General features: G+C 38.5%; 2 protein-coding genes across 2 annotated transcripts; both read left to right on the top strand.

Moving 5' to 3' along the window:
• The first annotated feature begins 24,758 nt into the window (after positions 1–24,758).
• On the top strand, positions 24,759–26,555 carry LOC145996298 (zinc finger MYM-type protein 1-like). The gene has a single exon (XM_083132728.1). It carries the CDS (start codon positions 24,759–24,761, stop codon positions 26,553–26,555), a length of 1,797 nt encoding a protein of 598 aa, XP_082988854.1.
• A 54,499-nt stretch (positions 26,556–81,054) lies between these two features.
• LOC145995962 (uncharacterized) lies at positions 81,055–215,502 on the top strand. The gene is made up of 25 exons (XM_083132036.1): positions 81,055–81,087; positions 87,901–87,958; positions 94,407–94,560; positions 107,889–108,043; positions 109,705–109,793; positions 134,478–134,563; positions 138,111–138,362; positions 141,777–142,137; positions 147,712–147,855; positions 150,099–150,235; positions 153,166–153,338; positions 154,853–154,947; positions 160,682–160,823; positions 162,382–162,460; positions 164,011–164,140; positions 170,411–170,587; positions 172,578–172,681; positions 176,409–177,054; positions 180,099–180,259; positions 184,205–184,370; positions 189,479–189,669; positions 191,492–191,771; positions 194,916–195,278; positions 203,724–203,849; positions 214,866–215,502. The coding sequence occupies exons 3-25, from the start codon at positions 94,441–94,443 to the stop codon at positions 214,919–214,921; spliced, it is 4,233 nt and encodes a 1,410-aa protein (XP_082988162.1). The 5' UTR covers positions 81,055–81,087; positions 87,901–87,958; positions 94,407–94,440; the 3' UTR covers positions 214,922–215,502.
• Positions 215,503–288,358: the final 72,856 nt, after the last annotated feature.

The following is a 288,358-nucleotide window of genomic DNA, read 5'->3' as shown; positions in this document are numbered from 1 at the left end:
CATTGCTGAAGCCATAATTTGTCCCCTTTTTGTTTCTTAAGATCTCTTGCACAAGACAAAATTAAAGTATAACGGTGCCTTTTTGTAGTTTAGTTAAATTGTATTTGAGAACCTTGGACCTATTTCTTAGTTATTAAAAATGTTTATGATTAGGTTTGAAATTGAATTGGAATGTACAATCTAAAACCCTCAAGGTCATTACTTTAATTTGTCTCGTGCAAGAGATCTTAAGAAACAAAAGGAGGACAAATTATGGATTCAGCAATGCAAGTGAGATGAAGTAACACATGTTCGCGTATATATATGTAAATGTGTGTGTGTGTGTGTGTGTGTGTGTGTGTGTGTGTGTGTATGTATATATGTATGTATGTATGTATGTGTTTATATATATATATTATTGGAATTTTTCATTTGTTGGAAAAATGTAGAAGGATTTATTAGTCTAACTTACACGAGATAATTATTTCCACTGCTATTAAATAGTTACTTTCTTTTTGTTAATTGAATTTAGTAATTATTTAACTCTAACTCTGCCACAAGTCTTTGCAGTTCGTGGAATGTGAACACCTCGAAAAAAGGGACACGGATAACCATTCCATATTTTCCCCCAGATCTCTGCTAATTTGTGTTCTGAAACTGCAATACGGTTGACACCATAACAATAAATGCATGAACTTCTAGCTTCATCTGAGAAAAATTGCCTGCAGAGCGACGCAAAAATCTTCCCCTCGCATGTTTTATTCATCGGAGATTTCTTAAGAATCAAAACTGTAGGAAATCCTCTCCCCCTGTACTTGGAAGATAGAGGTGGCAAAAAATTCATGAGGCTGCCATCTTGAGCAATCACCTCATCGCTGAGTCAGGTTAACGCTATTCCAGGATCCAAAGACGTAGGAAAGAAGCCAGAGTGATTCAACCTAGATGTCGCTCGCGATTCGGTTCTCGTGACGCAGCATTTTTCAGCATTAATTCTCGAGTTTTTACGGCGACAAGAATCAAGAATGGTATCTCTAACATACTTCTTTGGAATTCTGGCTTAGCATATTTATCTGTTGAAGAAGAGAAAATATTTGACTTGCTGAAAATGATAGTAAATATCGACTAAGTATGAAGCCACACGTTCTTGATTGTATAATAGAACTTCTAAATTTTAATAAAGGACATTGACACTTCATGAGGTTAAGGTCCAGCTTAAGAAAAGGAAAAGGATCCTTGTTCAGTGAACAATGTATATAATTAGTGTTTTATTTAATATTCAAAGAGTCGTCGTGAGAGGAACCGTGACACACACGCGCGGTTACAAGTGCGCTGTAGACATTCGACAGCCGAATTGACAGTCCTTCGTGTATATTGTTTAATCCTTCGTGTTTATTGTATAGTCCTTCGTATATGTGTATTGTATACATTAAATGTATGTGTATATATCGTCTTTGTGCTTCTGTTACTTAACCAGACACCGTGCGGGAACCGACGAATTTAGGAAAAATCGGGCCAGTGTGGAGTTCAGCCAGTTAGCCAATGTAGTGCGGGGCTTTCTGGAACCTGACACTCAACAATCATGGAATCTAATGATATTATCTACCTAATCCAGTATTTTGCAAATTGATAAGGAACACTCAGTGGCGGGTCTAGAAATTGTAGCTGTGAAGGGCGAATTTCGGTAGCGTATGGCACCTCGCCGAGAATCAATTCTAACCTACACTTGAACTGTTTTATGTAAACTATACAACGTCTCCACATGAAACTTCCCTGATTTCAAATTACAATTGTGAGGAAACTATTTGGCCCTGTGGTTTGCGGCATCATGTAAATCAACTCAAAAAGTTTTCTTTTGGGGGGCTGCATAATTAGCAACGATGACAAGAGAGAGCGCAGTAAATTTTAAAAGCTGCTACTGTGTTACAGTTATAAGAATCTGGAAGTAATTATTGATTCAGTACTATTTTTTGATGAGCAAATAAAAGAAACTTCTAAAAAGCTAAAAGGTTATTAGGGTTCATGTTTAATAGTTTATATAGCCTGACAAGTTAAGTCCCGGCGGAGCACTTCCTATTACGTCATCCTCCCCACCACTCTTCTACATACTGGTCTGGCCTTGAGAGTACGAGTGGTGCCAACTCAGCAAAATTAAGCTAAACAAATATGACAAACGATTTTTACTGTGTGGATTGACGGTGCCGACTCATATCAGTTTTTCAGTGGTTCATTTGATTTAATCCGGTCTTTGAAAATGCGTGCGGTTCGCGGATCGTAAACTGTAGTATTACGCACGCGCGTTAATGTTTATAACGAAGAGAAACTTCTGGACGAATGACTTCATTTTCTGAATGCGACATCGAGCAGTGGCCTGGTTTTCTTTAAAGCCGAGTGGTGTGGGGGTTCTTTTGTTTATCGTACAACAATCACTACGAGAAGGCAATCTGATAATACGCTTGCGTGTGTTCTTTTTTAAAGCATTGAAATGTTCTTACTCTTTATTCTTGGCTGCATATTTTTGAAATGCAAAAATCAAATCATATTAGGTCCAACGAAATCCACAATCTGCTCTGGAAATTTCCTTAGAGGACAGGCCAGATAAATTGTTTACAATGTTGCAACATATTTGCGAAATCAGAAGGAGTTACATAAACTTAAGTATAATGTTGTCGAGTCCACAAGCGCCGCCACGGGAGTATCTAAATGGATGGTTTCTCAAGTTTTAAAATAATTGGATTGGATTGATTTGTTGTTTTAAGTTCACTTTATGAAGAGTAAGGCTAATCGGAACTGGACCTACAGTTTAAAGTGGGATCCGAATCACTGTGTGCCTCCACCGGCAATCGAACCCGGGACCCCTTGATTACAAGGCGACGACGCTACCACTGCGCCATCGGGGAGGCCAAGTTTTAAAAGGAAAAGAGTGGTTGTCGAAAGGTGAGCTGAATTTCTGTACTCCGACAGGTAGAAAACAGCCCAGGAAAAAACGAATACAAATTTCGTTGAAAATCCTCAGACCATTCCGCTACCTCCAGGTTGCAACACTGCGAATCAACGTCGCTGCGGAGAATGGAGTGGGGAAATGTGGTGCGAGATCCGCAAGAGCTATTTGCAGCGTCTTGTTTTTAAACTTGTCAAGTTATAGTAATATGAACAGGAAACAAGCTGACTTCCATGTTCTAGAGATAAGCGTATTGTTTTGCAAAAATAAGTTCCAGCGTTGGAATAGATGCCACGGTAAAATGAACGAGACGAAAAGTGAATAAACAAAGAAACAACATCCTATTCTCTCAAGTGTCCTCGGATTCAATCACCTTTTGAGGTATATTGCACAGTAGCTCGGATCAACATTTAAACTGTACGTCCAGTCCCTATTAGTCTATCATGAGATGAGCAAGTATTCTCGAGCCATGTTAAATTTGTGATAGAAGGCAGATCATTTGAGTCTTCAAAAATTTTAGGCTTCTAGTAATATAACCGAAATCCAGGCAGTTTGGAGGGGCGACCGCCTTACCCCGAAGCGGTGCAAAGTAAACGTATAAGTTACAAATATTGGTAATTTCCAGATCGCAAGGGTCGAAAAATTGTAACTAACAATTAAAACGAGAATGTTGTCTTCGTTTCTGTTAAAATTCGAACTCATATGAAAAATATGTGCTAAAAAACAAAAACATGCAGTAACTGAGGGTAAATAGAAGCTACAAAAAGAGGGTAATAATTGTAAAACTAGCTGCTAGAGATGAATATAAGTTCACTAACTATTGAAAAATGTGCGTAGAGAGAAAATAAGCCATACGTAAATATGTATTTCAAATCATTAGGTGTACTGAATAAGGTAACAAAAGTCACTAAAGTCTACCCTCAGTAAGGTTTTGTGCGTCCCCAGTATGTCATGTCGTTGCCTTGTAATCAAGCGGTCCCGAGTAGCCTACCCAGTGGAAGCCGATTGTAGGTAGGATCCAACTTTAAAATGTACGTGTAGTCCCAATTAGCCTGTCTGGGATAAAAGTGAACTTTAAACAAATGTAGAAGTCGCAAGGCGTCAAATCTGGGGATCGAGCCGGCCAGGGAATCGGGCCGCCTCGGCCAATCCATTTCTTTGGGTAATTTTCATCCAGACACTGTCGCACGCCCAGGCAGAAGTATGGATGGGCGTCATCAACAATCATTTGATCGAGCCATTTTTCTTGCCCCAAATCTTAAATGGCATCACTTATGAACATTTTTTGAGGAGCGGGATGGCAATGTTGTTGGAGGATGTGCCTCTAGCTACAAGACATGACATGATTTACCGGTTGCCCAGCTCGATCCCCCGATCGATTTGACGCCTTGCGACTTTTACATTTTGAACCACATGAAAGACTTAGGATACCAGACACCGGTAAACTCGTAAGAAGAGTTCAGGGAGAGGATCTTAACAGCTCAACACATCAAGGACACCATCACATCACGAGTTAAGAGAACAAATGTCCGTAAAAACCTGCGTGCCTGCATTCGTAACGGAGGTGCCCACTTTGAGCAAGACGTGTAATGTTCTTTAATTGTATTGTTCATTGATTCCATTCACATGAAGATGAATGAAGTATTATTTCTTGTACACAAATGTGAATTTTAGCAACATCTGTACCTTGTTGGATAGCTGATGACACAAGGAAGTAATTTAAGTAATTTCATATCATTTTTTGTTATTAATATGTTACCAAGTAAACAAAGATTTGATTTTTTTATCATCACGTGTAACTTTAGACCCACCCGTTACTTACATGTGATTGTTATTTGGGAAAAACTTTTTTCCAACGAACCACTTATTTGTTAGCTATCAGAAAACGCTGAAATATGCGCTATACAATGAGCTGTATTTTTCTCAATTCGTATTTTTATGTGGAAGTTGTCATTCTAAAAAACAACAATAGAAATTCGATTATCTCGAAAACTACTAATTTTCGGACGGGGTATCATATGGTCAAATTTATTGCAAATTGCCTCTACTTTAACCCCTTTCAGGGAATACATCTAATTACAGGTCACCCTGTATATTGTTATAATCATCTTATAACGCTGTTTAAAATACAAGAAATCAAATTGCTGTAACCATAGCAACGAGAAATAATAAGTACTACAAATGGTGATGGAAGTAGTGAGATTTTCTGCGCCTGAATTGTATTTATTTTAAATATAACGATTATCGTTAATTACGCAATTTTATTTGCATTGGTAATCGTTCTGCAAGTTTAAGCGAAGCGGCTGTTATCAACCACCCATCATGTAGCACGTACATTCAATGCAACCCACAGACCGCAGCTAACCCATGACACCGTAGCACCTGCGTTACCCTCCTTTCATCTGTTGATGTCTTTGGTCTTCCAGGCCTGCTTTCGTCGGCGACGGAACTGTCCTTCTGAATTTCTTGATAAGTTTGGCCACAGTCTCATGGGTTATCTGCGTTCTGTGGGTTGCATTCAATGTACGTGCTACATGACGGGTGGCACCACTCCCAGACAACAGAATGATGTCAATCCGTTCTTCCTTCGTTAGTGGCATCTCCTTTCATTGGTTCGCCTGCCTGAAAAGGAAAAGAAACATTAGTTACAGTTTTCAGCATTTGTATGGAGTCTTATGACTCACCCTGTAGAGAATTATTGTACACCCAATGAAGTGCACAAGTGTTCATTTCACCAGTCTACAAACTTTTCGATTCAACAACTACAGAGAAAACTGGCGTACGCTCTAAGAGAAGCTAGACCCACAATTAAATCCCTCTACCTACTCCACGGCAAACTCGAATAAACACAGAGAACAAAATTTCATGTTGCTAATTTACGTCATCAGCTACTGCTTTAAATGGAATCTCGTTGCTTAAGACCAAACCGTGACTCAATTCCACGGAAGTGCTAATTGCCCTAGATTTGCGCCTTCAACTGTAGGGAGGAAGGGATCATTTACAAGTGCTGCTTCCATCGTTATGCCACGGCATGGAAAAAACATTCCGCTTATTAGATTGTCAAAGGGAATTAGTTTAAGATCTTGAGGAGTCAATGCGCTTGCAGATGGTTCACTTTATCTGGAAGTCTTGGAACAAAAGCTCTTGAGCGACTGCAGCGCCACACGAGTCTAGCACTTATCTCTTTGGATGGAAGTTAGGGAATTCGAAGTTTCGTACGGCGTTCCGACGGTTTGTTTAAGTGTTTGCAAACGAGAAAGGATTTGCAAATACCTTGGGACATAATCAGCATCGTTTTAGGTCCGACTGCTGAGAGATATTTCTTTGAAACTGGGAAGAAATTCAGGCGCCAAAATTCTCGAAGCCAAACTTCAACCAGTAAGCTAGAACTTTTGTATGGAAAATTCGTTCGAGATTCCCCACTATTTTGCTCGATTCCCTACCACCACCCTCTGTGACAAAGAAGGAAAGTGGAAACTCTGAACTTCATTTCCTGCCTCTTAGGTTAATCGCGACGATGAAGATGAAGAACTGACGCAATAGATGACAAACACAATGATATACCGTTGCTTCACCCACGGTTTCGAACTTGGGACCTTTGACTTTGTTGTGCATTCTCCTAACCCCTCTCTAACGGAGGTAGGCAAACATATGTCATGAGAACCTGAGTTTCATAGATATAATATTATGGCGTAATATTAGTACTGAAGTTCCTAATTAAGTATAATATTTTACATGATCAAATAGCTTGTTAATTGTTTGCTAAACGTCACTTAACTTCTTAACGAGTTTCCATAAAATATGATTCCTATTCTTATCAATGAATAAATTTACCAAGAGTCTATCTAAAGTATTAAGTTTGTATTTCGTGTTTCTTTAAATGTCCTCAGAATACACATTTCAAATTTTAGTTTCTGAGTGACACTGTTTTGTGTGATTTAACTTTACGATTTTTAAATTATAATTCTTCCTACAAATTTTCTTCATATCAGTCATTTTGCTGTAATTTTCATACACTTCCTTTAGTGTTGCTCTTTTGTTTCGAGCCAGACGTGGATATATATATCTTTGCCAAATCACAGCGTCTCTGCCCAAGGCAAAGCCCAAACGAAGAAATCGAGCGACGCTGTGTCACGTGACATCTACGGTAGAAATTCCCGGTAATGAGGACCTGTTACATGTTGGAGTCATTACAGAAAGCTCCTGAGGCCCTTATTGGTATCGGAAAGAACAAGTTGGTTTCAGCCCAGATTATGGTTCAAGGCAGCGGGCGGAATTTGGGATTGCAAGGAGACAACTTATCCTTAAAGTTTTGAGAAAAGATGAACTACGAAAACTGCTGCATTTTAGTAAGTTGTAACACAGGTAAGAAAATAATATTGTATTTAAGGACATAAATATGAATTTTAAAGGTATTTTCATATGTCAGAAAACATACATATCCCCCACACCAGTATAAGTGCTCGAGTTCTCACTCTAGGCCTACTACTAAGTTCGATGAAACACGAGTCAGGCATTGAATTCCACGCTTAAAGGAAGTGACGTCAGAACACACGGCACGTTTTTTTCTCGCATTCGTGGTTACCGTCCAAGAATGTCTAATTAGATACGGTTCTAAATAAAACTTTTCTTCGCTGACTGTCGGCCAATCAGAGCACATGTTATTGAAATGGATTATCAAGAAGAGGCATCTAGTTAGAGAATGCTATTTACTGCGACTCTTAAAGTGTAAACACGTGGTTGTGACTTGGAAAAGAGGAGAGGTGGAACATATTTGTTTGGTTTTATTTAATCGCAAAAATGCAACAAATAATAATGTATATTTCTACAGCAGTCAGTGATGTGATATTAAAATATTCGACAACTAACCGTAAAGTATAATATTTTGTGTATAAATTAAAAACAACTACGTCTATATATCTGCGGAAATGAGATTTTATGAAATTACTTTGTCAAATTGTTTTTTCTGGTGTCTCAGATTACATTTAGACTCCGAGAAAATATATCAACACATTTCTTTCGAGTTGCATGTCTCGTCATAGGTCTTGCCTCAATTCATAAACATTCTTCTTGTTCTCATAATGGTTTCGTATCGGGGTCTCAAAGTATACTAGAGAATAAACAACAAGTGTCACGGCACAAATCTTTACAGCGTTTACGGGTCATTAAGGCAAACAACGTTTCTGCAGCTTTGGCACTTGGCAGAGATAAGGGGAGAAGGAAAATATACAAGCGTTTCTCTTTGCTTGCTCCCATTGAAGATTCTCAAGTGACGATCTGTCACCTAGATACTTCCTTTGAGAAGTGAAAATAGATGTTCAACTCGGTACATGAGGCCGAAATAGTAATTTCAAGTCTGAAGAAGCGTCTTTATTAAAAGAGAAAGGTCTGTCCACAGCAACCTCTGTTGATCTATTAATAAATGTGATTCACAAAATGTCACTCGGCATTTCTTATCCCATCCTAGACATAGCTTTGAGACTATTCTTGACATTGCCTGTTACAAGTGCCTCTTGTGAAAGTTTTTTCAGCAAGCTAAATATAATAATAATAAAACTACCTGAGAACGTCAATGGACCAGGAGAGGTTAAATAATCCTACAATATTGTTAATTTAAATATAAATTCCGAAAATGGTAGGATAATTGACAATTTTGCTTAATTCAAAGCAAGAAAAGTTAATTTCTAATTAATTCCTTTCTGAGATATCAGCCAGGTTTAAAAAATATTGTGTTTATATAAACACGCTTCCAAAAGTTAAGCACGCGATGGTAAAATCAACAGAAATGGAAAAGTAAAGCTTTGATTAACAAAAAATTGCACATGAAGGTAGCAAATATATTTATGCATTAAAGAAAATAAGAATTGTGTACAAAATGAAAAAAAAAATACTTTGCGTAAGTTATATGATGAAGTCATATTTTGGTCATTAACATAATGATGTTTAAAGGCAAACAAAGCAAACAAAATTTACACTAATATGGTATGTGACCAAAACAAGACTTACATTAATATGATATGTGACCGCCCCGGACCTTCACACAAACTTTACAGCGATTTTCCATGCTTTCAATGAGGTGATCAACCATCGCAGATGCGAGCAATGGCCATTCCTCCATTAGGGCAGTTTCCAACTCTCTGAGACTGGCTGAAGGAGGTAAACGTGCAGAGACAGCACGCCTGAGGGCATCCCAAGGGTTTTCAATGGGATTAAGGTCGGGGGAATATGCCGGCCACTCCATACGGGAAATGCCCTCACTTTCCAGGTACTCGCCAATGATGTTGGCTCGAAGGGGACGGGCATTATCGTCCATAAGGAGGAAATCAGGACGAACTGCTGCAGCGTAGAGTCTCACAATAGGGTCTAGGACTTCATTCCGATACCGCGCAGCCGTCACAGAACCGCCTTTAAAAATGTGCAGCTCGGTGCGATGTCTCATTGAAATTCCAGCCCACACCATGACGCTGCCACCTCTGAATGCGTGATGTTCGATGATGTTCTTGGCCTGATTGCGTGTGCCTCGTTCTCTCCAGACCCTTACACGCTTATCATCTGATTCCAGGGCAAATCTTGACTCGTCCGTGAACAGGACGTTGCACCAATCTGAGACAGTTCAATTGACATGTTGACGACACCACTTTAATCTTGCCCCTCTGACTTTGACGGTTAGTGCAACACAAACACGTGGTGCTCGGGCGTACAATCCCTTCATGTGGAGCCTTCGGCGCACAGTACTGGCAGATATTGTCTTAGCAAGTGCCGCTGCAACCATGGTTGTAACAGTTGTGGAGGTCGCTCGTCAATTCCGCTTGGCTACTATAGCAATATATCGATCATCAGAGGGGGCGGTAACCGTTGGACGACCGGGTATAGGTCCCCGGACAACTGTTTGACTTGTTTGGAATTGTTTCCATAATCGAGAAATTACAGAATGATCAACGCCAAAGAAAATAACGACATCTTTGATTGACTGTCCTGCTGCAATGTGTCCGACAGCACGCCAGCGCTCACTATCTGTTATTCGTCTTCGTTCAGCCATAGAAACACGAATATCATCAAAAATAATCCTACAAAAGTTATAAACACTTCGTATTAGCTTTTAAATGCATCCCAAACCCTTTAGAATGCTGGTTTCTTCAACAAAAGTGTGATGATTCTTGCACGAAATCCTAGCTTTTATGCTATTTCAAGAGCACAGATTAAGCACCTAGGTACAGATGATTTTCACTCTCTACTTACAAAAAGGAAGCTACACATAAAAACTGACATCTACATCCCAAGAGATTTTCAGCCACTCAAATTCACATATACGCTTTCGAAAATTTGCATTTCGTGCTTAACTTTTGGAAGGCAGTGTATAATAGTTTATAAAGATGTTATTTTTTTCAAGTAGAGTTGAATAATTTTAAATTGAAAATTAATACACTGCACATTATTATTTATTTTAATTATTGTTCTTAACATTTTTCTTCTTTTACTTGCAGGCTTATATTTTGGTAACACACTTCTGGAATTTGCTATTTCCTAAAGCAGTGTTGACATTCATAATTATAATAAACTTTTTTTAAAAAAATCAGAAATGCAAACTTCCAATGGTAATTTTAATGTGTTTTTCTTTGTTTCCTTATTTCAAAATTTCTAGGATGTAAATATCGCAAGCAATTGCATTAGAATAAAATATCGAAGGATGCACATAAAAAGTCCGTGCTTAGTAGTGCGGGGCCAAACGCCAGGCGCCAAGTCACAATCCTGCCTAGGGCTCCGAAATATTAGCTACTGCGTTGTTGTCAGCAATTTTGAAAATAATTTTCTGCTTTTATACACTGGGGAAGTATATAAGATAAGAATCACATGTGCATGTGCAAGTGAGGAGGGACGTAAATTTAGTCTCGCACAAAAAGCTATAAAATCTTAAATAATATGAACTAAAATGAATATAAACAGCAAAGTGAAAGAGCTACACAAACAAGACACAATATACGTGTACAATCATGGAAAAATAGACTTCCCCTATACAGCCAATAGTCTTATGTGGGAAGTATTTCTTTCTACGACTGTACACAGTGGGGTGCAAAAGTATGTATACATTACCTAACCAGTTTTGTCAGCATATCGTTGGTCACCAGCCATGATGTCACGGAAATATTCCTGTAACTAAGAGAAATGACCAACAAATAGAAACAATGAACAATGACTTTATATCAGCTTATAGAGCAAAGTAACATACATCAATTCTAAGGTGACCATACGTTCCGTTTTGACCGGGACAGTCCCGTTCTAGAGGCGTGTCTCGGTCGAACCGTCCATGTTATTAAATAGCCACCATTTGTCCCGTTTTATAAAAGTCTAGGAGATATCTTGAAAACCAAGTCTAAATTTGAGAGACATTTCATGCCATTGTACAGTGTCTCTCAAAAGTTTTAGGACAACGACATTTTAAACTAGGCAACCCAAATTACGTAAAGCGCTGGTGGGTTGCATGAAAGGTTAGGCTCAAACTCAGGGTTGCCATATGCACAATAGATATTTATGAAATACGCGAAAGGAATAAAACCAAGTATTATGGTATAAAACTCTAATAAAATATCAGTATTACATTTGTCGCAAATAAGAAATCCTTTCTGAAAGAAAGAAACTCGTTTTTCTAGTATTTCATCGCTGATGAGTCTACACAAAGGAAAAGAGGAGGGAGGAAACGAAAAGTGACATTAAATGAGAGGAGAAAGGAGAGAGCGAAAGGGGAAGAGGAAATGTAAAGGAGGGAATAAAAGATAGAACAGATGAGGATAGGAGAAGTAATGAGGAGAAAGGGAAAAGATGCGAGGAGAGATGAGGAAAATGGATCAAACGGGAGAAGAGGAGGGAAGGAGATGAGAGAAGAGAAGAAGAGGAGGTTTGACAGGAGAGGAGGGGACGAGAAGAGGGGAGTTGACAGTAGAGTAAAAGAGAGAACACGAGAAGAACGAATAGAAGAGCAGAAGAATGCAGTGGAGTCGGAAATCTAAGACAGAAGAGGAGATAAGAGGAGTGGAGAAGAATGGGATAGAGACAAGAGGCGAGAACACGAGGGAAGGCGATATGACATATAAGCAGAGGAGAAGAAGGGGAGAGAAGAAGGAGAAGGAGAGAAGAGAAAGGAGGCGAGAGGAGAGAAGAGGTATTTGCAGAAGATATCGTCTCAGCGTCAAGAATTGATGCATTGATCAAAATATCGACATGAAACATTCAATAATATTTTAAAATGAATTGGAGAATGTATTAGATCGGTGCGAAATGCCTTTTGGCTGAGTTCAGAACGGGATAACATCTGCCACGTAAGATCTTTGATTCTATCTGCGATTATACCACTAAAAACATGAATGTAATTTTCATATTTATAAGAATTATACAATTTTTCTCCACTTCTCAGTTCGTTGAAATGGAGGTTTTGTTATTTAACATTTCTCCTCCCCCCATCGTAAATTCCAAACAGAATCATTCTGTTTCACACTGCTTGGACAATGAACACAATGGTATATGTCTAAAACATACGAAAGTTTTCTGCCACCGGAGGGGTTTGAACCTACGACCATCAGATTGACAATCCACAACGGTAACCACTACAAACTTTCGTTCTTGAGAATAGCTAGAAGGAGCTGACCAGTGTGAAATGTAGATGCAACTCCCCTCCTACATGTAATGTGCAAAGAATACTTGTTTGTAACAAAGAAAACGAAGGTAGAACGAATCCGCACAAACATTTAATGGAGAGTTGCACATGATGAAAACTTTTCATTCGATATTTGCGGAGCTATCCTTGCATTGAACTGGAGTGGGTAAAGGGGGTAAAAAAGAGAAAAAAAGTGGGTTGCCTAGTTTAAAATGTCGTTGTCCTAAAACGTTTGAGAGACGCTGTACAAAACAATATGTGTTCCTTTATTTGTAGAGCAGTGAATAAGCATGCAGTTTCAATACGGAATTGCAACAAGAATTTAAATTTCCTGCATCTCGACACTTAATAAAAGTATTATGTCAAAATTACTTGTAATAATTACAATATTCAACTAAGATTTTTTTTAAAGTTTTAAAACAGACAGTCTTCTACCATTATCCGCACTGTCCATTTTTACATGCAGAATCGCAAATATTCTCCAACATTATTTCTCAAGCAATTCCTTAATAGGAATACATTTTCATACTCTTATGTCGTAAGCAAGAATGTAAATCTTTCACCATTGTGTTTCTCGGCTAGTAAAGGAACCTATATTAAAGTTGGCTACCCTCTGCTGATGCTCATGATCTGAGGTATACTGATTTCTGGACTTGGAAATTTTCCAGTAAACGTTATCCTCAAAATAATTTGCGTGAACAATCAGCACAAAAGGGAGAAAGGGTGTCATCTTTTGGGTGAAGTACAGGAGGGCTGGGCACCCCTGTGTGAATATATAGCATAGGCTATGAACATGGTAAATCTTTCTTTGTGCAATTTGATTCCTTGATAGACTCATATTCGTTTCACAATGAGAAACCTAATGGTATTCAATCATTCCAACCTTAGGGCAACTTTTCAATGACAGTGATGTTGCTGTCATTTCGTTGCTTATCAACCACTTCAAAATTATTGATTTTATAACATTCGTACCGGAACCGATGTTCAGGTTTTCTTGTTTTGTAAATAGGTTAATTCCTTAGAGTATATAATGAATAGAGAGAGCGCAAGCGTTTTCTGGGCGAGAGGAATGAAGCCATGAGGGGAAGGGGGTGAGGTAAATCCGCCATCTTGGGATGTGCCACAGTTACAGCTGATATAGTGGTGGACGTAGGGATTTGAGCGTGGAATGTTCGTTTATAGTGCATACGATCTGTACATTTCAGGGGCACTGTGAGTAGATAATAAATAAGAAGCTATGCCTCTGTGCGCAGCTTTCGGATGCAACAATAGAAGTGGCAAGAAATGTTTTAAAAAAGAAGGAATTGAGAGGGCCCTAGATAAACATTCTTACAACATATTCACGTTTATTATACACGCATTTCTGTTGTGATTTTATTAGCGATATGTAAAAAAATTCAAATTCAAAATTGTGACATACCGGAATAGCAAAAATCGTTCGCACGTTTCCTAAAGGTAACTATTGCAAATGCTTATACCGTTATACGTGTTGAGAACTTTGAGGAATGTAAATTCATTGAACAAACAAAGAGACTTCAAACATGGAAAAAGATAGACGTGTCGCTTGGAAACCAACCATCAGAAATAAATGAGACCTTCCGAACCGAAGCGACACGCCAAGCTGCATGAGTCGCTCGGACTGGACCGTTCTCTTAATACAGTCTATCGAGTCGCCTCGGTTTGTTGGTGGCGCATGAATGGTTATTTCTTTATTGCTTCAGACTGAAGGGGCTCGTGTCTCTTGTCTCCTCAAATAATTGAGTTTTCAAATCTAATGGACACGCGACTCGTGTCGCGTCGGAACGAGCAAGCCAACGTTTACAGCTGCCTTAGCGGCAAGACAGGCCGCACAAGCCTACATTGGTGAAATTCTCAAAGCGGCACGTATCGCTTCTTGTTTCGGTATGAAATCTCTCTATTCAGACCGAAGCGACAAGCAACACGTGCCGCTTGGAAGCGAATCTTAAGGAATCAATGAACCGAAACGACACGGCAAGCTGCATGTGTCACTCAGACTGGTCCGTTTTCCCAATAGCGTTTATCGTGTCGTTTTCATAGATTGATTTGTTGTTTTAAGTCCACTTTATGCACAGTAAGGCTAATCCGGACTGGACCTATAGTTTAAAGTGGGATCCGAACCACTTGTGCCTCCACCGGGTATCGAACCCCGGGCCCCTTGATTACAAGGCGACGACACTACCTCTGCGCCACCGGGGAGGACGTTTGTAGCTCATGCGCGGTGAATGCTTGCTTTTAGGGAGATTTTACTCCGAAATGTGACACGCGGCATTTGTAGTTTAAGTATTTCACCAATCGAAGGCAGGCTAGTACGACCTGTCACGCCTCTATGATGTGAAACGTTGCTGTTGATTGGCTCGTTCCCAAGCGGCATGTGTCGCGCGACAATCTGAGAATTCACACCGGAGTGGCAAGCAACAAGGGCCCCTTCAGTCTAGATAATTCATACCAAAGCGACATGCGACACGACGTGTCGCTTGTGGATTTCACTAATGCAGCTTTGCCTTGGGTTGCTCGTTCCGAACTTCCGACGCGACACGAGTCGCGTGTACATCAGATTTGAAAACTCCATTATTTGAGGCGACAAGCGACACGAGCCCCTTCAGTCTGAAGCAAAAAAATTAACCGTTCATGCGCCAGCAACAAACCGAGGCGACACGACAGACTGTATTAAGAGAACGGCCCAGTCCGAGCGACACGTGATATAATGGAGCATTGCATATGGTAAATGATCATGCCCCAGTACATAAGAAGTATAATGTTAGATCTCTTCGTTTTTTCGTCAAAACTAGTTACTAAGAACTACGTCTTATTGTTTCTGACGATTTATGGATAAAGAAACATAAAAAGCAGCCTTAATTTTCCCGACTAAATTCCCTTTCGCTGAATGTTGACAAATAGACACAACAGCCAGGTGGTAGATCCCAACATGGCGGCCGCCGCAAGCTATTTTAGCTTCAGCTCTTTCTATACCTTCTATACTCTAAGGTTAATTCAATCTTTTGTAATTTAGAAATTTCGGTGAGTTTTTCTCACACGTGGAAAATGAAGCAATGTAATTATACTAAACATACAAAAAGTGCAGCATAGAATGAAATGATTTTCAAAATTCACTGAGAACTGATGTACAGAAGAAGCTCCGAACAAGTTTCAGCCTGTTTCTAGCTTGACCTTGAAAACTTGAAGAAAAAATTCTCGAGTATAACTAAGGCATCTTTAACAGTGACGGCGCCAGCCTAAAATAACTGGGGGGGCTACGGATTTCGGAATCAAATTCTCGGGGGGTAACTAATATCGGCTAAAAGGTAATTACGTAATACTTTTCAAAGGTATAATTTTACAGTCAGATCTAAAGATAAGTCACTGAGATGTTATGTTGCATTTTGTTCCACAGGCACGAATATTTAATATCAAATAAAGTGCAATCATTGTATTGTTTTCTTTTTTTAAGCCATTATCGAGAGAAATAATATCACATACTTACTATGCATATGAACAGTAAACAAAATACACTATAAAAAATACACTCATTATTAACTCTTTCATGATACAGAAATTTTATTATTCTAACTTCCTAATGTTGACAAAAGTGGATCAGAATGTCCCATTCTAACCATGTCAAAACGAGTAAAAACGATTGGGATATTTTCCAATAACTACACATTTCCGGATAGCCTCAAGTTCAAATTGCATTTCTCTTCATAAACTTTTATCCTCTCACATAATATCTATGAAACAAGACCAAGACGAAGATGGAGGGATAACGTTAAGATGGACCTAAAGGAAATCAGTCAGGAAAAGATTGGATTGATTTTGCCCAGGATAGGAACAGATGAAAGGCTTGTGTTGTTGCAGCCATAAACCTTCGGGATTAGAAATCCCCGAAAGTGAGTGAGTTATTAAGCTGAGTACCTTTCAGCCTTCAAAATCTGATGAATTAAGAACTTGCAAGTATAGTAACCACCTGTTACTGACATGTTATAAACTATACCACGCACGGTTTTAGAAGCGATATCGGGCGGAGCCACGTAGAGGGTGTGCGTGGCGAACAGCCAATGGCAGGAGTGCAACGTTGTACAGTTAGGAAACTACGGCGCGCGAGTTAAACGCCATGTTCTGCATTTTTCTTGCACGGAAGAAATTTTCATAAAACTCGCCACTTTAAGGTTCGTCATTGCATGGGACACTCATTATGACTGTCCAAGTCCCATGAATTTCCGTCGCCTACAGCCAGTGTTATCGTTTCTCGAAGAAACACGGGAAACAACACGTCTCTACACACACAATGACTCTTTCGCTTTCCTTCCGTGTTCAGTCTGTTGTTTTTTTCGTTGCCACCGTGTTGACCCCGATAAGTTGTTGTGTCTTAGTAGAGCTATGGGTGTCAAATTCGGCTGAATTTGCACAATGACCTTCATTTTCTTGTGTGTTCACAAACATTGCGAGTCTGGGTCAGTTTTGAGTTCAGCGTTTTCATAACAAGGGCGGTGTAAGATAATTTTACTCGTACGGCATGAAGAACAGTTGTGAGAGGATTCAATACAGCCCTTATTGATTGATTTATTTTACTTCGCTTTTTTCTGCCACTTTTGGCTAATTTACGAAGATGGGGATGAGTGATGATATGATGAAATTGATGAATGGACACTCACAAATATCCATGCCCAGGTCTGGATTCGAATCCGAGACTCCTGGCGTTGTAGCGCGTTGTGCAATACAGCCCTTATGCTCGATAGTTGTGCAATAGTGTGTGTGTTGCGTGAGTATTATTTAATAATGTCGCGCTGGCGCCATTGTGGAGTGGTTAGCATATCGTTTTACGACGCCAGGAGCCCCGGGTTCGAATCCTGGCTTGGACATGGATGTTTGTGAATGTCCCTTCATCAATTTCATTATATCATCACTCATTCCCATCTTCCCAATTAGCCAAAAGTGACAGAAAAGCAAAGTAAAATAAAGCAAATCAAATCAACTTAATAATGTCGCTCTCGAAACCTAGTACGTACGTACCAGTAGGCTAGTACAGGCACCAAGGGTAAATACTCGTATTACGTTCACAAGACAGAAATCTTAGTTTTAAAGCTTATTCTTACTTCAAGGAATTGGCGTTCGCAAGACGTGCGTGCTGAAACAGTGTTTTCTCAGAGTCGAGAACTTACGGCTAAAGCGTGTGGTGCATGTGTGCATACTGTGTTGAATATTATAAAAGAGGGTAAAGTATCTGCCACAGAAATTGGCGAACCCTTATTCAAATCTCCTGGAAAACATGCCAGAAAACAGAAACGAGAGCGATGATGATGGTCTTGCACTTCCTCTATGATAAATACCTTCGAACTTCTTTCAGGTACGAGTTTCTTTTATATGCTGCAGTGATATGATATAATCCTGTGTAGAATTCCTCACTATATATTTCATTGTACTCAAATATCCGTGCATGCATTATACCCATAAAAAGCTGAATATTGGACACAGCGAATTCTCTGTGTTTCCCTTCCGCTAGCAGTTGGTTTGGCAACAGCGCGACAGCACTGCCTGCGTATTGGCGTACGCCGTATAGATGAGTTGATAACAATGAATGGATACCCAAACTTCAACCCATACACGTGAAGTAACAGCACTGCTGTTTTTGTTTCTTAATGACTAAATAAGTGGTAATGATGTGACATGGGTTTGACGTCACTCAAAAAACCGTAAATCTTCTGAAAACACTACAGTTCCAACTTTTGCATATTGATATTGAATATACATGTATTCAATATATCGAACTGGGTTCAGTGGTTTCCGGCTAGACACGACTATATGAAGACGATAAGAGAGTTATCATGTTGGGAGGCTCCACCTTGAAATGACTGCCTTAAAATGAGTGGCGGTGTTCTTACTGGAGAAGCCTAGATATAAACTCTGGAGCAAACCATAATTCCTTCTACTTTGGTACAAGGGATTCATTTAGTAGAGCTTGACATGTGAGGAAAACAGCACATGCCCAACAGACTACAACGTATGTACTCTACAAACCTCACAAGGATGTATACCTTGTCAATTGTAACACAGAACCTGACTCAAGATATCTCAATTTGGAAACAGTGCACAAGGAACTAAAAAAGCCCAAAACTCTCAGTGTAACAACTTAAATTGAGAGAGAATTTCACATTGTTCACCTGGGAATGAGCCTTCATGAAATAAACTTATTTTTATACATCAAAACTTTGTGCAATCTGCAGTGGGTTTTTCCGCTCAAGACCATTACAACCAAGCACAGAGTACTATACTCTGTCCCGGGAACCTATGGAGCCAGCAAATGAAAGTAAGTCTCTGCCCAAGAGGGGCCCGAACAATGAAATTTTGCGAGGAAACGGGATTGCGTGGACGGGCAAAAGGGACTGCAGTTACCAGCTGTTTTTTCACTTTCTCCCCTTCTTTTCCGTTATTCACATAAAGTATTATAGTGAGTTTTTCTACAAGACCATTATTTTTATTTTTCAAAAATAGATTTATTGATATATTATGAAAGTTTACATTAGTTGAAGCATTTCTGAAAAATCCTCAAGTTGACAGGTGACGACACCGTTCCCGAGATATATAAAATCAAAAATATCCAATATGGCGGACTCTTTTCAAGATGGCGGCCATCAGCACGCATATGGCGATTGGCTACTCGACTGAACATGCCTTAAGTGATATAACAATGGATTCCACCAAGTCTCATGCTTTTATCGAAAAGTCAATGATTCCGAACTTAACCGCCGGACTGTGATAAAGACACACTTTCTTGGTGCTGTCCTCCATTTGGAGACACATTTTATGGAGCAACTTTCATTAAAATCTATTAAAACTGATATCGTTTCATAGCTCTAAAGCTTATAAATTAGGCTACAACTTTTATTCGAAACAATTTTTGTAATTTAATTTGTTCAAAAGTTACAAGCCAGAAACTTCAGAAAGTACTAGAAAAAATTCACTTTATGAAGATTATTTTTTAAATTACGGCAAAACCACCAACATATTTTTACCATTTTTTAGCCCATCTAATGAGGATTAAGACTAAAAAAATGGTATATATTTACAATATCGGAAGTATCTCCGATTTGTTTCAAATTCTGTACACTTACCAATTTTGGCCTCCTATTCATGAATGTGCAGTTAAAATTTGGCGCTCACGTGTAGAAATTGCAAGAAAACAGCTTCAATTCTCGCAATCATTCTCCGTATAGAAGTATGGGAACCATATTTGTTGATATGGACAATTGACGTTCGCAATCAGTTACCGTGTTAGAATGACGGAAGGGAGCAGTAAAAAAGTTGTGGATGTTGGACAGATCGTTAGGTGCAGTGTGGAGGAGGATGGCCGTGGACTAAATAAGAAACTCATGGATTTCGGTGTTTTGCCCAAAACGATCCCACAGAGAAATGCGTCGAGGACGAAAACGACGGACGTGAAAGTGACAATCACGATGTAGAAGAGGATGTGGAATGCGAACTGATTTCATTAGAGGTAAGTTTAGTAACAGTGCATGGATCATAAAATTGCAGGATACAAAAATGGCGTCTTCGATGAGCAACGTTGGCCATGAAAGTGCTACGAAAATAAGATTTCTTATCGGTTCCTTGTCGCAATTACCGGAAAACCATTCAAGGATAGTCCCACTGACCATTCCGGTAAGATTAGGTTAGGTTAGGTTAGGCAAGCATAGTTAAAATTTGGGGTCGTACCAATATCAGGGGTGTATATATCGTTTTTTAAGTATTTGAAACAGAAAATTTTCCAGTAAATAATGAGCAATTGTGCCTATCGCGGACCACTCAATTTCGCTTATTTTGCAATTTATACACGTGAGCGCCAAATTTTAACTGCAGATTCGTGATTAGGAGGCCAAAATTAGTAAGAAAAAAGGTAAAGTGCTCCCCTGTGCTTAGCACCCCGCCATGAAGGCGTATAGGAGGTGTGGGGGTAACGCCCCACACTTTCTTGATCCGGTCGCCAGAGGGGGCGATGTGATCAGCATCACGCCCCTGACCGCCTTTACCCCCCAGGGTTTCCGCCAGGTACCCATGTCACTATGCCGAATTTCAAACAAGTTGGAGAAACTTCCGGTATTGTAAATTCGCTCCAAAAACATTACCTGCGTACGACCATTGGTTACGGATATATAGGTCAATAACTGAGAGTTTGCGAAATTGATGTTTGGGGGGGCGCTGGGAGGAAGCGCCGCGAGGAGGGGCGGGCACTTCTAGGATTTTGCACTTCTAGTAGTATTCTAACAACTGACCAAAATTCAGCTTTTATGGAATTATTCCCGACATGAAACCTTTATTGACTGGGCTAAACGCTGCAAAAGCTTCCCCTGAAGGTCATTTCCAGCGTGTGCAGCGTGTAGCCAACTCTTCACGAGCCTGTGATTGACGTGATACATGAAATATACATTCACCCAACTGCTCTATGCATCAACGTAAGTCGCATAGTAAGCAGTTTTAAATCAGAGAACATTTTATGTACATTCTACCCCGCTGAAATCTCGATCTGGTGTCGATTTGTTAAATTTTGAAATCGGTAACTTACCTTCATCAAAGTCATTTCTTGCACTTGCACATTTTCTGCTTCTCTTCTGCTTTGCCATACTAGGCCATAGGCGTAGCTAGAACTTTATATTTGGGTGTGCACAAAAAAGAAAATGAGGTCTTGTACCTTTTTAATAGAATATCATATTTTGCAACACAATCACTTGGCTCTTTAACTGCACTGATGTTTGTAAAGGAATATAAATTCACTAAATGACAGTGTTGAAAATTTCTGAATATATGTAGTAGAAAAAATCAAATTGCATAGAAATTACACACACACAAAATGTTCATAAATGTTACAAACAAATACATCAAAATACACACAGAGACGTCTGTCAAAAGGTACAATGTTCTTAAACTCATCAATAACTTAATTTACATCAATAGACGAAGCTTTTTCCTGTTCCACAAATAGCAAGAGCAGGGCTTCCAATCTATCCTGCTTCTGAGTTGCTCTTAATTTAGTTTTAACTTGGGAAAGCTTGGAAGAAAGCTGTCTCTCACACGTGCAGCTTGTGACATGTATAGAAGAAAAGAGTAGAACGCAGTAAATATCTTCCTTCTCCAATGACATCAAAAAATCGAAAAATTACAGACACTCGTTTCATCAGCGATAATGCACACGTTTGTACCAAGTAATGACATTTTCAACTTCTTACAAACTGTCGCTTATTTTCTCTCTTATTGAAATATCTGTATTTAATTCTCTTTGATAAAGCAGCCCATTAGGGTGTGCCTAGGCACACCCGGCACATCCCGTAGCTACGCCTATGTACTAGGCAAATGATGTCACCCAACCAGTTCATGGCTAAAATCACCCACTTCATATATATTATACTTACGTTACGTATGTGTACACTTCGCACACGTTCATTATATACCGATAAACACATACGTTTAAAAATTTTCAATGAAACTGGGACGTTACGACTTCACACGAATACACAATGGCGGTAATACCAACGTACAGCATAAGGTGGACTTAGAACACCAACCAACGTACCCTAATTTACTGTTATCGAGGATTGTACAATACACTTCATGACACCACGCATTAAGCGCGCGAAAATACTCACACACTATAGAAATACTTGCTTGCGTGGCCTTAAACCACTCACAACGTTAAATGCAAAAGTACTGCACGAAAAATATCAAACACAGAACATTCAAGCAAGCACCGTGAAGGGAACGACAAGCTTTCGGAAACTGGGCACAGGTGTCGTTACTTGTACAGCAAGCAACGAACATCAGGAGAAGTTGCGATATTTAACTGCACGTTTAGCTAACGTTACGACGTAGAGGCCCCTTTCTTTCTGTAGAATAGTAATTTTATAGTTTTATTTAATAGTTCAATACACTGTGTCCTAGGTTAACTTACTCTGTATTATTCTTGCAAGGCCATAATTATAAAAAATGGACAGTCGAAGCTGTCGTTTTGTTCAAAATGTGATGCTTTTCAATTTACGTCATGAGAAAATCCACCTATGAAATGTGTCTACCAGACGCACATCTATGGAATCTATCTTTGTGGCGTCCGCAGAGAGTGTGTGTGTGGGGGGGCGCTTACCTTTATGAGATATCTGAAAAAAGTTGATGCAATTCGAATGGTGAATTTATAGCGATATTTTATTACAAATAATATTGTTTTCTGTGATTTACAGGCTATAACTAGAGGCAATAAACTGCCATGTCCAACAAAATAATGCGAGAACGTTTTCAGCAAGATATGAAAATTTGTGGACGGCCTTGATCTGGATATAAACAAGTTCTAACCTTAAGCATGTTTCTCACATCTAGTGACGAAAATGTGGCCACGATGATATTCTTTCAGGGCATTTATCAGGAAAAGCTGAAAATAATTTATACATATTGTTAAATCAGAAACCGGTGGCTGCGATTGAGTCTCAAAACTGGAAGGGCAAAGTGACAAAACGAAGGGAACTGCCCTTCCTCGCCCCCCCCCCCTAATCGCTATCATTGTCAGAAATCATTAAATATGGAAACATAAAACCTGGTGGTGATAATCAAGTACCTGATACTAACGTAACGTTATTTAAGTGATCCCACTTTAAACTGCATGTCCAGTCCCGATTAACCTTAATGTGCATAAAGTGGACTTTAAAAAACTCGTTTGTGTTGGTGTCCCGCTTTAAGCACTGTGTTCCGAACACCACTGTATTTTATTTAGAATATAACATAAAACTGTTTATGGTGCTAGGCATGTCCGAGACGACGACACTGGCCGGCATGGGTTCCGGATTCTAATCTGGCCTAGGCGTGGGTGTTCTTTGTGAGTGCCATTTCATCAGTTTCATCATATAACTCACCCTCGTCATCGCGATTAACGAAACGTGGGAGAAAAGCTACGCTAAATAAGTCACATCAAATCAAAATCAAATTACACTGAGGAAGCAGTAAGAATCAGCGGCGGCTCAAAGGTGAGAGCCGCCGTGCCATGGCACTACCCTCAGAAGAAAAGCATACCACGCCAAAGTATTGTTAAAATAATACATTTATAATTTACAGACAAGGAGATTCGAATCTCGCAATCGGTCAAGCTGACGACCGCCTCAACCTCTTCGCCGCATCGCCAGCTGTTTCTACCCTCGCGAGTCGCGAGGCAACGAACGGTCCGTGCCCTCCAAGAGCTGGCCTACAAGGCGCTGTAGGTGGTCTAACGAAGTTGACACATGTGCGGAGGGTTGAAGAAGTCTGAGCTGAAAACAAGGCGGCGGGGGGAAAGGGGGGTAGCCTTTCTGGCCATAAGACCCAGCCGTTGGGCCCGATTTTGCGTGGCTCGAAGGAGGGAACTTTCGCAGTGTTGCTCTTCAGAGATAAGTCGCTAAATCTGACTTTTTAGGACCCGCTGGGGAAGTAATTCGTGATCTACTTTTCTGCCTATTTTGGAAAAAAAATCCAACTGGACGTCGAAAATATACTACATATCTGTTGTAAAGAAAAATTAAGTCGAAATATCAAACGAAATTCGCATCACCATAGAATCTTTCACTTTTATATTTTTAATAAAAACACGCAGGAAATTTAGTATATGAATTTTACTTGGTGATAGAATTCAATTTTTTACATTGGATTTTGCAATTTTTAGATCCACATTTTATTCAGCAGATGATACGGGAGTTTTAGCGCTAAATATATTGTAGTTGTTAGTAACACTGGTTGTTGATGTGCCTTGCTGGAGTGGAGGAATTGGAAACAAAGCAAAGCGTTATTTCCGTGTTCGACTTTGCGGCTCTAATTGTTGTTCTTTTAGTGGAGTGGAAGGTGTCCGATAGTGTGCAAACGGTAGGGTAGTGAGTGAAGATGAATCGGATTATTGCGTTATTACATACCTCATTTTCCACGTTACCATATGAGGATAAATTAAAAGTTAAGCATCTTGGCCGGCCCACGCCAGATTTAAACATCACTTGTACACAAAAGAGTGGTAAAGGCGAGAGGCGTCGAAAGTTCAATAGTGGCATATATTCTAAGAACAAGTGGTTATGTGGTTGTGAAGAGAAAATGGCCTTGTTCTGTTTTCCGTGTGTACTCTTCGGCGGGGAATTCCACTGGACTAAAGGGGGTGTTACAGATATTGTGCATGTGTGGGAGAAAATGAAAGCTCATGAAAAATCAACAGAACACATGAACAATGTAGTGAGTTTATCCATGTTGGGGAAAGTTAATATCGAAGCTCAACTGAGTTCGTATTACAGAGAATCCATTGCGAAGCACAATGAACATGTGGACAGAAACAGGTATGTGTTGAATTTGATAATAAATTGTATTCGTTTCTGTGGCGCTCTTGAATTGGCTTTGAGGGGTCATGATGAGAGAGAGCAATCGGAAAATAAAGGCATTTTTCGGGAGTTAATTCACTTCAGTTTCGAATTAGATAAAGATTTGAAAGATCACCTTGATAGAGCTCAGTATAGTTCCTACGCTGCTAAATACACTTCGAAAACAATACAGAACGAACTGCTTCAGTGCATGTTGGAAGTTTATCATAACGAAGTTCGTGAAGAGATTAAAGGTGCAGATTACATAGCGATTATTGCTGACGAAACCACTGATGTGTCTAACCAATATCAATTTGTTATGGTACTGCGTTACATAGTTGGAGGAAAGCCCGTCGAAAGATTTTGGAAATTCATGAATCCGGGTGGACACGATGCAAATGCTATTTCGAAATGCATCCTTCAAGAACTTGAGTCAATTATAAGAAATAATTCACCTTTATTGATCGCACAAAGTTACGACGGAGCATCGGTAATGAGCGGGCGCATCAATGGAGTGCAAAAGCAAATAAAAGATAAGTATCCCTTTGCAAATTACATCCATTGCTATGCACACCAAATGAATTTAGTGATGTCAAAGGCAGCTTCCATCAATAGGGACGTGCGAATCTTTTTCGCTAATCTGTCTTCTATTTGTTCGTTTTTCTCCAGTTCTTCGCAGAGAACGCCAATTCTGGACGAGATCGTTCACAGGAGGTTGCCTCGGGCATCTCAGACGCGATGGAACTTTCATTCTCGCGGAGTGAACACGGTGCACGAGTACAGAGAAGACCTCATTACCGTCATGGACACAATTCAGAACCGCGATGACATAACTCTGCAAGCCACCCTCGCCCAGGCCTCATCCTACAAGCTGCTAATGCCGCACGTAGAAATAATCTTCAGCCAACTGCAAAGGAGGAACGTCGATTCATTAAAAGCTCGCCAGTGTTTACAAAACTTCGAAACATGCATACAGGCAGTGCGGCAGCAGATTGATAATGTAATCGATTCTGTTAAACTGGAAACTGGCGGTGAAGAAAGTGCACCAAAAAGACAGAGGACAGTACATTCTGACAACAAGAGAAGAGAAGCACTGGAAGTATGCGATACCATTTTGTCCGAAATGAAAACAAGATTTCAGTTCACGACACACCTTGCAGCGGCAAATTTGTTCGATGTGCAGGAATTTGAACACAATTTAAAACACTTCCCCGATGGGCACCTAAAAGAATTGACCAAAGCGTACCCGTTCTTAGAAGACAAAAGACTAAAAAGTGAACTCCAAGTATGCTACTCCCGACCAGAATTGAGAGCGGTGTCTGGCGCTGTTCCGTTCCTTTCTCTCATCATGAACGAAGAATTATGTGATACATTTCAAGAAACCACTAAAGTGCTCAAATTACTAATGACAATGCCAATGTCATCGTCAGAAGCAGAAAGGTGCTTTTCGATTATGAAGAGAATAAAAACATTTCTACGTAACACAATGAAAGAAGAAAGACTCGCGTCGTTGGGCATGCTCTCTTGCGAGAAAAGTTTTGTGAACAACATAGACAATTTTAACAAGAAAGTGATAGATTTATTCGCAAACAAAAAGGAACGCAGGATGGACTTCATCTATCGCTCTTGCTGACTGCCTCGCGAGGAATGCAGGCCTTTTCCTCTCTGGATCTCGGTGAGTAAAGCATTTCAGATTGTGACTATTGTTTAGAAAATTGATATTTTGTCTGAGTAGAATGACAGCATTTTGTTCCTACGCGTCAGCAAAAATTTGATGCGCCTGGTGTTACGTTACATCCGGTTGTAGCGGGCCACGAGTGATTTTATTGTTGAGTCAGCAGAACGTGTCTGATCACCTTGAAGACATCGGAAGCGATGGGGGGAGGGGGGTCAATGGGTTTGTCACGTTGTTTCTTGATGTATGCTAAACTAACACGTGCGTATGTTTGTGTGTGTGTGGAGGAAATGCGCGCGCAACCATTGCGTATGATTCAAAGACATGAAGAAATGATTTAAAGATGGCGCCGAAGGTGCTTTACCCCCGAAAGTTTAGCGGCTAAGGTTATTGCTCTGTAAAACAAGAGGCGTCGAGGGTTCGATTCCTGGTAGAGTCAATATTGATTGGTTGATAGATTGAGTTAGTTTTTTTAAGTCTGTTTTATGCACGGCAAAACTAATCAGGATTGGAGCTACAGTTGAAAAGTGGTGATTCGGACCACTATGTGCCTCCACCGAGTATCGAACCTGGGACCCGTTGATTACAAGGCGACGATGTCAATATTGAATGGTCTCGATTAGCCTGTGTGTAAATAAAGGCAACAAAATGGTTGAGTTCGAAAATCGAGTTGGGTTAGTGGTTAATGTTGTCACCTGGCAATGAAGAGGTCGCGGGTTCGATTCTCTAGGTAGTTAAATTAGGCCAATTGTTTTGCCCCGCCATTATAGGTCCCGATTAGTCCATCTGTGCATAAATAGTATTTGAATAAAATCAAAATGGCGGCCGCGTTTTGTGTTTAGCGGCGGCGGCGACCGGGGCGCGGCGCGGCGCGGGGCGGGGCGGGGCGGCGCGGGGCGGCGCGGGGCGGCGCGGGGCGGCGCGGCGCGGGGGGTGTTTTTTATTCCGCGAGATGTTTTAACCAAGTGGTTGAGGGTTCGATTCCCAATGTTGGTGAAAATTGGATATTCAATTGTATTTGTTTAAAAGTTCCGATTAGCTTTTTGTGCACAAAGAGAAAATGAACTAATTGGAAATAGGATGTTTATGCTGTAATGAAAAGGTCCCCGGGTTCGATTCACAATGTCAAATTGGCAGATAATGATGTTGTTTAAAAAAAAAAAAAAGAAGTGTGTTGAGTCCCCATTAGTATTTAGGCAGGAACAGATATTAAAAATCAAAACAAAATGGCTGTGACTGGTGTTTAGTATTCGAAAGGTTCCAGGTTCGAGTTTCTAGTTTTAATTATTTTTTTTTTAGTTTACAGAATTAGTCCCCATTTATTGCGTTTTGGCGAACACGTTCTCCCCCTTTGTGGCATTTGGACATGTTGGAGATATACATAGAAATTGTTGTCAAAGTGGCTAATAATGATTTTCTGTTTAAATAAAAAAGAAGTGTGTTATCAGTCCCGATTAGCACGAACAGATATTCAAAAAGCAAAACAAAATAGCTGATATTGTTGTTTAGTATTCAAAAGGTTTTGGGTTCCAATGCTGGCAAATTTGCAGAATAACATTGATTTGTTTAAAAAGTGAGTTACTATTCCCGATTATTTTTGATACACAAATAGAAAATGGGGTGATTTTGGAGTTTTGCAACCAAGGGGCTAATGTTGGCGTTTTTTAACGCAGTCCCGATTAACCGTAATGCATAAAGCTGTTTCAACGAATATCGAACCTGGAACCTTTTGATTACAATGCAAAGACTTTACCACTAATGTATGCTATGTTTTAAAACCAAAAATAAATAATAGTATCGAATTTGTTAAAAAATGCGTTACCAGTCTCGATTAGCCATTATGCACAAACAGATGTGTTTTGAAACCAAAGGGGGGGTCGAGGGTTCGGTTACAACTGGGTATGTGTGTTGAGGAAACTAAAGGTAAACAGGCATGGAAAGTTTTTATTCGCCATCTCAAAATAAGTTTTTGGGCTTGGTACAGGTAGCTTTTTGTGGAAAGCCCCACAACGACATCAACGTGGCTACCATCTGTGGGGACCTCTTTTTTTTTTTAAGTTGGAGAGGGGCACAAAGCCGTTTGTACCATACAACGTTGCACCGAAGAACCAACTTGTCAACTAGTCACTCACTCCTTCATTAAAGTGCACAACATAATATCAGATTTGCACTGATAATAAGCAAAAAATTATAGCGGCTGCATAATTATATTTCAATGACAGCAAATGGTTTCAAATGAATGGTTTTCACTTTTATTTTTTACTAAGTAACAGATTTTGTAATGAAAAGCTTTAACATTTGCATATAATATGAGATTTGTTTTGGTATCCAGTTTGTATGTTGACCAAATCACAGATATACTATTACTAAGGATAGCATTAACTTAATCTAATAAAAATATATTCCACTGCATTACAAAATTAACTCATTCTGTTTTCTGTTGTTTGAATCCATATGGTAAAGTCTCGAAACTTGATGCACATCTTTTTCTTTTGGTATATACCACCTGAAAAACCCTTATTTCCGGCTTACTAACAACGGAATGTGTTTTTGTGCGTACGATTTTGTTCGAGTTGAGTAAAGTTAAAGAGGAGGTGTTGTTGAGAATAGCATTGGTGAGTGATTCGAAATTGATTGTGCTGCTGCTTTTATGGTTTAGACATATGCCTTTCACCTTGCAAACAGTAGTAACATTAGTATTGTCTGGATTTACTACCTCAAATGCATAACTTTTCGGCCCACTGGATGAAAATGCTCTGATATAAGCATTTTTCCCATAGAGTTCTAGTTCATTTGTTAGAAAAGGCGCATTTAAGAATTCCCCGAGTCACAGATAGTAAAGTCCAACTTTTGCCCCCATCCAGCAGAAAGTGATTATTCAGTATTTTTAAGTTCAAAAATAGTTTCAAAAACTCAGTTTGCTGTGCTCTGTAGTGAGAAAAAGTTAAGCCGATTGTTTCGCTGCTATACTTTTTTATTTCTGCTGCAACCCCACAATGCAACTCGAGGTAAGTGCGTGATATAAGTTTGTTTTTCTAGTTAACTGTTATTTCAAACTGCTTACCCTACTTCTCTAATGGTTACTAATTTTAATCTCTAGTGCGTGTGTGTCTGGTGTGTAGTTTGACCAATGTAGCTCAACCAACAGTAGAATTCACCAACGATAAGATGTAAACCAAATTGAAATGGAATAAAATTAACACTGCAATAAAAAATTCTAGGGTTCGAATCAAAGCGGGTTATATGTATCTATATAAATTTGTTTTTAAAAACTGTGTCACCAGCACCAATCAACCGCTGTGCGCAAACAGCGAAATTGTTTAGATTCCCGCTTTATGCACAGATGGGGTAATCGGGGCTGGATCTACAGTTTGAAGCGGTACTATATGTAACTATATAAAATCACTCTTTTAAAACTGTTACCAGTCCCAATCAGTCGCAGTGCGCAAAGAAAAAATTGTTTAGAAGGCCGCTTTATGCAGAGATGGAGGTAATCGGGACTGGATCTACAGTTTGAAGCGGTGTCATATGTATGTATTTAAATTAGTTTTTAAAAACTGTCACTAGTACCAATCAGCCGCAGTGCGCAAACAGAGAAATTGTTTAGAAGCCCGTTTTATGCATAGATGGGGGTAATCGGGACTGGATCTACAGTTTGAAGCGGAGTGATATGTATGTATTTAAATTAGTTTTTAAAAACTGGAACTAGTTCCAATCAGCCGCAGTGCGCAAACAGAGAAATTGTTTAGAAGCCCGTTTTATGCATAGATGGGGGTAATCGGGACTGGATCTACAGTTTGAAGCGGAGTGATATGTATCTATTTAAATTAGTTTTTAAAACTGTGTCACCAGTTCTAATCAGCCGCAGTGCGCAAACAGAGAAATTGTTTAGAATGCCGCTTTATGCATAGATGGGGTAATCGGGCCTTGACCTACAGTTTGAAGCGGGTACCATATGTGTGTATATAAAATCACTCTTTTAAAACTGTTACCAATCCCAATCAGCAGCTGTGCGTAAAAAAAGAAATTGTTTAGAAGGCCAGTCCCAATCAGCTATTGTGCGCAAAAATATGAACTGTTTAGTAGACCGTTTTATGCACAAAAAAAGGGCTAATCGGGACTGGACCCCACAGTTTGAAGCAGAGCTATATGTATCTATATATTTTTTTAAATTGTCACCAGTTCCAATCAGCCGCTGTATGCAGAAAAAAAAATGTTTAGAAGGCCGCTTTATGCACAGATGGGGGTAATTGGGACTGGATCTACAGTTTGAAGCGGTGTTATATGTATGTATTTAAATTAGTTTTTAAAAACTGGCACTAGTTCCAATCAGCCGCTGTGCGCAAAATGAGAAATTGTTTAGAAGGCAGCTTTATACACAGATGGGGGGTAATCGGGGCTGGACCTACAGTTTGAAGCGGAGTGATATCTATCTATTTAAATTAGTTTTTAAAACTGTGTCACCAGTCCCAATCAGTTGCAGTGCGCAAAGAAAAAAATGTTTAGAAGGCCGCTTTATGCACAGATGGGGTAATTGGGACTGGATCTACAGTTTGAAGTGGTGTTATATGTATGTATTTAAATTAGTTTTTAAAAACTGGCACTAGTTCCAATCAGCCGCAGTGCGCAAACAGAGAAATTGTTTAGAAGCCTGTTTTATGCATAGATGGGGTAATCGGGACTGGATCTACAGTTTGAAGCGGAGTGATATGTATCTATTTAAATTAGTTTTTAAAACTGTGTCACCAGTTCCAATCAGCCGCAGTGCGCAAACCGAGAAATTGTTTAGAATGCCGCTTTATGCATAGATGGGGTAATCGGGCCTGGACCTACAGTTTGAAGCGGTACCATATGTGTGTATATAAAATAACTCTTTTAAAACTGTTACCAATCCCAATCAGCCGTTGTGCGCAAAAATAGAAATTGTTTGGAAACCCCGTTTTATGCATAGATGGGGTAATCGGGACTCTACATATAGTTTGAAGCGGAGTCATATGTATCTATTTACATTTGTTTTTAAAAACTGTGTCACCAGTCCCAATCAGCAGCTGTGCGTAAAAAAAGAAATTGTTTAGAAGGCCAGTCCCAATCAGCTATTGTGCGCAAAAAGATGAACTGTTTAGTAGACCGTTTTATGCACAAAAAGGGGGGTAATCGGGACTGGACCCCACAGTTTGAAGCAGAGCTATATGTATTTATATATTTTTTTTAAATTGTCACCAGTTCCAATCAGCCGCTGTATGCAGAAAAAAATGTTTAGAAGGCCGCTTTATGCACAGATGGGGTAATCGGGACTGGGTCTACAGTTTGAAGCGGTGTCATATGTATGTATTTAAATTAGTTTTTAAAAACTGGCACTAGTTCCAATCAGCCGCAGTGCGCAAACAGAGAAATTGTTTAGAAGCCCGTTTTATGCATAGATGGGGTAATCGGGGGCTGGAGACAATTTTACAAACACAGTTTTATATAGATTAATGATGGAGTGAGTGACTAGTTGACAAGTTGTTAGGTAATTTTGAACTTTATAATTTTCAGATATCTTCGAAAAATGGAAACTGGAAGTACTACTAATTTTGAGAAGGTTATTGAAATAAGCACCCAAGAGGTGTTGAATAAAATCAGAAATGAAATCGGAGAATTTAGTCAAAGTAGCTGTATATCCACCCAAGGTGTGCTCAATGATTTGGATTTGGCCTTGGGTACAACTGGGGGAAATAATTCGATTGACAACATAGACAAAACCGTAAACATTGATACTCAGAATATTTTTGTTGCTGTTGCCAATGAATTGGGGGAAGACATTGCTAATAAATCAACTGGGGTTGATTATTCACAACAGCATAATAAGCACAAACAAAATGTCTCTTCTACTGTTCATAGTTATGGTAGTTATAGTGACTACATCCAATCTACGCCCTCCACCTCAATGGAAAATGCAGGCACTGCTAATTTTGAGAGGGGTATTGAAATAAGCACCCAAGAGGTTTTGAATACAATCAGAAATGAAATTGGTGAATATAGTCAGAGTAGCTATATATCCACTCAGAGTATGCTCAGTGATCTGGATTTGGCCTTGGGTACAGATGGAGCAAATATATCGATTGACAACATAGACAAATCTGTAAACAATGATACTCAGGATATTTTTGTTGCTATTGCCAATGAATTGGGGGAAAATAATGCTAATAAATCAACGGGGGGTGATTATTCACAAGAGCATAATAAGCACAAACAAAATGTCTCTTCTACTGTTCATAGTACTGTTCATGACCTCAACCAATCTACCCCCTCTACCTCTACTGCTATTAACAGCAATCAATCCAGACCCTCTGTCTCTATTTCTAGTGAGACCAACCAACATGTTGAAATGTTTCCTAACAACTATAACAACCAGGATACAGAGATATTTGGGTGTATTGGAACAATCGATGAAAAATGTGGAGATATTTTCCATTTAGAATCTGTTTTAGACACTAGAGAATTGGAGCAATGTACAAATCATATTTCGCCAGCGTTATACCAAATGGTGCTTAGGGATTGTATTCAGGAAGCGGAAGTGTGCAGACAGGTAGGCGGTGGCGATGATGCAGTGTTACATCATGTTGAAGTTATAGAAGAGACAAAAAGGCGTTACCAAAGATTCAATATGGAAGGACGAATGGTGCGTGCTCGGTTGCGGGGGGCACCACACAATGAGAATCCGGTGATATGGGTTCAGGAGGGATTGCAAGAACTGGTCCAATATGTTCTACGTGATGTGGCCGCGCATGACCAAGTTGGTATTACTATCAGAAATGAAGATCACCCTGATCGCCCTTTTTGGTTATCTTTTCGGGAAGCACAGGCGGTAAATATGGAGATATTGTGGGCAGCATTGGAAAAAGTATTGCAGAGCAATACAACATTTCTTTCTGACAACAATTTCTATGTATATCTCCATCATGTCCAAATGCCACGAGGGGGAGGACGTGTTCGCCAAAATGCAATGAATGGGGAACAATTCTGTAAACTAAAAAAAGGAATTATAACTATTAAAAATTCCGATAGCAGGTGTTTGGCTTATGCGTTGGTTGTGGCAAGAGGTATTAATGTTTACAAAAATGAACCTAAAAAAACGTTATCAATATGTTAGACAACATAAATGTGTTATGGAAGAAGAAGTGGATAAACTGTGCAGAGAAGCTGGGGAAAATTTGAATGATGGTGGAGGAACTACCAAAATTCAAAAATTTCAGAACTATTTATCTGATTTCAAGATTACCGTATATAATGGATTTTCCGGGAGTGATGTGATATATGAAGGTCCTTCATTACCTAGGCGCGAAACTTTAAATTTGGTGTACATAAACAACCATTTTAATGTTATAACATCTCTTACAGCTGCATTCTCCGCTAATTTCTATTGTGAAACTTGCCATAAAAAATATGATCATGTTTCTAGACATCTAGGATCCTGTACAGCTGTTTGTTCACAATGCCAACAAAAGCCCAAATGTACTGTTTCAGAAACCAAAATAAAGTGCACTGATTGTAACAGATTTTTCTATGGTCAAAAATGTTACAATAATCATAAAACATGTTACAATAGAAAAAACTCTCTTTGTCAGACAGTAAAATGTTGTGAAAAATGCCTGAAAGCGTATGCTATTCGTAACAAACAGAAATCCTCATATATGTGGAGAGAAATTCTGTGTCAGCTGTAAAAATATGGTACCATCTGAACATCTATGTCACATCCAAAAAATTTATGGCAAACAAATATCTTCTCTTATATCAAAAAAAGCAATGCTTGTTTTCTACGATATTGAATCGAGGCAGGACACAAAACTAGAAGGCACTGAAAACAAATTTCTGCATATTCCAAATCTTTTGGTGTGCCAAAATGTATGCTATAATTGCATTGAGAACAAAGATATGTCTCAATGGTGCAGTGTATGCGGAAAAAGACAGCACATTTTTGATAGTACAGAACCTGTGTACAATTTTCTGCAATTTGTTTCAGCTCACCGCACCAAAATTAACAATATTGTGTGTATTGCACACAATAGTAGAGGGTATGATTCGCACTTTGTACTGCAAACTATGATCGAAAAAATGAAATGGACACCGTCTGTGATCATGAATGGAGCCAAAATATTATCTTTGAAGATGCACAATATCCATTTCATAGATTCTCTCAACTTTATTCCAATGGCGCTCAACAAATTACCGAAAGCATTTGATCTCCCAATGTCCAAAGGGTATTTTCCTCATTTTTTTAATACTTTGAAAAATAAAGAATATGTCGGATGTATCCCTGGTACTGAATTTTACGCTGTTGATTCTATGATGGAGAATCAGAGAACCAGTTTTTTGGAATGGCATAGTGAACAACAGAAAACAGGGGTAGTTTTCGATATGCAGAAGGAGTTGAGAAAATACTGTGTAGAAGATGTTAATGTACTACGTGCTGCCTGTTTGAAATTCATGACCACTTTTGAAAAAGAAACAACAGTGAACCCATTATTGGAAGCCATCACCATCGCTTCAGCTTGTAATAAAGTATTCCGTAAAAGATTTTTGAAAGCAGAACATATAGGAATTATTCCTAAAAACGGATACAGATGGTGTGATATTCAGTCTATAGAGGCTATTCAATGGTTGGTATGGGAGGAAAAAAAACATAAAATCGAAATCCAACATGCAGCCAGAGGACCAGAAGTAAAAGTTGGAGGAAATTTGAAAGTAGATGGATATTTTAAAGATCAAAAGGGGCAAGAGCATGTATTTGAATATCAAGGATGCAGAACACATGGTTGTGTCAAATGTTTCCCTACTTCACGTACAGAACCTCTTCATGATGACCCATATGATACTTTGTCTTTTCGGTACGAAAGAACAGAAAATAAAATTACCAGATTAAAAGCACTTAACTACATTGTCCATGAGATGTGGGGGTGCGAATTTCACCAGCAGTTGAGAAATAACAAAACCATGAAACATTATGTTGAAAAACATCCGTTATCAATTAAAGCCCCCATAATTCCCCGGGAGGCGTTTTATGGTGGTAGAACTAATGCTACCAAACTACATTACACTGTGAAAGAAAATGAAACAATTCAATATAAGGATGTATGTAGCCTGTACCCTTATTGTTGCAAAGTTAAAAAGTTTCCAGTTGGCCATCCGGTGAAAATTTATGTGGGGGAAGAATGCCCCGATATTTATTCTTTTGAAGGACTTGTCAAAGCAACAATACTTCCACCGAGAGATCTGTACCATCCTGTGTTACCATATCGAACCAATTCAAAATTAACTTTCCCTCTATGTAGAACTTGTGCCGATGAAATAAACCAGGCGGAATGTAACCATACTGCTGGGGAAAGAGCTATAACTGGAACCTGGGTTGTGGATGAAGTTCAGAAGGCAGTTCAAAAGAAATACAAAATTTTAGAATTACATGAGGTATGGGAATATAATGTTGAACAATATGATCCTGCAAAAAAATCAGGTGGTGTTTTTGCAGAGTACATCAATACATTTCTCAAAGCAAAAGTTGAAGCAAGCGGCTGGCCATTGTGGTGTATTGATGAAGAATCAAAAAAAAAATACATAGCTGACTATTTTGAAAAGGAGGGTGTGTTGTTGGATGAAAACAGAATATGTGCTAATCCTGGATTACGAAGCTTAGCAAAACTTATGCTGAATTCATTTTGGGGTAAATTTGGACAGAGAGAAAACCCTGGTCAAGTTAGTATTATCAACAACCCTAAGGATTTTTTCGATAAACTAGAAAGTCCCAATGTTGAAGTACATCAAGTTATACCTATAAATGAAGATATGTTGATTGTTCACTGGCAATATCTCGAAGAATCTGCACTTCCATTATCGACTGTAAATGTAGTTATTGCAGCATACACTACAACACATGCACGATTAGAGCTTTATGAATATTTGGATACATTAGGTGAAAATGTATTGTACTATGATACCGATAGTGTTATTTATATTCAAAGGCCAGGTGATGTTGATCTGCCTGTTGGAGACTACCTAGGGGAGTTGACAAATGAACTAGAACTCTATGGGAAAAATGCTTATATCAGAGCATTTTCATCCAGTGGGCCGAAAAGTTATGCATTTGAGGTAGTAAATCCAGACAATACTAATGTTACTACTGTTTGCAAGGTGAAAGGCATATGTCTAAACCATAAAAGCAGCAGCACAATCAATTTCGAATCACTCACCAATGCTATTCTCAACAACACCTCCTCTTTAACTTTACTCAACTCGAACAAAATCGTACGCACAAAAACACATTCCGTTGTTAGTAAGCCGGAAATAAGGGTTTTTCAGGTGGTATATACCAAAAGAAAAAGATGTGCATCAAGTTTCGAGACTTTACCATATGGATTCAAACAACAGAAAACAGAATGAGTTAATTTTGTAATGCAGTGGAATATATTTTTATTAGATTAAGTTAATGCTATCCTTAGTAATAGTATATCTGTGATTTGGTCAACATACAAACTGGATACCAAAACAAATCTCATATTATATGCAAATGTTAAAGCTTTTCATTACAAAATCTGTTACTTAGTAAAAAATAAAAGTGAAAACCATTCATTTGAAACCATTTGCTGTCATTGAAATATAATTATGCAGCCGCTATAATTTTTTGCTTATTATCAGTGCAAATCTGATATTATGTTGTGCACTTTAATGAAGGAGTGAGTGACTAGTTGACAAGTTGGTTCTTCGGTGCAACGTTGTATGGTACAAACGGCTTTGTGCCCCTCTCCAAATTAAAAAAAAAAAGAGGCCCCCACAGATGGTAGCCACGTTGATGTCGTTGTGGGGCTTTCCACAAAAAGCTACCTGTACCAAGCCCAAAAACTTATTTTGAGATGGCGAATAAAAACTTTCCATGCCTGTTTACCTTTAGTTTCCTCAACACACATACCCAGTTGTAACCGAACCCTCGACCCCCCCTTTGGTTTCAAAACACATCTGTTTGTGCATAATGGCTAATCGAGACTGGTAACGCATTTTTTAACAAATTCGATACTATTATTTATTTTTGGTTTTAAAACATAGCATACATTAGTGGTAAAGTCTTTGCATTGTAATCAAAAGGTTCCAGGTTCGATATTCGTTGAAACAGCTTTATGCATTACGGTTAATCGGGACTGCGTTAAAAAAACGCCAACATTAGCCCCTTGGTTGCAAAACTCCAAAATCACCCCATTTTCTATTTGTGTATCAAAAATAATCGGGAATAGTAACTCACTTTTTAAACAAATCAATGTTATTCTGCAAATTTGCCAGCATTGGAACCCAAAACCTTTTGAATACTAAACAACAATATCAGCTATTTTGTTTTGCTTTTTGAATATCTGTTCGTGCTAATCGGGACTGATAACACACTTCTTTTTTATTTAAACAGAAAATCATTATTAGCCACTTTGACAACAATTTCTATGTATATCTCCAACATGTCCAAATGCCACAAAGGGGGAGAACGTGTTCGCCAAAACGCAATAAATGGGGACTAATTCTGTAAACTAAAAAAAAAATAATTAAAACTAGAAACTCGAACCTGGAACCTTTCGAATACTAAACACCAGTCACAGCCATTTTGTTTTGATTTTTAATATCTGTTCCTGCCTAAATACTAATGGGGACTCAACACACTTCTTTTTTTTTTTTTTTAAACAACATCATTATCTGCCAATTTGACATTGTGAATCGAACCCGGGGACCTTTTCATTACAGCATAAACATCCTATTTCCAATTAGTTCATTTTCTCTTTGTGCACAAAAAGCTAATCGGAACTTTTAAACAAATACAATTGAATATCCAATTTTCACCAACATTGGGAATCGAACCCTCAACCACTTGGTTAAAACATCTCGCGGAATAAAAAACACCCCCCGCGCCGCGCCGCCCCGCGCCGCGCCGCGCCCCGGTCGCCGCCGCCGCTAAACACAAAACGCGGCCGCCATTTTGATTTTATTCAAATACTATTTATGCACAGATGGACTAATCGGGACCTATAATGGCGGGGCAAAACAATTGGCCTAATTTAACTACCTAGAGAATCGAACCCGCGACCTCTTCATTGCCAGGTGACAACATTAACCACTAACCCAACTCGATTTTCGAACTCAACCATTTTGTTGCCTTTATTTACACACAGGCTAATCGAGACTATTCAATATTGACATCGTCGCCTTGTAATCAACGGGTCCCAGGTTCGATACTCGGTGGAGGCACATAGTGGTCCGAATCACCACTTTTCAACTGTAGCTCCAATCCTGATTAGTTTTGCCGTGCATAAAACGGACTTAAAAAAACTAACTCAATCTATCAACCAATCAATATTGACTCTACCAGGAATCGAACCCTCGACGCCTCTTGTTTTACAGAGCAATAACCTTAGCCGCTAAACTTTCGGAGGTAAACCACCTTCGGCGCCATCTTTAAATCATTTCTTCATGTCTTTGAATCATACGCAATGGTTGCGCGCGCATTTCCTCCACACACACACAAACATACGCACGTGTTAGTTTAGCATACATCAAGAAACAACGTGACAAACCGATTGACCCCCCTCCCCCCACCGCTTCCGATGTCTTCAAGGTGATCAGACACGTTCTGCTGACTCAACAATAAAATCACTCGTGGCCCGCTACAAGCGGATGTAACGTAACACCAGGCGCATCAAATTTTTGCTGACGCGTAGGAACAAAATGCTGTCATTCTACTGTCTGCATGTAAATTCTATTAAACAAAATTCCATTTAAAATTACTATTTCACTAGATTCCTGTCATTTATATGCTAACGGAGATTTTTTCGATTTCTCGATCACGTTGGCACTACCCATCATAGCAGGCGCGGGCCGCCACTGGTAAGAATAGTCCAACTATTCAAGACTTGTCTAGGAACCATCCCCATTATATTCTCAATAAGGGTGTCGCTGGTTGGGAATTTCATTAATTGGAAGGATGTAGTTACATCAGTGGCGGCATTATACGGTGTCCAGAATGGAACATCTCTCAAGTCATACAAAAATATTCTATACATACCTATACTTTTAATGAAAAACTCAATATGCTGACCAAGGCAGAAATTTATTTTATTTTAAAACATAAACTAAACGTAACGTTTTAACCTTCTAGCAAGGTCTTCTTCAGACTCTGTACCAAGTACAAATGAAACAAGGTACAAAACAGGAAGATGTGTATACAAAAATCACTCCCCTCGAGACACAAGATTATTAGAAAGTTGTTTTTTTCTGGAACATTCCAGCAGGTGGCCTTCCCTTGTCAACTGTAATTTCACCTGACCTGTACATTCACCTGACATTTAGCTAAACATTTCCTATCATCTGGAAAGCGGTTGGACTCTTTATCTCACGCTCTTTTTCCTAACATACCAAACATACCATTGTAAAGAAAGAAAGGAAAAAGAGCGTGAGATAAAGAGTCCAACCACTTTCCAGATGAAAGGAAATGTTTAGCTAAATCCCCTGTCAGGTGAAAGTACAGTTGACAAGGGAAGGCCACCTGCTGGAATGTTCCAGAAAAAAACAACTTTCTAATAATTTTGTGTCTCGAGGGGAGTGATTTTTGTATACATATCTTCCTGTTTTGTACCTTGTTTCATTTGTACTTGGTACAGAGTCTGAAGAAGACCTTTCTAGAAGGTTGAAACGTTACATTTAGTTTATGTTTTAAAATAAAATAAATTTCTGCCTTTGTCAGCATATTGAGTTTTTCATATCATGGATACAAGGCTTAATGGTGTTATACATTTAATATAGGGCGCCTGAAAATGTTCACCTGGCGACTGAATTTTTAAATTCAGTTCTAAAAAAAGATTCTTCTTAATATCGAGTTCCATTACGGAAATTTCCATTTCTTTTTTAAAAATAATGAGCACAGTATGTTTTTTAATGTTTGTGTGTTTTCTGTATCACGTGTATCATTAAACCACATGTAAATGTTTGCACTGTTGCTAGCTAAGTTTTAAAATCTACAGCAATATGATAGAGTCGGCCATATATTAGAATGTATTGCAAATTTATCCATGCTGTTACAAGATGAGCCTGCTTTAGGAATGCCACTGTAGCCCAAGAATTTATTACTTTTTAATCCAATCTTGAATTATTAATGAATTATATCTTTTAGAATATAGATTTCGTAGATTATCTTAATTGAAGAGAAAAGGCTATACTACAGGATGTCTCAAAAGTAATAGCGCAAACTGACCCAGGTGAAAGTACACGATAATAGAAGCAAAAAAGTCTCAGTATACATGGGTCTGCAACGAGCCGTTTTCGAGATAATCGCGAATGTGTGATTACAAGCCGCCACTAACTTCATTGTTTGAAATCGTCGTCCTAGTTGGTAAAATGCTAATAATGTGTGCGAATGTGTGGGTACAAGCCGTGACTGACTTCAGTGTTTGTAAACGTCGTCCTAATTGGTAAAATACCAATAATACAGTATGAAAAATCAGGAGATCTCATTGCTTTTATTGAACATTCTACTTACTTTAACAAGGAATACAGACAACTTTACTAGTACGTATGTTCTACGTTACAATTACTGTACACTCGTACCTGTTAAAGGAGGTGTTCAAATTCGTCCTTCCATCTGGATGCAATACTGTACGCGATTCCGCATTGAGTTTCGAATTCTTTCGAACACCCCGGTTCATTTCGGAATTGGTCACAAGCATGTACAATTCTCTGTACCGACAGTATCCATCCTGTTTGATTACAACGCCACCTCTCGGAAATGTTATGTTCTGTAAACAAAGAGCAAACCTCGGAACGTGCAAGGAGTAAAGCACTCGGTGTTTACAAAATGCAATCAATGACGGCTTGTACCCATACATTCGCACACATTATTAGCATTTTACCAACTAGGACGACGTTTACAAACAATGAAGTCAGTGGCGGCTTGTAGTCACACATTCGCGATTATAACGAAAACGGATCGTTTGCAGATCCATGTTTACTCAGACCTTTTTGCTTCTATTATCGTGTACTTTCGCCTGTGTCAGTTAGCGCCATTACTTATGATACACCCTGTATAGATCCTCAGAAAACAGGGCTTGCGCCTGAATTATTTTTAATTTTGTCTACCTCTATGCCCTGTTTGTGTGTGTGTGTGTGTGTGTATGTAGCTGTGCCGTATTCTAAATGTTGCCGCGTTTGCCGCCGGTTCAAACTTTTTCACATATTTTATATAATATATTTGTAATTGCTTATTACATATTATGCGAATTGTATTAAAGCAAGCTTCTAAAACAGAATTTAAGTAAATTATTTAATGAACACTCTCGTGGTGGAATGCTCATTTAAATCAGAAAATAGACATTTTCTTAAAAGGCAATAACATTGTTGATGTTTATTGATATCATGAAGCATGGACGGGAGTATTTTATGAGATTATTTTGTGAACTTAGGCATAACTCAAGTGTTTGAGCCCACCGAATGATTTTGAAAAGTTGGTGCCCCTGATATAGTGCACTTCGTTCTCTCAAATCCTTTAAGGAGAACGCCCGAAGGATTCTGGGTAAAAAAAGTTAAAAACTTTCCAGTCCTGTCAATATGAGTACAACAAAAACAGACCACGCCTGAAAACATCTATTGTGAGCCACGAAGCAATGCATAGAACCTGACCACACACACACACGCACGCACGCACGCATTATATAATACACCTCGCATGGATATTGTGTGTCTCTCGTTGGCCTCCAACAAGCAACGAAATCAAAAGACCGGTGATGCGCGAAGAAGAATGGTGAAATATGAGTCTGGGAAAAAAGAGAGTGACGGGCGAGCCATTGTTGCCTGCATTGTTGGCGTTTCCCTGGAAACTGGTCGCTCGTTTGGAAGAATCAATGAAGGATAGGTTATTGGAAGAAGAAATATCGGCCGTCTGGGATGTATTGATATGTTCTTCGGATTCCAAAGATGTTTTTTCGGTAGTCCTCTTTTTCAGGACATGCAAATTTATTTTTAGAGGCGCCATGGGGGTGAGAAGGGGTGCTTGCGCAACCCTTATTTTTTTTTTCCTCGTCCCTTCTTCGAAAGCTATTTTCAACTCACAACAAAATTAACTCTTGCGTGCCACATTATATGAAAGTGACTACGGGGTTCCTTTTCTTTGTGCTGTACTTTTTTCACAAATAAGAAGAATTTCAGGTTACGTAGCGAACTTTTTTTTACCCAAGGTACACAAATTGAATTCTCAGCTGATATTTTCTTCTTGTTGGCACATGTACAATGTATTTTACTTTGATCAATAACTGCACTTTGTAACACTAATAAAGGGTGTTTCATAAAGTGCGCAGTTTTTGAAAATGCAATAACTCAGCTAAAATTGCATGTAAGTTGACATTACACATTCACTAGGATTTAATAATTTTAAAGTGAAAAGTGTCCGGCATATGCCCGTATGCGATTTAAAAGTGAAAAATGATGTCTGGCATATGTCCACCTTCGTTTTGTAAGCAAGCAGTAACTCGATCTGTGAAGTTCACCATGACTCTTCTGCAGACGTCTCTGTCGATTGAACCACTTACCCGTTGGATTTCCCTTTTCAATTCGGGGATTGTTTGAGATTTTGGTCAGGAGGTGTGATTGGCCCTTTTTTTTAAGATGGGAACGAAAATGCAGTTACGGTAAACGGTCCTCGTTATCGGAACATGATCAGAAATGTTGTGTGGCCTGCTCTGGATGAACTGGATACCGTGAGTATGTGGTTTCAGCAGGACGGGGCTACCTGTCACACATCCTACGAAACAATAACCTTACTGCAAGAAAAGTTTCCTGGCCGCGTGATCTCACTTCGCGGTGACCAGGAGCGACCTCCGAGGTCTTGTGACTTCACCCCATGTGATTTATTTTTATGGGGTTATGTGAAGTCACAATTGTACATGAACAAACCTCAAACAATCCCAGAATTGAAGAGAGAAATCCAACGGGTAATTGGTTCAATCGACAGAAACGTCTGCACAAGAGTCATGGTGAACTTCACAGATCGAATTACTGCCTGCTTACGAAACGGAGGTGGACATATGCCAGACATCATTTTTCACTCTTAAATCTCATACTGGCATATGCCGGACACTTTTCACTTTAAAATTATAAAATCGTAGTGAATGTGTAAAATAATAAACAACAAAATGTCAACTTTCATGCAATTTTAGCTGAGTTATTGCATTTTCAAAAACTGCGCACTTTATGAAACACCCTTTAGTTACTGTTGTGATCGATCATAATGTTACGTATAATCAAAAACCTCCGAAGATGAAGAACAAACTGTTCGACAGTCTGTTGGTGATCAGATAGATTTAGTTTGAGATTCCTCGGACGCCATGTGGTAAGCATGTTGAAAGTTTATTAAACCTCAATTGTGTTTTTATGTACCTAAGTATTTTATTCCGTCTATCCGTGTTTTCATGTGTACCTAAGCATTCCACAATCACTCGAGAACGTTTCAGTTACATTGCTAATGTTCAAAAAATGTGTTTTTAAAAGCAATGGAGACTCCCTTTTCGAATACACCCAAATGCCAATCTCTCTTCCACGTAGTACAACCGGGACTATATTTTGCAGACTAACGAAGCTCTGATGTCTGGACTCGGAGCTTGTGTTGTAGGTGTATAGGTGGGTTTCATGTGACGTCAGGTTTCGCAGTGCCGCCATGTTTGCGGCAAAGCTGTTTGTCGTCTGCAAGGAAATAACCATCACGCAGCATTCGTTACACCTGCGCCAAGTGCACGTTTGTTGTTAGTACTGTGTAAAATATCGATAACATTGCATAAAATTGCAACGAAAAGGCCAACTATAGTTCACCTGTGTTTATTTACTTGAACCAGCTACATGGAATCAGTTTGTTTTCGTATTTATTAGTGGTTCGGATTCTGCTTGAAATATTTACATCCAGTAAGTAACCTATGTTTCCCGCTCAGGGTGGGAGAAAGTGGTCAACGACGACCTTGAGTACAGATTAACTGAAAATATGCTGTAAAAAAGGGGTGCATTTCTAGGCACTGATATTTTACTTACAGACACCCTGCAGGTAGGTCTACACATGAAAATAAATCAAGCCTTAGACTAAACCCCTTCATTAAAAAAATCGGGCTTAAAAATCCAATGTTTTAACTATTGTTACCCCATTTTCCACCATAATTTTCGTAGTTACGATGCAATTTCAAGCAAATCATACCTGAATATCATAGGAAGTATACTTCATTAGCTACAAAATGAATTTTGTTTCAGGTCTCTTGCTTTAATGGTTTTTGAGATATTAAGGTTTCTGTATACTGCTACATGAGCATAAAAAGCCATGTAGGAAAATTGGCTGCCCCAGGAGAACTAAAGACAATACTTTTTTTTTGAACATTGGTTTTGATATCTAGAAACATGTACAAACCTATGTACTAAAAATGATTTTTTTCTAAAATGGTCATGCAACCAATTTTTTTAAAAAGTTGTTAATTTGACATGGAATGACACTCTAACGTTTGTTCAAGCGCAGTATTTTGAAATATTGAGTTGTTGAAAAACAGTAATTTCACTTCTTGCTTTAACAATTTGGGATATACAGGCCTCAGTGACGGAATGGTAAGCACAACGCACTAGGATGTTAGGGGTCCCGGATTGGAATCTCGGCCTGGGCATGACTGATCTTAACGACTGGCCAAATATAGCAGTAAAACGAAGTAAAATAAACCAAATAAATCAATCAATTTGAGATACTTTGATATATCATAAACATGTTTTAACCAAGCAGTGCTTTTTTCTGACAGTACGCAAAACCTACTATTTATTCTCGCCATGACGGCGTATTCTAATCAACGATCGGAAAATTCTGTGCCGTAAATTACACCTTCTGTTCTTTCTCGGAAAATTCTAGGATAAAGTGAGTGCCTGTTAGACTTAAACAACCTAATATTGCACAAAGTATACCATCGTAAACAAGGTACAAATCTCCCGCCCGCCCGCTTGAATTCAGAATGTTTACAAGAACACGCCACAATCATGGCTGCTCGATCCCACAATGCAACAGTTTGTGACGTAGGTGAAAGACACCTATTGTTATTTCCGCCGTGTCAATTTCCCGCCGAAGCGTCTTATCGGTCCAATCCTGCCGTGACATATGCCAGTTTCTTTCACTAGTTTTCCTGCAAGCCCGAGTGTCAATACCACCGTGCACGTGTGTTTATGAAGTTGCACCTGTGTTTATCTCCAGACTGAAACTGAAATGTTAAACCGAATCCAGAGTGTCAATTCCGCAACACGCAGGAATACGTGTAGAAATACAAAATGAACCAGATTTGCTTAACAAACATGACTTGTTTTTACTTATTTCAAATGACATTATGCAGGATTATTTGTATCAATTGTCAAATTGTATCAACACAAAGTTCAATACATTTATTTATTAATCATTCATATACTACATAATACGGTTTTTTTTAAAAAGAAAAGAAACAAAAAATACAGCCATCTCGTCAACGCTCGTCAAGACTCAACTTTACGTTCACTTGTCTTTTTTCAGGATCAGAATTATTAAGTTCCAAAAGTAAGATCCCTTATATATACACAGTGTACTTTCATCTTGCATTCATTCACCAATCATTTTCCTTTTCAATTGAAGATAAACACAAGTCGAACATAAACACACGTGCACACGGCGGTTTTGGCACTCGGGCTTTCAGGAAAACTAGTCAAGGAAACTCTGGCAAATGTCACGTCGGGATTGAACCAATAAGACACCTCGGCGGGATTGGCATGGCGGGAAATAACAGGGACTCGTGTTGTGCCCTGTCCACGCACATTTGTAATTGTCCCTTCATTATTTTCATCTTATCGCAATTCATCGTCATCTTCGTGATTAGACAAGTGTGGCAGAAAAGAGAAGTAAAATAAAGCAAACCTATTAAAAGTAAGGAGGATTTTCTTTAGTTTCGTACTTCACCAAATAGTTAAATACGACTGTAACTTGTGTTTGTATGTTTACACTCTACGAACACTTTCTTGGAGTGTAAGGCACAATGTATGCACTGGCCTGCATTGAACAGGCATGGATCCTTTCAAACTTCCAGCAAGTCACTAGCAATATTCAGTTTCTTTGGCAAACTTTTATAGATGCCGACCAAAAGTTTATTGGTATTTCATGTAGTGTCCTAAGTATACATGCATGTTTCATTCTTTGTTTGTTTTCAGGATCGCATCCCCCTCAGTACCGTAGATAATTAATCCTGGAGCCGCCGCAGTTAACAAATGAAGCTAGTTCCAGTTCAATTTCTTCCCTTCCTAAATCAACTAATTCTAGTTCGATTATGTCCGATCCTAAAAGTTCTTAGTTTAATTCCCCCATTTAATCAAATCAATATGGCCTCCCCGATGGCGTTGTGGGATTAATGGGAACGTCGTTGGCGTTTCTAATCAACAGGTCCCTAGTTCGTTACCCAGTGCAGGCACATAGTGGCTCGGATACACCATAAACTGTAGCTACACTGTAAAACGTTGACTGAAGAAATGTCGGTCTAAGGCCGTCAATTTTCGCATCTATCCAAATACCGTTTAAAAAATGATCGTCACCGTTTTTAAAGTAAATGGCTATCACATAGTTGCCATAATTAATGAATTTTGAGTGAGTGAGTATTAAAAAATCCTATTTATGGTGTAAGAGAGTGTAATTAATAATCATTATTTATTTTTATGCATGATAAAATATTTATATTGAAATGAAAAACGGTTGTATACCGTTTTTATAAATTAGGCAGGCTGTTAAATTTTTAACGGTAGAATATTGTGAATTTTACGGGAATTTCTAACAGCGTCGGTATAGTGCCAATTAGGCTTTCTGTGGCCAAAGTGGACTTCAAAACTCAAAACACTTCAGTCAATTCCTCCATTTCCAAAAAGAAATGCCTCCAGTTAAATCTTCTACATCCCTAAAAGGAATTCGTTACAGTTCAGTAGCCTTCATTTCTAAAGGAAAGTGATTCCATTTCAATTTTCTCAGTTTCTAAATTAAACTTGTCATAATTCGATTTCCTCGTTTCCTAAAAATAGCTAATTGAGAACTAAAAGTGGTAAACGTTGTAAGTGCCAAAAGCGAAAGTGTTGGAAAATCGCATCGTTCCGCACATCAGCCCGTAAGAACGTTCACACTAGTGACCTCTTTACACGCCCTTTGAACTACTTAGAGGGCTACCTTTTCACGTTTACCACATTATAAAGCATGGCACATTGCACAGTTTAACGTGGAAAACGGTGTTTGAATTATTGTGGCACTTACAGCGTGAACAAATTTTAGTCTTCAATTCCAGTTTAATTTCCTGCATTATTATTCATTAATTGGTTAATTAGGTATATTTTACTTGGCCTTTTTCTGCCACTTTTGATTAATCTCGAAGATAAGAATGAGTGATAATATGATGAAAAGGCACTCATAAAGAACATCCATTCCCAGTCCGGGATTCGAACCCGGGACCCCGGCGCATTCGTGAAAGGATATAGATGTAGTTGCTTTTAATCCCTACATTATTTTGTCTTATCTTATCCAGTTTAATTTCTTCAAATTCATGAAAGGAACAAGTTCAATTTTCCTCTTTGCTACAAGGAACTAGTTTCAATTCAATTTCCTTCTTCCTAAAAAAAAAACTACTTAAAGTTTAATTTCTTCGATTCCTAAAAAAGCTACTTCCAGTTCAGCTTTCACCATTTCTAAAAGAAGTCCCATTCAAATTCAATTCTTCCTCGTATATTCAATTGTACGTAAAAATATTTTCTGTTCAACACTTGAACTTGTTGGTGAAGGCAGTGAAAACTTTGGTAATGCAATCACAGATTTTGATAACTTGAAAGTCACCGAATACATAAGTAGATTACGAACATAGACAGAACTGGTGTAAAAGCAGGCTTAAGCAAGGATAAATACAGTTTTTTTTCTGTGCATAGCAGCCAGCGTAAGCACTCATTGCAGTGTTCACGTTGGCTACGAGTGTTCACTACTAACGTCAGAATCTGTGCAAGCCTGCCATCTAGCGGCAAGACGACGAAGCATCTGTGGCTCAGCTGTTTGGCAAACGGAATAGCTAACAAAGCGAATTTCTCACCTAGGTTGACCTGCATAATGCATACCCATCGCTGTCTTCGCTCCAGAAAGTCCCTTGGGTTACATCTGCACTTCCCGCCTATCAAAGGAATACGTAATCACTCACTCAGTCGACGTAGGAAGCAGAGTTGCTAAGTGAAAGCGCGTAGTACGTACAACACTACCATCTACCCAGTGTTGTAGTTCCAAAATTTTAAGAGGGTGACGTTAAATGGAAGCCATGCTTCCAATAAATACCTCGATTAAAGTATTTAATTTCTACAGAAAATGTCACTCGTGCTAGAATACTGATGACAATGATGATGCCATACCCGTAATTGGCATCAAAGAGGTATATTGCAACAGAGAAGGATTTTTTTTTAATACATGCATATATATGCATTTTATTTTATTGTTGGTATTGCTTTTGTTAATTATCAGTTGTATATTTTAATAGCTTTAATAATACTGACAAATACATAAAAATAAAGAACTTGCATAATGCTTACAAAGGAATAAATGAAAGGAAAAAGCAATAATTAATTCTCTCTTTTTTCGTTCTCTCAATGTGAAGTACAACAGGTTTCAATTGTCGCTTTAATAATAACGATTATATGTAGTCCGCCGCCAGTTGTGGAAAAGGGATCATGAAAAGCATTGTTGAGACTTTCGCATGGAACTTATTCCATAAATCGAAACTTGAAGCAGGGTGCGGAATCCCGGGGGGGATATTCCCCCAACCAACGATTTTGTCCTGAAATCCCCCCCCACCAAACTTTCCCGGAGGGGAGAGTTTTTGTTCTCACAACAAACATAGACGATTAGTTTGGGAGTCGAATATAATTTATTGGAATAATACCGAAAACATACGCAAAGAACGAACAACAAAGAGCCTTATCTCTAAGGACACTGAACCCAGCAATCCCCAGAACTCAGAAATTAGTCTGACTTGTTATTTCTTCTCCATTTCTCATCGCCTTTCTTCAGATACCGCAAAGTATATAAATATATTAATAAAACATGTAATAGCATTTAGATGTGAATTTTATTTACGAAACTATTATTATCTTTAATATCTCTTAATTTTTGGCCCTCCCCCCTTTAGTTACGCAAATCATCATAGCATATTAAAATCTACACTTTGCAATCAAATTTTGAATGAAGGACAGTCGATATAATATATTGTATATTTTATAATATAATTTGATTATATAATAATTGATACATAAATATTTAAAGACCCTATACACACATACACACACACACAGTGAGTGTGAGTCTGCGTCTGTCTGCTCCTTCCCTCCCACCAATCTGCAGCGATTTCACACCCTGACTTCTACTTTGATTTTGATAACAGAAAGCAAGTTTCAATATGCTCACTGAAGCTGTAGCCAAATTGCATAAATAATTGAAGACTAAAATTGGTAAACGCAGTAAGTGCCACAATAATTGAAACACCGTTTTCCACGTTAAACTGAGAAATTTGCCATGTTTTATAATGTGGTAAACGTGAAATGTGGCTGGTAGCCCTCTAACTAGTTCAAAAGGCGTGTAAAGAGGTCACTAGTGTGCACGTTCTTATGGGGCTGATGTGCGGAACGATGCGATTTCCCAACACTTTCGCTTTTGGCACTTACAACGTTTACCACTTTTAGTCCTCAATTATAAACGAAACGAAAGCAGAAGGTAGCTACGCTCATGAGGAGGTTTAACAAGAGGGTATACGGACGTAATAATTATGACTACAGCCCTGCATCTACCGCTATACACACCAAACTGCTTTATGAAAACTTACACTTAATAAAATTCACATAGTAGTTGTATGTGACCAATCACTCAAATGCGTAATGCAGGAGTTCCAAAAAAATTTCGTTTCACGGCGCCCTAGTGTTTCAATATTTTTTTCTTCGGTGCCCAATGCAATGCTCACTTAGCGTGGTTAAGTTGTTTCCCTTAATTTCAGAAGTACTCTTCTTCGTATCATTTTTCTGGGCATTTTTCCACAGTCGTTTGTCACAAATAAGTTAGACAATAAACAGATATTTCAAATTCAGAAACATTTCATGTGTGCGCATATTTGGAACAATTATATCAATATCCAATAAATATTGGAATATTTCGCGGCCCCCCTGTAAGCCAGCCACGGCGCACACTTTGGGTACCACTATGTTTTATATGTAGCCAAATACCTGGTGCATATTTCTGTAGCCTTATTTAGACAAACAATTGAATCGGTTAGAAGAACAACTTTGTTACCAACAAAAAACATAATTTTCAGGAGGCCAAAATAATTTGTATCATGCATACTATTTCGAAGTAAAGTAAAGTAAAGTGCTCCCATGTTCTTTGCGCCACGCCATGAAGGCGTATAGGGGGTGTGGGGTTAGGGCCCCACAATTTCTTGATCTCGGCGAGCTGGGGGTGATGTGATCAGCACACCACGCCCCTGGCCGCCTTTACCCACCCGACGCTGGGTGGGCGCCGGAACAGCTTGAACAGGTCTCGACCGAACCCGGGTCTCTCGCATGTTAGTCAGATTATTTTGAAGTATATACTTTAATTATCTGTTATTGACACCATCGTACACTAACCAAAACAATTTTGCTTGTTACTGGAGTGGTATTTTTTAAAATATGAAAGCATACTGTAGGGGAAGGTTGCCGAAATTGGACCAGATTTGATTTTTCTTAATTCATTTCTCTATTAATGGCTTTTTCGAAATTTTCTTTTTTGTAACGTATAGAACATTACATGCGCTTTCATCTGATAGTATTAAATTTTAAAATATATTAGTACTAACATTTATAAAATAAAATAAATAATTTGGTTAAATGGTCCAAATTGGGAAACCGGTTGCCTAATTTGGACTTACAGTTGCCTAAGTTGGACCTGAGAAGAAAACTGTAAATAACAATTATCATTAACATTAGAATGAATTAGAAGTGTTTTTGCGTGAAACATAATTTTTAATACAACAATTTTCATTATACTTACAACTTATTTACTGAAAAATAGGAAATATATAACTTATGCTGAGACGATCTATACATGACCCTTAATGTAATATAACATTAAAAAGGTAAAGTCCTCCCATGTGCCTTGCACCACGCCATGAATGCGTATAGGGGGTGTGGAGTTAGGGCCCCACACTTTATTTATCACGGCCGAAGATAGGGGTGATGTGATCAGCATCACGCCCCTGGCTGCCTTTACCCCTCGGAGTTTCCTCCAGGTAACCACTTTATACGACGCTGGGTGGACGCCGGAGCCGCTTGAACAGGTGGAAAGAATCCCGGTTCTCCCCCGCCGGGGATCGAACCCGGGTCTCTCGCATGGTAGTCAGATGCCCTAACGACTGAGCAACCTCGGCTTAACATGTAGCATAAAGAAACAAAATTTTAAAAGAAAATAATATTTGTATGTACTGTTTTTCACTGATGTATTAACATATTTTTGTTGAAACAAGCAGCTATTTACCTAAAGCTAAAGAAAATGCATCGGCAACTACATTGAGAGAAAAATGTCACTGTAAACCGGACCGCCCTCTTGATTTCTCTACTTGCTTGATTGTCCTTAATGTAAAAACAAAATATAAAAATAATTGCAGTGGGGTAATTCGTATTTCTCCGCAATATCAAAGGCTAGCTTACGAACATCTTTGATTGTGAAGCCAAAAAACCTGTCCTCAAATAACAGAATGTGGTCGGTGAGAATATTTTCCATTTCTGCAGTAAAGGTTGGTTGCCAAGCGAAGCACTTTATTGTATTCGAAAACGTATTTTTGCTTTCAGCGTGTCTCTTTATTGTAGCCTTTGGCACTCCATATACGCGTGCACACCCATTGAGTCACCGTTTCTGTAAGCAGCCACAGCCATCTGCAAATCATCTTTGCTCCATTTACTTACGTCACGTGTCTCTTTTCGATATCCTGGGAACCTAAGAAAGACAGTCCTCCAATTACTTCCTGTCGAAATTTAACAAAAATTATCTTTCCTTACCTAATGTCTCCTAAAATGGACCGGTCCAATTTGGGAGACACGTGGTGGTCAACTATGGCAACTATTCCCCGTAAATAAAAATATGACTCTACACGAACATACGCGACTAAGCCCTAGTTTAACGATATGCAGTTAGTGGTTAATGAATGGCACTTTTATATCTAGGTAATATACTACAGGATATTTGATTACTTACCTCTACTCTACACAACAGCTTAAGATCCGAAGCACAATAATTGCAACACGAACAATGGAAACACAATAATAGCACTCCTACTCAGGGGTGCCCATCCTCCCTAAGGCCCATGACGCACTCCTCCCCCAAAAATAGAACATCCCCCCCGTTTATACCGAATTAATTACTCAAATTATTTTTGTCAGAAAAAATTTGCGGAAAAATATAATACCCGAGGTGCAACCACGAATTTTTGTCGGGGAGAGGGGGTCAAGTACCAGGATAAAGCATACCAATAATAATAACAATAACAACAATAATAATGATTTTATTATTATTATTATTATTATTATTATTACTACCACCAGTAGTAGTAGTAATTTTTTTTTCCAACACCGTCAATTTCACATTAGCTAATATTGAAAATCAAGCACAAAAACTGTATTTTTGAATGGCAGATACTGAATGATAAATGCATTCCGAAGATACATGTGTAACTTTCATGTACAACATATGTTTTACACATATTCAACATGGAGCGACATAAAATAGAAAATACATATGCAACAAGCTAACACTAAATTGTGTACGTATTCAAAGCTTATTCAATACAAATATACAACACATATTATTTAAATACGTTACATTACAGAAAACAAGTAGAATGCGAGCGAAGCGATCCAATTCTTGCAATTGAAAACCATATTGATTTAATACGGCGTAAATAATTTCACTGTACGCCATGGGCATTCTCTCTTTTACAACTTCTTTTTAGATCATTCGGCGCCCATGGCCGACTCCCGCCGACCCTAGCTACAGCTCTGAACTTGACGAAAACGAAAAAAGCAGATAATGCGAGAGAACCAAGCAAGAACATTTTAGAAATTGAATTTTTATTTGCATAAAATTTTAAGTCGAAGGGGTAATTGCTCCTCTGTGCTCCCACTGCAGGTGCCCTTGGCCGTCTATGTTTGTCCCCCCCCCTTGCCCCCTTAGAATTGACTTCCGTCAAAGGTTGGGGGGCAATGATCCCTCTGCCACACCTGTGGTTGCGCCACTGTATAATACAGACATATTTAAGCAATAGGCTATATGTTTACTTTAGGCTCACTGCCATTGTTAGCGTACTGAATCTTATTCTTAACAGTTTGTCTGCTCGACTAACCTTGTATTAATGCGAATACCAGGCCCCCCTCCATCCAAACCGATTCTAGAGGCATAAGAGGTGGTGTTTCATTTCAACCCTATCGCCGCGATCACCCACAGGTAGGTAGAGAAACTGTACATAATAACCAAAACTAAAAATTAATAACTAGTCAATCAAACGATACGATCCCCCCATTTTTATGTGAAGATATATAGAATTGGTATAAAATTTTGTCCCCCCAAAAAATTCCAATGACGCAGGCGCGTAATGAAACCCCCCCTGTGGGCACCCCTGCTCGTACTTCGTGGAACGTCTCTAGTTGTCTGACCGCTGAGTCATTTGCACACGGCACTGTCGCCAATCAGTAGTGCAAACTCACCTGTTTCAAATACTGGTCTATAGGTAAACACAAAGGCAACAGTAACGGTCCAATTTCGGCAACCTTCCCCTACATCATAGAGTCAATTTCCTTCAAAAATAACGATTTCCAGAAAGTTTTAAAATTGCGAGTTTCGAATATGTGGTCTAAATATGGATGGGCTGCCAATAGAAATGCCATAAAAATTACTGACTTAAGCCAGATAAGAAAATGTCGCTACAACTTGCGAAAATACATATTTACGAAAAATCCTTTGAATATAATGCTTTGTTTTGATTGAAAATGGCAGATACTTTATTTCTTTTCATGTCTAAAAGCTTAGTTCAAGGAGACACACTTACACAAGCAATCAATGGAAATACCATGGACATTATTTAAAATAAATCACCCTAGTGGTCGCTGTGTTGACTCATAAACCTGCAACCAAAGTTCCGAGTTCGAGCCCCGGTCAGGACATTTTATTTCCTTATGAGTGTTCCTTCATCAATTTCATCCACGGTTGTTAAAGTTCCAGGAATTTTAAATATGTGAATTCAATTTCGGTCCGGGAGAGAAAATCAGCAAGTGCAAATGGGTTCTGGACCGTAAAGAACCATTTTATTTGTATTTTAATTCGGTCCAGGAACCTTTCTTTCCTGATCAACTTTAATACGGTCCAGGAACCTTTTTATCCGGATCAGGTTAAGTAAGGTCCAAGTTCTGTATTAAAGTGAAACAATACGCAACTTGAACCGAATTTAAATTCTGCGAGAAAAAGGGTTACGGAACCGAATAGAACCCATTAGAATGTATCGGTCCCTGAACCCTGATTTCATATAATCATCGTTTTGCTAGTCATATTTCTAACATTATATTTTCTTGCAAAACATATAACATTGTTTTTCATATTTACAGACATCAAAAACGTGCAATCCTGACCCTGTTCTGCACATTCAATGTGCCCACATAAAATAGGATTCTTGTACTTTCGAAAGCCACGTATTGTGCTCTCGCAGACGTGACCTCTGGTTTAGAACGTAACGTTATGTGTGAACGTGCTCTAATATTGTAAAATACTCAAAATACTTTTGTGTTTTTTGTTAATAATGAACTGGGTAAATACTTTCCGTTTCACAATAGTTAGATATATACAAGGTACATTCAATATATAACCGGAAAAGTTGTATAAAAAATCGAAAATGCGACCATGTTCGGTGTTTCTTTGTTATTTTGTAATGGCGTCCTAGAACTATTAACAGATGGGCCTCGCGAACGGTGTGCTGGGAATCAGTTAAACAAGATGGCGACACCCTTGCAGATTTGCACCAACTTGGAGCAGCGAAGTGTCATTAGATTTCTGTTAGCTGAAGGGTTGAAACCAATCGAAATTCACCGTCGGCTGGTAGTGCAATATGATGAAAGCTGTTTGAGTCGAACACAAAGTTCAAACAGGGTGTAACAAGTGTTCAAGATTCGCCACGTCCAGGACGCTCTGTCTCTGCAGTCACGGAGAACAACATTGCGAGAGTTGACGAGTTGATACGGGAAAACAGGCGTATTACGGTGAGTGAGATTGCATCAAAGATGAACGTTAGTGTCGGATCAGCCCACCATATTGTTCATGACGTACTGATGTTTAAGAAAGTGTCTGCGAGGTGGGTTCCAAAACATTTGACACCAGAAATGAAACACGGGCGAATGAATGTGTGCGGGGAGCTTTTGCGACAGTACGAGGCTGAAGGGGAGGCATTTCTTCACCGTATTGTCACGGGAGATGAAAGTTGGGTAAATTTTTACGAACCTAAACGAAAGCGGGCTACAATGGAGTGGCGACAATCTTCATCTCCAAGACCCAAGAAGGTGCGAGCTGAAAGAAGTGCTGGTAAGGTCATGTTGACTTTGTTTTGGGATCATAAGGGAACAATTCTTGAACAATACATGCCTAGAGGTCAAAATGTAAACAGTGTGACATACGCAAACCTTATGCGTGAAAATTTGAAACCAGCAATTTTGAAGAAGCGACGTGGTCTGATGCATGACAACGCGAGACCACACACTGCTAGAGTCACATTAGCTACCATCAATGACCTAAAGTTCATCTGTTTAGCCCACGCCCGTATTCCCCGGATCTGGCACCTTCAGATTATCACATTTTTGGACGCTCTTAGTGGCTCAAGGTTCGAGGATGATGATGATGTCCAAGCAGCAGTGCATGACTGGTTACGCACATGAACAAAATAATTTTTTGCACGTGAAATTGGGAGGCTTGTGGAGCGCTGGCGCAGGTGCATTGAACTTGAGGGGGACTACGTTGAATAATTATCATGTGTTGTATTCCATTCGAATAATAGATACTGTACAAAAAATATTTCCTGTTATTTGTTGAATGTACCTTGTATATTATTATACAAATGAATTCAACAGCGACACTAAATTGCAAAAGCAATATTTACCTCTTATGCCATTTTCACATCTTTAAAAATAATTGTTTCCGTCATACCTTGGAAATTCCTACCTAGACTCTATAATAATAAATTCTGACGCACATATTTTGAAATACGAAAATTCAAGTGTAAGTTACTTACCTTGAGTTTCCTAGCAACGTCGGTTTCCATGGTCTACAAACAAATGTCAAACTCGAAATAATTGTTGTATCTTTAAATATTTTATTAAAGCAGCTTCGATGTAGATATTTTCGTATTGATTTCCAATATCTACGTATATCTGGATTGAATCTTCTTATGTAAATGTCACTCTTATTTGATCCATATTTGGACCTTTCCCTCTAACACAGGCATTGATTAATGTATATAAACATACATGGTGAGCCAAAAGTCCCATTACCCCCTATGTATTTTGCGACGAGGCAAGGTTATGGATCTGAAGTAAATTTGGTATGATAAGAGACGAGACATGTTAGCTGAGGAGGTTACAGACAACAATTTAGTCCAGAATGTCTGTGTGGACACCATCATTTTCATAACAGAGAATTATGCGCCTCCAGGTACGGTGCGAAATTCTACGCAGCATTGTGCGAGTGATCGTGGCAAATGCATGCCGAACGACTTCTTTCAGTTCGTTAGTTGTGTGGTAACGCGTGCCGGCAAATTCCTGTTTGATATAACTCCACAAATGCATTATCACACGATGAAAGATCGGGACTTCGGGGAGGCCAGACCAGAGGTGCTGGTAACTGTGGAGAACCACGTCCAATCCATCTTTTACGAAACACTTCATTAAGATCACTGCACTGCAATCGAATAATGGGCTGGTGCTCCATCTTGCTGAAACCAGACGCGATCGATAAATCCTTCAGCTTGCAGCTCCCAACTAAGTATCACTACGAACCACTACCACAACACACACTCACATATTACGGGGTAATGGGACTTTTGACTCACCCTGTACAGGAAAATACATCTTAGTTTTCTAATAAAAACTTCTATACAAATAATGTAGTCTAAAAACTTCTTCCCTGCAAGTTTAAGTTTGATCATTATTCATGTTTATGGTGCTACCGTTGTCATTAGCCATCGTCATCATATTAAATAAGAAATTTATAGTCTTTCCTTTGGAATTTAAGTAGATTCGCGCAAGTTAATTTCAAGAAAATCGGGTGCGATAGTCAACCATAGCCTTACTGCACTACTAGGGCGAAAGTTAAAACTTCCGAAGTAACAGTTATTTTTTTCGAGGAATTCTCATAGTAAGAGCCGCGGTAGCTCAGTTGTTAGTCGACCTCCGTGGAGAAGTGGTGAGCGCAGCGCGCTACGACCCCTGGTGTCCCGGATTCGAATCTCGGTTCCGATATGGATGTTTGTGTTCGTCTGTCTTGAATGAAAAATATTATTTGAGATTAATTGGTATGAGTTTGATGTGTGGGGAAGGCTACAGGTTAAAGGTATCTTCCAAAAAAAAAACAAAAAAAAAGTTGGTAGAGAAATATGCCTACCACGCGGAAGACCAGAGTTCGAATCCCGGGGCAACTGATCTGGACCAGGAATTTTTCCAGTCAATTTCCTGTTTCTGCGCAGCTCTGAGGCTCACAGCCTCGTAAATGGCTACCTAGGGACTACCCTGGGGAGTAAAGACGGAAGAACGTGATGCTGATTACATCATTCCAACTATGGTCGAGGTCAACAATACGCGGAGCTCTATATTTCCACATCACCCATTTTACCTTACGCACACGCACAGGGGTACCTTTATATACATTACTTTATTAACAATTGCTTGTACAGTTACTTTAGACACTTAAATTGTTAACTAGAAAATTTGTACTGCGAAATAGCTGCCTCATCGCATTACCTGAGCGCGTTGGTAGGTCGGCTCAGAACCTCATCACTAGGTGTGGTATCCAGACGAGACGAGATATGGCAGTCTCGGTTTCGTTTCGATCTCGTTCTCGGTCTCTGGTGAAATGTCTCGTTGAAAGTCTCGTCTCGATTTATGAACATCTGTGGCCTTCTCATCTCGGTTTCGAAGGGCAATTTTCGTTTTCGTCTCCAAGTCTAGAAACACATAGAATAAACAACATATCCAAAATGTCACCGTACAAACTTTCACAGTACATGGAGGTTATCAAAACAAACAACTTTTCGTAATGACTTTTGTTTGATATTATCCTGGGGGGGGGGGGGGTCCGACCAAGTGTCTGAAAAATATTTATATAAAATTGTGAATGGCAAAACCGCCGCAACACACTTCTTGGGAAATTCCACTTTCGAGTACCTATGCGCACAACACGCAACATAAGATTATTTTATACAAACAAACCTAGAATAGAAATTCAAAAAAGATCTCTCTTTTACAGACTTGCAATACAATACAATGATCTCTCCTCAAGTATTGATATACCTGTTTTCTCCTACGAGTTTACCTTTTGGTCTTCTATCAGAAGAAATGCTTGTAATTAATATCACATAGTGCCAACTTTTACTTATTATTTTTTTTGTTAATTTGCTATTCACTTTTATGTTATTTTTTTACTCTTAATTTTTTTGTTTATTATTATTATTGCTTTTTCATTGTTGACAATTTCAGTATACCTGTGCTGTATCTGGAACTTTCTCAATAAATAAGTAAATAAATAATAATGATACTTCAATTAAAATAATTAAATTTAAATTAAATATTAATTAAATATGTAAATTAATTAGTATTGTATTATTATTACATGAATAGATGAAAAGATGGTATAAAAATACAGATATAACAGCCAGTTCCGGCGATTAGAGCGGGCGAGGGAGGGTAGTTGCCCCCCAACGTTTTGCCACTTTTTGCCCCCGCACTATGCTAAACCTTATCTACCAAGGGAAAGTAAACTGTCCTTGCCCCCCAGTTTTGGAACCCAATCGTCGCCACTGATAACAGCACGTATTCATTATCTAACTTACGTGTAGTTATGAAGTTAAGTTCGCAAAAAAATACGTAACAACTGCCCTAGAAAGGAAATTAATGTCAAATAGATAAAGAATTTAATAACAAAAAAGGAGTTAGATTCAATTGACAAAGAGTAAAGTTCCTGATTAATAGTTTATGCATATTATTACAAGTACTAGTATGCATAAATATTTGGTACTGTCCTTCAAAGCCGTATGATCCCAATCCTTGCCTTCCAATAAGTTCCGTGGAAATAAATAAACATAGATTATAATATAATTATATTTCAAAGGCTAAAACAATTGTATTTATTTTCATTATTTAATTTTAGTGATTGGTAAGTCTTTCTGGGGGAACCGGGCCTCCTGGACCCCCTAAATTCGTCCTTGACCACGAATGAACAGGCGTTGTAATTATTATAGAATGCACAAAATTCTTGACTTACCTGAGGAAGTCATCTACGTAGTAAAATAAATTCGGTTTACGTGATTTTTCAATATCGTACCAAAGTCTAGGATGAGATCGAGAATATCGGACAAATACATTCTCTCTTCGATTTGAGATCTCTTATCGTTCCTACTGACGATTTTTACAAGCCCATCTCGCGCTCGTGCTCTCTTGGGTACCAACACTACTCACAACCAAATGTTTCAGATTTGACTCTCGACCTGGGCATCAGGGGTACCCATCCCCCCTCCCAGGCCAATGGCGCCCAAATCATGTCATAATCCCCATAAAGTACGACATAAATTACAACAACGTGTCTACTGAAATTATTTTGTATAACTTTTCTGAACACTATACTTGATCTGGCCCTCCTCCCTAAATTGAGTTGCCCATCCCCCCCCCCCAATCGTTAATCTTAGTTCCCTAAAATCAGGCCCGTAGCCAGAATGTGATTTCGGAAGGGGCTTATCCCTTATCAGTAGCCACCATTTATAGGGAGGAAAGTGCCCGAAGATGAATTTCTCGGTATATTACATTTGAATTTGTATTTGAATTTTTGAATGCGTCAGCACTTAGAGGCTATTTTCCACCCGTCATGTTTTACGGAGTCCAGCCTTTTACCTTACCTAAATTAACTGTAATGTCGTTAACTAAAATATTAAGACAATCTGACTTCGGCTAAAAGCTGAGGCTGTAAAAGGGCACTCAGCACACATAAGGACAACGCAGACGCCAGAGCCTATTAGGTATATTACATCTTATGCACGATGTTTAATCCTGCTAAGAAAGTAAAATTAATTACCACCGTGCACTATTTAAATTAGATATTTGTAGGATTTCGGGGCGGCTTCAGCCCCCTGAGTCCTCCACCTGGCTACGTGCCTGCCTAAAATACTTTTGATGAATACTTAATAATTGATTTTTTTAAATACAATAGCCTGCTAAACTATCCATACTTTAATTGATCAAATTTTAAGAATAAAGGAAAACTAGCACATAGATTGTTTACTTAAGTTAATCTCAAATGTAAATGTCCAAGTAAATTATATAAATACGCATTTAAACAGTATTTGTGAGTGGAGAATATGATTTAAAACACACATACAATTTGAACATTTAACACATGTTGTTACACAACTTAGGATAGAAAATTCAACCTGGGCAAACCAAATAACATGCTGCTAACCAAAACTAGCTTGTTCATGTGATAGATTTAATTATTGGGTCATTCCATGTGAAATCAACAATGTCCTCAACCTTACCTTTTTTGATTCATTAGAAATTTGGCATACTGGAATAGAAAAATATGCAAAATTGTAGATCCACACGTATTTAGGAAATTACACGAGTGAAGGCGTGCGATTTTGACCATTTTTCAATCTTGTTAACTTTAAATTGTAATATTTCGACAATCAGCGCAGCTATAAAAACTATTCAGACGGTGTTGGAAATTTCTTGAAGAACTATTTCAAACGAGATATATGCCTATGCCAGGTTAAAACAAAATTGAAGATGATGTTAAAGAAAACCTTGGTAGCCATTTTCTCAGAAACTGGCCTTTGTTTTTTGTTTTTAGTTATATGTCATGCATACACTAGTAGTCAATAACTGTATAAAATTTAAAAATGAGACACCAGTGGAATCTGAAGTTGCGTTAAATTTAGGTTAGGTCTGGTCAGGTTAAGGTAGGTAAAGTAATATGTGGTAACATATTTTGAAGCTAATATTTACGTTCCTAGTTTTTACAAATATAGGGTGATTCAAAAGTCCAGTCCTATAGACAACTCCATTATTAGTGCACATAACGAAAAATGGAAAGAGGGGAAAGTTGCTGGAAATAGGTGATTTTCAATTTAAAGTAGTTTAATTTTCACCGTTCAGGCTATACACTGGTAGGAAGGGCCCTCATGCTACATGCTTGGCCCGGAATACTGTATGCCATCCCAATACCGCACAGAACTGGGTAAATTAAGTATTGATAACGATATTTACAGGCAAATTACCAAGTAAAAAACGTGAATGTGCGACACGCGCAGTGGTACGATGTGAAGTACGTATTGTAGCCTTATTCTATATTTCTTTTAGCCTGTTCTAATGGTTTGGAGAGGGGAGGGATATGCGCGTCACATGTTCACGTTCTTTATCTGTATATCTTTCTTATAATTATCGTCATTAATTCTTAATTTACAATAATGTGCCTCCTTCAAAGAACACATTCCCTCTCTTTCGGGTAAATATAATTATTCTAGTAATCCATAGCAATAATTACGTGGATTTTATCTTGAGTGCAAATTTCACTTGCCAAAGTTAAATTGTGTCATCCTTCTTGGCCGTGCAGTCTAAGGCGCTGTGCTTTGGACTCCGACTGCGTGACGGCATGGGTTCGAGTCCGCCTGGGTTCAGTCTCTGGGTTCTCGGCCCGTGTATAGGACCGGTGGCAACCCACCATCGTGAGGAAAATGGATAGCTACGAGTGAGGAGCGTAATCCGGTATCGGAAATCTCCTATAACGGCTGAGGGTTCGACGTGCTGACCCCACGTCATCCCATTACCGGTTGAAGATCTCCACACCTCTAGGTAGGATTGTGGGAGGGAGACTGGCAGTCGGGAGATAGGCCAAGGCCCTTCCAGGGCTGTCGCTCCACGGGTTAAAAATAACATAAAAATGTTCTGTGACAAAACAATTACAAATGTGAATTCGACATTATTTATTTTTCTGTTTTATCGGGTACCGTGCAAGTTGTCATTATGAAGCATCAACAAAATGATTTTAAATTAAGAAGTATATCAACACTACATATCATATTTTAAGAACTGATATTGAAAATATTGTTCATATCATTAAATGTAACTGTTTTATAATTATTCACAATCACCTCATCAAAAGGACAATACACGCTTTTCTGTAAAGGAACATTGCGAGCGAAGCGAGGAATAAAATTTTTACATCCATTTCTTTGCAGGCTTGCGAGAAAATTAATTAAATGAGCTTAGTTGTGAATGAAACGAAAATTCTCGGTAAGTTTTGCCTCCTTACAAAACTGGCGGCGCTGAAAACATGTGCATACTATATCGCTAAATTTAGTATCCAAAATATCATGTTTGAACTCTCCCAAACTACATACATCCCTTGACAATTTCATATTTAATACTTTTATGAAGAACTTAATATCTCTCCCCACCCCCTCAATCTCCCACCAGATTTCTGGTAGTATACAAATTGCTATTTAAATGTAATCTTTTTAAACAAGTAGCTATTTTAGAAAGAATACATGTAAATGTCGAATTTTGTATTTTATTTTAAGGAAAAAATCCCCCTGGAAAATTCCATTTCGCAATCTGGGACATGAGCCCCCCTGGGCACCCCTGGTTAACAGGCAGTTTTTACACGTACTTTGACAAGTAAAATACGCATGTCTAAGACCGTGCTAAGTTACGAATGTAGATGAGTGACCTGATATGTGCACGACCTATCTGACACTAAAAAAAATTACTTTCCCAATTATGAACTATAAAATCGAGCATGTCTACTAAACTTCTCGATAAGGCGAACAGATTTGGCTGCACAACAATCAGGCCCGGATTTCCCAATAGGTAGGGAGGCAAATTTATGGTGAATAAAAACTGAGGAGAGCGGTAAATAAAATGTTAGATCAGCGGTATAAACCAGCGGTGGAAAAAAAAATTGGCACACACTTTTTCATTATGAGAGGAAACAACTTACAAAACATCTATAAATTGATAAACTACTCCATTTTTATATGCTGTACACATACACAAGTACTTACCTGTCAACCAAAAAGAAAACATCAACACAAATCACTCATTTCTAAATTGCATATCTCAAGTGATTTATTCATTGTATGTATTTAAAGGATATCCTTGCTGTCCAACAAATAAAATAATCACTACTGCACATACACAAACACATGTTGAAAATCACAGGATGATAAACAAAATTCATTCATGACTGAACACCAATGACACCATTGTTTCCTTTGATGTGCGGGAACAGACCAATCTTATCGCTGCTACAGCTAGCAAGTTCAATGAAACTGGACGTTGAGTAGACATTCGGGGGAATAAAGGAAAGTAGCTTGACAGGGAGCGAAGTTTTCAAACTGGGATTATGTGCATGGGAAATCCCAATTTGCAGCGTCTTCCTGATGTGATTTAAGATAAAACGTTCTTCAGCTGCAAGTGGTAGGAAACTTTAGGCAAACATTTCGTTACAAATCGACAGTTTGCGCGCAAAACCTCGATTGCCGGTTTTTGCGTGTTTTCTACTTAATTTGATGATATTTCACTGTTATTTCGCAAAAAATCGTTCATTTCGTGGAAAACCACACATTTTGCATTACTTCGCGAATAAAACTCATGCATATTTCATCATTGGGGGTGTGGTTACGTGCAGAATGATCAAAATTGCATTTTTTTCACATATCGCGATTTCGCGCGTCGCGAAAATTCAATGTCCCTACCAATAGGCCTCATAGGCCCGGGCCTAGAGCGGCACTTTGGTAGGGGCGGCACGATTGTTTGTTTTAAATTTATAAGGAATGCCTAATTCTCGGATTGCCTCGTTTTTTCTCCGGACACTCCAATGGAATGACTTAATGTAGTTGTATTGTAAATATAACTTAACAAAGAATATTTCTTAAGAGAGAGAGACGCTAACAAGGCTCGGAACTAGTTTACTAATTTGTTGTTTTAATTACCGACGTTGTTGTTCCGAATGTACAGTATTGTGCTGAGCTGGGTCGGCGATTGCGGCAAGAATGTGGAGCCTGCCGCTTGTCATATTGCTTTGTTACATTTTTGTTTGATGGTATGTACCTATCACTTAAATAAAGTAAAAATAAAAGTCTTCTGTGAAAAACAAGGTAAATGTTAAAATGTAATTTATATAATTTATGTCATATCGCTTTGTTACATTCTTTCTATGTAACTATCATTTAATTAATACTGTATGCCGTTAATAGTGAAAATAGTAATACAGAAAAAAATGTTTTTTTTCTCATTCTTAATAAACGGTATGGGGGACGGTAGAGCTTGTTTGACGTAGGGGCGACAAAGAGGTAAATCCGACCCTGACAACAATGCCGAAACATTTAACGATAATTATGATGTACATATTGTTGAAAACAATTATAGTAGCTACGGAAACACATCCAAATTCAACCCAGCACAAAACTTTCGTAGGCACACAAACCATGGTTTCATCATATAAGTGCTACAAGAAATGTAATTGTATTAATTAATAGACTGAGAACGGGCCATTTGTGTACTAGGCAACATTTATCCAAAATTGGAATAATGAACAATAAGAAATGTGAATGTGGCTGGGAAAGCGCAGATGCACAACATATAATACTGGAATGCTCAAAATAAAGAAGAGAGAGAAATATCTTGTATAAAACTTTAATTAATCTAAAGGTTCAGTTTCCAACAAATTTGTTAAGTTTAATTGTTAAGCCAGATGTGCGGATTGGTTATAGTTTGTTGTCATTTTTAAAGAAGTGTAACATACAATTGTAAAAGGTAGTGGTGTTCATTTTCTTTCTTTGTATTTTTTTTATAAAATCTAATATCTGTAAAATAGTGGGGAAGGACTGATAATTTTAATGTGAAACAATTGTGTACATTTTATATGTGTATTGTCATGGACAAAAAACGGCATAAAAGCTGTTATTTTCCAAATAAATGAATGAATTAATTAATATCTTTCAGGTAACATTATAACATTATAGGATGTAAGTATTCGTTCACAGAGGCTTAAGAAACATCAGTCCAATGGCGTTTAACATCAGCACCAGTGTTGTAATATACTATACTGTAGTATATATATAAAACATATCCGTTAATATTTCTGTTCCAAGAATGTCAATGTGTATAATTATTTTTTCTATAACTACTTTTAACACCAATGAAATAATTTTTAATCGTTTCAGTAATATAGAAAACGTAGCAAAAGGAGGATTTACACATAACCTACAGCATCTGTGTTTATAATGTTAATGCGCTGCGAAGAGCTTGACATGAATCGACAATTGGAGTTATTTTTTTGTTACGTCTTCCTGTATTTTAGGCACGTCGCACTTATCAGCCATCAGTCAGAGATTGCTTTTCGATCGAATGATATGTACTTCTTATAATGGAAGGTAAATGCAAGCTGAGAATTATAATTTCGTCTTTTATCCACCCGAGTTTGAGGATCTTTATTTTTAGATTTTATTTGTAACAATATTTTAAGGTAAATACTAATGTTAGGAATTAAAAAACAAATTACGGCTAATTTCGGCACTGGCTTCCTATCATAGTAATAGTTATATTTGTTGTAAGAACATACTTACAACATTAATTAACTTTATATAAATATTACATTATCCGCTATTTTTCCTAATTAAATGTCATCGTACCATATCCAAAAGACACATGAAATGTGTTTTATTAATAATAATAGCAGTGCACAATTAGAAAATAAGGCTTGTGAAGCAACACAAATATGGCCTCCCCGATGGCGTAGCCTTTGCTTGTAATAAAGGGGTCCCGGGTTCGATCTCCGGTGGAGGAACATGGCACAGTGGTTCGGATCCCACTTTAAACTGTAGGTCCAGTCCCAAACAAGCCTATCTGTGCATAAAGTGGACTTTAAGTCCACCAATTCAACCAAGCAACATAAATATGAAATATTAAATCTACGTCACAAACATCCATACCCAGGCCGGGATTCGAGCCTGGGACCCCTGCCGTCGTAGCGCCATGTGCTAACTACTCTGCCACGGAGGCCGGCTATTGAATCTACGTGAAAAGATTTTCTGCAGCATGTTTGAGTTGAGTCAAACAAATTTCATAATGTATCAGTATTCTCGCGGCATGTATCCAAATATGTATTAATACAGGACACTCTCTCTCTCTCTCTCTCTCTCTTTCTCTCTCTCTCTCTCTCTCCCTCTATCTCTCTCCCTCGCAAAGAGAGAGAGAGAGAGAGAGAGAGAGTGTGTGTGAGGGAGAGAGAGCTACCTACCGACTGCCGGCCTCACTTCCACTTGCCGAGGCGGGAGATCATTGAACCAATCACGAGGTGACGTGTGGTCAGCACGACAAACCCCCAATCAGTTTTGTAAGTTTCCATGACCGCATTACGCTACTCATTCGTAGCACCCCAATTGACTCACAATGGTGGGTGGCCACCGGTCCCATACACCGTCCGATACCTCAGAAGGAAAGTTGTTACTCTTCACCCTGGAGACTCGAACCTGCGCGTTCCGTAGCTGGAGCCAAAGCATGACGTCAGACCGAACGACCACGGTGTGAGACTAAATATGTACTAAATTATTAAAAGCAAGAGCACCTTCTGCGCATTGCAACATGCCATAAATTAATATAGAGATTATGATTCACAATCTCGGCCATTTATGAAGGTGGTGTTATCATCACGTTCCGGTCCCCTCCTTTACCCCAAAATACTATTTTTTTTAGACCCGTGGTGAACCTCAAAGCAGTTTTCGTGCACGGACGTTGCTGAGAAAATCCCACTGGAGACCAACCACACCGGGAACAGAATCCGCGTCTCCAGCGTGACAGTCAGACTATTTACCGACTGGACCAACGAGGCTTTTTAAAGCACATGTAAAATAAATTAAAGCCAGTAAAATAGTATTATATTTGTAAGATATCTTTAAATATATAGATGTGTTTATAAAATATTATATTGATAATACAAAAATCATTGATAAACTTTTCCTCGCTTTGATAAGTATGCGTTACATTGAATAGCTTCTTTAGGCATTATTTACATGACAGCTGTTCTCATTGTTTGACGAGAAGGTTGAAAGGATGTGCAAGGGCAAAACGTCTGTTTTGTAAGTCGTACATTACATTTTCAGCACTATTTCTCAACAAACGCACATAAAATAAAGTAACACAGTACAAGTGTTAATTAGTGTTGGCTACCCACGACATGTTTAAAGTATTATTTTCGATTTTCGCAGGCGATGTTTCAACTTCAAAGCTAAGAAGATCTTATCTTCTTCTCAATATTCAAAAAAGCAATAATTAGAAACTCAGTTACAATTGTGTAATGGTTTTTGAAAGTTGCACACGTAATGATGCAGAAGGCGAGTGTGGAAGCAAGTCCGAAGTCTGGAGTAATAAATTGAATCAATCCTACTGCAGAAGTGACGGATCCAGAAATTACTCTTGGGAGGGGTGAATTTCAGAGTCGGATATCTCACCGAACCTACAATTGCACTGTTAGTCCATTGTTCCTTCCAATCCTGGATGATCTGGGAATTAATTATGCAATGGTAGGGGCATATCTCCTACCAATTAATTTGTAAATTCTCTCTTCTTGGCCTTCCTTGCACCAGTATATAGCGGTTCTGTGTTTGATTATTTGGGCTTCATTTGTGATGATGTTATTTTTCTTACATATTTTGTATATTTTAGGTAGTCTTCTCAGATTGGTCCGTCGATAGGGTTTGTAAGCGACAATGGGAGTCTGAATGTGTTCGAACCTACTTCTACCAAATTTTTTATCACAGGCTCAGCTTTTGAAGTTACGTAATCCATGTCATCGTTGCATTTCTCGTAATTTCACACCTAGATATTTAGATTCCTTTACTCTTCTAAGATTTTTCTGTGAGTTTTATCTGTGGGTGTTTGTTCCTATTCAGATTACCCTTCAAGATTATAAATTGGGTCTTCTGGGTGGCAATCGTCAATTTCACCGTATCACACAAGTCCTCGAAAGAGTTTATCGTAAAACTGGACTTCCTTTACAACTCTCTTCTTGAATTAACAATTATTACGTGATCTGGAAAGTCTATTGTGCTTTTGATTTCTGAAATATTTCCTAATTTTTTGAGAGACGACTCCAATTCTAGATTCCACAATTCGGGACCTAGAGTGGATCCTTGCGTTGTTGATTTTGAGGCCTTGAAGTTAGGCGTCTGATGTGCTTTCCATCTGACATGGTTCGTGGACAATCTGTCTCTCATGGTCCTGAAAAGATGGGACCAACTAACGTCGGTACAGGTAGATGTCAGTTTGAAGCCTCACAACGCCGTCAACGTCTCTACCATCTGTGAGGGCCTCTTTACTTCAGTTGGAAGCAGGGACGGAAGGCCATTTGTACCTTACAGCCTTGCGCCGGAGAACCAACTGCAATCGGCTTGATATATCGCTTGCAAATGGAGTCGATACAGGGACGTCGTTAGGGGGGCGGGGGGGGGGGCACTGGCCCCCCGAAAGGTTCACGTGGCCCCAGCAAACTGTTCTACATTTGCTGAAAATTTTACTTTCATGACAAATATTGAAAAATAGTTTTTCAGTATTTTTTTCTTTCAGTTAGAAACACTGTTCTTAATTTGAGTGGCACGAACCCAAAACCACATTTCTTTCTCGTTTTCCTGGTTCTAGCTATAGTGGATGTCAGTGTAGGAACCTAGAACTTCGTTGTTTCTCGGAATTTTGAGGGAGCTGTCTTTCCACCCCTAGCAGTCGCAGGTCAACAACAGGCAGGGTTGGGCGTTGAGTGTTGCCGTTGCGTCCAAACAATGTTTTGAGCTTGAGTAGTTTTAAGAACGACCGCTTGTGCAGTGGTAAACCACATATATGCAAACAGTTACAACTGGTCCCGAATCAGAATGCAATACACGCTTAATAAGTATAATGATGGCGGGATGCCTCATATCTCCAGGTAAGTAGTAGTATTATTCGCACCAAATATCTATTCTACTATTGAAACAGTCTAAAACACGCAACGTGTTAAAAGTAATTATCTTCAAAAACTGTGCGATTTCTCGAGTCGCATATTTTTCTCGATATCGTGAAGACCGATTTTGAGAATCCTCCTTGACATACGATGCCTCCCCTATTGCGCAGAGATATCGTTGTTGCCTTGTAATCGAGGGGTCACGGGTTCGATACATGGTTGGAGGTACACAGTGGTCCGGATATTACTTTAAACTATAGGCCCAGTCCCGATTAGCCTTACTGTGCACAAAGTGGACTTAAAAACACCAACTCAACTCAACTCCTTAACAAACTTTTCGAAGAATCGAAAATTTAAACAGGAACAAGTAAATACATTTTTGTAATTTTGAAGTAAATTATTATTATTATTTGGGGGGGGGGTATTTTTGGTTCGTATGAACCTGCCTCACACAGTAAGCTTATTTTGTTGAGTCAAGTACAATAACAAACCCTTGCAATAAGTCACTGGAAAGGCATGAGAGGTTGCACATATATTTAAGCATCTATAAATAAATAATAACCCGCGGTTCGACAGCCCTGGAAGGGCCTTGGTCTATCTCCCGACTGCCAGTCCCTCCCACAATCCTACCTAGAGGTGTGGAGATCTTTAACCAGTAATGGGGTGATGTGGGATCAGCACGTCGAACCCGCAACCGTTATAGGGGATATCCGTAAATAATAATTATATTCTTGTGGTAAGGAGTCGTTGTCATTTAACAAACTTTATTGATTTATTCCATCAGCATTATTTAAAATGTAGTGCCATACTGAACTTACCAACTTAACAAAGGCACGTTGATTGCTAAATGAGGCATTTTCCTTGTGTTGAAGAGCTGGTTCAGTTTTTGGAATATTGCAATGTTTTACACAGTCCGTTCGAAGAATTTTGGGAATATTGATGTTTTGTCAAAGGGACCACCCCGAATAAATATCTGTGGATGTTTTACAGGTTTCATCGTATTTAAGAAGGTAATTTTTCCTGTGCAACTTTCCTCCGTACAACATATCTTTGCCACTCAAGCTGAAGAGCCGATTCATAGGTGCAACGACCTTGGCAGAAAGAAACTCTGATTGGCACCATGTTGACAAAAGACTCAAGAAGTCCGGCAACCGACAGAACTCGAAGCGCTCGGATCCTACGGTGACATACACTTTGGTTGAACACAAACGGATGCATTGGTATATATTCCGTGATTTTATGGGCCGTCCCTTTCTGGGAAGTCGGGGACCTTTTGAAAACACACTTTCTCTTCATGCACACCAGGGGGAGAACCAGCCAGGTCACCCCTTCCCACAAAATCTTCTCTTCATCTGGGTCTGGTTATCGGCCGCGCCGAAACGCACTGCAGGTAGCTAGGACTTTCTGGGTTAATTACTTTATGGTTCAGCATGGACTTAGGCTTTTCAAATTGCAAGAGACAAAATTCTACTGTTTGTCCCTTTTCTGGCGGGAGATGATGACAAGGAGGTCGCGGTTCCTTCAGGTTCCCACACTCAATCCTTGTGCTCATAACCTGCAATGAAGGGAAAGGCCATAATAAGCCTTTGTAATGTACCGACTTTATATCCTTCTGCTTCTTTTTGCCCTACTGTGTTGATTGGTCGACAATTGATGACTGTCAGCTAGTTCGAAGAAGAGTTTGATCCGAGAAGTGGTTTCATAGTTAGCTTCTGTAAACGTGAGATTCCGGTAGGATCACGGAGTGCTTGAGATCTCATTTTCATGCATTGCGAGTGAAATTTCGATTGATTTGGTTCATTTTACTTTGCTCTTCTGCCACATTTGGCTAATTGCGAAGATGGGGATGAGTGATGATATGATTAAATTGATCAATGGACACTCACAAACACCCATGCTCAGTCCGGAATTCGAACCCGGCACACCTGGCATCGTAGCACGATGTGCTAACCACTCCACCACGTGGGTAGGCGAAGTGAAATTTCGAGTGTGAAGCTGCCAGCTCGTTTTCCTCTCGAAAAAATTGAAGTAGGATCGACTGATCGACCAAATGTCCAACACATTGACTCTCTAATTTGGTGTCCGACTACCACACAGGAGACCGGGTTTGACTCCCAGGGCGGTTGATCTCACATGTGATGAAGAATAAGTCACATTTCAATTAAGGAAGGAAACGAGGTATGTAGTCAACATTTTATAGTAGTGTGCATGCTCTAGAAATAATATGTTTCAAAATTCTGCATATTTTGTGATTTTTCTTCATTTAGCCTCCACCAGGGTTGTCAAAGGTCCATCTACCCATAACTTCTATGGGTTCTATTGGGTTCCGTTGCAGGACCGGAACCTTTTTTCTCGCACAATATAAATTCGGTCCTAGTAGTGAATTGTTCCATTAAATAAAGTTTACTGGATCGTATTTAAATTGATCCGGAAAATATTCCTGCACCGAATTTTAATTGATCCTGGAAAAAAGGTTCTTGGATAGTGTTAAAATTCAGCCGAAAAATAAGGTTCCTGGACCGTATTTAAATTTTTACAGAAAAAGGAGTTCCTGCACCGTATTTAAATTGATACGGAAAAAAGCTTTCTGGACCGAATTGAGGCCTAGAACCCATTTACACTTTCTGATTTTCTCTCCCGGATGTGAAATGAATTTATTTACAATACCTGGACCATTAACAACCCTGGGATTGTTAAAGATTAGGGAACGCATTCATTCTAATTTGTTCTATAGGTTTTCGTTATAGGACGGAACCTATTCTCCCGCACAATCTAAATTCGTACCAAGTTGCGAATTGTTTCATTTCAATACGGAACTTTGACCCTATTTAAACTGATCCGGAAAAAAATGTTCGTTGACCGTATTTAAATTCTTCAGGAAATAAGGTTCCTGGACCGAAATTAAATTCATCTGGAAAATAATTCATGGACCGAATTGAAAAAGTTACAGATGAAGAGGTTCCTTACCGTTCAGAACCCATTTACGCTTGCTAATTTTCTCTCCTGGATGGGAATTGTATTATTTCACTTCATGTGGGTTATTAGCCCTACGATGAAGATAGGGCAGTGGGAGGAGTGCTCCCTTTAAGCCTCTGCCCTTGCTTGGTTTTCTGTTAGGGTTCCTTCCCTTAGCCTTTGGGGATCCCTCCCCTCCCTACAAGGCAGTAGGGGCAGTGCTTATTTAATGGCGGCACTTCCTCGCCATGTCACAATGCTGTCATTGGGCTTTTCTGGGTTTTTATTGAGTATGGACTTGCCAAAGACCATTCTCCACAGGCCCTGTTAGCATTGTCGCCTCGGTCCGGGACTGCTTATTTGGCATTGCCTTATTCGCAGCTAACCACCATATCTGGTGGCCGTTCGCTATCCGCCACCTGCGACCCGCCCAGTTGCTGAGGCTCGCATCGGAAAAAAGCTTCATAGAGGCTTCTACCGCTGGGTAGAAGCATTCAAAGAACGAAAGATGGAAATCAATATTAGCAAGACGAAAGTCATGCACTTCACTAAACAAGAACCAGCAAGGATGCGCATTCATTGGAATAATAAGACCTTGGAACAAGTAGAACAGTTTGAATATTTAGGAACCATACTAACTGCGGACGGAAAAATGGACTCTGAAATTAATCACAGAATTCAGAAAGCAAATAATCTGTACTATAATATTACTAACACCATTATAGGTAAAAAGGTTGATTGATTCATTGATTTAGTTTATTTTACTTCGCGTTTTGTGCCTCTTGGCTTATTTGCGAAGATGGGGATGAGTAATGAAATGATGAAATTGATGAATGGACATTCACAAACAACCAAGCGCGACCGGGATTCGAACCCGGGACCCTTGGCGTCGCAGCGCGATGTGCTAACCACTCGGCCACAGGGTCGGGCAGTTAAAAAGGAGATTAAAAATGTAAAGAAACAAAAATGAAAATATATAAAACAGTCTATCTCCCCACGCTATTATATGGATCAGAAAGCTGGATAATGCAAACTAAATTGGAGAGCAGACTTACTGCTACTGAAATGAAATTCTTAAGAAAAACTGTAGGAAAGACAAGGGGAGATATGATACGAAACACAACAATAAGAAGAGAATGCCTGAATCAGGAACCACTGATTGAAATCATCGAGAAGAGGGAATTAGGCTGGCTGGGACATCTTATTAGGATGGAGGAAGAGCGTAAACCGAAACAAATATTTGAGGCCCGACCAGAAGGAAAGAGAGGAAGGGACGACCCAGGTTGAACTGGAACCAGTACATTTATGGACTGGCACAGAAGAGAGGGAAGGCACCGGACGAAGTGAAAAGACTGGCACAGGATAGAACTTCTTTCAAGAAGTGGCTGAAAGGACCCGACGCCTAAGTGGGCACAAGGGAAAAGAAGAAGAAGAGGGATGGGAATTGGATTTATTTAAGATTCCTGTACCTTTAACAACTCTGGCCTCCACCCGCAAATGCAGACGCTGTGGCTGCTGCTTAGGTGCAAAAGTTGACTAGACATACAAATAAAATTAATCCAAAGTTATATAGCGAATAATAGTTACTTCCATAATAATATCATGAAATGTGGAGAACCAAATTACTTATCAAGCATTTTCTGTTATTTGTCTATCCTACTGGGAGCGAAAATCTTTTGCCCTTGCTGGTGAACTCGGTTCCTGCAAATTCAAGACGGCATTTTCTAATTTTCATTTCTATTTGGGCCGACAACTCCGTGGTGGAGTGGTTAGCAGGTTACGCTACGGAGCAGAATGTCCCGTGTTCGAATTTCGGCCTGAGAATGTGTCTTCTTTGTGATGGTCCTTTCCTCAAGTTAATCTTAACTCATTCTCATCTTCACGATTAGCCAAAAAGTGTCAGAAAAGTGAAGTTAAATGAACGAAGTCAATCAATAATTTCTATTTCGTTATTTTACGCCGCTTTTCTACCTCTTGGGTTAAATGCGACGATGAGATTAAATGATGATCCGAAGGAATAGCGATGCGAGACATGATGCAACCACACCTGTCCAAGGTCCGAACCTTGGACCTCTGGTTTCGTAGTGCGTCAAGCTCATGCTTCGGGAGTGGAATCCTTTGAATGAAAAACTATAAAAGTAGGGTGAAAGAAAACAATATTGCCATGTTTAGGTCTTCTAAAGAAAACTACAGTTATTCAGTAAAACTAATTTTGAAGGACAAAGCCTCCGAATTGTTTTTCCATTCGGTGACGCGTGGTCATCACATCGAGTCCCATCTAGTTTTGAGAGTGGAATTGGCTTACATACTGATTTGAAGCAGCTTCCCAATTGTCCTCACGATGTTGGGCCATCACAGAAATTTTGGAGTTCCTACCAGGGATCGAACCTTGAATCTGTCGTACTAAAGACGAGAGCGCAATATTTTTAGCGCGCGGGAATTTTGTTATTTCTATTGCCATCATATATTCAGTTTTGCACGTACAAAGAAGATTACTTTTAAAAAATTAGATGTGTGCATAAAATATCTTATATATCGTCATCATTCTCCAATGTGTACAGTATGACGCCACAAAGACTCGGGCATGTCCCATTGAATAGTGGTTAAGGGTGTCGCCTTGCACTAAAGGCCGCCGGATTCGATTCTGGTATAAACAATATACATGGGATGCCTATCTTGAACTCATTACCCAAACATTTCATTTTCGCACCGTTGTCATACTTGTGCACCTGATTCCAGCACCTTTTTATATCTAAACTGACGGAAGAGGGTTTTCTCTACTTCTCAATTTTCTTCGAGCAAATTTACAAATCTAAGGAGTAAGGACTAATGACATTGTTCTTGATGTCTCAAAAATCTGACATAAGAGAAAATACATGGATTTTTAAAGACTGTCTAGATATAAGTTCATTCTGCATTTAGATTCCCAAATAATGGCCGTGGATTTCGCGAGTCTATATCCGTAAATTTTTGGTGGCTACAGGAGAAAATAATGTTCTCTTCCAATAAGATATATATATATATATATATATATATATATATATATATATATATATATATATATATGTATATACATACGGTACATATACTTATGTAGGCCTATATGGTATATTAATAGTTTGTTAGTTTTTAATGGTTTGATAGAAATAAAATCTTAAGTTTTGGGCCACCCCGAACTGATCAACCTAGCTACGTCCCTGAGTCGATATAAAGGTCGATTGCATCTGTGTATAACAAGATCTCGCTTTCATGTCCACAGCGATCTCTTATAATACATCATTCTTCCTTTTGATTGTGGAAATACTGTCATACACAAATCTAAGTTAATGAAAATTGCATAAAGCACTTGAAATACCTATCACTCAACCAAACCTACAAGCTTAAGGAATTACTTCGCAGACCCAAAAGGAAGAACCATTAGTGGCCTAACATTACATACCCACTATTAGAATACCTACATACTGGCTATGAAGACTTACTTCATTACATACCTACATTTCCTGAAGTGACATGGGAAAATCTCTGGGATTACTGCCGTTACTGTCATTGTACCGTGGCAAGCTGGCCAAGTTCACCCCAGCATAACACAGTGGATGCTGAGCAAACGTAGGACCTTCCCGACCCAGCAATATTCCAGAGCTGTCAAACTCGTACAGCTCGGAAAACGTCATGTACTATCACATCTAGTATAGGGCCACCAACCCAGAGGCAGGCCCATTGACCTAGGTGGAACTTCCACGACGTCTCCTACCAAACGGTAGGGAAAAAACTTATCGGGAGAGATCCTATAGATTTTCTTGCCATCCGAATAACAAGAATCCATGATATATAGGGTGAAAACTTTTAATTATTTTAAAAAAAGAAGAAAAAACTGCCTTGGTTAGGAACTATGGAAACAAGGCATAATCGTGTTACAGCAAGAATCCAAGTAACTTCAGAAAAATCCTGTGTGTTATATTTTCTTAGCACATAATATAACTAATAGATACAGTAAAATAGCACATAAAGAGAATAACTAGCATTCATTCTGCAATCTAATCTATCAAGCAGTATACAGCAGCGGTGATGGGATTCTATGAGTTCACTAGGCGCCATCTAATTGAAATATGGTTGGCAGGCTTGTTGACCTGTCGGCCACAGGGTTTATCTATTTTACAGACAAACACCTTTGAACATATATAGCATTAATACGAGTCCCTGTTTCGAATGCCGGCCTGGGAATGGGTTTTCTTTGTGACTGTCCCGTCATCTACATCTTCGCGAGTGGCCAAAAGTGTCAGAAAAGCGAAGTAAAATAATCCAAATCAATGTAGCCTTAGTAACATAAACACGCCGGTTCGGTGACCGAGTGTGTCAAGTAGCCGACTTTCGATCTTGCCACCGAAGTTCCCGGGTTGTAATCTCGATCTGAGCATGGGTGTCCTTGTAAGTATATTTTAATTTAATCACATCATCACTAAATTCTCATCACCACTATTAGCCAGAAATTACAGAAAAGCGATTGAAAATTATAAAATTCAAAACTTACGTACTATCCTGCAGCTGCCAGCATCTCTCCACTTTTGAATGGACATCCGGTATTAAAAAACTTTTACCTTAAGTAAGAGTTCAATAGAATTCCTATAAGTGTTGGGCCTTCAAGTTTTGAGTATAGTTTCATAGCTACTGTAACGAGCTTCAACAACGAACAATAACTGTTGCATGTTAAACATTGTTGTGCTGTTTTGTGTTAGGTCACGTTCCCTTACAAACTAATATAGAATGTAAAATAATAAGTTTGTAGTTTTACCTCCCACAAAAATTAGTTCTTTACATCTAATTTTCTCACCTTCATTTATTACATATTTAAAAGAAAATAATAAGCTCATGGGACGCGAGGCTCCTTCGCCCATCCTTTGCTACGCCTCTCTTGTTATCATAATTCCTCCCATTGTCACGATAAACTAAAGGTCAGATATGAGGAGTAAAAATAATAAAGAAAAAACTGAAAACGTATTCTCTGCAGTGGTGTCAAGTATGATTCCCTTTTAATGCACCTTGTAGACTCGTTCTGATCCAAGTAATCGAGGGGTCCCGGGTTCGATACCCGGTGGAGGCACAAGTGGTTCGGATCCCACTTTAAACTGTAGGTCCAGTCCCGATTAGCCTTACTGTGCATAAAGTGGACTTAAAACACCAACTCAATGCAATGTAACGTTCTGATCCAAATTTAAACTGTAGGTCCAGTTGTCAATTAGCCTATCACGAACATACAGTAGACTTCTCGAGCCTGTTAAACGTGTTAATAAAAATACAGAACGAATGAGTCTTGAATATTATTAGGCATAATAGTACATCAAAAAACATGGCACCTTAGATCCGCGCTTCTGCTGCAGCAACTTGCTTTTTGGGAAGCGATGATCACTTTATTCAATGTGATCATCTTCTATTATTATTGCACGTGCCAATAGCACAAACAAGGTGATTTGTACTCATTGTACCGGCATTCAAGAAAAGGTGTGTATACGTAAAAAATCGACCCATTTCTTTGAAGCTTCCTTATACGCTAACGAAATAAGTTTGATTCTGTCCTCTTCATGACGTCATAGCGCGCAGAGTATCATGGGAAAACATTTTGGAAACTCGGGAATGGCCTACCTAATGAAAGCACCTTGCTACTTCCGTATGATCAAGCGTATGAGATTATGTAAGGTTGTAGAAAAGATAGACGTGTAATTAGACTATAATTAGTGCTGACATCTACCCTCGGGTTTGAAAATGTACAATGCAAGTCGAACTATCGTTGAACACTTTAAACGCATCACAGCATTTTTTTTATTTTAATAATCTGCACTGCAGTTGCTCATCGTCGCACGACTGATGAAAACAAGTGCTTGTTTCTTACTTCGTATACTTGTGAACTGTACTGCAAACAACGGGGACTGACCTAAACCGGACGTTCCGGGGGAATCAGTGTTTATGTTTACATTTTTAACATGGTCTATACTGTTAGGACCGTTAGGACTAGAGTACTGCATTGGACCATCTTCGCTCGAAAATACTCGACCGAATCTCCCACGCTCGAGCGTGATACGCTCGAGCGTACCGTAAACGTAGTCGAATGATTGACAACGTCCCATATTTCAACCTAAAACCCATACATCGAAGGAAACCACTATATGCAATTACAATTCTAAATAATAATTCCGTATATTATTGTGTAAGGCTCAAATACAATACAGACGAAAGTATGCAATATCTACAGACCGAAACGTAAAATGGATACACGTGCTGACAGACCTGCCTAAGCAATTGCAAATATCGTATCACAGTGCAACAAATACGTGTGCATCATTGTTCAGTTACCGAAAAAGATAATCATATTCTGCGAAATAATAAAATGCAGTTATAACATTCAATCGAACATAATTTTAATGTGACAATAATCGTAGAAACATAAAATGTCAGCCTTGGTAGTTTCAGCCCATAATCATAATTTAATTTTCAAATATCTCGGTAAGACATACAAAACTGCATTTTATCATGTAGCCTAGATGATGACTATGTTAACTTATTTTTCAATTTCACTTCGTCATTTCCTTCACGATTCATATTTGAGGGCCCACTGCCATAGACAAATTACGGAAATACGTCTACTAACTGGGTTCGGAAGTTCGAGTGTATTTTGCTCGTTCGGTCGTTTTTCGCTCAAGCGGAAGAACTTTCAATTCTGTGTGCCATCTAGCGTTGACCGTGCGAACTATTTGCGGCTCGAGCAAAAAACGCTCATTACAGCACACTAGTTAGGACATAATGGGTGCGTCCCGAAAGTCATAACGAAGCGAACAAATCGAACAAAAGTAACTGGGCTCGTGAACCTGGTGAAACCAGTTATTTTACAGACCTATGGGACGCTCTAGACAAAGGCGCAGGAGCAGCATTTTGTTTACAGAAATTTTCCGCATGGCGTCCAGCGGAAAACATTTCCCTCTGGCAGAAATAAACTCTATTGCGGACACTGTTATTAATTTTAATCACATTTTAAGAACAGTTGAGGCACATTCATCTTTTGCATGTTGCTTCATATCACTCTCTATTAAAATTATAATACAATTCCCGAACTAGTGCCGGTCCCGTGGCGGAGTGGTTAGCACATCGCGCTACAACGCCAGGGGTCCCGGGTTCGAATCCTGGCCTGGGCATTGATGCTTGTGAGTGTCTATTCATCAATTTCATATAATCACTCATCCCCATCTTTGCAAATTAGCCAAAATGGCACAAAAAGCGAAGTAAAATAAAGCAACTCAAACCTAACCAACCAGTTCCCGAACTAGTGCAGTTTGAAGCTATCATGCACGCGCGTTGTCTGCAGGTAGCAGACGATTCTCACAGAACAAACCAGCCTCCTGGCTCGTGCGTTTGGTGAATCTCGTTCTTGCACGAGACGCACGGAAAGCGACTTTTGGGACAGCATAATGAACCTCACGAAACGCACGGAAGCACCAGCACTTATGGGACGGCCAGTTACCATAACTCGTGCGAATTTCGGAACGGGCTCAATATTCATCTGAAGGAAACGAGCACTCGGCTTTGCACTGCACATTAAAATATACTTGTGTTTTGCACAGTAAGTAATGACGTTTTGCTGTCGCTTTCACGGTCAATGCTAGGTTTACGTGGCTGGCAGAAAGTCCTGCCTGCATGCCTATCTAAATGATGACGTCAAGCCAATCAGAGGACGTTTTTGCTTCAGTGACGTGGGACGTGATTTTCAGCAATGTTTGAAGGCTATTTCTCAAGTACCTAAACAAATATCGCCTAGATTTTTTGCACATCTCATTTTCGTGCATTATTCATAAAATGAATGGCTTAAAAACGTTTTTCATGTAGTTGAAATGTTCATTAACATACCAAGTGCATATCAATAAACTTTTTTGTGACACGCCCCCATAAAGGTGTTCATAGGGCATAATTTGTTGCTAAATTTACAACCTCTAAAATCATTTGTACACCCTCTTACATTTAAATCTCCGTACATACCCTCAATATGTTTTCTTTTATTATTATTATTAGTTATTCTGTGAAAAAGGGAATATTAAGTTATAAAGGGATTTTTTGGGAATGCGACAGGAAACTTTTATGTGGGTCAAGAACATCACTGCATATGACCTGAGATCACTGCTCTGTTAAGAAATAGTCTGTGAAGAATTGCAATGTCGCGTCCAAAGAGAATAAGATTAGGGGAGAGAAATAACTCTCTATCCCTACAATGGAAACATTTTAGCAGACGGCTTGAGATGACGTCAGAAATTTTGAAACAAACTGGCCAATGAGGAACAGGCAGGTGGACTGGTGCTGCCGCCGCCGTCTAGGTACCGAACTACGTTGGTTGCCATAGCAACGCAGCAAGCACGCTATATGCAGACGTCTTTCAGATTCAACACTACAGTCAATTGGATATTGAATTTAGTAGTTTCGTGTTGCGCAAAACATTAAAGGACTGAAATATGTTGTTCGATTATTAACATCAATTAATTGTCTATACTTTAAGAAGGATATACTTATCTATTTTGATAATAGTTATCACTAGGGCTAGGATCATTTTCATGACAGAATATTTTTTTAGGGTAAGGGTGATATGTTCCCTGAACATGTAGACATTCATATCATGAAGAAACTAATTAAATTAAGGTGCTTATTAAGGGCATATTTGGCCATTTCTACGTGATAAGCATATTTTGATGAATTTTCGGTCATATTCAGCATATTTTTAAATTTTCAACAAATATAGTCATTTTTGAAGTGGATTCGCTCTTACTCCCATTTTCACTCGAGTTTTTTTCCACTGTAGTAAGATCTTTTGCATTTTTCTTTGAAAATTTAGAGAAAGTATTCATTGTGTATTGCAACTCGGGTCCATAAAGTGAACTAAAAATAGTACATACGTGCAAATATGTCTGCATTTAGATGTTGATGTTTGAAACAGTCCAGTTATAAGGGCATATTTTGTAAAATTTTGGGTCATAAGAGCATATTTTATTTTTTATATTTTGGTGATTTTTAGGTCATAAAAATCCTAGCCCTAGTTATCACTATGATATGAGTAAATTAATTTCTACCCATGAGATCAGTTTTATTATGTATTTTTTTGTTGCTCCCCGAAAAATTGTCTTTTCATAATTTTAGGCACAATTTCGGACACTTCATGCAGCTGCAATAAAATTGTAAACCTATATAAATTCGAAGTCGAGAATGTTCTTGAGAGTGGGGAAAAAGCACAATTAGTGCATGAAACCATGCTCTCCTATCGTTCCTACAAACTAAAACCAGTATTTCCTTATTTACTTGTTTAACAGTAGAAAAGCACAAGTAAATAAACAAATAAAACATATAAATGACAACCATTCAGTACATAGGAGGATTGTCCAAAATGCAGCCTGAGAGTTGCTTCTGGCTTGCTAAAGTTACTTTAGTACTTATGAAACCTCATTATTTTTATTCTGAGGTATTATCTTCGCTGAAAGAAAAATGCAACAAGACCTGCAACCAACTGTTCCATCGGCCTCATTGGCAGTACGCATGAAAATCTTGAAGTACCCTGGTGTATACAGGGGAAAAAAGGTTGTTTCTTCACACTTATAAATATTTTTTAAAGTAATAATAGTATGCACAATGTCTTCAAGATACTGAAAATTGCACTGGCAAAATGTCCATTTTTGGTAACAAGAAATGGAAATTTTTAGCCTGCTACTCATCCTATATGAAGAAAATCTAGTACTCTGGATAATTAATTTGAGCTATAATCATAATTCAGATAGTTACTTATCAACTTCATAGTGTCATTATGAATCAAATTTATTTTTAAAACTTTCCTACTTACCGACTTTTACGTAAAAAATCCCCCTTATTTTGTATTTTGAAAATATTTACGTAGTTAACAAACATTGTTTGGAACATACTGGAACCAAGTTGTAAAACGGTACCATACACTTCCATCTTTGAATGTTAGTTAATCATGTCTGCTGCTGGTCGGGAGGGAAGAGGAGATGCAGCAACACAGGGTGCTCTCTTTCTAACAACACACACAAAAAACGATGGTTGACTACGATATGCATGCAGGAGTAGCGCAGATAAAGAATGCATGAATTTTTCATACATCTTAAAAACATACCTGGTGCTAAATCTCTCTCCCATCCTCACAACCTAAAAGTGTAATCAAGGCCAAACCTGTGCATTAGACCTGACTTCATACCTGGTTGAAGCAGTGGTTCAAATCCTACTAAACTGTAGTTTCAGTCCTGATTAGCATAAGTGGAACTAAAAACACACAAACCATCAATTCAGTTCGCTTACAGGTGTTTCTACTGTTCAATGAAAAAAAATCATCAAAGGAGTAAGTGCCCAAGAATAAATTAATGCAGAAACTGACTTCACCACTATCATGCAACAATAAAGATGTCAAGCAGTCCAAATACATAGACTGGCCATTTTCATTTACAGGCTATTTGCCCACAAGGAGGAGGCTCCCTTTGTTTTAAAAAAAATTACTTTGGTGGCCCCTTCATTACATAAATGAACATAAGAAATTAAATAAATAGCTATGAAAACTTATCGAATGTTACATATTCCTCAGTAAGATTCTGCTAATTCTTACTAAAAGTATGCACGTATTTTACTTGAACATATGCATTGCAGAGACTGCACAAATAATGATTTTGTTATCTTATTTGCATTACATGAACAGTGTACTTACTGTATTATGTCCCCATATTGTGTTACTTTGTATATTCATTAAACAAGTGAAAGGTGTAACAATTCTTTTGTGTAACAAAAAAATCACTAGATTTTTTAATGCAAAAATGATATTTTTTAGATTCTACCATGGTAATGAACATGGGAGTGTCTATATAATACCTAAATAAAAGCAATCATTCCTTCCTCTCCTTTCATTAAGTGAAACAAGTGTAATTCACTAAAAATCATGTAAATTCAGAGTAAAAAAGAGGCCACATGTAGGTTCAAATCTGATGACACCACCATCAAAATGCCAACTCAGGGAAGATCCCCTGCTCACTTTATTAAAACTTATTTTCACATTTCCACATTTTAACAATTATTTCCAGGACATTCTGTAATGGTTCTATTTCTTTTACTTATATTTCGGTAAGTTTTTAATGATACCAACCTTGCGTTCTGAAGTCACTGTGGGATGGTTTCATTGTTAGGCTAAATGCATAAGTTGTTAGGCTTATTAGTATTAGCTCTCTGAGCATAAATAATACATTTGCAGTGTATTTATGCTAAGAGAACCAAACTTGACAACGTAGGCATATCACGTCTGACGTCATAACACAAGGTTGGTATCGCCATCTGCGAGAAGGAAGACCTCTCGGAAATACTTAATCGTTGGCTCCTATTTTTTTAAGAAAAAAATCTTACATGCAGCTACCTGTTGTAGCAAATTGGTGGCTAACAATATGGAAAAATCCAAATAAATATAAGTAGACACTGGAACTCACTTTTCACAACAGCTCTTGAATGTGCACTTTGCATTATGTGCCACTCCTGTTAAAACTTGCTGAAACACATGGAGGTACTTACCCTGAAGCTGTTTTAGTTAGTTTTCACCCCCACCCCCAAATGTAAGTTTTCTATGGAATATCTTGGTAAAGTCAGAAGTGTCTTCACCACAACATGTGAACTATACTGCTAAAAAAAAAAGTCTTCAATATTCGATATGGAGAATTATTTCCACCACCGAGGCGAGCATCTGGGCTATTTTCACCAGATGTTGAGGATCAGAAATTACACAATCAGGTATTGAAAGTATTTATGGAAGAAATTTTAATGCTAACAGCCATAAACCTGAGCTGCGTAAGACTGCAGAATATGGGCTGCTTAGGAGGAACGTGGTTCATAATTTTTTGGTAATGTTTTGTAGTTAGTAATTGGGAAAAGTAAGTTTGAAGGTACGGAAAATTTTATTTCTTTGAAAAAACTAGAAATACCCATGCAGGTTGGGTGCTCTTGGAAGGAAAAAGTGACATGGTGGTGCACATTCCTGCACAAATTTAGTGAAAGCAAAAAATTCCTACGTTGTTAGGTAGCTAGGTTTAGTTCTCTTAGCCTGAATAATAATTTGTCATTGCATTTATGCTAATAAAACCTAACCTTGTAGGCATTCCTCATCGAAATAATTAAAGTAGCTGTGCGTAAACAATATGGACGCGAACGAATAGAGAAATGCATTATTTTAGTAGCAGGAAAAACATTTTTCATTGTGTTTATGCAATTGGAACCAAACCTACCAAGTCTAAGCTAACCTTGTAGGCATTCCTCGTCGAAATAATTAAAGTAGCTTTTCGTAAACAATATGGACGCGAACGAATAGAGAAATGCATTATTTTAGTAGCAGGAAAAACATTTTTCATTGTATTTAAGCTATTGGAACCCAACCTAACCTGTAGGCATTCCTCATCGAAATAATTAAAGTAGCTGTTCGTAAACAATATGGATGCGAACGAATAGAGAAATGCATTGTTTTAGTAGCAGGAAAAACATTTTTCATTGTATTTATGCTATTGGAACCCAACCTAACCTGTAGGCATTCCTCATCGAAATAATTAAAGTAGCTGTGCATAAACAATATGGACGCGAAGGAATAGAGAAATGCATTATTTTAGCAGCAGGAAAAAACATTTTTCATTGTGTTTATGCTATTGGCACCCAACCTAACAGGCCTAACCTAACCTTGTAGGCATTACTCGTCGAAATAAGTAAAGTAGCTGTGCGCAAACAATATGGACGCGAACGAATAGAGAAATGCATTATTTTAGTAGCAGGAAAAACATTTTTCATTGTGTTTATGCTATTGGAACCCAACCTAACAGACCTAACCTTGTAGGCATTCCTCGTCGAAATAAAGTAACTGCGTAAATAATATGGACGCGAACGAATAAGAGAAATGCAATATTTTAGTAGCAGGAAAAACATTTTTCATTGTGTTTATGCTATTGGAACCCAACCTAACAGACCTAACCTTGTAGGCATTCCTCGTCGAAATAAAGTAACTGCGTAAATAATATGGACGCGAACGAATAAGAGAAATGCAATATTTTTGTAGCAGGAAAAACAAAACAAATGACAGCAACTGTGTGTAAACAATATGGACGCGAACGAATGGAGAAATGCATTGCTTTTAGCAGCAGTAAAAACATTTTTTACATGCAATAATATAGGCTAATAGTAATCGGAAAAGTAACACCGGAAAATGGAAGTAGAAGGTACGTAATTTTGTTAATCTATTTAGAGGCAAAAAGCAGCCCATGTTCTGTAGTGAGACCCTGAGCTGCCTAACCTAACAACATTAGCATTCACTGACATAGCAGCAGCAGTCCATATCAGAATACCTGGTGGTATTTTTTCAAACTCCATGAATATAAATGCACACTAACGTAAGTTTGATTCACATCAACAATTATATCCATGTAAAAGACCAAGCCAGGTCATAGATCATACACATGCAGAGTTTTAAAACCTGGTGAAAATAGCCCGAAAGCTAGCTTCACAGCGATGAAGCAAGTCCCTCCATTATAATATATGGTTGTGCTTTTAAATATATTTTCTGTGTTATTTCCACCCCAATATATTCTCCTGTTTAATGCCTACACCTTAGTAAGGAAAAAGAACAAACCAAATAGAATTACTCTCTTAGAATTCATTATTCCATCCATGTATACACTAGAACCACGTATCTTAGCACACTACATGAAACCACAAAGCAGCCACAAATAAACACTAATCAAAACAGATCATCACCATGCTCCCTGCATTTGTGTAGATTCACATAACCACCATAAAAAGTATGCTATTGTCTTCACTCCCTTTTGATGTACATACTATTACTACTAACACTATACACTGTCTGGAAACACAATCTTCAATGAAATCATATATCATCTTTATATAAAAATTTCTTCATTCACTAACACTGTACGGTACGTATAAACAGAATTGACCCCTTTCACCTCAATGGAGATTCACTAACAAGATAAAAATCGACCACACTGAAACATTTTTCAGTATTATTGTTGCAGAAAACAGGCAAGGTATTCTTTTCACAGATAAAGCGAAATGTGTCCTTGCAGTCCAGACTTTCCATTCCATTCAACACCTGTGAATATCTGTAATAAAAAAAACACGAAATTTTAGTATTTTAATAAAAAGAAAAATACATTTACAATCACAGTATATACTATAATATAAATTAAATAACATTTTATATCTCTATGTATTTAGTGAATGACAACCACTCTTTCACAAGCTTGAACTTTAAAAAAATAATAATTTGGGAAATAAAGGCAAAACAAAAATTAAAGATATAGAAAGATTCAAAATAATACCAGCACTTTTAATTTTAGTATAAATATGTGGTCAATTTATCTAAATACCACGTGTGCGTTGTAATGTTTATTTGGTTTCCCATTTCTTTCAATGATAAATTTGGTCTCACTTGTCTGTGCACACACCAAAGCATAGCATCATTTTATTTTCCACCCATGAAAGTATATATATCCCCATCCCCATATCATATATTTGCTTAATTTGTTGTTACATAGGAACTAAAATACACGTGAAGAAGCAACTACACACACAAATACGTACCTCTCTCTTATATAGTATGTATATCCATCGCTTTTTTCCAGCATATTCGGTCAAACATCATTACAAACTGCTTCAAATAATTATCAATCTTCATAGTTTCAATTTTTGACAACATTAACCCGAACTATGATACTGTAGTTCGACGTCAACGGTAGCAGCTCAACGAAACCAGACAATCGTTATTTCAAATTCGAATACACTCACGCGATGCTGCATTCATTTGTTAACAGTAGAGCGCATGTTAGTTCACTGTACCTAAGGTGCGACGTCGCTAGTGTTGCAGACCTCGAGAGATGAAGTGCGCATGCGCGGCGTAATTTCCATTTTTAGGCGGACTCGGCGCTCTTTCCGTGTATACTTTTTGGTCGCGTCGACGAAAATGCAAGATATAATCCAGAAAATTACTACTTAGTGTAAATTACGAAAGAAGGTGTGTTCCAATATTTTAATAATGTGTGAACGTTAAAATTGGACATTTAGAATTACACAAATAATATGTTCATGGCATGTGAAAATCTGTTTCACGTAGGTTACATGTGGGAAAAAAAGCCTTATGTTCAAATTACTAGTCGTTACTGCCTCTTCCTTCGTAATGCTTTTTTTTTAAAAAAAAAAAAAAAGTAGGCACAAATCGGCGTGTTAAAATTTTCTTGAAGTTATTTTTTAAAGTGTAGATAATCAAAATGTTGCTTGACATATCACATAGGAAATGTTAAGGTGTAGAATTCAGCATGTAATTGTTTTAAACTTGCTTCGTTGATGTATTTGACCTATTTTCGGCTGAGACTATTTTCATCATGTGCTGAGAACGGCATGTAGCGCTATTTTCACTAACAAAAGCAATGGAGCGAATTTACCGGAAGTTTCTCCAATTTGTTTGAAATTCGGCATACTCACTAATTTTGGCCTCTTTAATCACGAATCTGCAGTTAAAATTTGGCGCTCACGTGTACAAATTTGAAAATGAGCTAAATTTAGTGGTCCGCAATCGACACAATTGTTCATTGTATACCGGAAAATTTTCTGTTTCAAATACTTAAAAAACGATAGGTAACAGTTCCATACATTGTAGACACATTTCTTCAATTTTACGCAAGATACTACTTACGGAAATGAGTTGCTCCAAGGTTTGCAACGTTCGTCAAGGTATTTTCTTTCATCGGGGAATATATTTGACCAGGAAATCATGTATTTTTCAAGATAAATATCTCAGCGACACACAATTCTCATTGCTTTCATTTGCTTGCCCTACGACAACCAGATGCTGTGTACGTTTGATGACATAAGCCCCTGTCAGTGTTTCAAACCCTTTTTTTTTTTGTTTTACTATGCTTGCCTACCGTAATGGGGCTATCTGTCAGCTACCATGCATAATGGTTTGTGGGGCTATCCGTGTATGGTTCGTGGGGCTCTTCATCAGCTACCCGTGCATAATGTATAATTTCGGTATACTAATTTAACAATACAGGGAATTTCTCCAATTTGTTTGAAATTTCGGATACTTACTAATTTGGGTCTCCTAATCACGAATCTGCACTTAAAATTTGGCGCTCACGTATAGAAATTCCTGAATTATGGCTAGCCCCACGGACCATTGGCGCTAGTCCCACCAACCATTGGCACGTGGTTAGGTTAGGCTAGGTTAGGTTAGGAAACATATTTAAAAAAATTTAGGGTCGTAGTAATATCAGGAATATATATATTTCGTTCTTTAGGTATTCGAAACGGAAAATCTTGCGATAAATAATGAGCAATTGTGCATTGTCGGTTGCGATGACTGACCCTCTTATTTTGCAAGTTTGACATGTTGAGCGCCAAATTTTGGTACTAATTTACTATCCTTCGGACACATTTATTTATTTTTACAGAAGAAACTACTTACCGTAATAAGTTCCTGTAGCATTGTCGAACATCGGGAAGGTGTTTTGTGTGATTTGGGAATGTTTCAGAGTTGAAATTTATGTTGTTCGTTGAAAATTAATTCTCCGACGGAGATAGCGTTTGGCGCGTACATCTTCCGACAACATCACGTTCGTACACCTTCGTACACCATCACCTTCGTACACCGTCGTGACTATCATGACGGGTCGTGATTGTGTTTTGTTGATATGCAGTGTTTCGAACTGTCTGCGTTTGCGACTAGCGTTAGAACGTGAAACGGGAGGTAGAAGAATGACGTTTGCTGGATGTGTGATTAAGTTTGTACCGGGTGTGGAGGATTCCGTGAAGTTTCTGATTTTGGGCCTCGTAATCACGAATCTGCACTTAAAATTTGGCGCTCACGTATAAATTTGCAGTTTATTTGGGGGCAGGTGAATCCGGCCAATTTCTAACATGCCCTTAACAGGGAGTCTATAGAAACAGGCGGGGCCGCGATAGCGGTTGGGGGCGGTAAGTCGATTACCCCAGGGGCGGAGCCCGGAACCGGCGGGAAATTCGGAAATCGAGGATGTGGAAATACGAACTTAATTGAGATTATTTTGCTATTTGCACGTGTGAGCGCCAAATTTTAACTGCTGGCGCTTATTTGGGGGCAGGTGAATCTGGCCAATTTCTAACATGCCCTTAACAGGGAGTCTATAGAAACAGGCGGGTAGCCGGAGCGGAGCGGAGGCGGGGCCGCGATAGCGGTTGGGGGCGGTAAGTCGATTACCCCAGGGGCGGAGCCCGGAACCGGCGGGAAATTCGGAAATCGAGGATGTGGAAATACGAACTTAATTGAGATTATTTTGCTATTTGCACGTGTGAGCGCCAAATTTTAACTGCTGGCGCTTATTTGGGGGCAGGTGAATCTGGCCAATTTCTAACATGCCCTTAACAGGGAGTCTATAGAAACAGGCGGGGCCGCGATAGCGGTTGGGGGCGGTAAGTCGATTACCCCAGGGGCGGAGCCCGGAACCGGCGGGAAATTCGGAAATCGAGGGTGTGGAAATACGAACTTAATTGAGATTATTTTGCTATTTCCACGTGTGAGCGCGAAATTTTAACTGCAGATACGTGATTACGGGGCCAAAATTGGTGAGTATACCGAATTTCAAACAAAATGAAGAAATTCCCGGTATTGTAAAATCGCTCCTTAAAATTTGTTGTCGGGCATTTCTTGGGTTCCGAAGGTTGAAACACTGCATTACAATTGAAAATCGAGAAAAGAGAAGGCCGATGTGTCATCCCGACGCGTCATTATTTACGACGGTATCCGCGCCATATTGTGTGTGAGGCAAACGGAAAGGTAGGAGAAAGAAGTACTCGTAATGTGAAAAATTGCTATTAGTTTGATCAAAGCAACGTCAATAAACCTTCAGGAATGTTCCGCGAGGCAGATACGTAAGTACGAATGTCAAAAATTTGACAAAACACAAGCACGACGCGTGATTATGTAGGAAGGTGTACTCGGCATATTATGTTTGAGGCAAGACGTACTGGTAATGTGAAAAATTGGAATTAATTTCATGAAAACAACGTTAATACACCTTCAGGAATGTTCCGCGAAGCACATACATAAGTAAGAACGTCAAAAATTGACGAAACGAAAAAAATAGGGGTGTCCGAAGGATAGTAAATTTTTACCTTCCCAGTATTGTAAAATCGCTCCATAATTTCCACCGGTAACGAAAACGATAGTAGGTATTTTTCGGTGAAGGTTGAAACACTGCATACCCACAACATGAGTCAAGATGTGCCCGCCATATTGTGTGTTCCGGAAGCGAAGAAAGGAATAAAAAAAAAGCACTCAGAATGTGAGAAATTGCGTTTGTTTTCGTGTAAAAAGCATAATGGCACCTTAAACTATGTTCCGCAATACACAATTGGTAAGTACGAGCCATGCAAAACACAAAATATCCAATTTTAATGTGTCTCCGATCTATGAAACTGGTACCAAACTATATATACACCCCTGATATTGCTATGACCCCAAATTTTAACTATGCTTGCCTAACCTTACCGAGAATGGGGGCTATACGTCAATGGTGTGTGGACGGTCCTACAACCTCAAATTTTAACTATGTTTGCCTGACCTAACCTAACCTTACTGGAATGGTCAGTGGGGCTATCCGTCAATGGTTTTCCTGTAATTGCGACAAATAACCGATAAGAAATCTTATTTTCGTAGCACTTTCGCGGCCAATGTTGCTCATCGAAGACACCATTTTCGTATCCTGCAATTTTACGATCCATGCACTGTTGCTAAACTTGCCTCTAATGAAATCAGTTCGCATTCCACATCCTCTTCTACATCGTGATTGTCACTTTCACTTCCGTCATTTTTGTCCTTGATGCATTTCTCTGTGGGATCGTTTTGGGCAAAACACTGAAATCCATAAGTTTCTTAATTAGCCTCCTCCACACTGCACCTAACGATCTGTCCAACATTCACAACTTTTTTACTGCTCCCTTCCGCCATTCTAACACGATCCGTGCTCTCCAAGTATGAAATCAACACTGTGGCAACGCTGTAGACACAGTAACTGATTGCGAACGTCAATTGTCCATATCAACAAATATGGTTTCCATACTTCTATACGGAGAATGATTGCGAGAATTGATGCTGTTTCCTTGCAATTTCTACACGTGAGTGCCAAATTTTAACTGCACATTCATGATTAGGAGGTCAAAATTAGTAAGTATACTGAATTTCCAACAAATCGGAGATACTTCCAGTATTGTAAATAGCCTCCTTGTCGTGTAATCATGAGTGTACTTGGTGGCGGCTAGGGTGACCAGACACATACTTTCAAAAAAATGAGGACAGAGCATGGCGAAAAAGGAGGCAAAAAAAATGGTAAAATATTTGCCATTACTCATAACTTAATCAATATAAAAAAAATCTAACTAACATTTTGCTCACATATACTTTTGAGGTGATCCCTTTCAATAACTTCCTCTTACCTTTAAGCAAAGAAAGCAATCTCCTAATCTGTTATTTAACAAATGGCAAAGAATATCTACAATTTGAAGCACAGAATTTTACTCCTTTTCTAATTCTTAGATATTATAATGAAATATCCCCACAAGTGAATGCAAATGTAACAAGTAAGATTCGCTTGAACTTATTTCCAAAAACCGAATTAAAATTTTGGATAGTTTAGATTGGGTGGAGAAATATGATTTTAATGCCACGAACATTTCTAGCACTCTTTCAACAGCAGGGGAAAGTAATAGCCACCTTACACTTTATCTAATATTCGTTTCATCCATCCTTTAATACCTTGATATTCTCTTGCAAGATCATTCTTGAATTTACACTTTCGCTTCGATATTTCATGAAAGTATATATTACTTCATAATCAAAATTTTCACTATGCATTTCTGTATCGTGTATGTATAACTCGAAAAGTAACTGGTCGACCTTCGTTGCAGAGTGGTTAGCACACTGTGCCACAACGCCAGCAGTGCCGGATTTGAATCCCGGCATGGGTGTTCTTTGTGAGTGCCTTTTCATCAAAATCATCATATTATCGCTCATCCTCATCTTCACGATTAGCTAAAAGTGGCCGAAAAGCGAAGTAAAATAACTCAATCAATCGAAAAGCAACTGCACAGACTACGTGCGTTCCAGCCATTTCAGAGGACAAGGCAATGAATTAGAATAATACTAATGACCAGGGTGCCGAATTTTGCCTTTTAGTAAAACATAGGCTCTAATGTCTAAAAGTTCGTTTCATGGTGTTTCTAGTCTGAAAATGCATTTTTGTAGTGCCTATTTTGCTTTATCATGACAAAAAATGGGTCTTCTGCAATTTTTCCATATTTCAGCTTTTTTTATGTTCCTTTGGCTTTCCCTACATTGAAGGATGGAAGGCTTTGTTTATGTTGTACTGACTGAAATCTGGTATTCGACAGATTTCATGGTCTCAATTGGAACATTGTAGGTAAAATATTTTTTTCTTACAATGGTGCAAATTGTTTTTTCATCAAATGTTTAAATTCGCACAGGTTGTTACCACAAACTTTTTTTGTGAGAATTACTTTAATTGACGATTCCCCGCAAATGTGAATTTCGATCAAAAGAGTATTAATAGTTTGTTAGCCCACTTTTATGTATAAACTAAAGTGCTAGTACAATACAGTATAACTGTGCATTGTGAAAAGAAAATTGAAATAAGTTCACATTCATTGTCTGTTTTAATGTGTTTTTTTTAAATTTTAGGGTGCCTATTTTCGTACCTTTTCTAAATTTATAGTGTCTTTTTAAGTGCCTTTTTCATCATTTTGGTGCCTATTTCAGAGGTTTTTAGTACCTATAAATCCGCACCCTGCTAATGACTCAGTTGGGAAAGTGATCGTGTTCAGCTCCCAGATGCTAGGTGAGCATTGCTCGAATACTTAATGCACCCCAAGTGATATGCCTTAAAAATGATGATTGTTATGTGTGGAAGCATTCTCTATGCACACATTTGCTATGGTCGATGCTATACTCTATCCAAAAAAAGGACATTTACCGTTTTCTAAAAAATCCACCTGGACAGACACCTAAAAAGGAGGACATGTCTGGATAGAAGAGGACGTCTGGTCACCCTAGTGGAGGCACATAATGGTTCAGATCCCACTCAACTGTAGACCTAGTTTGGATTAGCTTATATGTGCATAAAGTGGACTTAAAAAGAAAAAGAGCTCAAAGCCAAACCTATCAGCTCATCCTTTCCTTTACGATTAGCTAACTAAAGTAGAACAGATTTGTTTCTAATTAATGTGCACACATATTAGATGTTTAAAATATTCACTAAATTTCTGTTATGACTGTTACGTTAAAGGATGTATGTGTCATATACAAGTGGACACTATTCCTAAACTGGTGGCAAAGTAACACCCACATTATCCTTGTCCAATTTTGATCCTTTGTAGTAATGCACTAAAGTTTCTTGTTTTTCTAATTTCAGGTTAATATTTAGTAAGGAAGAATAAAAGGTCAAAATGAGGGCCATTGCTATTGATGAGGATAACAGTTTTATTTTTGATCAAGAGTTGACATCTTCCCATTATAAATTCTACATGCAACACAAGGAGGCATTCAGCAGAATGTGGAAAGACCAGGTAAAAGTTCAGTATTAGCAGTCATATTACAAAACAGCACTTTTTCTTTTGTGTCTAGTTTTCGCTAGGTTTAGCAGCTCGACGACCGTTAAATATAATTTTGGGTAACTGTTCCGATTGTGTTATGATTTTTCAAATTCTCCTAACAGAAAGACTAATTATCGTAGAATTTTGACAATCTTGTCACACGAAATTTGAATCTTACTAAAAGTAATGAGCACTGTTTGGATTTCGAAAGAAGTTATTTGGGTCATTCCATGCCAAACCATCCAATGGTGGCTGCATGACCATTTTAGAAAAAAAATCATTTTTAGTACATAGGTTTGTACATGTTTCTAGATATCAAAACCAGTGTTCAAAACAAAATATTGTCTTTAGTTCTCCTGGGGCAGCCATTTTTTCCAACATGGCGCATGGCTTTTTTTGCTCATGTAGCAGTATTAAAATCTTATGTTACTATATTTTCTGAGCCTTTATTTAACCCAAATTTAAAAAATAAAAATAAAAGACTTCATTATTCTAAGTATGGAATGTAATTTAACATTACTTTGCAATGTCAGAAATTAGGTGACATATGTTACCTCATATTGACCAAAACGAGTTGAATCTAAAAGTTGAGATTTTTACTGTGAGTTAGGTTCATGAAGGGCTTCCTATGTGCCAAATTTCCGAATTTTTAAAGGGGACCCATCTGAGATATTTAACCCCGAAAACTGTCAAAATTCAATGAACGGCCATGTTTGAGCCCATGCTATAAAAAGGGGTGCATTTCTAGGCACTGATATTTTATTTACAGACATCCTGCAGGTAGGCCTACACATGAAAAAAAATCAAGCCTTAGACTAAACTCCTTCATTAAATCGGGCTTAAAAATGCAATTTTTTAACTATTGCTACCCCATTTTCACCATAATTTTCGTAGTTACGATGCAATTTCAAGCAAAACATACCTGAATATCATAGGAAGTATACTTCATTAGCTACAAAGTGAATTTTGTTTCAGGTCTCTAGCTTTAATGGTTTTTTAGATATTAAGGTTTCTGTATACTGCTACATGAGCAAAAAAAGCCATGCGCCATGTTGGAAAAATGGCTGCCCCAGGAGAAGAACATTAGTTTTGATATCTCGAAACATGTACAAAGGTATGTACTAAAAATAAAATTTTTCTAAAATGGTCATGCAACCATTTATTAAAAAATTGTTTGATTTGACATGGAATGACCCATTTATGTTGGGAAAAAAACAACTTAAAAATTACCTTACGCAAGCATGCTTGCGCTCTCCCCAAGGACAATGCATTCTCCATTGATAGAAGCGACAGCAAGTATCATAGACTAGTGGGAATGAATGTAGCAGTAATTTGGAACGTTCCTGAAACTAATCGGCATAATTTTCATGTAGAAAAAGTCCAATTTATTGGTAAAATAGAGGTACCGTGCGGGGTGCGATCAGTAGTAGAAAGCATTTAGGGATCTGTCTTAAATGCTAAGAGAACTAAACCTGACCTGCCTAACCTAACCACGAAAGCATGTATTGAACAAAATCTTGAAACATTCTGATAGTAAACTAATGACTGTTGCCCAGTATAGAATTATATTGGGGTATATGGAAGTACAAAACCAATTTCAAGGAAACATGCAGTTATTAATCTTAAACCTCTGCAGTATGTGTTAACATGCGTAAATGGAAATTGAACCGTGTAAGAATTGCATAAGTAGCATGATGAAATCACAATAAAACAAAATGAACTTGGGCCTAAATTTGTAAGGATACTTGCAATGCAGGAATATGGTTATGTTCTGCCTTAAAAATTAGAGTGTTACACAGTTTCATAGTCAAAGAATTTGCATTCCCTGCAGAACATGGATGTGCAATTATTCTTACATTATCAGACACTCTAGGTTGATGTACTGGTAGATTTTCAGTGTGCATGCCAAGTGAAAGTAAAGATATATTTGTTGTAAGTCTTATTGAATTAATTTTATTGTCCGTTGTGTGTACCTCAAAATGCAGGAATTAAAATTTTTATGATGGCTTCATTTAGTGATAAGCTTTTCACCTTTTGCACCAAGATTTGATACATTGGATACCAAATGGTGCACATAAGGTATAGTGATTGCTCATGTACTTCCTGTAATATTTTATAGCAATTTTCCATTATCATTTAACCAATACATGAACATCTTTCCTCATTCCTGAGAAAGAAAGAAGATTGTTTTCATAAATTTAAAGAGCAATCTTTCATATACTTCAGGTTTTTTCTAATTCAAGACATTTCAAAATTAATTTCATATACTTATTATTCAAAATAAGTATATGACTGAATTCCATGGTATTGTGTAATTCCAAAATCATCATGATAAAATGTTTTCTGCATGATTTAAACTCTACACATGTCTATTAGCGCATGGTGAACAAGTTTTTTAAATACTTTTTTGTCCAAGAAATATTATTCGAGCCTACTTGTAGGTACTTACAAGTAGGTTAGGCAGGTAACTTTATAATTACACTCCTACAAACTTGCAGCATTACTGTTTCTGTTTTGAGTGGGTTAGGTTTGATTTCCATAGAATTTTCACACTCCATATCATTCCCTGCATGTATAAACGAGATGATTCGTAATTCTTTCTGGAGTTTCGAACATTTATAGTACAAGAACTATAACATATACAGCAAAAAAACTAGTGCCTCTCAGTACGTAAAGAATCTCCAAGTTTGCACTCGTAATAGGCACGATCTCATAATTGTAGATTTAACTGCTAGGTGGCAGTGTAATGCAGTTAACACAAACGTGACAACACAAAGCATTCTGTATCTTAGAAATCGCTAAATGTGATTCATTGTGACAGTTCACCAGAGATTTCCTACAAAGTAGCGATGAAGAATTACCTGTAGACAAGACAATTTGTGTTTCTGTGTTACAAGAAGTTCAAGGAGACTGCTGCCTGTCTGATGCAAAATGAACAGGCCGGATGCAACTTGGCTGAGGCCATAAACCTTGTGCGAGAAACATTTGCCAGCCACCTTATAAAGTCAACATGTCTTGCGAGTCTGGAATTCCAGATGTTGCAGCCAATTGTGTAGCATATTCTATGCAAACATCCTTAATGTGAAACCATACTATGTGCAGGCGTTTCCGGCAGGGTTGGCCTGTGTTGGTCCAGCCCGGTTTTCCCTACATGGTTTTTTAAAAAAAAAACAGTGAAAAAGTTGTTTTTTTCCAGGAAATATTGTAAATTATTGCATTAAATACTTGTGAGGTTCTACGATTGTCGAAATTTCTTAGAATACTTTTTATATAAGGGCTTAGCAGAGCTTAAATACTAAAAATAATTAATGTTGTACAGGTCACAGTGAGTTTTTGAGGCTATTTTTTCCAAAACATGCTAGAAATGGACTTTAAATAGAAATAAGAAGAATATGTATCCAAGAAACAAAATAATAAAAAGTATCAGATAATTTTTAGCTAAAACATTTGTGTTGTTTAAATGTGCTAGCACTTTGGTTATCAGTCACTTCCTTATGTGGGAGAAACCATGGTGGCATATCAGTGACGATCAATTGATACAATAAATTTATGCACGTTTGAAGAATTACAAGGGAGAATTGAATAAATTTTATTGAAATGTTGTTAATTGTGGCATAATTAAATTGAAACACATTTGTAATAATTTTTACATTTCTCCCCACAATAGGTTGCTTGCCTAAGCAGCACAAGTGTTACTTGTGTCTATACCCATCATTATCTGCCACAATTTCAGTTTTTACTTTTTATTTATTTTTTTATGGATATAGGGTACTCAAGTAAATACAGTGTGTGTATATATATATATATATATATATATATATATATATATATATATATAAATGCTTTCATATTTTCATCATTTTTTTTTTACATTTTCAAACTTTTGTATAGACTACAGTTTTGAGCTTTGTGCACGAAACTTACAGGAGCATTATGTATTTGCACTATAATTTAACAATAAAATTATCAAAATGCATGATTTAGAAGGAGCATGATTTGGGATGGATGGACAGAGAGCGATGAGTCATCTATTTATTGGCCATGATAACTGCTGTAAATTTAGAATCATTTATGTAAAATTATTTCTGCAGCTAGAAAACTTGAGCAAAATTGGACAATGTGTTTCCAGATGGTGGATGAACATATCATGTTAGATATTTCATTAGTCTTGTGACGTTCACAAGTCAATCATTTGCACGATCACATTTAGTTCATAAATATTTGAAATAAAACGCGAAGGTGAAGATACAACTTCTATAGGTCTATATATTAGTGAAATAACTAAGCAATATGCAGTTCACTATTACCTATATTTCCATTTTTTGTCAGACACACTACCACATAATGACTATTGATTCTCGTTGCTATAGCAACGTTAGAATTCCAAATATCTCGTTTATACAGCGTAGAGTGCAATGAATAACATAAAACATAATTAACGTTGTACAAAGTAATTATTATACATTTTTTAAACGTTAATATAAAGTGATTTGTATAATATGAAATTAATAATTTCAATAAACATATAATTATATTGTGCGGATTCACAGGACCGTCACAACATTCCCCTCCTCCGGGAAAAAGAAAACTACGAAACAGCAAGGAGGAGTTTCATTTAAAAATCAGTCAGATGTTTATCAACATAACTAAAACAAAGTTACAAATGCACAATATTATCTGACATTCGACAACAACGTGCACATAAACAGATTTGTGCCTAACAGGTAATAACAAATCAGAACATAATACAACATTCAATTGTACAAAATAATAAACAGAATGGTTTCATTTTTTTTCAAGTATCTACTCTCATAAATTTAATTCTCAGACAAGAGTTGATTCCTCTTTTCTTCCGAACAGTTAAACACTCGAAGATTAGAAAAGTTCACCTTGTCATAATATTGCTGGTTCATTGTGTAAAGAATTGCATTATTGTCCTTAATTTCCTTGACAAGGAATGGCCCAATATACAAGTTGAACAATTTATGAATCTGGCTGTTAATTTTGGAACTAACTTGCCTATTTTTTATCATAACCAAATCTCCTGTTCGAAGTTTGATCGAGTTCAATGCATTCTTAATCTTTCTACTTCTTCTAGATTGTCTAGTCCTGATTTCTGCTAAAAACAATTTGCGTTTCCATGGCAAAGATTTAATTTGTTCTGGCCAGCTGATTTCTTCAAATATTGAGTCCTTCATATCTTCATGTAAGAAAAGTTCACTAGGAGATAATCCGGTAACTGAAGAGCATGAACTGAATAATAGAATTTATTTTTGGATACCAACTGGTGTGATTATCATTGCAGAATAATCGCAGTAACCTAACAATCTCTTTATTGTACCTCTCAATAGGATTAGATTTTGGATTGTATGTAGTGGTAGTAATATGCTTAATTTTCCTTGAATCCATGTAGGCTTTCCACTCATTTGATGTAAATTGGCTTCCACAATCTGATAATAATACATTGCATACAGAGTAATGTTTAAAATATTGTTCTTCAAAACGATTGATAATTTCCCTGGCAGTCGCTTTTCTTAACGGATAAATCATAACAAACTTTGACATAACGTCTACAATTGTGAGGAGATATTCATATGTACGTGATCTTGGTAATTTTCCGATTAAATCAATAGAGAGGAAATCGTGTGGTTGGTGCGAAACGACGTGATATTCATCTCTCCGCAACGGCCGACCTACAATCTTTGTTCGTGCCCATTCTAAGCAATCTTTCAGGTAATTTCTAATTGATTTTCTCATGTACGGCCAAAAATATGCCCTTCTACAAGCTGCTAAAACCTTCTGATAACCAAAATGTCCATTTAAATCATGCATTTTGTGCAATACCAAAGGTATAAGCTCACGTGGCACTACAAGTTTACAAATTTCATCTGAATTGGGTTTATAAAACAGAATTTTGTTGTGAAGAAGATACTTTGAAAAGTCTTTATCAGTTGTACTATCTTCCAGGTGAGAAATTATATTATTGCATTTTTCATCTGCTCGTTGAGCTTTTAACCAAATAGAAGAAGTATCATCTTGTGAATCTTCCACAATTACTTGATTGATATATAATTTATCATCAAGTGCAGAATAAGAAGTACAAGGCGGAAATCTACTCAACGTATCAGCAATATTATTCGAAACTCCTGGGACATGATATAACGTGAAATCAAAACACTGCAGTTTGAGAGCCCATCTCGTAAGACGAGAATTAAGTGATTGTGCAGTTTTAAGCCAAGACAACGACTTATGATCTGAATATAAGTTGAAATCAGTTCCTTTAAGATATATAGCAAATTTCTCCAGAGCAAATAATATAGCTAAACATTCCAATTCGTGTGTACTATATGTAATCTCTGCTCCTCTAAGAGAACGACTGCCGTATTGTATGACACGAATTTCATCATTATCAACTTGCCAAAGTACACAACCTAATCCTTTCTGGCTTGCATCAACAGAAACACAAAACCTTAACTCAAAGTCGGGTTGACTCAATGCTGGTGCTGAAATTAGAGCATTCTTTAATAACAAGAAAGCTTCTTGACACTGAGGTGTCCAATAAAATGGCACATTCTTGCGTAAAAGATTATATAATGGACTAGCGATATCTGAAAATCCATGTATAAAACGATTCCTCCAATTTGCCAGTCCTAAAAATTTGCGAAGTGACTTTTTGTTTTGAGGAACAGGAAACTGTAGAATAGCTGAGTCTTTATCATGATCGACCTTAATCTCGGAACCAGACACCACATGACCCAAAAACTTAATTTCCGTTTGGAAAAATTTGCATTTGGCAAATTTTATGGACATGTTCGTCATCTGCAATGTCTGTAGAACATAATCAAGATGTTCAAAATGTTTCTCTATTGTTGGGCTAAATATTAAAATGTCATTCACATATATCATCAGAAATGAATAAGTCTCTGGTCCAAACACCTTATTCATTCTCTCAACAAAAACAGAAACAGCTGATTTTATACCAAATGGCAAGTAACAAAACACGTGCTGTCGTCCTCGATACGAAAAAGCTGTGTACTTATATGAGTCGGGCGTAAGTGGTATTTGAAAATATCCACAGGAGAGATCAATTGAAGAAAAATATCTTGCACCCTTAAAATGTTGAAGTAGCTCGTTTATCGGTTCAACATGGGTAAGTGGTGAAATTACATGTTGGTTTAGGTGACGAAAATCCACCACTGGACGCCACTCACCATTAGATTTTGGGACGATATGTACTGGGTTCAAATAAGGTGAAGACATCTCTTTAATTATTCCCCAGGCTTTCCATTTTTCTAGTTCCTTTTCTAACGCTGCTCTTTTGGCGAACGGTACCGGATATATAGGTGCCTTGATTGGTTCCTTTGTGTCTAGTTCAATTTGATAAGGTTCTACAAATGCAGATCGGGGTCGATCAGAAAACAATTTATGATATTCTATTATTAAATTCTCAAGCTGAGACTGCTGCTCCGTGTTGAGTGATTCACACGACCGCACCTTCGTTGTGATCTGATCTAGAGAAACGACAAGTAAATTTTCTGCTTCTTTGATTATAGTAACTTCTTGCATTTGGCAGCGATCCCTATCAGTTGTGATTTTGCTAGAGTTAAATGGCTGAACCAATTCGGAACCCGTAGACGCCATCAAACTAATTTCGTTTCTTCTAAAATCGAGTACAGCTTTGTATTGCCTTAAAAATGGTATTCCGAGAATTAATTCAGCATGCAGTTGCTTCAATACGAATATCTCCAAAGTAAAAACTTCCGAGTTAATTAAAATACTTATAATCTTCCGACCAGCAACACGAAACTTCTGATGTCCTGCAAACGGCAATAACTTAAGTTGATCCACTGTATCCAGTTTGGCACTCGGAATAATTGATTTTATACTGCACCATAATTCATAACTGACTAAATTACACTGGCTTCCACTGTCGATGACACACTGTATCGTAATACCGCAAACTGTTCCTGTGATCAAAGGTTGATCAGTAATAGGAGTAGGTATACCAGTATCATTTAAAATCCAAGTAGGTTCATCTTCGTACCAATCTAATTGAAAAAATATTGAAAGTGGATAACAATGATCAACTTCAGATAAAACGGAATTACTTAATACAGCATACTGACAAGTTGTGCCTATATTATCACTATGATATGATTTAGACGGACCCTCCATTATGTTAGTGCGAGCAAACTGGTCCATGTTCACCCGCGACGTTCGTTTAATGTTGCTTCAGGGACAGAAGAAATGAACTGTTTACAAGAAGTTTCTCTTGGATCGAAAGATGGAGCATTTTCATTTAATGGAGTATTCGCCACTGCAGTTGCATTGCAACTGTTTCCCGTTGACAACTGAGGAGACGAATATCCGCAATTGGCACATACACTGCATGGTTGGAATGAGTGGAAATTATTGTTAGAGAACTGAGAGTTAGGACGCAGTGTAAATTGCTGTTGTTCTTGCTCGTTTCTGGCATTGAAACTGTTGCTCATAAATCTACCATTATTGTTGAAGTATCGTGAGCTTTGTGGACTTCTATTTTGCCGGAAATTTTGAGTTCCTGCACCATTACGTCTGTAACGATTATATGGTTTGTTAGTTAGGTTAGGTTTCCCAAAATTATTATTTCTATTAAATATCATTGTCTTCTGGCTGGAGTTTGATTGTTGGTTTTCAGCAACAAACGGAACATCTGTACGTGGAATCTTAATTCTTTTATTTTCTTCGCTAGAAGAAACAAAATGAACACTATCATTAGGTCTTACGTTACGTCTTGAACCTTGATTTCCATTAGGTTCATCATCGTTCACAAACGATGAACTTTTAGCAACACTTTGAACTCTCAGTTTTGCCCTTGCACTATTATTGTCGGTAAAACTTTTAGAATTATTCCCATCATGTCGGAAATTTTTTTCACGTACATTATCATGAACATTAAAACTCTTGTTTGATCTTGAATTCACTAAATCCAACCTCTTTAGTAATGCAATTACATCATCCATTTTAACTAATCTAGCAGCTAATATTGTTTGTGCAATAGATGTGGGCAACTGATTGATTAAAATATCAATAACTTCTGCATCATTCGGACGATCAACTAAATTATAATATGCTGAATGCGTACGAATAGCAAAAACTTCCATACTATTCGTCGATTTAGGATCATATTTACGACTTCTAAGTTCAGATAATTGAGCCTGAGTTAACGAATAAGACGTGTAGTGATTCAGAAATTCGTCAACAAACTGTTTGTACGATGTAAACGAATCGACATGAGTATTATACCAACCTTCTGCAGGTCCCTGAAAACAATTAGTAATACATTCAAGCCTTTGCATGTCAGGAACTTGCAGTAAGTCTAAGTAGGACGTTAAAGTTTTAATAAACTTACGTGGGCTTGATTTTTCAGGATCTCCAGAATATTTAGGAAGAACAGTAAGTTCATTCAATGTTACCAACCGTCGAGGTTCTTGAGTAAGCGAACGCACACAATTGTCAGGATAATTACATCGATGATTCTGCGGATTTGCTGACCTTTGGTTTACTTGCCTCTTTCTTTCCTGACCAGAACCATCAGAATATAAAGTACGGGTTGATTGACATAACTTGTTAGTATTACTAGTTCTCACTCGATTATTTCTAGAACGTTTGTGTCTTTGTGAAGCAATGCGATTGTGTTCATCATCAGAAACATCACATGCTGAAGAATCAGATGATTTAGGGGAGGTTAGGTTTCGTGCAGGAATACCAGGTTGACAGTTACTATTCACATGAGAACTGTAAACTTGTACAGGATTACTTGATTCAACATTAGTCGAAATATTAGATGTTAACTTAGTAATATTTTCCTCACATGCTTCCACGCGCTTCGTTATTTCGTCCTTGCTCACAACGGCTTCAAGTCTTTGAACTTGTCGAGACAACCCTGAAACATTGTTCTGACATTCTGTAATCTGATCATTCAAGCCAGCAAGTTTATCAGAATTCTCTGTACAAGTAGTGTTTACTTCCTCGATTTTCTCTGTTAGTCCTTGCACTTCTCTTTCCATTTCCTGATGTAATGAACGTGTTGCTAATTTGCAGGACTCTGCAACTTCAGCTAATTCCTTTCGTAACGATGTACTCAATTCGTGGAAGTCAAGCTTGAGTAGTTGCTGTGAATTTTGAATTTCCTGTTGAGATTCCCTGATTTTTGTAAACTCAAGCTGATGAGACTCTTGAGTTTGCCTCATTTTTGTAAACTCAAGCTGTTGAGACTCTTGAGTTTGCCTCATTTTTGTAAACTCAAGCTGTTGAGATTCTTGCGTTTGCCTCACTTTTGTAAACTCAAGCTGTTGAGACTCTTGAGATTGCCTCATTTTTGTAAACTCAAGCTGTTGAGATTCTTGAGTTTGCCTCATTTTTGTAAACTCAAGCTGTTGAGACTCTTGAGTTTGCCTCATTTTTGTAAACTCAAGCTGTTGAGACTCTTGAGTTTGCCTCATTTTTGTAAACTCAAGCTGTTGAGACTCTTGAGTTTCCCTAATTTTTGTAAATTCCATCTGTTGTGACTCGCTCATTTTTCTTTAACTCTGCCAGCAGATCAAACATTTGAAAAGGAACATTACTTTGCCCCGTTGACGTCTCTGCCAACACAGAAGGACGAATGTCAATTTCTTGAACATTTTCTTGACTTCTTTTCCATTGCACAAAAGCTTCAATACTGAACGGATCATAAGATGGATCACAATCTCTACAGAAATAATTTTCATTTAACTGGTATAATTCCCAATGCTTATCGGACAAACCCAAACATTGTAAATGATACCAATGGCCACAATTTTCACAAGCTACCAACCTTTCCTTATCAGGATCTTTGCAGCACTTCACCATATTCATGGCACCATTCTTATTTTGTGATTCATCAGGTTCATCACCACAATTGATAGATCTAGCTGTAAGACTTGTTTTGGATCTCAGATTATAAGGATTACTTAATGCGTACATAATATAAATTTATGTACAAACTAGATTCACGAGAACAATGGTGTAAGTTAACACTTACGCAAAACACATCACTCAAGATCGTGCTGATAACGTTCCACAATACTGGACCACCAATTATACTGTGACGTTCACAAGTCAATCATTTGCACGATCACATTTAGTTCATAAATATTTGAAATAAAACGCGAAGGTGAAGATACAACTTCTATAGGTCTATATATTAGTGAAATAACTAAGCAATATGCAGTTCACTATTACCTATATTTCCATTTTTTTGTCAGACACACTACCACATAATGACTATTGATTCTCGTTGCTATAGCAACGTTAGAATTCCAAATATCTCGTTTATACAGCGTAGAGTGCAATGAATAACATAAAACATAATTAACGTTGTACAAAGTAATTATTATACATTTTTTTAAACGTTAATATAAAGTGATTTGTATAATATGAAATTAATAATTTCAATAAACATATAATTATATTGTGCGGATTCACAGGACCGTCACAGTCTGCAATTTTGCATTTAAAATAATATTTGATAGTTTAGGAATTGAGTGGTGGTAAAATCACAAACACTATTTTTATGATAACTGCCATAAATATAAATCTTTTGAGTTGCACCTTTTACAGTTGCAAGATAACTTGAACAGTTGGTCTCACACTGTATTTGAGAAAAATTGGTCACCATGTTCAAAGATAGTGGATGACACAGACAGATTTAACATGTCTTCCAAGAGCTTTAAATTTTCCTCATGTTTGACTAGATTTCATTTTAGTAGATTTTAGTCTCGGCAATGTTAGGGTATCGCTTGAGCTTTAAAGTTTTTAATAAAATCTCTGTAATATAGTGTACATTTTGGAAAAGATGTGGGTAAGTCACCAAATTTGAGGCCTCGACAACTGCAAAAAATTTACGAGGTTTTTAGTTTAAATTAATCGCAAGTAGATACACCTCGGGAATAATTTTGTTTTGCATTTGCATTTGTTCAAAGCATTTCAAGATCGTGGATGGAAAATGAATTTTTCATATGCAGAACTAGATTCCAAATTATGATGACACTCTCAAATCTGTGCCTAAACTACATATTTGGAGATTAAGAAAATACACTTGTTTAAGAATCTTAAGGCATCACTTTAAGCTATAGTTTACCATTAAATATTTTGAAAAATATTGCATAAATATTGTAAAAAAAGTAAAAGTAAAGTGCTCCCCTGTGCTTATAGGTCTTTTCCACTCTTACGGCGGCTGGTCATAGTTCTGGCAAGGGAAGCGGGGAGCGGGGATTACACCACAGACCAACCAAATAACAGCAGTGGCACCGAGAGAGACACAACGAGGCCGGAAAAGGTACTACGTGAAACTTGTTCTACAGGCCGCTACGTTTCTTATCGTGCTGGATTGGTCGCTCCCCCTGCCAGCTTCTAGAGTGCACACCGTAAGAACTGAAAAGAGCTATAGCACCATGCCGTGAAGGTGTATAGGTGGTGTGGGGGTAACACCCCACACTTTCTTGATCCAGTCGTGAATGGGGTTGATGTGATCAGCATCACGCCCCTGACTGCATTCACCCCCCAGGGTTTCCCTCAGGTATCCATTTCATTCGACACTGGGTGGGTGCTGGGGCTGCTTCCAACGTTAGAAAAGTTCCCGGATTATTGTAGACTTATAATTTGGTATGGTTAATACATGGAGAAGGCATTTATGATTCAAACTTCCAGAAAAATATTGGGAACACACAAATGATATAAAACATGTGTTTGTAGCTGTAGCATAATTCATTCCAACATGGGCACAACCCAGCATTCACAAAACCATTTGTTTCATAAACTTACGTTCAGGATGGAATATTTACTTTATAGTAAATAAAATAACCCATGGCCCAACAGCCTGTGAGGGCCAGTGCCTACGTACTGACCGCCAGCTTCACTCCCAACAGAGGTGCGAGATCATCCAGTTGTGGTCAGCATGACGAACCCCCTGTGTTGTTGCAGGTTTCCGTGACTGATCCACACTGCTCATTCGTAGCTTCCCAATTTCCTCACGATGCTGGGTGAACACCAGTCCCACATACAGGTTGAAATCTCAGGAGGAAAGTTGTAAAGCTTCCCCTAGGAGACTCGAACTTGAGCTAGCTTCAAACGGACTCCAAAGGGCTCTGAGAAAGGAAACTTTAATTGTGCCCACCTGGTACAATGTGCGAAAATAATATTACACATAACAGTGACCATATATGTTTAATGTAATATAAGATACGCTGTTAATTCTGTTGGTAGAATAATTATATTTAACATATGTTTTTTTAATGCAGGGAGAAGCATTTTGGATCCGTTATGTGATCTCTTTCCGGAGCTTCACTTACAAGCTGGAGATCATTGGTGCACATGATATGATTCGGAAGGCACTGGTGATCAGGAAGGCTGAGGAGGCATTCATTATGATATTGAAGCACTTGACAGGCACAAAGTGAGCAAATGAGATTTTGATATTTATTATTTTACAAAGGCTTTCTCTAAGGCAGGATGTTTGAGTTAACCTGTAACTTATGACATCTTTTTTGTCACGCTATCTTGAATGTGGGGTACTTTCTACCTCATTCTAAAAAAAAAAAAGACAGACCAAATTTTGTGTTCTGTGTGGAATATGGGAAACCAATTAAGTTTGAATGCCGCACCTGTGATAATATTTCGTCATTAAAAACATAAATGATACAGTGGAACCTCGATTTTACATTTTTCAGGGGACCAAGCTGAGAAAACTTAAATTGTGCATAAATTTAAGGTCCAGGAAATTTTGAAACATTTGTTTCATTGGGACCACCAAGATTGAATGTATAATGCGGAAAAATGGAAAATCTGGGAACGTAAAATTAGGATTCCATTGTACTTATTTTTATGCAAAGGACAGCTTTACTGCCAACGAAGTTGTATTTTAGGAAATTCCTGAATGTGGTTTTATGCTACGTTAACGTTAAAAAATAAGCACATGAGATAACAATGAACAAAATTTAATCCAGGGTGGCTACTCACCGGGAATTCCTTGAGTTCTGGGAATTATGCGTGAATTCTATGTGAAATTTTCTCCGTAGACGTGAAGAATTGCAACTTTTATTAATCCAAATTCTATTTACTTTTAAACCTATTTATAAATGCCCTGAGACATGTGTTTCACAGTTTAGCTTTTATTTTTATCGTGAATGGAAAAGAAAGTTGTGTGGAAAATAAAACCTAAATATCTCAATCCGTTTACTTTGTTAGTGTCCTTTGCAGAGCAATCTATCTGACAGACTGAAGGTTATTGCAAGATACGGTACCTTGAAGTTGATTAGGTACATTTTAGTGTGAAATTCTTGTACAATTTACAATTTGTCGTAGATTAATATATCCCGTAACATTTCTGACTTGTGTAGATGTATTTCGAGTCTGAGTACAATTTTGTAAACTCCATAGCTTAAATTAAATATTTTAAATATATATACCGTGTAATTGAATTGAGTTAGAATTTTTGGATAAATTGGAATCGCACAGACCCTTTATATTGTTAATATATTTCTGTGTATGTGTTTGTGTGTAGGTGGTGAGATACTGCGATACCTAAGTTTGAATTAGAGAAAACATCTGCTTGTTCCCTTGAATTTTTGGAAAATTTGCCTTGAAAACCGGGAATTATATATGAATTTTATCAAGGTCTTAGAGTAGCCACCCTGTAATCCCAGAACATGGATAGGTAAACCGTAATGGTTTATGTCTATTGACATAAAAACAAACATCACAGCTGTGGTCTACTCTGTAGAACATCTGAACTTATAACTCAAGTGTTGGAGTCCACCCAATGTTTGCCTTGTAATCAAGGGGTCTCGGGTTTGATTCCCGGTGGAGGCACATAGTGGTTCGGATCCCACTTTAAACTGTACGTCCAGTCCCGATTAGCCTTACTGTGCATAAAGTGGACTTAAAACACCCAATCAATCAATCCAATCCACCCATGTTTTTCAAAAGTAGGCGTCCCTGTCCAGTTACATTGGTTAAAACTGGTTCTAACTATCACATGTAATACCATTTGTATGTTTCGTATAAGTTCTGAAAGTTTTTATTATTATTATTGTAAATAATTGCTTTTTATTGCAGAGCAAATAATGTGTACAACTTCCTGGAGGATGTTGCCACTGTAGCCCAAAATAGAAACTTAATTGGAAATATAACATCGTCCTCTCATGGTGAGTCTTTGTTAATGTCCTTCTTTTCGGTACTTACAGATAACTGAAATATATTAAACTTACTCAGAAATCTGTCGTTGTTTTGTCACAAATTTTGTTCATCATTTTTCTAGAATAGATTTGATATATTACATATTCAGGGTTCGTATGGATGAGGAAAACATGGAAATGTCAGGGAATTTTGCAGATCTTCTGGAGTTTACGTGTATTTTGAAGTATGCAAGAGTTGCAAAATGAACAAGCAGTTCACTTCCACTTCTGGATTCGGTTCTTGTGATACCACTCCCAAAACGATTCAGTTAACCCTTATCAGGGCAACCCGTGTCTAGACACTGTTGATTATATTTTTTGTCACATACTTCAAAGGATACTTCCTGCAAACTTGATATTTTTTTAACTTGTTTGTTTCTGTCGTAAGCGAAATATGGCATTTCCTGCCATGTTGATGCTAAGCTGGACTTTACAACATGGTTTCTTTCGCTTCATACATTAATACTTCCATTCATTAAAGTCCTCTTTTGTGGCTGTGCAGTCTAAGCTAAGGTGCTGTGCTTTAGACTCTGCCTGCGGGATGACATGGTTTCAGTCTGTGGGTTCTCGCCTTGTGGATAGGACCGATGGCGAGCTAAGAGTGAGTAACGTAACCCGATCTCAGAAATCACCTATAATGGGTGCGAGTTCGACGTGCTGACCCCACGTCACCCCATTACCGATTGAAGATCTCCACACTATAACGACTTTGTCAGTATAATTCAAACTCAGTATCGGCACAATAGGTAGCTATGGTGCTATGTTGAAAAGGAAATTTAAATTTACATATACTGATAACTTTATAATTATTATATTGATAAAAATGAAAAAAAAAACAACTAGAAACAACAAAAATTACAATAGCATCAAATTATGCCTTTGTTTACAAGAACATTTATAAGATATCAATGCTATACATAAAAAAAAATATATCTTTGTTATCTCCTTCCAGGATGAAGCAAGTCTTTGTATCTACAATTCTGAGCTTCAGTTTTGTAAATTCATCATCTGATCAAATCACCTCCAAATGTAGAACATATAAGTGTCACTCTATGCAACCTTCCTCCAAGCACTCATTTGAGGAACTGTAACATTTACAAGCCTGCCCCTTAAGGAAGATGAAAACAGATACTTATTCACTGCTTCAAATTCAACATGGCATCTATTATAGATATCAGTGCCATTCTACAACTTTCGAATCTTTATAAGATTATATCATATTCAAAGTTCATTCGAGTCATAAAAGGCTTCTATATAACTTAAACATCCAAGTTATTATAACATTGCCAAGTTTAATGCTTTAAAAGCAACAATTATTGTACAAATATATCACCATTCCATATTGCTAAATCCGTACTTATCTTTTTTCCATCCTGAGATTCCTTTTAAAGTCACAGACAACTAGTATTAGAGCAACTAGTTCAAGCCAGATTTTTTAGTATGAGTTATCTTCAATTGTTTTTTTGTTTCATATTTTTGTCCATAAGCGCTTAACAGCTTGAATGTTTGTGTAGTAAATGTACATATTTGCTCTGTTACAGCTATTTTACTATGTATATCACAATATACTTATCTAATGATTACAATTACCATTTTTTGAATGTTGATACAAAATACCAAGTATGACATCATATTATACATTGAACAATTTTAAAGAGTTGACCTTTGTATATAAACCTTGATGCCAATGCAAATGTACATAATTTCAATAAATTTAATTATAAATTTGAATGTATCATATCTTTCTTGTCTGAAAGAACACATATGATTTAAAATATTTGTTTTTTATTTTGTCAGTCAAAAATAACTGTTATGAATATGAATTCAACATATTGCACAATTTGATAATTTTGTCATTATATACAAATTGGCTTTTTAAACATCATATTTAATAAAATTAGTTTAAATAATAATTTCAGACATTTAATTGCATTATATGAATAAATTTTGAGTAATCATATGACTAAATTATTATAAATATTGCACAAATGTGAAACTTTGGACTTAGCCTAACCATTTTCAAATGTAGTTATGACAATGTATTATTTTTATTGTCATACTGGCGCTCAACAAGGGATGAACCCACAACAGATCTGAGCACTACTGAGACTTTTAACATATAATAATTAATAAAATGCCCCTATATTTACAAACTGTTTACATGTTTAGCATTATAATCAATTGAGTATAACTGAATATTTGTTTTCCAACAATACAACAAGAACTTGTTCATCATGAACCAATACAGTGCAACTATGCATAATGAATTTTTAGTACATAATAATATTGAAAAAATGAAATTCAAGTTCGACATACCAAAAATTATTATCTAGTGAAGTACCACATGAACCATTTTTACATAAACAATGTACCTACATAACATTATTATTTATTATCAGCCCATGAAGCACCATTCAGAACTTCATTCTCAACCTGAGAGCATAATTTCTATATTAATCTTTATTTAGCCAAGAAATATATTAATAATAATTTTCTACATGTAGAGTAAGTTACCTCTGATCTAAATTTCCCATTAGGAATTGATCCATTCATCTAGCAACATCAGCTAACAAGACAAGAATGTAAGTCCCTGCATCGAAAAGCAAACATCCTCAGATTTACGGAGTGCTGAATATAAGATTTCTTACATTGCAAATGAATTCATGCAAGAAATGTATAAATTATGATGTGCGCACAAAAATTATAAATCATAAATAACAGTTGTTCCTGAACTCACAGCGTCATAGCACGAATTTCCTATTCTGTCCTTTGTGAACACATTTTGGAAATATAATGCATTCTAGCATTTTAAAGGAACCAACTACTTGACTTAAGCTTGGATCAACACGTGAATCTCTTTGCTCCTTGTCAAGTTAATTCCTATTTGAGCCTACGATTCAACTCTTGGAATCTTTGTGCTCTAGTAAATATTTTTCAAGCCAAAGCTAAATCTTAGCATTCAAAATTATTATGCACATGCCATCACATTATATTATACATTTTTTGCACTCCAAAATACACATAACAAAGAATATTTGTTATATTGAATTTTTCCACCATTCAACACAACTAAGGATCAAGAAATATGAATGAGGACCAATGTCGGATCATGAAGATCAACTTAAGGCAAACTCTACAGAGGAATACTTCATACCTGAACTAATGTTTCAAACTCAAGGAAAGAAGCACGAAAAGTGAGAAAATTTTTACATTAACAGCCGACAATAGAAAAATTAAGCATAAAGTACTGTGACTCACAGTACCACCTTAAACCAACAGCCTAAGAGAAGAACTCAACCAACCAACTCTCATGGGTATGGTTGTGATATGAAGCAGTATCTTTTGTCCTTCAAAACAACAAAATAAACAACGTGTTAGCATAATCAATTTCATGCCAAAATTAATATATGAATAATTAAAAAAGTAAAGAACTGAGGTCTTATGTACCACCCTTGACACTCAGTCAATAAGAAACTCCCAACCAACCAACCCTTGTGGGTATGGTTGTGGAATGAAGAAGTATCTTTTGTCCTTCAAACCAACAAAATAAACAACATGTTCGCATAAGCAATTTCATAATGCTAAAATTAATATACAAAGAACGAAAAAGTAAAGAACTGAGGTCTTATTTACCACCCTTGACACTCAGTCAATAAGAAACTCCCAACCAACCAACCCTTAACGCTTACTTAATCTTACATCTTCACTACAGAAATATCTGTTTCCTTTGAAGATCTGACAAGTATGTCATCTACCTTGCATCCTTGCAACAATCTCTTTATTAGCTCCTCATGTGACTTGTTGCAGTTTTGCAAAATTTCTAGCCATTTATACCTTTTGGCATTAGAACACTTCCACACTTTGATGTGTTCAATGGCCACTTGACTCACAGGATTACCAGTGTTGCATTCTAACAATGTAACTGTTGAATCATCATGATTCTCAACACACAAATAAGGTCCTTCAAACAAGAAGCAGTATTTCTTAATGGGATTATTTTCTAAATCTTTATGTCTGTTTCTAACAAACAACAAATCACCAACTAATATGGAAACTTTAGCTTGTTGTTTTTGGTTGATTTGGTTTGTTTTCTTACTTCTGGCCTCAAAACTTTTTAGATGTGCCATGTGAATTTTATTATCCCATGACATTACTTCATCTTCAGTGATATTATTGAATATGCTCATGTTAGGTTCCATATTTAATCGCAGTTCTATAGGGGCATAACCTGTTTGAGATGAAATTGCATTATTTAAACAATGAAGGGCAACATTAACCTTTTCAGGCCATAGGGTATGACTATCCTGACACAAAACTCTCATTAAGCGGTTAAGCTCTGCATGATATCTCTCAACCATATTGGAGGACGGATGATATGGAGGAGTGAACACTAACATGATGCCTAAGTGTTTCATTTTATCTGCAAACTGATGAGATCTGAATTGAGGTCCATTATCGGCAATCAATTTTTCAGGAATACCCCAATGGACAAAATAACAATTGATAAGCTTTTTGATGACTGTATTTGCATTACTGTTGACAATAGGATAAGCCAACAAGTACCGACTTGCAGCATCCAACACTGTCAACAAAAATCTCTCCCGCTTAGAACCCATGACGAATGGACCTTGCAAATCCACAAAAAGGACTTTTCCAGGTTTACTGGTCAGGTGTATTTTAACTAAATGTTTTGCAGGATGTTTATTGGGCTTTGACCTGACACAAGTATCGCAATCAGCAACATATTGTTTTATATCTTTAAACATGTTTTTCCATCGGAAATTTCTATATATTTGTGCCATTGTCCGAGATGCACCGAAATGACCACTCTCATCATGAAACTTGATGAGCATATTACCAATTAAGGAGGCAGGTAAGCATATCCTTAACTTTTCTGGTCTGTGAAAATCCCTGACACATAATATGTTCTCCCTGAGACAATACTGTTTCCGCCAATTCCTACAGCGAGAATTATCAGTATCAACATCTCCAGAGAGATAGGAAATGATCTCATTCAATTCGATATCATTTCTCTGTGCATTCGCAAGTTCCTTACAGTCACACAAAGGTTGCAGCATTAATTCCAACTCGGAGTAGTTGACATGATAATGCATGTCCAACTGCCAAGGAAAAGATCGACTTAGCAAATCAGCGATTACATTTTCCTTGCCTTTGCAATATTGAACATCAAAAGAATACATCTGTAACTGGATGAACCAGCGAGTGAGACGAGCATTCCACGTGTGGGCAGTTTCCAACCACGTGAGGGCTTTATGATCTGTAATAATGACAAAATGCCTCCCTTTTAGTATAGAAGCAAATTTGTCTATAGTATATAGGATCGCCAACACCTCCATTTCAGTAGATGTATAAGATTTCTCATAATCTTTTAACAACCTGCTGACAAATCCAAGAGGCTTGAACCTTCCTTCTATGATCTGGAAACAATAACCCGCTACTCCAATAATTGAAGCATCAGTTTGAACAAAGAAATTATGTTCAAAATCGGGAAATGCAAGCATTACTTGTTCAGCAATTTTTTCCTTCAAAAGCTGAAATGCTTCAGATGCCTCTTTATTCCAACACCATTTTTGTTTAGCTTTGAGAAGCTCATACATGGGTTGGGCAAACATTGCATAATTTTTTATGTATTTACTAATCCAATTTAAGGAACCTAATATTTTTTGCAATTGTTTAATTGAGCTAGGTTCCGGTAACTCTATTATAGACTTGACAAAAACTGGATCTTTATGATACCCTTCTGGGGTAATGATGTGACCCAAAAACTTTATCTCCCTGCAGCAAAATTTACATTTCTCTATTTTAAGGGTCATGCCTGCTTTCACTAGACAATTAAATACACTTTCAACATGTGTCAGATGAGAATCAAAGTCTTTGGATCTTATAATGATATCATCCACATACACCACTACAAAATCCTTACAATCAGCCAAAACTCTATTCATTGCATCTACAAAGACAGCGGTGCCATTCACTGAACCAAATACAACACGTTTAAATTGATACAACACGCCTTCGAATGAAAATGCTGTATATTTTCTACTTTGTTCATCCAAAGCAATTTGCCAAAAGGCATTACCCAAATCTATAGATGAGAAATAATTACAACCTTGAAACTGTACTAATAACTCATCTATTTTTACGGGATGAATTTGCATCAACTTTACATGCTTATTTATCCCTTTTAGATCAACACACATTCTTATCCCTCCACCTGGCTTAGGTACAACCAATAGAGGGGATAAGTATTCGGAGTTGGACAATTCAATCACATCCCATTCCAACATGGTGTTGATCTGTTCTCTAACTTCATCCCGGTATGCAAATGGAATAGGATAGTTTCGACCTACCACGGGTTTGTCTGTATCCAGTTCCATTGTGTGCACATAATTTTTATATAAACCTGGTTTAATGGAAAACAATTTTTTATATTTATACAATATATTTAAAAATTTCTGTTTTTCAACTACCGACAACATCTCAGTTTGATCCAACTGACCAGAAATTTTTAATATTGTTTCATCACCCACCTTATTATCCTCAGAACTTGACACAAAAGAACATTCATAATAATGATCCACATCTACAGTATTTTCCAATGGAATGAAACGGGCAAGTACATCATATTTATCATTATCACATACAAGTGCCTTCTTAGAGAAATCTAAGGTACCTTGCAATGCATATAGAACATCTAAGCCCAAGATCATATCCACCTGCAGATTCTGAACCACTAAAAATTGTACCAACAAACTTTGCAAACCGATAACAATCATAAGCCTAGTTAAACCTAAAACTTTGTTCTTTTTAGAGCCTGTAAAATCCACTAGTCTAATGTTTTTAGTACTCAATAATCTTGGCCTACTGGCTGTAGAAGAGATATTTTTCCATACCTGATAGGAAAGCAAACTAATTTCTGCTCCACTATCACATAGAGCCAAATGTTTATGATCTAGTATATTAACCCAAATTTTTGCAGTATTCGAACCATTAGGAACATTATTGATTGGTCTGTAATTTTCTTTCATGTAATTTTGATCTTCAGTTTCTAAGCCTTTTTCCCAATCCCCAACATTAACAACTGCTATGGCAGGGTTTATAGCATACCCTCTGTCACCTGCCTCAAGGCAAAGGGAATTGACTAGTTTTTTTGATTTTCAGAAACATGAGATCTTCCCTGATTTAAGTGTCCAATCTTGTTGCGCTCTTTGTCACCTATCTCAGTTGAATGAACTGACACTTCAGTCTTAAAAGTATTATGCACACTTTTGACAGGCAACTGCATATTTCGGATGACACTCATACTATATAAAAATTGCAACAACTTGCACATGCCCGCACGATTCCAATGAATCATATCCAGACGATTTTGTATACGAGGACCAATGTACTGTTCATACAGAGTTTCATTTATCTTGTCATCATCATCAAAGAAAAGAGGAGCAATATTTAGCACTTTGACCTTATCCTCATCTTGAAGAGATAACAGGTGAGAATTGTACCTTTGCCATCTGACCCATTCTGGATCCCCTCTAGAATGCATAACTTTCGGAATTGGTGGTAAGGTAAGTACAATTATATTCCTTGTCTTATTTTTCATGACCTGTATCAGTCTGTTAAAGCTTTGTTTGATATCATCATCATTTCTCCGTTTCAGTAGATCATTCGTGCCAATCATTAACATTACCTGGTCTGATAACTTATTATAAGATTCCATTCTTTGTCTTAGCTGATCTATTGTTTGACCTGAAACACATAATCCAATGTGCCGTGTACCATCCTTTTCCACCTTCACAGGTTCACCTAAGATATTTTGTGAAAGTCTAAGCATCATGCTATCTCCTACTAATTGATTATTGTCAAGTATAGGAGTTAGAATGTCTGTTTCCATTGTGTTTCTATTATAGGCAAATCTATTCTTATTTGGAGGCTTTAATACATTATTAGCACCCATGTTACCTCCCCCAACATGAGTCCTCATCAGTTTTCCGCTTGGGAAACAACACCATTAGCTACTGTGGGAATCTTATCTGTTCCGCAATTGTAGCTCTTAACTCCAAGGTTTGTTTTGTCATAGTTCCTATGAAAATTAGTTCTTGCATAATTTGATTTGCGAGAGTATGTATTCTCTTTATCTGCACTAGATGCTTGTTCCACAGCCACTTGAGCTACTTTAGCTTTAAAGTTTCGATTTTTCACACCATATTCTGAATTGCTCATCCTAAGTGGGATGTCTCTAAGCGATTCAAAATTCTCTATGGCTTGCAATGCTCTTTGCAATGTCTCAACATTATTTACCACAAAGTGCTCTCTGATCTTAAATGGCAAAAGCGTAGCCACTTGTGCAATCAAGTGTGCTTCCTCCGCATGAGGCTGGATGGATTTGAGCAATTTATAATTCTTGTTTACAAATTTCTGTAAGTTACCATGAGCAGCTCTAGAAAATTGAGTATTCAGTATCCTAGTCAATGTGACACTCTTCCACCTAGAATTCTCATAGTGAGACAGAAAGGCCTTTTTAAAATCATGGTAAGTATTGAAGGAAGATTTATTCTGAGTGTACCAACTTTTTGCACAGTCTTTGAGTAACTTAGGTATATATTGCATGTAATCCTTTTCCTTGATATTGTAAATATCCATCATTTCCTCAACTTTCTCCAAAAATTCCGATGGCATACTGTCCATCGAGATTCCATCAAACTGCGGAAACTTGCACAATTCTTGTGGCTTTATGAAAGATTGTCGGTGCGCTAAAGAGTTGTCATATTGAGTACTAGTCGCAAAAGTTGCACTTTGAGAAGGACCATTTACATCACTCTTATTTATGTACTTATTATGATGCAAACAAGAATCACCTTTTACATAATCTTGGCGATGACCAGATGGTGTAACTCTACGGTCATTGGTAGAATCAAATAACTTTTCTTCTGAGCCAGATGACTCTGTTTCAGTATTAGTGGCTTTATCACATACCTTAGATACATGCCTGCGCACTACATCCTCATCAACACAACTATCAGAACTATTCACTACTGTGGGAACTTTTGCACGTTTTCTCTTTGTAAGAGTTCTTCTGCCAGCTGATTGTAACCTACACTGACTAATGGGTGACAACACTTCTTTAACCAATGTTAAAACTTCTAGCTTTACACCCATTATTTGTTCCTGCAGAACCTGGTCCTGAGAGTGATCACTATTCTCTAATTTGCAATCACTTGCCACAAGTCCGTGCATGGTGTGAATAAGTTCATTTGGCATCTTCCCTGCTGAGCCATCCTCTTCATTATGAAGCACTTTGTACTGAAATTGATCAGAATTCATCACTTGGTTAGGTTGAATTTGTGGAGAAGAAGCACCATCACACACTGAAGGTTTAGGTAAACTTGAAAGAGAGGACAAAGTATTTGCTAAATGCTGTTTAGTTTCACACCATTCCTTTTGCATGTGTCTCATGTCAACATGCAGTCGCTCTGCCAAATCTGCATGTGCTTCTTGTACAGCACCAACCTGCTTACCCAAATTTTCCATCTTTTGTTCCACAACACAGGATACTGCAGAAATATCAGTATCCACTTTCATGGATAATGCTTTTATATGAGATTCCACTTTCTCTGTTCTTATTAAACACTCCTTCTTATATTGAGCAAGATCAATTCTAATTTCTTTTAATTGAACATCAGAAGTTTGCTGAAGAGTTGTCAGCCCAGATTTAAGCACCATCTGGCTAGCTTTCAGCTCTATCAATTGAGCATCAGTCTTTTCCTGATTAGCTTTGAGATCCTCCTGATTAGCTTTGAGATCCTCCTGATTAGCTTTGAGCTCTGTTTGGCCATCTTTGATAGCATTGAGAGCAGCCATAACATCTGCCAAGCAGAAATCACCCTTTGGATCTGACATATTTAAAGGTAAAAACACCTAACCTCAGAAACCAGAACAAGAAGCAAAACAATACAAAGATTATTATAAGCTTGAACCTTTTCAACTAATCACCTGACGTCTCATAATCTTAAATATATAACGACTTTGTCAGTATAATTCAAACTCAGTATCGGCACAATAGGTAGCTATGGTGCTATGTTGAAAAGGAAATTTAAATTTACATATACTGATAACTTTATAATTATTATATTGATAAAAATGAAAAAAAAAACAACTAGAAACAACAAAAATTACAATAGCATCAAATTATGCCTTTGTTTACAAGAACATTTATAAGATATCAATGCTATACATAAAAAAAAATATATCTTTGTTATCTCCTTCCAGGATGAAGCAAGTCTTTGTATCTACAATTCTGAGCTTCAGTTTTGTAAATTCATCATCTGATCAAATCACCTCCAAATGTAGAACATATAAGTGTCACTCTATGCAACCTTCCTCCAAGCACTCATTTGAGGAACTGTAACATTTACAAGCCTGCCCCTTAAGGAAGATGAAAACAGATACTTATTCACTGCTTCAAATTCAACATGGCATCTATTATAGATATCAGTGCCATTCTACAACTTTCGAATCTTTATAAGATTATATCATATTCAAAGTTCATTCGAGTCATAAAAGGCTTCTATATAACTTAAACATCCAAGTTATTATAACATTGCCAAGTTTAATGCTTTAAAAGCAACAATTATTGTACAAATATATCACCATTCCATATTGCTAAATCCGTACTTATCTTTTTTCCATCCTGAGATTCCTTTTAAAGTCACAGACAACTAGTATTAGAGCAACTAGTTCAAGCCAGATTTTTTAGTATGAGTTATCTTCAATTGTTTTTTTGTTTCATATTTTTGTCCATAAGCGCTTAACAGCTTGAATGTTTGTGTAGTAAATGTACATATTTGCTCTGTTACAGCTATTTTACTATGTATATCACAATATACTTATCTAATGATTACAATTACCATTTTTTGAATGTTGATACAAAATACCAAGTATGACATCATATTATACATTGAACAATTTTAATGAGTTGACCTTTGTATATAAACCTTGATGCCAATGCAAATGTACATAATTTCAATAAATTTAATTATAAATTTGAATGTATCATATCTTTCTTGTCTGAAAGAACACATATGATTTAAAATATTTGTTTTTTATTTTGTCAGTCAAAAATAACTGTTATGAATATGAATTCAACATATTGCACAATTTGATAATTTTGTCATTATATACAAATTGGCTTTTTAAACATCATATTTAATAAAATTAGTTTAAATAATAATTTCAGACATTTAATTGCATTATATGAATAAATTTTGAGTAATCATATGACTAAATTATTATAAATATTGCACAAATGTGAAACTTTGGACTTAGCCTAACCATTTTCAAATGTAGTTATGACAATGTATTATTTTTATTGTCATAACACCTCTAGGTACGATTATGCAAGTGAAACTGGCAGTCGGGGGAAAGACCATGGCCCTTCGAGGGCTGTCAAGCCATGGGCTATTATCATTATACAGGGTGTCCCTAAAGTTTCGGTACCATTACAATCAAAAAGAACTCTGAAACCGACATACAGCAGTTTTTTCTTTCAAAATGTTCTATTGCTCAATTGTTTTTTTTTCTTTCTTTCTTTTTACGTCAGTGCATCTCAACGTGTGCCCCTCTGCTTGTTCTCAGGATTTCAAGGTGATAATCCACTTCTATCCATACACACTGCAATATATCAACATTAACTGTTTGCACAGCTCAAATGATCCTCCTGCGAAGTATAACAAGATCTGGAACAGGAGTTTGGTACACACAATCATTTACGTATCTCCAAACGAAAAAAAATCCAAGGAGGTGATATCAGGATCTTGCGGATGCCATGCAATTGGTCCGTCACGGCCTATCTTGAACATAAGGAGACCAATGTGGGGGTGCTCAGTCTTGTTGAAAAATAATGGATGGCTGCAACTCCTCCAACTGAGGAAGTAGGTACTGTTGAAGCATATTGCGGTAAATTTTCCTTGTTATCAGACCTACATTAAGGAAAAAATGGGCCTAGACACAAATGACAACAATAAAAAACCTTTTTTGAGCGGCAGAACACTTTGCAAAAAACCTTCCTGATCTATGTCATGTGTAAGGACACTGAAATTTTGCGAACGCTTTAAACGCGAAATTATTTTAAAGTGTGTATAATTTTGTTTCGAGTCAAGTGGATGTGAGTTATGACCATTTTTGGCTCCAATTTATTCACAAAGTTCCGCGAAATAGAAATGAAAATGCGAAATGAAATGAAGTCGAAGTTCACAAAATAGCACCGAAATTCAGTTGTCAAAACAAAAAAAAACACATTAATTTACCTTCTTTCATAATAAAACATTGGAATGTTATTTTGCTCGTGAAAGTTCAACGTTTCATTACAGGTGACAATGACTGCGTAAACTAGTGTGACATCATCCGAAGCGCAAAGCCACATAGTGCAAACGGTGTCGGTGATAAGTATTTAGCCTCTTTCTTCTCCGTTCGTTTATTTCTCCATTCCTGCAACTCAGGCTATCTCACTCCAACGTAGTGCGTAAATACGTTGATGTCATGCAGAAAATACGGAAATTAGTTTTCTGCTGTTAATGTTATGTTTTTGTAGCTAAAACGCAAATGTTTCAGTAGGACTATTTTTTGTTTTTCAGCCAAACTTCGCGGTCTAAAAAGTTCCAATCAGAGGCCTACATAAGATCGTGTGTAGTCTGTCTGTCCATTACGCGACACACAAAAATACAAGTTTCAAGGATTTTCGTGTCCGTGCTTCTTGTGCGCTTGCTCATAGTTTCTTTGGCGAATTACAATGCCCAAAGTTATTTCAGTATTTGAATGTGCTCGTGAGTTCAAGGAAGAAGGATTCTATGTCTCGGACAAGTTTAAAAAAATACTGATGTGCCCATACTGCAATCAACAAATTGACTGGTCACGGCGAGATACATGCGTAAAACATTGCACTAGTAGCAATACACACAAAGAGAAAAAAGCTTCAGCACTCAAAATTCGTAACAAGAGGAAGGCAACTCTGACAGAATGTGTGGATAGACCAGGCCCATCAAAAGAAGCTAAATCGGATAAGAAGGACTTCGTGCTATCAATCACAAAGGCTTTCATGGCAGCGAACATACCACTAGAAAAGTTAGACAATCCTATACTCCGGGAATGGTTGGATGAACATGTTGAAGGTAGGTAAATTTTCAATCTTGAAATATTTTTTTCTTTTCTTGGGGGGCAAAACATTGTTTTTCAAGCGTTTACATCATGCGACTTTTTATCCTTTCTCTCTCTGTTGCCGGGTTGTGTGTGGAACATATAAGCAACGATTATACCTCAAGTGCAATTAGGTTAGGTTAGGTATGTCAGGTTTTTTTTATATAGTAATGTAAATTAGGCACACATGAATTACCACCTTTTGTGGAAAGCAAACTAGATCTGCCTGATCTAACCTAACCTAATGGTATGTAAGGTAAATAGAGTGTGTATCCTTGAAAACTTACATATTTTATTTTTTTATTTTAAAGGGCGCTGTAGAGAATATTCCATTTCAGCTTATTAAAATACTTCATGTTGAAACAGTCTTTCTAAATTTTTTTTCAGGTGCTGGTGATTTACCAAAAAGTGCAACTCTCAATTTCATGTACTTGAAATTCATGCTCAGCAGGATGCTGATGTTAAAAGCAAAATTAAGGAGAAAAAGGTGCTGTATACTGTGATGAAACAACAGACCGAAAAGGACAATGTGTGTTCATAATTTTGTTCAAAACTTTGTGTCCAGAACCTGAACTATTTGTTGCTTGTGTGAAAGTGTTAAATAGTGCAGCAGCAATAGAATGTGCACGAACATTAATGGATTGCTTCCACAAATATGAAATAGCTTACGAGGACATTGTGTGCATTGTTAGTGACAGTGCACATTGTATGACGAAGTGTATAGACTCCCTGAAGGTGCTGCTCTCTGAGGAATTTATTCACGTTCAATGTTGGGACCATAAACTGAACCTTGTACAGTCACAGTGGCCTTCAGCATTACCTGAACTGAATGAGTGTATTTCGAAATGTAAGCTAGCTTTTCAAAATACTCTCAAAAGAAAACATAATTGTTACTTTCTTAAGAGAGAAGTATCCTAATGATGAAAAAGCCCCTAATATGTTTCCATCCCCAGTTTTAACAAGATGGAATTCCTGGTATCATGCTGTTAAATATATTGAAGTATATGTTACAGATTTGGTTCAATACTTGTGCTCACTTCATGGTGAAAGTTCTAGTGCAATTGATTATTTCTAGAATCTTACTCAGACTGAAATTCGTGCCATAGGATGCCAAGCCACTTTCTTGGTAGAACATTTTCAGCAGTTTGCTGCAACCATTACAGAATTTGAAACATCCAAGAAGCCAATGTGTCACAGACTTGTGAGTGAAGTTGGTGAGCTAAAACATAACAGCTCAGTTTGTGGCTAATGGTGTGTTACGAGAAAGAACATCAAAGGTTCTAAACAAAATTTCTACGCTGAAAGCAGCTGCTCTAAAAGGGCAATTTAAGATGTTAGCCAACAAGGCTTGTACAAAATTAAATGACTTGCTCTGTGAAGATCCAGGAAAGAAATTTTTTGAAAATATTAATGATTTATTCAGTATGCGGAATGTTGCAAGAAATATTGTCGATGAAGACTTGTACGACATATGCAAGAATGTGCCTATTCTAAAAGCATGTTCACAATTAGATTTTTTGAGAGTTTACAAAGCTTTTCATGATATGGTAAAGAGTGATGTGAGAGAGTCAGGTGCATCTTTGAATTTAATCAATATGCTGCTAGCACTTAAAGAAGATCACGAAAGCTTTGTGTCACTAGCTGTGCAAGTGTTGTAGTTTCCTGTTAGTAATGTTGACTGCGAGCGTGCTTTTTCAGCTTAATACGAGGGTCATCCAGAAAATAAAGACTGTTTGGTTATACAAAATGAAAAACACAATATTTATTGGAAAAAACAATTCTGTTACATACCTGAAGCTTCCTTTACTTCTCTACATAATCACCTCCTACATTTAAACATTTGTCAACAAAAATACGTTAGAGTATTCAAATTGGTCTACTTACGCAAGTGAGTATGTATTCTTATGTGTGCGACGTTTCGGAAGCTTTACTGCTTCCTTCCTCAGGTTGTCGTTTTCAGCTCGGAATATCAAGCCATGTCAGAGAAGTGTCATGTAAGGATACTGGGTGAAAGGTTCGGGTTAAAAACACTTCATAGTGCTTGACCTATACAGAATTAAAACCACTTTGCTAAAAACCCCTTAAAACTCACAATAAAACATGTAAAAACCACCGCTACGGTAAACTGGAGTGGCCGTTGAGAGCCTAAACTCCCTGTCAAGGTGAAGCGAGCGGGCAGATGGCGCCGCGCAGCGGAGTGGTACTTCCCCTCCCACGAGAGATCCCTCCCCTCTCTTTTTCTTCCCCTCGTCACCAATCCAAGGAGAATTCCCGTTCCACCTCGGCTGCTTTCCTTACTTCCGATGTGACATGGAAGCCCATCGGGGCCCTTTTATTATTCAAATTGTCCCACTTTTTAAAAAAGCTAATCCATACGTCATCTAAATTGCCCTCGTCCCGGTTCAGTTTATTTCTGTGTCCCGCGCATATCAATGCCGTTTCGTACACGTTCCTATCCAATTTACTATTACTTTTTTTGATAACCTCTCTTTTTATTATTCTATGCCCACTGTTTATTATATGCTCTGCAAGCCCAGTTTTCGGATCCCTTTCTTTGATGCTCTTATCATGTTCGCCCCATCTAATACACATGCTCCGGCCGGTTTGTCCAATATATTCCATCCCGCAATTGCATTCAATCCTATACACCCCTTTTTGTTCATCAGGGTTATCTCGAATTGTTACCCCCCTCTTACAATCCGTGAAATGCTTTTCAATATTTCTAGGTGCTCTCGTCCCGCATTTCACACCATACTTTTTCACTGTTTTTTTCAATTTTCTCAGTGAGCCCTTTACAGTATGGTATCCCAACATAATTAACTTTACTATCCAACCCTCCCTCCTCATTTTCCTCCTTTTCTAACCTGCTATCAGAATCGGGGTTCCCCTTTGAAATATTCTTCCTTGCTCTCCTAGCTAACACGTTCATTTCATATTCGGAAAATCCATTCTTCATTCCTACCTCTATTATCCACGATATTTCCTTTTCTTTTTCTACAGCATTATTGCATAACCTCTCAGCCCTTATGAAAAAGTTTAAATAAACATTCGATTTGACCCTATTTGAATGTTCCGATGCCTTATTAATATAAAGACTGCCTGCCAGGGGTTTGTGAAACACCCCTGTCTTTATCCCCTTTTCAGTTTTGGTAATACTTAGGTCCAGGTAGTTGATTTTACCTTCCACCGAATTCTCCCTAGTGAAGCTTATTCTGTCCTCTTGTTTTCCTAACTCCACAAAAACAGTATTAAGATCTTTTTCTTTTCCAACTACAAGGATATCGTCCACATACCTACAGTAATATTTTATGTCTACTCCCACCCTTTCCATAACCGCTTTTTCTAAGTAATGCAAGAAAGTGTTTGCCGCAAAACCCGATATCGGGTTGCCCATCGCTAACCCTTCTTTCTGTCGAAAAATCTTATCGTTTACGCGGAAATAATTGTACCCGGTTACAAGAAAAAACCACCTGACATATTCCCATGCTACCAATATATCCACGCCATGGTCTAATAGCCATCTTTGAAGGCAGTCACCGGCTTTCTCTCTCGGTACACTAGGGTACAAATTTGTTACATCAGAGCTGCTAATTTGGTCATCCCTCCCGATTTCTAAATTTTCAATTGACTTTTTTACCTCAAAGGAGTTTTTAACGCTATACTGGGTGTTAACATTAATCTTCTTCATTCTTTTAATTAATTCCTTTGCCAACCCATACCCTGGGTGTTCATAGGTGGGGATTATTGGTCTAAGTGGGATCAGTGCCTTGTGCGTTTTTGGAATGCCGAATGCTGTGGGGATATTCCCCTCCTTCACTTCTTTAATGAGCTTCTTCTTTTCCCCGCTGCCTAAGGTTATGCTGGTTTCTATCCCACGTCTAATCTCATTTCTAATTTTACTAATTGGGTTCCCATTAACCATTTCGAAATCATTATTTAGAAAGCATTCTTCTAACTTACTTTGATATACGCCTTTTTCTATTACTACCATTTTATTTTCTTTGTCAGATGGAATGAGATACACATTATTATCTTTGGCCCATTTTTTCACAGTGTTTAAATCATCCCTAATTCTCCGGTCATTTTTCTCTTTTTGCATTCTATTCCCACCCCTGGAAACACACCCTCTCCTAATTTGACTCAACACGTGTTCATCAATAATCTCACGTACACCCTGCCTGACTTTGGACTTATCCTCTTTCTCGTCTAACTTCCCGATAATTTTCTCCGTGGCGATAACAACCTCCTCTTTCACAAACCGTTCGTTCTTTACAGCGAATTTATGCCCCCTGCTCAACATATCACCCAAAGCTTTTGGGGGGTTTAATTTTGTCAGATTTAAAAAGTTTTCGCCCATACTATCGATATTACCCTCACATATTTTAGTTTTATTAGTCTGCTTACCGATGCCTAATTTTACAGTTTTTCTCCTTATGGTTTCTAAATCTTTAATTGTTGCATTTTCGATGGTTCTAAAATGCCGCTCTTCGATGCACCTCCATGTCAAATCGTCGAGTTTTTTCCCTATCTCCAAATGTAAATTATAACATTCATAGTTCAGTCTATCCACCTGCCCGTAAGCCTCCCTTATGCATTTCCCTAACATTTTATGTTGCAATTCTAATTTTTGCGACCGACAGTTATTGCTTAAAGGTTGATATCCCCATTTTAAAAATCCTGGCAAAACCCCCATCCTCTTAATGAACTGGTGGCAGAAGAGTATAACATGGGAATTCTGAAGCTCGTAGCCAGATACGACAAATGTTTAAATGTAGGCGGTGATTATGTAGAGAAGTTAAGGAAGCTTCAGGTATGTAACAGGATTGTTTTTTCCAATAAATATTGTGTTTTTCATTTTGTAACCAAACGGTCTTTATTTTCTGGATGACCCTCGTATAATGACCAACCAGAGATACAATTTAAGACCATGCAATGCAGAGGTTATGTTAAGTGTACACTTTAACTAATAAAAGGTAGATGCAGACTACTTAACTTTGACTTTTGTTTACCGCTTTTCCAACGAAATGATCTTTTTTCACCGCTTTTATATACAGAAATTGTAACTTTTTAAATGCGAAATTCATGAATTTTATTTACCATAAATCATTGTCCCTAGTGATGTGGTTTCAGAGTTAATGTTTGATTATAATGGTAACGGAACTTTAGGGATACCCTGTATTATTATTCATGAAAGCTTAATTTTTTTTGTACCTTTTCACTTACATATTGAGTAACGTTCTGCAGTTAAAATGTCATTATTCTGGAGTTTGGCAAGTTGACTTACTTGTTTTTTACTCCCTGACCCTTCAAATAAACCTATATTTAGCTCTTGAATAATGCATATTGTAATGCACAAAATTCTATTTTGCTTACCCCCAATATCGATGCTTGAAAATTCTGGTTCATAATATTGATTAATGTTCGTTTGTAGGTATTCCACTCCAATTATTTGCCCCCGATGGCGCAGTGGTAGCGTCACCAAGGGGTCCCGGGTCCTCGATGGACGCATAAAGTGGTTCTGATCCCACTTTAAACTGTAGGTTCAGTCTCGATTAGCCTTACTGTGCATAAAGTGGACTTAAAACACCAAATCAATCAACCAACCAATTATTTGCATCAGTACCAAGAGTTTTGCTTTAAAATATGCAAGAATTAAATTAGAATATTGAAATTCCTCTTCTGTAGTCACAAAACTGGTACAAAATGAAGAGAAATTTCAAATTTTGCATAATTTCCAGAATAAATAAACTCTGTTGAAGTGTTGCATGGCATTAGTCGCAGACCCCATGAAGGATCAAAATGCCAGAAAATTATTGGCAGGTATCAGTAAATATAGTCCAACTTACATCGATACCATTGGATTCAACTGATACCTGTCGATACTTTTCCGGCATTTTGGTCTTACGCGGGATCAAATTATCCTGGAAATTATGCAAAATTTGAAGTTTCTCTTTGTACCAATTTTGAGTGAGAAAACAACTGATTTTTGTGATACCTTATAATTTAGTATTCTGATGTAATTCTCAAATATTTGAAAGTGAAACTCTTGGTAAATGAATGCTTATATTTATAGTGGAGTACTTACACCCTAATATTAATGTATACTTTGAACAACTGTTATTACAATTTTCAAGCATCGATATTGGTTCAGCCCTAATACAAAGTGATTCAAAAAGGACTTTACAATTTTGAAAGCATATAAAAATTTATTCAGATAACTTACAGAGTCGGTTGAGGTGCCATTGCAAAGCCAGACACATCACGTTTTGGCTCACGTAGTCCATTAGTACAGAACTCACCCACCAGCAGTGCTGTCAGCATTTTTCTTGAAAATTGCTACTTTTACTGGTGCAGATCGTGCTCGCTGTATGTTTGGTTTCACGAGATTCAATCAGCAACTACAGTAAGTTTCGTACGGAGTATCGTAAGGTGCCTCTTAGTAGGCCTACACTTTACTCTTGGTACGAAATCTTCGTTGAGACTGGTTGTTCTGTACGACATGCAAAATCAGCTGGACGTCCACAAGTTCCTGAAGCTGCTGTTGAACAACTCCGAAATCAACTTCAGGTGGGATGTATACCGCATTACAAATGGTAGCCACATCGACCCAACATGAATGTTATATGACAAACCAAAACACACAGCGAGCACGTTCCACACGAGTAAATGTAGCCATTTTAAGAACAATGCTGACAGTGCTACTGGTGGGTGAGTTTGGTACTAATGGATTATGTGAGTCAAAACTTGATGTGTTTTGCTTTGCAATGGCACCTCAACCGACTGTAAGTTACCTAAATAAATTTCTATATGCTTTCAAAGTTGGAAAGTCCTTTTTGAATCACCCTGTATATACAGATATAATATGTGTAGTGGGAACATACATGTAATATGTGCACATAGTTAGACTATTCATTTTCTTCTAATGAGTAACATTAAGTGTGATAGTTCTGAAACATTGTTTAATTGCAGGATCATTCCATGCCAAACCATCCAAGGGTGGTTGATGACCATTTTAGAAAAATTTAATTTTTAGTACATAGGTTTGTACATGTTTCTAGATATCAAAACCAATGTTCAAAAAAAATTATTGTCTTTAGTTCTCCTGGGGCAGCCATTTTTCCAACATGGCGCATGGCTTTTGCTCATGTAGCAGTATACAGAAACCTTAATATCTCAAAAACCATTAAAGCTAGAGACCTGAAACAAAATTCATTTTGTAGCTAATGAAGTATACTTCCTATGATATTCAGGTATGTTTTGCTAGAAATTGCATCGTCAGTACGAAAATTATGGTGGAAAATGGGGTAACAATAGTTAAAAAATTGGATTTATAAGCCCGATTTCTTTAATGAAGGGGGGCCTCCCCATGGCGCAGTGGTAGCGTCATTGCCTTGTAATCAAGGGGTCCCAGGTTCGATACCCGGTGGAGGCACAAGTGGTTCGGATCCCACTTTAAACTGTAGGTCCAGTCCCGATTAGCCTTACTATGCATAAAGTGGACTTAAAACAGCAAATCAAACCAATCTTTAATGAAGGGGTTTAGTCTAAGGCTTGATTTTTTTCATGTGTAGACCTACCTGCAGGGTGTCTGTAAATAAAATATTAGTGCTTAGAAATGCACCCCCTTTTTTACAGCATGGGCTCAAACATGGCCGTTCATTGAATTTTGACAGTTTTCGGGGTTAAATATCTCAGATGGGTCCCCTTTAAAAATTCTGAAATTTGGCACATAGGAAACCCTTCATGAACTCTCAGTAAAAATCTCAACTTTTAGATTCAACTCGTTTTGGTCAATATGAGGTAACATATGTCACCTAATTTCTGACGTTGCAAAGTAAGGTTAACCTTTTGAGTCCCAAGGCCATTTTCACAAGCTTCACGGTCCCGAGCCAATTTTGAGCAAAATGCAGAGTTTCAATTAAATGAGTGTAGATCGGAGACTAATTGCCGTAGAGAGATGAGTGATATACCGTTGTACGCAGAATGAACCAGAGATTCAGACTATATGAAATTTATGCAAATTTGGCGTATATATGGGGGGAAAGGGGGGAAATCCCCTGAAAATACTTTTTTTTAAAAAATGGGGTTCCCCCCCCCCCTCGTGTACATGACAGTGTTGACATGCACATGGAAATGATCGCTGACATGTAAGGAACACAAAAATATTTGCATTATTATCATATGACCAATGTAAATTGAGTTGTACCCCCCAAAAGGAATGGTGGGCACGCCACTGATTCAAGCTTCAAAATGCAGCGCTACCTTGAAATGACTTTAGCTCAGAGACTATTTGCCCTGGAGATATGAACTATGAAAAGTTCAAAATGCACATAGAAATTATCGCTGGCATGTAAGAAACAGAAAAATATTTGCATCATTGTCGTATGACCAATGTAACTTGAGCCCCAAAAGGAATGGTGGGCACACCACTGATTCAAGCTTCAAAATGCAGCGGTACCTTGAAATGACTATAGCTCAGAAACTAAATGCCCTAGAGATATGAAAGATATACCGTTGTACGCAGAATGAATCACAAATTCAAACGATATATAATTTATGCACATTCGGCGTACATATGGAGGGGGAAAGAGGGGAAATCCCCTCAAAAATACTTTTCTTAAAAATAATGGTGTTTCCCCCTGCCCCCCCCCCAAAATGTCAAAATGCACAAAATGCAAAATTTATGCAAATTTTCCGTATTTATGGACGAGGAAGGAAGAAAACTCCCAAAAATTATTTTAAAAAATTGTTGAAATGTTTGAAATTTATCTTTTCCCTTGAAAAGAGACGCAAAAGAGAAGTCCCTTTTCCCACCTTTTCACCTCCATTTTAATGAAGAAAAAGAAAGGTGCAAGAAACATTTCGGTTAAATACGTGTGTTAGGAACAATATCAAAAAAAATATCGAAATTCTACCCAAAAATAGAAAAGTTATAACGTAAAAACTATGACCTTGACACAGCGTCTCGATCGAGATGCTTGGGACCGTGAGGCTTACTTTTAGGTATCTCGATCGAGATGCTTGGGATCCAAAAGGTTAAACTACATTCCATACTTAGAATAATGAAGTCTTTTCTTTTTCTTTTTAAAATTTGGGTTAAATAATGGCTCAGAAAATATAGTAATCTAAGGTTTTAATACTTGATGTACCATAAATTGAAATTACAAGGTATCACAATTGAAAATCTGCAAAATTTCATTGCAAAAGGTTTGATTTATTAGGTACGCATGACGAGTTGGTATTGTCAGCTCCAAAACTGAGCTTCCCCCATATTTTTTTCAATGTAGCAGTACATGCAGCTTAAGATAGGCAGTGGCATGCCCAGGAATTTCGAAAGGGAGGTGGGGTTACATATACTTTTTTTTAGTATACAGCCCTGTTTTTGCCACATTATCCTGCCTTTGACGTAATTGTTTATGGAATGCTAGGCCAAAGGTATTGGGTTATGACCTTCACAAACCCCTCCTTGGGCACTCCACTGAAAGTAGGCTATTTATTTTGGGGTGTCAAAGCTGGTAGAATATATTATCTTTTGTTTCCTTTATTTTTCACTTTTTTTTTTCTTCTCCCAAGAAGACATTCGTTGAAATAGATGTGACTCACGCACAGCAGAAGATTCAGAGACATGTTTTGATAGGATATGAGGCAAGCCTGGAATTGATCTGTCCGTGTACAATCTCTACTGCATTCTTCCTTTGCCTAATGTGCCGAGAGTAGTGACTTGTGAATGTTCATTATGTGTGACAGGAAATGGAGTGTTCTGTAATATTTTTAACTGGAGAGGACTGTCATAAATACCCTTTTGGTAAGGTTCCCAAAGGCCTAACTAATCTTAACAAAGTCAATGAAAGTGATAACACTTCTTAGGTCAAGACTGCAGGTGTATGGATTAGAGACAATATGCAAGTACCATTAAATATAGCTTTTTATATGGTAAAGTATGTTGTGATCTTCAGAAGGACTACTTAAAGAAAAGGTTAAGTAAGGTAAGGTAAAGAAAGTGTCAAGAAAGCCTTATACCAGTTAAATCAATATTCCTGATATGTTGGAGTAAAAGTTTCATATGTGGAGAAAGTGCTTCACTTAAATGCCAGAATTGAAATGATGTCTTTGTGCCAAGCCAAGGAAAACTAAAGGAAATGCATGAAGTCTGTTCTGCTTTTTATGCATCTCCTGTTTCAAAACTGAGGAGGCTGATTGCAGAAAAACAATAAAGTGATCTTGCTCGAAAAGCTATTCACATCCTACAAGGAGTGCAAAGGAAACTGGAAAGTTGCTTTTCACGAAGTATTAAAACTGAAGAAAAGGAAAGCAAGTGTGACAATCCTTTGCATGGCCACTACAATCATATAATTGAAATTATAAGAAGAAAAATGTAAATGAGCAAAAGATTAATGTTGAAAAGGTCAGAATCATCAGTTTGATTGCTACCACTTGGTCAAGAAAAAATATGTGATGAACTGAAGGTTTCTGATAATTTACTTAGGAACTTAGTGAAAGAACAAAGAGTCCTGCCTGATTTAACAAAGAGAATGAATAGGAAACTGGAGCTGACAACACCAACTGGTCATGGGTACCTAATAAATCAAACCTTTTGAAAGGAAATTTCGCAGATTTTCAATTGTCATACCTTGTAATTTCAATTTATGGTAAGCCGAGTATTAAACCCTTATGTTACTATATTTTCTGAGCCTTTATTTAACCCAAATTTAAAAATGAAAAAGAAAAGACTTCATTATTCTAGGTGTGGAATGTAGTTTAACCTTACTTTGCAACGTCAGAAATTAGGTGACATACGTTACCTCATATTGACCAAAACGAGTTGAATCTAAAAGTTGAGATTTTTACTGTGAGTTAGGTTCATGAAGGACTTCCTATGCGCCAAATTTCAGAATTTTTAAAGGGGACCCATATGAGATATTTAACCCCGAAAACTGTCAAAATTCAATGAACGTCCATGTTTGAGCCCATGCTGTAAAAAAGGGATGCATTTCTAAGCACTGATATTTTATTTGCAGACACCCTGCAGGTAGTTCTACACGTGAAAAAAAATCAAGCCTTAGACTAAATCCCTTCATTAAAAAAATCGGGCTTATAAATCCAATTTTTTAACTATTGTTACCCCATTTTCCACCATAATTTCCGTACATACGATGCAATTTCTAGCAAAACATACCTGAATATCATAGGAAGTATACTTCATTAGCTACAAAATGAATTTTGTTTCAGGTCTCTAGCTTTAATGGTTTTTGATATATTAAGGTTTCTGTATACTGCTACATGAGCAAAAAAAGCCATGCGCCATGTTGGAAAAATGGCTGCCCCAGGAGAACTAAAGACAATAATTTTTTTTGAACATTGGTTTTGATATCTAGGAAAAAAAAATTGACATGGAATGACCCTGCAGATACATACCCTGAAATTAATTTGTCTGTGTATTTCCAGCCCAGGATCCTTTCTATGCTATAAGCACAAGGTCATCCTTTCGAGCGCTCTTTGGAGATCCTCATTCAAAGGAGACATTGATAACGGTAAGCTTGCAGCATGCATATGTCTCACAGGGGAGAACTCCTGTTTGCTAAAGGTTGAGTGAGTGAGTGAGTGAGAGAGAGAGAGAGAGAGAGAGAAATTGTCTTCAACACATTCCACTCTGGTCATTTTTTAACTCTATTTAGTTAAATTTGACAATGAGGATGAAGAGATGAAATTCGTATTTTAAGTTGGCTTTCTTCTGCAAAGTCTGGACTGTATGGTGGATGTTTTTTTCCTCAATAAAATAGTGGTTAAAGCACATTGTCTCAGGTTCCACTTTAAGCTGTACTTCTACCCCGAATTAGCCTATCTGAACATGGAGAAATTACTTGAGTAGAATATTCTTTGTGTGTGTGTGTGTGTATTTACAACATATTCCTTAAAAACAAGAAGAACTCTTGCGTGTGTAGTATTTTAGGGATTCTTGAAAGCAAAATTAACTACATATACCTAGTCATATCATAAATTCTGTTACAAAGTTAATAATGAACTACTGGCACAATGAGCAAGCTAATGTATTAATACAAAGGCTGTCACAGAGAAGGTGAGACTAATTCCTGTATAGGAAAACAGCGACCTCCTTTGGCTAGCAAATGTACTAGGGTGAAAATGTGGTTCATTAGCTGCTGATTGAGACCAAAATGAGCGCAATAGGTCAAAAAGTATCGACTGTGTAGCAGTTAAAAGACAAGCATGTGCATGGACCCCTCCAAGAATCATTAAAATGAAACAAAAAAATAACGAACCACAAAATGTTTATTCAGAATCAGCCATATCTATTAGACGTACATCTTTTTCAAAATAGGCACCATTGACAGCTAAGCAAGCATCCATACTCTCCTGCCACTTTGTGAATGTCTTTGAAAATTAGTCGTCAGGTAGCGAACTGAAGAAAACTTGCGCTGCGGTGATCACTTCTTTATTCGTCATGAAATGACGACCACGTAAAGCAGCCTTGAAAAGTGGAAATAGCCAAAAGTCGCAGGGTGCAAGGTCTGAGCTGTATGCTGGATGCGGGAAAATTTCTGTTTTTCTCTTCGTCGCGTAATCCTGAAAAGCCCACGCAGTACGCGGGCGTGCGTTATCGTGGTGCAATATGAAGGAGTTCTTCAAATGCGGCCTCTTTTTTGCTACGTGCTGGTGCCAAGTCTCAATGACTCCTTGGTAATACTGTGGCTCTACTCAGTCTGTCTTGATCGGCATATGCCTGTTGAAACATTGCATATATTTCTGCAGCACTTTTCTCTAAACGCCAACAAAATTTTATGGCATGTCGCTGTTCATCTTGAATACTCATCGCGATAAGCAATGTTATACACAAAAACCTGGAGGGTAAATGAAACACGTTCCACGTAAATCAACACAGCTGCTCACTAACGTGGTTTCGCAACATGTGACAACCTGCTGCGGAAATAGAATGAGTCATCCTACACGACGCGACTAGTGCAGTGTTGCCACGCCAGGATAAAATCTGGCTCACCTTCTCTGCGACAGTCTTTGTATTTGGATGTTAAAAAGGTATAGGTCTTGCCAACACAGACCGCCAATCACTGTTCAAAATTACCTTCATACAGGCCCGAAGTCTCTGAGGCCAGTCATCGATCGCAGCATGCACGGTCTTGAGGGGAAAGTACGCCACTGCCTTCACAAGAGAACGCTTGAGACTCGCATGCCCTCCAAAACGGGCCACAACATGTAGTCCAATGGGCTGAGGTTGGGGCTGTTGGAGGGCCAATCAGCCGGAGCCATGAAATCAGGCACATTCCTCTGAAGCCTATGTGGTTTTTGCCATGTGGTGCCGACTCCTGCTGGAAGCTCCATGGCTCATTGTTAAACATGATGCAGGTCAACTATTTCACAAGTGGCTCCAACACTGTTGCTTGGTACACTTTTGCAGATGTTTTCACACCATTTTCACAAAAGTGGAGGTCACTTGTGCCATCGTACGAAACCCCCCCCAGCCTCCCCACACCAAACCATCTCTGAGGCGGGATGATGACCTCGGAAGATCCGTGGCATGTTTTCACGAGCTTCCTGGGATGTCGAGGCATAAACACGGTCGTTTTGACGATTGTAAGACTCTTCAATCATGTAAATATTTCCATCCGTGAAAAGGATCCTCCTGTGGCCACCATTTGTGTAACGCTGAAGGAGTCTTTTTGTTTTCTGCTCCCTCTGGACCTTAAGCTGTTGAGTTAGGAAGTGACCAGTACTTCGCCAATAAGTGCGGAGTCCTAGGTCACTTCGGAGCACACGTGACATCGACATTTTCGAAATGTTCAGCTCTTGAGCCATCACTGCTTGTTTTCTAACAGGATTTCATCAAATCTGCACCACCACTGCTTTCACGAGCTTCTGCCACCTTGCGCTGCGAGGTCTACCTTTCCTGGGGTGGGTCCTTAATTGTCCCTGTGTCGCAGTATCTGTTGATGGTCCGATGAATGAACATCCTGCTGATATTCAGCTTTTTCATGGTGTTGAAAATGTCCGATGGTGATTTGCCAACTTTGTGCAATGCGATTACTGCCACACGGTTCTCGTATACACCCCATTTGACTCGCAGTGAAATTCACCTTTCCGCTACCACAGCCAAACACACAATGATACTGGTTGTTGTTTGATCCAACATTACAGGGTTGCCTTGCCAACCAGTGTTGCCATCCCTGTCTAAACTTTGTAACAGAATTTATGATATGACTAGGTATAAACGGAATTTCTAGACTTGAGCACATTCAGTCAAAGTTCCTTAGATACTTCAAATTTAAAGCTTGTGGAGAATATCCAACATTCGATTCATATGGAAATCTACTTCCATAGAACAACTACAGCAAGCCAGCGCTCCCAACAAGTAAGTGACTTGCTCTTTCTCTACAAAAGTAATTAATGGTACAAGATTCTAATATTTTATCAGCCGTAACTTTAATGTTCCCATTTTTTAAACATGTCCCAAACACGAAATCTTTCTTACGTGTTTCCAGCGTTGCACAATTGGATAGTTTTTTTTCCATTAATTTTGACACCACCGCTACCAAATGAGAGAAAATGTAACTACTGCTGCCGGGAACTTAGAAAGATATGACGCTCTACCTTCTCTACTCCACATGCTGTACCTTCAGTGAATGAAGGCAGTGAGCCTTTGAAATTAACCGAAAGAAAGAAAAAATAAACTATACAATTTGTGCAACACGGAAACATGAAACTTCACATAGAAATACTTAAACTGCATTTACTGCATACATCATGAACAAAATCTTTCATTGCCAGAGAGTAAAATATCATTGCTTTCAAACCCTCCAGAGTGGAGAGCATGAAACTTTTCAACTTTAATTCATGTGTAAATAACACCTGGTATTATTACAAGGAGTTTATGCAAACTTTAAAAAAGAAAACATTACTGAAAGATTGCATTGAATCTATTGTTATAATGTATACTTAGAGCCCCATAATTGGGCTCGACTTGTTAGACTCTATCAATAAATAAATAAATAAATAAATTTGTAACTTCAATTGTACTTAATTTTAAATACAATATTTAATTATCTACAGATGTGTGACCTTCTGCCAATTTACATGAGAATTGGAGGCTCTCTCTGCAACACCCTGAAGGTGTGGCTGGATGCCCCCGTGGTAGACAACAATAGCTTCGAGTGGAAACCTCCCGTAGTATGGACCGACCCCGACAAGATGGATGGACCCAACTACTTTGAGGATTTCCTCAAGCAACAATGGGGGGAGAAGCTACTTGATATGCTCAATCTAAAGTCTCCTGACATTCAGTGGTGGAATAAACCCTCAAAGGTAAAGTTAATCCTCATGAACTCTAGATTGCACCAGTATCCAAGATATTTTATATTATTTCTGATGTCACAACTACAGACATTACACATATCATTTGTCAGGAGGTGCGTGATTGAATCCCGGCAGAACAGTGCTGCTTTTGTCCATGTCTCAAAATGCGCCGATACAAAGTATACCAACCATTTCACTTTTACATGTATTTTTTTAAAAAAAAACATTATTAAATTAAGCCAACCTGGTATTTGCACCTGCTCTTATATACAGCGTGTAACAAAAGTCCGGGAACACTTTAAAAAAAATATTGTAGCCAAACGAGTAGCGTAACATAGTACATCATTTCAAAGAGTAAAGTTGTAAGTTTTTTTCTCATTGCAGATGTTACGTGTAGTTCCATATATCGTCGCTAGGTGGTGTCATACTCAAGATGGCGCTTTCTGGAACTGGTCTTTGTCTTTAGGATATAACTTTTGCACTAACTGTAGTCTGTACGGTTTCATGTTTAATTTTTTTTTATGCAAAACACGCCATACAGTCATTGTTGACATTTCCAACTCACGTGAAACTCTGCGTATAGATTTTCTCGGACTCCTTGTGAAAGCTTCTCTCACTCACTCAATGTCATTTTCACTCACACCTGGCCAACAACTTCTCTTCTTCACACACAAACACCAGTTTCAACAAACTTTACATACCAATTGTAGGTTGCCTTCCTGGTTGGTGCTGCTTACCCGTACTTCATCCTAAATTTTCGTTGGACATCCGTTGCACTCTTTGTTTTGTCAAATTCTAGCACGGAGAAAGCTTTCTCAGCTCCAGAAAGCACAATTTTGATTATGGCACCACCTAACGACGATATATGGAACTACTCGTAACACCTGCAATGAGAAAAAACTTACAACTTTACTATTTGAAATGATGTACTTTGTCACTTTGTAATGCTACTTGTTTGGCTACAATAATTTTTTAAAAGTGTTCCCGGACTTTTGTTACATGCTGTATGTATTATACGCAGAGACCTAGTGAAAACATGCGTGGTTTCATATTGGGTCTCTGAATTATTCCATGCATAATATGCAACAGAGTTTTTGGGGGCAATTTTTTTTTTGGAAAAATGTGCACATTATATAATATAATACAGTAAATATAATAAATGGAAACTTCAGATTTTGCATAATTTCCAAGATAAATTGGATTGGCGAAAATGTCCCATCAAAAGACCAAACATGCCTGAAATGTATGGACCGGTATTAGTAAATACAATTCAACTGGTTCTTTCTAATACAAATACATTGTCATCTGTATCGGATCAGCACAAATCTTTGAATACACTTTTTGTATTCATCTCTACCATGACTTTATGCTTGAGGATTTTACATTTTCCTGATTTTACAGTAAAATTTTATTTTTCTCACATTGGCCCTCTGGAAAACGTATACTCAACGTTCCACTCTGTTTTAATGAAAACTAAATGATAAACCAATCTTTTAATATATATATATATATATATATATATATATATATACACTGTGTCCAGGCTAGAGGCATACAAAAATATATGCTTATAAAGAAAGAACTATACATTTTATGTTGTTGGATAAATGCTGAATCGATAGAAAATCTCCCCGAGATTTGATCGTCACCATTTCCATTTCAGCACCAAGTCGTATAGATCTCGCATGTGCACAAATGTTCAATGTGACGTGCTCTGGCAAGTCCACCAGCGTACGCCTGACAGTCAACATGTGGACACCACAACAAAAGGTGCAGTGTGTGAGCAGAGTTAGCAAGTGTTACTGATTTGAACTCTGCTAGCCATAGCACACACTGCACCTTTCGTTGTGGTGTCCACATGTTGACTGTCAGGCGTACGCTGGTGGACTTGCCAGAGCGCATCACATTGAACATTTTTGCGCATGCGAGATCTATACGACTCGGTGCTGACCTAGAAATGGTGACGAACAAATCTCGGGGAGATTTTCTATTGATTCAGCATTTACCCAACAACATAAAATGTATAGTTCTTTCTTTATAAGCATATATTTTTGTATACCTCTAGCCCGGATACCCTGTATATGGATTAATACAATACATATAGTTCTTCGTGGACTATGTAGTATCCTACCAATTTAGTGTATGTTTAATTACTAAGGGGGTGGGAGTTTCACAGACATTGTTCCAGTGGCTCTGTAGTATAGGTAACTGCGGGATAAAGTTGGCCAGAGCATGATACTGATGATGTTACTGTCAGTATGTCCAAGATCAATAACAAAGTATGGCTGGAAATAAAGTATACTTGAAGTTGGCAACACTGTACATCATTGGTATGGTGTGGGAAGCGTGGAAGTGCCGCTACATTATGCCACTGGTTCGTCCAGAGTATAGTTTAGTGGAAGGCGATCCTCAATGGCCTTGAGCCTTCAAGAAAGGCGTTTCTCGTTAAACGTTATTTCTCTTATATGAAATTGGCCGTTAACTACACACTATCCTGGGAATCTCTGGAGGAAGTGGACGAAAACAAGTCTCTGTGCAAGTAATGACTTCAGGGGGCCCAGCCAATGCACTCGTGACAGGGAAAGTGAGTGTGGTTACCAGTCATTTACAGAAGCGCCGCCTGCTACGCTTTGCCAACTCGTAGTCCCCCCTCCCCACCTTTTTTACTGACATGTGCGGCCTGCTCCACAGATTCCCGGAACAGAGTATAGCTACAACATTGTACAATTTCCTGGAGGAGATTTCTGGAACGTGTGCTCGAAATTTTACTGCACATGCAAATCCTGCCCAATGCATTCATAACATTGCGGTAATGCTTGCAAACTTGCAGGCTTACTATGAAAAATGTTTGGTGTTTGGTCAAGAGGACGTATCGAACATGTATGCTGACTGTACTGTTTTATGTTCAAATATTTTTTGTACAATACCTATTCTTGTATTGGTACATACAAGTGTTGATTCAGATGTGTTGATATGAGTAACATTTTTCATTATAATTTCAAAATTGAATAAAACAGTACAGTTTCTGCATTTTGCTACTTCTGCGGTGGTCAAGTCAGTCAGCGGAAGACCCAGGTTCGATTCCTGGTGTGGGTGATCTAAGGTTGGAATTTTTTCCCACATAAAATGGCTCGGGTTCACTCAGCCTCAGGTCAAAAGGATGTGGTGGTTAAAGAAAGCTGGAGCATGATGCTGATCACAACACCTCCAAAATGCCAGAGATCAAGAATGTGTGATTCCCTAGCCCCACATTCCGTAAATATGCCTTCATGGCATGGTGCTATATACACAGGGTACTATGTACTTTACTTTACCATACTGTATGTGGGCTCCTGTAATGCACGGGGGATGCTTTTACCTTTCTGACACAACTGAGTAAAACATATGTGGATGTAGCTACCATAATTTTCTTTTTACTTTCAGAATAAGCATCTTGAAGAAAAACGTAAAAAGCATGTGGTAATATCAAAGAAAGAGGTGGAAATCTCTGTATTTGTCGGAGTTGGGAACAGAGGTCCATCCAGTCCTCGAGAGTCCAAAATGTCCGACAATCTCAGCTGGTCGTCTGAGAATGGCAGAAACCCTTTGGAGTCCATGTTAGGAATTATGCTCTCCAAAGCCATGTGGAGGCTCATGAGTCAGTACCCCATGCCGACGGAGAACGACTTCCGTTTTCATCCTCATACGCAAGCTGTGCAAAGTATATGGGAGGAAATATTTGGTCCGAAGTTTGTTTATTCTATCTTGGATAAATTTCGTACGATTCGCAAGTTGCTATCTCAAGGTATGTCATTGGTTGATGTGGATTAATACTTGTGTGTGTGTTAGTAGGAAGATTTCATACCAAAGCATCAAGTGACATGTGTTGCTTGGAAGCAATGAAACCTTTTGAACTGAAGAGACACGATAAGCTTCACATGCCATTTAGACGGCTGTTTTCTCATTACCAGGGAACAGATTTACATTCTTTGTTCATAATGGCATGTAGACTCAAAAATATAACTCTTTATTTTCCATATTTGTACATAAATTAGGTTTAGTCTCAAATTTTACATATTTTAGTTATTTTTACTTATTTCTTCCATATTTTAGAACATTTCTCCACATATACTCCATATTCATGCAATAACTACATGTCCCTGTGTGACCGAAATATTTGGGTGAATTTCTTGCGAATAACTGACAAAATCTGAAGAGACGTTAAACAAACAAAAGTTTTGACCTTTTTTATACCCTCCAATTGCATTAATTGCAAGTTTTCTGTCATCCGAACAATATATATACTGTTTGCCTCTCAACTGTTTGCTTTTGCTGTTCTAAAACACTTGAAATTCCTGGTTATTTACAATTATTGTCAACAATAGAGAATTAGTGCTCAAGCATGGTCTCCTGGTTGTTACAAACATTTGGCAATGTTGGAAGAGAGTCCCCAAGTTGAGCAGCCATTGCTAACCCCACCCTCACTGCTAGTTGGTGCCAGACAGCAGCACCAGAGGTAACAACTGCATGGCACAAGTACGGGATTCGGTTCTGGTTTCTCTTCAAGACAGTCACGTCATGGTGATAGTTACAATGCCATGACTTTATTTTATATAGGTGATGTGTCTTTTTAAAAAGGTAAATGTTTACAATTTGAAATCCTTATGTTTTGGTGAAAATATCTAAATCACATTTTTGCTACATATAAATCCGTTCCCTGCTCATTACCGTACATTCTGTCCCGTTGGTCTTGTAAGTTCGCTGGAATTTGCTGTGAATGTTTTGCTTTAGACTGAATGTTCAGTGTAAATTCTTCATGTTGCTTATTGCCGCAGTTTGAAATCTCTTTTAGAGGCATGTGATATGCTGAAATTTCCCATCGAGATTCCAACATCGCGACTGGCTTTCTGATTATCAGAAATTCTTGATGGTTACATGTTGGAAGAGCATAATTCTCAAAGTTTCACCCATTGTATTGTATATTGCTGTTTTTGTTTAAAAGTATGACGTTTGCTTGAGGGAATCATAGTGTGTATAATTTGAGATTTTTGCACATTGGAATCTTGAACTTTTACATTCCCCAACCATTTTTTTTGGTCCAAATCCCATCCTGCACACTCCTTGTTTGTGCATTAAGTAACCATATTTTAATCTGCAAGAAACTCTCAATACACTAAATTCTTGGAAATTGTTCTTGGGTACTACAGTAATTTCAAGAACTGTCATTTACCCTTTAATTTAGTTCAATAATGAAATTTCTGTTGAATCCAGCAAAGCAGCATACTTGGCGTGGTCCCTGGTACGCATGGCGAGAAAAACACTCGTTCTCGGAAGCAATAACACACACTTGTTCTCCTTTTCTGTAGCTTCATATTTTTGAATATCAAGTAACCCCCTGGTGCACTTAGTTTGCTGCATTTTAGATTCAGAGCAATAGACACACATGGGTCCCATGGACCACGTGATACCCTTTACGTAATTCTTTTGGTATGGAACCTGATGTGAGAAAAAGAGTTGACGATCCATGTTTTAGTGGAAATATCCATGCCGCAGTTGGTAAGTTGGAAGCCAAAGTGAATTTTCTGATCTGGAGTTTTATAAAAGTGATAATAAAGCACTTATTTCCAATAATTATGGGCCCGATCAATGAGCATTTCCCCCCATTTTGACATATTGCAGGAATATTTTTGTGTGATTTTTTTTCATGTGATTTTGTTTTCTTTGGCTAACTGCTTGTACGTTCTGTAATAATTTAACAACAAATTCATTTACTGTATTTTACAGTTATCACAATGTATTTATAGAGCCGTTCAAAAATTTGTGGCAGATTTTTGTAGCATTAGATAAACTTGAGTAATAAAAATGGCAATAATGCCCCCCTGATGGCGCAGTGGTTGCGTCGTCACCTTGTAATCAAGGGGGTCCCGGGTTTGATACCCGGTGGAGGCACATAGTGTTTCAGATCCCACTTTAAACTGTAGGTCCAGTCCCGATTAGCCTTACTGTGCATAAAGTGGACTTAAAACACCAAATCAAATCAAAAACTGAAATAGTGGATAAAAGTTTATCATAATTTTATAAAGAAGGTCCAAAATACATGATAATTTGTGAAAAAGTTCGATAATGTTTCAGTAACTCTTGGAAGTAGTAAATTCAATTTGGTGGTCCACGGAAGCATGCAATGCCCTTTGTATTACAATCTCGCACCATGCCCATTAGGGGTTAAAAATACTACCGAAATCATATTCTTATATTAAGTAGTTAATTGTTCTTCTATTTTAATTATAGAACAAAGTGTATAATTGTGAAGTGAAGATATTATTTTACATGAAATAATGTAAGTTCACTACAGCATCAAAATTCAATGGAAAATAAACAAAGTAATAATGACAGAAAATTGCCAATTGCTAATTATAATAGGAAATTGAACCCATCTAGTTTTGTAATTAAATACAATGAAATGAAAAGACACAATAGTTTATTAGCTTACATGTAATTCCTGATTTTAACCTTCAAAATGTACTACTTATTATTCTTAGATAATATTGTGAAATATAGTAGATTCTTTTTAATTCAAACTTGTATAATTCAAATTACTCGGTAATTTGGACAGAAGTTTATTCCCCTTGAAATCATATTTAATAATGTGACGTTTTTGTTGTTCGAATTTTGGATAATTCAAACCTTTTCCATGCCCCCTTGTAGTTCATTGTTTATTAATTGAAATGTTTAGATTGTAATTACATACGGTACCTGTACTTCAGACTAAGAAAAAACTAATTTTTTTAGACATCTAAGAACTTCAGCCCAAGCCTTCCTGCATATTTGTAAAGTTATTAAAATTTTCTGGATCATTTGGGTTCCCAATAATGTTTTACTGTTCATCAATATATATCACTGATATGTTTGAAGTTTAAGTCCAGTTTATGCCCATCCACATTTTAAAGTTGGATCCAAACCAGTATGTACCACCACCGCGTATTGAACCTGGGGCCCCTTGATTACCAGATGGTTACATTACCACTGTACCATTGGAAAGATCCAACTTGGCCCAGTAGTGATACAAATCTAATTAGTGATAGGATACAAGTCAGGACATAGCTTAATACATACTGTGATACAGTCGGCTCTCGATTCTACAACATGGATATAATGACCCTCTCGAAGTAACGACCTTTTTCCCGGTAACCGTGAAAAATTTGGAAAAAGGTTCAAAAATTGAAGGAAATCGGCCGAAAAATATATTTTTTGTGCTCGTTTTATTCGCACTGATTCCCTCCACAAGCACTCTACCCCTTGCAAGTGGGTCTGATTTAAAAATAGACACCACCACACCAGGCTTGAGTGATATCCAGTAGCACTTGACCTCTGCCCTCCCCTTCCCCAAGCACTTTAATGTTAACCCTGCAGCCGATGGCCGCTACCTAACATGCCAGGCTTGTTTTGCGATTTGATTTTGCTTGCTCTTGGATACGCCGGAAGAGATCGAATGTGCTTGGATGTTATTTTAAATCGACTTAGACTTGTTTCCTTGACCTAAGAGCTGCTGACAACTCGCGAAGGGGGAATGGGGGTAGGGGGAGCAGCTCTGTCTGCTGGACTTGCAATCTTTGTCAATGTGTATGGCAGGTCAAGCTCTTTCATCGATAAATACAGTACACCATCTTGAGAAATGAGAGATAAGATCGCAGGAATGTTCCAACATGCAGACGCATTGCCTGACCCTATCTGTCCAGCTCTGACCTAGAGTTCAGCAGGTTCCCATGAGTGAGCAACTTTTGATCTTGTAGCCGACAACTTCCGGTAATCGCTTTCATTCAAAACGTGTTATTTGTTCCCCGTAACACTTCATAAAAAAGTGAAACTGTTAGAGATAATAAAAGCCACATACGCCAACTAAAGATTGTCAACCTGCTTAATGCGTTGTTATCCATGTTTCTGCAAAGGTTTACTTCAATCTTGTGTGCATCGTAACTCCCGTTTCCCACTTCATACGTTTTCATAACTGTGCTGATGTCCTAATATTTGCCAAAAAAGTGTTCTGTTGGCTGAGTGACTTCTCCCTCTTTTCCTCTCAGCAAATGTGTAGGGGAATTGCCGATTGTTTTCTTGCTCGTGTGTGCACACGGGCTGATTATAGGTGAGGGTGGTAGTGGACCCTTCTTCCTTTCGTCTAAAATGAGCAACCAGTTCTGGATACATTCTTGAAAGTGCCCCCCTTCCCAACTCATTCTCCACCAATGGTGTGCACGGCAATGTGATAATTGCAGAATTCAGGTCACCCTTTTCCCGGGAACTGTGAAAGGTCGTCATATTGTTGTATCGAGGGTTGACTGTATTTCACTTACGTTACCTGTGTATGCATTAGAGTACTGCATGGAACCACTTGTGCTTGCTCTAGTCTCCCACCCTTGAGTGTATACAATGGAATATTATTTTAATTTGACAATAATCGTTGACACATATATATGTAAAATATCCACCTTGGTTGTTTCAGCCCACAATCATCTTATTTCATTTTCATATGTCATTATGTATTGGTAAGATAGACTACACTTAATTTTAACATGGAGATGATTACTATGTCCACTTAAGTTTCAATTTCACTGTGCCTTTCACTTCATGATCTATATTTGAGGACCCACTACCACAGATAAATTACAGTTTTGTGTGTACTACGGGGCGTTGAGTGTATACCACTCGTTTTGCCAGTTTGAGCATCATTCCCATACTCGAGAATCATCTGCACCAAATTTTGGCGCTTGAGTGAAATCTTCTCCCTGCAGCACTAGCATTTTACAAACTACTACTTCTACTAATCTCTATGGTGCAACAGCCCTCTAAGGGACAAGGCCAGACAGAGTGACTTTTTCATTGGGTGATGCACTTCAGGTCCCATTACCATTGTCTTCTGGCTTTTGAGACGAGCCCGCTACTTCTTTTTCAAGTAGCTTCCCCACCATCGCCTTGTAATCAAGGTGACTCGAATCCAATACCCAGTGAAGTCACATTGCACACTTGGTTCAAATCGCTGTTTAAACTGGAGGTACAGTCCCGATTAGCTTTTCTTTGCATAAAGTAGCTTCCCAATTGTCCTCTCGATGATAGGTCATTTTTTGAAATGTTGAGAGCTCACCCTGTTAATCGAATCCAAGTCCACTTCTAAAAAAAATATCAAGACCTCAAACATTTTTCTATGCAGGAGCTCTTAAATGTGTATTTATAAAAAAATTAAAAATACAAGTTTCTTCTAGTGAGAAAGTCTGGAAATGGCCGAGAGAGAATTAAGATAGAAATTATACACATGACATTAAAATGTGCCTAATTATGTTAGTGGTTTATTTACTGTGGTGTTGACAATTAATTCTTTCATTTTCAGAGTTTGTATCTAAACTGACTGAGCTTGATTCCTTTAAAACTAAAAAGATGAATAAATTAAAGAAAAAGACTCTAAGGGAATTGAATGAATCAGTGGAGAAGAAGGTGTCCATATTTGAGAACAGGACAACTGTTGCTTCAATTGGTGAGTTTTGTTGTGACTTAATGTCATTATACGTGCCAGACCCTGTGGCCGAGTGGTTAGCACATCGCGCTGCGATGCCAAGGGTCCTGGGTCCCGGGTCCGAATCCCGCTCGGGCTTGGTTGTTTGTGAATGTCCATTCATCAATTTCATCACTCATCCCCATCTTCGCAAATTAGCCAAGAGGCACAAAACATGAAGTAAAAATAAACAAAATCAATCAATCAATATCATTACACAAGGGCCAATCAATAAGTCGGTTCCACGATTTTTTTTCGCAGCAATTTATTGGTCAAACAAAACTACAATAGGTGTGCAGGAGTAGCAGTTCATTACTTATTTTTCTACATATCCACCACCGACGGCAATGCATTTTCGCCACCGTGACACCAATTTGGATATGCCAGTGGCCTGGAATGTCGTTGGCTGCTGCTGCAACCACTGCCGCACAGCATGTTGCACTTCATGATCAGACTAGAAGTGCTAGCCAGACAATGCCTTCTCCATAGGCCCGAAGAGGTGATAATCAGAGGGTGCCAGATCTGGACTGTATGGTGGATGTTCCATGATTTCCCAGCCGTACCGAGCGAATTTTTCCTTGACCACCATGGCAACGTGTGGCTTTGCGTTGTCGTGAAGGAGGCGGACGTGGTCACTGTTTCTTGCAACGCAAGGTGTAGCTTGGTAAGCGTGGCAGTGTAGGACATTGCGTTGATTGTTCCACCAGCAGGCATGAAATCCACCAGTATATCCCCAACATGTCCCAGAAGACAGTGACCATCACTGCTCCTCGTCCGTGACACTGGTGCAACTGGCCTTGAACCACTGACACCAATTCCCAATGGCTTTGCAGAACAGGACGTCACCCCCATACACCAGCTACATCCTCGCGTGAATCTCTGTCGGTGTCTTGCCTTCAGACCAGAAGAACCACACCATGGAACGCTGCACCTCGACAGTCGACGATGTCAAGCGGGTATCCATGTTTGTCACTGCTGCCATCTGTGGAAGAGACAAAGGAGCATTACAAAATCACTCATTATGAACTCTGGTCTGATAACATTTTCAGTACCCAAAAGTTCACCTTGGTGTGATTTTCCAATCCTGTGCAAAATAATCGTGGGACCGACTGATTTGCTCTCGTACTTCTAAGTATTAAGTTAGTATGTCGTAAACACTTTTACTCGCAGAACAGCCTAGAAACTACAGGGTGATTTCATGATGCATGTGGTAAATGTGATTTAAGAATTACGTACATGAAGTTTTGTGTTTCTGCATTGCACAATTAATCGAAGAAAAAAAAATATATATCCAATTGTGCAACGCAGAAACACAAAACTTCATGTATGTAATATAGGGTGATTATTTCGCTACAAGATACTGGAAAACTCAAATATTCCAAAGGCAATTCATTTTATTTAGAACATGCATATATGATAATAAGGAACTTCTTACCTCATGTGCCGGCAACATACTTCTTAAAAACAACATAAACATGTGAACAGCACCATAAAAGACACTTTTAAGAGTTTGTCCAAGCTTTCCATGATTTCATTCGAATCATCATCAGGGCAAAGGGGAAGTGATTGAGGTTTTGCTGGTGCTACAGCGGAACCTCAACCGTGTCCCCTTCGCCGTCTCTCGACCAGCTGTTAAAGTGTCTTTTATTGTGCTGTTTGTGTGTTCTTATGTTGTTTTTAACAAGTATGTATATATGAATACATATCATGATTCACGATAAACATGTCCATATTATAGAAGGTGTTGAAAATGTCCACCACTGCTGTCCAGGCAGAATTGAACTAGACGCTGCATATTTGCAATGAACACATGCTCTGCTACTGTGTAGCTCATTCCTCTACATTAAAGCACAGGGACTTTTATTTGTCAAGTAAAATATAAGAACCGGTGGCCTTGAGCCCCAGAGCCCCATGCAAGTACTGTACATTAATGAAGGAGATTAATGAACAATTTGTCATCTTTAAAACATTTATCTTGTATTGTATCTGTATTCTATTGGCATCTAAAAATATTCTCTATTGGTTTGTCTGCAGTAGAGTATCAGAATCGATATGGGTGGTATCGACTGACATCTAGTTAAAACCTTAGAGAATGGATTTTTTTTTTATGATATTACTAGCATATTTAAGTAATTAATGAAAGGAACTAGGCAAAATTTTTCTCGCCTGATGAGGCATCAAGAATAAACTTTTCCAAATGTAAACGCTGTCTTTCAAATCCACAGCCATGAAGAAAAGTGCTGAAAATTCTACACTAAAGGTGCAGTTGGTGCTGACGGATCCTTTCCATCTTCTTCAGTTGCCTTGGAACTTGAACCTGCTTCAACACTGGCTGGATACAATGCTGCACAAGATTCTCAAGGTGAGTTGTGCTGGTAGTTATAATTAGGTGCTTGGGAAATGACTAAAATGATAGTATTTACTAAGGTTATGTCAGCATGTAAATTATTTTTCAAATTACCTTGGAAAAAGTTGTGTGACCATTGATAGAAACATTGAACAATACGTTTCGCCATTCAAACATATGGCATAACTTCCCCAAGTCCAGGAGTGTGTTGTTGATCCTGTGTTGAGTGAAAGAATGAAATGTCACACAGCTTTGGAGTACAAAAATGTATTATAATAACTGGAATATGACAAATAAAAGCACAATTTTAACACTACGAAGTATCACCACTTGTGCACGCTCTCACACAATCGAAGACACTGAGTTCAGCTCTCTTACGTCATGCAGCAGCATTTCACTGCCATCTAGTGAGCAACTAATCACATTACAAAACTGAACAAACATGCATATTTCATTTTTGACGAACATGAAATGTGAAGTAACATGCTGTAATGTTCATTTTTCATGGTTTTTGAAAAGTGTACCATTTTTGTCACAAAATGAACTGTGAAATACAAAACAAATTCTTAAACACAAAATTTAGGTGTTATTTACCTACACAACACTGTGGAGTCTGAATTATCCTGAGAGTTATGCAAAATCATCATTGATTATTTCTGCTGCAAAACAATTGAGAAGCAAGAATGGACTCCCTTTAGGAATAAACTTGAACACACTGAATAACTACATAAATATGTTATTACGAAGGAATTTCTTATTTTGTGTGATAAGCATAGTTTTGAAATAAAATTTTGGATTTTATTCACAATCTTAACTCCGAAATACCAGTGTATATACTAGATATGACCACTCTTTACAGAAAAATTGAAAATCAAAAAATCATTTTTTCACAAACTGAAAAGAAAGCATTAAAAAAGTCGAGAAATGAAAAACAAAATTTTTACAAAAAAGTGTTTTTTTTTTTTAAAAAAATAGTAAACTAATTTTTCTTCCAAAAAAAACAACTGAAAATCGAAAAATTCACTTTTGAAGTTTTCCTTTATAAAGTCGAGTTTTCAAAACCTGCAATCTTTGGGTAAATACTGCATTTTGTTGCCATGTGTCAGAATATCGCGAGATAAATTGTAACACAGTTATGTACCCTTATTCACTTCAGGTGATGGGGGCCTCCCCAATGGTGCAGTGGTAGCATCGTTGCCTTGTAATCAAGGGATCCCGGGTTCGATACCTGGTGGAGGCACATAGTGGTTCGGATCCCACTTTAAACTGATCAGTCCCGATTAGCCTTACTGTGCATAAAGTGGAGTTAAAGCACCAAATCAACCAATCAGATCAGGTGATGTTTCAGTTGTATAAGATGAATGGTGTCAGATTTTCTTTAATGCAATGTGTGCTCAATGGTGAACAAACCGAGTAAGTTGTTTGAAATGTGTGTAGTCCGGGTGTGCTTCTAAATACCAGAAATATGCAATATAATTTGTGTGTAATAAAAGAAAAGAAAGATTCCTGGACAGGTCAGGTCAACAGTTAAATAGTCCCAGTTTTCATTTATTTGTTAGTAATACATCTTTCACCTACTTTTTATTTTCTGAGTAATTGCATACTTATTTTTGCACCAAAATAAGAGTCAATTTGTTTGATAATATAAAGCAGTAATACACGTGCAGGGTTCCCATACAGCTGGAAAACCTTGAAATCTCAGGGAATTTTAAAAGAAAAGAAATATCTCATGGAAAATCTTCTAACTGATCAATGAGTCTCAATGAAGTACATCTGAAGGACTAGAAGTCTACTTTGTAGATATAAGCTGATATATATATATATATATATATATATATATATATATATATATATATATTTTGCATTACAGATTAGTTGATGTGCCCAATTGTAAATTTCTGTGCCAAAAGTATGACAATATGTGTTGTATATATGTATATAGAATAGAATAGTTTTTTATTTTCTACTAGGCAAGGTTCAGCCTAGGACTGCTCTGCCACCTAACTGAGATGTGTTTCAAATTTTATTTTATACATTCTAATACACTTTCAAAAAATGCTTAATTGCTACAAAGAGCTGCAACCTTAGTCCTTAATTATATGCACAGAGATATCATTTTATTCTTATATTAGTTTTCTTATTGGTATCAGAAGTGGATGCATGAAAGTTTTGTTCTACCCGATTTACTACTGACACCGATAACCAATATTCTACTGATACAATGCAAAATTGCAAATGTTCCTTGAAGAAAATGAATAATTCATTCGCCTTCTTGATTAACTAAGCGATTGCCTTTGAAAAACCAACTGTGTATGTAAAAATTTACTTTACAGAACCATGACATAAGTTCTTACGAAAAGTAATTATCCTGACTATGTTCCGGATGTGTTAGGGAGCTGAAATTTTGTCCACAGACTCTTCCCTTCGCCACATATCTACCTCCTATAGACACTCAACTTCTCACAACTATGGAACAGTTCTTGTACTAGCTTCATAGAAGTCTGTGGCAGCAAACCTGTTCTCGACTTCACTAATTGCTTTACTATCATTCTTGAAACGTCTTCCACATAGTTTTTATTTAATTTAGAATGAGGTATAAATCCGAAGGTGCCAGATCAGGTAAATATGGTGGATTTCGCAAAGGGTCATAGTGACCATGTCTACAGCGTGGTTTGCAGGTGCATTGTCAGTTAGGCAGAAACACACCTTTTCATAGCAAAAACTAACCTTGTTCTTGATATCATCCTGTAACTTCTTCAGCAAGTCCCTGCAGTATGTTATTGTAGACCCTATATGTATGTAATCAGTCAATATCGGACCTTTGTGGTTGTCATAGATAGTGATGAGTGAATGATCTTTTATTTTCTTACAACAGATTTAAGGCAAAAGCCATAATCATTATACTTGGATGCAGTTGATAAAATTTCTCTGATTTTTTGTTTCAGTTTGAGCATCAGATGATCCCCTTGTATTACTTCCCAATGAGGAACGCAGGAGCTGTACTCATGGAACCACTCTCCTTGGCCGTGCAGCAAGCAAAGGTTCTGACGCAGGGTCTGATCTTGCTTCTTGAAGAGTTGAAGTTCGAGGAAGGAAATTCTGAATTGTCATGGCAGAAGTAAGTGTAATTTCGTAACGGATAAGCCTTAATCAGGTGTCGTTTATTGGTTTGGTGGATAGAACACGTATGGTAGAAGCCTCATTGTGCAATGAAAGCTGGGAGTATGTTATGTACACCAATGTTGATGTGTAGAGTATGAATGTATGTGCCATTCTAAATAATTTTCACTGTGGTTGAACCGATGTATTGGTATCAGAAAGTATCAGTTGAATTCTACTGTATTTACTGATACTGGCTGATACTTCCTTGGCATTATTTGCCCTGTCCACAAAAATGCCATGCGGCACTTTCGTGGAGTCTTATTTATCCTGGAAGTTATGCAAAATTTGGGGTTTCCATTGATTTTACACCAACGTAACATGAAAACACTGTATTACACAATGTAGTTTGTTGTACATATTGCACTATGCCATGAAGGCACATTTAGGACCAAATACATGTTGATCTTGGCCATTTTGAACATGATTTAATCAGCACCATGCTCTGGCCATGTATAGCACCTTTAGCCCCCAGGTCTGTCCCCAGGTACCCATTTATTTAGGGCTGGTTGAACCCCAGGGCTGATTTATGCAGGGACATAAATCAGCCTGGAAATTGAACCTGGGTCTCGGATGTTGCAGTCAGTGATTACATATGTATTTTCATAAGCTGATGGAAATTTTGAATATTTTAAAGGATAACTGTCATAAATTGATACTTATGATTGGAGTGGATTACTTACGCACTAACATGTATAAATATTTTGAAGACCTTTGAATTGTTACAATTTTGAAGCATCGGTAGGGGCATGCATATTCAGTTTTTGATGAAAAAACAAAATTTGAAAAAACGCATTGTAGTGTTAATTTTTCATGTTTTTGAAAGCTGTGAGATGTTTTGTCACGAAATATTGCGAATTGAACTGCAAAAAGCGAAATTAACTCTTAAACACGAAATTTAGGGTTTATTCAGACCTTCGAGGTCTGAATTATCCTGGGAGTTATGCAATTCCCGAAAAATTGATTAATTCTGCTGTTAATATTGGAGAAGCAAAAATGGACTCCTTTACACAGAAATAAACTTAATACTCTGATAACTACATAAATGTGCTATTAGAAGTGAAATGTTAATTCTGTGGAATAAGTGTAGTTTTTAAATTAAATTTAGGATTCTATTCACAATTTTAAAACCAAAATGTCTTTTTATATACCACTTTTCATCCAATTTTTCACTGCTATAACACTGATATTTTATTTTATTTACCGCTTTTGAACGCGAAATTTACTCAGTTTTTGTATCAATTTTGCTTTTTCATTTACCAAAAAGATGTGCCTCTAAGCATCGGTATTGATTGGAATCGATAAGAGTATCGGTATCGGTTCAAAGTGTTATCGGCTCATCCTGCTTTTCACCCATTTTTAATAGTATCAAAACTGTGTTCTTCTATCTCAATTGTGTGTTCAAAAGTAGTGAGATGGCCACTTGAAAGTCCTTTGCTAAGAATAAACATTACATATTGTATTTCGTTACAGAACGGGGGAATCTCGCAAGTTGATACGAAAGTATGTCATCAAGTTATCTCCAATGATGAATTTCCTTGATAACCAAGCATATGAGATATTGGAAGGTAAGGATAATTAGTATAGTTTGTCATTAAAAGATTAACAGTTTGAAATTCGATACATGTTACATTCTTTGCAGTTATCAATATTAGATTTAATTTAGAAAGTTAGGGATGTACAAATAAATTGTTGCCATTATAAGTAGGAAGAAAATATCAATATTCTTGATTTAAGTCCATTTTATGCACTGATATACTAATGAGGGCTGGACGTACAGGTTAAAGCAAGTGTGCCTCCACACTGTAGGGATTCAACCTGACACCCCTTGTTACCACTATGCCATGAGGGGCCTAGGTAGAAGGGGGGAAAACTAATTATTGATGAACAACTTACTTCCTATGATTTAATCATTAATTATTCAATGGTACTTCTGTGGAATCAAGTCTATATTATCAGCGATGGCATAACTATTTCTAGCAGTCCAATAATTTAATTGGTTCATTGATTCTATAATTTTATTAATGTTGTCATGTATAAAGCAAAAATTTGCGTATGTACTCTGTTCTTGTAAAATACATAACCTTTTTAAACGTCATTCATTTCCCCCAATCAGAGCAAAAACCGCAGCCATAAATCTTGTGGTGTAGTACACACCGACAAACGGTGGCTACTCACTGGGAATTCCTTGAATTCTGGGGATTATGTGTGCATTATTGGCTCCAGGAATTATGCTTGTATTCTTCGTGGATTTTTCTGTATAGATGTAAAGATTGCAACTTTCATTAACCCAATCCCGTTGAATATATACATATTTATTAATGCCTGGAGGCAAGTTTTTCATAGATTAGCTTTCATTTTTATCGAGGAAGTAAAATAAAGCTGCATTGAAAATAAAACAGAATTCTCTCAATCCGTTTACTTTGTTAGTGTCCTTTGCAAAACAATCTATCTGACAGATGGAAGTACAAGGGTCGTTCAAGGTTGACCGGGACTTTTATTTCTGCAGAGGAAATAGGTACAGAAGAAACACCAAACTATGTCAGTTTTTTCAAAGTATTCTCCGTGCGCGCCGAGGCACCATTGCCATCGTTCTGGCAACTCCCGAATTCCTTTGGCGTAGAAAGAACTTGGTTGTTGTCGTAGCCACTGGAGGACATCGCTCCGCAGTGCTTTGTCTGTCGTGAATTTCTTCCCTCTCAGATGGTCTTTAAGGGGTGCAAACAAATTATAATCACTGGGGGCTAAATCCGGACTGTAGGGGGGATGGGCAGAACTTCCCAGCGCATGTCGGCCAGAGTTGTTGTTGTCACATTGGCCGTGTGAGGGCGGGCATTGTCATGGAGAAGAATGACATTTCCAGACAACATCCCAGGTCTTTTCTTGCGAATGGACTTTCGTACAGCACCACTCAACAATGTGGAGTAATACTGGGCATTAATCGTGCTCCCTTTGTCCAGAAAATCCACATGGATAATGCCCTTCATGTTCCAGAAGACACTTGCCATGATCTTTCCAGCGGACGGCTGCATTTTGCTTTTCTTGGGGGATGGGGAACCTTTATGCCGCCACTCCATGCTGCGTCTTTTGGTCTCTGGGGTTGAATTGTGCAACCATGTTTCATCACACGTGATGATGGATTGCAACAATTCATCACCTTCTGCTCGAAACCGATTCAGAAGCTGTTCACAGACCGTCCTGCGTGTCCACTTCTGATCGAATGTCAGCTGGCGGGGAACCAACCTTGCACAAATTTTGCGGAAGCGTAAGTGGTCGTGAATGATTGTCTCAACACTCCCGACACTGATATTCACCTCGGCAGCAATATCCCGCACTGTTACTCGCCGGTTCTCAAGAATCATTCGCTCAACACGTGCAATATTCACTGGTGTGACTGCAGTCGGGTGAATGTGTCCATGCGCTTCATTTGTCACCAGCTCCCGTCCTTCGCGAAACTGCTCACACCATTCGTACACTCTTGTCCGCGACATCGTGTGTTCACCATACTGTGCTTGCAATCGTCTAAAAATCTCGGCTGGTTTCACTTTCTCCTTCACGAGAAATTTGATTACACACCGCTGCTCCACAGCCACAGACACACTGCTTGCCGCCATGTTCGCTGCAACTGCTGCGCATGCGCGAAATACGTCATGCCGGGCGCTAGTTACTCGCGAAGGAATACATTACGTCAGCCGCACGTTTCATCATGATCCGGCTATTCATCGATTTTTTACGTACGAAAATCCCGGTCAACCTTGAACGACCATTGTATATTGCAAGATATCTTGAAGTAGGTTAGGTAAATTTGAGTTTGAAATTTTTATACAATTAACAGGTAGAAATAGAGAAAACATCTGCTTGTGTCCTTGAATTTTTGGAAAGTTTGCCTTGAAAACTGGGAATTATGCTTAATTATTATGATGGTCCTAGAGTGGTCACCCTGACAGGAATGCTAGTTTAGAGTTGCCAAGTTTATTTTATCCCTAAAACAGGACATGGGGAAGGTGGCGTTGGTGGACATTCTTCCCTTGTTTCCTTGAACTTTTTTCAAGGGCTACCAAAGATTCAGTCGAGTCTTTCTTCTTTTAACCTTCGTGTCTACCTCTCTCATATTCATGCCATTGGGAGCTGCAGTGACCATACCCAGAGAAATGCTGGCTGCTAACAGACGAGAATAGCCAAAAAAATGTGCCGATGGTTTTGACTGCCAAAAGAGGCTCATGTTATGGTTTATGCAGGTAGAGGGAATCGGTAAGGTCATTTATTCATGGCAAATAGAATATTGCCTTATTCCTAATGCAATGAAATGTTAGTGACTTTGTGTTGTTTGTTGTATTATATCCTGTGTTTGTATCCTTTCTTGGTCAGTACTGCCATATTTGCTCATGTATAATGCACACTTTTTTTCCAAAATTTTTGGCCTATAAAACTGTAGTGCGTATTATGCACGGAATAATTCGGACAGTCAACATGAAACGAACAGGGTCATTCATCATTTTGTGACACTTGCATTGATTTTTCATGTTATAAAGGGTGATTCATATAAAACTAACACATTTCTTTGCCGTTTTTTTAAAACAAGAATACCTCGTAATTCTCCAAGTTAGTTTCACATGATGCAGGACATCTGGGAGATTCATACATCCTCAAGAGAGTATGCAGCTGTTCAGAATTTGGTAGCTTTCGTCACATGAAACTGGCTCAGTCATTGCAAGGATACAGTATCTGCTTCATATTTTCATGGTGTTTGTTAGCAACTGAATGACAAGGAGCTGCGTAAAGGCTAGAGTTGAGTCAAGGATATTTTCAACAAGATAGCGCCACATGCCACATACTTTGAACAAATCCATGAAGCTCATTGAAAGTTTTTTTGACGACCGGATAATTTCCAAGAACCTGTGGCCACCGAGATCTCCGGATTTGACAACACTGGACTTCTTCCTATGGGGTTACTTAAAAGACCGAGTGTATGCCACATGCCCCCAGACTTTGGACGATTTGAAGCAGACCTTGTACATGAGATCAATGGTATTGACAACAGCGTTCTCCAACGAGCAGCCAGTAACATGGAATGACGTGTTGCGTTGTGCTTGGAGCAGCAGGGAGGACATTTTCAGCATTTGCTTTAGAGGGTAGTATTCTCCGAAAGTTACTCTACATTTGTGACATAACAAATTGTGTTTAGCAACATCCTTGTTTAAATAAATTAGGAAAATTTTTTTTTAGTTTTCTGTGAATCACCCTGTATATCATTGTAAAGCTTAAACAATGCAGTTTCTGAATATAACAACAGTATTCCATTGAAGATAGCAACATTAATGTGAAATGCGGTTGAAATAGGCTCATCACAAATTAAAGGAACATTCTGATTTTTGTGGTACTTTGGATGCAAGGAAAAAGAAAATAATAAATAAATTGTATTACTGGCCAAATAATATTATATATATGGAGTGTGTATTTGCCTTAATAGAAGAAATCTTGTGCGCTAACTGCTAATTTGAGGGTCCTCAATGTGCCTTGTATAAATGTCACGTTAGTCACGGAAAAAGTATATATTTTGAAGTTTTAGAAAAAGTAAAGAAGGAATGAGCAAAACCGCATTAAAAAGTTTAAAGGTCATTTCCCACAATGTTTCACTTTGAAATGTGATGTTCTGCAACACCAAGAAAGCAGTGCCATTGTGGCAGAATTCGAGCATACACCTCCTGTCACATGGGATGCGTATCAGCGGTATTTGTTGGGTGAGAAATATTAGAAAATAACTTCTCGAGCACTGCAAATCCATAAGGTAATTTTGATCTCTCTTTCTACTATTACAGAATAAATAAGGTGGTTAAAGAATGAAAGTTTTGGGATGGTAAACACAGTGGAGGGAGGAGGGAGCGGCGTAGGTTGGTAACTTATTGTTTACACAAGACGATATTCTCCTCTTCCACATAGCAACAGGTGATTCATTGAATAGTTATGATTACCTTTTGATCGGCATAGCAACAGATTTACGACCTACAACTAAGAAAGACATTTCTTGAACCTGGATTATACTGTGAATATATATTTTCACTTTTCCCCTTCAAAAACCAGGGTGCGCATTATACATAACGTAAAATATTTTAATCTTTGTGTGTGAGTATTCCATTTCAGTTATAAGCGTCAATTTACCATAGTGCTACCATGCCAAGTGTCTCAGGTTCAAATCCCAGCCTGGGCATGGGTATTCTTTGTTAGCATCCCTTCATCCTTGTCATTGCGATTATCCAAAAGTAACAGAAAAGCGAAGTAAAATAATCTAATTTGATCAGTCAATGAATTGATTGACTAGAATTTTGCTTCAAAATATTCAAGAATTTGATCAGAATAGTAAAATGCTTGCTATATATTCACATACAATTTTCCACACAATTTTGCTGCAAAATAAATGGAAATGTTTGAATTTTGTATGACTTCCAGGATGAGTATACTCTGCAGAAGTGTCAATGTGGTATTTTTTTGCAGATGCCGTGGAAGACCAAAATGCCAGAAAGGTATCGGTAAATCAATATCCAACTGATAATTTCTAATACCAATACATCGGCTGAGCCCTTGCTGCTATCATATAGTGCATTTGTCGGCACATAGGACGTGGTTTTTTTTCCCTTTAAAAAAAGATCTGAAAAACAGGATGCGTCTGATACACCGACACTTTTTGATTACATATATTCCTGGAAATTCTCTTTGTTCTGAGTTAGACAATATCTTTATTGCTTCCTTGGGGTGTGAGAGAGCCTTCCAGTCATGTATAGTTCATACACATGTATGAGGATGTAAATTAATTGTAATATTCAGTGATAAAACTTTTTCCCCAAAAATATGTACAAAAAAAGATGTCTCTTATATGCCTGCAAATACAATAGTTCCTATGGGAAACTTATATCTTCAAATTGTTAGATATCCTGTAGTACAGAGCGATCCATTGAAGTGTAGACCACCACGTCGGTGTTTGCACTATGAGGTGCTCACGGCCGTATGTTGACACTGTAGACTGTCCGTGAATCAAGCATGCTAGTTTCCATAACTTGTTTAAAGAGTGATTTATTTACTTACAATTCAACACTCCACGATGTCGACAAGTGGCCGTGACCGCCTCGCTTACCGATAGCACAAACATCGACATGGCGGTTTATACTTCAATGGATCGCATTGTCCTTTATATCATAATTTCCAAGTATCGATATCAGTGGCAATCTGTAAGTGTGTCAGCAGTCGTATCAGTTCAGTCCTAACCATAACAGTAACTTAGACATAAATGTGATTTTTTTCTTTCAGTAATTCAGAATTATGGATGGACAGAGAAAGAGAAAGCCGAGGGCAAATGTGATAAAGAGGAGAAGGTGGACAGGAGATATTTTGAGCATGAGACCGACAACTTTGCTGAAGGAATTGAACACTCCTTCATATACAATCACAGGTATTAATTTCTTTATTTGCGACTGAGAAAGTGTTACGTGAATGTTCTTTTTCTTTCTAACAATAGAATAACGCATGGCACAACAGACCTTCAGGGTCAAGGCCTTCCTGCCTACTACTAGTCTCACTCCCAAATGATTCAGCAAAGGTGGGTGATCATCCAACCATTTACGTGGTGACATATGGTTAGCACGATGAACCCCCAGTCATTGTAAATTTCCATGTCCTGGTTAAGCTACTCAGTCATAGATCCCCAATTTCCTCATGATAGACGGGTGTCCTTCGGTCCCATAAACTGCCCGATATCTTAGGAGAAAAGTCGTTACACTTCCGCCTAGAAAATTCAAATCAGCGCATACCTCAAGCCCAAAGCCTGATGCCGTAGACCACACGGCCGTGGTGTGGGATTCTTTTAAATAATATCATGTGTCAAATAGCATACATTAATTTTGAAGTCTAGCTTTAATCCTGTTATGAGAGAATTTAAAATATTCCTGTTTGATTACGTAGTGTTGAAAACTAGTGTAGCTAATCTTCAGATTCTAATTAAAACCTGAGAAACCAATCCAGAAGCGCATTCACAATAACTTGATGAGTAACTTTAAATGTTACAGTGTCTACAACTTTATATTTCATATTTGGGGAATGAAGGACACGGTAGTGTAATAAATACTCGTAAGCAAATTACCAACTTTCTCCACGAGACCTACTTGTACTTGTAATGGTTGTTTTAATTTCGGTGGGCCCCTCCATCATCCATGTGGGAACTTGTTTCACTGCTGGGCAGGCTTCCGGTTCATGTCTTTTCTCTGTGTGCCACTAGGAGTGCTGGTGTAGTCAGTTTGTATGCTGCATTTGTTGTACACTCTGGGTTTTAGTTTCTGCAGCCAAATGTGATCACCACTGACAGCTGTCAATGTTTAGCTCATGCGGAAAGTGCATAATTGTGTGCCTCTTTGATTTTGTTGTCAATTAGCATCTGCGATATATACCTGACTGAAACAATTTTTTAGGCACTGTGCTTGTTGAAATTTGAAGAGCTTGGCTAGTCCGGTAGTTGGCAGGGATTTTTTTTTTGGGCATTTGTCAAGTGGTGTTGTATACATTCACTCATGGCTGTAATGTAATGTGAATTGCATTTTGGAGAAAAACTTTAGAGTTTGTGCCAGAAATAATGTGTACTATTTTTAATGACTTAAAATGTATTTTTCTCAGCATTTTCACCATCTTCCAAGAGAAACAATGATTGTTTTTGTTTGGTCAAAATAGTGACAAGTTCTTGTGTTGAGATTACTGGTTCATAAAGCCAGATTTCATGAACTTAACAGAGCACATTGAAATACAGGAAAACCTCGATTTCAGGGTATCACACTGAAAAAAATTAAATGCTGGAAAATATAAAATCAAAGAAAATTTCATAACATTTTGCTATGTTGGAACCATAAAGATTGAATGTATTACAATTGAAAATGTAAAATTAGTTTATGTAACATCGAGGTTTCACTGTTTTTCTTTCTAATACAATATGTCAGTACAATCTTTTGTGTTTATCTTTGCAGGCATTTTCTATACTGGTTGAACACTGAGGAAGTCCCAGATATCAATGCAACTTCTAATTTTATTCCTACTGTTACTCAGGTAAGGATAACAGGGTCATTAATTGATCTAGTGACAAACACAACTCATAGACTTGTTTCTTGCTGTTACCAAACTGAATATCTTTGTATACTGTTGCTCAGTGAATACTCATCATCCCTTTTAAAATTGACTGTTGTGCAAATAATCTTCACAGCTGATTGTGATAAAAGGATTAGATGATTTCTTTATTTTGGGAACAGCATTGCAGGGAGAAATGGATTTTAATAGGTATCTTAAATTGTTTAAATTTCAAAGTATCAGCACTGTGTCTGTGGGAATTGCTAAAAGTATAGGCACTAGTACTCCTATTGATTAAGCCCTAGTATTTACTAATAGTACAGGCAGATCTAACTGAAGTGTGTGTGTAAGTTTGTCATTTTAAATGGAAAACAATATGAAACATACAGGGCATTCAGTTTAGCTCGAGCTCTGGCCTTCAGCTGTGCAGAAGCCTGCCGTCAGCACGACAATGAGAGAGTTCCACTGAGATCAGAGTTGCTAACTGCCTTAACAATTATCTATATACATAATCTGACTTCAAGGGGTGTTCGGAACTTACTGGTGTCTGCATTTAGTTTTTGTTTTTTAAAGCAACAGTTTGAGAAGGTGATAGTTCAAGGAAAAGAATGACAGAGGATTCTTTGTGTCGGTTACACCCCCATTTATTAAGCCCCCTCGGCGAAAGAGGCATCCTCCCTTTCCTCTCCAGGGTTGAGGGGGCAGATCATATTGCCACGAGTAAGGTGATTGTTGACCTGTGTTGCTTAGTGTGTTTTAATTCAACAGAAGCCGAGGTGAAAACTGGAAAGAATATTGGAGAAAGCAAAGTTACTCACGGTCAGAGTAGAGAAATTATCTCAACGTATATAAGTTTATGAAGAAAGAAGCTGACAGTGGTCTTGCGTTGAATGTTAAACAAGTGCAAAAGCATGTTTCCGTGGCTACTGGTGTGTCAGTAAGTACTTTGAAACGCATCTTAAACGAAAATGATCGCAACAGCGTAACTGGGAAGGGATTAGGTACACCTAACAAACCACGCAGAAGAAAGGACGTGATGTGGACCAATTTGACAAGTGTCATATTCGTAGAACAATTGGCTAATTTGACGATCATGAAGGACAGTGCCCTACTTTACATTCGTAAGTATTTTTTCCAATGAGACAACAGCATAGCCTTTAGCCTTTGCCAGTTTCATGTCTTGTGGAATTGTAACTTGTGCAAATTGCAACACTGCTCCTATGAGTCACGAGACGTATGCAGACGACAAACATTTCCCGCTTTGCGCATGCTAGAGCTCAGGCTAAATCGAATGTGCTGTACACTAGGTGTATACCAATGTTCAGTTGAAAAGTTTCTTGTTCTGATGACAGCTGCACATCAAGAATTGTTTTGGTTTTAAGTCAAGTTTATGTTCAGGCAGGCAACCAGGACAGATAAGATCAATTGCTGGAAATGATTGATTGATTTATTATACTTTGCTTTTCTCTTTCCTTTGGTTAATCATAAAGTTTCAACTTTATTTATCCTGAATAATGTTTTTCCTCTTCCAGATACTGAAAAATTTCCAGATAAAGGTTCCCGAAGCTGGAGGTGAGTCTTTGTCTTCCAGTGGAAGCAGTCCAAGAAAGAAGACCAATTCTGGCATCAGAAAATTCACGAAAGTAGAGGAAACCCTTATCAGTAAGTTAGGACTCTTGATCTTGCAAATAGTGTGCCTCAGGCTCTGTGAGCAATTTATGTTAACAGTAGTAGGAAGATTGAAAGAAAATTTATTTTCTGTTCTTTTCAATTAATTTTGTTTTGAACATTAAAGAGTAAGGAGAGTAATGTCTAGACACACACCTTTAAACTCGACCCAAAATGGAAAGAAATAATCTTTATAGATTTTTAACCATCCAGTGTGTTTAATGTATGTAAATCAAAGGAAAAATTTAAATAATGCAACTGCTTTTAAAACTTCCACTTGTTTTTTCTTGAATATAATTTCCCAGTTGAACTGTTGTATCATTTTTAATGTATCATATGGCTGATGGTAAGAGACCTGTAGGAATGCCAAGATGAAGATGGGGATATAAGGTTGAGATGGACCTAAAGGAAATAGGTAAGGATGGAAAAGATTGGATTGATCTTGCCCAGGATAGGGACAAATGGAAGGCTTGTGTTGATGCAGCCATAAACTTTCGAGTTTAAGAAGGTGCGAGAGTTAGTTAGTTTGGATGTACCGATATGCAATTAAACTAACTAGAATGGAAATTACAAATTCATTTTTTCCATGTAAAAGATGCATTTGTATTTTTTTTTAAAAAAAATAAGGGTGGGGTAAATTAATCTGTCCTCTATCAATGTTCACCATTATATAGGTATATCGGTGCATTGGTAAAATTATCGATAATTTTGCTGATCCAATATTCTATAAATATCTTATAGTTTAGTGCAATATTCTGCCATTTTGTTATATTTTTTATAGACATAAGCATATAATTTCCATGCCATACTTCTGTTGAAAGTAAATGTCTAAATATGCAGTTTCTTTTGCATTGCAGTTGTCTGGTCATATACATTTATTAGGGAGATCAGTGAACCATTCAGGTTATTCAAGGGCCATTTGTACTTTTATATCAGATCACTAGAATATTGGTTATCGGTAAATTTTATATTGGTACTTTATCTGTATATACCAAAATTTCTTATCAGCCTATGCCTACTTTTTATTATGGTTATGTGAACATTCAAGAAATTGTTAAATGGTGATACATTTGTATGCACTGGATAAGCAAGTAAATACAGTCAACTCTCGATTCAACGACCTTTCACAGTTCCCGGGAAAAGGGTCGTTATTTCGAAGGGGTCGTTATTGGAATTTGCACCAATTTTCAGCTTAAAGGGAGCTCAAACGGACACAAAGATGCCTAGGAGATGGTAGCACCATTTATCCTGGTAGTTATACAACCTGTTATGCACAGGATGCGTGTTGTGAGAAGGAAAATAGAACATGAAAAAGTTTTCACAAAAGAGATTTTAAAATAATGTTACTTTGTTTCAATTGTGCACAGTCGTTGCTTTTCCAGGAAATTCTTACAATTCTAGTTAATGAGAAACCCGTTTCCACTGAGACCTATGGAAAGGAAAACAATCTCTCGCTTATTGCAAGCGAAACTCGAAGAATCTTGACACCAGTCAGACTGGTGCCAGCAAAAGTCGGGAGATAATCGGGCAGAATGAATGTTGGATTTTATACGGGTTTACTGGAGCATTGTCTGTTACAAGATTAACTGGTAAGATTAGATCTCTCGGGAGAAACAACACAACCTCTCTAGGTACCAGACAAAAAAAAATAAAGGCAGGGCTGTAATTTTCATTCTGGTTCGGCTGTGTAAAAAACATCGTAAAAAAAAGTCACTTTTCTTTGCTTCAACCAACTTCATTCACCCTCCTTCCCCATTCAAGGGAGCAGTCCAAACTCCTTCCTTGACTTGCATTGTAATCCAGCGTGAAAAAGGAAATGCCCAACTTGCGATCTATTTTCACCCAAAGCGTATTGTAGGACAGGTCATTAAACAACGTGGCAGTTGATAATCATTCGCGTTTGGAATTGAATTTCACTTTAAACTGTATATTTAGTCCCGATTAGCCCATCAGCATAACATGAACTGAAAACAAGCTTTATGAAACTGCGCATGTTCACATATCAAAATGGTAGATCGTTATTTACTCTCACGTTAATCGACGATTTAATGTTGGATTTAGGAGTATTCTCGATGTTAAACACCCACCCCTCCAAACGTTTTCCCCTTGAATAATGTCTTTTTAATCAGTCTCAGCAACCATTCCTACATTGAACACACTTTTTTTTTTTCCTCCACATGAATGGTTCTGAAGAAAGGTAAATTAAATTTACAGTTGTGCTTATTAGAAGGCGCAGAACATGAAGTTATTTTAACTCTTGTTTTGCTTTCTGGAGATCCAATTTCGTTATCAGATTCAAAACAATAACTTTTTTCTTCGGCGCCAGCTGCATCGTAAAAACAAAGAGACCGGCTGGAAGTTCGAGCAACAGGTGGCGGAAGAGAAAAGTCCCAGCATTTTAAAGATAACGCAACTGTCGAAGACGGAACTTTTAACAGCAGTGTAAAGAAGAAAGAAATGACCCTTGCTTTACGTTTTACCACGCAACAGACAATAATACGGGCAATATTTCCTATGCAGACAACAGCATTAAAAAAAAATATATAATAAATAAATTTAAAAAAACAACTGAATTCTGCAATTATCAACATTGCCGTGCACACCAGTGGCGGAGAATGAGCTGGGGAAAGGGGGGGGTCCCTTTTTGTTTTACTTGTTCTGTGGTTTTTGTTCGTTTTCAAGAATATATCCAGAACTGGTTGCCCCATTTTAGACGTCAAAGGAAAGGAAGAGGGATGGGTCCTTTTCCACCCTCGCCTGTAATCAGCCCGCATCAGCAAGAAAATCGTGGCTGAAACAATCTGCATCACACCCCCCCTCCCCCCATACGTTTCCTGACAGGAAAAGAGGGAGAAGTCAGTAAGCCAACGGAACACTTTTTTAGCAGATATTACGACATCGACACAATTAGGAAAACATATGAAGTGGGAAACGGGAGTTATGATGCACGTAAGGTCGAAGTAAACTTTTGTGGAAACCTGGATGACAACGCATTAAGCGGGTTGACGATCTTTAGTTCACCTATGTGGTTTTGATTATCTCTAACAGTTTCGCTTTTTTATGAAGTGTTGCAGGGAACAAAGAACACATTTTGAATGAAGTTGTCAGCTACAAGGCCGAGAGTTGCTCACTCACGGGAACCTGCTGAACTGGACAGATGGGTCAGACTTACAGGTGCCACACATCTGTATTTTCGAACATTCCTGCGATCTTATCTCTCAAGGTGGTGTATTTATCGATGAAAGAGCTTGACCTGCCATACACATTGGCAAAGACTGCAAGTCCAGCAGTCATTTCGGGCTGCTCCCACCCTTCCCCGCGAGTTTTCAGCAGCTCTTAGGACAAGGAAACAAAAGGTCGATTTAAAATAACATCAAAGCACATTCGATCTTCTCTTCTCGCCTATCCAAGAGAAAGCGTGGCAAAACAAGCCTGGCGCGTTGGTTGGGTAGCGGTCGTCGGGTGCGGGGTAACATTGGTGCACTTGAGGGAGGGGAGGGCAGAGGTCAAGTGCTATTGGATATCACTCAAGCCTGGTGTGGTGGTGTCTATTTTTAGTTCAGACCCAATTGTGAGCGGTAGAGCGCTCGTGAAGGAAATGAGTGGGGAAAAAAACAACGCATTTTTCGGCCGATTTCCTTCAATTTTTCAACTTTTTTTTTCAAACTTTTCTATCTTTTTCTAAATTTTTCACGGTTCCCGGGAAAAGGGTCGTTACTTCGAGAAGGTCGTTATACCCGGGGTCGTAGAATCGAGAGTTGACTGTATAAATGTTCCAAATCAGTGGTTCTCAACCTTTTTTAGTCCAGGACCCACCTTGAAGAATATTACTTTCCATGGGACCCATAAGCATGCGAGTGCCGGCAGAATTACTTGTAAGGATGTGCACCCAGTTTATAATCATATTTTTGCTAACATCGAGTACTTTAAGAAGCCCTCTTTTACGCTTGTTTAAACCAATTACAAATTCTTCATTCTAGAAAAATAAACATGTAATTTAAAATTACTGCAACTAATTTACTCTAGTGTAACAAAAACTACAGATATCCGATTCCCTCAAGTTAAACGTCGGAGAGATGCCGGTATAAAGCAATGGTAGAGCTCGAAGAACAGAAATGTAGAGTTTAGAACATGGGTTGAATTTAAATTGTTAATACAATATATCTTAATAATTTATATGTGATAGGTAGAGGCACATATTTTTAGTAAAATAAAATTTCAGTATTATAGTTGTGAAAAAATGATCAAAAGCCTTATATAAAATGACATTTTGGTTTTAAAATTGTGAACATAATCCAAAATTTGATTTAAAAACTGCACTTATTACTAGGGAACGGAACTTTATGTGCTAAAAAACTCAGAAATATTTATTTTTTATGTGTCATAAATGTTGAAAATATGTGATAAAAACAGGAAAATATGTGACAAAAATAAAAACATTTCGTAACAAAAACAAACTATAACATGCATTTTAAACACCTGAAATTAGTTTCTAAATGATTACCTCTTAGCGAGCTATTTTTTGGAAGAGTTGCAGTGGATCACCATAGTTTTTTTTTTCAAATTCTCCATTGTAAATCTGTGACGATTATCTCTAAAAAGCATCTTATATTGTGAGATAGATCGCTCCACGTCACAAGAAACAACTCTTGCATATTTGAAGCACGAAATGTCACTAACGCTGAAGTTTTCCAAAGCTTCATCTTCCTCTACTTCACCTCCTTCCAAAACACATGCAATTTGGCACAATGTTTGAAAACCTTGGTTTTTCCCCAAAAATTCTGTACATTTAGACATTTAGATCCAGTGACTTCTTTCAGTTTCGTTTCTACTGTACGGACTTCACCAATGGAAGCTGCCAAAGTTTTCGCGGACGATTCAAGCTTTCATATGGAATTAGAGAGAATGGACAGGTTTGTTGAGATGTATGCCAATTAGCCTTTTAAGGAGGGCTCCATCAACAGTTCTTGCAGAATTCTTCTTTGTCGAGATCATTTACAACAGATACAATTTTTTTCAAAGTTCTGGGCGTAACATCTGCATCGCATAACTACAGGTGTAGGGGGGGAGGGGAACCTCAGGATATTTTTGTTTAAAAATGTCTATTCTTCTAGGCAACTTGATAAAAACTTTCTTCCCATTTGAAACCAGTTTATCGACATTGGGATAAAGAGCTCTTATCTTTTCACATATTCTATGCAACGTGTGCACCATTTTGGGGTAGCTAGCGGCAAGACCACTGCATGTAAGCTGCAGCATCTGTCAAGAGAAGAACATTGTCAAATTTTATGCCTTCTGGCCACAATAGCTGCATTGCTTCATTAAAAAGCCTTGCTATCGTAGCCAGCCCCAGCTACTTACAGCTATTTTCTCCCAATAGGATCGTAGGCAAGGTGCCAGAAGTCTGCCAGCGAGGGTGTTCAAAGACAAAACAAACCTAGCACTCTCGATATGAAAGAGGTGCGGAGAATAAACATTTTTCCTTCGAGGATTTCGAGGTAGATGAAGTCAATGAGCGATTTTATGTATTTAAAATGAAAATTCGCAAAATATGTATTTACATACGGAAAACTGGAAAATATGTGTTTTTATGTAAAATAAAATTTGCTGTGTTGACATATAAGGCTATGATCAGAATTTTGGCAAAAATGAGGGTCTCTATCTTATCGCAGAAAAAACATTGATTTACCTAAAGTTCCTTTCCCTACTTATTACAATAATAAACATAGTCCTTCTAATACACATTTACGTAGTTTCCAGAGTATTAAGTTTATTCCTGTATTAAGGGGTCCATTCTTGCTTCTCAAATATTTACAACAATCAATTTTCCATGAATTGCATAACTCGCAGGATAATTCAAACTTCAGAAAGTGTCGCATCAGTAAATAAACTCTAAATTTCGTGTATAAGAGAGTATTTCACATTTTGCAGTTCATTTCACATCATTTTGTGACAAAACAGAGTAGTAAAATTCACCTCACACCTTTCAGAAACATTAGAAATTAACATTAGAATGTGTTATTTCACATTTCGTGTTTTCATCAAAAACTAAATTTGCGTACCCCTAGTAATAGGTTTTTAAGACAGTAGATAAATTTGCAAAACTGACAGTGACCCACCAAACACCCCCTCGGGTCCCAGCGGTGGGTCGTGCCCCCTAGTTTGAGAAACAATGTTCTAAATGCAAGTACGATTTTTACATTCATATTTGAATTAAAATAGTAATAATGGTGATAGTAAATATGCTACTTTTTTGTATTTCAGAGCAAGTGAACCTAACCTGCACTGAGTACAAGAAGGTTCAGTGTCACATTCTGGAGACAATTCAGCTTCTGAAGGCAGATGGCTTTCTGAATGAGAGCATCATCAAGGCTTTCTGTAAGTGGCTGGACTCTTCATTCAAGCAGAAGGGAAGCGGAGATGGAATGAGCAAGCTGTCAGGTAACCTGTTTGTTGCTTTCGAGTTCTATTTTTTTATATTTTACATAGGTTTTCTCCCCCTTTAGGCCAGTCACAACAATGAGGATGAATGATGATAAAATTAAATTTTTGAAGAGAATGGACTTCGCTTTTTTGTTGTTGTAGGTTTTCCCCCACAAAATTGTTTTTTTCTTGTTGATGTTTTTTTTTTACCCAAAATTAGTGTTGATATTTTAGCATACTTTTCTGCCAAACATACTTAAAATTATTCCCTTATTTTGCTTTTAAATAAGTTTATTAATTTGGTGGTCACATTGTCTACTCCGGCCTTCCAGATGCAGTAGTGGATCATCGTCAATTTGTATTCAAGGGATTTGAAGTTCGATACCCGGTGGAGCCACATAGTAGTTCAGATTCCAGTTTATACTGTACATCCAGTCCCAATCTGTGCTTCTCTGTGCAGAAAAGTGGACATTGAAAACAAAAGTCGAATACATGGCCTACACCTGTTCATGACAGTTTCATTTGTTGGAAATGATTATTGATTTACATTATTTCTCACATGACAAATGTGACAGCTCCCATGTAACAGTGGGTTCACGCTTGATCTCTGCCAAAATTGCTTGGTAACAGAAAATGTTTCTTACGAGACAAATGTTGATGTTACGGCTTCCATGTGACGGAGGTGTACTCATTCTCCCACCAGAACACTGTCGCTTTGCTCGTTGATGTGAAATGTTTCGATAGAAGGTTAGAAATCATGGAAACATCCATTTGCACATATTTTCATTTTGCTGTCGGAATTATTCTATTTATAACATGCGCCATAGTTTCTTCTTGTGATAAAATATTGGAAAACATGCATGTTATACACACATAAATGTGGTATTTTTTTTATTTTTTAAGCTTAAACCACAAGAACGTTGGATTTTCATGTTCTTAGTTTTCATGCACAAAATGTGTATAAATTTGCAAGAGAGGCCACAATTCACATTTTATGGAAAATTCACATTGCTTCATGCAATTTTGAATACATGAAAAATGTGTTTAAAACATGTCACTCTGCATCAACATTTTTTGCAACAAATTAACATATTTCACTGTTTCGTTTGTGCTAAATATCAAGGTCCCTAATGAAAGGACACTGAAGGGATGCTCAAACTCAGAGCAGGACTTGAACCTGGAATTATTGGTAGAGCCACATATTTATGGTGAATGAAAGATCAATATTTCGGTACAAAAATGCCATGTTTCGGGATCAAAAGCAGTACATAAAATGGCATTTCAGTATTAAAATGGTGAATAAAAACCTAAATTTCATTTAAAAACTACTTATTACAATATTTAAGTTTCACTTCTAATAGCACATTTATATGGTTATCAGAGTATTAAGTTTCTTCCTGTGTAAAGGAGTCTGTCTATCTTTGCTTCTCAAATATTTACAGCAAAATTAATCAATTTTCCATGATTTACATAATTCACAGGATAACTCAGACCTCAGAAGGTGTTGCGTCGTTAAATAAACCCAAGATTTTGTGTTTAAAAGTTCATTTTGTGACAACAAAACATGGTTGCAAAATGCACCTAACATCTTTCAAAAACATGAAAAATTAACATTACAGTCTGTTATTTCACGTTACGTGGTTTTGTCAAAATCGTTCTCTGTACATGGTTTGAGAATTTGCTATTGTCCACATTCAGTTGTGATTTTGTCTGTCATAAATAGGCAAGCTCTTCAATTTTATTGAAAAAGGCAGTTGATTTGGGGGGGGGAATGGCCCATCCTAAAGACAAAAGTAAACTAGGATCGTTTGTACACATCTTTCCTCCCCCTCCCCATATCCCCCCTCTCTCTCTCTTTGTGTCTCTCCCTTTTCCTTCCTCTGTAGCAACAATGTTCTGAATTTTTTCCTGAGTTTTTTTGTTTGGCATCATTAACCATGTGAAGAATCCAGTGCACATTGTTAAGTTGTAGTTAGATTCTGAAGTATTATTTTCCCTTCACTTCCAGACAAGACAAAGAAAACCATCACCTACCTGCATCATATGGGATGCCTCTACATGCTGAGCAGATCCATTCTCCATGCAAGGGAGGAAAGTGATGACAAACGGAAGGTGAGCAGAACTTTAATGAACCAACAAGATTTTTTTAATGAACTGGTTTTATGGTAGGCTAACTTATCTTTTTGATTCAAATTATAGTTATTGACAAAATGTAAATACCTCATGATCAAAATAAGTCTTTTGAATGGCATGACTGTAGCAAAGAATGGAGTTTCTGAGAGTGTTCTAGTACTCCAGTAGCTTTGCAGGCTTAATTTTTTCACCTGGGACTGAAGGACACACAAACAAATACATGCTAATATTTCATCTGGTGTTGTGGAAACCATTTAGATTCAGCACTATTGAATTCTTTATCACCATTGACTTCTGCATTGTTTATTTTGCTTTGAGCATAAATGTTTGTTTCCCTAAATATGTATCCCATAAATCATCCTGAAGGAACTTTTTCAGTACATCACAAGCTCTGGGAGAATCCCCTAATGAACGCAGAACAATGTTATTTACACCAGGCTTACCTGAAACTGGTAATTTCTTTGGCATTTCATTTTGAGAGCAGGTTGCCAACCATTCCCATTCTTCGAACTTACATCTTTTGGGGTATTTCAACAATTCCCCAATTACTTTCACTACTTTCACCAGAATGACCACTTTCACTTCACTTAAATTCTATAGGAATCACTCTCTTCGTTCCCGTCATCAAACTCCACATTTTCATCTTCGTCACTATCACAAAGCAAATCTTCTTAGAGACATGTTTCCAAGACGTAACAAATGAAGGTTTGTTTATATGAGAAATTACTGAAGAACAAAAGCTTGAATCGGCATGAAAATCTTAGCAGCACAAACATACATGTCACAGATTCAACAGATCGTACAACCTCTGCCATCTATTGTCAAAAGAAGATGATGAAAATGTGATGAAAATTGAGAGCTCGTCGATTCGACGACTAGGTATGCGGATGGGTTAATTACGCTTTTATCAGTGTTTAAATGGATTACTCTAACCAACTTCTTGTACAGGGTGTCCATAAAGTCTTTCCAACATTAAAAAACTTTATTACAAAGAATCTGTTACAGTGCAGCTGCATGGTGTGTGGCAAAAGAAAGAAAAAATCTGAAAGTTTATTTACCATGTCAATACACATCCACATGTGATCCCTTTGTCACCCAAAGAACTTGTAAAGTTATACTTGCTACTAGATGCATTTTGGAAGCTAACAGGGCGTTAATGTTTTAATTTTAGCAGAACTTACAAATTACTAAGGTGTCACATTGTTATGCAACACCTCAAGAACCTCAGTGCATGGGCCACAATCTGGAGGTGGAAACGTTGTACGGTTATTCCTCCAACTATAACATGGAAATCGTCCCAAACACAACGTAGGCTAAAACGCAGTTCAAACAGTTAATACGTCTTCCTTGATGCATAACACAACACTAGGTACTACTCACTACAAATCTACTTCCCAACACCAATTGTCAAAATGCACTTAATATTATTTTTCAAGTTTAGCAATATGAATTTCAATGACAGTCACCAATTTTGAGTGATAACAACAACCATATATTTATTCAAGAATTCTTGATGCCATATTAATAAGTAGTTTTCCAAAATTGCTGAAAAGTTTCAACTATTTTCTTCCAACAAGCTCAACATTTGTCTCATCAATATAGCATGCGTTCATTTTTCATTCACATAAAAGTATTTATTTGTTAATACAACGTAAGATCCAACAAAACTAGTAATATTACTAACAACAGGATTTAAAGCGGAATACAATTCCGTCGTGAGGCTTTTTTGGCAATTTCCTAAGTTTAATACTTCAGTTAAGCTGGACCCTGTGGCTGAGTGGTTAGCACATCGCAAATTAGCCAAGAGGCACAAAACGCGAATCAATTAATCAATCAAATAAATAAGAAAGAACTGTGCTGAAGGTGGAAAACGAATAAAAATGTTTAAGGCTTTATACTGTGTTTTTGCAATGTACTGTAAGTTTTCCCTGCACCAAACATTTAATTTAGGGCTATCTCTCTCAGGTTCCATGACGAAATGTGTATTACCTTAACCCCATTTTTGCATGTTGTGTCTGTTCACTTTCCTGGCGATGTAAAACATTTCCTCATCTGTAAAACACAATCGCCGAGGTCCTCATTGTCATGATTGGCCCTGGGCCTCCTCAATGGCATAGTGGTAACGTCGCCGCCTTGTATGTTCGATACCCAGTGAAGGCAGGCACATGGCACAGTGGTTCGTATCCCAATTGAAACTGTAGGTCCAGTCCCAATTAGCCTTTCTGAACACAAAGTGGACTTAGAAGAACAATTCAGTTCATTCATAATTGATCAATTATAAAATCTGTCACAAAATCAGCATGACGAGGTCAGTCATCTTGCACTATCTTCACTTTATGCACATACAAGTGAAGTCACTTGTGTAATATTCTTTGTACTCTGAGCTGGGGATTTCTGATATGAGATGCATGACAAACAGATTTGGAAGGGCTTCGTAGAAATGCTTCCTGCACAACCTCAACTCTCTCTTCACTGATGAATGGTCGCCTTGTTCGTAGATGTGGAAAGCACAGTTCTGTTCTCTTTAAACTTGTCACACCACGTGACGATTCTTTTTTTTTAATCAGGTAGTGGTCATCCATAGTCCCTCCTAAAATTTCGCTGACTTGGTCTCATGACATCATAAAACACAATGAGCTTTCTCCTGCACTGATGCCATTTTCAGTTCCAGTGATTGCAGCACCTCTTATACCAACTAAGCCAAGAAAAATAATGATCATACAGTGGACCTTACCATAAAAATTGCCGTATTTTTGTGTGGTCCTATAGAGCAAACCAAAATCAATTCCTCTGACAATATAATCAAGCTACAAGTAAATGAAAAACACATTTAAGTACACTGTATTAAAACACAAAATCACATACATGTGTAGCAACTAGGGTGGGATAAAATTTTATCCAGAAATCGGATTTTCTGTATATCTGAATTATCAGGATATTCGGATTATCCATATATTCATATTATCCGAAATGTCCAGATAACCAAATATGAGCATTATACGAACAGTTTTATCATTTATCCATTTTACAAGCTATCCACATATTCTTTTATTCATCACTTTCGTATTTCATTGTATGGATTTTCAACAAATCTGTTCTATCCGAATTATCTGTTGCATCCGAAACAAATATCGGATAATTTGAAATCTGGATAGCTGTTATCCAGATTTTATGGCCATCCCTAGTAGCAACATTATTTTTAATGTAGGTTGATAATGTTTTCAGCAGTATCCCATACTCTTGAGCCATGTCACTTTTCTTCCTCACACCCCTTTCCACTTGTCTTAGAACTTGTTCTTTTTCTCTAATGTGAATCTAATATATGCACCACGCTTCAACAATGCAAGGTATGTATCCTGATTTATCACAACTGAGGGCAGATAAGAAAACCTTTGTCAAATCATTAGCTAGTGGATATTCAAGGACAAACACCTGCACACAAAAGGGGTTATTGAGGAGAGGATTGAGGCTGCACACCAGCAAATAGAGACTTTCTCTTCCCTAAGGCTGTCTCTGGATAGCTGCATTCGAATTATCCAACTGTAAGGTTCGAACATTCGAATGACACATGAATTTTCAGCAATGGTTCCAATAGGAGTTTCAAGGGGAATAAACTTCTGTTTGTATTACAGAATCATTTGAATTATCAAAGTCCACTCTGTGTGTGTATATATATATGACTTGACAATGTTTTTCTTTGTTGCAGACTCTGTTTTCTCAGCTGTTCCACCTGAGTTGTGAAATTGTGAAGTTGGAGTCAATGTCTAAGTTCAGCGTGGCCGTACACGAACTGGTCCAGCAGACTCCGTGTCCTCCGCAGAGCTATTTCGCATCCTCTCATGCAGAGATCTGTAACGAGGCACCGCAGAGGGAGAAAGTTATCATTCCTGCAGAAGACACTGATGTCCGCAGTTTGGCCTCCTTCAAGGTGATGGTGAACGTGCTAGAACTGTGCCAACAGAGGGACGAAGCCTGGCTGGAGAAAGAAGTGGATTATGTGGATAAGCCGCTGTCGATAAAACTGAAGCCTATCGAGCAACTCACCGCTAATTCAAACTGGAAAGTCAAGAATGTTGCACCACCTTGGCTGCAGGAGCTCAACCGCAGGCACAAGTTCCTTATTAAAAAAGTTGTTGACGAGTGCTTCAGGTTGTGCGACAGCAAGAACCTGCAGGAGAAGGAGTTGAGGATGTATCCACAGTGGCACATCTTGCAGCATAGGATGTATGAAGAGATTGGGGCTCTGCAGGTGGTGACGGAGATGGACCTGCAGGAGTGCGTGATCAAGAATCTACTACTCATTCAGAAAAGACTGAGCTGGTTGGAGAGGTCTTTGCAAGACTGGAAGAATGGTGAGTGAAAGTATGATCTAATGTTTTGATTGGTTGATTTGGTCCATTTTTCTTCATTTTTCTACCACTTTGGTTAATCGCGAAAGTGAATGAACACAACACAAGCCACAGAGAATTATACTGGCTATGGGTCCAGACACCAAAGCCTCGTTAGTCCGTAAGAATGTAGTACATGGAAGTGACCAAAGTAGGCCCAAGCTGGTAACAGTTTTAACCAAAGCAATACTTTGAAATTGTAACAATTAAGAGTAGTTAAGAAGTTTTTAAAGTTTTCTGTTGCATCTAGAACATATTGCACTAAAGTATGGATTATTTATTGATATATCTATGGTCACATATTTATAGTGAATGTTAAGATTTCGGTACAAGAACTAGGCACATTTCAGGATCAAAAGCAGTATATAAAAATGGCATTTCGATGTCAAAATACGGAATGTAATCATAAATTTGGACCTGTAACCAGGATAATCTTATAAGGCTTGTGTTGTCCCTATGTTTGTGGTTGATTCTTCATCCATTTTATGTTATCACCATTCATCCTCATGTTCACGATTAGCCAAACTGATCAAGAAAGCAAAGTAAAAACTAAATCAGTGAAAATAAACATTTCCATTCTGATACCACATTCATGTAGTTATCAGAGTAGTAATTTATTTCTGTGTTAAAGAGTAAATTTTTGCTTCCCAAATATGTACAGAGAAATTTACCCTAGCTTACCCGATGGGGGGAGAGCTATCAGGCCCCCCCACTTCTAGATTTTCAATTTTTCAAGTGAAAATTTTTATGAAAATTTTTATATAAATTGCATTGTTTCATAGGGTGTTCCAAATTTTTCTGCATTATTTCTGTTTAGAAAGACGTAAATGTAATGTTAAAAGGAGCCAAGTGCCATCTTTAAATGCATGTCATTCGAGACACTCATGCCAGTGACAGTGTACAATTGGATGGTAATGATGGTATTTTTTGTAGTTATTATACTTAATATGTAACTGCACCAGTATAAACAATAAATCATTGAAGAAAAAATGTGTGATTTTTGCAAGTTTTAATGAATGATACAATATGAGTGTCACTCATTCAATAATTGATTATTAATTTTTATAAATTATGATAATTTTTGTAATTGTTATAATTACTAAATAATGAAATGTATGTAAACAAGAAAGGAAGCAGTGATTCGATAACAAGATGGTTTCTTGAATAATTGTGATGGAAAAAAAGGGTACACCCCACCCCTCCCCTGCCCCAGGTAAGTAAGTTTCTCATATGGCACAGGTAAGCTACGGTTAATCAGTTTTGCATAACTCCCAGGATAATTCACACTTTAGAAATCATTGTGTGGGTATGTCCCCCTCGAGTGAAAGGGGGGAGTGAGAGAGAATTTGTGTGTGTGTGTGTGCATAAATGTGTTTTATTGAACTTAGATCACCATATTACCGTTATTTTATCAATATAGACGTAATTTGCAAATTTCATCTACTTTCCAATGTAGCATGCCTGCCTTATTTATTTATTGAGAAAATTTCAGATACAGCACAGGTGGCCACTTTACACTGAAATTGTCAACAATGAGAAAGCAATAATTATAATAAGCATTAAAAATAAAAAAAATAAAAAAATAATTAAGAGTAACAAAACAACATAAAAGTGAATAGCAAATTAACAAAAAAAATAAGTAAAATATGGCACTATGTGATATTAATTACAAGCATTTCTTCTGAAAGAAGACCGAAAGGCAAACTAGGAGGAAAATATATCAATACTTGAAGAGAGATCATTGTATTGTGCTGCAAGTCTGTAAAAGAGAGATCTTTTTTGAATTTCTAGTCTAGGTTTTTTTGTATAAAATAATCTTGTGTTGCGTGTTGTGCGCATAAGTACTCGAAAGTGGAATTCCTCAAGAAGCGTGTTGCAGCAGATTTTGCCATTCACAATTTTGTATAAATAACTGAAATCATTCTGCAAACGTCGCTGATAAGCAGTTTGTAAGTTTAGAAAAGACAGGAGATGCGGAGATGAAAAATTGCGTAATGAGGGAACCCTGTGACGAACTATAGCTAGGAAGAAGTGAAAGACTGAATCGATTCTGGAGAGGTGAGTGGGACACGCCATGGACCAGGCGGGAGAGCAGTATTCTATTATTGGGGAGATGAATGATTTGAAGTACAAGGTGAGGGCTGAGATGTCACTAATTTCAGTGAAACGGTAGAGTAAACCTAAGAGACGCATAGCCTTTTTTGTGGTGAATAAAATATGTTCCTCAAATGTGAGCTTTTGGTCAAAAACAATGCCTAGGTCTTTGTGAGAGGATACTGCTTTGATGTTATTGCCAGAGATGGAGTAAGATGACTTTAACAGATTCTTCTTGAGAGAGATAGTGAGAGTAGTACACTTGTCAGGATGTAATGTAAGGTGTCATGTCAGGCACCAGAAAGTAAGTGTTGCTATGTCATTCTGAAGAAGATGAGTATCGTCAGAAGTGGAGATTTCTCTCAAAATTTTACAGTCATCTGCGAAAAGAAGGTAATTGCTAGGTCGGCAAGGTCATCGACGAATAATATGAACAAGAGAGGTCCTAGAACACTACCCTGTGGAACTCCAGAGAGGACAGGAAGAAAGTTAGAAACAGTTCCTGGAAGAACGACACGTTGTTGGCGATCGCTAAGGTAATCTGTGAGAGGGGTTAGAAATTTGCCATGAATGTTGAATCTATTGCATAATTTGTGAATCAGAAGACAATGACTAACAGTATCAAAGGCTTTGGCCAGATCAAAGTATATTACATCTAATTGTGAATTATTTGAAATGTATTTCATAGCATGTGAGAGTAAAACAGACAAGTTTGTAAGACAGGAGCTACCAGGAAGAAAACCATGTTGCTTAGAGCTTAAGTACGGAGAAACAAATTTGTACAGTCTGTCTTTGATTACTTTTTCACAGATGATGTACAGAGGAGAGAGTAAGGAGATTGGTCTGTAAGACAATGTGTGCTGTTTGACAGTAATTGATATCATTCCATTGTCCACTTTATTTTTGCTTTGCAGAGCATGTAAAATGGAGTCCTCCTGAAGTGCCTCAAGATTCCCAGGTCATATTTAACAAATGGATCGACACCAAGCTGAGAGTCTCTGCAACCGTGATGGAACTCCAAACTTTGTTCGCAGCCTATGTACCGCAGATGGGTGCAACGTGGCCATACAGAAATGTAAGTTTGTTTCTTTATATTTTTTTTTCTCAGAACTTACTGAATTCCAAACATACTTCAAAATACTACTAAGTAAGATATGGGACAGATTAATCGGTACTGTAGCGTTATTGGCCAATATAGGCCGATCGGTGAAATTACCAATAATTTTACCAACACGATATATCTATAAATATCTTCTAATGTAGTGCAATATTCTGCCATTATATTATAATTTTTATGGATATAAACATATAATCTCCATTTTGCACTTTTAAAAAGTAAATGTCTAAATATGCAGCTTCTTTTTCATTGTAAAATACATTCATTAAGGGGGTCAGTGAACTATTCAGGTTCAACGAACATTTGAAATTTTGTATTGAATCTGTAAATTTTATACAGTGAAATATCAGTTCTACATTTTATGGGGGATAGAAGGATAAAAACCGAGAAAAACTTATTATTGAAATAAAATTAAAATGGTAAAATTAAGTACGCAAAGAAAGAAAAGGAGTATTACATATACACTAAAGTTTGCTGTATTGCACTAATCTGTTCTAAATCGTTATTGTAAATTCACAAATTCACGAGAAATAGACTTTGAAGGTGGCAGGGGGTGTGGGGGTGAAAGGGGTACGAGCAAGGTTTATCTGCTTAATCCATTCAACCAATTCTCTGCCAAAAAAAACAAAACAAAAAAAACATGCAGAACATTAGGACGTTTATCTCGATCTTATGTTTACTGTAACTCTCGTTTCCCACCTTATACATTTTCCAAACCCCGCCAATGACAAAATTTGCCAGAAGCCTGTCCCGTATGCCAGTCAACCTCTCCCTCCCATCTTCCTTGCTTTTGGAGCAGACTATTCATTCACCATGCGACCTTGAACTCATACCTTATGATCGGGGAACAAAACGATGGTCATTAAATGCTGCTTTCTCTAGCATTTTAACATATTCTAAAAGCTTGACTCGGGTGTCTTTGTTGTGCCTCACCCACAAAAACATATGTGGACAATTGAGAACATGGCTCAATCACTATTCCCATTTCTTTATCTACTTAATCGTTCCTAGTAGAAGGGGGAAGGAGAGAAGGGGAGCAGGGGGGGGGGAACTTGCTTGGAAAACTTTCCTTTCTTGTTTGCCAGGAGAAAAGTAGAAATAATTTGCCAATCCCAGTTATCCGAAATGTTTTTTTTTTTAGTAGTCAGCCCTAATTCTGCCATCTTTTCCTGCCTACAACGTTCTTTATTTTTACAAATACTGGCCCAAGGGGGAGGGGGGTATGATCCCCACCAACCCCCCCTTGGGCACGCCACTGTGTAGGGCTATGCAATAATTTCACAAAGCAGCATTCTTTTTAATGCAGCTATCTGCACACGAAATATAGCTCGTGTGTCCCTTACAATACAATAATACTTCCCCCTTTCTTTCTGTAACTTGGTTCAGGAATAAGCAAGCTGCTCACTAAAAAAAACCTCAAAGCTAAACCAGCTTTTCTCGTCTTCAACGAGTGCTTTATCTTTAAAACGCACAGAACATTCTATTCTGCCACCTGTGCGTTGGTGCCAGTCTGTCTGTAGGGAGGCTGCTACCGGCGCCAGTGTTATGTCTAGCTCTTACAAAGCAGTCCCTTGTCTATATCACTTCTGCAAGCAATGACTCATTCAACATAAAGGATGCAATTTTTCGTTCCTCTTGCTTCTGATAAACAAAACCGTAAGTCTTATCTTGCGGATAACACAAGATTAATCCTTTTGAACACTAGAGTCAGAGGCGTTGCCAGGATTTTTGAGGGGGTGGGGTGGGGTTACGTATAATTTCTTTTTTACCTCCCCGATGGCTTCGTGGTAACGTCATCATTTTGTAATCAAGGGGTTTGGGTTAGATACCCGGTGGAGGCACATAGTAGTTTGATTACCACTTTAAACTGTAGGTCCAGTCTCGATTAGCCTTCTGTGCATAAAGTGGACTTAAAAGCTTCAGCGGACGAAGCCTCGCGTGCCTGTATTCCCGTTGAAGCTGGCACCTTTGCAAGCCTGTGCTTTTCAAACTTGCCACTAGTACAAAAACATCGTAGCTCAAGAACGAATTGTTGTAGAGAGAAGAAAATTAGTTTTGTTTTCTTCTTAAACACAGCACTTTTAGCGGAGGTAAAATTTATACATTGTGCCTCCCAATAATTTGGGTTAACCAAATTTCAAGGGAAGCACGACAAAATACCACTCTATGTGGATATGTAATGCTTGTGCCACAACTTTGGAAAAAACAAAACAAATTACAGCGTTTGAAAATTTTGCGTAATTACAGAATTTCACTTCTAGCGTCGGCCCTATGGATGCTGGATGGACATAATTTTGAAGATAACACATTAATATGAGGATATGTAATGCTTGTGTCGCAACTTTGAAAAGAAAAAAGAGGAAGAAAAACCTGAAATTACAACATTCTGAAATTTTGCGTACTTACGAAATTTCGCGTACTTACGAAATTTCGCTTCTAGTGATTGCCTTGTGGATGCTGGATGGACCAAATTTTGAGGGAAGCACAAAAAAGACCACTCTATGAGGATATGTAATGCTCGTACCGCAACTTTGGAAAAAGAAAATAAACGAAATATGATTATTTTTTTGTCATCAGCATTCTCTTCTCCATGGTCTCAGTAGCTTCTATACCAAGTTTCACGGGAACCCGATGCTTCAAATAGAATCCAGAGGGCTCTGAGTAGGGGAATTTAATTATGATCATCTGGTACCTCTATATTAACCCATTAACTGCGGCAGAGCTATATTAGACACTCTAAAATTGGGCCTTTTTTGCGGAGCATCTATATATATACCGCGTTTGGTAGAACCTGTCCCGCTTCCCGCGCTAGGGAGCGCTCAACAGTTTCGGTGTCAATGAGAAACGAGGAAAAAATCGTCTGCTGGGCAGCGAGGAGCGAATGAAAGCCAGAAGAGAGGTGTTTACGTAGACGCTGTTGCGACGTTGCGTATTTTAATTGGCTGCCTGGCTTTGACTTTCCCCAGCACGGAAACTGTTGAGCGCTCCCTAGCGCGGGAAGCGGGACAGGTTCTACCAAACGCGGTATAGACGGTATTTAAAAATTAATGGTTCTTGTATTGCGGCAAGTCATTTTTATAGACATCACTTTTTTGTGATATTATTTGTCTATGTGGGCTATTCGCAATCAAAAAATCCATTGTTGATGCTTTGTCATTTCCTGAAAAAGAATTTTTCCAATATGGACTTAGAGCCATGGTGGTGTAGTTGGTAGGGTGTCTGTCTGCAATGTGGGAGATGAGGGTTCGATTCCTGGGATGGGTGTGCTGAGGTTAGAATTTTACCAGCCTAGTCCCTGGGATATCAGCTCTGGGGATCACACAGCCTCAAGTCATTGTGTACCTGGGGGCAACCCTGAAGGGTAAAGGTGGGCAGATCATGCTGCTGATCCCATCACCTCCAAAATGGCCTAGATCGAGAATATGTAGTGGAGGTCTAAGGCCCTATCCCCACATACCCTAAATATGCCTTCAAGACATAGTGTTGTCTGCAGAGAGAAAATTACCTTTGACCTTACCTAATATGGGATGTTTATTTGCGGCATAGTCTATATATAGATTGTTTTCCTTAGCTTCAATTTGCAGTAATCTTTTTATACTTTGTTTTTGCATTATTTACGATGACGAATTTGAGGTTGCATCTACATATAGATGATTTGTTTTTTGGTCGCACTTCTCTTCAACGTTGCTGCAGGGAAAGGGTTAATTAAACAATAAACAAAATGGCATAATTTTTTGCACTCAATTATAGGCTATTTATAGGTAATTTTATCAATTGATAGATGCATAAATGTGCATATATTCACCACTACAGATAGAATAGATTGAACTGCTCTGTCTTTATTTTTTTACACTGTTGATTTGTAGTGCTGCTACTATAGGTGCGTGCATTTTGTCTTTCCAGACTTCCATTGAGATTCTGACTGAATGGATGGAGTTTGTGGACAAGCTGAGTCAGGTGGACTGTGATTTCTGGAACACCCTCCCCGATTTGATCTCAACATGGACCAGAGTCATGGAGAAATCGGCTGTGGAGTATGCCGAGGTCATGAAGAACCATATTTTGGAAGGTATGTGTTTATTACGGCTGAACCTATACCGATGTATTAGTATCAGCTGATACCAGTGGTATCACCTTATTTAAACATGTATAATGCAAGTGCGTCTAATGCGTACCCTGGTTTGTGATGGGGGAAAGCGACAAACAATTATATATCTTATATAATATGCAGTACAATTCAGGTTCAAGAAATGAAAGCCATACTTTTTTTTTATGCAGAACTGGCCTACGTGACGGTGAAAGCCAGTTTGCAGAAGGCGGGTAGTTTCAAAACCTTGTCCTTTCAATCCTGAAGGGGGGTGGACAAAGTTCCATGTACTGTTTTTTTTTTTTTTTTGTTTTGTTTTTTTTTCCGAATCGCCTATGTAAGGGATCTGATTGAGTAACGGGGGTTGGCATTCTTACTTTTTGTGGCGCAAGAGGAGACCTTTGGAAGGTTCTTCAATGCCAATAGAGTGGCTGAGCTAGTCAAATGGCTAGCGGTCACGGATCTACCATTTTCTTACATCGAAATACATAGATAAGTCCACACAATTTTTCTTGATCCGTTTGGTGACAAGCCAATGCTTAGTTTTCGGTGGACATTTGTATTATTCTTAGAGAAACGCCGTATCCGAGGGAATTAAGGGACGCGTTTAATTACAAGAATATTCTAATCGTTGGTGACAAGCCAAGTACTAGGGATGGGACCGATTAATCGGTAGTCTATCGGTATCGGCCGATATAGGCATATTGGTTTATCGGTAAAATTGCCGATTATTTTACCGATCCGATATATCGATAAATATCTTATAATTTAGTGCAAAATTCTGCCATTTTGTTGTAATTTTTATGGATAATCTCGATGCCCTACTTTCTAAACAAGTAATTGTCTTAAATATTCAACTTCTTTTGCACTGCTGTCACCTCGAAACACACATTTATTAAGGAGATCATTTCAGGTTCTTCAAGGACCATTTCTAACTTTATATCGGATCGGTAGAATATCGGTTATGGGTATCGGTAAATTTTATATCGGTACTTTATCGGTATCGACCAAAATTTCATATTGGCCCATTCCTACCAAGTACTTTGTTGCGCGGAAATATTAGTTTAAATTTGTAGATTCAACACTGTCAAGGTGTCCGGTGTTTATTTAATCTGGGATTAAAGGGACTGTGACAGGGTGGAAAAAGAATCGTATCAGTTTTGTTTTTATATATTTTCAAGAACAGCGCATAATTAATTGTATTATTTTCCTGTAGTTTACGGTTATTACAAGCATAAGAAAACAGTTTTTTCTTTGTGACGTTTCAGGAGAACACACGCTCCTTTCATCAGACATTTATTTTCATTTTGACTAAAGATACAGTTATAACAATGGTTAGTAATTTTTTAAACAAAAAGAATCTGTTATATAATGGATGTTGTCAATGTTACATTGTTGTAATATAGCAACTTAACTGTGAAATAAGCAGTCTGTTTTATTTTTATTTCAGATTTTTTTAAATTATGAATCCCAAATATCATCAGGTAATTCAAATTCATCATTGTTTTCACAAAGTCTCTTGATGTTTTCTGTTACATTAAATTTTAAAGATGGTGGCTTACTCCATTTGTGAAAAAGAAAACTCCATACTGGATCTATGTTACCATTTTCATTATTTAATTTATTCCAGTGTTCTTCTGCAATGAACGAAGCTTCCCAGACATTCAACTCTGTGTTTCCCATTAATCTTTTTAAAACCCTTCTCTTTTTAATCAAATGCTTCTCTTCGATGATATGAGTTGACAAATCTGTTCTTGGGTTTAGATTTATAATGTCCAAATCGTGTTCGTGCCATCTTATTGCCATTTTCCTTGCTGTTTGTCCCACATAATCTTTTGAACATGAACAACTTATATTATATATTCCTGTGGTTTCCACATCTGGTAGAGAGTTTCTCATTTTGAATTCATTAAATGTACATTCCAAACTTCTTGGTGATTTAAAAACAATTTTGAAATTAAAACTTCTAAAAATTTTGGCAATTTTATGTGAGAATCCCTTGTGGAATGGAATGCACACAAATTTCTTTTCAACAGATTTTTCATCTTTGTCTGTATTTCTCTTTTCCTTTAGTTTTCTTGCAACTTGTTTTTTGATTTGGTTTATTCTGTTAGTGTGAAAGCCATTTTCTTTTGCTATATTAAAGAGCCTTTCTTCTTCATTTTTGATATCCTCATTATTAGAACATAGTCTTTGTGCTCTCAGGAAATAATTTAAAAATATGTTATCCATTGTTATACGCGAATGTTCTGATTTGGCATGGATGTATTTTTCCCCCACTAATCTTTTCCTAATAACCGTAAACTACAGGAAAATAATTCTATCATGCAAGCAATGCGTACATACAAGAAAAACTAATTAATTGTAATTTCATTCAAGTTTAGTCTATTTTTGCATGGCAATTTTCATTATAATCAAGAAAGGGAGGGAATTAGAGAAACATGTCATGTATGCTAGTGACAAGCTAGATACATTTTTTAACTAGTACTGCTGGTGTAGGCCAGTGTACAGTATTTCAATTAAAGAGGATCTTGTCATTTGTTATGTGGGGGTTATTTCATATGTAATTCTTTGTACATATTTAATCAACGAAATAAATAGTATTTTTATATATTTTTAAACTGAACGTCTGGGTATCATTGAGATAAAAGAACTGAGTTTTCCCTAATATCCATGGAAAGAATATGGTAGTTATTCTATGTCTTTATATTCGATTGAACCGTTTTTGTTAGTTATTGAAGTGTTATGCTAATTATTTTGCCTGGGGAAGTAACGAAGACAAGTAACAGGTCGGGCCAAGTCAGGTTATTTTCCCCAGGAGAGAAATAGAGCAAAAGAACAGCAACACTTTTCTCGGTGTCAAGAAACATTCCGTTACAAAGTGAAAGATCATGGGGATGGCCATTTCACTTTAATTTATTATTATTACTACTACTAGAGAAATCCAACCTGGTAATTTGTATTTCTGCTTGTTGGTATATATGTGTTACACAGTGACATAGTGAAAATGTGTTTTCATGTCGGCTGTCCAAATTATTCCGTTCATAATACGCACCACAGTTTTTCGGGACAAAAAAGTTTTGGAAAAAAGTGCACATTATACTTGCGTAAATATGGTATTTACCGCTACTTTCCGAGTGTTTTGATTGTTCACAAAAATGCCACGTGACGTTTTCACGAAGTCTAATTATCCCGGAAGGTAAACAGAATTTGTAGTTTCCTTCTACAAGGGAGAGTAAAATGAGAACCTTAGAAGTCCGACAAAAATTACAGGACAGACTGTACTCAATTCAAATTTACATACGGTATCGACATAATGACCTCAATGCTTCAACACTGACCTAGTGGCCATCACAACACCATTTTTGTCATTTTAAAGATGGTGCCTCCTGAATACACATGCACCACGAAGAGCAGTGGTTTCTTGCCCTCTGGAAGCCTAAAACTTGGACATTTCTACGTCAAATGAGATGAGGACGTTCGACAACGGCCTCAGTCTCCTTGCAGATGGGTGGAAAGACCTTCGCGGTGGCTCATGAGTGACTGCACGTGCATCCTAAATATTCTTATTCTTGAGGTACACAGGTACTAACTTAGTCTTGAAAATATATGTGGATCAGCAATGGGTCTATGCTAAAATTCAGCAAACTTATGCAACTTTACATACAAAAATCTACTACATTTAGGGTTTTCATTTGACTGTCCCTAGTATTTTCTACTAATATTATGTAAAAATATTATTATTTTATATTCTGATGTAATATTTTAATATTAAATCAAACTTCTAGTTAATTAATGCTTATAATTGAAGTGAAATGGTCGCTTACTAATATTAGTCAATATTTTGAACAAACTTTTAGTTGTCATAATTTTCAAGTCACCATCACCATCATTGTTCCAATCGTGTCCTCTTCTCCTAACACTCTCTGCTATCTGCTCTTTCCAAAGCAGAGACTTGGACAATGACAGAGAGACAAAAGAAAGATGCAGGCAGTTGAAGCAAGTCTTTTGCACACACTTCAACGAAACATCCTAGTATTTCACTTTACCAAATAGCAATTACAATTTTGATAACTTCAATGAAACTCGGATGTCACTATTTAAAATTTCCATATATTTTATCAGTTATTGATCTACTGTCTTTTGTTTCTTTATCGTTGCTATGGTCAAAATGTATATAGGAGTTTATACATTATAATTTTACATTATCAATAATGTGATCATAATAAAATTATACATCACGTTTTGCTAACAAAATAGAAATTCATAACACAAATATATCGTGCATATTAAACACACAAATTAAACAATAAATAATAAATTAAATAAATGAACATCTTTGGATCAGTCACAGAGTGGAGATGAAGATTGAGAAGATCCGACAGCTTCAGGACAGTATAGATCAGGGCCAAATGAGATGGCTCGGACACATGAAGAGGATGGATGCAGAAAGACTACCAGTAAGAGCTTACCATACACAAGGAGTGGGAATGAGGCCAAGTGGGAGACCAAGATGTTAGTGGAAAGAGCAGATAGTGGAGAGTGTTAGGAGAAGAGGACAAGATTGGAACACCGTAGAAAGAGAGGAGTGGTGGAAGACCCGGAAAAATGGAGAGGCTTGACTTCTATCCCGACCCAGCCAGAGGCAGGAAATGGCAAAGGATGATGAAGCATTTTATGAAAAATATGATTGATATCCTAACATCAGTATAATGTTAAATGAAGGAAGTCTTAATTTCTTTACAAATCGAGAATACATAAATACGTAATACTTTGTATGCCATAAAGTAGAAAAATGGTATAGTTGTGAAGCATTATTTTTATAAAATCCAAGTTGTGCAAAAGCAAAGCTCATCAACCAAGAATCCAATGCAAATACCAAATTAATAAGTAAATATGCATTTAATGTAATTCCCTTGAAAATCAGATTCAGGAGAGTTTAGTAAGTAAATTGAAATTGATACTTTCCAATGGCACATATAATCTATTCCCATTCAACCCTAGTTTTATTAGTAGCTACACTTTTTTTTGAGAGATGACGTTTTCTGAAATGCGTTCAAATTTAATACAAATTAACTATTTTGTTCCAGTATGGAAAGTGCCTGTGACCCGTAATGACTTGGAGCCAAACACAGAGCTTAAGAGTGTTGAGCACTGTCAACAGATAATGGCAGCCGTGAAGAAGATGCACCTTGTACTCTCCTACGTCCTCCACATTTCAGATCCAAGAGCTTACGTGGAGAAGCACATCCCAATCATTGACGAACTTGGGAAGCAGATTGTAAGTAGCATAAGAATTTGTTACACAGATTAAAATTATATTTTGATATGTACTGTTCATAGATATACATGTTGTATTTATACATTTTCTCTTTGTGTATTCCATAATTTTATTTTAGTTCTTCGTCTGAGGAAGACCTGATGGAGGGTAGAAACATTACTTGTAAAGTGCTTTTAATTCTTAATATACTGCCTTGGTCAGCAACTTTAGTGTTTTTTAATATGGAAACAAGGCTTAATTATATTACCATGAATATTTGGAAAACTAAAATTGTATTGAGTTGTGATTGAGATTTGTTCAGCTTTGTGTCTTAAGAATTGCATTCTTGTGTAAAGTTTCGTAAAAATATTAAATAAGTAATGTGGATATTTTCCTTTTAGGATGAAGTTTGAAACATTAATTTTTACCTGCATTCATAGCTAAAGCAAGTCTAATTCTCTCATTAAAGAGCAGCTTCAGATTTAACTTAACCAGCCTTTTGGTACGGGCTTTTCATTAAATAAAAAATATTTATTTTCTTAATTGCTAATTTCCAACTTTACCTAAGTAAGGGTAGATTAAATAAAGGTTAAGGAAAACAAACAAAAAAAATCAAGAAAGAGTTATGGAAAAGTGGAGAATATTTGATTTGTTATTTTGGTAGACACCCTGTCAAACTACCAGCACCGAAGAATAAACGAAGCAGTTGCACCCTACCATCTAATCCCAGATGCCATAACCTCAGTTAACAGAGGCAGTGGTGCTGGCCCCATGGCGGAGTGGTTAGCACATCATGCTATGATTCCAGGTGTCCCTGGTTTGAATCCTGGCCTGGGCATGGAAATTTATGAGTGTCCATTCATCAATTTCATCATATCATCACTCATCCCCATCTTTGCAAATTAGCCAAATGTGGCACAAAAAGCAAAGTAAAATAAAAGCAAACACAGAGGCAGTGGCCCTTTGAAATCAATCGGAAAAGCAATTCAATTCACAATGCGGAAACAATAAACTCTACGTGTGCAATATTAAAACCACACCTATCATGAGATTGTTTCAAGTTGTATCATAGACATGTACGTGGGTTGGAGATTTAATAGTGGCAACTATTTATTTACAAATGATACAAAAAAGATACAATACCTCTGTGAAACCTTTACAGCCCTTCGATGTAGTTGCCAGCATTGTGTACAACACGTCAGCGATGTGAAAGCCTTGGTATACTTGAAGCAGCACCTGTTCTGTTGATGGTTCAAACGGGGCGGTCTATTGCCTGAAGAATCTCTGGAACAGTTCGCAAGCTAATGCCCTTTATCTTAGGGATCAAATCAGTCACAGGGGCTTAAGTCTGGGGAGTATGGGGGATGGTAAAGCACCTGCCAATTGTCGAGTTAAAAAATCAGCCACAGGTTGCGCTACATGCATCCGAGCATTGTCCTGCAAAATGATGGTAGGATTCAGCAGAAAGTGTTTCCTCTTCTTTAGCAATGCAGATTCCCTGCACCCATCATGAAGACCTTGATGACACTGCCGTGCTGTATATTCAATCTTTATCCAACTCCGTTGCACCTGCTTCAAAAAACATTGTTTTGACTACACAGCTTTAGACCGCCAACTCCCAACAATACTCTATTCCTCTCGTTACTACACATGTGCTTAGTGTTGGAAGGAAGAGTCCCATTTGCTGGGAGGTATTTTAGGTATGAAACTAACATGTGGTATAAGCAAGAAGCACTGGTTCAGCAGTGTTGCCACTATTAAAGCTCCAAACCACGTACATTATTGGCAATTATGTACAAAGAACATCATTTCGTACAGAACTGTAATATACTGTCTTTTTCAGATGGTAGCCGACTGCCTTGTGAGGCAGTGCACAGCTACAAAATCTGGCCAGAAGATCCCAGAGGAGAACTATCCACCTTGGGAGTTCCTGCAACCAGAGGTCCTTAACAGATGCAACAAAATAGTGAAGCAAATGTTCCGGCTGGTTCCACCAGATGCAGAGTTCTACAAGCTCCCCCATTGGCTGGTAGAGAACGATACGTGGAAGACCCTTATTACGAAGTTCATCGAAGGGAAGCAAGCCGAAGTTATAGGCATGCTGCGACTACCTTCAACTGCAGGTGAGCATTCCTTCTTTTTGTACCCCAGCTCCCTCTTTTTACATACAAACACTCAAGATAAAATAAGTTAGATGGTTTCAACTTGCCTTTTGTAACCAGGCCAAACTTGCATTGACAATTTTAATGGTCCAATCTGGCCCATTGAATGCCCCTGAAATTTAGATTGACTAAATTAAATTCTAAAATTCTTCTTCCCATGAACTGCGATGGTGTAGTCGATAGGGCATCTAAATGCCACATGGGAGACATGGGTTCAATTTCTGGGGTGTGTGATCTAAAGTTGGCTTTGTTCTCATAAAGTGGCTCTGGGGCTTACTCAGCCTCAAATCAAGGGGTACCTACGGTCAACCCTGTGGGTTAAAGTGGCTGGAGCATAGTGCTGATCGCATCACCTCCAAAGTGGCCAAGATCGAGAATGTGTGTACTACAGAAGGTTTAATCTGGCACAGTTTGCGCCAAATCAGAGATTTCCTTCTGCTAGCCGACTTTCCTGGGCATCACGTGAGTGTTTTCAACCATTGGCAGAAGCCTTAAAGACAGCACGTGCTTTGTCCTCTGCCTACCAGGTGTCGCTGGTGCCGGAGAGGGAGACATCTGTGCAGTGCCGGATCTACACATCTTGGGCCCCCCTGCAAAATATTACCAAAGGCCCCCTCTACCTTTTCACACCACACACACACACACACATATATAATGTATGTGTGTGCGTGTGTAATTCTTGATCTCATGTTGACAAAGTCACATATAAGGGAGTAGAGGGTAATTCAAAAGTCCCTTAACACCCTCTATAAAAAGTAAAGGAGTTAGGGTGGGTACAATTGGTCATAATAGAAACAGGTTAGGCTTAGGGGGAACCACAAGTGTGTTCCAATCGGACATCCGCCATATGGAATTCAATTCAAAATTTTTATATTGATGTGATTGATGTGACACTGTTTTCTCACATCTGGAAAATTATACATTTGTTACAATCATGCGTTACCCCCACACCCCCTATACGCCTTCATGGCGTGGTGCTATGCACAGGGGAACACTTTACCTTTTTTTACAATCATGCAGTCATAACTATTTCCTGATTAAAAATAGGTTGAAGAAACTCACCACTGTATCGTGAAATTCTAGACTGATTTGATTGTAGTCTGACTGCCACGTGCGGCTGCAGTCTGGTGCTGATCACATCTCCTCGACATTGAAAATATGTGAGGCCCTACCCCAACATACCCTAAATGTGCCTTGATGGCACGGTGCCATGCACATGGAACTTTACCTGTATTTATTATATTTGTTTCTGTACCCCTGAATAACTACGTTTATTTTTTACATACACATGTATGAACCCTCTATTCCTCTGAGGGCCCCCTAAATGCTTACTTGTCTCCCAGCCTCCCCACCGCATCACGGTTTTGTGGCTTGTAGATCTGGTACTGCATCTGTGCTTCCACCCTCAAATGACTGCTCGCAGCTCGGCCTGTCACCATGTTTGCTCGCTTGAAATGAAATCAGTGGCAACAACATCTTGCAGACGACGGAGAAGGTTTTGGCGGGAGCCGTGAAAGGTTAAACCTTTTGCAATATAGGCTCCTACCCCCACATCTCCGTAAATGTGCCTTCAGGGCACAGTGCTGTATGCACAGGGAACTTAACTAAGGTAACTTAACCTTTATACCTTTTAAATTTCTTCTTATTAGCCACCTTATAATCAAGGGGTCCCGGGTTCAATATCCGATGGAGGGACATTGCATAGTGGTTTAAATCCCACTATAAACTGTCCAGTTCCAATTAGCCTATCTGTGCATAAAGTGGACTTAAAACAACAATTTTTTAAAAAAATATTCTTAGCCAATATACATCACCGAATTCCATCCACAAAACACTTGCAAAAGCCCATCCTTCTGAAATTGTTCATACTTCTCACAATAGACACAAAATGGCAGACCATTTATTCCGGCATAGAATATCCAATGGTAATATCAGAATTGATCACCTCTTTCAGGAAATTCACACACATTAATTCATATTGTGCCTATTTGTAAAATTCTCTTTGTCAAAAGTGTCAACGTGATTTATTTGAAATTTTATTTTGTGAACTGCAATAGTTTAAATAGGTGGGCCTCCCCGATGGCACAGTGGAAGCGTCGTCGCCTTGTAATCAAGGGGTCCCGGGTTCGATACCCGGTGGAGGAACATGGCACAGTGGTTCGGATCCCACTATAAACTGTATGTCCAGTCCCGATTAGCCTTACTGTGCATAAAGTGGACTTAAAACACCAAATCAAATCAAGCAAGTTTGAATTCCCAGAAAACAATTATCCTTAATTATATGCACAGATATGTTATTTTAATCTTGCATTAGCTTTTCTTATTTCTATCAGAAAGTAATAATAATAATAATAATTTGGGGGAAACTGATTTGAAAATTTGTGACAATACCAATAAACTATTGATATAAAATGTATTCGTAGCACTAACAGATATTCTAGTGATCCAATACCAATACAGACTTACAAATGTTCTTGAAGAACATGAATGTTTCAATCACCTCCTAAATTAATGTATACATCTAAGAGATAGCAATGATTTTAGCCTTTGAAAAAGAAATGCATGTTTAATATTAAATTTTGGCTGATATCGATAAAGCACAGATAAAAAATTTATCGGTACCGATAAGCGATATTCTACCGATGCGATACCAATTGGTTCATTTACTTCCTTAATAAATGTATGTTACCAGATGAACCAAGCTTTCACAATGCATAATAAGCTACGTATTGAGACATTTACTTTAAAAGAATACGGAATGGAGATTATCTGTTTATGTCCATAGAATTTATAACAAAATGGCACAATATTACACTAAATTGTAAGATAGTTATGCATAGTTATCAATAATTTTACCAATATGCCTTCATTGGCTGATACCGATAGAGTACCAATTAATCCGTCCCATCCCTAATATTAAGATATTTACTTTACAAAATTATGACATGTAAATAATGTTTTTATTCATAAAGTAATAACAATTTTGCACTAAATTAAAGTTTTATTTATAAATACATCATGGTAAAATAACTGGAATTTTTACTGATAAACCAATACACTATTATGCCTGTATTAAAAGTGTGCATTATTTTCTTCCTATCTTAGAAATCCGAAAGCGCAACACTACAAGACCCCATGCTGTGACCAAGAAGAAGATGATGGTTATCTATGGAACGGATAAGAAGCCAGGAGAGGATGAGAAGAAAGGGAAGGAGGAACCAAAGAATGATAAAGGCCAGAAGAGCACGGAGGAGAAGAAAGTTGACAAGACAACAAAGGAAGCCGACACCAAGGAAATGCCCGCAAAGAACTCTTCTCCCGTGAAGAAAAATGGGGGGAAGGAAACTGGTGCCATTCCCAAGACTAAGCCGAATGATGCGAAGAATGATCAGCCAGAGGTTCCACCATCGCCACCTGTAGAGGAGAAGGTTGTTCAGAAGGAGAGCGGGGCAATTCCTAAAGCGAGAGGTTTGTTTCTGCAGTAGCTGTTGCGTGCTTTCTCATAATTAGACCTCGGATTTTAGTTTTTTAACCATTTTTTTCCCCTGCAGGTAAATAAGAAATACCAAGTTACATCAGTGTTTCATAAAAAAATGCAACAACTGATGAAATTGTATAGTGCCTGTAATAACCTATTTTTCTTGTTAGAACCTATTTTAGGTCTATGTGCCTAAATCAAACCTTTTCTTAAGGTGTTCCATATATTTTTTAATGGTTTACAGGATTTTTATATCACACAAAGCTGTTTGCTCTGTCTGGTGACGAAAAAATTCAGTGACTAATGTGTTTGAAACATACTTTCTGTCAATTTCACTCCCTCCAAGTCTCAAATGTTTTTTCAAATCTCTAAACAAGGCAGAATATCTGGCACCACCCTTGCCTGCACAGTAGTTCAGTGCTTTGTGGCATTCAAGCCTTGCGAAGAAACATTTCAGCATTCAAATTTGCACCACTGGCGGTGTTTCTGTGTAAGGATCATTTCCAGCATATATGATAATCCTCCCAGTCAAAAAGCGGAGTTTGGCTGTGAATGACATGAAAAATATTGTTATTGGGGAGCAAATTATTCATGTGTAATTCATTTCTCACATCAACGAGCAACTTTTTTGTAACAGCACAAGTATAGTATTACAAAAAGTTGTAGATAATTTTGAAAATGATGTACACAAATGAAAATTTGGTTGGAAAATTAATATTTGGTTGTTACAGTGAAACCTCAATTTTACGTTTTTCAGGGGACCAAGCTGATAAATTTTAAAATACGGGAAAATATAAAATGAGGAAAATTTCTTAACATTTTACTATGTTGGGACAACCAAAATTGAATGTATAATGCGGCAAAATGTAAAATCTGTTAACGTAAAATTGGGGTTCCACTGTACATATACCTTCATAGTTCTTTTGAGATTTTGTTTTTAACAATTGAACCTACTTCAGGATTTTTAGAGCGTATTTTAGGAACCTTTTAGAACATTTTAGAACATTTTTTAGAACCTAAAAATCCAAGGTCTAATTATGATACAGTGGACTCATTTTTATTCGAACACTTGAGTCTACACCAGGGATCCCAGGTTCAAATCCTGGTTGTAATAAACCAATTCAATCAATCCAAGAGGGCACAAAAAATTTGAAATAACAAAAACAATAAAACAAAACTACTGTCCTACAGATTAAACTAAAATAATTAACATGCAGTAGACCTTGCAATAAAAATTGCTATATTCTGTACATGGTCTTATAGTGCAAGAAAAGAACAATTCATCTCACAATAGTAATAGCCGCGGTGGTCTATTCGGTAGGGCATCTGACTGCCACGTGGGAGACAGGTTTGATTCCCAGGGTACCCATGTAATGTCAGAATTTTTCCAGCCTTGTCCCTACATAATGCGGCTCTGCTGCTTACCCAGCCTCAAACCAATGGATCCGTGGGGGCAAACCAGGGGGGTAAAGGTGGCCAGAGCATTGTGCTCATCACATCTAAAATGACTGAAATCTAGAATGTGTGGGGCTCTACCCCCACATCCTCTAAATGTGCCTTCATGGCACGATGCTATATGCACAGGGAACTTTACCTTTACCTTTTAAGCTAGTATAGGTGCTACTTTTCAATAAGGTACCTTGACTATAACAACTGATTGCTAGAGGCACATATTTTTTGTAAATAAGAAAGTGAGATTTCGGTACAACAACCAAGTCAATTTAGGGTTCAAAAGCGGTAAATAAAATAAAATTTTGCTGTTATAGCGGTATATAAATTTACATTTTGGTTTTAAAAAATGTGAATATCATCCCAAATTTGATTTTAAAACTGCACTTACTACACAAAATAAACAATCCCTTGTAATAGCACATTTATGTCGTTACCAGAATAGTACGTTTATTCCTGTATAAAGATGTCCATTTTTGCTTCTTAAATATTTACATCAGAATTAATCAATTTTCTAACTTTTTTCCAAGTCAGTACAAATCTTCATTAACCTAGAGGTAAGAAAAAGCATTGACATTGCTTTTCTGGCACTTTTAACTAATTGCAATGATGATGAAGAGTACTGATATGATGAAATTGATGAAGGGACACTCACAAGCAACACCCATGTCCAGGATGGGATTTATAGTTTGCTGTGTTAACCACTCTGCCATGGAGGTCGGCGATTGAGCGATGTCATGTGCATTGCAACACACAGCACCTGGGGTAGATTGTTGTCCATGTTCATCATTTACTCAGTCGTAACATACCCCATTGGTACGGATAGAATCTTGTCGAGACATGTCAGAACCTGCTCCTAGATTTTGTTGAGGAAAGTGGTTTTTAGACAGGAAGTTGCAGTAGCTCACCTTGTGGAAGGTGATTGAAGGTCGCAGCAACAGGTACAAAACCAAGAATCTAGGAAGCAGGGGAGCTTTCATTGCCATCGCTGAGAGGAGAGAGGCTACTCGTACTGAACAGGGTAAGTCATTCCTTGTCCATAACCTGCCATTCTGTCAGAAGTGTTGGGTTTTAAAACATCAGTCATGTCATTTAATTGCATATTAGTTTAGTACCTCACATCTGGCACTTTTATGGTCATTGCAGCCAGCGAGCGTTGTAGTTTAAGGGTGAATTACAACCCTAATGGTTCGATCCCAGGTTCCACAGGGTGGAACGTTACGTGGTGGAGGTGCAGGGCAACGGATGACTTACCCCGTTCGGTACAAATAGCCTCTTTCCTAGATTCCTTGGTTTTGTACCTGTTGCTGCGACCTTCAATCACCTTCCACCAGGTGAGCCACGGCAACTTCCTGTCTAAAAACCACTTTCCTCAACAAAATCTATGATCAGGTTCTGACACGTCTCGACAAGATTCTACCCATACCGATGGGGTATGTTAAGCAGTGCATATTTCACAATCACATCATGTTGATAACAACAAATTCACATATGAACTTAGCACATGTTTCTACAGTGTACTCTAATTTGAACTTCGATGATTCATATTATTTGGTAATCCAAACAGAAGTTTATTCCCCTTCAAATTGCTATTGGAACTAATGTTAAAAATTACTATGTAATTCTAATTTTATTTGGATAATTCAAAGACAGCTATCTAGAAATACCCGTAGAAAAGAGAAAGTTTCTATTTGCTGGTATGCAGCCTGCACCCTCTCCACAATGAGAGGAGATTGCCCACCCTTTTGTGTGCAGGCTTGAACTCCATCCCCTGCTAACCAATGATTTGTGAGTCTTGTTATCTGCAATCAGTAGAGGCATGCATATTTCGTTTTTGACAACAACACGAAATATAAAATAGCACATTGTAATGTTCATTTTTCATGTTTCTGAAAGGTGTGAGGTGCATTTTCCTACCTGTTTTGTCACAAAATAATGCTAAATGAACTGCAAAATGTGACATAGACTCTTAAACACAAAATTGAGAGTTTATTTACCGACGTGACACTTTCTGAAGTCAGAATTATCCCATGAGTTATGCAATTCAACGAGCGAAATCCATCTTTAGCTAAAAAGTTCCCAACAATACTTGAAAATTGTGACAATTAAAATTTTGTCAGAATATTGATTGATAGAGTGAGTGAATATTCCACTCCAATTATAAACATCAATTTAACAGAGTTTTGCTTTAAACTTAAAAAATTACATAAGAATATTAAAAATACCTGTTTTGTGTATTCACAAAATAGTTGGGTTTTTTTCACATAATGTTCGTGGGAAATCAAGGTAAGCCTCCAATTTTCCGTATCTTCCAGAATAATTAAGACTCCATGATTGTATTGTGAACCCTGTGATTGATTCAAACTCAAGAACATTATTGGCCGATTTCCATAAATAAAATCCTACTGATATTTTCCATTACCGATACATTAGCTCAGCCCTACTAAGAAGTCAGGGAATTACACAAATATATTTTAAAAACCTAGAAAGATGGGGGAATATAGTAAATATGATTGTTGAACTTGCAGAATCATCAGATTACATACAATTACGAGGTTCATACCAAAAGTAATTAGTTTCAGTTTTTTGTAAATTATCGTATTGTATTTTTGAAAAACCAAGTACACAACCTTAATCTATAATCATTAATTTACTTTCTCACATAATCTCCACTTGTGTGTACACAGTTTCCCCATCGTTCTGGAAGTTTTAATAAACCCCTGCAGTAGAGCTTGCCTAAGATACTGATGCACTTCTTTCTGAATTGCCTTCATTGTCTTATAACATTGGTCTCTCATCTGATTCTTCAGAAATCCAAATAGATGGTGATATTGTGGTGTCAGATCAGGGATGTAGGAGGGGTATTGAAGAACGTACCATCATTTCTTCCCAGGTGAAGCAAGCTGAGTGGGGCCAATCATTGTCGTGCTGGAGGATGATCTTTCTTCCAGCAGCTTATCACACAATGCACAACAGACCTTGTACAGTATCTAGGCATAACAAACAGCATGAATGGTTTGCCCAGGTTCAAGGAAATCTCCCCAACCCTCTCCTTGTTGCAATCAGTTGCTGTTTACAGGCGGCGGTTACAAGGCTGATCTTGGAATTTCATGTTCCCATCCTTAGAATGTTTTACCCATCTTCTAACACTGTTAGCACCTATGCACACATTTCCATATCCAAGCTGAAGTCTCTGGTGAATTTCTACAGGAGTAATTTGTTCTTTAAGGGCATGCGATACAATTTCCACGGGAGTCTTCCCAAGCCCTTCCGTCCATGGCAGTGTGCCAACTTAGCTCTCTTGGAGCCAGATCTGGCTCTTTCGTGCACTCTAGCCGGACCCTGTGGCTGAGTGGTTAGCACATCGTGCTGCGACGCCAAGGGTCCCGGGTTCGAATCCCACTCAGGCTTGGTTGTTTGCAAATGTCCATTCATCAATTTCATCACTCATCCCCATCTTCACAAATCAGCCAAGAGGCACAAAACATGAAGTAACATAAACTAAATCAATCAATCAGTCTTTCGTGCACTCGTTTGACTGTGAACTGGGACGCCCACTGGTGCCATCTCTGGTTCCGACCCACATAGACCACCTTTCGTCATAATTATACATTTTGCACATGACGTGATATTGTCATATTAGCTGCGTCGCCCCACTCTCTCTTATCTCCCCAGCTACTTCTTTGTAGCGCAATGTTAGACGTGAAATTGACATAATATTGTCGGCAGGGAATTCTTTACTTTCGATTTCATACCACCATCAATGGATTATTGAGATCGGCAATGCCGCCGGATCTAGGTGTTGAAAACTAAGAATAAATTGTAATCAATTTTTTAGAGTTAACGATAATATCATTGCCCCACCCCTTTGACAACTAACATTACCCTAGAAGGCACTTTATCTAGCCACAGGAGGCAAGGAAAAAAGCATTGATCATATGGGAGTATGATTTGATTTATTCTCTTGTGAATATAAAACTTCCGATGGAATAGAAAGAGATGTCAATGGGAAGAGGGCAGTTTGAAGATGAATTTCACCAGCGGAAAAGTTGAAACTTCCATTTGATTAGCTGTAACTTGATGTTGAAGTTGATTCCCCATAAGGAATACATGAGATTCCGAAAATTATTATTCATCATATTTTTCAAACATCGTGTCCAGCTTAATAATTAACTTAACAAAATGTTTGCACTTGCAACATGGAGAGAAATTCATACTCTTGGATACACCCAGGGTTTGTTTTAGTAGCAGTGCCCATTCGGGCGATACTGAAATAAATGCACAATTGGTGCGTAGTTGTATCTCCTCGCCTTAATGAGAAATTCAATATTGGCATGCTGATGAAACAAAATATCGTTGTCCACCATTTTGTTATGAGTAATTCTAGCCATGTGGCAAAAGTTACTGTTGTCTTATGACCAGCGTTGTTAAAGGTCCAGGAATTTTAAATTAATTAAATTCCAGTCCAGGAGAGAAAATAAAGAAAATTGGTTCTGAACCATAAAAAAAAATTATCTGTAAAGTATTTCAATTTGGTCCAGGAACCTTTTTTCTGACACGATACACAACTTTGACCAAATGTAAGTTGTGCGAGATAAAGGGTTCCAGTCCTGTTGCGGAACCCAATATTACCGATTGGAATTGGTTCAACAAGGCAGTGCTCAAAAAATCTTCATCAGAGCTAGGCGCCAGCTCTGAAATTCAGGTGCCAGGAAACCACCTACTGGCAATTGTGCATTCTATAAGAAGTTGAGCATCACCGTATTCAAAACATTGCTAAATCATGTGAGAAAGCAGAAAATTTGGGGTTGGGGGACAAAAGAGTAAGGAATAGTTACTGATTCTATGAAATGTTCACAACGTTGATAAAAAAAATCATAACACCATTAACCCTTGTTTCCGTGATATGAAAAACTCAATATGCTGACCAAGGCAGAAATTTATTTTATTATAAAACATAAACTAAACGTAACGTTTCAACCTTGTAGCAAGGTCTTCTGTACACCCAACGATGAAAGAAACAGTAGGCGAATTGTCCACCACCATTTTCATTCGGTCTGAATTACACGATATAATGACACTGAATTGAAATAATAACTTCAATAAGCAAAGAACAATGCGTGCTTCGAACCAACATAGTTTCATTCCTTAAAACAACACAGGATGTAGAATAAAAAAGTAAATAAAATAGCGGTGGACAATTTGCTTACCATTATCTTTGCCGTTGACTTTACTTGGTGCAGAGTCTGAAGAAGACCTTGCTAGACGGTTGAAACGTTACGTTTAGTTTATGTTTTAAAATAAAATAAATTTCTGCCTTGGTCAGCATATTAAGTTTTTCAAAAAAATTATTTGCTAACTTGCTATACTGCAATTTGAACTTAGAATCTTCAAAATTTCGTACATGCAAACTTAAAAGAACGGCAACATTACAGCAAAAGATCACAGTCACCAGGCTGAATTTTTTAGTCGCCATGGTGACTGGGATTTTTCGAGCGCTGGTTAAAGGTCTAGGAATTTAAATAAATTCAATTTCCATCTTGGGAGAGAAAATCAGCAAGTGTAAATGAAGTTTTAGACTGTAAAGAACCTTTTCATGTTTTAAAGTATTTCAGTTCAGTCCAGGAGAGTTTTTTTTTTTTTTTTTATTAATCAATCAATTTAAATACGGTTCATGATCCTTTTTCCCCAATAATTTAAATCTAGTCCAGATCCATATTGAAATGAAATACGAGGTGTGTAAATAAAGTAATGAGACTGATTTTTTTTACCTCTTTTATTCCAAGAACATTACGATGCAACATTGTCTCCTTCAAAGTAATTGCCTTGGGAAGACTGCAATGGAGACGGTTCTTCCACTCCTCATAGCAGTGCTGGAACGCAGATACTGGAATAGCCTTCAGCTGGTCGGTTACAGCCTTTTTTGAATGTTGTCCACGTCGTCAAACCGACGTCCCTTCAGGTGTGTTTTCAATCTCGGGAATAGGCAAAAGTCACAAGGACTCAAGTCGAGCGAATATGGAGGCTGAGGACCCACAGGAATGTTCTTACTGGCCAAAAAAGTGTTTACTGAAATTGCTGTGCGACAAGGCACATTGTCGTGATGCAACACCCAGTTCAGTTTGATGTTTGGTCGCACACGCATGACCCTTTTTCGCAGTCTTTCCAGAACCTCTCGGTAAAAGTGTTGATGAACCCCTTGGCCTGGAGGCACGAACTCTTTGTGAACAATTCCCTGGCTATCAAAGAAGCAAATCAACATGCTTTTGATCTTTGACTTGGTCATTCTTGCTTTTTTTTGGCCTTGGAGAGCTTGGAGGGTGCCATTCCATGCTCTGGCGCTTGGTTTCCGGGTCCTGGGCTGTTGACAAAACACTGTCTCCGTAGGCCTGTTGCAGTTTTGCAAAAGTTTCCGTTGCACTGTGTCCAAGTCTGAAGCAAAACTTGATCTCGTACCATTGCTCGATGTTCATGTCACTCATTGTCCGAACGCACAAGCAAAACCTGCTTCACTAAAACAATCGCTACGGACAACCAACGTGACGCTAGCGAGTTCCAACTTGCACTGATGGTGTATCATATGTTCATCCACCTCCCCTCCAAGTCCCACGTCACTAGTGTCGCCGGTTCGTGCGCAGTGTTGCCAGTCTCATTACTTTATTTATACACCTCGTAATAGGCAACCTGGATAGAATTCAAATTGTTGTAGAAAGAAGGTTCTTGTCCTGTTGTGGAACCCATTAAAACTTATGGGATTTTTAACAAGCCTGCTTATGACACTCAAGGATTCACAACAGGTAGCGTCACTTACCGCACAACAGACTCTTATAGATTTGCCTGCAAAACATAAAGGCTCATTACTTTTGGTATGATCCTCGTATTATTCAGGTTCCAAACTTCGGGCTTGCTATTTTATATCAGGTCTGTGCATTCATTGTTTTCGTATTAATGTAGCACCATTAACATGTTATTTTGTCGTCTTTCAGCTGGCCAGAGGATTTGTGCTTCTTGTGGCAAGGTGGAGCCGCAGCCGAAAATGTATAAAAAGTGTCAGAAGTGCAAGGAACATAAATTCGAGAAGCCTAAGTTTTACTGCAGCAAGGAATGTCAAGGTATGTATTTTCACTGGATATCATATTTTTCATCTCTGCCTTTTTCATGTACAAGTTAATTTGAACATGTTTCTAGCATTTGTGAATATGACACTGATTTTATTGGTCATATAAAAGCATCTTTATACAAATATTAGGAAGAAACCTGGGTGAAATAGATTTTTTGTGCTCATATTTACGGTGGTATTAACATTTCACCACATATTCATAAGGTCATGAACGTGCAGGTAGTGCAAATGAATTTGACACACACACATATTGTATAGAAATTTAAGCAAAACATACATGCTCGATCAGGAGTCAAACTCTGACGTTTGTCATATCTTCCCAATGCACATATCATTTTGACGGTACGACGACACCCCGGATTCGAGGTAAACCTCAAAGCCCCCAAAAGTTACAAGAAACCACAACCCATACTCCTTCCTTCCTAAAACCAAACAAACATAAAGTTTTCCTCTCTCTCTTTTGTTTCTTGCACATCTTCCTCAGTAGCTCTAGGAGCACAAGCTGGAGGGTTACAGTTAGAATTCCTATTCCTAGACCTTTACATAAACAATATCCACCCCTTGAAGCTCTAAATAATTTGCATCAAATGAACTTTAGAATTCAAAAGTGACCCACAATTTTGGTAACACCCTGTTTGTCTCAATGGGCGTTTAAATGAAGGACGTAAACTTCACCACTTCCCACTGTATGGATAATTAAGAACAAACCCCAAATATTTCTTGGTACTGGAAGTATATCAAATTTTAAGAGATTACCCCTTGTAGGTTATACAACAGGTGAGACTTCCCTACCTTTATACATAAATATTATTAACACCCAGGATAAGCATGAGAATTTCCTGCTGTAAAGGAATTCACCATATTAGCATATAAACAACAACATCTGGGTAACATGCAAATTATGAACTGGGGTGTACAAAATTCTAGTTTTATTAGAAGCCAAGCTAAAAATAGAAACAAATAATGATATTAAATAGAAAAGAAAAACAGGTGAAAACTTGGATAGAAAGTATATAAGTATACTTTAACAAAACAAACTGAACTGTTTGTTACCTTGACATGTTCATTGAAACGTTTATACTTCTAAGCGTACAATGTGCCACCTGTCACATGACATATTACCCTAATGTTATATTATTGCATTTCGAATGATCTTGTAATATGAGACTTCGATAAAGTGCAATTGCTATTTATCGACAACAGATTGACTTCATGGTGCACCACTGGAATTCTTACTTTAATTACTGTGTGACACAAAATTGTCTTATTAGAACAACCACCAGATTGGTGTTAAACTGCATACATTAATTTGAGAAATCTCCTCTTTGATATGCCAATAAGGTCAAACTCTCAAAGAAATATTGTACCTGCTTTGTGAAACCATAAATCATGTACACATCATGATAATATACGACTCCATGAGTATTTACATGACTCATCCGTTTCATTTCATAGTCTCATCAATAATTTGTTAGGTTTTCGATTTGCAAAAGTATTACTGCCCTGCAACAATTCACTTGCCAATGCTAGGTTGCATGGTTAAAAATAGATCAAAACTGCATCCTGATAACTTTCACGTATAAAAAGCAGCCTGTTACTCAAAATGTAACTATTTATTCTCAAAACCGATTGGAAAATAACTTGCAACACATTTTGAGCTACAAACTCCCTTGAGTCACTCGGGAACAAAAGTCACTTTATTTTAAAGATGGCGGCATCGCCCATTTTGTTCTTTGTGATGTACTTTCTGCAGCTTTACGTCAACTGATAACTACGAAATTTGCTCCAAACTCACGCATAAGTTCCGTTCTTTGTAGCGGAAATAAAATTGTGACTTACCGCATTTCACAAAAACGCATTCCAGCAACCTTTTCCCTGAAGGAACACTCTTACCTCCATGGTGGGTTATCATCATGCATGGTAACCGAATTCACAGATTCACCTATTCACTCAGAACATTGCGGCAAAGACCTGTTTCTTCAATTCTAGGTGGCTGATACTTCTCACATGACATATCCGTCAGGTTGAATAGCTATTTTTCACCGGACAATGCAAAGTTCCTGTGAAAGATGCAGAATTTGTGTCTGCGTATGCCACGTCAGACTTCCATTCATCTACTCCCAAACAGCCTCCCCCCTTTGGTCCCGCTCAGTCAGCTGTGTCGCTCCCCAGCCACCTAGTGTTGGATTTGCGGAACGAAAGCAGATAGCAGTCTGCACGCTGAGGGCATCTACTGATGATCGTGCTAACTACATGAACATAAAAGCTGTTGAAAGATTTACACCGCGAAAAGAACATGATACATCCTAATTACGTTAACATTGTTTTTTTAATTTCAAAAAGTTTTATGGCGAATTATCATCATAACGGAAACACAAAATATGAAATTACCCACTGTAATGTTTATTTTTCATGTTTTTGAAAGGTGTGAGGTGCATTTTGCTACCATGTTTTTTCACGGAATGATGCACAATAAACCCTTAAACACGAAATTTAGAGTTAATTTACAGACGCAACACTTTCTGAAGTCTGAATTATCCTGTTAGTTATGCAAATCATGGATACATAACTCCTCTCCAGTGTTGGTAATTTCATAAAATGCCAACCTTTATGCAGAGTGGTTAGCACAGCAGCCTGGGCACTGGGGTTTGAATCCCAGCATGTGTGTTCTTAGTGTGTGTTCATCATATCATCACTCATCCTTATCTATGCAATTAGCCAAAAGTGGCAGAAAAGCGCAGTAAAATAAACCAAACCAATCGGTCAATTTCATAATATAAATAAGCAGATGAGGAATCCTGGTGAAAATGTAAACCTTGTAGATTTCTAAAGTAGAGTACATTCTGTCAAAACCTATTGTAAACATGTGGTACTTCTAATTCAGGACTCATTGATGCGCATATTTTTATTTTATTTCTTTTATTTCTTGAGAGTTTGCTAGATCATGTTGGAAACCAATGTGTGGTGCTTCATACTATAAATAATAAATAACCTGTGGCTCGACAGCCCTTAAAGGGCCTAGGCCGAACCCCCGACTGCCAGTCTCCTTCCCATAATGCTTCCTAGAGGTGTGCAGATCTTCAACAGGTAATGGGGTGACGTGGGTCAGCACGTGGAACCCCCTGCTGGTATAGGAAATTTCCGAGACAGGGTATGGCACTCACTCGTAGCTCCTTAATTGTGACACAATGGTGGGTTGCCACCGATCCTATACACAGGTCGAGAACCCAGGCAGACTCTAACCCATACCGTCCCGCAGTTGGAGCACAGCGCCTTAGACCGCACGGTCACGGAGGAGGATGATGCTTCATACTATCAAATGCAAATTCCTTCCTGTTAAAAGTTGAAATTAAGACAACATAGTAACAATCACACAAAAAGATAGAAATGTTGAAGTATTATTCTCTTTTGTTGTTACTGTGCTACGTTTTATATGTGCTTAACAGTTTTTGGAATGCAGTAACAAGTTAACATGGTGGGACAAATGTATTTACTTTATACTAATTGATTTGGTTTGAGTTGCTGTTTTAAGTCCATTTTATGCACAGTAAGGCTAATCGGGACTGGACCTACAGTTTAAAGTGGGATCCGAACCACTTGTGCCTCCACCGGGTATCGAACCCGGGACCCCTTGATTACAAGGCAATGACGCTACCACTGCACCATGGGGGAGGCCCACTTATACTAATTGGGACGATGACTGAATGATATGATGAAATTGATGAAGGGACACTCACAAAGAACATCCATGCCCAGATAAGATTTTGAACCCAGACTCCTAGCATTACAGCATACTATGCTAACCACTCTGCCACAGAGGTTGGCTTTGGTGGAAATAAGTTCCTACTTAACATGCAAAACTCATTTTATCAGTTAAATTAATTTTGCCACTGGTGGGGTTCTGTTGCATGTGTTGTTTTCCTGCATGCATGTTTCGCTTGTTCATTTTTTGCTACATCATCTGTTAGCTGTTGAGCAAGTTATCGTAGTAAGCCTCAAGAATCCCCCAGTGCCAAGGAAAAGAGGTTGCTTGAATGGTCGGAGAGTTTCTGTAAGGCAGTTGGATGTAGCAGGATGATAGAGAGTAGCTCAAAAGTAGCCAACAAGCTCAGCAAACGTAAAGGTACCTACATGGTAGAGTCGTTAGCACAGCATGCTACAACACAACAGGTTCTGGAGTGTGAGATAAGGCACTGTATGCTGTGAATGAAACACCCTCCCTTGCCCGGGAAGACAAGTGCTACCACTACCTAGATAGAGGCGGCAAAACCTCCCTCGGACAAGCGAAATAGCGTTACGGTCCAGGTTAAGTTCGTGTGTAGGAACCGGTGACCAACAGTGCATAGTGATAAGCCATATCGAACAAAAACAAAGACATATGTACTTCCAAATTACCACCTCTTTACCTGTAGCCGGGAAGCGGCTAGCTGCATACCTGAAAATCACGGGTAGCGACATGCATACGAAAATGATATAGCCCAAAATTAACATGAAAATAAAAAGTATATTCTATTCATAACCAACAAAAATGGAACTATTACAGGTCCCCACACTTGCACTCTCACATTCTCTCTCAGATTCAATCCTCATGGGGTTATCGACACTAGAAATTATACATGACATGTACAGGTTTTATGACGACAAGCCCTAATTATTGCATTCTCAATTAATTTTATCTTACTTTTTGTCTAATCAGGTCATTTGTGATTTTGCTCCAGTGCTACTTAAATCCTAGCCAGCCCTTACTTAAGTTCACCTTTTGTTTTTTAAAAAAGAAACTAGTCGGCGCGGTGACCATACATTACTTGACCAGTATAAACAAAGGCGTTTCAACGGCAATTACATTCACGTGGGCGGACGTTTTCCTTTTACAAGACCTCACGTGGTTCAAACATAACAAATAACCTCCGTTGAGTGACGCAAACATGTACTCTCTAGCAGGCGGGACTTAAACACTTCGCCGCGACGAGCAATTCACATTACCAGGCAAATACTTTAACAAATAATCACATATGCGACCGGACATAGCTAGCAGCGACACAGCGCTGACACATAAAAATGAACAAACCTCAAGTAGAATATGCAATTAAGCGGGCGGCGCTTTACTCTAATAGTACGCACTTTAAACAAATACAAAGGAGCACAAACAACAATGAATTTAAGATCATAAAAAAAAATATCACAAGGAATAAGAAAAATTGACCTGAGACGAATAGATTACAAATGACAAGCGCGACGGGAGTTTGATGTAAAATTTCGAGTTGAGTGGGCGTTTTCCAAATGTTGACGAATTTCAAGGGCGTTCTCTAAATCAATCGGGCCGTCACGTGTTAAGGTTCACACAGATGAATACTTTACCATCTCTCAGCTTCCGAGGTGCATCCCGGCGTCGTTATGAGCGATTGAAAAACACATAGTATTCACACGGAAGGTTTCCTTGGTCGCGACGATGGAGATGCGAAACGTGTTCAAACACCTAGTTCCCCGGCTCCTCTTCCTCTCAGGATCGGTGGATCTCCGTGGTATGGCGCGGTTCGGACGTCGCATCTGAGCGGTCGTCGTAGGCATCGTCGGCGTCGTCGGGGCGTCAACATCTCTCTCTACGTCTCTCTGTCGCGGCTGGTAGGCGTCGTCGGGGCGTCAACATCTCTCTCTACGTCTCTCAGTCGCGGCTGGTAGGCGTCGTTGGCGTCGTCGGGGCGTCAACATCTCTCTCTACGTCTCTCTGTCGCGGCTGGTAAGCGTCGTCGGGACGTCAACATGGCGGATGGTAGGCATCGTCGGCGTATCAATAGGGCGGCGTTCGACGTTCTCTCTCTCTCCATGGCGGCGGATAGGCATCATCGGCGTATCAATAGGGCGGCGTTCGACGTTCTCTCTCTCTCTCTCCATGGCGGCAGATAGGCATTATCGGCGTAGCTTCTTCTGACGTCGGGCGAATCGACGTAACGCCCTCATCTCCTTTCTTCCTCTAGCCCGCCATAGTTTCCGGTGTTCCTTGTTTCTCAAAAATTATAAATGGCGTAAGGTAATCACGGAAACACGGTTTCGCTTCAACTTCCCCCAGCGGTTGAGGTAGGCGCACTCGTGTAGACTTACTGCCTATCACACACACTGGTGTTCGCACAACACAACAAAGTCCACTGTACACGAAAGGTAGCGCGAAGGTGCTCTCGTTCCAAGAATCGCGGCAAAACTGTATATGGAGAGTTAGCACGGAGCTGCTCTCACTACAAGGATCGCGGTAAGACTGTATATCTAGAGGTAGCACGGAGCTCCTCTCGCTACAAGGATCGCGGTAAGACTGTATATGGAGAGGTAGCACGGAGCTCCTCTCGCTACAAGGATCGCGGTAAGACTGTGTAACGAAAAACCATGTCCTTCGTTTTATTTGGATTTTGAAAAAGGACGCTATGCGCACGTTGGAGTAACCTTCCGGAGAGGTCAGTCCACCTTGCTCTATTGTCTCTCAAGTGGGACGAGCCGTGCTCGAAGTTGAGTTTGTGCGGATTAAGCTTCCGCCTGGCTGTCGCCCATAGCTCAATTGCAATCGCTGTCCACAAACTGATCAATTAGAACCGATTTGATCTGGCGTCCGTAATTGTCGCTTGATCGTGACGAAACTCCACATATCCGTCCTTGCACACATGCCGCTGCGCTGGTATAAGTTTCACATGAATCTGACCGTTGGAAACCGAGATATTTAAATGTTTGTCATTACGGTCGAATTTCCTAAGCTTTAGACGCATAGCGTGACCCTTCAGGTGCTCACCCTTAACACAAGCGGATGTCTCGTTCCTCCCGTCGGCTTGGCAAAAATCAAATATGTAATCTCACAAATTAAAACACTTAACACTTTGAATCAACTCGTCTTTTTACCGCTACATACATGAATAATAATGATAATAATAATGACGGTAAATCTGACTGTCACAGCACGTTACATCAGATCTCAAGACCCCCTGCAAGATTATATCTCAACCGAGATGCAAACTACGGATGGAGTAAGGGTAACCCTCCAGTTAAGAAAATTTTCATAAAGCATTCCCCCAAGATAATTTGCGTAGGCATCTCCCCACAGCTAGAAATTTCCACTTCGAGCACCGAGAGGCTGAGCAAGATTTCATATCTTGCCCTTCAGTCATAAAAAATCATATGGCTTGTTTTACAAATCATTAAAATTGAATTGAAAATACTGTGGCATTGTGAAGTTCAGACTTAAGTCCACTATTTATATAGAAACTGGATTCGACTTGCTACCTTTCCACAAACAGTTCTCTGTCTTCTAGCAGTGTGTCTACCAATCAAGAAAGTCATGATGGTCAAGAAAAGTCAAGAAATTACACTTGTGGTGAAGAATTTTTGCTATCACAATGATTGATTGATTTAGTTTATTTTACTCCACTATTGATTGATTGAGTTTATTTTACTCCACTTTTCTGCCCCTTTGGCTGATCACGAAGATGAGGATGAATGGTGATAAGATGGATGAAGGGACAATCACAAATATATAGGGAGGGTAACACAAGTCCCCCATAAGGTTATACTGGCTGCGAGTCCAGATGACAGAGCCTAGTCTACCAGATGCAGTCCAAGATGCAATAATACACAAAGCAAGTCTAATTCTCTTGTTAAATACAGCTTCAGTTTTCATCTTGACTGGCTTAAATAAATATTTATTTTCTTCCAACTTTACCTAAGTAGAGGTCGAATAAATAAAGGTTAAGAAAAACAAGAAAAAGTTCTGAATAAGTCAAAAATTTTGGATTTGTTATTTTGGTAGTCACCTTATTCATTTTTCATGCTACAATTTCAGCATTCGAATTGCATGAAGTTTTCCCAGATATCCAAGGAGGAGAAAGTGCCCTTGCAGACACCCTTGGTAGATCTGTTAAAAGAATTCAGCAGCACCAAACAGGTGATAAAGAATTCTGCCATCTGATTTGCCAAACATATCCAATAACCATACAATAAGAAAATTCCACGCACTCGTGATAGACACAAAAATCAAAGAACTGCAAGGTATGCATATCCACACAAAATAAACATAAACAACAGTCCTGGACTGTGCTGCTACGGCAACTTTCATCCAAGAGCAGCAGACGAGAACGTCACAAATTAACTGCAACTATCAGCACACAGTGTAGCAACACAACAGAAGTCCGCAAAGCAGTGACACAACCATTTTCTATTGAGTGACAGTGGCCACCGAAATAAACAAAACTTCGATGAAATCAATGTTTGCATGTAATGCCTGAATCACACGAGGCTAAAGTTCAAATCACAAACCCTGAGACCTTCTGTAAACAAAACCACGTGCATACAGAAAGCATTGCAAACTCATAGAAGTAAAATAATCCACACGAAAATCCAGCGTTGTTACAGGATTCATTACGTAAGGTAAAACAATGGCCAATTTGTAGTATGGGATACGCTGCCGCAAATGACGTCTCACTTTAAACCCAATGCTCTTTCTTTTTTTACTTATTGCTTCACCTTTATGGTTAACTCTTTGCACCAGTAATCATTTCCCATAAATTTGGCTTCTTTCTTGCATGTGAATTGAATATATTTTACTTGCATTTTTTTAGACAAAATGATATAACATGGTAATGTATATTTCTAAGGATGATATAGATAGGAGTGTATTTGAAATGTGTTTGTAGATTTTATGTAAATTGTATCTTATGTAAATAAAATATATAATGGGCATAAACAGCCATATGCATTGCTGTAAGTCCAATAAATATATTGATGATGATGATCAAAACAAGACAAGAAGTTCGTAAATTTATTGCGGTTGGAAACTTTGACAAGCATCCTAATAACGATTTTTGTTCCGCCAAATATAGTGCACTTTGTAAAATAACTTGGTGTCATGGCAAGGCAAGATAAGTGTGAACATTTTGTAGTAATATGCATTGTAACTTTCAATGAGCTTAGAGATTTGTGTACATAATGATATTTTATAACATTGGTTATTTTCTAAAAATAATCATGTGAACAGCAAGGAAGTAGTGCAACTTAGTAATATTGCCTGACTTATCATTAGAAAAATAACATGCCGAGTTCTATGCGTGCAGGAAAGTCTTCGTGTTCTCCGAGCTTGTTTTCAAAACACCAACAAGGACAGCCTTTGAAAAGGGGTGAGAAACATATTCTACTCAATATTTATGTAACGTTCTGTCAGTGGTATCCTGAGAAACCAGTAAATGAAGTGGTTAAGTTCGTATCTCAGTGCAGTGGTGTGTCAGTGTCTGTAGTTTTAAGGGTTATGAAAGAGAGAATGACCGGGAGAGTAACAATGTATGCGGCTGCATATTCGTCTGATGTTTTGAGAGCGGGTTTTCACATTCAGAGGCTCTTATATAAAATGAATAGGTGCGGCGAACTATGAGTGTAACAGCAGATGATTTCGGTCATGAATCAGCTGACGCGGAGTGATACATCGAATCGGTGAGACCGTTTGTTTACAGAAGGTCTCAGGGTTGGTGATTTACACTATAGATTTCCAGTTGGACTTGAACTAGTTGTGTGGTACTGGCTCATCTGCTAGTTATCGTTCACACGATACTTCTTACCATACTTGTTGATATATACCGTGTCCCTAAAGGAACTTTACAACTTAGATGTCATACAGCACAACTTGTAATTGACATAAAGAAACATACCATGTCCCATTTGGAACGCATGAAGTTTTATTGTGTATTGGTCTACTTCAACATGCGCACCTCTGATGGCACGTACAAAATCTAATTGAAATTCCTACTCTGTCCATACCCTACGATATCTCTGTCAACTGTGGCAATGGCAGCTTTTATTCTGCCCTTCAGATCATCAAGATCAATGACGAGTTCTGTACACAATGTCTTTGACAGAGCTCCTGAAAAAGAAGTCCAGGCATGTAATGTCATGGGATCTAGAAGGCCAGGTAAGTGGACCATCTCTTCCAACCCAACGTGCTGGAAATGTCCTGTCCAGGACTTTAAACTGTAGGTCCAGTCCCGATTAGATTTTCTTTGCATAAAGTCGACTTAAAACACAAACTCAAACATTTAAGGCCCAGTGTGATGGTGCACCATCTTATTCAATACAAAAAAAAAAAAAATAGGTGTTGGTGAATCACCTACAACAAAGTTTATTCCTCTGTCAATTACAAGTTGTGCTGTGTGACATCAAAGTTGCAAAGTACCTTTTGAGACACTGTGTACTTTTTCTTTCCCCACAAGGCATTGCTAGGGCACACAAGATAAAGGAATGGACGAGCAATTTGAAGAATGTGGTAAAAGAGTAGCTACTGCTGTTATTAAAAATTATTATTTACAGAGAAGTGTGGGCTAGAAATTACCTTTTAAAAAATATCGTAAACAAGTTGTACTAAACAAGCTTTTTAATGAACTCTATATATTCATTCATGAGATTCGCATCATTCATTCAATACAAAAAGTCAAATATTTAATACATTGGTAATAATGATTTGCATAATAATCACATTTGCCATGTACAAGTCTCATCACTTTGGATAAATTCCTAAATGTTAATGAGCATGAATGCAAATCTCTGCTACATTTCCTTTCATCGAGCAGCGAACAAAAATGACAAAAACTCTGAAACCACAGGTGAAAGGAAGCTTTCCCTTTCCAAACTCACAGATTATCTTCACATGACCAAACTTTCGCCCTGATTGACTGTTCAGAAAATCTAGCGGAGGAAGCCAGTTGCAATTAGAACACGGTCTAGTCGTCAAACTAGTCCAGCACCAACTAGGGCGTTCCTAGTGGAAATCTAGTTCGGCCTTGAGTAAATACTTTTTTCCAGTATACAGTGGAACCGTGATTTTGTTTATCAAAGAGACCAAGCTGAAGAAACTTATAATCTGGGAACATAAAATCGGAGTTACACTGTATTAAGGATATGGAAATGATGATTACAGGGTACCAAAAAATAAATTGACAATTTTTGCTGTTTTGTTTTTCTGAGATTAAATCTGGTATTTTCTTTCTTACAGTAAAGGATTGGGTGGAGAGTCACAGAGACGATCATCAAAAGATGGATAATAATTGATACGGATACATATTTTTACTATAAGTTTTTTTTACCATTTGCAATATGTATCTAAAGTTTAGTGTTCTTTTATGTTATTTCAGTAGTTTGTCCTAATGCATTGAAGTTAGTTTAAGCATTTCTTCTAAAAAGTAAGCATTTATTTGTGCATAATATACACCACATAGCATAATATATATATATACATAGTGTGTATATATGGAATTGTTGTGAAACAATTGCACAGAATTCCTGTGTAGTATATTGAGTTACAGAATTCCAGGATTACTTTAGGGAGTTGTCCAGAGTGTTAACCTTCTGTAGGTCATTAATAGTTTTGCCTGCAACAAGACGTACTTCAACGCATTAGTGTAATGTCAGAGTGGATAGGGTAAGGTGAAGGATACCAAAGAAATTATGTTTAAATGTTTGTGATTAGCTTTAAAAGAGAAGACTCATTTATTTGTTTCTTGTTGGTGTATTCGTAATACCTTTAGGCAACTTCACTCTGTTAAATGTGCCAAAAATGATGTAAATTTTCTTTGTTTCAAAACTTGCATAATATTTTTGTACATGAAACTTGATGACAAATACATTATTCAGAAATATTGAAGAATTTTTCAATTATTGTGTGTTACAAACATCCTTCCTACTAGTGTAGTGTATTTAATAACTTATTAAAGCTGCCCAATTTGTTAATTACATAAGAGATTGATTCAGAAGGTTGGTGCAGCATGGGGATACATGTTCCTGTGTGCGAGTGCATGCACATGCCTTCACTTTCATTTGATTTTTGTTTGATATGATTTTTTTATTTAGGATTGCTTTTCTGCCACTTTTCGCTAATCGTGGACAATGTGAGATGAGTGATGACATGATGAAGTAGATGAAAGGAAATTCACAAGTAATACATGAGATTCAAACCCACGACTCATGGCATTGAAGCACCCTGAGATAACCACCACTCTGCTACGAAGGTCTCTTACTTTCACTTAAATGTCGTTAATCCTTTTAATAATAAGCGTGAAGAGGGAGAATAGTTATTGAAAATGTTTACAGTAGAACCTCGCTTATACTGTTTTCAGTGAGCTGAGCTGAAAAAACTAAAAATGCTGGAGAATGTAAAATCTGATAAAATTTTATAACATTTTCCTATGTTGGGACCATCAAAATTGAATGTATAATGCAGAATATGTACAATCTGTGTTCTGCTGTGATTTTGGGAGACCAGGAGTTGTTTTGATACCTTGTGGGATGCAGAAAGACTAAGGCCAATGTTCAGTATCTGGTTAGAGCCCCATTAGAGTACAACATTACATCCTACAGAAACCGCATCAATATATTTCACTCAATATAGTCCACTAAGCTGTGTACCAGTCTGTAAGTCATGATTAAAGCGTGAATCACACAAGGCTAGATTTGCTGCTTGGACTCAGACTAAACGCACTCCCACGAAAATAGGCAGGTGGACAGAATTGCACTGGGAAAAACAAAGTGAGAACGGGACAAATTTTGCTGGTTCCCATGCACTGTGGCAGCATCAATTGGGCTCTCTTGCCTAGTTCGAGCATCAGAATGACTTCTCTCCAGGGTACATTTGTGTCATCCCTGACATTTAGAGCAAATACTATCAGTTTGTACCATATGCATTGCAAAGACTAACTCTACAACAAGATCTTTCATTCTGTTTAACCTCCGAACACACGGGGTCACGCTCTGAAGCCTAATTTCATGGCTGTAATTTTAGTGGTGAGGTACTTTCTCACCTGCTAGTTTTTCCTCACAGGATGTCTGTTATCCGACTTGTTAAGAAACTACTTGTTCCCACAAGGTATTGCACAGAGCAGACAAGCAAAAAATATGGACGAGCAACTTGAGGAAGAACGTTACAGGAGAATAGCTATTACTGCTATTTTCCTTTCCATTGCCAAAATTAAAAGGTTAAAGAATAAGAAGAAAAGTATGGGCTAGAAATTAGCTTGAAAGAAGAAGTAATAATCAGGTGTACTCAACATACTCATTCATTAAATAAAAATAGAATAAAAGGATAATTCTTGAATTAAAAAAAGTAAAGTGCTCCCTGTGCTTTGCATTATGCCATGAAGGTGCATAAGGGGTGTGGGATTAGGGCCCCACTTTCTTGATCTCGGCCAAGCTGGGAGTGATGTGATCAGCACCATGCCCCTGGCCGCCTTTTCCCCCCCAATTGTTGAATTAAGTATATCAAATATTTAATACACTGATAACTGCTATGGATTAATTCCTAAATCTTAATAAACACAAATGTTCTTAATTTCTGTTATTATTTCTTTACTAAGTAACAAACAAAAAAATATCTCAACAACACTCAAAAACTGCTTTTCCTTGCTAATCTCAATCTCATCACAACATGAAACAGAGAAGTAAGTTGCAATTTTGGCATGGTCTAGTTGAGAAAATCCATCTGACAGCCACCATTTCAAGCCAGGTAGTCAGTCCAGAGCTAGCAAGGTTATTCCTGTAGGAAATCTAGCTCCATGCTATTTGGCCTTTACCACGAACGTAGTTTGTGGTAACTGTTTTTTCTAGCACAAAATGAGACTTCTGAACATGCAAAAGTGTGTATCATATGTATAGGTGGTGGACATTGAAACTGAAACTATAGAACACACTGCTGGATGGCTCGCCTGCACCACATGTTGGTCATGCACAGCATAGCGAGCATTCAAGCATGTAGGTGTGTGCCTACCAGTCACATTGGCACAGTAGTAGCTGGACTGCACTTTGAATGTTCGGTTTCGTGCAGTAGAATGGGGAACATATCAGAATTCCAAAAAGGGCAAATTCTTGGTGTTCGTCTCGCTAGTGCATGAGTAACGAAGACTGCGAATATTTGTAGGTTATCAGGAGCCACAGTATCAAGGGCAATGTCAAAATACCAGAATGAAAGACGAACCACATCCAGGAGGAGTAACTGTTGGGGTAAGCGAAAGCTGTCCGACAGGGAGTTCAGGGTATTGAATAGGATTGTGTCCAAAAAGTGTAAAACCACCACAGAATTGAATTCACACTTGACCGAACCTGTGTCTACCAAAGCCATCCATTGAGAACTTCACCAGCATCCATGGCAGGGTTGCTACACTGAAACCCTTGGTCACCAGCACCAATGACAAAAAGCAGGTTCTCGGACAATGGTGCAGTGTTCCAGTGTTAGCATCTTATGTTCCAGGCATTTCAGTTTCAATGTTTACCACCTGTACATTATTTATTTATATTGATATTAATTAAGGTACTCAAGTTTTCCGCGGAGCTGTTTTACATTATATTAGTTTCGGTAGCCACTGCCACCATACACATTGAAATTCGTTGTGTTATTGCCTGGCGCGATTCTGTTGTTTTTTCGTAAATTTCCACTAGGTGTCCTGCTGTCGCCTGTATGTCTGCGTATATGTCATCTGCTGTTCACCGGTGTTAATTGCTGCAGTAACGGAAGCCATGCGTGGTATGCCTGACCACTATCTATGTTCAGTTCATGGTTGAAGTGCATGATGGCATGTGTTTCTTTCATTTTTGTGTCTATCAGTGTGTGTGCTTTGTATTTGACATGTACTTTCTCAATTTTATGGTTGTGGAATTTGATATGCTTGGCAAGTCCGGTGGTGGGTTGAACCATTTTTGCATTTGATAGGTGCTGCTGAATTCTCTCACTGATGGGCCTGATGGATCTGCCGATGTAAGCCTTGCACTCGCATTCAGCAATTTTGAAATGGACATAAATATTCTTATTTTGCAGAGTTTAAAGAGCTAGTTTGCATGTTTCTCATGTCAAAGGTCATTCTATTCAAAGGTGAAGACAGGTGATTGCCTTTCTGTAATTCAGGGATGGAAGAGGTAGCAATGAAACAGTCTGTTATTATTGAGAAAATCACCACATTATCTGGGGAAACTCTGACGGACAAATTCTATGATCAGTCTCAAGCAAAAGGAACTGTGGCAATATAGCTTCAATCCTTAAACTCCACACATCTGACAGTTGGAGGTGGCCTTAGGACCAAACCCGTACCTGTAGTTTAAACTCTCTTAGACCTGCATACAGGAGGTTTATTGCATAATTTTCCATCTGGTAGAGGGTGTAAGTTCATAATTAAGGGAGTGTAAATGTAAATTTAAAGCTGAAATGGCCATAAATTGAATCTTTGTCAAAAATTATTTGGGGGGGGGGGGCATAAATCACTGCCTGTATAGTTCAAGGACACCTGTGTCTGCCCTGGCCATGGAAATGAATTCAAAGTACTGCGATCCACGAGAGACAAAAGACAGACGATAGATTCAGGAGTTGAATGGCTTCGTCTACGCGGCTGGTCCAGGGATACGTGCCTCCAGGTTACGTTGCCGAGCAATAGGATAGGTGAACCTAACCTACTCACCCACTTTGGGCTTGATTGAACCTACGAAACTACCCTGCTATGCAACCTGGACGCACCCATCCCCGTGCAGCTCTACGCTGTCCTCCAGTGACCATTAACATGGAGGATGTCCCCAGTAGACCAGCATCCATTCCGAGGAATGATTGCTGGTTTATCATAGGGACTTTCAGCCTAGTTATTCCGGAGCGAGAAGTACGCTTCCCGGACTTACCTGCCCAAATATGAATTGATAAATCAAGATGTTGGAAAGACACATTTAATATTCGGGGTATTATCACATTTAACTATATACAAGCACTGCACAAACTTATAGGTTTGATTTTACATATGGAACCAACAAATGGGTAACAAAAACATGGTACTTACATATTCTGCATTCACCTCATCACACCTGGGCCTTGCTACAAACACTTGTCACTCCAACTATAAATGGGGGGTTTCAATGAATTTGCACTAAAAATATAGCGTTATCTTAATGCATATGGGTATTGGCTTGCACATGAACTGTTTCAGGGAGCTGTAAGACAAAGGATGGGCCGAATAATCATGGATGTCTTTGGATACAAAACATCATGGTTTCCTGAAGGCTCATTGTCCTCACCATGTGGTTTTGAAAATTTCCGAATTTTCATGGATATTAGTTCCATGCACTTTAAGGCACTTTAAGTGCTGTAAATCGTTCATATTATACACTACTGGACTATTTCCAAGCACTTAGTAGATATTTCACATGTTGGAGTCCAATGGCTACTCCATTGTCCTCTCTCCACTGGCCTACTCAGGCCCAACAACTTGGAGCGATGTGAACTGTACTAAATCTCAACACAAAGTGGAATCAAGATGGCTTCCTCTCATGTTAAAAGCTATCTCAGTTGTATTGTCTGGTAGCCACGCCCATGAGGCCATCTGATTGGTCCACAGCACCTTGGGTTACTTGCCTTCATCTAGTACCTAAAGAAATCCACTAGATGGCAGTCTAGTCGGGGCTAGTTCCACTGGCACTCACCAGATGGCTCTGGTGCTGTGAGACCGATTGTTTTTTGTCAAAAACATCGATTTTTTGATGTTTTTGTGGTTTGTTTGCACATATAATTGTGACTTGGAGTTATTTTCAGGGAAAGCAAGTTAATTTGTGCTTGCACAAATGTTATCCTGAAAATATCTGTATTAATAAAAAATTTGCATGAAAAGCAACATGTGCTCACTGAATTCTGCTTATCCACAAAGGTTGTCTTTTTGATAACCAATGAATTTTGGTCTGGGGCTTATTAATTACTTAATATTTCGATGTTATATCATACTTTTACTAATTAGGCCTAATTTCTGTTAATCTTAACATATCTGGGAATGTCTATTCCTATCAATTCTACCTGAATTGGATTGGCCTTGTACTTTGGTTGGAGTGGAGTGCTGCCTGTATGTATTGGGGATGTATACCCAACCTTTGGTTGGTTATAGTACAGCAAAAAAATGTCAAAATCTGATGCGAAAATAACAGTATAATTTGATCTCGAAATTGGATGAATTTCCTCCAGAATAAAGATCAGAACTAAGGGGAGAACTTGAAAGTTCTGCCATGGGAGACAAAATATATTTTGGATTGGTGCTACCCAGTGATCAGAACGCTACATTTTAAAAGTAGCTTCGCTACAGCTACAGCTACTCTTCCAAAATGTAGCTTCGCTACAGCTACAACTACATTTACCAAAAAGTAGCTCGCTACGCTACTCCTGTTCGCTACTCGCTACTTTTTGTGCTACTTCCGCATAAAACAAATGAAAACAACCATATGGGTATTAACAAAATACCCTACTACTGGTAAATAGATTCTGTTATTTATTATCATGATTCCAGTCATTCGATAATTTTGATAGCAGTGTTACTTCAGTTACTTATTTTTACTATAGTTTTTGAGAATACCATACCTATGCAAGTGGCATATCAATTCAAATTTGATATATGAATATTGCAATTAGGGTGTTACCCAAATTAATGATTACAACTATACACAAATAAAATTTGGTAGGATTACGTATTTATGTTCACATCAACATATTTTTCTTTAGAATAAATATTTCATTTTTTATAGACTGATATGAAGTCAGCATTTTGAATGAAAAGTACCTGGAGCCCTTTGACTACAAAAGGGCGCCAGGTTCGATACCCAGCGGAGGCACATAGTGGTTAGGATCCAGTCTCGATCAGCTTATCTATGCATAAAATGGACTCAAAACGAAAACTAGGAAAAACGCCAAGTTGGGAGGATGAGATTCTCCATTCCCCACACTGCTCATCATTCATCATTCTTCCTCGTTCTCACAATTAGCCGAAAGTGGCAGAAAGCGACTATAGATAAGAGAATAATTAAATAAACCATTCATCCTTCATTTCATAATTGAGAGAAGTGGAAGAATAGATGAGGAGATAAACAGAAGAGGATAAATGGATGGTGGACTATATCAAAGCGTTCGAAGATTAATATGGAACAGGGATGTACCTATGAAATGCAAGAAGGTAATATATAACACATACTATGTGCCAATAATTACATAAGGAGCAGAGACTTGGACAATGCCATAAAGAGACAAAGAAAAGATGCAGACAGTGAAGATTAAATTTTTAAGGAGTTTTTTGAGGAAGACTAGAAGGATTAGAATAAGGAATGAGGAGATCCGACAGACAGTGGGTGTGGTGAAGCTTCATGACAGGATAGATCAGGCACAGATAAGGTGGTTCGGACACATGAAGAGGATGGATGCAGAAAGACTACCAGTAAGAGCTTACCATGCACAAGGAGTGGGAATAAGGCCAAGGGGGAGACCAAGATGTCAGTGGAAAGAACAGATAGTGGAGAGTGTTAGGAGAAGAGGACAAGATTGGAACACTGTGGAAAGAGAGGAGTGGTGGGAGACCAGAAAAATGGAGAGGCTTGACTTCTATGCCGACCCAGCCAGAGGAAGGAAACGGCGAAGGATGATGATGTCATGATTAGCAAAAGTTACAGAAAAGTGACGCAAAAGTGGGAGAAATATATAAATTTGAAAACTATGTATATTAACTAAAGAAAGACCTCCCCGATGGAGCTGTGGTAGCGTCATCGCTTTGTATTCAAGGGGTTCTGGGTTCGATACCCGGTGGAGGCACATAGTGGTTCGGATCCCACTTTAAACTGTAGGTCCAGTCCGATTAACCTTACCGTGCATAAAGTGGACTTAAAACACCAAATCAATCAATCAATCAATTAACTAAAGAAAATTGTTGTTTCTGGAGGAAACATACATACTTTTTGCAATATGATAAAATTATTGAGGAAACTGTCGTGTAAACCTGAGTGTTCTAAACGTATTTTAATTTTAAATTTGTGAACAAATACTATCGCGAAAATAATTGTAATTCCAGAAACTCTTATCATTCTTGTAACAATAATTTATTGCTGGCGAGATCCTATACACTGACGATGATCAATGCTATTAACGTACTGAGCCATTTACTGCTGGCACTATTCCCTTGTCAGTGCAATGGAAAATCCATCGCTCGTTTCTGCACTGCAAGTTGCGTCTTACACAGCAATTAATGACATTTTGGTGTCTCTTACACCATGGATATCCACAGGATTTGTTCCGGGGGTGACGCAAACGAGGCACTTTTTTCCAGTGGTGCAGCAAATGAGGCATGTTTCTCCCCAAAATAGCGATGCAGCTAAAAAAACGTAGCTGTTAGCAGGAATATATTCATATATGTCAGTTAGTTATCTGGATATCTGAATTATTCAGATACTAATTAAATAAATTACGCAGATGTCTATAATCTACAGTCTAGATAATCTGTATCTCCATGTAATAGACTGTCTTTATGAACCTCCTGCAAAATTAAGGGTTATTGTCGATTTTTTTTGACGCTGTTGCCACATTCAAAATTCATCTTAAAATGCTGAGAAAAAATGTAGCTGTAGCGAAATTTTCGCTACAACTACAGGAATTTTGTAGCTTCGCTACCGCTACAACTACAATTTTCAAAATGTAGCGTCGCTACAGCTACAGCTACAAATTTTGTAGCTAGCTACAGTAGCGACGCTACAAGTAGCTCGCTACTTCTGACCACTGGTGCTACCCTATCCAGCCTCCGAAGTAAACAATAGATAGATAAATTATCTTGCCCAATTTTTTTATGCAACAATTTTTCTTTTTCTGGCACTGTCACTTCAATTTATTTATTTCCGTAAATTCTTCTGACCCTTTACGGACACCCAAACGTCAGCCTCACTTACACACACAGTACACCCTGGACTGCATTTTGCAGACTAACAAGGCTCTGGTGTCTGGACCCACGTCCTATACAATCATAAAGTTGTATGCTCTGTGTTTTGTGCTGTGATTGTCCTTTCATTCATTCCATTTTATCACCATTCATCTTCATCTTTGCAAATAGCCAAAAGTGGCAAAAAAGCGAAGTAAAATAAATTAATCAATCAAACCATAGATCCTTCATCAAAGTGTATGGAAAAGTTTAAAATTGGTCATGCTTTTAAAACACAGGCACCGAATATCAGAAAATCTGGAACTCTAGATCGGTTGGAGATTTTACCCCCGTTCCCATACCAATTAATTTGTGCCGCAAACCCTGAAGAAACGCATGCACCTGTTGCACGTATGGCAATATGTATCATGGTGAGAATGCATGCTTTCTGAGTTGTAAACACATTTAGCACGGTGTTCATTTCTCTAACCTACAGCTAATACACATGATCTGCATTCTTCATACATTCCACATGCCGGCCCTGCATTCTCATGAATAAAAATAGTTCCCATGATTTATGACTCAACCCTCATAGAACATTGAATTGTAGGTTATGGATCTCTCCTAGTGTTGCACTTGTAATCTAATCTGTAAATCCATTATTAAGTTATTAGAGTTTGTTAAAATATCAATAATAAATGTGTTTAAACTCTATTGTATTTCTTAAGGCTTGGATGGCCATTTGGTTGATGCCAGTGGAGCCATTTTTTAAATTTCCTCTACTTTCAAACAGGTGCTATGATATTCCTAAATCAATTATATCTGCTTAGAATTCATTCTAAAACATTTTTGTGAATCTTCATGTGGTTTGCTAGATATTTTTAATAGTTTAATAGGTTTATTTATGTATCCACAAAACTATGTGAAAATATTGAAAACAATGAAAGCAAACCACATGAAGATGGTACTAACAGTTGGGCTGAAAAGTTCGTAGGCTAACATAGTAAAAAATTTTTTTTTGACAAAATTCGATTTTATTATTCAATATAGTTGCCTTCGAGGGCGATACAACGATTATAGCGGTCATACAATTTTTCGATGCCATTTTTATAGTACGATTTCTCTTTAGCCTCAAAATAGGCCTCAGTTTCGGTGATTACCTCTTCATCAGTGCTAAATTTCTTTCCAGCGAGCATTCTTTTAAGGTCTGCAAACAGGAAAAAGTCACTGGGGGCCAGATCTGGAGAATATGGTGGATGGGGAAGCAATTCGTAGTCTAATTCATATAATTTTGCCATCGTTTTCATTGATTTGTGACACGGTGCATTGTCTTGATGAAACAGCACTTTTTTCTTCTTCAAATGGGGCCGTTTTTTCGTGATTTCATCCATTAAACGCTCCAACAACGCTATGTAATAATCGCTGTTGATGGTCTGGCCCTTTTTGAGGTAATCGATGAATATAATACCATGCGCATCCCAGAATACTGATGCCATACCCTTGCCAGCCGACTGTTGCGTCTTTCCACGCTTTGGATTCGGTTCATCACGTGCAGTCCACTCGGCTGACTGTCGATTGGACTCTGGAGTGTAGTTATGGAGCCATGTTTCATCCATTGTAATATATCGACGGAAAAATTCGTGTTTATTACGGTTGAATATCGCTAAACATTGCTCCGAATCATCAAAACGTTGTTGCTTTTGATCGATTGTGAGCACGCGCGGCACCCAATTTGCACACTGCTTTCGCATGTTCAAATATTCATGCACAATATGTCCAACACGTTCCTTTGATATTTTTAAAGTCTCAGCTATCTCGATCAACTTCACTTTACGATAATTTAAAATTATTTTGTGTTTTTTTTTTTTTATGTTTTCGTCGGTAACAGTCTCTTTGGGGCGTCCACTGCATGCATCGTCTTCGATGCTCATTTCGCCTCGTTTAAATTTAGCAAACCACTTCTCAACGGTTGATTTTCCTGGTGCAGAGTCCAAATAATGTTTATCAAGCCAAGCCTTGGCTTCAACAGTATTTTTTTTCGCCAAAAAGCAATGCTTTATTAACACACGAAATTCTTTTTTATCCATTTTTTCACAATAACAAAAGCTGCTTCACTCACAATGCTATATCTCACGAACTAATTATCCGGCAGCTGTGAAATTTATACACGTATCTTTTGAAGGTTAGTACTAAGTAAAAATCACATGGATTTAATTCTAGTAACGCCATCTATGAGTCAGCCTACGAACTTTTCAGCCCAACTGTTATATGTCATATGTGTACTCGAGAAGGAATTCTAAGCATATGAGATTTTTCAAATTTTGGAATATCATAGTGGTTTTTGGAAAGGAGAGAAAATTTTGAAAATGGCTTTGCTGGCATAGGCTGAAGGTCCAGCCAAGCCTTAACTTAAAATTTTCACCACCCAGACCCATGTTTTGACATTTTTCGTAATGCTAGTTCTTCTTCAACCTCTCTTCTTTCAATTTATGTGCTATGTTTGAGTTTGATTTTTTGTTTTAAGTCCACTTTATGCACAGCTAGGCTAATCGGGACTGGACCTACGGTTTAATGTAGAATCTGAACCACTATGTGCCTCTACTGGGTATCGAACCCTGGACTCTTTGATTACAAGGTGGTGACGTTACCACCATGCCATCAGGGAGGCCCTCATGTGCTTTGTGCACTTATATTATGTTTGATGTACTGAGAGTACTTTGATAAGTGTTCGATACCCGGTGGAGGCACATGGTAGTTCGGATCCCACTTTAAACTGTAGGTCCAGTCTCGATTAGGCTTACTGTGCATGAAGTGGACTTAAAACACCAAATCAATCAATCAATCAACACTTTGATAAGTTTTCTCCCAGAAGCAACCATGTAAAAATCTAGCTTGCATTCATCTCCAGACCACATAGATTTCCTGTTTGTTCAGCTCCTCGCAGTCAGTGAAGGGGACTGACTGTACGTCATTATGATTGATTGATTGATTGGTATTTAAAGTCTACTTTATGGATAGTAAGGCTAATCGGTACTGGACCTACAGTTTAAAGTGGAATCCAAACCACTATGTGCCTCCACCGGTTATCGAACCTGGAACCCCTTGATTACAAGGTGACGACGTGACCACTGTGCAATCGGGGAGGCTGTCATTGCAATAAAAAGTGACTAACTTCATGTTTTTAAGATAATGCATTATGTTTTTATTGCACATCAAACTTGTGTACATAATTCATAAACAACCTGTATTTTATGTATTTTATTCTCATCTACAGATTGTGCAAAGTTGAAGAATGGCCTTAACAGCCAGCAGCCTATGCTAAGTTATTTATAATTCTACATCTGGCTCCCAACACCGTCTTAACATTCTCACGAAAGAAGCTACTTGGAATAGGGATCACGGCTCCACCCAAGGGTAATAAACGAGATTGGAAACCTTGTCGAAACAGACGTATGATGCATCAAAGTCATCAGGAACCATTTGAAGCTTTACATTGAGGGCATGTTTTCTGGTAGCGAGGTGAAGCTGGACCCAAATAATGCATGCTTCTACACAAGCAGCGCTACTACATACGGCCACAACCATGCTTTTTTCCCCCTATTTTCCCCGGGATCCCTATTCCAAGTAGCTTCTTTCGTGAGAATGTTAAGACGGTGTTGGGAGCCAGATGTAGAATTATAAATAACTTAGCATAGGCTGCTGGCTGTTAAGGCCATTCTTCAACTTTGCGCAATCTGTAGATGAGAATAAAATACATAAAATACAGGTTGTTTATGAATTATGTACACAAGTTTGATGTGCAATAAAAACATAATGCATTATCTTAAAAACATGAAGTTAGTCACTTTTTATTGCAATGACAGCCTCCCCGATTGCACAGTGGTCACGTCGTCACCTTGTAATCAAGGGGTTCCAGGATGATTCCGTGCAAACGTCAAATCGTGCCTAACTTCAATCAGTGTTGCCAAGGCTCAAAATATAAATAGTAACCCTCGTATAATGTGTGTGTTCATGCATGCACGACAATGAGAATGAATGGTGATAAAATGTTCACTTAGACCCCTTTAGGGTGAATTCTATAAATTTTGTTGGGAAGTTCCCGGGTTTGAGTCCTAGATAAGACATGGTGTGCGCTAGGTGGAGAGAGGTGGTTGGTGTGTGTGTGTGTGGGGTGTGTGTGTGTGTGTGTGAGAGAGAGAGAGAAAGAGAGAGAGAGAGAGAGAGAGAGTTATTCTTTTGTGCAAATGGTCTCTGATTGATTTCAGGATATGTGGCACCAAAGAGTGGTAAAGAGCATGGACGTCCGAAAGAGGGGCAACGGGGATGGGGCGTGCCGTGTGGAGAGAGGTGGTGTGTGTGTGTGTGTGTGTGTGTGTGTGTGTGTGTGTGTGTGTGGGTGTGTGTGTGTGTGTGTGAGAGAGAGAGAGAGAGAGAGAGAGAGAGAGAGTTATTCTTTGGTGCAAATGGTCTCTGATTGATTTCAGAACACACACACACACACACACACACACCACCTCTCTCCACCTAGCGCACACCATGTCTTATCTAGGACTCAAACCCGGGAACTTCCCAACAAAATTTATAGAATTCACCCTAAAGGGGTCTAAGTGAACATTTTATCACCATTCATTCTCATTGTCGTGCATGCATGAACACACACATTATACGAGGGTCACTATTTATATTTTGAGCCTTGGCAACACTGATTGAAGTTAGGCACGATTTGACGTTTGCACGGAATCGTCTGGCATTATTGACCATAACGTACTTCAAATGTTTTGTCAATAGCTTCATTTGTGTTGTTTATGTTGCCTTGGAGATTGCGCAACAACAATAAAATGGAATTAACTCGTGAACATTTTCGTGCGATGATTTTTTACGATTTTCGATGTGGATTATCAAGACAAGAGTGCATCGATCAACTTACTTCCACATTTGGCGATGAAGCCCCATCCTTTGCCACTGTGAAACGCTGGTATAACGAATTTAATCGTGGCCGCCATTCGCTCACCGACGAGATTCGCGAAGGTCGTCCAAAATCAGTTGTTGTTCAAGAAAACATTGATGCTGTGCAAAACCTAATACTGCAAGATCGTCATGTGACATACTGTGAGATTGAGGCAACCATAGGCATTAGTTCCACCAGCATATATAAAATATTACATGATCATTTAGCTGTGAGAAAGGTATGTTCTCGTTGGATCCCACACAATTTGACAAAAACTCAAAAAGAAGCTCGCGTCAATTGGTGCAAACAAATGCTCAATAAATACAATCGTGGTGCTTCAAAAGACGTATATAAGATTGTAACAGGTGACGAATCATGGATATATGCATATGAGCCGGAACGTAAACAGCAGTCGACTGTATGGGTGTTTCAAGATGAACCCAATCCAACAAAAGTTGTTCACGCTCGAAGCACATCAAAACAAATGGTCGCCTGTTTTTTCGGGAAAACTGGTCATGTGGCAAGTGTGCCTTTAGAGGAACGTAGAACGGTCAACTCTGAATGGTACACAACAATTTGTTTGCCAGAGGTCTTCGGTCAAATACGGAAAACAAACAAACGCCGTCGGATCATTCTTCATCAAGACCAGTGGCGAAGGGTCCTATGAAGCCCGGAGGCCGGGCCTACACTAATATATTTGTCTACAACGGATTATTTTATTACTTATAAATTTCATTAAACGACGCTTAATAAAAGAAAACTGAAATTCTTGGTCTGTTCGCCTGTAATGTAACCTGAGAGGCCGGCCTCTTTTCTCTCTCTCACCCTCTCTCCCTGACTTCCGAAGAGTGCCGATCGTGTACGAGCACGTGACGAAGCAGGCAGTGGACGTACAGAGCTTGTTGAAGCAGTGTTTCCATGGAAGATTCAGAGCTGTGCCGGGAGCGGAGCACACCCAGCTGCTAACATGTAGCGAAAATGTGTTGCTAACACCTCTAAGCCTGGCCTCCTAACCTATCAAAATAGGCATTATTAGAATTCTAACTGCAAATGATGCATGCAAGTTGGTTACAGTGTTAAGTTTGGTGCTTTCAGCTCTTTTGAGGAACCGCTTTTCGCGAAGTGTTAGCTGCTGGATGTGACCTACACCAATCTCGATTCAGAGAGGGAAAGTATTTTATTTCTTTGAGGAAAGGGATATTGCGACGAAATTTCCTTTCATGATTAGTGACATAACTGAAAACGCGCTACTTTTAAAATGGGGCAAAGTACGTACAATGCAAACGTATAGAGAAAATCCATGTTACTGAAATTTTATGACTGTGTGTTTCTCTGTCCGTGTTCTCATTTAGCATTTCATCATTTTCTAAATCATATTATAATTTTTTTAAAAAAAGTCGCCTGTTGAAGAAGAATTATATGCATAAAAAAGTTAAAAAGAAATAATTGATTGATAGATTTAGTTTATTTTACTTGGCTTTCTGCCATTTTTGGCTAATTGGGAAGATGAGAATGAGCTATAATATGTTGACATTGACGAAGGGACACTCACGAAGAACACCTATGCCCAGGTGGGAATTCGAACCTGAGGCCCTTGTCGTAGCATGCTGTTATAACCAATCTGCCGCGGAGGTCAGCATTAAAAAGAAATAAACGCTAAGTGACGATCAAGTGTACCAACCATTTCTGTAATGCGAGAAACATTTACAATACTGTTATTGAAGTAGCAAATCATTTTTACGAGCAGCTTTAATCTAACAAATGTAAGATGGCTAGGGCCTGACAGAACGGCTTTTTCATTGGGTGACGCGTGGTCAGAACATCGAGTCTCATTGTCACTTTTTTCTGACCTTCGAGACAGAAGCGCCTTTATTCTCAGATATCTAATCGAGACTAGATTAAAGTAGAATCTGAACCAATGCCTCCAGGAGGAATCGAACCTTCTACTTCTTGATTATAAGGCGAGAGCGTTAATCACTACATTATCCTTTACAATCACTATCCCGACTAGACGAGATTCAGGCAATATGTTATCTTTTATTTTCTAGGGGCTATATTTTAACATACTACTGTTAAAAAAAAATCACATCTTCCCCTCCCCCCAAACCCTGCTCCATCCTGTGCCTACCCTTCCCGAGACCAGTGGCGGCTCGTGGTGATCCAAAGTGGAGGGGCGATAGCTCACAAATTTGCTCTATTGATTTGCTTTATTTTACTTCGCCTTTTGTGCCACATTTGGCTAATTTGCGAAGATGGGGATGAGTGATATGATGAAATTGATGAATGGACACTCACAAAATCCATGCCCAGGCCGGGATTTGAACACGGGATCCCTGGCGTCGTAGCGCGATGGCGATGTGCTAACCACTCAGCCACGGGGGCTGGCACAAATTTGCTCTAGTAATGCGAGTTTAAATGATGAATTTCGTATAACAGCCAACGTGATAGTTTACCGAATATCATGTTTTACACGTTTTAAACTAATAATTATTTAACAGTAATGCGAAGAAGATGGAAGAAGAAATTGAATTCTAACAGATTTAGTCGTTTAACAGAGGGGAAAATTCAGAAGAAGGGATATTAATTTTTACACAACTTGATAAGCACAATGACGACTATTTACGTGCATTGATCGTGAAAATTTCTAGTAAAAAGTTACACAGATAATGTCTCCTGTTCAACATGACTAATTGATACATGAAATAGGGCACCAAAATAAATATCTCACTGGAAAGGTGATACCTGCTTTACCAGAAGCTCTAAAGTAAAAACTTCAAACTTACCAGAAATCTTCAGACATGCTTGTAACTGAAATTTATCCTTCTGTCCTTCAACGCGAAATTTGCGAGTGAACTCACGACCTCCCTTCTTTGACACTTGTTCTAGATTCAAATTCGGACTAGATTTTTTGTTTATTTTTTCATCCAGACTTCTAGACTTCTGGTAGAAAAACTTCGCACCAACAATTTCTCCACACTGTTCATAGCGACAAATGAACAACTACCGAAAAAGCTTCACTTCACTTTTCCATGGAAAACGAAGAGTCGTTTTATTGCTTCGGGGTTGTCAGACAATTTTGCCAAATTTTAAGAAATTTGTAGTTTACAGGTGCCTGTAGCGACTCTTGGTGAGTTTAGATGACAAGTTTTTAATTTATTTAGCATCCGCCTTGAAAAGAAATTGGAGAACTTTGTCACATTATCAGGAATTTTTTCAAACGTGCTAATCAAGACATGCATTTAAATCTACATGATGTACTCCACATCATTGTAATCCAAATGTACTTTTCCCTAAATTCAGAAAAAAATACAACGCATATAGCTACACGATAATTTTGCGTGTAACAAGAATCTATAGCCGACTTCCGTGGCTAGCATACCACATTACAAAGCCAGGGCTCCTGGGTTCGAATCCCGGCATGGGTATGTGTGTTCTTTGTGAGTGCCCCTCCATCAATTTCATTATATCTTTACTCATCCTCATCGTCGTGATTACCGAAAGTAGCAAAAAGCGACGATAAATAACAAAAATCATGCAAGAGTCTGTACTTTTTCAGTAGTAGTATGATTTGTGCTACAACCATTTCGATAAATGATGAAACCCCCTCAGGCAGATTTGGCTACACTTAAAACTTGCTCAACATGCCCATATGAGCTTTTTGCTCAAGTGTGGTACTCCGTCTAATCCAAGATTTTTGTAAAAATGCCCTCGGGAAGTTCCTGTGAAATGATGAGCCCCCTCAGATTGATTTGTCCACACTTACAAAAGGCACTTCTGTCAGATTGTTGTCCATAAGCTTGTTAAAAATATGCCCCTCTTGATATTTTTTTTGCCCACACCTAAAACTAAGCCACACACACACACACACACACACACACATACACACACACTCACACACACACACACACACACACATACACACACACACACACACACACACAAAGCACACTGCTGAACCCAACTGATATTTTTTATTAAGTATAGAGTTTTGATTTGAACCCCAAGAAATTTTATATAAATACCAAAGCCAAAAAATATTAACACACATACACACACACACACACTAAATATACAAAACACACTGCTGAACCCAACTGATATTTTTTTATTAAGCATAGAATTTTGATTTGAACCCCAAGAAATTTTATATAATAAACATAACAAAATTCTAATATTTATTTTTGTTTAACAGGTACAACAAGTTCTGAGCACATAAGCAGTTTCTGAGGAATACAAGGCAGCAGCAGCAGCAAGCAAGTAACTTATAGAAGGCAGTGTGTATTTTTTCTAATTGCATGGATAATCTTGACACAGGATTTTTTGAGAGAAGATGTATTTCAAAATACATAAAATCTAAGTCACTTGTTGATGATTTAAAGCTTAGATTCTTTGGCCTGTCCGAGTATGACCTGTTTACAGTGCAAAATGAAACTGAAATGCAGTGGGTGCTTGCCAGTGACAGGCCATTCCAATGCCTATTTCTCAATTTTATCAGCAAGTTTGAAAGGCTTATATACAACAAGTACAAGAGAATTGTTGGATTGTTTGTTAATTTTTATACAGACAGGTGCCATTATTATTTAAGGTTGAAATTGTTTGACAATTATTGGTTCAACAATTGCTATGAGCATTGTTTTGAGTATAGGATGCCCATGATTGCATCTCAGAGTTTAAATTGGAGACATTATAAATATTCAAATAAAATTATTAACAAGATATCTAAAAATAAGAAGATTGAATTTGTTACAACTGATAATGGGAATTTGTACAGTGGTGAAGATTTCAATCCAGAGTTTGTATCTTATTCCAACTATATATATTTGAATGAGCTTGTCATGTATTTTATAAGGCAAAAATTTAGAGATTGCACTTATGATTGTATTGTTGAGGCACTGGGGCAGAATAATTTGCATGACATATGCAACTGTGGGAGAGTTTTGTCCAGCCTCTCAGTGTGATTTCAGGCACAGGAATCTGGCAGTTGGGAATCAACCCGCAGCAGGCAGCCCTGATTATTTCAGCAGAGACAGCAATCAAGGTAAATAAATATTTGCTGCAAGTGTAATTTAATTCTCTTCTCATCAGTGTAACACATTTCCTGTCTTATGCAGTTCCAAATCCCTGCCCCATCAGTGCTGTAGAAATATCAGCCAGGCTCGGGTCTGTATGCAGGAAGAGGCAAGACATTTGTTTGAAATCTGTTTTGAAGCCTGTACCTAATCACAGCACAGCTCTGTCAGAGATAGGGACAATGAGTAATATCTGTAATTAATAATTCAGTAATCATTTCTAACAAGTTTAATTTTCAATAGGCTCTTCTCATTAGTGTAACACATTTCCTGTCTTATGCAGTTCCAAATCCCTGCATAGCAGTGCTGTAGCCAGGCTCGGGTCTGTATGTAGGAAGAGGCATAGTTGAAATCTGCTTGGGTATAATTTTTTGAAGCCTGTACCTCATCACAGCATAGCTCTGTCACAGGATAGGGACATTGAGTATAAAATCTGTAATCAATAAGTCAGTAATCAATTCTAACAAGTTTAATTTTTAATAGGATCTTCTCATCAGTGTAACAAATTTCCTGTCTTGTTTCACATGCAGTTCCAAATCCCTGCCCCATCAGTGCTGTAGAAATATGAGCCAGGCTCGGGTCTGTATGTAGGAAGAGGCAAGACATTTGTTTGAAATCTGCTTGGGTATAATTTTCTGAAGCCTGTACCTAATCACAGCACAGCTCTGTCAGAGATAGGGACATTGAGTATAAAATCTGTAATCAATATTGTCAGTAATCAATTCTAACAAGTTTAATTCTCTTCTCATCAGTGTAACAAATTTCCTGTCTTGTTTCACATGCAAATCCCTGCTCATCAGTGCTGCAGCCAGGCTTGGGTCTGTATGCAGGAAGAGGCAAGATATTTGTTTGAAATCTGCTTGGGTATAATTTTCTGAAGCCTGTACCCATCACAGCATAGCTCTGTCAGAGATAGGGACATTGAGTAATAATTAATAATTATTCTTGTCAGTAATCAATTCTAACAAGTTTAATTTTTAATAGGTTCTTCTCATCAGTGTAACAAATTTCCTGTCTCATGCAGTTCCAAATCCCTACCCATCATCAGTGCTGTAGAAATATCAGCCAGGCTCGGGTCTGTATGTAGGAAGAGGCAAGATATTTGTTTGAAATCTGCTTGGGTATAATTTTCTGAAGCCTGTACCTAATCACAGCACAGCTCTGTCAGAGTGTAACAAATTTCCTGTCTTGTTTCACATGCAGTTCCAAATCCCTGCCCAGCAGTGCTGCAGCCAGACTCGGGTCTGTATGCAGGAACAGGCATGATATTTGTGAAATCTGCTTGGGTATAATTTTCTGAAGCCTGTACCCATCACAGCACAGCTCTGTCAGAGATAGGGACATTGAGTAATATCTGTAATCAATAATTAATAATTATTCTTGTCAGTAATCAATTCTAACAAGTTTAATTTTCAATAGGCTGTTCTCCTGTCTTGTTTCACATGCAGTTCCAAATCCCTGCCCATCAGTGCTGTAGAAATATCTTCCAGGCTCGGGTCTGTGTGTAGGAACAGGCAAGATATCTGCTTGGGCATAATTTTTTGAAGCCTGTACCCATCACAGCATAGCTCTGTCAGAGATAGGGACATTGAGTATGTATTATTACTGCACCTGCCCCATCTAACATGTTGCTGTGTTTCTTCAATACATTAGTCATAATCAATAAAATATTCAGAACAAACCTCTATAAGATATGACAACCTGCAACAATCTGGATGTATGAGATGTTTTATTTTATGTATTTTTCAGGCTCTCTTGTTACAATCTTGTTTCTCTCTCCAACATTGCCATACAAGTGTAAAATATAATATTAAAAAAATTATAAGAATATATAGAATTGTATGTGCCTAACATCTAAAAGATTCCCTATAGTTTCTGAAATAATAATAAAAAAATATTTTCAAAAATGTGTATAATAGCCTAGGGTTCAAATCTCAAACCCACATGCATTAAATAGAATTATGTTTTTTTGAAAAAATTATAGAGGCATAAAACAGAGAATTGTATACTCATAACATCTGAAAAGATTCCAGGTTTCTATCACCTATTCTGAGATAATCAAACAAAACATGTATAACAGCCAGGAGGGTTCAAATCTCAAACCCCCGTGCCTGTCACATCATTATTCAAATATATGAATAGAATTATGTTTTTTTGAAAAAATTATAGAGGCATAAAACACAGAGAATTGTATACTCATAACATCTGAAAAGATTCCAGGTTTCTATCACTTATAATTTCTGAGATAATCAAACAAAACATGTATAACAGCCAGGAGGGTTCAAATCTCAAACCCCCGTGCCTGTACAAGCATAAGTGCAACTGCACATACACAGGTACATATTCATAGGGATTCTTGCAATTGTACTCAGCCACATCTGCTTCTGACCCATATCCTGTGAATACACAACAATTGTACAGGCTCAAGATTATATGTGCCAGAAGCTTTGCTTGTACAGGTACAAGCATAAGTGTCTGTACATATACAGGCATATTTTCATAGGGCTTCTCACAACTGTACAGGCTATACATTATCTGTGGCCCTACAGTCTTGTGCATTATTCTGTTTAAGAGCTTCTCACAACTATACGGGATATATATTCTCTGTGGCCCTACAGTTTTGTGCCTTGTTCTGTCTGGGATTCTCACAACTGTACAGGCTATACAAATTCTCTGTGACCCTACAGTTTTGTGCCTTGTTCTGTCTGGGATTCTCACAACTGTACAGGCTATACAAATTCTCTGTGGCCCTACAGTTTTGTGCCTTGTTCTGTCTGGGATTATTACAACTGTACAGGCTATACATTTTCTGTGGCCCTACAGTTTTGTGCCTTGTTCTATCTAAGAGCTTCTTACAACTGTACAGGATATATATTCTCTGTGGACCTACAGTTTTGTGCCTTGTTCTGTCTGGGATTATTACAACTGTACAGGCTATACATTTTCTGTGGCCCTACAGTTTTGTGCCTTGTTCTATCTAAGAGCTTCTTACAACTGTACAAGCTATACAAATTCTCTGTGGACCTACAGTTTTGTGCCTTGTTCTGTCTAAGGGATTCTTACAACTGTACGGGATATACATTCTCTGTGGCCCTACCGTTTTGTGCCTTGTTCTGTCTAAGGGATTCTTACAACTGTACAAGCTATACAAATTCTCTGTGGCCCTACAGTTTTGTGCCTTGTTCTATCTAAGAGCTTCTCACAATTGTACAGGATATACATTCTCTGTGGCCCTACAGTTTTGTGCCTTGTTCTATCTAAGAGCTTCTTACAACTGTACAGGATATGCATTCTCTGTGGCCCTACAGTTTTGTGCCTTGTTCTGTCTAAGGGATTCTTACAACTGTACAAGCTATACAAATTCTCTGTGGCCATACAGTTTTGTGCCTTGTTCTATCTAAGAGCTTCTCACAACTGTACAGGCTATACAAATTCTCTGTGGCCCTACAGTTTTGTGCCTTGTTCTGTCTAAGAGCTTCTCACAATTGTACAGGATATACATTTTCTGTGGCCCTACAGGATTGTGCCTTGTTCTGTCTAAGAGCTTCTCACAATTGTACAGGATATACATTCTCTGTGGCCCTACAGTTTTGTGCCTTAATTGATTCTGGGCTGCTTATACTTATGGGTGTGATCCAGCATAGGATACAGAACAACATACTTAAATTTTGCAAAAAATCAATAATTTTGTTTCTCTGATATCTCTGAAACTATTGATGCTAGAGACATGGGGCTTGGTGATTTCTCATATGCATGCCAAAATGCAACTTTTTGATCTCTACAATTTTTCAAAAAAATCTTGTTGTTCTCTAGATCCTGAATAACTTGCCAATTTTTCAAGATAGAGTCATGGGAGTTGTGTATTTCAACTCTGTATGCTGTTTAGAAGTTTTGTGAAAAAATCGATAATTTTTTTATTTTTGTGATTTCTCAAAAACTACAAGTGCTGGAGACCTGGAATCTTTTCAGGTGGATTTTGTGCATGATTCTCTATGTTTTAGGTCTCTACATTTTTTTTGATAGATGCAATATTTAGGCTGCAAATCCAGTTTTTAAGAATTGCATGTTGAATTTTTACATATGTTATGTCTGGAAATGCAAGTGATACTGCTTACAGCCTGTCTATTCATTGCTTGTACAAGTTTAAACATGACTACTGTACTTATATGTTTTCAAGAAACATAGGATTTTGTATCGCTGCGAAAACAACGTTGAAACGTTTGGGAGGCCAAAGAATCTAAGCTTTAAATCATCAACAAGTGACTTAGATTTTATGTATTTTGAAATACATCTTCTCTCAAAAAATCCTGTGTCAAGATTATCCATGCAATTAGAAAAAATACACACTGCCTTCTATAAGTTACTTGCTTGCTGCTGCTGCTGCCTTGTATTCCTCAGAAACTGCTTATGTGCTCAGAACTTGTTGTACCTGTTAAACAAAAATAAATATTAGAATTTTGTTGTTTATTATATAAAATTTCTTGGGGTTCAAATCAAAATTCTATGCTTAATAAAAAAATATCAGTTGGGTTCAGCAGTGTGTTTTGTATATTTAGTGTGTGTGTGTGTGTGTGTATGTGTGTTAATATTTTTTGGCTTTGGTATTTATATACAATTTCTTGGGGTTCAAATCAAAACTCTATACTTAATAAAAAATATCAGTTGGATTCAGCAGTGTGCTTTGTGTGTGTGTGTGTGGGGGGGGTGTATGTGTGTGTGTGTGTGTGTGTGTGTGTGTGTGTGTGGCTTAGTTTTAGGTGTGGGCAAAAAAAATATCAAGAGGGGCATATTTTTAACAAGCTTATGGACAACAATCTGACAGAAGTGCCTTTTGTAAGTGTGGACAAATCAATCTGAGGGGCTCATCATTTCACAGGAACTTCCCGAGGGCATTTTTACAAAAATCTTGGATTAGACGGAGTACCACACTTGAGCAAAAAGCTCATATGGGCATGTTGAGCAAGTTTTAAGTGTAGCCAAATCTGCCTGAGGGGGGTTCATCATTTATCGAAATGGTTGTAGCACAAATCATACTACTTTCAGTTATCGACATTTTCTTTCCTCATTGGAAATTGCTTAATTTATTGCTCTACTCTTATGTCATAAGTGAATAAGATTATGGAATACAGAACGATTTTTTTTTCAACGGTTGGTAATTTTCTTTCTTATGTTAACTTCATTGTTTCTGGCAACTCTTCATTGTTTACCGTTCTCCGGAGAGAGGGCCAGTTTCGCCTAGGGGGTGGGTTTCGGACGACAAACCCTCCGTCCTCCCAGCCACAGATCCCGCGCGTGTTCTTTTCCCAGTTCCCTCGCCTGTTACCACTCGTGGCCGCTCCTGAGAATGCTCTACGTCTCGTAAAGTGGGAGGACGGCGCCCCGCCACATTTCTCTCGAAGTTCCGTATTCCCCCGCACGGTGGCGTGCAAACTTTGCAATTGTCGCGGACAAATGAATACAGAACCGACTAACCAACGATCTATAAGCAATGGAATATTTGCAATTCAGACAATGTAAAAGCTAACATATAAATGTTAATGTAATATTTGTTCACTTGCAGTTGCACATGGCAGTGCGGCGTCCGTATCGTCCTTATGATCGGCCGCCCCTGCCCGACACAGCACGCTTCGCCACTGGTTACTTCTAGACCTACGAAGCCCGTACATCATTGTCGTTCCTGAAACACAGTAGTATCTCGTACAGGCGTTAAAATCATGCCTAGTAGGGTAAAAACTTCGGTCAAAGGAAACGTATGTGGAATCCATTTGTTTGCTGAGTCTGCTGCTGGTCTCGCTGTTCGGGCGTAATACGAGAACTCCTGCCACATTCAGACTCCTGAACTGCCACGTCGAACTTCCGGTGGCAAATGTAGCTGCGTGCGAACTGTTACTGTGATGACGACTGATGACGACTATTCCTTCACCAGCGAGCGAGAAAAGAGCGAAGTATGGTGCTGCGATCTAGCGTGGTTTTAGAGAATGACTTTGCCAGAAAAAAAAAAGGGGACGTTAAATGGCGATGAGCGTATTCAGGGGCGTAGCAACTGGGTTGTGACAGGAAATCGTGTATTATTTATTAAAATAGTTCTGTACTTCACGATTCCGTCACATGTTTGGATTCGTCTACTCAAGTTAGGTGCTTTCATGTAGTGCTTTCAAAGTAGGAAGAACAAACATTCATGATGATCCTAGGAGTGGTAGGCCTTCTTTAGTGAGTGATGATCTCGTCATGAAAATTGACGACAAAGTTCGTGAGAACCGTCGATTCACAATCTCGGAACTATCTGAAAAAATTCCGAATATTTCTCGGACTGTGTTGTACGAGGTTGTCACCGGAAAGTTAGGCTACCGGAAGTTCTGTACTCTGTGGGTGCCGAAAATTCTCGCGGCGATCCACAAAACCAGTCGAATGGTCTCTGCCTTAGACTTTTTTCCCGGTACAACACGAAAGGGGAGGACTTTTGAACAGAATAGTGACTGGCGACGAGACTTGGGTGGGGTATGTGAACGCTGAGACAAAACAACATTCAATGGCATGGGGTCATACCGGTTCACCAAACAAGCCGAGGAAAGCCTGTCAAACTTTGTCAGCGAGGAATGTTATGGCCACCGTATTTTGGGATGCTAAGGGAATCTTACTTGTCGAATTCATGGAACGTGGTACGACAACCACTTCTGAAGTTTACTGTAACACATTTGCAGAAACTGAAAAAAGCCATCAAGATCAAACGTTGCGGTTTCCTGACATCTGGGGTTGTGTTCGTGCATGACAACGCTCGCCCTTACACTGCTCGGCGAACACAAAACCTTTGCGCCAATTCAAATGGGACAATTTTGATCATCTTTCGTACATCCCGGACTTGGCTCCTTCTGATTTTCATCTGTTCACTCACATGAAGAAGTGGCTTGGGGCACAGCACTTTGCTGACGATGAGGATCTTCAAAATGCTGTGTGTTGGTTGAATTTATGGTCGTTTTTTATGTAGAAGGGATTGGTAAGTTGGTGAAAAGCTATGACAAATGCTTGAATTTACATGACGACTATGTTGAAAAATACAGGACAGCTGTATCTTTCAGAGGTAAAGTAAAAATTTGTTGTACTACCTGTCACTTATTGTCACAAACAGAAACAGCAGTGGAGAAAGGTCATTTTCAAAATTGATGAAAAACAGGCTTCGAACCTACATGCTAGAAGACAGGCTCAACGTTTTGGCTTTGCTCAGTATTGAAAGTGATATTTCAAGACAACTAAGTTATGAAGATATTATAAGTAGCTTCATTAGTATGAAGTGTAGGTGCAAACCAATTAGCCATCGGCACTTTCATTTTAAGTCTGATTGTTTGGGAAAGTACTGTATAAGTAAAATTTGCATGTTTGTTACATTCCTTTTTTTATCTTGCATTTACCTAACATGTTTACTTAAAATTACAATATGTTATTTTTAAAATTAAAATATTATTTTCAATTTAAATATTATTTTCAAAAAATTTGCCTGACATGTTTACTTAAAATTACAATATGTAATTTTTAAAATTAAAATATTATTTTCAATTGAAATCTTATTTTTTAAAAAAAAATCCCCGGTAGGGCCCGCACCACAGGTTCAGGATAGGGGTCTTCAGATCCTAAATACGGTCCTGCCCTCTCCCCCCTGGGTACGGGCCTGACACAACCTTAATCTAGTCTTTTTTTAATTTTTTTTCACTTAATCTCCACTTCTATGTACACTCATCCCTCAGTTCTGCGAGGGTATGCTGTGGTATGAGTCGTATACCCCTATGGTAAATCTTACATATTAGAGTTTACCTTCTATTACAATGTGTACACCTTCTATTTTCGCCTTATTAATGTAATCTGGCAATTATTCCAGTGAACTTATTACGGTCAAATACTTCTGGTTTCACGTGATCGGGAACATAAAGTCAAGGCCCACCAGTTTATCTGCGAAATAGATGAAGATATCTAGGGTCAAGTAGACACGTAGCGCCGCTGTAGGAATCTCTACCATTTAACATTGTTGTGTTGATAGCAGGAGCTCCCACAAGGGAGATTCATGACGCGCCTGCGTCATGGGAATTTTTTGAGGGGGGAAAAATTTTATAGTTTAGCTGCCAGTTCTCTATATACGAGGGTCACTATTTATATTTTGAGCCTTGGCAACACTGATTGAAGTTAGGCACGATTTGACGTTTGCACGGAATCGTCTGGCATTATTGACCATAACGTACTTCAAATGTTTTGTCAATAGCTTCATTTGTGTTGTTTATGTTGCCTTGGAGATTGCGCAACAACAATAAAATGGAATTAACTCGTGAACATTTTCGTGCGATGATTTTTTACGATTTTCGATGTGGATTATCAAGACAAGAGTGCATCGATCAACTTACTTCCACATTTGGCGATGAAGCCCCATCCTTTGCCACTGTGAAACGCTGGTATAACGAATTTAATCGTGGCCGCCATTCGCTCACCGACGAGATTCGCGAAGGTCGTCCAAAATCAGTTGTTGTTCAAGAAAACATTGATGCTGTGCAAAACCTAATACTGCAAGATCGTCATGTGACATACTGTGAGATTGAGGCAACCATAGGCATTAGTTCCACCAGCATATATAAAATATTACATGATCATTTAGCTGTGAGAAAGGTATGTTCTCGTTGGATCCCACACAATTTGACAAAAACTCAAAAAGACGCTCGCGTCAATTGGTGCAAACAAATGCTCAATAAATACAATCATGATGCTTCAAAAGACGTATATAAGATTGTAACAGGTGACGAATCATGGATATATGCATATGAGCCGGAACGTAAGCAGCAGTCGACTGTATGGGTGTTTCAAGATGAACCCAATCCAACAAAAGTTGTTCACGCTCGAAGCACATAGAAACAAATGGTCGCCTGTTTTTTCGGGAAAAATGGTCATGTGGCAACTGTGCCTTTAGAGGAACGTAGAACGGTCAACTCTGAATGGTACACAACAATTTGTTTGCCAGAGGTCTTCGGTCAAATACGGAAAACAAACAAACGCCGTCGGATCATTCTTCATTAAGACAATGCCAGCTGTCACACATCTCGTCTAACAACCGACTTTATGAACAGTCAAAAAATCGAATTGATGGGTCATCCGCCGTACAGTCCTGATTAGGCACCCAATGACTTCTTCTTGTTCCCGAATGTCAAGAATAAATTGCGTGGACAACGATTTTCGTCGGCGGAGAACGCCGTTGATGCGTTCAAAAACCATATTATGGAGGTGTCTCAAGAAGATTGGAAAAACTGCTTTGACAAATGGTTCGAACGAATGCAAAAGTGTATTGACCATAAAGGAGAATACTTCGAAAAACAATAAAGCAGTTTTCAATGCCAAATTCCTGTTTTTTCATTGTTAGGCTCAAAATATAAATAGTGACCCTCGTATCTACACAAAAATGGGGGATTGTTTAGTTTCATGGATTGGCTTGTTATTGATTTTTAAATTTTTAATTATGGTTATTATGTACAGTTTTTCTACCTACCTGTGGGTGATCGCGGCGATGGAGTTGAAATGGAACAACACCTCTTATGCCTTTAGAATCGGTTTGGAAATGGGAGGGGGGCGCATTAATACAAGGTTAGTCAAGCAGACAAACTGTCTGCTCGACCAGTTGTTATTGTCCAATTTTCGACTTTTCCAGATTTGCAGGTATTTTACAAAATTCTGATCTCTATGACAGGTTGCTCTGGAGAAAGCATGAGTGTCACAAGAATCATTAGAAACAGGGACGTAGGAACCGGTGGGGGGGGGGGCAGGGTGGTGACTTGCCATCCCCCACTTATAATCGAGGGGGACAATATAGTATTTTTGCCACCCCGGTCGCATCCTAAAAATAAGACTATATTTTCTCCAACTTATCTCTGGTTTTGCCGGACCCTGTGGCCGAGTGGTTAGTTCATCGTGCTGCAACGCTAAGCCGCGCGTCAGGCTAAGTTTGCAGCAGGTTTTATGTATCAATCCGCGCGGGAACTGAGCACAGAATCTTCCGTGCCAGTCTTGCCTCAACCGCCGAGCTGCTTACATCGCAGACACTGAGAAAATCCACAGTATTGCCAACCGCACAACACATCAAAACCCGCATGCATGTCAAGCGGAATATATTTGTGTTTCTTTTTGTCTCCTGAAACATAACATTTTAGAAGTACTTTCGGCGCATAAATTATTTAAAAAAATGTGTCATTACTTAATATAAATGCGAAATATCTTCGAAACATGAGAGTATTTTTCCCAGGGGGGCAAACAAGTCACATTTCCCCCAAAAGAGTGTAGTTCCCTAATAACATTGCTTAAATTTGAATTTATTGTGTTAATGCAATAATTAACACATATTATTGTGGCTAAAATGAAATTATATGTGTGAAATACATAATTTTTGGTTGACTTTCATTTTCCAGGGAAGGAACGGCCCTCTTGCCCCTCCTTCCGGACGCCCATGAGCATATGTGTATATTTCGAGCACGCAAAACTAAAAATAAACAAAGATATAAGTAAACAACGACAGGCCCTCTTGAATTTAATGACAAATTATTGTTTTTGGTTTATAAAAAAATACGTTTATGAAAACCTTTGTTACTGTAAGACACACGCACTTCAAGTTATACCAGCAAAAAAAAAGAAAAAGTATGATTTGTTGTTGTGGATATATACAATCAGGTGCATTGTCTGCTGCTATTATTCTGGTTACAATTTATGAATCACTTCACTAAACCAGGATTCAAATCTTGGTCTGTCCATTTCTTGCTAATCATCCATCCCTTTCCTTGCACGGAACAGTAAATATATGCGCCTTCAACAAAGACGTCATTGCCATCAGTGGGTGAAACAATAAGCCTCCCCCTTCCCCTCTCCCTTTCTCGTCGGTTTCTTCAGCCCTGGCGGTGGTTTTGCATGGTGATATATATATAAAAAAAAATCAATATAACGCCTACGCCCCTCCCAGAGTTAAAGCACGTCTGCTCCAAATAATAAACATGTTTCTTCTCACGGGGGTATCTTTTAATACCGGGGACATTCTTTTGTAGTCAAACAACAAACAATCGTTTCCTCTTCCTAAACTCAAACCGCAAATCATTCAACACCCGGGATACAGTTCGTGCACCCATTGACGGCAAATCACCTCACGCCCTGTTTTACTTTGATCTTGTTTCCGTAAGGAGGATTATGCATTTTAAACAACTTGCTTGATTTGAAGAGCTTTTCCCTTCGGATGAAGCCCACAATAACACTCGCGGAACAGGAGACCTTGCTTGATTCAGCCATTCTCGCCGCTGTATAGCACGATTATTAATCACAATAAACATAGGGTTAAAATAGTGGGATGTGCAACACTGGTATCACGGATTCCACGCGCTCTGCAACGTATTCAGTCTTGCTCGACTCGCACTTGGGCTTCAGGAATTCCTCAGCTCAATACAAACTCCAGTTGGCGAATCTGCGGATCCAAGTTCGTCTGCACAGTGATTGCAACCGATCAAGTCCACACCTGCTAATGGATGTATTATTTTGTCTGTATTTTACAAATTAAATAACTGTTTTCTTGCAAGTATGCAGTTGTGTCGGAATAGAACCCGTCTCAGTGGAACTATATTCTTGCGCGCACGTTTGGATCTACATATGCGAAAACCTGCTGCAAGGTTAACCTGACGCTTGGCTTAGAGGTTCCGGGTTCGAATCCCGCGCGGTCTTGGATGTTTGTGTTTATCCGAATAATGAGAACCAATGTGAATACAATGAAACTTGATATGTGTGAAAGATTGTGAAAATGTGTGAATGAAGGCGGATACTGCCGAATAATAAAAAAAAAGTGGTTAGCACATCGCGCTGCGACGCCAAGGGTCCCGGGTTCGAATCCCACTCAGGCTTGGTTGTTTGTGAATGTCCATTCATCAATTTCATCATTTCATCACTCATCCCCATCTTCACAAAATAGCCAAGAGGCACAAAACGCCAAGTAAAATAAACTCAATCAATCAATTATCTCTGGTTTTGAAAAAAATGGAAGAAATACTTTTGAGCTAGTTGGACCAACGTAGCCTCAAGTTTTCGCTAACAGCAAGAAGTACGTGACACAAAGATTGACGTGCAGATTAGAATACTTCAGCCACGTCTCCACAAATCAAGTGTAACGTGGCATTATCCCCTTAGGAATTCGCTCCTTCCGTTTTCCTGGTTTCCATTGAATGCACCAGGTTTTGTAAGTACAGGCGAGGTCGGTGGGAAAGGACTGGGAGACGAGGGGGCAAAGGACAGCCTAATTTTATATCTCTTCTTTTCCATGTACGATAAGACGAGATTAGATCCTCCAAGACTTGTCGAAATGAGACCAAGAATTAGACATGAGACACACCTCTATAAAATCTAGAAGGAGAAGCGAACAGAACGGGTAATTACAGTTCAAGACGAGACCCAGTACAAGATAAGCATTTACAACTTTAGACAAGACCGAGAACGAGGTAAACCTCTCCTTCCAGACAAGACAAGAGACTGACAAATACCGTCTCGATCATATCGGTGTTGTTCCCTCAGTGGCGGAATAAAAACTTTACGGCTCCCCCTTCCCAACATAACAGAAAAAAAATATTTATCCTGTCCTCAATTATCTCAGTGTTCGATATCTCGCCCCCCAACCCCTCCTCACAAAATTCAGCACCTATGCCCCTTAGCTACAGACCTACCAAGCGTGTCGTAAAATGTGACGGTATTTGCTATTCAATCTAGTTGTGCAAATTATTTATCAATATCACAGAAATTTGAATTAGCCGCCCCCCGTGAATGAGATCCACGTAAACATACACATACACACAGGGCCGGCTCTACCATACGTGCAACACGTGCATTTGCACTGGGCGGCAAACTCAAGGGGGCGGCAAAATGTATAAAAAATGGAAGCTGCATTATTTAAGGCAGTTTGGTCTTCTTGGGGGCGGAGAAAATTCAAATTAAATCCATTTGCATATGCAGTATAAAGCAGAAAAGGATAAGAAAAGCGAGGAGTAACTGCGAAAGAAAGCTGTGCCGAAAGTTTATATTAGTTGTCCTCTAACAAACGCAGCTATTATTGTTTTGTTTGTGAAAATGGTAAGCAACGTCTACTGTGCATGTGCGGTGCCAAGTTACAACGCTATCTATTGTTTGGTCGCGCGCCAATCCGCCAGTCATCAGCCCCCGCCTCCTGTTAACGAGGTTTGAGTTAAACTGACGTGACGCATTCGGTAGTCGGAAATACAGCTGCATTGTTCTTTGACGTGTTGATCGTGAAAGGTGATAATGATAGGTATTGCCGAATCGCGCAAGATGCAATAGTAAGTACGAATATCCGCTGTTTTTGCCGTTGCTGGTTGCACCTCATTTACTATCTTGACGGTTTAACGATAGTGCAGTTAGTGTATGTCGTGTGTGAGAATGCACGCGCGTTTGAGTGTGACAATGTATTGAGAGACTTGTGTACTTTGGCTGTCATTATAACAACTGGTTTGTCAAGTCGTCGTAAGAGATTTAAAAATTATTTGTTGCATTTGTAATTGTAAACTAAGGTGTCTGATAAAAGGTAAAACTCTCGGGTGCAAAATATCGTAAATGCAAAAGTGAAAAAGAGCGTTTTTTTCTTTTCTTTTTAGGTATTTTAGGGTGGGACGGCAACAAGTAAAATTGCATGGGGCGGCAAAATTCCTAGGGCCGGGGCTGCATACATAAGATCCTCGGGTAAAAGCTGACGCTCCACAGCCTGCCCCAATCTGCTCTTGCAGCATTTTTGGCAATAACTTCTCTCGAAATTACTTATGTTTCAGCGCCAGGGCTCACAGTCGTAGTCAAGCCAACGCTTTTCCGAACATTTTCTGAAAATTGCGATCGATGCCTTGAGGATATTTTTAATGCGTCCTTGTATGTCTCTTAAAAGATTATAACGTTGCATTTCATTCCCGGTGCGTATAGCACGTGTCATGTAGAAACATTTAAGGAATCTATGCCATTTTGGAGGTGATGAGTACCACGTTCCGGTCGGCTTTACCCCCCCCCTCCCACCGCAGGGTTGTCCCTAGGTACCCTTTGATTTGAGGTTGGGCGAGCCCCGGAAACAAGGCCGGAAAAATTTCCACTCTAGGAATCGAAGTCGGGTCTCCTGCGTGGCAGTCAGACAAAAACACCGCGGCTCCGGGAAGTTGGCATTTCATCCCAAATGGGCAAATTATTTTTCAAAATTTGAGAAAGATAAAATTAGACTCTCGGCGGAAGACGCTCACGAAGCCTCCCCAACAAGCTTCAGAGGGAAGAGGTTAGTATATTTTGAAACATACAGCAATGAGAAAGTGAACATCTCAACCTTTATTCTCTTTTAATCGTGTTCAGTTTCTTGACATAAACCAACGTTCCAAGCTGAAGCAAGAGACGACGTAGGTCAGGAAGTCGCATTCACTTTGTTCACTTTGCCATCACAGTAGCCAACGAGTCGTTCAGGAAAAGATCGGTTTAGGATCATGATTCATTTGCAAATATCCTGACCACTACTTCGGTCTTTGTGGAAATAATCCCTCGTTATGAACCCCCGCAGTCAAAGGTCATTGGCCGTGCGAGAAAGATTAACCGCCTCAGACATAGTACATAGCATATTCTTGGAAATTCCAGTCCCTTCCCACCCTTTCCTTTTGGTCAGGTGGTACACTTATTGTCCAGAGAACAGCTGCATCTTGAATGCCCGAAAGTATAGGAAAAGTCACGTCGGAAGGTCACTGTACTGTCTGGCTGCCTTAGCCGAGACCATGGACGGAAGTGCGCATGCGCCAACCGGACGCGTTCAGTGTCTAAATAGGGGTGACGGAGCTTTGAACAGGAAGCGGGTTCCTTGAAAATCGTCTGCTGTAGAAACAGCAATGAAGTTTCAACGTAGTAAAATCGCCGCCAAAATACATACAGAGATGTTTACGAATTATGTAAGGGTTAAACACACACTGTTTTCCACGTTACAAAACGAGGATAAACTTCTTGGACAGTGGCGTAACCTCAAGGAGGGGGCGGGTTGGGTATTACGGAGGGTTTTTTTTTTTCGTTTTTTCTTTTCGATTTCTTCATCACGTTGGCACTACCCATCATAGTTGCAGCCGGCCGCTACTGCCGCTACTGCCCCTACCTATAACGTATATTTAACCTGTGTCATAGAATAGTGCACTTCTCTTCTTGCATTATATTGACTAATTTGTTTTCTGTGTTGAAGGATGAGACGAAGTACCGTTTCAATATATCATGCCTTCTTCGCGCTCTTGGTTTTTAGTATATATATATATTTCTGCCTACTTTTGGAGAAACGAACCTAGTATTTTTCCAAAGTTAAATGAACATTTTGATAATAGATGGATGCGCCTAGAGGACCATCCAGACTTTTTTAAAAATATACAAGTAAAAAATCCGATGATGATGCGAATTTCCTTTGGCATTTCGACAATTCCTTTTTACAACAAAGATTTTTTTTCCGACATCCAGTCCAGTTGGAATACTTGTGCATGAGAGAGAAGAAGGTGAGACGATTTGTTTTTCCCTTCCCCTTGTAATTGTTTTAGGGAAGTGTCCTGTAGTATATAAAGATAGGTTAGTGAGTGAAGATGAACCGGATTAGTGCGTTATTACTTAAACACACACTGTTTTCCACGTTACAAAACGAGGATAAACTTCTTGGACAGTGGCGTAACCTCAAGGAGGGGGCGGGTTGGGTATTACGGAGGTTTTTTTTTTCGTTTTTTCTTTTCGATTTCTTCATCACGTTGGCACTACCCATCATAGTTGCAGCCGGCCGCTACTGCCGCTACTGCCCCTACCTATAACGTATATTTAACCTGTGTCATAGAATAGTTAGGGTATAGAAGGTTAACCTATATTTAAACCTCGCTGCGCTTGGAAATTGCAGTTCCGTCGGTGGTCAACAGATGGCGCATTTACCTCCCAGAGTTTCCTCCAGGTATCCACTTTATACAACGCTGGGCGAGCGCCGGAGCCGCATAAACAGGTGGAAAAAGTCCCGGTTCTCTCCGCCGGGGATCGAACCCGGGCCTCTCGCATGATAGTCAGACGCCATACCGACTTTTTTTATATATAAAATAAAGAAATACCCCTATTCGGTGGTATCCCCCCCTCATTCACACACATTTTCTCAACATTCGTACATATCAGTTTTTCTCTATATTCTTGGTTTTCTAAATTTACGGACAACACAAACATCCAAGTCCTAGCCGGGATTCGAACCCGGGACCACTATGCTAACCACTCCTCCACGGAGGCCGACCACCGACTGAGCTACAGCGGTTACTATAAATAATAATAATAATAATAATACGTTAATGACACTAATTTTATAGCTAATTAGGCATAACCAATTTTTCAGGAGGGAGTAAAGTGACCTTTGGGTCAAAATATTATTTGGTTCAAAATATTATGGTCACCCTACTTTAAGAGCAACATCAAATCGTACTTGACCATGTTTTTATGTTTAAATTTTTGCAGATTTTAAAAATTAAGATATACTATTGATGAAATCCTACGAGCAATATTTGTATTTTCCTCAACCACTACAAATTTTTAATTTACCATGCTCCTAAAAACTTGTAAAATTATTGCTTTTTTATTTTGTTATTATTATTATTTTTTTTGAAGAGTGTCAATTGTCAATTCAACCTGTATGTGGAGTGAGTTGACGATATGTTCGGGGTCAGTTGACAATACTTGTAATTCTACCTTTGAAATGGTTTGGAATATTTTATTTCAAACAATATACTGCCTTAAAATTACAGATTACAAAAAATGTGATCTAATGAACAGCATAATATGTAACATAAATGTCCCAAACCAGGGTGCGGAATCCCCGGGGGGACGGGGGGAATTCTTCCCACCAACGATCTTGTCTTGAAATTCCCCCCCACAAAATTCTTCCAAGGGGGGAAGAGTTTTTGTTTTAACAACAAATATAAACAATTAGTTTGAGATTCGAATATACATGACTGGAATAATATCGAGAACATACAAAAAGAACGGACAACAAAGAGCCTCACCTCTAAGGACACTAAACCCAGCAATCCCCAGAACACAGAAATTAGACCGACTTGTTACTTCTCCATTTCTCATCGTCTTTCGTTAGCAACCACGAAGTACATAGATATATTAATAAAACACGTAATAGCATTTATATGTGAATTTTATACATGAAACTAGTATCATCTTAATATATTTTATTTTTTATCCCTCCTCCCTTATGCACATCATTGTTCATCTATTTGCAATTATACATTTTGAATGAAAGACAGTCGATATAATATATTGTATATTTTATAAAATATACCATGTCAAATCAGGCAGGAGTTGACCCTCATAGTCACCGATGTTGATGATATTTCGGACACAGCTTTGCTTTGCTCCAAAACCTGTGAAAGGATTTTGCTGAAATATGATTATTACGAATTATATGAGGGTTGTTCAAAATGTCATTTTTGAGCAACATGCTCTTTTCAATTAAGTATATCTCGGGAACGAACAAAGATACAGAAGCGTTCTTGAGCTCGTTGTAAAGAGAAAAAACGGTTGCATATTATGAGATGATAAAATGTTGAAACTTTGTAAAATTTGAACACACTGTTCAAATGTTCAAATTTCAAGTTTGAACAGCTCAAAACATCCCCCCATCGATTTTTCTCATTTTTGAATATTTTTAACTACCATCCTTCCTCTTCATACTAATAAAGTTTTATCGAGATGTTTTTTTATATATAAGAGAGAAAAATGAATTTGAAATTTGTCCTGCATCAGCAATGAACTGAGCTATAATGAGACTTTTCATTTGTGTCGCGCTAGAGGATATACATACATATGTACTGTTCAGGGACAGGTGATATTCCTCTTGATAATTGGCTTTATTTTGTGCTGTTATTGCTAATTTATACGTTACTGTTTTCATATTTTTAGCCGCGTTCATGGGGACAAGATGTGGGAGTGTTGTGAAAACTTCTGTGTTAGCCAAAGAAAAATAAAGTTGAAAACGACGAATGTTGGGAATGATTCCGTAAAAGATGGATTTTGGTCAGTTGTTAGACCTCTACTAGAAGAAAAAAATCTCAAAAGTTCACGCCCTTCTCCCCTGTGCTTCCCCTCAAGCATCGGATTCACAGACTCTTAGTTACTGGCTTATATCTAAGTAGTTATTTTTCTATTAAACTTTTGATCCTCATTAGGTAGACTGAAGAAAAGGTAATGTTTCGTTGTTCAATAACGCGTAACGATCTGTAGGATTTTATGTTTTGGTAATGAACGATACCCCTATAAGATTGGATCACATATAAAGACGAATTCAAAGGAATTGTTTTCCGGAGAGGGGCATCGTAACAATCTGTAGAATCTTTTAAATGTAACGTACAACAAACTCTAAAATCCCAAACATTTAGCCATCACCTTTCCAATCAAGAAATTGCTAGAACCATGTAAGGAATGAATGTCTTGTCAGACATTGCCGAGCTTCCTTGATCGCCATCGTTGCAAACAGGTGTAAACGATCGCAATCAAGGAAGAGTCTACAGATAACTGAGTCGGCATTACTGAGTAAATTCGATTGGAATAAATGTCTGGAAGGAGAAAGGTCAGTGGTCAGTTCTAAGTCAGTCAATCGAGGAGCGAGTACGAGGATTACGAAGAGAGATAAGAGGACGCCTTGGGGAGACCGTGTCGAGACGAGTCGCAAGTCAGACTCTTTGTATAGTCTCGAGCGTAACCTCTCATCGCATATCTTCAGCTGTAGTGCAGAGACAAGTATACCCTTTCCAATAAGCCATGTTCATCCAGTCTTTTGTGGTTTAAAACTCAAGTGGTGTGTCTTGCCACACGTAGGGTTACAGACGTCCGGGTTTTCCCGGACATGTCCTACATTTTAGCCTTATGTCTGGTGTCCGGGAGGAATTTGAAAAATATCATAGAAGTCCTACATTTTGAGCGTCACAAAATATTAATGAGGAAAATAGGTAACAGAAAGAAATCATGCAAGTTACAAGTCTATGGCCTACGCTTCCAAACTCAATAGTGAAATTTATTTTGATTCAGTCATTGAGGTCCGTGTGCAAGAACGAAGATCAAATTTTAAAATCGGATCGGGAAAGGGTCACTGGAAAATTCCATTGCACGAAGACGGTTCAACACTTATTTATCTTCTGATCGGCCATTCGCGACCGTTTTGGTGTGTGATCCTGGTTCACGATACTGACGCTTCGACTGCAGGCAGTTGTTTTTTAATATAAAAACAGCGGAAAGTGATATCGAGGGCGTGCAAACGCTAGAGATGTTGGATGTACAATGCTGATAATTCGAGAACTATGTAAACTTAAAACTGCCAAAATAATAATAATAATTTGTGGTTCTGTGGTGCAAAGTCGTAATGTTTATAAATACTGTACTTTCTATCCCAGAACACAAGACATATATAAATGTCATATATTACGTGCAAGGTAAATTAGAACACAGCAATGTTTACGATATTGCTACATGGTATTATGATTGTATAAATTTACGAAAATACATGTTACTGGCTATTTACACGACCCGACAATATAAATATATAAGAATTAAGAAATTAAAAATTCAAATACTTACCACAGTACAGTAATAATAGAAATTATATATATATATATATATATATATATATATATATATATATATATATATATATATATATTTCGGGCGAGTTCAGCGTACGCTGTTCTCTCAAAATCGAATGCATTTCGTAAGGCATTAAAGTCCCGTAGAAGACTTCTTTTGTGTTGTGCCGTCAGTTCTTTTTTAATATCATTATTTCTTTACACTCCACTACATCCTTGTACATATTGACAAGGTTGATTAGTACATCTCTCAAATTCAGAGAAGTTTGCAGCCCGAATTATCTTCTTCTCCTACATGTTGATACTTTACCACATCACATTACTCTATGGGGTTCTTGGTTGTCATTTGTGTTAGCCAACCAATCAGGTATAGCCTTACAAATTAATCTCGGATCAGTTGAATGGAATCTCCTGAACGTCGATTTTCGTTGGTGCAATGCAAATCCTTAAACCAAGTTCATTTAGTGTGGATTAAAATTGATCTCGTTCATCTGAACTTCGAAATAATCGGCGTTGGTGAACGCGGCCATGAGTCATTGCCAAAAAAAAAGAGTTTGTCCTGCTATTAAAGAAACAGGAAAACGGAAGCACTTAATGAACAAAGTTTTGGGACCACTTTCTGATAACGTCACTGTTCAATGCCTGAGCAGAATTTCTTGCCTTTGGGTTTATACTGATGGAACAAGGTCTTGCCCATTCTGATTCAATATTCAATACAATTTGATTGTAAAGCAGGGGTATAGATAACAAAATTATTTATGGTGTCTGCCAGTCAAGAAAGTCATGGTAGGCAAGAAAAAGTAAATATATTAACAAGTAAGTAGAGTATTTTTGTGACTCCCAGGCCAACTCTGATTTCTCGACCAAACGACCGCAAAAAGTTGAAAAACTCACTTTCTCTTCCTGTTCCGCGCCTCATTTATTACGCTGACGACGTTTCACGGGCGCAAAAAGGCAGTGATGAGCGAAAGATGAGCTCTCATCCCCTCATCCTTCTCATCTTTCTCATTCTCTTTTTATTCTCTCATCTTCCTCTCATCCTCCTCTCATTCTCCCATCTTTCTCTTATCCTCTTATTTTTTTATTTTCTTATTTTCTTATTTTTTGAAAGATGAGTGCACCTTATCGTAATTTTCCAAGTCTGGGACCAAATGTTTATATATCGTGACCTACGTAAACCTCCTTTCTCATTCTCTCATTCTCTCATTCTCTTATTTTTTGAAGGATGAGTGCACTTTATCGTAATTTTCCAAGTTTGGGACCAAATGTTTATATATCGTGACCTACGTAAACCTCTCTTCTCATCCTCTTATTCTCTCATCCTCTCATTCTCTCATTCTCTCATTCTCTCATTCTCTCTTTACCTTTAGAATATTGTCGTCAACATTAGAGATGAAGTTGGAGTGCTGGAATCAACAGGGCCAAATGTTTATATATAGTGATCTTCGTAAACCTCTCTCTCGGGGGGGGAACGATGTGGCATATACACACGCGCGCGCTCTCATCTTCTCATTCTCTTATTCTCTCATTCTCTTATTCTCTTATTCTCTTATTTTTGAAAGATGAGTGTATTTTATCGTAATTTTCCAAGTCTGGGACCAAATGTTTATATATTGCGACCTACGTAAACCTCTCTCTCGGGGAGGGAACGATGTGCCACACACATACGTGCGCGCGCTTATGTATTGTAACACAAACAAACAAACAAACAAATAATAATTGTTGTTTTTTAGGATGCCTGGCCCCTATAACCTCGCCAGGGTGCGTGGTGCCCAACCAAAAATGTAAAAGTTTTCTAATGGCTGCGGTTATAGATTACCGCACCTCTGTAGAGTTTCACGTGTTTTTTTTTCCCCCCAAACTTCCATAAAACCCTACAGAGGACCTCCGTAATGCATGCAACGTGTACTAACGACTCTAGTGTTATTTGATGTTGTGATATTTTTTGGATATAGAGTTTTATTGTGAGATATAGATAAAAATAATTATGTTTATTATAATATTTTCTTGATGAAGATGGAGAATGTATGTGTGTGTGTTACAAATAAAGTTGCATGCTTTTTTTTTTCTAGTGTGTGTGTATGTGTTTTTGATGTTTCGACAGCATCTGAAACGATAAGAAAGAAATTTTATTGTTAATTTTCACGTGTAAAAACAACAACAAATTTTTTTTGTGCAAATTTTCTGATTGTCTCTCGTGCTATAGTGCAAAAAAAGATATTGTAACTTATAACTAATGAAATTGACATTTGTAACTGATCTGAACTAGTGAAATTCGTATTGTGCCATTGTAACTGATTGTGCTAGCACTAAAAATTTCTTATTGTGCAAGAAAATAGATGATAAAAACTTGTTAAAACTGCTCTGTGACCCTCTCATTCTTCACGTCGTAGGCGAAGGACTTCTCTGCAATCAGGATGACACTGCATAGGGTATCCTCGGGCAAGGCATCGTGGAACTCGCAGACGATCTTGATGTTGGTTCGATCGTTGACCACAACCTTCTTTCTCTTAGATGTGTTGATGACGGTCATGGGTCTCCGTGTTTTGAACTCGCTGGGCGTGTAGTACATGTCCACACTTCCCTCGGTCACGCGTTTGTAAGCCGAAAACGCTTCGTAAAGTTTGAGATAATCGTTTTTGGTCATGTCGAGGTTGTAATTCTCGCGCGGGAACACTTCGTTGCGTCCATTTTTGAGATAAACGTTCTTGATCTTGCAGTCGTCGAATTTGCTGGAATCTTTTTCCTGATTCTTGTCCCTCCCGGTCTGAAAGAGCACTACGACGAAATCTGGCATGTCGAACTGTATGTTGTTGAACTGCGTCGTCACGTCGAATTCCATGTGACTTCCCGTCGCCATCTTCTGCACGCACTGGTAACCGTGAAAGTGAATCGGTACCTGCGGACTTTTCAAGATCTCCGCTTTGTACTTGAGGGCATAGTTTGTCTCGTATTCCACCACCGGCATTCTCAATTCCATGCTCCGGATGATGCACTTGGCTGCTTCGGGTAAAGTGTTGGCTATTGGTGTGCCGTCGGCATTCAAGTTGGTGTATCGCATTATTGCGTTGTTATCGTTGGCCGCTCTTCGAAACGTGACTCTCAGTCCTCCCTTCCACATGATCTCCTTGTAATCGGAGAAGAAACCAGGCAGCAGACGCATGGGAAAGAGCACCGTGTGACTTGTTGTCGATATTTTGGTCCCCGCTTCGAATCCTCCCGCCTGATAGTATGCTGCGTCCGTTTTGGATAATTTCAACGTTCCCACTGCCGTCGACGTGATGCCTGGATAATCTATTCTGTCAATGACGGTGTTGTGTTTCCTCACCTCCACCTGCGAGAACAGGTGAGGCACGAAGTTGTCTACGAGTATCAAGTTTGCTGCTGCGGGAAACGTGTCTCCGCTTTCTTTCTTCACCACGTCGAATTGAAGGTAGAGGTCTGCTCTGTGAGGATGAACGAACCCGTCGCCTACGTCAACGTCGTATTCGACCTCCCTGTTTGCCTCGTTGAGATTGGCAAACGTGCGACGGTTGGGAGGGAAAGATTGCAATTCGTAACTTTCGATTTGCTCCATTTTATATGTATGGTTATTTATTATACGTTGATCTCCACGATGGCAGTAGTTGTTGCACCTGCGAAATCCACCACGTCTCCTTTCTCGTTCGTCACCACCAACTCTATGTCGTCTATGCGGTTGCGACATACTGGAAAATAGATCGGCGAAGAGGGCGTGTAGATGATCGGTTCCATGAACTCGGAACTTGGTTTGAAAGTGGCTATGATTCCTGTCTGCTTGTGACTTCCTAACAATCCGTCCGAAGATTTCGTGATCATACCTTCCGCCACGTTGCAGTGTACGTTCAGAGTCTCTATGGCCAAAAATTTAGGAATGTTTGTTGCCACGTGCTTGATGCCAGCTTCGAGTTTTGTGTTGTTCTCGAAACCTAAAAGTTCTCCTATGGTGCCCAGGTCCACGGTCTCCGTCGCGGATAGGATTTCCACTCTGTGCGTGACCGAATTTTGAGAAAGGTACGTGCCTTTGGGTAATTGAGCTTGCAAAGTGGAAAGATTGTATTGTCCTGGCGTGACGACGATGTGTTCGCTTCCGACGCTAATTTTGTTGTTGTGCTGCGTAACATTAGGTATGAGGTACATGCTGTAGAATGCACGCAGAGCCACGGATTTAGGATAGACAATGTCGTCGTGCAGCGTGAGTTTCAAGATTGAAGATTCACTCGTGAGATGGAACACGCCCATCCTAGTGATGCTGTTTGAGGTTCCACAATGCTTTCTGGAAATCCTCGATCGTAGGGTTATTTATTTTAGAGAGAAACGCGAGCACGGAGAGGCAGAGATGACCGCAGTTCACGTCTCCGAAATCTTGAATGCGTTCGTCGTTGTAGTATATAGAGGTTTTGTTTGTTTTCAGATAATGAACTAAATTTGTAGGTGGAACACCTCCGAAAGAATCGAAAACGAATGCTTTATCATTGTCGTTTTTGTGGTAACATATCCAATGCGTGCCTGGATTTTCTTGACCGTCCAAGTTGACTATTCCGCATTCTCTTCTTTTAACGCTTGAAGGTAACGAGTCGGACATGAAAACTCCTCTGAAGTATTTGATTCGTAACGGTTCGATCAGAGATTCAATGTCTCGGTTGGTGAGTGCTTCTGTTTCTTTTTTTTAAACTTCTTCATCACGCCCTTCCCCTTCTTCTCCATGGCCAGGTTGTGACGTTTCTGTTCTTCCAATTCGGCTTTGTTCTTCTTCGAGTCGATGACGGTTTTCGCGATGGCGGCACTTCCGCCAGCCAAACTTCCAACGGCCCCCAATGCTGCTAGGATGGCCGGGATGCTGAATATGAAACCTCCGATCTTTTGCTGTTTCCGCGAACGCTGCAATCTTTTCAATTGAGGTGTGCTGAGCAGCAATTTCATTCCATGTCCTTTCGACAAGCAAGAACGTTTCTTCTCGCGTTGTTTCTTGGTGAGTAACCCATCGAGGGCACCTAGATTTTTAAGATTGGAGTATGGTATCTGGTACACGACACCCTTGGGCTTCATGTTGATGCTCTATGCGTTATTTTCGCAGTATGTTATTTATATATATTCTGAGATTTTTTCTTGTGTAGTTTTTTACGGTATGTTATTTATATATTTTCAAGGCCTTGCAGTCGCTACACAAATTCTATTACGTGCTTTGTTTTCTTGCCAAGAAGTTCCTTTGTCCCCTTGTACACGATTTTTGTTTTGTTCTCGATTAAAATAGATAGCTTCTCGTCCGATAACATGTTAGCGTATCGATCTGGTAAAAATAAACTGTATTGTGCGTTGAGCAACAGGCGTACCTTGGGACCATACTGGGTAGAAACGATTGAACCGGAAGTTATCGTGTAAGATTTGTCGACTTCCAATTCCCGAATTTTTACATACTCAAATGACAAATTTAGCATTTGTTTTAATGCTTGGAGCTCACTTATTTTTTCGGTCGTCATATCAAAGAAAAATTTCAAAGTGTTAGAGAGAAATTTAATTGTTTTTCACGATGTGTGTTATTTATATATACCGAAGATTATATTTTTCACGATGTGTGTTATTTATATATCAAGTTTTTTTTTTGACACGTATATATATTATTATTTTTTAACAGAGGAAGAAAGTTCGTGCTTCGGAAAACGCGAGGATGTGCGTAGTGATATCTTTCCTCTCCTGCATAGACTTGTACCAATCATCAGTATACTGTCTTCTTCCCTGCATCGCCTCGTACAGTTCCTCCGACCTATCGTCCAATTTTTGCCCTGCAGCCAAAAGCAGAATGTTGAGATCACCGCACCTCAGGCCGCTGATCTCCCGAAGAAGGTCCTTGAGAACCATTTCACAAGGGATGCGAAATTCCGGCATTGTTCTTGCTATGTTTACAAGTTTATTAACATCTCCGTTAACTACCTTTTTGAATATTTTAGATAGTAGCTCGGGTGGCAAATTAGTTATGCAATCCATGTTGTTTTTTTACTGTATGTTATTTATATACCCCACCCCAATTTTTGTTTCGTGTTCATGGCGATGGTGGTACCCAGTGCGGCGACCCGTTCACCCAACGATGCGTCTCTGCTCACGAATCTTTCGAAAGCTGCGTGCTCTAACTTTCTGTCTGCTTCGTGACGAGCGTCCAGATCCGTCTGCGTGGTGTTGTAAGCAATGTCGTGATCTTTGCATGCGGCGTCCAACGGATTCACACCCTTGTCTCCTCTCTCCAATCTTTTCTCGAGTTTGGTACCCGGTCCGCAGTACTGGTAGCCAGGTAGATGCATCTCGAAAGGTAACTTGTTGATGATGTCGTTCACAAGCCCCTTTCCTTCGGCCACGTTCCAAAATTTCGGAGGCAGCGTGTTGATGATTTTGATCAGGTAACCTATGCCCTTGCCGTCGTTCACGATGAAGTTGGAAAGTTTCGTGCTGATCATGTCCACGATGCCAACCTTCTCGTTGTAGAAATTACGGTTACCTGCATTCTCTTCGCCGGCTATCACCAACAATCGATCCACGAGTTTCCTAACGTCGTCCACCCAAACAAATTCTTTGGGTAACGTGTTGTAGCGTTTGACGCCGCTGCCTGTTTTGACCTGGTTCCAAATCGGTTTGATGAGATTCCTGTACTTCTCGCCGCTGCTCGATTTCACCCTATTCTGCGAGGCGTCGTTGTTCTGGTACAAGGCATCCGTCATGATTAGAATTTCCTTGTAACTCTGGTAATCTTCGTCGGTGTAATCTTTCGGCTGCTTTTTGGCAACGAGTTCCCACAGTCCCACCGTACCCGGATACCTGTTCCAACTATCCTTGTCGCCTAAATTGACTTTAATGTCGTTGCCTTCGAAGGTCACCTTCGATTTCCCAATCTTCCACACCACACCGCCGCCTTCGCTGGTTTCCATACTGGGATACAATCCGAACACTTCATCCTTGTCGAATTTCCCCGTACTCAGGTAGTCTCGTGCCAAAGGCCCCAACTCAATTTTATCCGAAGACGAGGACGTGCTACCAATAGCTCGACGTCGTGCCGGTGCATCCTTCAGTTCGAACGGCGTCGAAGGAATGCTTGAAATAGGCGTGGGTACAGCGTAACTTTTAGCTGCGAGCGGTACGAGTTCGTTGATCAAATTTTTATTTTGTTCCGTGACATTTTTAATTTCTTTACCTAGACCGCTGATGGCATCGATCACAGGTTGATCCTGACGTTTCTTCTCTTCGTAGAATCCGCGATTTTCGGATTTCCAACCTTTGAAGCGTTTTGCAAGGTAATCGCGAAGCTTAAGATTTTCGTCTTCGATTTTTCGTTTCGTCATGACGTTATTTATATATGTCGTTTCTCACAACGTTGCAACGTTTAGAAAGTCGTTGATTTTGTTTCTGTATTTTCCGTCGTTGGGTTTCCTCGTCATGTCGATCGTAGCGAATCCGAAATCGTCACCGTTCCAGCAAGTAGAGCAGCAGCCTTCCGAAAATTGATTGTAGTTCATGTCTCCGCCTACGTAGTCATCGTATGCATGCTTGAGGTTGGTGTGATCTTGACGAAACAAACATATGAAATTAGCGTTGTCGCGTACTAACTGTTTTGGAATTTTGGAAAACGTTTGAGCTAGGTAGAAGCAATCCATTCCTTTGTGACGACCTTGCGTGAAAAAGTTGCGAATTTCATTTTGATTTTCCAGGATGGCATCGTCGAACGCAACAACTGAATTTTCACGACAATCGTCGAGTGGTTTTATTTCCGAGGCGAACGTTGCAATGTCCAGACCATCGTACAGTTTCATCAGTTGCTGGTATTTGGATTGCTCTAAACTTTTCGAGAACACGTACAGGTGCCTGTTCTTCCAATCTAACCAATTTGGTGCGAGGAGAAAATTGTCCACGAGCAGTGTCGTTTTTCCACACCCCGAAGGTCCTACGATCAGACAGCGGATGCTGTCGGGGAGCAATTCACCGTTTTTTTTCTTCCTTCCACTTTCCGAATCAGGTAGACGCTTTACCACGTTCCACGTACTCATAGAATCACTTCGTTTGAATCGATCCAACTTGTTTCCGGAAGTCCCAGCCATTTCACCAAAAGTTTGTTGCCTCTCTTGCGCAAAACTTTTTCGATAAGGTACGTGTCGGGGTATTTAGTCTTAGAGAGTTCCTCCTCGTAGAAGCGCCCCAATAAAATTTCACCGCCACTGTCTTTTATTATATACGTGTGACGGTTCCCGGGTAGAACTCGAACCACGGTAAAAAGTTCAGTGCTCCAGTTTCGTGTGAAACCCCTGTCAAACGTTCGCTTCAATTTACTAACCCTCACCTGTTCTCCAATTTTGTATTTAGCTTTTTTTGTCGTGGGCATGTACTTTGGACAGTAAACGCTAGAAATTAAACGTTGCTCGTCAGACCTGGTAACGTCAGCTGGCTTCATGCCTATCGTTGCGTGCCGTGTGTGATTATAGTCGTTAACAAGTTCCGGGAGAATAGTGACCCACTTGTAGCTTCCCTGAAGCGTGAAGCGTGACCACATGCGCGATTTCAGAGTGCGATTGAATCTTTCCACAATGCTGGCCTTGACGTCACTGAAGGTCGAGTAATGATGAACGTTGTGTTTCCGAATAAACTTTTGGAATACGGCATTGTAAAATTCCTTCCCTTTGTCCGTGTGCAGAAACCGAGGTCGTCTGCCGCCGCTTTCGCGAAAAATTGTCTTGAATGCTTCCGTGACGCACGTTCCTGTTTTCGCCTTCAAAGGTAGAGCCCATGCGAATTTCGAAAATGTGTCTATGACGGTGAGGAGGTACTTGTTGCCCTTGTTCAATTTATGCACGTTTTTTAACTTGCCGCTACTCATTTCGACGAGGTCGCTTTCCCAGAGGTCGTCGATTCCCTTGGTTACCACAGCCAAACGTTCGTAGTTGCGGCGTGCAGGTTTATGCAATTCTTGGACGATGGCTTGCCTAGACATTTTTTATTATTTTTAGAGATTACGTTTCAAAAGAAGCACAAGCGTGATGGGATTCAAAGAGGGTGGCACTTCACTCGTGTTTTGAATGATCAGCTTATCGCCGGCACTCACGTCGAAAACAGTAAGATCTTCGTCTTCGTGTATTTCATATATGTTGCGCGTTTCGTTCCAACGCGCCAGAGGAATATTTCCTGCTTTCTGGACACCACGATTCGATATCAAAGTCATGGTGGGAACGCTAGCTTTTCTGCCGTGAGACCAGTACGAAAATTCGTTTATCTGAATCGTGCCATCGAGGAGAAACTTATAGTACGGATGATAAGGATGTAGCATGTACAGTTTGTTACCTTCGACGAAAGTGGAGATTCTCTGTTGATTGGGAACGCTGTTGATTTCGATGGCTTGCAGAGAATGCAGTTTAGCGAATTTAGTATCGATGCTAACGAGGTTGCTGTGAAGCTGACCCAGTGTGTTTTGTACGGGCACCAAATGCTCGACTATGGTATCCGTTACGGTAGAAAATGACGGTTTGATTTTCACTTCCACGTTCAACTGCTTGTAGCTTTCGTTGAGTTCTTGCAACTTGGCACCGAAAGAAGCCAGCGTCGATTCCTGCGTTGATTCCAGCACTCCAACTTGATCTCTGATGTTGACTACAATGTTCTGAAGGTTCTCGATTTGATTCAATTTCGAGCTCTTCTCGGTAAGATCGTTCACGATGATTCGCATCTCTGTAAACTGCGTGTGAAGGTCGGCGACGCTCTGCGAAGTGGGCAGCGTCGACACCAGCGAAGCAAGTTCGTCTCGAATCTGTTCCACGTTCGCTGTTTCCGTTTCCAGTCGTTTCAGCATACGTGATATGTTCCTTTTCAAGGCGTGTAATTCTTTGGAGGTGGGGAGATTGGCCACTTTACTCTCGAGATCGCTCAATGAACTTTTGATGTCACTCGAATCGGATAGTGCCGTCACCGCCGTTTTCAATTTTTCCAAATCTTCACTTGAAGGCACGCTCGTTCGTAACGATTCCAAGTCACCCTGTATGTTGTCCAGTACGTGATGAAAATGAGCGAGATTGGATTCGACGTTCAAATTTTCTAAATATTGGATCTTCTGCTGAACCGTGCTCAACGTGTCTTGAATGCTCGTCAACGCTCTCGCTTCAGCGTGAATATTTTTAATTTCTTCGTTGATCAATTCCAAGGACGCCTGAAGCGTAGCGATGGTGGTTTGAATGTGTTCGAAATCTTGATAGGCCTCCAGTTGAATTTTTATGTTCGCGACGCTTTTACCGATGACCTGCAGTTCGTCCGACGATGGTAGGTTCGTCATTGTATCTTCCAAAGTCTGCAACTTGGATTTGATTTCTTCCAACGTACCGGTGAATTCTTCTTGTAATTTAGAAACAACAACCTGCAATCGTTCTATATCAATATCATTCACGACGGTTTGAAGTTCAGAGAAATTCTTTTCTATTGCGGAAGTTCGCTCTTCGATTTCGAGTTTCAATTTTTCCAAATCTTCATTTTTCGATTGAAATTGCTGTAATTTGGCCAAATCATTTTGAAGCGAATCCATGCTCAACTGTATATTTTGAATGTTGTCGTAAGAAGGTACGTCAACATAATTTTTTATCAGTGTTTTCAGTTCGGAATCGATTTTCAGAATGGGATCGAGACATTGCGTTTGGAGCGTAGCGATCTCAGACTCTAAACTTTTGTTTAAGGTCTCCTGCAAAGCGATCAAATCGGTCCTCAACTTCTTAACTCGAACGTCCAGCATGAGAATCTCTTCTGCATGGTCTACACGCTTGGTGTTGCCGAAAATATCGTTAGGCATTTTTGGTTAACGGTTATTTATAATAGGATAGACGATTCGTAATTCTACGAAGAGAGGAATAAGTTTGTCGTAGTCTCCGAGGAGTTCCACGTAAAGATAATCTCCTGCAGACACATCGTACGACATGTTAGAAAGTATCTTGTCGTGCTTGATTCGAAAAATGTTCTTGCCGGTAGAAATTTTGATTTCGCCTGCGTTCTCCGGATTTACGGTGATTTGAAGTTTCCCGTCGATCGGAATTTCATAGAAATGTAAATTGTTATTAAAAACATAAAACATCTTGCCCACATCGTTATTTATTTCCGTCCAAATGCTGTTGAGGTGAATGATTAACAAACCGTTGAGTTTAGATAACACGGAAGGTAAGAGGTTATTGAAATTTGGTGATGCAGTGTCCATGTTGCTTTGTTTGCGAAAACCAAAGAGATTCATTGTTCTTGTTAGTTATTTAACACATCGTGCTTTTTGCTATTCTTCAAAACATACAAAGGAAAAGAATGAAAGGGAGAGCCCTCGGGCGATGAAAAGTTGCAACCTGTTATTATGTTGTTAAGCCCGCTCCAAATCGAGGCTCATTAAATTCAACTCTTATTTTTCATCGCCCGAGGGCTCCCTCTTTCATTCTTTTCCTCCGTCTGCCATTCTTCTTCAAAAACACAGCGGACTTCATGACTATGGGGTTACGGTTAACACACGTCACATTTATCGCTTTTATTGTAGTGCCCCCACTCTCGCGTGTGGATTTGACAATCGAGAACGCGTAACTTGTTGTCTCTGCCATCCAATGCGACCTTGGTTACGCGCGTCGTGTACAAATCATGCAATTTACTTGCAATGCGATGATCGGTGCTAAGTTGCCTTTTACCATGAAAAAGGCATTCTTTGTAGTCTCGCATGCTAAATTTGCTGGTACTTATTTTTCCTACCCCCTTCGCCTTCTTGATCTCTTTTTCTTCTGTAATCTTTACACAGTACATTTTGGCACGAAGCCCCGCAAATTCCCTGCTGTAATTACCAGCCGCTTCATCTTTGAACTTTCCAATCGTCATTTTGTTTTCTGCCGAATGTAAGTGATGGCCTGATGGTAAGTTGCTAAAATCAAACAGATGCTTCATCTTAGTCAGATCATGTTCGAGGCTTGGTGTTTGGATTAGAAAAATGAAGCTATCCGTGTCAATGTAACATATTTGGATGTTATCTCCATAAAAAGGTTGAAACTGATCGTAGTACGATTGATACATGTGCAATTTTGATAGTTCAAGGACGGTGGCACCTATGGCAATCGGCTTGTTGAGCATCACTTGCTTCTTGTTCCTCTCAACAAATACTAGATTCTCGTCGAAAATAGTGAAGTTTTTGAAGTAGGGTGACGCGACGATCTTCTCAAATTTCTTTTCGTCCGTGACCAACGTTGCGTCGATGTAATTACGCACGTTCTCCATCGTCTTGCCGTAGATGGCGTTATTGAACAATTTGTACAGATCCTTGTCTGCAGGCGATGTCGATTGTGCTCTGCGGCGCGTGTTCTCGGCTATGTACGGTTCGAGCCACTTGCTCTGTCGGAACTTCAATCCTCTATGAACTTTCTTCAACTGCAAGCCGTGACTTATGTAAAATTGGAGGAGTCGGTAGTGCAGAACGTAATTCCGCTTGTTCTCCATGCTTAGTATGAGTTTTGGCTCCGATCCTCCAGGTGGCTTCTCCTTGGTGGGGGCCAGGGCCAATCCGTGATGTTTCTCGTGAAGCGTTTCGGGATAATCGAGATCCACTTCCAAGAAACAGCCCCATTCATTATCTTCGCTCCAATTGAGAAAATCTTCGCAGGAGAGTTCCTCTTCGGTCATCCACCCGTAGTCGCTGATGGGAAGACACTGGGACATGGAGTGGCCGTACAGGTTGTTGACATCCCAGTAGACAATGTAGGTGTTGGGCTTCGATGCATCGTAACCAGGCGTATGAGGATTGTTTGCCTGAGCATGGCGTCGGGGACATTGGACGATGCCACCCCGTATCGCACTCTCCATGAAAGCATACTGTTCCTTCTCTGCGATGAGGCCCAGTTCCATGTTGGTGTATTTCATCATCGATTCCCAAGTCAATCCCGGCGTGGTGAAGAAATACGCAGGATCCAACTTGTATATCGCGATGCATCTCTTACGAAACGATTCGAAAATATCCATCAGAAGTGTCACGTCCAATTTCAGATAAAGATCGTGATAATCGCGAAAAGTTTGGCAATTGAATGCCGTCCACACACTACGAGCGTGTTCGTAGTCCTCTTCGGAACAGACGTCCTCCGTGAGAGAAGAATAAAATACCTCCCGGGGTGGAAGTTCCGTCTCGTCAAATTTGTCGAAATTGTTGACGTACTCGTAGGGGTAGACACCCTTGCGACGCAACAGATTCAAATTCTCATCTCTCCCCGAAAAACATTTTTGCTTGGTGGCCACAAGATCTTCGTCGCCAAGTTGAGATGCAAGGCTTGCGAGGCTGGAGGACAGGAAATTGTAAGAGTCCAGGATTCGCACTTCCACGCTTCCTCCTTCTTGGAGAGGGATCCACACTCTCACCACAATATATTTCTCGCTCGTTCTCGGGATGATGCTGATTCGAGAAGTTATGTTGTGGAGCTCTTTGACGAAGAGATGTGTGTCGTACTTCTCCGTGTAGTGCAGAAACACGGCAACAAAATGCGACTCCTTAATTTTAAGATTGCACGAATTACAGATGGTGCTTAGAAATAATCCATTCTGGTGGTTATGGTGGACGACCTTGTAATTTTCGGGGGTGAAAACCTGGTTACACTCCTCGCATCTTGTCGCCGCGTCATGTCTCTGTTGTTGTTCTGTTGTGAGAGCAGGTGGAGAAACGTAAGAGCCTTTCAGGCTGGGTGCAAGTTCTCTCGCGCATTCCGCTATCTTCTCAACAAAATGTTTTGCCGCATCGGGTCCGCAATACAAGATGACATCATTCAATTTTTCTCCGTAGATGGAGAAACTGCAAGGCTCGTGGTGAAAAATTTGGGTCGTGCTTGAGGTAGAGGGATCAGGGTCGCAAGACGTCATGGGAACTTGGAAGCTTTCAAAGTCGGCATAAAGGACGACGGGATGGTGGAGAAGAGCCTGGTGTTTCTGAAATTTCATCTTGGTTCCGGGTTCCGGCATGACATCTTCAGGTTCTGCATTCACAGAGCCAAAACACTTGTGCTGTTCTCTCATCTTCTTACCCCCGCGAAAAATTCTCAAACACCGATCGCAAATTTCGATCTTATCGCGATTCTTGCTGATCTGCCTTCCTACTAATCCTGAGAAATTCCGTATCAAACTGTAACGGCCATCTACAAGCAAGAGTCGAATTACATTATTCTGCCTTCTCGCAGGTCTTAACACACGAATATTGCCCGAATCGTCAACCCCAAACACAGAAATATCGATATATTCTCCTTTTTCCTCCCTATAGTTTTTTAGAAATTGATTGATCTTATTCAGGGGCACAGGATAGGAAATTCCTCTCATCATATTCTCGTATCTTCCCTCGTATCCTCTGTAATTGGACAGACGTTGGGGGTGATTATTTGCTGGGTGTAATGCAGCGATGACAGACCATAAGAAACTCTTCTGATCATTACTTTGTATGTTCAACACTGCATTTTGCTTTTTTTGTTTTTTTGTTTTTTTTTGAGTGCTGCGTAATGGTTTGAAATTGCAGACTCGAAGTTCTAACATGTGGTTGTGACCGCAAAGACTCCATCCACTTCCTCTACCTTCAAACTCTTCTTGTTTTTGTGTCAGGTGCTCAAATAGCCGTGTCACTATCTCGTCAAGATTCTCGTTATTGTCATCGTGTAAGCTTTCACACCCTACGTAAAAGCTGAAAGTGCTTGACTCGGACGAGACAACTTTCTCATACAGCAGGGTCAAGACGAGATGAATTTTAATTGCAACATTGACGAGGCAATCACGTAATTTATCGACTACCAGAGATTTCACATTGTTGAGGAAGATGCTCGAGTCACACTTTTCATCCCTTCCAGATTTATACGTTATGATACGTGCACTTTTATTCAAAGCACCCTCCTCATGCTCATCAATGCGAGGTTTCTTTGCCGGCGGGACTACGACATCATGATCCGGAAGACGACATTTTTTCAAATGCCTAGCAATATTAGGTTTAGAAATCAACTTTCCACAGTTGCGACATGCCACTTTCCCGCAAAGACCGGAGGGACCTGGTTGCGGTTCCATTTTTTCTCTCTGTTATTTATATATATATACAGAGAAATTTTTTGGGGGGGTTGTGGTGGTGGTAGTGGAAAGCGCACTGAAACAGAAGGAAAAAAAGTTGAAAAATGCTAGATATTTTTTCCTTCCACATATATATTAGACGCGAACAGTATGTATGTATGTATGTATGTATGTATGTATGTATGTATGTGTGTGTGCACTGTTGTAGGAGGTTAAAAATATACGACATGTAAGTGTGTGTCAATTTTTTATGACTCCTCTGAATATGTGTGTGTCAGACGCAAAAACAAAAAATATTAATATATCATGAAAAAATAAAAACTTACCTTTCAACAGAGATAGAGAGAAAAACTTCAAAATAAAAACTTGTAGCTCACTAAAACTTCCACGATAATATATATGTATACTGCCAGATAAACAATTAAGAATACTGAACTGCCACGATTGACGTTCACCTTTCAAGAGAGATAGAGAGACTTCAAAATAAAACTTGTAGCTCACTAAAACTTCCACGATGATATATATGTATACTGCCAGACAAACAAATTAAAAAATACTGAACTGCCACGATTGACGTTCACTATGATAATGACGTACAAAAAAACTGGTAGGTTATATAGGAACTCCTCTCCTTTTTCTCCTTCTCTCCTTCCTACTCCACGCGACTCTCTTTGGTGAAAACACAATGAGCGCTATAGTCAATGTCCTAGCAAATAAAAACCCTTGTTGACTGATTTACTCATGTTATATTTTTTTCAACAAAAGATTTTGTGATGCGCACAATATCCTGTGGGGGACAAATAACAATAAACGGGACGTTGATAGTTCCACCCATGTATGTATTGTCGATCATTTCCCCTCGGCCTCTATTCCACGCCCCGTCAGGGTGTGGTGTGTGAAACAAACGATTCCTAGTATAAAACTCAAAAAGCGGAAGATGCTGCTGTGTTTGCTTCCGCCACATCCCCCTCTGATTCTATTGTTATCGGGGATGTGATGGATTCTTCATTCAGAACCGTGGGAAAGCTGAAAAAAATAGAATCTCTTCGGGCGAAAGAGGATGCAAGGTGAATGGGTTCGGGGAGGGGTCGCTGTGGATAGTTTGGTCCGTGATGAAAATGTTACATTGGGCGACGAAACACAATTGCTCCACAGGGGACAGGAAAAATTCTACCGAGCGTCGCTATCCACGCGAACATTAGAAATTGCCTGAATGCCTTGGGGGGGGGGGGGCTTTGCATAGGATTATCGATTTTCGTTTTTAGAGAATAATTTATGTAAGATTCTAGCATCGAGAATAAACAATATTGATTAAATTTTGACAACATTCACAGTACAAATCTAAACTCGTGATAATTTCGTCGCCACCATGCACCCCCCGGCGAGGTTATAGGGGCCAGGTATCCTAAAAAACAACAATTATTATTTTGTTTGCTTGCGTCACAATACGGAAAATAATAAGAGGCATACGCACGCGCGCACGTATGTGTGTGGCACATCGTTCCCTCCCCGAGAGAGAGGTTTACGTAGGTCGCAATATATAAACATTTGGTCCCAGACTTGGAAAATTACGATAAAATACACTCATCTTTCAAAAATAAGAGAATAAGAGAATAAGAGAATAAGAGAATGAGAGAATAAGAGAATGAGAAGATGAGAGCGCGCGCGTGTGTATATGCCACATCGTTCCCCCCCGAGAGAGAGGTTTACGAAGATCACTATATATAAACATTTGGCCCTGTTGATTCCAGCACTCCAACTTCATCTCTAATGTTGACGGCAATATTCTAAAGGTAAAGAGAGAATGAGAGAATGAGAGAATGAGAGAATGAGAGGATGAGAGAATAAGAGGATGAGAAGAGAGGTTTACGTAGGTCACGATATATAAACATTTGGTCCCAAACTTGGAAAATTACGATAAAGTGCACTCATCCTTCAAAAAATAAGAGAATGAGAGAATGAGAGAATGAGAAAGGAGGTTTACGTAGGTCACGATATATAAACATTTGGTCCCAGACTTGGAAAATTACGATAAGGTGCACTCATCTTTCAAAAAATAAGAAAATAAGAAAATAAAAAAATAAGAGGATAAGAGAAAGATGGGAGAATGAGAGGAGGATGAGAGGAAGATGAGAGAATAAAAAGAGAATGAGAAAGATGAGAAGGATGAGGGGATGAGAGCTCATCTTTCGCTCATCACTGCCTTTTTGCGCCCGTGAAACGTCGTCAGCGTAATAAATGAGGCGCGGAACAGGAAGAGAAAGTGAGTTTTTCAACTTTTTGCGGTCGTTTGGTCGAGAAATCAGAGTTGGCCTGGGAGTCACAAAAATACTCTACTCAAGTAGGTCAAGAAGTCAATAAAAAGGCAATAAATTATTCTTGTGGTCAAGAATTTTTGCTATCATAATGACTGATTGGTTGATTTAGTTTATTTTAGTTCACTTTTTCTGTCCCTTTGGCTAATCGCGAAGATGAGGATGAATGGTGGTAAGATAAGATGGATGAAGGGACAGTCACAAACATATAGGGACAACCGACACAAGCCCCACATGAGTTTATACTGGCTGTGAGTAGACGCCCAAGCCTCGCTTATCTGCCAAACACAGTTCAGGCTCTTTGGTAGGGTTTTTCATTAAATAAATATTTATTTTCTTAATTACTAATTTTCAACTTTACCTAAGTAGGGGTCGAATAAATAGACATTAAGAAAAACGGGAAAAAGGTATAGAAAAGTCCAGAAAAAGTCAAGAATTCTGGATGTGTTATTTTGGTATACACCCTGGACACTACTCAAGATGAAACTTCTCGAACCATTTTCAATTACGGTAACTGCTGAATATTTGTTTGCCAGTACAGGTCATAATTCAAATGTTGAGAGAGTACTTTCATTACCATCAGCACAACAGACTCACGAGAGAAATTATTTTTTCATGAAGTCTGTAAAATGTTTGTTTGTTACTGGTCCCTATAATTTCAAAGAGTTTGACTGTCCACTCTAACATAAATATAGTTTGGCTAAACCTGAAATTGTTATGGGTAGACATTCCTAGTCAATCGGGCGTTCGACTACCACACGGGAGGCCCGGGTTCGATTCCCTGGGTGAGGGATCTACGACCGGAATTTTTCGGCCTTGTCCCAGCATAAAGTTGCTTTGAGGATCACCCAGCCTGAAGTCAATGGTTACCTGGAGGATAAAGGCGACCGAAGCGTGGTGCTGATCACATCATCTCCAAAGTGGCAGATATCGAGAATGTGTGGGGCTCTACTCCCCCCTACATCCTATAAATGTGCAGGCACGGTGCTATATGCACGGGGAACTTTACCATATTTCGTGTTGCTTTTCTGCAACTTTTGACCAATCGCGACAATAAAGATGAATGGTGGCGAAATTCTAAGTGCACCAGACAAAGTGATATTCTGCTGAGGCCACTACGAAGCCGTAACATTCTTGAATAAAGCACATGAATAGAAATGTTAAGTGCACTGTTGCTTAATAATACGACTTGGGTGCTGAACTTCGTACTTCCTTGATATTGACAATTAATGTAACATTAACATAATTACAAATTGAGCAGATTCAATACGAATGAAAATCTAGTATCTTTAAGGGATCATTTCATTTATACTACAGTTGAACTTAATACAACAATCTTCTTCTTCATAACGTTAAGTTTTTGGTTCCCTATACAGACGTCAATTCGTACCATACCCCGTTCGATTAAGAAATATTGACCCTGGCAGACCTTGTCAGCTCCTGCTCAGAATGTGTAGAATAAGCATTCTACAGGAAATGGTAAGAACACTGGCCTTTGGTAAGAGGTGACGAGAGGCCAAGCGAGTGTTTAAATACGTGCGCATGAGAGCGACACGGGGGCTTTTAATCTGGAATCATCGGAGAAGCAGGAGCTACTGGTCTTATTTCTAAACCGAACAGGGTAAGCTAGTCTACACCCATTCTGCCATTTGCATTGCTCACTTCAGTCTAGAAACGAATCATGAGTCTATTTTTATGAATAGTTAGATATTTGTACCTGCCCGTTCAGGGCTGTCTCTACCATCAACTAGTACTAATAGTACATCCCTATTTAAGATCCCCGCAACCAGAGGAGCGCTACGTGGTGGATTGATGCGGGCCTTTTCATTTTCTTTTGGAAATGAAAAGCGTCAAAGACTTGTTTTCTTAAACAGACATGAAAATTGAAAGGATAGGCATCGTTACGTGGTGAGATGCTTGGGCTTTTCATCCATTTTACGGAATTGTGATGAAAATTAGAGCTACGTAGTGGAGTTGCGGAATTTTTTCATTTATTTCACTCTGAAATAAATGAAAATTGAAATTTGTTAAATAGTGACTTGTCAGAATTGTTTTTTTCTCCGCGAATCTTTATTTTTGGGGAAAGCTGCGTAGCACGCAGTTTTAATGTTAATGATGGTTAATGTCGATAATCAGCTTTAATTCAGTCCTTACCCACCACACCCACCCAATAAGGCTAATCACCCACTGCATTAAGGCACATTACAATGCGGAGGAAACGAAAATAGAATGTTTCCTTTGGTAGCCACGGGCAATGAGGCAACAGCTCTGCGCTCTTGCTTCGTCGCGGTTTTCCGCGTCGATGCGATGTGGCATAAGGTACGTCCGTCATTCCGCGCGCCGGAAGGTTCGATGTCGGACATTCGAGTGTCATATTCCGCCCAGAATTTGGCCAGCCCGGGCATGTCTACCAACGAGCCCTTGTCATTCCGCTCCTAGTAACGCCGTGGTTCGCTCGAACCCGGTACCTTCAGTCAGGCCCTGATGGCTATGACAAAACTATCACCTGGGAAATTTTCATCAATTCCCAGGATTTTATCTAAATTTTGAAAGTGGCACTTGATTTTGATGACCCTTGTTTTTGCAGTAGTCTCTTGAACAATTTTGTATTTTTTTTTTAACGAAAATTTGGTGCGTAACTTATGATATTTCGGCTATAAACGATACGACTCAATCACACCATGGTGTGTGTACTTAGTGTGTCACAGCAGAGAGTATTGCTGAAGTTAATTGTGTTTTTAATTAGTTAAAGTCCTTTAAAGTTTCAATTTCATATATATATTTTTAAAACAGACCGTAACTTGTTAATGATCCGAAAAGTAACGCCGTTTGTGTTTATGTGTTTTAAGTTAAACTGTTAAAGATTATCGCAAGGAGGATATTTAATTTTATCACGTATAGTTTTGAAATGCACAAGGATCAGTGGTCGACTCACTCGTAATTTAAAATGACTGAAATCTCCTCGCCCCGAAGATGGGAGCCTTGGTACTAATAATTGTAGTGCAAATTGATAAGGAGATAGTCGAGAGAATACACGAGTCAGTCGCAGAGCATTTTTATTTTTACCTTGTTTAAGGAATATTTTTTTACTAAAGTAAAGTTAATATGTGAAAAAACGAAACTCTAATTATATTTCTAGGAATAGAGGAGCAATTATATGTCCGCTACTATACGCTGGCGTAAGTAGTAAGAGTGACGCTACCATTCGGCTAGAGTATAACCCGCTCGTTGATTCAATGTTCTAGCTAAGGGATAATAATAGGTGTTTTTAGTTGTACGCGCAGAAATACCGGTAGTGAAATATAAAAGAGTGCGCAAGTGTTTATATATATGTTTTAAGGAATAGAGGAGCAATGATGTCCGCTACTAAAGGTAGTAAGTGTGACGCTCCCTTCCATTAGTTTTAAGGTTAATTATGTCTTCCCCTACGAATTAATTGTGTACACAGAGGTACCCGTAGCAAGAGGAATGACACTGTCATTGTAGCGCAATGACATAAGAATGACTTAGTCTGCATGACTTTTAGTTTGTTAAAACACCATAGTTAGGCGTAAGCCAACTTGTAATGAAAAGTAGAACGAGACGTAAGCGGTATTCAAGACGTGGAGTATTTCACATATTAACGAGATTTTTTTGTTATTATCCATATATTTATTGTCTCCTTCAGCTATTTATTAAAGGATAGCTTAATATTCCTCCTTTTGCGTTTTCTAGCTTTGAATTTTAAATACCTTAAATTTCATGTGTATTTATATTATGATATTTATATTTCAAGTTACGGCATTCCTTAATGTTTAAATAAACATTCTTTAGCGTTATTCAACAGATTTCGTGTGGTTATTTAATCGCATCGCAAATCACTAAATCACTAAATAGCGATAAAAGTTAAAAAGGTTGTTTAAATTAAGGAAAAACTGGTTGTCATTTTTTTTCATTAAATAACGATGAAGTATTGCGAATAGTGTAATCAATCAAGCCCTCCCCTTAGGTATAATCACGTTTACATTCCGTCAGCTTACGATAGGTTTAAACACGCAAGTTTAATCTCTGCACCGAAAGCACGATTCATTCGTTGTTTTCCTTTTGTTCCTTCGAACTCAGGATATGTGCAGTCGCAAGACTCAAGTCCAGGATTTTCCTCCCATGTAAGTCACCAGATTTCCGTGCGGAAATTTTCACATTCGAGTTAGCGGAAGAAACATATCTTATTTCAGTCTCGGAGAGAGAGAATTTGATGACACCTTTCTTTGTTGTAGATGAACTTTACACTCAGCTGGCGTCGACACTGAAATTCCTAGCCTCCCAAAGAGGCGAGAATAAGAGTCTTTTCAAGGGCGCTTATTTATGCGACGTTTTCTCGTTCCTTCAGAATTTTCAAAAGTTTCCAGAATGAAATTTAATTACTTCTTACAGATTAATTTCATGTTAATCTTCGTAAAGTAGGTAATAGCGAGTAATTGTGCTTATATTTTAATCTCCCACACGTCATAGACTTTAGTTGAAGTAATATCATACGAAATCCTATAATTTTCTCCCGGCCCGGCGTCATGATGTTCATTTACGGTTCCGTTTCAATTTTTTTTCCTAAGGCGACCATAAACAGTAGTTTTGTTTACCTTATTAGGCTAAAAACTCAAAAGAGTGGATTTAGACGCCCACAGTTGTCATGGGTCAAGTGTAATCTCTTACGCGACGAGCATTTATGCTAAGTGACGAAGAAAATCCACGGCGGGTTATAGCATTATTATTATTCCTCTTTTCTGTTTAACGCAATGCCTTATATATATTTTTTCCCCTTTATTCTCAGAACCGTAAATTTACTTCACAGATAGCCAAGAAATGTTTTCTAAATCAATAACCCAGTTTAGTTTCAGTTTTGAATTTACTGTTATCCTATTACTAATTTGGAACTTCATTTTAACTGTTTATTTACGCTATACGTCAGGCGTATGCAAGCGCAAACAAACCTTGACTAGTGAGCGCTAACAGTGCGTCACTATGTCGCCTTGATTTATTCATCCATTCTATTATGTACCTTTCGTAATTAATGATTTTAAGGTCATTGGAGCCATGTCATTTACTCTTTTATTTTACTTGTGGTTAGGTCCGTTTTAACAGCTGTGACGTTACCAAATTTTGGGTTAATTTTTTTTTCTCGTCAGTTCCTCATTTTTTTACAATGCTTTGACACTTCTGACATGATATTAATGGATTTCTTCGGGTTAATTTTCTGATACCAGGGGATATATTTGATACCATCTACATACTACTTTTATATATTTATCAATATTTAATCCTACATATTTTCGTTTATTTTATAGTGCCATGTCATAACTTTAGTTTTATATTGCACATTATATTTGGGAGAAGCCAGGGGCTATATATAATTTAGTCAATATATACATATATTACTTTTGATGAAGTCAGATTTTCATTTTAATGGTGTTCCAGTGTTACGGCGTCAAATGACATTTTCCGCCTTTTATTTTCTTTAGCCTTCATTCAAACTTTGTTTTATAATTTATATCACTTATTGGGCAGTTTATTTTATTTTAGTTTACTTATCTTTACTCATGATTTTCACTTGCCTATAGAAGACGATTCCTTTACACATTTTTTATATATTTTTAAATATTGAATGACTGAGAGCAATGTAGTTTTTACCATGTCCAACCTGTTTCCTACCCTGTTCGGGAATTCCACGAGTTCAAGGAATCTCGAAAGTAGTCCAGCGATTTTTTTTGAGGCCGGAAGAAGAACGCATTCCTGAAGGCTTTGGAGCTCACCAGCCTCCTTTGGTTTTCAGCGGTGTATGTCACGTAGCAGCACCGAAAATCCTATTCCAAGTGACATCCCAGGATCGGAACAGCGTCAGAAACATCAGAAGAAATGTCATCTTACAGAGCAACCCCCCACCCCACGACTCTAACCCCCTTAAGAAGAAGCATGAACATCTTTCATGTACATCGTCCCCTTTTGCTCTGTAAGGCCAGGCAATGTCCTTCACCACATATTGGAACTTTCCGGGTACAGTCAACGACCCAAATGTGTTGAGACCCACCCCTGTGGATCAGCAACCTGCCAGGCCACCTGTGAACAGTTTAATCCTACCAGTGGCCATATTTACTGTTCCCCTCTTGGAGTGATAGCAGCACGGTACACCTTCCGTTTTCACATGGAACCAGCGTACGAAATGTGTCGCCATTCGATGTGTGCCGGAAATATGCAATGGCGTCTGCTGTGAACTTTCGGGGGCCTATCATAAATACCCCCCAGTGTTCGCCATTGGACAACGCATATTTTGGGGCTTGGAAACGCTACTTGGAGTGGCTTCCCATGGACTACCCTGTGTTCGCCCGCCCCACGGCCAACGTCTTTTCATCTGACCTTTGCTGGACAGTATTTCAGAACTTTCCACACCGGGATTCGAATCCGGTCCCCCAGTGCAATTGTGATCGGTCAAGGACCGTGTATGTCCCGGAACAGTGCTTCGTACCCCAGGACTCCGGGGTTTGAGTGTATTGGTTTGAGTGTATTTGGATTGCCCTGCCTTTTGATCTCTCAGGTCATAGTGCGCACACATAGTGTGCTACGAACGTCAGTGAAAACATAATCTTCAACTATTTTTTTTAATCTTCGTGTGGTTGTGCTCAGTCCAGTAGAGCTTGGTGTTTACCACGGTCTTTTTGCTCTCGCCTCGAACTGTCATCCTGATGAGGCGGAAGATTGCGAGCATGCGGCCTTAAGGTTTCTTACGGATTACGTTCTGTGCTTATTTAGCACTTGTTCAGAAGCAAGTCGCATGTATCGCGTTACGATGCAGTGTGTTGAACTTTCCGCTGACTCCACGGACCTGCGAACAACACTTTATATCGCATGTTGACCAACCGTCAGCATTGTTGATTACGAAAGACTCTTCCAGCGTGTGGCTAATGAAAACAAAAGACTTTCTTTCAGCTTTCAAGCTTGAGCTTAATTCTGTTCCATTTAATTTTCGGTGAAGGGTCTCCGACATTTTTTTGTTATTATTTTATTTTATGTAACTTTTTTTTTTCATGTAATAAACAAAAACCTTTTAAATTTTGGTGAATGGCAGAAGGTTCAATTTAAACTTTTCATGACTACAATTTCAATTTTAGAAATTGTCTTGCAAGAGGGGGTGTCGTACCATACCCCGTTCGATTAAGAAATATTGACCCTGGCAGACCTTGTCAGCTCCTGCTCAGAATGTGTAGAATAAGCATTCTACAGGAAATGGTAAGAACACTGGCCTTTGGTAAGAGGTGACGAGAGGCCAAGCGAGTGTTTAAATACGTGCGCATGAGAGCGACACGGGGGCTTTTAATCTGGAATCATCGGAGAAGCAGGAGCTACTGGTCTTATTTCTAAACCGAACAGGGTAAGCTAGTCTACACCCATTCTGCCATTTGCATTGCTCACTTCAGTCTAGAAACGAATCATGAGTCTATTTTTATGAATAGTTAGATATTTGTACCTGCCCGTTCAGGGCTGTCTCTACCATCAACTAGTACTAATAGTACATCCCTATTTAAGATCCCGCGGCAGAGGAACGCTACGAATTAAACACAAAATGAATATTTTTTTAAATCAATACTGGAAGGCAGAAGAGAGGAAAAGGAATCCTGCAAAGGTTGTGTTTGATCTGAGAAAATGCCTGTGGGGGACATGGTGCAACAACGTCTTTACAATCTCAGTCACGTGACATTTGGAAATAAAATAATTCGACATTGTGTGAAGCCTCAAGGCTACATAAGCCAGAATCCATAACGAAACGCGTCCCTGGTTTTCAAGGCTAGTATATTCCTCAAAATTGACTTTCAAAATTTAAATTTAACGCGATATATCCGGGCGAAATCCCTCCTCCTGGTTACTTCCATGTCATTTTTTAAAAAAATCTGTATCATTCTTAGGACTTAATAGACCCCAATGTGGAAAGAGAAAAATGTCAATCGACTCTTTGCGAAGCAAAAGGAAATTGTGAAACTTATTTTTTTTAATGTTAGTGATCATTAGCTTTGAATGAATATAAAAATAGTTGACTTTGTTGCTATAACATTGTTATCACTTCAGATATGTGTGTATTTTTATTTTACGTCATATTTCTTCTACTTTTGACTAATCACGACTCTGAGGATGATGGGCGATTAGATGGGAGGATACCCGTATATATAACCCATACTCACAGCGGAACTGGAACTCCGAAACTTCGGTGCCAAGATCGAAAGTCTACTAAAGGGCGTCCCAAAAGTAACGCAGGATTTAAATTGCGCGCCATTTTTTTCCATTGGGTTGGCAACGCTGTCTGAAGCACATGTTGTAGTAAGCACATTCCGGTTAGTAGTGAGTTAGTCGTGATGGAGAAATACACGATGCAGGAGTGCATAACTATCGTAAAAACATATTACAAACAGTGTTTCTTTCAGGCACCTACCGCCCAATGCTACCTGAATTTAGGAATGCGAGGATTCGTAGTATCGGAATGATGCGTCAAGACGAGACGAGACGAAACCAGAATTAATCTACGCGAGAGAGAGAAGAAAGAAACCGATGTTCACAACGCGAGACGAAACCGAGACAGGCCTCTTCACATACGAGAGGAGACGAGAATCTGTCAAAGTTCGTCTCGTCTCATATTCATATTCCTGATAAATACGATCGAGAAGAGAACAGGCGAGCAGTGAAACAGAAGAAGCTCTAATAGCGAAAAGTACAGAGTGGCGCGGAGCCACTGAAGGCCGAACCACACGGAACTGCATTTTCAGTGGCGCTGAATTGCTGTACCTAGGTGGAAATCATGGCCGTCCGGCTGGCTGCTTGACTGGTTTTGACGATTAGGCCATGTTGTAATCGCAACTGGCTTTCCTCGACAAGATTCTGAGCGAAGTTTGGCCATGTGAAGATAATCTGCGAGTTTGCCGAAGGAAAGTTTTTTGTCCGAGTAGTCGTTGTTTTTGTTCATTTCTCGATCAATGAAAAACTAACAGAGATGATGTGTATTTGTGTTCAGTTCATTAATATGTTGGTATGCAAAGCGATCAGATTTGTACGTAAGAAATATGATTAGCCGATAATTGCAACGAAACACGGCCGTCAGCCCATCGTCAGGCACACGACACACCGGCTCGGTCCCCTCGAAAGCCCAAGACCGGGCGTCGCTGCCTACCATTTCTCTTTTTGTTATATGCCTCGACTATGCTTAGTACCTGCGGGTCATGAGAGTCCGCATCTCAGAGTTCGGGTAGGGGTATGCCTTTGAATAATAATAAAAAAAAATTAAGCTTACTTATCTAAGAACTTTAACTCTAATGCAAGGTAACCATTCTTATGCTTAAATTCTCATCGTGACCGCACTCGCATCCCACTGACCAGTGAGGATACGCACGCCAGTCGCGATGGAAATCAACATAATTGAAACTGACATCTTGTAGATGGATAAAGCCTCCGCCCCACTGACCAGTGACGGCGGGACACCTCATCAAACCAAAAGGATGCCAGTTAATATGTACTTATAATCCTAATTTACCCTCAAGGAAATACCCATTAACAATTACAGAATTTATTTACTTCTCAGATTTCAAATAAACATTCCAAGATTGACATGAGAGAAAGTTCTCTGTTTAAACCTTAATCAAAGTTTTCACAGTTCTCAACATAGTTAGAATAGAAGAAAATATACAAACTTCTGATAAAAAAAAAACTACGACAATGCCAAAATAAATTTATATCATAACGACTTCCGTAATATAGTCAGAAACTTGCTTTGAAGAAACATAAAACAAAGAGCACTCTCTTCTATTACATGTCCAAATCCCATCAAAGATATAATACAGCTGTAACTTGATTTCAATAAACGGGTGACAATTTATTCACTTACTAATGGTTGACAATATTACTTGTAACCAAATCCAATAAATTGTGCATAATATCCATCGCAATTTCCTATTCATGCTTTTGTCATCTTTTCACATCTACATTATGTTCTATAGAATTCATGAGGTATACCGCCATCTTCAGGATCGACCTCTAAAACATTCATAATAAAATATCAGGGGAGCCTTTTTCTACCCTTTATCAACGTCATATCTCTGCCACAAATTACAAATGTCCACGTGGAATTCCTTTAACATAATAGGGGAATCTATGTCTACCCTTTATCAACGCCGATAGGTTACTCACATCAGAAAAGCAATACAATAGAATATTACGTGAATGTTTTCTAGAAAAACATTTATTCGACCTGTCACCTGTTATGGCTGTTTCAAAATTACATCCAACATCAACCCAAATAAAAGAAACCACAAACTTTCCTCAACGTTCCGGATACTCAGACTTTAAACGGACATGAAAACTATATAAGCTATGAGATTTAAAATGCACCCTCTGACCAGAGGTATGCTCTCGAATTAATGTCCTTAAAGAATTAAATTTTTATTTAGGAACCTTCTGACCAGAATAATTCCGAATGATTTAGAATAAAAATTAACTAAACGGGAAGGTTGTATATCTTTGATGAGCCTAGTTTATGTATCTTGAATTTACATCGGAGTCGCACTGACCAGTGCTAACTCCAACAGAATTTACAATTTATGAATGATTTCAAATTTTAAATTATTTAGATTAAATATTTATATAAAAATCATTTATTTATAAGCCCGCTAAATGCCCTTTAAGGACCATGCTGACCAGCACTAGTCCTCAAAGGTGGCTTTCGGAAAACCTCCGACATTGTGGAAGGGAGAGCTGACCAACCACTCCCCACACAAAGCCCGTATTCTCCCAGCCTGGACCTCGACAAGAGACTTAATTACCTAAAAATTCCGGAATATACTAACTTCTGCCAGCGAAACGGCTGGTATCAGGGGCGGCGCCAGAAATTTTTGACCGGGTGGGCAAAAGCTCAATATTGATAGATTAGGGTGGGCAGGCATAAATGTATATATATATATATATGCATGAAAGACACATATATGTACGACATACATGCATATGTATCCCCTTCTCTCTTATATTCCCGATTTCCATGCACACACACATCACATGTATGTGCGTGTCTGTTCGATGCCTTCCCTCTTTCTACAATTATTCTGTGCGCAAATGATTTTCATAACATTTCGGGGACAGATATTTCCTGTTACATAATTCACAATTATTTCAAGAAGTGTTTGTGTGCGCGCAGCCATACATTCTAATCACATTCTTTCCTTCATGTCAATGTAGTGAAATAAATGTGAATTGGTTGCATCACATTTTGTCCTTCAAGTGCAAAAATACAAGGCACATACCTATTCCACTTTATATATTAGGCGACAGTGATAGAAATTGTGATGGTAGACAATGGTGAAGGATTAACTTACTTTTTCGTAATTTAAATGCATGTTCCTGTTCATATTATTTTCATCATATGAGTTTTTGACTGAAACTTGGGGGTTAATGATCACTTTTCTTGGCTTACAAGGTTATTACAACTGACAAATGTATCTGAATGTTTACAATAACGGCTACCGGGAACCAACATTTGGGGACAAGGACAGTTTACTTCCTTGCTAGAAAAGTCTTAGCATTAAGAGGCCATAGTGCGTGTGCAACAAGTGGCAAAATGTGGCGGGGCTGGGGGAAATCCCCCCTCGCTCCTCCTAATCGCCGCCACTGGATATTTGGATTAAAATTAATGTCTTATTGGGAATGTAAACACACACACACGAAAAAACCAATTCTTTGTTCATTCTGCATAGAGTATACCCAAGCTTATGAAACGCTATTTTGACAAAATATCGCCCAAAAGTAATAATCAAGTAACATTGTAAAATCTGTTAACTAAGTTGTTATTCGTTTTCTGAAGTAAGTCTTCGTTACTCATGCGGGAGAAGCATTGCCGGATCTCCATATCTTGCCCCCCCCCGCAAAATATTACCAAAGCCCCCCCTCTATCTACCTACCTTTACACACACACACACACATAATGTATGTGCATGTGTGTGTAATTCTTGATCTCATGTTGACAAAGTCACATATAAGGGCTTAGAGGGTGATTCAAAAGTCCCTTAACACCCCTATAAAAAGTAAAGGAGTTAGGGTGGGTACAATTGATCATGATAGAAACAGGTTATTTATTTATTTATTTATTTATTTATTTGAAAAGTCCTGAATACAGAAAAATCCATTTTACATCAGGATATCAACCGGAAAAGAAATAAACAAAATAATAAGATGGACACATACACACACATATACATAATGTTATATAACAAGAATAATAACAACTAGGGCAAAAAATAATATTATTTACTCTTCAGCTGCTTTATGCACGCAGTTCTGTAAGTCTGTTTTGATAAATGGAAGCCCGGAGCGTCTCTTAATGAGTTGTAAATGGTTTGTAGCCTTAGAGAAGTGATCTTTGTTCTAAGGATAGCCTTGAAGATTTAATGTAAAAGAAGTTGTTGCATTTACTGTTGGGACGTGGGATTCTGATATTAAGAAGTGGCAAGAGTTCGCTGGTGAAAAGTTGTCCATTAATGATTCTGAAGAGTAGTGTTAAATCTGAGAGTTGACGGCGAAGAGAAAGGTCATGAATTTGTAGAGTGGATAGAATTTCTTGTTTGGAGAAGTTTGCAAGGGCTGGGCATCTGTGTTTGACTATTCTGACGAAGAAACTTACTACTTTGTTTGTTTTCTTTAAATTGCTTTCACATGCCATTGACCAAATACAGGAGCCATATTCAAGAATAGGAACAACACACATTGTAAAGTAGGTTTTGAGGGCAGAAACGTGTGTTATGTCTGTAAATCTGTAAATTAGTCCGAGTGTTTTCATCGCTTTCGAAGTTATGTAGTCTATGTGATGGTTGAAAGTCAGTTTGCTATCAAAAATGACACCAAGATCCTTGTGCTGTCGTACGAACGGAATAACCTGGTTGCATAACTTGTAGGATGGCACTGTGTTATTGGATTTTAGGGTATACCTCATGACAACAGATTTATCCGGATTTAATTTGAGATTCCAGTCTTGACACCAGCGTTCAATGTGTTTGAGATTGTCTTGGATATAGCATGTGTCCTGAAGTGAGGTAATGTTTCGGAATAATTTGCAGTCATCAGCATACAATAATACTGAACATTCGGAAGAAATATATTCGTGAATGTCATCCATGAAGAGAGAGAAACACAGGGGCCCCAGAGAACTTCCTTGGGGCACACCGGAAACTACAGGGAGCCACGACGAAGAGCAACCAGATACGATAACCTTTTGCTTTCTATTGTGCAAGTAAGATGAAAGTAGTTTAAGAAGAGCTCCGTGAATATTGAATCTATTCGATAATTTGTGGATGAGTTGCGTGTGAGAGATAGAGTCAAAGGCTTTGGAAAAGTCTAAGTATACGACATCCATGTCTTGCTTGGCATGCAGGCAGTTAACTGCTTTGGTAAGCAAGCAAGCAAGGTTTGTGTCACAGGAAGCATGAGGGAGAAAACCGTGTTGAGTGGGAGAGAGAAACGGAGAAACATGTGCAAGGATACGATTAGAAATGATTTTTTCAGCTAGCAGTGCAAGTGCAGGAAGTAAGGAAATCGGCCGATAGGAAGTGACATGAGTTTTGTTTCCGTGTTTGAGGATAGGGACTATATTTGCTTGCTTCCATGTACAAGGAAACACACCTTCGGAAAAGCATTTATTAAAGATTGTGCTTATTGGTTTGGATAAAATATGGGCTAAATGTTTCAGAAATGTCGCAGGAATATCATTAGGAGTGGTAGCTTTGGAACTTGAAACAGATTTTAATAATTCTTGAACTTCATTGCAGTTAGTTGAGATTTGAAAGAGTGTGTAAGGAATAATGGATCTGACTTCCGGTAGTGTAGTAGCAGCGTTCTTTGTAAAGTTACTATGGAAGTACGAGTTAAAAAGCGATGATCGCTCATCCTTTGTAGCAGACTTACCGTTCCAGGAGACTTGAGGGGGAATACGGTCATGTATTATGTAGGCTTAGGGGAACCACAAGTGTGTTCCAATTGGACGTCCGACATATTGAATTCAATTCAAAATTTTTATATTGATGTGATATATACGTATATGACTAGGGTGACCAGACATACTCTTTTTGAAAAACTAAATATGCTGACCAAAACTAAATATGCTGATAATTTATTTTATTAAAAACATAAACTAAACGTAACGTTTCAACCTTCTAGCAAGGTCTTCATCAGACTCTGTATCAAGTACAAAAGTAACAGGATACAAAAACAGGGCATTATATATACACAAACATTACTCCCTCCAGACTATTTAGAAAGTTGTTTGGAACTTTCTAGCAGGTGACTTTCACTTGCCAACTTTACTTTCACCTAAAAGGCTAAACACAATTACTTCCATATAGAATGTGGTTGGACTTTTAATCTCACGCTCTTTTCCCTTCATTTTTCTTCCTTCTCCTCTCCTCTTTCTCTCTTGTCCTTTCCACTCTTTCTAACATCTACTTCCATTCTTTGTTTAACTTCAGTCCCCCATTCCAGTTCATTGTGTCTTCTTCACCTTTCTTCTCTATTTCCTTGGCTTCCTTCCATTTTCTCACCAGCATTCTCTTCTCCCTTCCTATCTGCTTAGCCTCATCCCACTCTATGTCATGTCCTGTTTCTCTCGTGTGTTTAAATATTGCATTTCTCTCTCTCTTAAGACGTACATCATCCCTATGTTGTTTCAACCTGTCTTTCAGCCTTTTTTTCGTTTCTCCTATGTACACACTCTGACATTCTTTACATTTCACTTCGTAGATAATCCCTTCCTCTTCCTCTTCTCTGTTTTCCTTTTTCTTGTTTGCATTCCTCGCTATTCCTAAGATGCTTCTCCCTCCCTTCCTCTAAGTTTTAATTCCCGCTTTCTTAAGCACTTTGCATATCTTTTCTGTGGTCTTCCCCATACTCCTTATTCCAAACCTTCTCTCTTTTTCTTTCTCTTCCTCTTTTTCTTTCTCTTAAAATTCTTCCCTGCAGAAGAAGGAAGAAAATGGGCAGGGAAGAATTGGAAGAGGAAGAGAAAGAAAAAGAGAGAAGGTTTGGAATAAGGAGTATGGGGAAGACCACAGAAAAGATATGCAAAGTGCTTAAGAAAGCGGGAATTAAAACTTAGAGGAAGGGAGGGAGAAGCATCTTAGGAATAGCGAGGAATGCAAACAAGAAAAAGGAAAACAGAGAAGAGGAAGAGGAAGGGATTATCTACGAAGTGAAATGTAAAGAATGTCAGAGTGTGTACATAGGAGAAACGAAAAAAAGGCTGAAAGACAGGTTGAAACAACATAGGGATGATGTACGTCTTAAGAGAGAGAGAAATGCAATATTTAAACACACGAGAGAAACAGGACATGACATAGAGTGGGATGAGGCTAAGCAGATAGGAAGGGAGAAGAGAATGCTGGTGAGAAAATGGAAGGAAGCCAAGGAAATAGAGAAGAAAGGTGAAGAAGACACAATGAACTGGAATGGGGGACTGAAGTTAAACAAAGAATGGAAGAAGATGTTAGAAAGAGTGGAAAGGACAAGAGAGAAAGAGGAGAGGAGAAGGAAGAAAAATGAAGGGAAAAGAGCGTGAGATTAAAAGTCCAACCACATTCTATATGGAAGTAATTGTGTTTAGCCTTTTAGGTGAAAGTAAAGTTGGCAAGTGAAAGTCACCTGCTAGAAAGTTCCAAACAACTTTCTAAATAGTCTGGAGGGAGTAATGTTTGTGTATATATAATGCCCTGTTTTTGTATCCTGTTACTTTTGTACTTGATACAGAGTCTGATGAAGACCTTGCTAGAAGGTTGAAACGTTACGTTTAGTTTATGTTTTTAATAAAATAAATTATCAGCATATTTAGTTTTGGTCAGCATATTTAGTTTTTCATAATCATGGAAACAAGGCTTAATGGTGTTATACTCTTTTTAAGAGTATTATACTCTTTTAGAGGTTCATATACTCTATACTCTTTTCAATTTGCAAAAATCCCCAAATATACTCTTTTCCTTGCTATTTAATTTCGTTCATTATGTTACGCGTAAAAATGACTTAAAATCCACAGAACGGAAAACGTCAAGATGTCAACAAACTGAAGTATTTACTCCTTGACTCAAGAATTTCCGGTAGACCTATGAGTTTACAATACCGGACCACTCTCCAATCTCTATAAAATTTCGCCTACTTACTAATGTCGGTGTCTTGATGACGTATCTATAGTTCATATTTGGCGGTCACGCGTTAAAATTGTACATTTACGTGTAGAACTTGTAAAATAACCTTGCGATTTACCACGGTCATTTCCATACAGAGCAATTCGGAACCATCTTTCTTTCGCAATTCGTTAATGGTCTTCCTCTACGCACAACAATCTTGCTACCATCAATATTGACGTTAGACGAGGAATGCCTACGAGGTTAGGTTAGGTTCCATTAGCATAAATACAAAGAAAAATTAATATTTTGGCTAAGAGAACTATACCTTGTCTTGCCTAACATGAAAAAGCACTATTCCCTGACGTCAGAACACTATGTTGCTAAATGCTAAAGTGTTGTGCGATAAGTGTCACCCATTCGGGGAAAATGGCGTGTTCTGTGGAGCTACTGTTCTTATGGCAGGGTTACGTTACGTTAAGAATACATAGTTTATTTAGCTTTTTCTCGATTTCCATACTCGACCGCCAATTATTACATGCAGATTCGTGATTAGGAGTTCACAATTAGTGAGTAGGCGAAATTTCATAGAAATTGGAGAGTGGTCCGGTATTGTAAACTCGTTCCAAATAGATATTATGTAATCACAAAATATAGTTGTATTGTGCAAAATTAGTATAAAATAAAAAGGAAGTTTTAATTTTGCATAATTTCCAGGATAATTAGACTGTCATGAAGTCGCGCGGGATTTCTGCGCACTCCGTGAAAGAGCAAAAATGCATGCGCACCTTCAACCTATCGACTATACTCTTTTTGGTCAACAAATATCTTGTCACCCTATATATGACACTGTATTCTCACACCTGGAAAAATACACATTTGTTACAATCATGCAGTCATAACTTTTTCCTGATTAAAAATAGGTTGAAGAAACTTTCACCACTGTATTTATCGTGAAATTCTAGACTGATTTGATTCTAGTCTGACTGCCACGCGGGAAACCCTTTTTTTTTCCCGCAAGAAAAGAGCTCTAAGGCCCACCCAGCCTAAAATCAAATGGTACCCGGCGGGGAGGGGGGGGGGCAAATACGGCCGCTGTGTGATGCTGATCACATCTCCCAAGATGATCGACATTGAAAATATGTGGGGTCCTACCCACACATACCCTAAATGTGCCTTGATGGCACTGTGCCATGCACATAGAACTTTATCTTTACCTGTATTTATTGTATTTGTTTCTGTACCCTTGAATAACTATACGTTTATTTTTTACATGCGCATGTACGAATCCTCTACCCCTCTGAGGGCCCCCAAAATGCTTACTTGTCTCCGGATCCCCCCCGCACTGCGGGGTTTTGCGGCTTGTAGATCCAGCACTGGGGAGAAGTGATACACGTATGGTTAGGTGAACACATGCACTGAGGTAACAAATAGTTTAAATTTTGTAGAATGTGATTTTGGACACAAGGAATTCATCGAAATTGATCACCATACCTGGTAATTCATATCTTTTTCACAGACGACTTGGGTTGTATGACTTGACCTTATCGAAAGCGCCTCAAATGTCAACCTCTATCCACCGCAGTATACCCTGGAAACTTTAATCTTG

This window comes from Lepisma saccharinum, chromosome 12 (assembly GCF_977018435.1).
Source record: "Lepisma saccharinum chromosome 12, izLepSacc3.1, whole genome shotgun sequence".
NCBI lineage: Eukaryota > Metazoa > Arthropoda > Insecta > Zygentoma > Lepismatidae > Lepisma > Lepisma saccharinum.
Note: the sequence above shows the minus strand (reverse complement) of the source record. Positions and strands in the feature narration are given on the sequence as shown.

Coding starts and splice junctions, on each gene's coding strand:
- LOC145996298 (XM_083132728.1), top strand. CDS start 24,759: ATGAAAGCTCATGAAAAATCAACAGAACACATGAACAATGTAGTGAGT.
- LOC145995962 (XM_083132036.1), top strand. CDS start 94,441: ATGAGGGCCATTGCTATTGATGAGGATAACAGTTTTATTTTTGATCAA. Junction 150,236..153,165: donor TGCTGCACAAGATTCTCAAG/GTGAGTTGTGCT, acceptor TTTTTGTTTCAG/TTTGAGCATCAGATGATCCC. Junction 162,461..164,010: donor TTATTCCTACTGTTACTCAG/GTAAGGATAACA, acceptor TTCCTCTTCCAG/ATACTGAAAAATTTCCAGAT.